The sequence below is a fragment of the Crocodylus siamensis genome, chromosome 1 (assembly GCF_052110815.1).
Source record: "Crocodylus siamensis isolate JL-2025a chromosome 1, ASM5211081v1, whole genome shotgun sequence".
Taxonomy (NCBI): domain Eukaryota; kingdom Metazoa; phylum Chordata; order Crocodylia; family Crocodylidae; genus Crocodylus; species Crocodylus siamensis.
Genome location: NC_143395.1, coordinates 5,509,737 through 5,798,094, shown reverse-complemented (window position 1 = coordinate 5,798,094; position 288,358 = coordinate 5,509,737). Strand labels below are relative to the sequence as shown.

At 44.9% G+C, this 288,358-nt stretch overlaps 3 protein-coding genes and 1 non-coding gene across 16 annotated transcripts; 3 read left to right on the top strand and 1 right to left on the bottom strand.

The window, feature by feature from the left end:
• The first annotated feature begins 87,922 nt into the window (after positions 1-87,922).
• TRNAG-GCC (transfer RNA glycine (anticodon GCC)) lies at positions 87,923-87,993 on the top strand. The gene has a single exon. It is a non-coding gene; the product is annotated as a tRNA-Gly (tRNA).
• A 39,118-nt stretch (positions 87,994-127,111) lies between these two features.
• On the top strand, positions 127,112-180,499 carry TFAP2D (transcription factor AP-2 delta). 2 transcript variants are annotated; one of them, XM_090030699.1, is made up of 8 exons: positions 127,112-127,150; positions 127,989-128,486; positions 132,042-132,102; positions 144,127-144,292; positions 147,579-147,697; positions 155,941-156,082; positions 163,372-163,485; positions 180,280-180,499. In XM_090030699.1, the coding sequence occupies exons 1-8, from the start codon at positions 127,112-127,114 to the stop codon at positions 180,497-180,499; spliced, it is 1,359 nt and encodes a 452-aa protein (XP_089886825.1). The 2 variants fall into 2 exon arrangements, with proteins under 2 accessions (XP_089886825.1, XP_089886816.1); XM_090030690.1 differs by lacking the exon at positions 127,112-127,150 and having other exon boundaries at positions 127,941-128,486.
• On the bottom strand, positions 139,169-212,328 carry LOC149872517 (uncharacterized). 3 transcript variants are annotated; one of them, XM_090030712.1, is made up of 6 exons: positions 205,748-206,198; positions 205,238-205,370; positions 204,332-204,391; positions 159,799-159,856; positions 145,235-145,292; positions 139,169-141,734 (listed from the first exon to the last, which is right to left on the bottom strand). In XM_090030712.1, exons 2-6 carry the CDS (start codon positions 205,298-205,300, stop codon positions 141,569-141,571), a joined length of 405 nt encoding a protein of 134 aa, XP_089886838.1. In that variant the 5' UTR covers positions 205,301-205,370; positions 205,748-206,198; the 3' UTR covers positions 139,169-141,568. The 3 variants fall into 3 exon arrangements, 1 of the variants encoding a protein (XP_089886838.1); XR_016439657.1 differs by lacking the exons at positions 205,238-205,370; positions 205,748-206,198 and adding an exon at positions 212,236-212,328 and having other exon boundaries at positions 139,170-141,734; XR_016439656.1 differs by lacking the exon at positions 205,238-205,370 and having other exon boundaries at positions 139,170-141,734.
• On the top strand, positions 205,769-257,904 carry TFAP2B (transcription factor AP-2 beta). Of its 10 annotated transcripts, none has more exons than XM_090030610.1 (11): positions 210,877-210,975; positions 211,452-211,478; positions 212,661-213,119; positions 218,308-218,368; positions 222,740-222,823; positions 226,541-226,760; positions 230,032-230,150; positions 233,705-233,846; positions 236,803-237,062; positions 238,401-238,463; positions 257,887-257,904. In XM_090030610.1, the coding sequence occupies exons 1-10, from the start codon at positions 210,892-210,894 to the stop codon at positions 238,439-238,441; spliced, it is 1,497 nt and encodes a 498-aa protein (XP_089886736.1). In that variant the 5' UTR covers positions 210,877-210,891; the 3' UTR covers positions 238,442-238,463; positions 257,887-257,904. The 10 variants fall into 10 exon arrangements, with proteins under 10 accessions (XP_089886745.1, XP_089886755.1, XP_089886802.1 ...); XM_090030603.1 differs by lacking the exon at positions 257,887-257,904 and adding an exon at positions 241,949-242,206; XM_090030619.1 differs by lacking the exons at positions 210,877-210,975; positions 257,887-257,904 and adding exons at positions 205,769-205,808; positions 207,129-207,334 and having other exon boundaries at positions 236,803-242,206.
• Positions 257,905-288,358: the final 30,454 nt, after the last annotated feature.

The window sequence follows — 288,358 nt, the reverse complement described above, 5'->3', positions numbered from 1 at the left end:
CCTAAGAATTGTGTCTCACGAATGAATTTAGCAAAAGCATTTCTATAAATGTATCTATACAAACATGAGCTGTGATCTCTTTACATAATTGGTTGGAAAAAGTCCAATGCACAAGATGCACAATTGCCTGTTCACTAGATGGCACTATTTTAGGTCTATCAGGAATCACTGCCCTTACATGACTTTACTGCTGATACGTTAATAATAACCTGATCCAAACTCCACTCAAGGCCAAGGCTAAGTCCAAGGCCTTTTGGAGAAAGTGGACTTAAGTGCCTCCATTCCACCTGGCTTGAGTCCCTGAAGAACTGTCAATGTGAAATCTGGATGGGTCTTCCTCCTCCTCCCTGCGTTTTTACAATTCGGTCTTAAGGCCCAGGTGATGTTGGGTGCATCTACACATTTCCCTATGGTGACATTCTTACTGTGCTGTGCTTTAGTACTTCCTTTTGGAGAAACTAAAGCATAGCACAGTAACCACCTGTATTGCACCATGTGCACAGCTTATAGTTAGTTTTCACTGCTATTTTGCCATAGTAGCACGCTAAAACAGGAAAGTGTTTTAGCGTGCCAATACAGAAAAGGAGAAGTAGCTGCCAGTCTCATGTAGACCCACGTCACCCTACAACACTGTAGCGATGTGCTATGTCGCCATAGCATGTTGCTACTATGACATAGGGGGGTGACGTGTAGATGTGCCCATTATTTTATAATTTTTTTCAGGAAAAAGAATAAGTTCGATTAGAATAACATGTAAGCACCTAAATGTACATAGATGCCCAATGGATGGATGAGAATCTGGCCCAGGGTCCTTCTAACCCTTAGCAGCTACTGAATATCCATATCCCTTTCATTAGAATAGGCTAATGGTATTCATTGACAACTGTATTGTTCTGTACCTGCTCTCTTGAACTATTATGATGAAGCTGTTCAAAGAGAAATATAGCCTGGACATCTAGTAAGAAAGAACTGGAGACCTAGCTGATAATAGAGTTGTTACCTAAAGAAAGTGGTAGAAACCCTCTATTTGAAGTCATTTAAATTTGAAAAAAATACTTGAAATATTCTTTCTTTCTCTTTTGGTGTATTTCCATGCTAATCTCTCTGGTCGTGTAAATAATGAGAACATCTCATGTAGCTGCCTATGTAGAATTCTTGAAGGGAAAAAAAATGTAAAGGCTCTAGCCAAAAACCCTTGTTCTAAGGTCCCTGAGCTTTGCAAAAAAATGACTTAATCTATAGGAAGATATATATATATTGTCTCAAATCTGGCGATTTTCATAGTTGGGTCCAAACTTTGTAGCTTCAGACTGTGGTCACTATGGGTAACCTTCTACTTCTGTTTTGTCATCTATGATACATTAGGCCTAGACAGCCAAATGGAAATAAATTCTTGACCACAAATTGGTAATAGAATCCCATGAAAATACTCTCAGTTCAGGTGAACTGGGTTATATTTCATTGTCATATTTCTACTTAAAAAGCAAGGCTACTGTGTTCATGCTTACTGACTTTATTCAGCATTGGTAGTGACATTCTCTGAATTAACTGTAGTTATAGGAAAAGCTTGTCAAGGATGGGATAAAGGTGTGTGCTACTGGAGGCAGCAGGGTACTGTACACTATAAGTCACACAGAAGGGGAGTAATTGGCTTAAGCTAAACCATGGAAAAATTGAGTGACTACTTTTACGTTGCCTTGAGGCAACTTTAATGTGCATGACCAGCATCTGCTCCTCAGATTGCCCTAGGTTTTGCTGATCTTGGCAATATCATAAGGGTCACATATCTACAAATGAGCTACCCTTATACAGTGGCTGTAATGTATCCAGCACAACCACTGTTTTCTTTAGTATCAGGTATATAGGATGTAACTCTTCCCTGAACACATTTTTTTTCTTTAGCAGGATCAGCATCTCTGCACATTAATATTTCAACCAATTCTCCCTTTTTCTCTCTCCCAGGACATGTTAAGAGGCAAGGGACTATGTGCCATGAAGGAATCCTGAATTTTACTTCTGACTATTAAAATGGACATAAGATGCACCTGGCTTTGCAAAATATTTGGAGATTCTAGGGAAGACAGAACTAGGTTTTCAAAATAGTATTATGATTTGCACATACAACTCAATATAAACTATGAGTAGGGATTCATGGCATCACCATCCATTTCATTTAATCCATTCCATAGCATTCACCATCTCACAAATATTCATGAAGGTGAATTTCTAAAAAATAGGGATAAAAAAAGAGAAGAAGACTGATTTTGTGGTTAAAATACTCCATTAGGACTCAGGGGGTACATCCAGATGAGCACATATATGCACTTTATGTCACCTCAAAGGCTTTTGATGTGTTGCAAAACACACACAGCACATGTGAAAGGTTTTTCCATGCTGCATATTTACAGCATGGAGGCAAAATTAGATACCAGAAGCTCCTGGTATCTAAAAAAATGGTAGTGAAGAAAAAGCAGGGCGGCACACATAGCTACAGTGTGCACCACCTGAAACCAGAGCCTTGCTGGCAAAAGCCATATGCTCTAGCTGCTGGCCAGCCTCTGTGCACCTGAATCACTGATGCTGCAGCCCCAGGAAGCCCCCAGGACCCCAGGTAAGGCCGCTGGGGCAGCCCAGGTGCTGGTCCCAGCCTCCCCTACTCCACTCAGGGTAGTCGGCCATGTGCCAGACTGTATGTGCAGGGGCATTCCTCAGGGTCGAGTAGTTGTGGCACAACTATGTGCCATTGCTATTTGTCCCCAGGGGAACGCATAGGTACACTCATCTGGAATCATCTAGGAGGTCTGATTTAGTCTCCGGAAGTAATTAAAACCTCCCATGTGACCATGAAGAAATTATTTAATCTCTCTTTGCTTTGGGGCACAGAAGTTACTGCAACATAAATAAGAATTTTGACTGGCTGTAAGGTAACTTGTTGCAATGTAATCTTCAATGAAGAGGTAGGAGGGATGAATTAGCATATGGCAACTTTAATCTACTATGGGGCAAATGGGTATACATGGATAGTTATCATGGAACAACAGAATCCTAGTAAAACTTTTTCTCACCTCACCGTAACTTGATCACATACCTATGTCCACAGCTCCCTATCAGTGAAATGAGGCTAGTGATATTGCCCCTTTGTTTGTCTTTTCTTTTTAAACTTTACGTTACTTATTTTTAGATGTCTACCCAATATGTAATATGCTGAGATTCTGATTTGGATGTGAATAATATGAAAGGAGGAAAAGAGGATGGACAACTCAAAACTAAGATGTAGATGTCCTGAGCAAGAGGATATTCTGCGAGTGAACAAGCATTCTAAAACAACGGGAAAAAATTACTGCTCCTACATAGCTCTTACTACCAACCTGTCACAGTGGCGATGAGTAGGGGGTGCACAAGGGTGCACGTGTGTCTCCTAAGAGTGCTGGTGCACCGCTTGACAGCCAGCATTCCCTGCCTAGACGATGGGGGTGGAGGGCAGGCAAGAGCACTGCTGCCCCCACCGAGAGCACCAGCTGGGGAGTGGGGGCACCAGGAGAAGCGATCCCCATGGTCCCCCCCATGGCTGATCACTCCAACTGTGGGGACGGGTTCCCCTACATCCAGTCACACTGACCCAGAAGTTACTGCTGGCAACCTGGTTGGCATAACCAGCTGTGGGGGTTGCCCACCCTCTGGTCACTGACTGGCTGCTGCAGGGGCAAGTGCCCCCCCTGGCTCAGGAGACACCAGTCACCCATGTGCAAACACCTGACCTTTTTCAATCTTGAAGAGACTTCCCAAGTTCAATTCATAGTTTTCCATTTTTCACTTCCTGGAAAGGGAGTCTGGCCTTGTGGAAATCAGTAGGAAAAATAAAACTTGCATCATACTGACTCTACTACTGATCTTCTGTGTAGATGTTGAGCAAGTCATTTCACTTGCTTGTGCTTCTTTCCCCTTCTACTGTTGTTCAAGAACACAGTGGTGGTGCTGCAGCCATGCTGGTCCAGACATAGAAGCTAGGTTTGTGAAGTGAGGTAATAGCTTTTATTGGACCAATTTATGCAGTTGGAAGAGAGAACAGGCAAGCTTTCAGGAAACAAGCACCCACATCAGGTCTGAGTTCTAACAGTAATAAATTTGTCTCTTATCTTTCCCAGTTAAGTTGGCCCAATTTAAAGAACATGGACTGATGTAAAACCTCAGGCTTTCAGGGTTTAAGACACCTATGAGAAGGGATCCTAGTTTTCTCTGATAAAAAATCCTCAATTTTGATATTAAAACAAGTAACCCCAAATTCACTTTTTTTCCATGATTAAAATAAAACACCACTAGATATATCTAGATCTATATCTATAGCTCTAGATATATCTATATCTAGAGCTATAGATATAGATATATAGGTCCCTTCCAGCCCTGATGTCTATGAAATATATATATATATATGTTGGGGGAAATGTGGATTTTGCATTACTTGTTTTTATCTGAAAATTGGGATTTTTTTTATCAAAGAAAACCAGTTTCCCTGCTGATGAGGCTTTTTGGGGGTCAGATTCTCACACCTGTAGCTATCATGGAGCTTCTTATATTTGTTACTCGACACTGATGGAGACAATAATTCACCAGATGAAACCTGGCTCCTGGTCCAGTCTGGCTGTTCCCGTGCCCCTCCCCTGCCAGAAACTTCAGTGAGTTCTTGAGCTGCTCCTGTCCTGCTCCCTTTCAGTGATGACTTAGGGCACCTTTACATGTGATCCAGAGGTGGGGGGGGCACTTTAATTAGAGTGGCTCCAAGAGCAGTTCTAATTAAATTGCCTGCAGCATCTTGTGTATTCAGCATCCCATGCTTCAGAATGGGGGCAGGAGTGTTTTATCAAAAGCTCGTTCAATGAGCTTTAGTCAAAGTACTCCTGCTGCCATTTTGAAGTGTGGGGAAGCTGTATGCCTGAGACACAGAGGTTAATTCAGTGCTCCTCAACACTCCAGTGAAGGGCTCCTCAATGTCCTTACTAGTCTCATATGTACCATTTCCCATCCACAGCATAGACCCCTCATTAGACTACCCTCCACTGTAATGCTACATCCCACTTTCCACTGAAGGGAAAAAAAAGAAATTATACAGTACTCATCCATTGCTGAAGTTACAGAATTCCAGAGGCTCCACTTGATTGGTTTATGACCACCCCTGCCTACATTTGAAATTTAAATGCAATCCACCACCCTTCAAATCCCAGCCAGAGGCTTCCACCTGCACATGGTCAAATACCTCAGATGTTCTGGAGGCAAAATACTATGTGGTGAACATAACCCAGCCAGAAGATCAACTGAAAAAAGTATGCACAAGCTTGAAGTTAAAATAGGTAGGGCAAAGCCCTTAGGCTGTAAAGTCTTTATTGAAAAAGCATTAACAGATAAAAGCCTGAGCTGGAAGTATAGTGATGTTTATGAAGAGTCTTTCAATATAGATACCATTTTCCTTTTACAGTTTTAGAAAAACACACCTACACAATGGAAAATATTACTAGGTACATCTACACATCCAATTAATTTGAAGCAATAAACTCCAGCGCAGTTTGAGCCAGCGTAAACTACCCCCAGGAGCAGCATCTACATGTGTGCCAGGGGCAGCAGCAATTTGAGCTGAGGCAGAGCAGTTTACACCAGGGATAGGGGAACTGGGGTACAGTTCTGGGCTCCAGGTGGTGGCATTAGCCAGTGGAGTGGCTGGCTAGAGCACAAGGGTGTTGGAAGTGCAGAGCTCCGTGTCTAGCCAGCAGGTAGGAATCTGGGTCCCTGCTGGCCAGGCTGACTGAGCGCAGTTTATGCCCACAGTAGTTTTTTACACTTGCGTTTAATCACAATTACCCCAATGTAATATAGCACTGTTTTATGGCAGTGTTAATTAGTTTACTGCAGCCTACTAGTGTCACATGTGTAGATGGTGACACTTTATTCCACAGCTAATTAGTCTGCTCCACAGTTAAGTGCATATGTAGATGTGGCCACTGAGTGGAAAATACTGTGTCTGTTGCTTTAAAAAAGACAGGGTCCTCACTCCTCCCTGTTGTGGGTCACCCCATTCTCATTAAAAAACTGGGGGACTGTGGTGTTGACACCTACACAGTCAAATGGGTTGCTAACTGGCTGGAGGACTGCACCTGTAGAGTGGTGGAGGATGGGTTATTTTCTACCTGGAGGGATGTGGGAAGTGGGGTCCCCCAGGGCTCGGTCCTCAGCCCCGCACTCTTCAACGTCTTCATCAGTGGCTTGGACGAGGGGGTAAAAAGCAGCCTGTTCAAATTGGCTGATGACACTAAGATGTTGGGGGATGTGGGCACACTAGAAGGGAGGAATAGGCTACAATCGGACCTAGACAGGCTACAGGGGTGGGTGGATAAGAATAGGATGGTATTCAACACTGACAAGTGCAAAGTGATGCACCTGGGGAGGAAAAGCCAGCACCATACGTATAGGTTGGGGAACTCTCTTCTCGGCAGTGCAGAGGCAGAAAAGGATCTTGGAGTCATCATTGATGCCAAGATGAACATGGGCCGGCAGTGTGGAGAGGCAGTCAGGAAGGCCAACCATACCTTGTCATGCATCCACAGATGCATCTCAAGCAGGTCCAAGGAGGTGATCCTCCCCCTCTATGCAGCACTGGTCAGGCCGCAGCTGGAGTACTGCATCCAGTTCTGGGCGCCGCACTTCAAGAGGGATGTGGACAACATGGAGAGGGTCCAGAGGAGGGCCACTCACATGATCAGGGGGCAGCAGGGCAGCTCCTACGAGGAGAGGCTAAGGGATCTGAACCTGTTCAGCCTCCACAAGAGAAGGCTGAGGGGGCATCTAGTGGCCTGTTACAAACTAGTCATTGGGGGAGTCCCTGTTCCCCCGAGCACTACCAGGAGAGACCAGGAATAACGGTCACAAGCTGGCAGAGGGTAAATTCAGACTAGACATCAGGAGGCGCTACTTCACAGTCAGGGCAGCTAGGATCTGGAACCAACTTCCAAGCGAAGTGGTGCTGGCTCCTACCTTGGGGATCTTTAAGACAAGGCTAGACAAACACTGTGCTGGGGTCATTTGACCCCAGTACTCTTTCCTGCCATGGCAGGGGGTCAGAATTGATGATCCTCTCAGGTCCCTTGCGATCCTACAAACTATGAAACTATGGGCGGAGGAGGGGGAGACGGGTTGAGGTAGTCAACCAAAGACTGCGGTGTTGGTGTCATCCTGAAGGCTTTGACTTCCACTATCACAGTCCACTCTTTGGTGAGAGAGGCAGTGGTCTGCTGGAGAGAGATGGCCTCCACCTCAGTCCACTGGGGAGAAGGCTGTTCTCAGCCAAACTGGCTGAACTGCTCAACTGGGCTTTAAACTAAGCCCACCAGGAGTTGGGGGAATTACCACCACTGCAAGCTCACTGGACAACCTTTGTAAATTCAGCAGGCTAAGACACACCCCTACCCTAGCCCCGGAACAATCTGTAGGGAAGACAAGGGCCCCAGTAGGGCACTTGCCTGCCTGTACACCAATGCCAGGAGCTTGGGGAATAAACAGGAGGAACTCATCCTCCTTCTAAACAAAAATGACTATGACCTCATAGGGATAACAGAGACCTGGCGGGACTCCACCTATGACTGGGCTTCAGGTATAAAAGGCTATACCCTGTACAGGTGAGATCGTACAGATAAAAGGGGTAGGGGTGTAGCTCTCTATATCAGGGACAGTTACACATCCCTGCAAATTGGCATTGGCACCCAGGAAGGATGACTGGAGTCTCTCTGGATTAAAAATCATGGGGAACATGGCACGGGGGACATCATGATAGGAGTCTACTACATACCTCCTAACCAGAAACAAGAGCTAGACCAGGAATTCCCCAGGGAACTGGCTGAAGCTGCATGCTCTCAGTGCATGGTTGTCATGGGAGACTTTAACTACCCAGACATCTCATGGGTGGAGCACTCGGCCAAATCCAATCAGTTGCAAAGCTTTCTCATGTGCGTGGATGAATTCTACCTGACTGAATAAGTCTATGGGCCAACAGGAGGCAAAGCATTGCTAGACCTGGTACTGGCCAAAGAGGATGACCTAGGCAGTGACCTAAGAATCCATGGAAAGCTGAGTAATAGTTACCGCGAGCCGATCACCTTTACCATCCATTGCAAAGCTGGCAAGTCAGTCAGAAATACTGAAGTGCTTGACTTCAGGAAAGCTGACTTTGACAAGCTCAGGAGGCTCACTATAGAGGCCCTAAGTGTCCACGACTTGACAAGAAGAGGAGTCCAAGAGGAATGGTTGCTCCTCAGGGAGCAATCTTGACAGCACAAGGGATGGCCATCCTATCTTGGAGGAAGGATAGCAAAAGGGTACAGCAACCCCCTTGGCTCAGCAGGGAACTTGAGGACCTCCTATATGTCAAAAGAGATACTTACAGAAGATGGAAAGATGGAATTACCACCAAGGAGGAGTACTCAGCACTGGTCCATACCTGCAGGGAGTGGATCAGGAAAGCTGAGGCTGCAAACGAACTCTATCTGGCTTTACATAACAAAAAGTCCTTTTTCAGATATGTAGGGAGGCAGAAAAAAAGCAAGGGTAACACTGGACCCCTGCTGAACCAAATGGAACAGCTGATAACTGACACCCAGGAAAAGTCCAATCTGCTCAATGGGTACTTCGCATCAGTCTTTTATCAGTCCAATAGGACCACCCTGCCTAGCAAGAAGTGGGACGACCAGAGTGAGGGTGTATTTATACCCAGCATCAGTGTTGATCTAGTAAAGGATCACCTTGAGAGGCTGAACACCTTCAAGTCCGCTGGTCCTGACAGATTACACCCTAGAGTACTCAAGGAGCTGGCAGGTGTCATAGCCCAACCATTGGCACAAATATTCAAACACTCATGGCACTCAGGTGAAGTACCTAAAGACTGGAAGAAGGCCAATGTGGTACCCATCTTCAAGAAGGGCAGAAAGTAGATCCCAGGAATTGTAGGCGAATCAGCCTGACCTCAATCCCCAGTAAGATATTGGAGAAAATCTCATCTCCTTCTATGACCAGGTGACATATCACCTGGACAAGGGAGAAGATTGATGTCATATATGTGGACTTTAAAAAAGCCTTTGATCTGGTGTCCCATGACCTCCTTATGGAAAAATTGGCCAACTGTGGCCTCGGCTTCACCACAGTCCAATGGCTGGGAAATGGGCTCTGAGGTCAGACCCAGAAAGTAGTGGTCAGTGGTAGTGAATCATTATGGCGCTCCATGACCAGTGGTGTCCCCCAAGGCTCTGTCCTTGGACCGGTTCTCTTTAACATCTTTATCAACAATGTGGACATTGGTGTCAGAAGCACACTGGCCAAGTTTGTCGATGACACTAAACTTTGGGGCATAGCGTCCACACCTGAGGACATGCTAGTGATCCAGGCTGACTTGGATAAGCTTAGTAAGTGGATGGACATAAACCTGATGATGTTCAATACCGATATATGTAAGGTACTCCAGCTTGGGAAAAAAACCCCACAGCATACTATAGGCTTGGCAGTCCTATGCAACACTGCTGAAAGAGACTTTGGGGTCATGATTGACCACAAGATGGACATAAGCCACCAAGGTGATGTCACAGCTGGTAAAGCAAAAAAAACCCTAGCTTGCATCCATAGATGCTTCTCAAGTAAATCTCAGGATGTCATCCTCCTGCTGTACTCGGCATTGGTGAGGCCACAGCTGGAGTACTGCATCCAATTCTGGGCTCCACTATTCAAGAAGGATGCTGAGAAGCTTAAGAGAGTCCAAAGGAGAGCCATGTGCATGATCAGAGGGGAAGAGAATAGGCCTTATGAAGACAGGCTAATGAGACTCTTCAGCCTGGAAAAGCTCAGGCTCAGGGAGGACCTGGTGGCTGCTTATATGTACATAAGGGGTGTGCATCAGGATATGGGGAATGTCTGTTCACCAGAGCGCCCCAAGGAAAAACAAGGACCAATGGGCATAAACTCCTCCAAAACTGTTTTAGGATGTACAAAAGAAAAACATTCTTTACCATCTGAGCCCCCAAGACCTGGAATAGACTCCCTCCAGATGCGGTGCAGGAACCTACTCTGGACTTATTCAGGAAATGCTTGGATGCTTATCTTGCTGGGATCCTTTGACCCTAGCTGACTTCCTGCCCTGGGACAGGGGGCTGGACATGATGATCTTCGAGGTCCCTTCTAGCCCTTATGTCTATGAAATCTATGAAATGAGAGGAAAATTTAGACTATTTCTTTTTAAAATCATGTTCAGCATTGCTAATCGTGTTCAGTATTTGGCCTGTGGGGCTTCCATGAGTTGGGAAATTTGGTGGTGGTGAACTGGCAATCGATAAGGACACCTTCCTCTACTGCCAAATTCCCAAACCCCAATACCTGTACAGTTGCATTGGAGTGATGCCACACCCCATCCCTCCCACAAGTCATTTGGGGCTGGGCCACACCCTGTTCCCCATGCAGCTGGATCGGAGATGGGGCGTGCCCTCTCCCTACTCCACAGGATCAGGTTAAGGCCAGGTTCTGTTCCCTTCCCCTGCTTGGGGACAGATTAGGCCAGGCTTCCCCCCACTATGGTTGCCCAGATAGGGCCCTGCTGCAAACACCCTGGTCACTGGATCGGGACCACCAGCCAATCCGTGGATGGACTTGGTCCTGCCTATCTGGCCCACCAGCCAAAAAAGTTGAGCACCACCACTGATCTATATTAAGCCTGACTTGAGGCATCAGGCTAGCTCAAGCTCAGAAGCTCTGATGGATATCTGGTGATAAACCCATCCATCTCCTAGCCTTCCTTTTTGTCCTTACAGTTTGTTTGGAATTTACCCAAGAATGGGAGCCTCAGCCACAAGAAGTCAGCCAGCAGCCATCCCACAATTCCCTGTTCAGTTTTCCAGCCAATCTGTATCCCACTTCATATCCATACTGTCTTTAAGTACAGACAAGCCTAGAAAGAAATAAAAGCAAGTTACCCTGGGAGTGGTAGGGAAGGCTGCAGACTTACCAGGATCCTGGGGGCCCGCCGGGGCTGAAGCAGGAGAAATCCTGCTGGGCGGAGCCTGGTCAGCAGCTGCAACACAACTCCAAGCATCTCAGCTCTGCTTTTCAGGGGTGCATGCTGCCCATGCACACGCTGCTTTGCTTTATTTTTTCTGTAGTTATTTTTTACACCTATATATCTAGGGGTAAAAAAAAAACCCTGGAGAAAAATGGAGCAGTGCACATCTGGGAAGTGTGCCCTTCCAGTGCAGAGAACACTTGACTATGCAGTATGCAGCCAGAGATCCTTCAAATGACTAAGGTGTTATCAGGCTGGATGGTCCTCAGTGGAGACCTTAATGTCACCTTTGAGATGCAGGACCTAACCAGCAGGGTATGGAACAGGCTGCCACAGATATCCTAAAATGGGCCATCTCTGACCACTCTATGATGGATGACTGAAGTGCACACCACCCAAAGATACCACCACTTTCACCTTTGCCATGGTGGAAGAACACTAGACATGCCACTCCCAGCTGGAGAGGATTTACATCTCCCTGCTGACCACCACACAAGTCCATATCTGTGGCATTCAGACAGCCTCCTTCAGTGATCTTGCTACACTCAGGTCATTGTGAGTCCTAAACACCCAGGGCTGGCCTCTTGCTGCTTCAACAACAGCATGCTGGAGAATTTGGGATTCATAGAGTCCTTTTGGGAGTTCTGGATGCCCTGGCATGAGCACCAATGGACCTTGGACCCAAAGGAAATGGAATCAACTTGAAGGCAGGCTACCTGACAAGCTGCAGGCACAGACTTATCTCCTTTAGTTTTATTCCTTCTGCAGAAGGATGCTAGTGATCAACTAGCTTGTTGTATTCATGCTCTGGCACCAGTTCAACACTCTGCCTATGCTCCCAGACCTCCTGGCCAATCTCCAGAGATGGGTGTTGGGGCTCTTCTGGCCAGGACAACACTGGGTGTCTGAAGATATCCTGTCCCTCCACTTACATGAGGTGGGGAAGGTCCTGGCTTCCATCAACTACTACGTACTACTTCTACTACCTTCAGGCCTTGCTGAGGGTCCTTTACAGTGTATATAGCAAAGCTATGTGGTGCCTGATTGGGCACCCCTTCCTCTGCTGCATCCAGCCAGCAGGTCTTCTACCTGAGGGGTCTCCCCATGCAAGATCTCCGCAAGGTCTCCCTTTTGCAAGCTGCTGGATTTCTACCAGGACTTCCTAGTGTCTGGAGGATCCAAGATGTGGTTACCCAAGGAGCAGGCCTCTTAGTTGATCTCCTGCTGAAAAGCCTAAGGAACAAAGGTGCCCTGGGTGCACCAGAGAATGGTCCTGGCCAACATCACTAATATTGGGAACCTGCCGGACTTTGTCAGGCAGGAGTGGGCAGATCCTTCTGCACTGGCATAGTGCATGGTGCTGCCCACATTGCCTGTGACCTACTGTTTACTCCAGCAGGTCGAGGCCTCATGGATTCATAGATGTTAGGGCCTGGAAGGGACCTCATGAGATCACTGGGTCCATCCCCCCTGAACTTGGGAAGGAAAGACTTCTGAGGTCAAATGACCCCAGCAAGGTGCATGTCGAGTCATTTTTTAAATATCTCCAGGATGGGTGATTATACCACTTCCAGGGGGGAGTCTATTCCAGACCCTCAGCACTTGAATTGTGAAGAAGTTTCTCCTTATGTCCAATCTTTAGGAAATTTGTGGCCATTGTTTCTTGTCTTCCCCTGGGGTGCCTTGGTGAACAGATGTTCCCCTAGGCCCTGATATACTTATATCCCTTATATACTTATAGGCTGCCACCAAGTCTCCTCTAAGTCTTCTTTTCTCTGGGCTTAACAGCCCCATGTCTTTCAGCCTCTCCTCATATGACCAGCTCTCCAGATCTCTAATCATATGCATGGCCCTCCTTTGGACTCTTTCAAGCTTCTCCACATCCTCTCTGAAGTGTGGCGCCCAGAACTGGACACAGTACTGGGCGCAGTCTCATCAAGGTTGAGTACAGTGGGAGGATGACATTCTTAGTCTTCCTTGAGATGCATCAGTAGATGCAGGCCAGGGCTTTATTCATTCTGCCAGTTACGGCATTGCATTGGTGGCTCATGTTCATTCTGTGGTCTATCATGACCCCCAGGTCTCTTTCAGTTGTAGTTCTGGCAAGTGTATCACTGCTGAGCCTGCAAGTGTGTCCCTTTCTTGAAGATAGGCACCACATTGGCCCCCTTCCAGTCTTCTGGGACCTCTTCTGAGTGCCATGAGTACTCAAATAGCTTTGCCATTGGTCACGTGATGATGTTGGCAAAATCTTTCAGTATTCTTGGGTGTAGTCCTGCTGACTTGTAGATATCCATCTCTCTAGATGTTCCCCGACAAGATCTTTGCCAACTATGGTCACCCCCACCTTGACCATCTTGTATCCTGTCAAGCAGGCTAACACTTTGGACTGGTGGAATACTGACATGAAGTATTGATTTAGGAGTTCTGTTTTCTCCTGAGTGTCAGTTGCCAGCTGTCCCATTTTTTTCAGCAGGGGCACTATGTTTCCCTTATTTTTTCTCCAACTTCCTATATATCTAAAGAAGGACTTTTTATTGTCTTTGATTCCAGTGGCCAATTTGAATTTGGTTTCTGCCTTTGCTTTTCTAATCTGCTCCCTACAGGTGTGGGCTTTTGCTATGTACTCCTCCCTGGTAGTAATTCCTGACTTCCATCCCTTATATGCTTCTCTTTTCAATTGAAGGAGGTCCATGACTTCCTTACTGATCCAAGGAGGTCTCCCAACCCTTTTTCTGCCTTTCTTATGAAAAGGAATGGACTTTCTTTGTGCTCCAAGGATCACATCCTTGAGGGATGGTCACTCTTCTTGGACTCCCTTCCCCATTGGACCATGGTTCTTCAGGGCCTCACCAACCAATCTCCTAAGTTTATGGAACTTGTATTTCCTAAAGTAAAGCATTTCTACCTTCCTGACTGATTTCTCTGTCTTATGGTAGATAGAGAAAGTGATCATCTAATGGTGATCATCTCAGGTGATCTTCTCCCTGCTGTTCACTTCTCTTGCCCCTATCTAAGAGGTCCTATGCAAAGCAGTCCTTACCCACCCATTTTTCACAGTCCTTGGGAGCTAGTCGTGGGTCCCCTTCCTTGACAGACCCCACTACACATCCCACCTCCCTGCCTCAGTAGGTTGAGGAATATCAAATCTGGCTTTTTCCAGAGATCCAATAACCACCAGCTCTACATGTTTGTTCTCCACAACATCCTTCATCCCATCCTTGAGTCCCACCCAGACACCAAGTGGCAGGACACTTTTGGGGATAGTGAGGGTCACTGGTGAACGATCCTATTTTCCACCCTAATCCCATGAGCAACCAGGGGCCCAAGTTGGTGGCTTCTTCATCTGGCACACTTCACAGATTCCCTAGACACTTGACCCTTCTGTAATCAGAGGAAAATCCTGGATTGTGGCAGACTGCAGCCCATCCACCGCCTCCTCAGGACCTCCTCCTGAGGTTTTGGGTGTACTTCTGCCTTCACTTCCAAAGCCCCACCAAGTCCTGGGATCTTCTAGTCAATCTCCTCCTGGCTCCAGCCAAACTCACCGTCTACCAGCTGAGGAAGGAGACCTTGGCTGAGGGGAACCCAGGCAACTGTGGAGCTCTTTTCCTGTCACTCTTCCATACATGTGTCCAAGAAGAGGTTCACTGATCACCATCCACAGACTCAACAGACACTCAGTAGTGTTCAACCTTTTGGCCCTGTTGGCCATTGCGAATCAGAACCCACACACAAGGATGAGGCCCCAGGGGCTCTGCACCACCTCTGCCTGCCAGGATTGGGCCCTATACTTCCTCTGTCAGCCTGGATCAGACTCCAGGGGTCCCCTAGTGCCTCTGCCCTCTAGGATTGGACTCTGGGCTCCGAGACATCTCCCATCCCTATGTGCCAGGCCCAATCCTGTCACTGCCTTGCATGTCTCATCCAGTATGCAGGTCTGTGGTCCCACTTGGCTCCTCCTGGAACTGAGAAGGCACTGTGGCTGGATCTGCCCCATGGGATAGGTGTTAAGCACCCCATTCTAGCCTGATTTTAAAAAGAAAACTCTTTTGGACAAATTAAATGCAATATACTGAATCAGGTTGGATTACAGCATTTTGTATCTTGCTACAGACCTGAGATATTTAGATTACAGCTCAGGGGGAAAATCCTCACTGTTTAAACATTAAGGCAGTAGAATAGACTGTGCAGGTAAACTGAAGATCTCCTTCATTAGTGGTTTTCAAGAAGATACTGGATAAGGACTGAACTGGGATCTTTTAGGAAAACATTCCCATATTCCTGCAGGGGTTGGACCACATGATGCTTGAGGTTCTTTCCAAACTTGTGATTCTGTACTGGAAGTTATTAGTTAAACTTGCAAAGATGGGGATTGCTGAAATACAAAATTGGGAAAGTGAATAAGAAACTGGATATAGGGGACACAGCAGTAGGTCATGTCAAAAGAGAAAGTACCAGGCTTCAGGGAGGTTTCCAGTGAAGCTTGATAAGGATAAGTCTTGCTCTTCTTAATATTTGCATCATTGACCTTGGCGCACAAATTCAAATGATACAATTTCCTGATGATATATAGTCATGCAGCATCTGAAATGCAGGGGAGGATTGGTGTATCATGCAGGAAGAAGGCTGAGGTAATAGAAATGTGATGAAGTTCAGCAAATCAAAACACAAAGTCATGAACTTTGGAACCAATCACAAGAATTCTGGCCACATCCTGGGGTTCTGCTGCTGGGACTGATGGAAGAGAAGGATGTGGAGGGGCTGGCTAATCACAGGGTGACTATGAGCTGCTAGGGTGATGCAGCTGTGAAAAAAGAACATGTGATCTGAGGATTTACCCATGGTGTTATTTCCTTTAGAACAGGGGAAATAGTACCATTGTGTGAGGCCCTGGCAGGGCCCCATTTGGAGCACTCTGTAAAACTGTGGCCAACCGTATCCAAAACAGATGAACTCAAACTAGAACAGGTGCACAGAAGGGCTACTAGTAGGATCAAGGGAATGAAAAGTCTGCCTAACCACAGGAGATTGAGAGCTTGGCTTGTTTAATCTAGCAAAACAAAGGATGAGAGGGGATAAAATTGCTGTCTATAAATACATCGGGGGTTAACACCAGGGAGGAAAGTGAATTATATAAGCTAAAGGAGAAGGTTGGCAAGAGAACGAATGGATATAAACTGGTTATGAATATTTTTTGTTTGGAAATTAGGAGACAGTGCTTATCTATTAGATCAGTGAAATTCTGGAATATACTTCCCATGTGGGGTGGGGGGAAGGGGAAACATTGAAAAAATAGCTACGCAAGATAGAGCTCGATCATTTTATGAAAGGTTTATGACAGCAGGGGACCAGATCATCCAAGGCTTCCAAATACCTTTTCAAGAAATCTCACTTTGTGCATTCCCCCAACTTTTTTGTTCATTCTTGCTCATTTTTCTAATTGTAGGCAAAGCTCTTTCTATTCTCTCTGTCACCACAAAAAAAACTTAGTATTATCTCTGTCCAGTTTATTTAATTAAATTTCTCCAGTGCCCTCTGCTATTGTGGTTGGGGGTTTTTTTTTTCTTTTCTTTTCTTTCTAGTGGCAATAGACAGAACTGCTCAGAAACTTGAATTTCATTCTGCAGAAAATTTCTGACATCTTTTAAAGTAATTATTCCAAGGAAGAATCAAGAAGTGAAAATTTTAACTTGCCTTAATCCAAATTATTTCAAAGCAAATTCAGTGCAGGGCAAGCAAATCCTTCCACTGCGATAGGCTTGAAATGTCTTTTTTCTTTACTATTTTGGCTACATTTTGACTTTTATATTAATTTAGAACACTGAATGTTTTCTAGATTATGCATTACAGTAAGTACAAAATGTAAATGTCGCAATATAGTTCATGTTTTATAGTGTATCAAAATCTAAGCACTTGAAGCCCAAGGTGATGAAGTCAACATAACTCGTTCAACCCTTTTCTCTTGACTATGCAATTAAAACTTTAAGACATTTAGATGAAATATTTAGTTCTTGACAAAATAATAGTTTATGATAGAAGAGTGCTCTCTTAATAGCACCTATCAGCCCTATTTATGGACTGAGGGTAAATTTTATTTTGGTTTATGAACCTAGATGGCATGCATTCAACTGGAAAATTGCAGGTTTGCGCACTTATGCACAGTTCAGGATCCTGTATTTCCAGAGGTAGATCCACCATGGCATGCACGGTCGCACCCTCATTTTCAATCTTGCTGGGGAAGTAGCAGCTAGGGATATTTTTTAAGTCCCTGAAACAGATAATAATCCACCCTTCTCAGCACCCCTTTCCTTTTCCTCCATGCTCAGCGACCCCTTCCATATCCTCCCCCATTCTCCTCTTCCTGTACCTGCAACTGCATCTGCCCGCAACTGCTCCTACTGCTGCTGCCCCTCTCCACCTGGGCTGCATGGGTAGTGAGGCTCAGCTGTGGATAGTGGCAAGGGATGCAATGGGTTCTCCAAGTCCCCCTGGGTATTTCCCACCAACTTGCAAGCAGGTTCAGGGAGGGGGAACCTACCTGACAGCCACTGTCACTGTCCCTAGCCAAGTTCAGAGAGTCCAGCTCCCTGCACAGCCACTCCCTGCAGCCCCAGCTGGAAGGGGGCAGAAGTGACCAAGAAAGTGGTGGCAGTGAGTGGGTCTCCCTGCACCCAGAAGCATAAGTAGAGAGTGAGTGGGGAGTGAGAGGGAGGAGAGAAGGGGTGTTATTAGGGAGACGGTGCTGGAAGCTGGAAGGCCTATCGGCTCACCTTCAGTACTGTGGGCTATGCCCACAATGGTACAAAAGACCGGCCACTTGGTTAGGCAGCTAGTGGGGAAGCGAACAACTGATTAAGGGGGACACCTAATGAGAACAAGGATGTGCAAGTGGACTAGAGGTTCAAAATGAGTGCAGCACCAGGAGACACTGAGCAGAGCACCCCAGACAGCGCCCACCTGAAAGCTGGTGGGAGCCTTACCTGGTTAGGGACTTTTTAAAAGTCCCTGTCTACTGCTTCTGCAGTGTAATCTGCCCACTCCACTGTAGGGGACAGGGGGTAGAGAGGAATCTGGGAGCCAGGAATGCACAGGCTGGATTGTGTTAAGTACACTTTGAACAGAGACTATGGATTTTCTTATCCTATGATCTGGATTAGCGTTTTTAATCCTTATGTCTCTATGGGTTTGCAGCTTTGTTTTTCTCTTCTACCTACCTCATCTCTCCCCCTCTCCTCTCCTCCTTGCTTCCCTATCCTTTGCATTTACATCACATAGCCTGCTCCCTGCAACTCCTCTCATAGCATCTGATGAGGTAAGATGTTGCTGATGAAAGCTCATGCCTGTATGAATGAGTTAGTCTATATGGTGCAACTCTGCCTTGCCTCCTACCTGACTTCAAACTAACACAGTTAACTACCTCTCCCAGCTCCTGGAGTGTTCTTCTTCCTTATGATAAAAGCAGTGCCCATATCTTTATCTTTGTGCGCTTTGGTGTTGTTGTCAATTCAAGAGTTCTTGGCCATCAGAGACATTACCAGGGATCACTACATGGAAATGACTCTCATCAATCCCCCCTGAAGCGCTGATGCTATGAGGTGCTAAGCAGCTTTGTCAGGAGCTGCTTAGCATCCCAAGGATGCTCAGCACTGAGCTACTCTCCCAACATACATGGTGGCTAACTTTTCCATGATATCAATTCCGCTATTTGAATAAGGTGCCAGTCCTGTAATCAGGCCAATGGGGATCTTGCACCAAAACAGTGGTTCCACTCACATGAATCCTCCTAGATGTGAAGGATGCAAAATCAGAAGTTCGCTTCTTTGGGTTATGTAATTCAGTATCTATATATATAAAGGGCTTAGTCCATCTATCTGTGTGTCTGCCTGTCCATGATGCTTTTGGGGAATGTGGCTCCAGCCAGTGGTGCATCAAGAATACTTGTCAAGAATGACAGGGTGGTGACGGGCAGGTGGGGACAGAGTGCTGCCACCCACCATACTGCACCACCACCGCTGCATCCCAGAAGCAGGGGGGGGAAGCTTGCACACAGTGACCACCATCACTACCCACTGCCCCATGCTGCTGCCATCCCACGTCTGGCCAAGTGCAATCTTCCCCCGCCCCACCGCACTCCTGGGAGGTGCCAGTGGTGGCACAGAGCAGGGGAGAGGTGCTGGGGGGTGGTGTGCAGCTGCATATGGCGCAGTGGCAGTGCAAGGTGGTGCATGGCCACAGCAGCTGCCACATGCAAGCTCTCCCCACCCCCCACCTGCTCCTGGGAAGAGACGGCGGCGTGGAGTGATGGTGGTGGTGCTCTGTCATTCTTGACAGGCAACTTGCTAGTATAAATATACTAGTCAACGAAGAATTTTTGTCAAAACATGAAGAGATAATTTGGGAAATCAAATCATAGGTTCTGGATCTTGGATGAAAAAATGAAACTGGAAAAAATAGATTTTTCTTTTTTTGAACACTGAAAAACTCTTGGGTTTTGTTTTGGGGGGTTTTTTGGGTCTTTTTTCAGAAATTAACAATATATGGGCTTCACTTTATTTGGATTTCAATATTTGATTATTGACAACCCAAGGTGTTCAGTTGTTTTTTTTTTAAAGGAACATTTTCAAGTTTCCATTCTTAATAGTTAATGGAAAATCGGATTTCAATTTTTTCCCCCATATCCTTTCAAACCTCTGAGAGAATGACCATTTTTCTGACGAGTATTCCTACCAAATCAAATCTGGTTTTGAACCATTTTGCTCATGGCTTCATTGTCCAACCATTGTAGTTCACTTGTTTCGTCTTGCTGACTTCTCCATTTAACTTGCTGCTTCACTTCAAAGCTGCTAAAGAAAGGTCACGTATCTCACTGGCAAACTATTAACTGCTGACTACCTGCAGCTGGGGCTTAGCCCTCTGCAGGCTATGCGCCTCCTTACAGGGACTTTTTAATAAGGCCAAGAAGAACATTTTCTTATATTATGTGAAGTCCCTACATCACAATATGGAACACACCATGCCTTCTTTTGTTAAACAGAACATGACATTGAAGCCAACCAAAAAAATCTGTTTTAAAAAATCACTATCTGGTAGGAGCCTGTGCAAATATAACAATCTGGTTGCAAAGTCGTTAAGGTATACTACTGCCACTCTAACTAAATGAGCTTGGGCTTTGCTCAGGATGCATGGGAAAATATGGCCCAAGTGTAAATCACTACTCTCAGTTGGGCTCAAGAATGGAAGGCAGTGTAGGAATTTCCTTTTGAGGTTCCCTTGCATAAATCCAGTTTCAGGTCCCTACTCATATATAATACCACTAACAGTTTATTGCAGTATGTAAGTCCAGTTTTAGTGCTGTAGTCCTCCTCCTGACCAAAGGCAGATGGACATGTTAACCGCATCAGTCCCTTGGGTGCTGCTGGCTACTGAAACTAGTGTGCTCGATTCAGGCTAGCTCGCTAGATAATTAGGCTTCTGTGGGACTTTGACCCTACATAAATAATAACACTACCAAAAATGAAGCAAAAAATCTACCTTTTTTGTTCTTTTATCAAAATAATGGACTAAAAGCATTCCTAGGGTAACTTCACTGGAGGAATGAATCTATGCTATTAATTCAATAGTAGACCCTCAATGCTTATATGTATATTTTAATATTAATATTGCTATGCTGAATTATACGTTCAGATGACATGACCCTCAGACGTTACTCGTTATGAATGGTCAATCCCATATCGGCCAGAAGTGTCTACAAAGAGCAGAAAGGAGCAAAATAAAATCAAAAGCAGAGAGATGAGGCCAGCTAGGAAATTTGGATCCAGCTGTCAGTCTTGAATTGTCCCTCTCTTTGGTGGCATTTGGACCTAATGTGATTTATGGAGAGAGGAGCTTACTGTAAAATTAGCTAAGTAGGTGTTGGAACCAAGTCTTCATGTTACCTTGCAGTGAAACAGAAGTTGACTCCTAACTTTGTTGTTAATTAAATGTGGGTTTTCCATATTCAACTGGTTATGTTTTTGTTCATATTTAATGACAAGGAAGCTTAGACTAGAAGGCTTAGGTTCAGTATAAATAAGTGAGGTCTTTAATATATATATAAATGTGGGAACGTAGAAAGTGGCAAAGTTGATAATTTAACAGGTATATTTATTTATAGCTTTCCCAAATTGAAGCCCAGACTCCTGTTTTGACACTTCCATAGCTATTTCCTCTAAAGTCGGCTGACATGAAGGTCAATTTAAGGTCAAGTCAGAGGGCTTGCCCATTTGATATTAGCAAGTGTGATTTGCCCATGACCAGAGTACATGGTGCTGAGTTACGTGATATTCATGAACCTTCTGATCTTGTAGGGAAGATAAAAGTAGAAGATAAGAAAAGAACAGATCCCACATGTTTGGTAAGTGGTCAGATTATTGAGGTAAGTTTGGGGTTTTTTTGAGAATCTAGAGCTTTGCTTTTATACATGTCCCTGAGAAAATCCGGGATTTGCTTTTAAATGGCAATGTGCTACTGTGGTGTTCATATGAATGGCCATATACAATACTGGAGGGTAACGTGACTGCACCAGTTAAGATTTCGGGCAAAAAGTAACATTCAAGTACTGGTGCTGTTGATGTTACTGTGTTTTCTGCTTCTGCCCATAATGTGGCGAGGGTCAGCATGAGGGTTGCTGGAGCACTTGCGGGTTTGCAAAGGCTGTTGAATCCAATTACTACCAATAGGCCCAATTGTGTAATGGTTCCAGAGTTCATCGGATATTCTCATTTGAGTAAGTGCTCTCTGATACATCAGGCACATCTTCCTAAATCAAAAAAGCTAGCCCATAAAACGGGGGTGGGCCAAATATACCCCTTGGGCCATATCCGGCCTGCCAGTTGATTGTATCTGGCCTGTGCTTAAGTTTTGGGTAGACCTGTGTCACACTGGTTAGCAAGTTAATAAGTGCTGTTATTTTGATTAAGTGTGGAAATGACATGAAGGATGGAGAACCGCTGCTGCACATGGTCCTTTTGGCTGCTTTGCCTGCACTTGTCCCTTGGAGGGCAGCAGGGCCCAATGCTTTGCCCCTACCCTTGCCCACAGGAGAGAAGCGTTGCTCCGGGCATGGTCTGCACCATGCGCAACGGCAGGGAGAGCAGTGATGTGCACCCAGGGGCCTTTTGTGTGCGGACGGAGCTGGCAAAACAGCCTGGAAATGTCCAGCAGGTAAATGAGCTCCAACCCTGCCACACACAGCCCCTGTCTGCTCCCCTCCCTGAGCTTCCCCCAAGTGCTGGGTGTTGCAGCTGAGCAGCAGGCAGACACAGGATGCTCCTTTGGGGAGCCAACAGGATACTGTTCCACACTGCCTACCCCTGGCCTTACTTCTTGCTCTGTGCTTGCATAGACTTGCCACTCTTCGGCAGTGGCAGCAAACACGGCACATCCAACACCACACGGCCTCACCTTGCAGCAGGGAGCGTGACATGGCCTGCACCCCGCCAGTGGTGGCACAGCTGGGGGCAGGGTATGAGGGTACAGGCAGAACCCAGTGCCCAGCACTACTATAACATGGGGATGTGGAAATGGCAGCAATGCTATTGTTTGTGGTGATTTGGGAATTGTTTTGTAGAAATGTTTCTGAAAATTGTGTGGGAATTTGGGAACTTTTTCTGGAAATGTGTGGAAATATGGTGGCACATGGAAAACTGGTTATGACTTTTACAGTATAAACTTTAAACTATAAATGCCATCATAATTTTTAAATAAAATGTTGTTAAACACTATAAACTGTATGTGTGTGGCCCTCGTTACCTTACCACAACTCGTTAAGTGGCCTGCCAGACCAAATAATTGCTCATCCCTGCCTTAAAACATGATTCATCTATCTTTACTCATACCGAGTATTGGTCTCTGTCTATGGCTCCCTGTCTAGTCACACTGATTTCAGTGGGCTGCATGGCATCATTTAGGTGTAGCCTACAGTAACACTTTTTGGGCAAGGGAACCAAAATGCAGGACTACAGTGAATGTACACTTTTATATGGAGGTGCAGTTCACTGTAGCCCAGCCTCCAGACTTGTATGGCCAGCCCGCAGGTGACAGAACTCTGCCTACTTGTCCCCTCCACAGACTGGAACATGATCTCGGTTTCCCTGTATGCAATGATGGCTGGGGTTACACCCTCCCCAAGCACATACATCCTTCCTGCAAGATGAAGGGATTGTTCTATCCGTGCCCCCCAACCACCATAAGGACCAAGCCAAATCTCACCCCATGGGACTCCCCTCAAGGCAAGGGTTTGCCAAGTACAGACCGTAAAGAGAGTGATAGTGCAGTTCTCTAGCACATGTACTAAATGTCTTTGACTCTTAGACTATGACCAAGTGCTCACCAACCTGCCTTTTCCAAGCTCCTCCTGCAAGCTTGAATGGCTTGAACAAGTCATCCATACAATTCTGTACAAAATTTTCACTCTGCGCGGTTCTGCAGAGCTTCTTACACTGCCCCCCATCAGTGCAATATTTAGGAACCACCCAGGAACCAATGAGAATGGCATCTTTCAAAGATGGTTTATTTCCCCTCACCCTGCCACAAAAAGAGTATCAGTTGCTCAACTGAGAGGGAGCAATTGAGGCAGCAGCCTTAGTCACTGTCTTTGGGTAGAAGGTGTAATAGTAATCACAGGTGGCAGGTTGCCACCAGGGCTGGACACAGGTGTGGGCAAACTAGGCAGGAGCCCAGGCCCTGGACAGAAAGGAGGCCTGAAAATGATGAAAATGACAATTATTATTACTATTATTTCTGGTGAAGGGGGGCCCAATACTAAAAGTTTGCCCAGGGCCACCAAGAGTTTAGGTACAGTGCTGGTCACCATGCCACCTCTGGCAGCACCACTTTTGCCCAGGGTACAAAGCTTCCCTTTGTACCCTGGGCAGAGGTGTACTCCTCTGGAAAGTTTAGTGTATGCAATAATGTGTTCTGGTTTAGCAGGATTGTAGCTGCAATTATTTGTGTTCTTTGATATCATCGGCAGTATAGCGGTGCACAGTTTTTTTTTTACATACTAGTAGAATAAGCTACTGTGCATTAAAGTGAACATGCAGATGCACCCATTGATCAGGTGCACATAGTAATGGACAGAATATGTCTCAAAGATCTTGTGATCTAAATAGGAAAGGCAACCACAGAGGCTATGCCTACATGCTATGCTACAACAGCAGCATGTCTCATCTGAGAAGTTCCTGGGCATGTGCAGCCCATGTGCTCCCCTTCAGGTGCTTGAAATTTGGAAATATGCCAGAGAGGTCCATATGGAGTCATCTCCAGTAGCCATTCCTGAGCACCCTGGAGACTGGAGACTCAAAAGTGGCTGCAGAGGAACTCTCTGGCACTAGCCAGTACCTTCCCTATAAAATAATCCACAGTTTCCTTCTACCACCTCCTGACCACACTAAATGTCAGTCTGAGGGGGTTTGCTGGTGAGATGAAGATTGTGCAGATCTGTGAAGTTAAGGAACTTTTCCTTGCTTCAGACATTTAAATTAAAGTCTATTTAAGAAAAAAAAAACCCTACAAGACACAGTGCAATTTTAAAGTCATTTGGCAAACTGATTCTGTCAAGAAAGCTTAGTTTCATTCTGTTTGCTTGCAACAGCTTTTTTTTTTTTCCTTAACTCTGCTGTTCTTGTTCTTTTAATACATCGGGGAGGCCTGTCAAGGCCTATCCACTCTCTAAATAGCTTTGCAGATTAAATTTTTAACTCTACTCTCTTCATGCAGATGTATATTTCTGACAAAGAATTGCACTGACATGTCAGCTTCCATCTTTCTCACAAGAGAGGAAACAGCTACGTGCCAGCGCTGCTCAAAACTCCAAATCGCTCCAGCCAAAAAAGGGGGGAAAAAAGCAAACTTTAAAATAAAATAAAATGAAACAGAAAGAGGAAAACCCCACACTTGTTTATTTCAGCCTTGGCTGAGTTAATTTCACTCCACATGGAGGTTCCCTCTGTTTTTCTTTCACCTTCAGCAATGCTCGAAACCAGCAAAATGAGAGATCGGGGAATGTGGAGTGGGTTTTGTTGCTGTTGTTCCTGCCATAGAGACACCCAAACTTCTAGCCAAGGACACTGTGCTACAACCAGCCTTGCCCTTCAGCTCATGTTTTAGCTGGGAGTTATTTTTCAAATACCGTTTTGTACGTAGAACTGCCAATAGAATTGTAGTCCACTGCAGGCATCCTGCCTGGGGAGGGGTTGGGAAGCTAGAAGAATGAGTGGTTTTGATTGTGATTAGTGCCCTGTTAAGTGTTTCTCAATGTTTTTAGAGGACAAAGAAAGAGTTTTAGGAGGAAGATCCAGGTTTTGAAAACATAATCAATAAAGCATCATACCCGTGAGCATTTCCTTGGATTTAAGTGGGATATCTCATGGTGTGGAGGAATTACAGACTCTGTCCCCAGGTCAGATCTATTCATTTACCTGGACCAAAATTTGACTTGTGTGTCGTCATCCTAGCTTCAATTTCCCCTCCCCCACCGTGGAACTAATCATGTAAATAGGTCATCGCTTATGTATAAGTCATTGCTTATGAATTCTTATTGCAAAATCTTCTTGAGGATTCAGGAGTCTTCTCTGAGCTAAACCTAGGGCGCACATGCTTGAACGTGGACCAACAATACTGGAGAAATTTCATCTCTGGAACATTTCCAAGGATCTGGGCATTTAAACATGTTCATGAATCCTTTATGAGAGTAGGTATATGGAAATGAATGGGATTACTTGTTTGATTAAAGAGTTCTAATAAGAATTTGCTGGATTATGCTTTACAAAGTCATATCCTCAGCTGATGTAAATTAAATGCATTGGGGATGTACAATTAGGAGATGCCACTGAATACAATTAGAAGATGCCAGTCTACACTATCTAGCCCTTGATTTTTCAGACAGATGGTACCTGTGCCCAGTTGTTTTCTGCATGTGTGCATGTTGTAACCAGTGGAAGGATGATACAATGCATATCAACACATTAGAATGGGAGTTTCTCCTTTGTAGGAGATAAGCATTGAGCTTGTGCATGCAATGATTAATCATAGCTAAATGTTGTCATCTGGCACATACATACTACTACTCTATGGCCCCAGTTGGGGTTGTGTGCATGTGTGTGTGTGTGTGTGTGTGTATAGATAGATAGATAGATAGATAGATAGATGTATGTAGTGATATAGATAAAGATTATAGATATATCTGCAGTTTATAGACATCAGGTGATGAAAAAGGCCCACTAGCTCATGTCATTCTACCAGAGCAGGTCAAGTCTGCCACCACTGCAGGCATCTCCACATGCATTAATGAACTTCTCCTAATGTTCACTAAATTTTGTACCTCCAATATGAGGTACTAAATAAATGTGCATTAGGCTGCACTAATGTACAGTATGGCATGCACACACTTTTTAGGTGACACTTAATGCACAGTAGCATATTCTACTGCACATTAGTGTATTAGCACAGTTTTTTACATACTAGTAGAATAAGCTACTGCGCATTAAAGTGAACATGTAGATGCACTCAGTGATGCTAAAATTGCTATGTTCTTCTTCCATGATCCTTTTCTCAGAATCTTCTGTATGGTAGCAGCTGATGATGTTAAAAATTCTTTAAAATGGAAAGGTGTCAAGCATGGCACTGGAACTATTCTGACATTCAAGTACTGGTATGCAGCTATAGATACATGTATAGATCTAGAAAAACCTGAATGATTTGTATCCCAGTGGTTCAGCTAAGTTCCTACCACCATTTGGAAATTCATTAAACAAGAGCTAGGAACTCCGGACTGAAAATGTTGGTTCTGGTCCTAATTTCCACATCCCTTTTAGCACATGGGTCTCTGTTTGAGGATTTAGTTTTCATCTGCATTGGGAATAAATGAGTGCTTTCTAGTGAAATCCATGGGAAAAGGATTGGACTCTTTTTACTTCCATTTGCAAGGACGCAAGGAAGTGTGGCAACAGAAGTTTTTTCCCGTGTCATTTCTGGCTATGTCTGGAACCAGAAGTTGCTAGATGCCATCACAATGGAGGAAGCCATAGACAATACCTTTGAGGATCTGAGTCTTAATATCTCGAGGCTTCACTTCTCCAGTGAACCCAGGACAGGTCATAGGGACATTTGTATTCTGCCTCTTACCTGACCTGGGGCATAGAATTGTGCTTCAGTTGCCTTATTTATTATCCAGGGAGAAGAGCACCTTGCTGCCTAAGATATCTGTATGGCCTAATAGCTGTTGTCCTACAGTACCTCATTTTCTGTAATGCATTTTTTCTCAGAGCACCTCAGAGCAAGGCAGAAGTCCTGTTGTCTTTTTTTTTAATAGCTGGAGAAGTGAAGCCTAGAGATATTAAGACTCAGATCCTCAAAGGTATTGGAAAGTAGATACCTAAATACCTATTGTAGGCTCTGGGCCTAACTGACTACAGCAAAGTGATAAAGAAAGCCTGTGGCAAAGCAGAGGAAAACTGAAGCCAAGGGTACATCATGGTAGGAGACACGCCAACCACTCACTCATCATTTCTTTGTCCCACTTACATGACCTGGAACAACAGCTTCTGAAATATCGAGGTTGAATATTACCAACCATCACTGTAGTGTGACCAGCTCCCAGAAAAAAAACCCTCAAGGCTTCTTTCCAGATACAGCGTTTGCTGAATACATTTTCAGTTCTGCTTCCCACAGTTAGCCCAGGAAATATTGGCATCCATTCAGCCCTTGAAAAGCTGAGATGTGTTGCCTCTTTCCCCCATTTCTGAAATCTGGGGAATTTCAGAGATAACCTCTTTAAACAAGTTTTCATCAGGATGATAACACAACCTGGAGTAAGTCCCTTCTATCTCTCTGTGTTGTTTTCTCTCTGTGCAAAATGACAAAAAAAAATCTTACATACTGATGTACTTCATATGTTGTGAGATCTCCTGATCAACATTTTTGAGTGCCACTTTGTTCAGGCATAAAATGGCCTTTTTTGAAAACAATGAAGTCATATACTAAAAATGCTAAACATTATATACTTAAAAAATATATATCTTCTGATATTTTTGCAAGAGTTTTTGTTTGAGCTTTATTGGTATGTGATAATTGTTTTGTTAATGCAAACGTGTTTTTTTTCCAGTAAGGAGAAAATATTAAAAGCGATCTGGATAGTCGTTTCAATTCAACCTTACATACGAAGATGTCACAACACTGTGAAAGGAGGAAAAATGGATTCACTCCGAATCCTGAGAAACAGTCAAAATGAAAAAAAGATATATTTTTTTTACTAATTCTTTTTGTTTAATTGTTTGCCCAGCTCTAGTTGAGTGGACTAGAGAGCTATTTAGAATTGTGCTTCTAAAATATTATGATACTATTATACTGGAACAAGGAGAGGTAGGACACCCTTAAAATAAATGGGACCTAAGTCATAGGCAGTGGAACCGAAGACAAGTATTGTTGACCACGTGAGTCTGTAGTGGTCGCTGCAAGTTTTTTCCCTACAACCTACTTTGCAATTCTGTGAAAAGTCTGTCTTTAAATATATTTGTATTTAGTGTGCGTGTGTGGTTGAGTAGCGAGGAGGAGAGTGTGTGTGGTAAAAGACAGCTGTGGGGGTAAAGACAGAGAAGTCAAGGACTTAATTAAAAGCTCCTTATTTCTTTTAGTAACTGAAGCCTCGATATGTCATTCCTCAGACGCGGCTGCTGCCGTAAAAGAGATGAAAGCTCGACACCTCAGCCCAAGAGTTGAATTGACAGTTTACCTAACAAGTGCTTACTTTTGAAAAAGCATCCAAACCAATTTCCCCTTCATCCCCTTCTTTCTTAAGGAATAAGAGTGGAAAATATATCCATGTCACAACAGTACTGAAGAGTAAACCAAAGAGCTTTTTTAACAAATGCATGAGCCCAAAATTCCTGTAATCCCCAAAAGGTGATAAAAAATATATATGCAAAGTGAAAAAAACCACAAAAAAATCAGTGCATTCACATTTTGGTAACAAAATATTTGCAAAACCCATTCCTGCCTTAACTGTCCACCAAGACTTGAGTTCAAGTGTTTCCTTTCAGGGGCTGATAAATTTTAAAGCATTGCAAGCTTTAAGTGCTGGACTTATTTAGACTGCACTGTGCAAGGCAAGTGCCAAGAGGTCTCCAAATGAATTCACAACTCCACTGCGTCCAGCACACTGTTCCTATAATTATCTGAATAAAAAGATGAGACAAAGGTGACATAATAGCTATAGGATTAAGGATGCAATCCTGACCCCACTGAATTCAACAGCCCCACAATTTCACCCAAATGCCTTAGATTATATAGAAAGCCTATGAGTTGAACCAATATGTCCCAATTCAAAACCCCTGACTCTATCCATGAGACCATTTCTCCTTTCTAAGTGAGGCCACCAATTCCCACAGAGAAAAAAATAACCCCCTAAAGACATGTTTTGGCAAATAAGTGAAAAAAAAATAAATTAGGAACTGATTTTTACCTACACATATATTCTGCTTTGGTATTTAAAGCACTGCTTTACATCCCCTGTCGGATTCACCTTGGAGAGAGCGGTGACAATTATTGTGCCACCTCGTGTGAAAGGTTTAAGCCTGATAATTGATGGCAGACCAGATCTGCTCAAACAGATGTACGCTTAGCTGTGCCTCAAATAGTTATACACTTTATGGCCCTGGTAAATGAAGGAACAGAATGATTTCTTCAAAGTCAGAACAATAATAAACAAAAATGCTGTTACATTTGACGTGTCCCCCATGTACATTGGTTCCTGCTTTGATCTGCTTCTCGGCAAATCTGTTCTTTGTCAGCCCTCCTTGTTCCACAATATTTCTCCTCTTGCAAATATTGATCTCCCATTGATCATGACCCAGAGTAATTAAATATTTTCTCAGAGAAACAAGTATGTCTGCTTCCACCATGACGTTACCCTGCTCTATGAATGGGTTAGGCATTGGCAGGGAATCTTCTCCTCCCTTTTTGGTGCAAACTTGACCTCTGTTGTCTTAGTTGGAAAATGCACTTGACTCCTAACAAGAGCCTTTTTTTTTTTTTTTTTTTTTTTTGAAATGTAACACTGCTGATTTGTTGGATAATGAAATCCAAATTGTTCCACAAAAAAAGGTGCAATTATACAGCGTGTAATACACAAATAAATTGACTTAATGTTACATTATAATGAAAACTGTGCAAAATCCTCTACACAAGCACAATAAAATAATAAAAAGTAATAGAACAGGTAATAGATGTAAAATAAATGCTAAAAAAGTAGTTCAAATCATTTTCATACCAGTCAAAAGATACTAGGAAGGGCGCATCCAATCACAATAAAACACCAGAATGAAACACTTCTAAATAGTAATATAAATTTTTGTGGACACTTCATGTCCCATGATGTGGAATTGACATATAGTTTGATTTTCTTTTTCCTAATGTAAGCCACAGTTTTACAGTCCTAGTGAAAACATTTTATTGCTGGGGATGTATTAGACATGGTTCATTTCCCTTCTCAGTATGGCTTTAATTTTCCACATCCATGGCTTGACACAGACCCAAACACCAGAAGATGGTTGTCTGCTATAAACTGTTTGGTTTTCTTTGATTGCTTTACAATTTAATCTATAGTTCATTCCATTAACCCTTTCCATTTTAATGCCGCAGAAGTCTTTCCCCGTCTCCTTAGTATAAAGATAAACTTCCCCTGAAACATTTATGTTCTAATGTCCAGAAGATTATGACAATGAGACAGGCAGAGGGATGGGGGCAGGGAAGACGAATAGTTTCTTTCCTAGTTAACTTTTCCATGGCCATATGTAATTGGTGAAATAATTGAATGCATCACAGCGGCGGGGTTTTCCCTTCTGTTTTCATAATACATTCATAATTATTCATTCATTTGGTTTGGTCATATTCATACTGCTTCACAGAGCCAAGAAAGTGCCATTGTCATTCTAACTTGTTCCTCAATCCCTGATCTTTAAGCGGGGGGGGAAATCTTTCCCGTCTGCAGTGTTGTCACATCCGATATCCAGTTCCTTCCGGCACAGAAAGTATATCTGGGAGGGTCACCAGATCAGCCTGTGCCTCAGGGCTCCTCGCCTAAAGTACAAAAGACTCAACTCAACTCACGTTAGTCAGCTAGGTGGCCTATCGGTGGTGACGGACTGCCAGCTCGGTCTGTGGGCTAGCCGTGATAACTGCCTTGAAATGCTAAGTGCTTAATTAAGGACCTTTCATATCCGTTATTGAGGGCTCCATCTCCCATAGCCCAGGGCATTGTACTTTACAGAGGACTCCCCAGAGCCACAGCCAACTTTATTGCAGTGACAAGTCAAAAAAAGAGAGAGAGAAAGAGAGAGAGAGAAGAAAGAAAAAAAAAAGAAAAGAAACAAGTAGTTTTAATCCCTTCGCAGGCTCCCAAAATCTAAATACAAGCAGACAGCTGAATAGACATCATTGGTCTCAGAGTAAAAAATATACTTTTAATGTTGATGAAAATTTTGCTTGCTTGTGTTTCGGGCAAGCCATGGAGATGTCTTCTGACGAGACAAGCAGGATGTTAACTAGCTTTAACCTGCAGAGATGCGGGGAACAGTCAATCCTTTCCTTTTCCTGGCGACAATCGGTCCAGGTTGATGGGGCATATACTTTTGAAAGCATCAAAAGAAGATGCTTTGGTTCAACTTTGCATAACTTACATTTGGTTTGTATATACAGCAGAACCGCTACTGTTAGGGATAGAGGGGGAAGGAATCTATGTGTAATTATATGTGAGAGACTGGCGGGGGGGAAAAATCATTTAACTACTGTGTGCAATGGAAGAGTTGGAATGATAATAAATCGGTATTGTTACAGGGACTAATTCTGTCAGTGTAGGTTATATCAGGGCCAAACTCACATAAGTGATATTAAAAATGGGCCCACATCTTTTTCCCCCCCCAGGATCTTCGTGAGTAGACAGGTGCAGTAGAGAGCCAAATCTCTCACACGTCCGAATGTGGCAATGCAAGTGACTGCAATACAGTTTCTCCTGTTTTCCAATAGTGAAAGCATCAGAATCAGGACAAAGAACAGAATCTGGCTTTCAGTTGTTTGCTTTCAGTAAACTAGAAGCAGCCCCAGTAAAGTCAGTGAAGTTAGTTTGGGTTTAAGATGGTGCAACCCAGAGATGGCTCTGCAGGCCATGTCTTCTACTACGGTTAATCATCACAGACCCTTTAAAGTCAATGGAGCTGCACCAATTGACATTAGCTTAGGAGCTGACCCTCTGAACCAAGAGAAACATCAGAAGGTCAGAAATTAAATTCTGTAATTTGTGGGGAAATAATCCGCACAAACGCCGTGATCTGACAGGCCAGATTATGATCTAAGCCGCCCCGTTAGAACCCAGTGCATTCAGAGGATTTGCACTGGACATCAGATGCAGAATTTGGCTCTAATCATGCTAGTTCAGAAAGAGACTTATGCACATGTTGGCTGTGTTTATAGGACAAGCAAGAGGTGTGACGCAATGAAGCCATGGCAGAACTGGACTCTGGGTACACCATGGAAGACTGAAGTCTGTCCCCATTGTCAAGATAGCTAGATTATGAAAATTTCTACAAATACAAATATTTCTACATCGCATGTTGTAATTGCATCTTCCAGCTCTATTATAGACACCCCCATTGTCACTGGACAAGTAACATATTAGTAAACACCCAAATCTAAAACTTCATCAGACAGAAGCTGGCAAGACTACTTGTTATCTAGACAATGAAATACATTTTTCCTTAGAAATATGTTTTAATCAACCTACTGTGTGCTGTTTGATGTACATAAAGCTTTACACCTGTCTAGCTGCTGATTGATGTGGAAGCAATTGATGTCTACAAGCTATTGATAGCTGTGTGATTTTTTTTTTAAATACAAATAGTGAGTATTAAATGGAAAAGTGTTGCTGTTTAAACAGGATCTTGATTGTCTCTGTGTATCGATATTATCTGCAACACTGTATAACCATTTGACAGCTACAGGATTTTTCCAATCGTTGCAGACATACACAAAGAACAAGCACATACTTGAATTCTCAAAATGATGTGCGAACTCTGCTTTTGTAGTGCACAATATTTTCATAAATACTAGGATTACTGGAAGCAAAACCAGATTACAGGGGTGTTCGCTGTGGGCTAAAATAAGGTTTTAAGCAAGGTTATAGTTGCAAAAATGGGGGTTACGTTATGCAAACCATCGATACTAATTACGGAACCTGATTCTGCACTGTCCACATACGTGGATAAAAACTGCTGGGTAAGGATGAGAGGAGTAAGCCAATAGCTGGTACAGCACAACGGGATCTGACAGAACGGAGGGAGCCATACAAATATAAGACATGATTGCCACTTCATCTGAATTTGTAATTAACAGGACTTTTTAAGGCAGAAATCAGGGCGCTTTCTCCTTGTGTACAGTTTTTTCATGCCTAATTTAACAGACTATTTTTCTCCATCACCCAGTGCCAGTTAAATAAACATGCACCACGAATATTCTCCAAATGGTTTAAGGTTTCAAAAAAACAAAACACAAAACACAAAACCAGACCAAACCAGGGGGTCGTATGCTGAAATGAACAAAATACATGTGGATGCATGGGAATAGTAGAGCGAGCGCTTAATTCAGAGACAAGATCCCTGGAAAGATTATTGATAATGCAGAGCCAAGCATCTGTGCTCACTCACCAGCGTGATGCTGACAATTATTAACTACAAAACTGCTGTAGCCGAGGAAGGGTAAATAAGCTATCACCATGGAGCTGCATGGTAGAATGGCATTCCACTGGAATGTATTTTACTGCAGCAAGCTCTACCTGATGACAGCTACAATCAAGAGTGGCTCCAGGCAGCTGCTTTGCTGCAGGCCACATTCAATTATGTCGGACTGCATTAGTCCCTGGCGAAGCTGTCACCTTCCAGCTTGTGAAGTGATAGCATGAAGAGGCTCCTGAAGTCTCTGCAGTTCTTGCTTCAGTGAGGGGAGCAGGGCAAACAATGTGAAAAAGGACCATTAGCACTGTGACTGCTTGCAGCATTCATTTTGCTCATGGAGGGGAAAAATAGCTTAGGTGAGCTAGACTCAGAAAGTTGTCTGGTGTTGGATAATTGCAGAGGGGTTTTTTTTTCCCTGGCAAGAACCTATTATTTGGGGGGGAGGGGAGTTGGGGTTAAAGGTGGCTGCAGAAGCTGTTCTATTTCCATGCTTTTTGCAGAGTTGCTCACTAGCCAGCTTGAGAAATGATCTTACTGTACATACACTAGCAGGAAATTGTACAGTAAATTACCTTTTATGATGTTTTCCCAAGCAATCCCATAGCATTTCTAGAGGTATAAAGCCCTGGAGGTGTCTGTGTTTCTGGTTGTTCCGAATTTTGTCTAACCCACCCAGAGCTTTAAAAAGAGTCTCCTTTGGGTAGGTGGGGAATGGATGGCTCAGGGGATTGTGAAAGGGAATTGAGAGTCTCTCTTTGCTAAGTGCGTGGCTCACATCCACCCCAGGGCAGTAGCAACTGAACACTGCTGCATTCAGATGGTTTCTGAGTGGCCAGTCTGAACTAAGGTGGACAGATCCAGTTCAGGTCCACGAGATGGGAACTCATGAAACACCAGCAGAATGGGTGGTCTTTTATAGGAAGATCTGATTGGGCCACAACACCCAAATAATCCCTCTTGCCACTAGAGGTGGTCCCTGCACAATAATTCTGTGCTAGCTGGTATAACAACAAGAAACCTTTTCTGATGGCTGCTATGCTCCTCTTTTACGGAAACAGGACCCCAAGACTTGGGGACAGAAACTCTTTTTTTTTTTCACGTACCTGTATATGCCACAATGAAGGTCTATCTGAACCCTAATTTGCAACTTTTCTAGGTGCTTTTGCCATAATAATCTTCATTGGTGCCTATATCACACTATAATCCACTCAAAGATTAAGCAGATTTTTTTTCCCTCTATAGAGGTCAACATAAGCAATAAGGGGTATTTGTAAGTAGTCATCTTAGAGTTGAGTTATACCCACCAGCCTGATACATGTGATCAAAATTATATTTTCCCCTCAAACATCATTTACCCTTTGTACATAGTTCATAAAAGTTGCATAAGTGTTATGAGAAGTAGTTATTATAGATTATTGTCCAACAAATTATCAGGTCCTTAAAAGCATAGCATATAGCCATCAATAAGACAATCTACTGAGGTGTTTATAGTCAGCTATGAGAGACACTTATGTCTGTAATGTGTATATAACATTATTAATCATGTATCATCGCTTTATAAACTATTTATCTATATAACCTTAATGTAAAGTGTGAGCAGCAGAGAACTTCATTTGAACTGTAAGAGAAGGCATACTTACTGGATGCTTTCATGGGCAAAATGCAGTATGGGAGAGAAAAGTTGCCAGTGGATATGGGCTGCAGTTCTGCTGTGTGTTCATAGAATCATAGAAGTTGGGTCGAAGGGACCTTATAGATTTTCAAGCCCGACCCCCAGCCTGGGCAGGAGAAAAAACTGGGCTCAAATGACTCCAGCCAGCTAGGCATCAAGCCTCCTCTTAAAGACCCCCAGAGTAGGAGCCAGCACCACTTCCCTTGGAAGTTGGTTCCAGATCCTAGCCGCCAGGGCAGGGGGACATAGTCCCTGTCTGGGTTCCTGTGGGGGAGCCCACTCTGGCAGCAGGCAGCTCCTGGGGGCAGGGAGCAATCTCCTGCCCCCTGGTAGATGGGTGACAGGGAGGAGATTTTGTTCCCAGTCACATACCTACATGAGTGTTAGTGCACCGTTCCTAATGCTAAGTAAATTTGCTACTTGCATTTGCATATAGCAAATTTACTCAGTATTATGGAGGTTTACTGCGATGTAGCGATCATGTGGGTCTATACATGATTGCCATCTCCGTCTCCATAGCAGCACACTCCCCAGTTATAGCGTACCACTATTGCAATGCAATGGTGAAATCTAACTGTGCACCGCATACACCGTGCAGTAACCACTCGTACTGCACCATATTTAGTACTTCCAAAAGGCATTCCCCTAAAAGGGAAGTACTTCCAAAAGTACTTCCATAAGGCGACATTTCAACTCACTGTTCATTGCTTAAAAAATGAAAATATTAGAGTCAATCTCACTAGAATTCATTTTTTATTTAGGGCCAGAGTCTCTGTGGTGTACATTGAGATAATGGTTACCTGTGGTAGAGCTACAGTTCCTTCATAGTTTCATAGTTAGTTTCATAGTTTCTAGGGTCGGAAGGGATCTGAGTAGATCATTTAGTCCAACCCCCTGCCATGGCAGGAAAGAGTACTGGGGTCAAACGACCCCGGCAAGGTGTACATCCAACCTCCTCTTAAAGACCCCCAGGGTAGAAGCCAACACCACTTCTCTTGGAAGTTGGTTCCAGATCCTAGCCGCCCTGGCTGTGAAGTAGCACCTCCTGATATCTAGCCTAAATCTACCCTCTGCCAGCTTGTGACCGTTATTCCTGGTCACTCCTGGTAGTGCTCGGGGGAACAAGGACTTCCCCAGTGCCTGCTGGTCCCCCCTAACTAGTTTGTAACAGGCCACTAGATCCCCCCTCAATCTCCTCTTGTGGAGGCTGAACAGGTTCAGGTCCCGTAGCCTCTCCTTGTAAGGCCTGCCCTGCTGCCCCCTGATCATGCAAGTGGCCCTCCTTTGGACCCTCTCCATGCTGTCCACATCCCTCCTGAAGTGCGGTGCCCAGAACTGGATGCAGTACTCCAGCTGCAGCCTGACCAGTGTCACATAGAGGGGGGAGGATCACCTCCTTGGACCTGCTCAAAATGCATCTGTGGATGCATGACAAGGTACGGTTGGCCTTCCTGACTGCATCCCCACACTGCTAGCCCATGTTCATCTTGGAGTCAATGATGACTCCAAGATCCTTTTCTGCCTCTGCACTGACAAAAATGGAGTTCCCCAGCCTGTAGGTATGGTACCAGTTGTTCTACCCCAGGTGCATCACTTTGTACTTGCCCGTGTTGAATCCCATCCTGTTCTCATCCACCCACCCCTGTAACCTGTCTAGGTCCTATTGCAGCCTATTCCTCCCTTCTAGAGTGCCCACATCCCCCCACATCTTAGTGTCATCAGCAGATTTGAACAGGGTGCTTTTTACCCCCTCGTCCAAGTCACAGATGAAGATGTTGAACAGTGCGGGTCCGAGGACCGAGCCCTCCAGAACCCCACTGCACACATCCCTCTAGGTTGAACATACAGTTGGAGATCTAGGCCCTAGATTTAGTTGTAACCCATAAACCTTAAATATCATGGCTTAATATTACACAAGGAATTTCAAATGAAGAATTCTAATACAATTAAAATGAAGTAACTCTGCTGAAACTCAAACCAAGCATGAATGTTATCAATCACATTCCCTTTTTATGTAATAGAATTAAATCTCACTGGGCCAGCCTGGGTACTCCTGCTGACCTGAAGTAGAGCAAACCTCAGAAATGTTGCCTTTGCTAAGTTTCTTCCAAGTTCTACTGTCCCAACAGTCAGAAGGAACAATCAGTCCATGTTAGAAGGAACAAGTTGGGCTCCAAGTTCTCTGGGTCCCCTGGAAACTAGGAGACCAGGAAATTGGTGTCCTTCAATTCTCTCCTGATGTCCAGCAGCACAAGTTCATAGGATGTCATTACTAGGGCATGTTCTGCTGTAGGTGGCCATGTGGTACCATCAGTTTACTGAGGGGCTTTGAGACTTCACCACCATGAAGTCTTCTTCTGTAGTGTACATTCTCCCTTCTGTAGTGTACATTCTCTAGTCAAGATGAATGGGGCCTTGATCTCGGTTGGGGACTCTAGACACCACCGTCCTACAGTTAATAGATAATAATGATGAAAAATGTTCTATCAAAATGTTCAACCACTGAAAACTTTTTTGTATGCCTTTCTACAAATGGAGCACCATTTTTTCTGATTACAGAATAAAAAACAATGCCCACTCTTATATCCAGATACTAGATTGCAACATGTATTGTACTCAGTATACCATATATTGGCCCTCCTGGCAAGGCTAGGCGTGGAGGTGCTGTCTACCACAATTGTAGGTCCCATTAGCCAATATTACAACTTTATGCAATTGAAAGTGGTGACACATCTGTACAGATGGTCCTGGGGCTATCATATTGTCTATATAATGGTGACAAAGGGTGGCCATTGGACTCTGTCATGTCTCCAGCATGGAAGTCTCAGCTGTAGCAGGCAGGAGCTACACATGCACATCCAATAGCAAAAAGTTGTTCAAAATAGATGAAAATTACACGTCTGATCAATGTGCTGCCAAAAGTGTGAAGTTATTTAAGAGCAAAGCACACATTATACCAAGTTCTCTGTGAACATGGCTGTAACTCCGTATTTGCTTTTACAAGATTAGTCTTCAGGGTTTGTACCCTGCAAATTCTAGGTTGAGTTCTGATCCCAGCCCTATGTAAGACATGAGTGATACCAATAAAGCCAAACTCTGCTGGCAGTTACTCTGTTGAAAAGCTGGAATTAATTTCACCAAGTTTGACTCTTCCTACATTATGCAAAACCAAAATAAGGCACTATGGAATGACATAGCTCCACAAAAAATGTGAGAAAAAACCAGAGTCAAGCCTGTGAGCATAGTTTAGGAAAACAGTGAATACACAGTGGGCACGCCATTAGCTTCCCACATTGAGCATTATGACATTTCATAAAATATGAATAAGGCAAGAACATTTATCATTAGATGGCCAGAAGTAGCAGTAATGGAGAGATAGGATTTGGAACAGCTTTGCCTTGAAAAGTCAGAGCAACCTTAATCTTTGATTCTTTCCCTTAACTTACTGTTAATGGAATAAAACATTGGAAAGAAACAGTAAATGTTCCTTATGGAAGGAAGATGCCTAAGATGCAGGTTGCAGCAGTATAAATGTGGCTATAGATAATGAAGAACATCTCATACCTTATCAAAACGTCACATTTATTTGTAGTAATAGTCCTGATGAAACCTTTGGTCCGCTGATATTAAAAATCTCACATGACTTCTTGCAGAAACAGAGGTATTGAGCTAATCTGTCTCGTGAAATTCTAGCACAGATGATTATTACACTGCTATTGTTCATTACTCACGTGGCTCTGCTGTGGTTAGCTTCAGTAAAACAGATGTTTCAGTTGCATGTCTCAGTGTGCCTAACCCCAAAACACAAAACAAGTAAAGAGAGAGTCCCTGTCTCAAACCATTTACATACTAGGAAAAGAGCTGCTGGGGTCTGGGTTCAGGGAGGGAGGGAAACTCCCTTTCCCCCAAGTACAGAGCTGCCCTGCCCTGCTTACTTAGTAGTGTTGGCTGTAACTATGGACTACAAATCCAAGAGTCACCTGAAAGCAGAAAGAGGAAGTGATGAGCAACCCTGTAGATTCCTGTTGTTGTGAGTCTGGACTGCAAATCCCAGAGACCACTGGGGCAACAGGAAGAGGAAGCAAACACACATTCCATGCTCACTACATGCTAGAGAGTCATGCTCTAGCACCACCCAGCTTCTGGCTTAAGCCACTGCAGGCATGCGGCTGCATTTCTGGACTCAAAAGTGAGTGTCTGTTCATTTGTTTATTGGTTCAATCCTTGCAGCTTAGACTAACCTAAGCATTGTCAAGCATTGGTGGCTCAGTAGTAGACTTCCTACCTCCCATGCAGGAGACCTGGATTCAATTTGCATTCAGTGCAGAGACCCCAAGTCAATAGCTTCCACCTAGAGTGGGGGCTGGACCCAATGATCTGTAAGGCTGTTTCAGCCCCTAACAATTTATAAATAAGACTGAATCAATTCAGCCTTGGGTTTTTTGACTATCTGTACTTAGCCCAAGCCTCTAGTGGCAAGTCACATCTGTGCAGGTGGGGGACAGTCAGAGAAGATTTATAGACCAGGGATGGGCAAAATACAATCCATAGGTTAGATTCAGCCCACCAGCCCATTCTGTCCAGCCTCAGGGCCCTAAAAAATTAAGCAAATTAATATTTATCGACTCCTGGCTGCCTGTCAAAGATGACAGGATCCAGGGGCAGTAGGACCCAAAGGAAGGCAGCAGCAGGACCCAACAGCAAGGGCCTCCCAGTTCTCCCCAGTCCCCCCACCCCATCCCTCTGCAACTGGAAGACCCTACCTAGCAGAGGCTTCTGGCCTGGGACCGTGGGCCTGTTTTTGCCTCTCTGCACTGGAGAAGGAAATTCAGATAAAAATGCAGAGTGGGGAGGAAAGTAGGCAGAGGAGGACTGTGGGCAATTGCCCCAGTCCTCGGGGCCAGGCTGGCTCCTGCTGAGTCCTGCAGTCATTGCCATGCACCTGGGAACCACATGGTGCCAGAGTACCATGGCAGCAGGCTGGGAAGTGGAGAAAGTGGCAGTGAGGGTGGGGAAAATGGGAGTGAGGAGGAATGCAGAAGCGTGGGGCTGCAGCAGTGTCCCGGGGCCAGAACTGGTGGGTCCCAGAGCGGAGCAGCAAAAGTGCAGCAGATGGGCTGACAGGGGTCTATGAAGCTGGGTTGGGCTGTGCCAGCAGGGAGAGAGGGGATCTGACCCAGATCCATAGAGGCCTTACTGACCAGGACCTGGCGCTCCTGCCAGCCCACTCTTGGCTTGCTGGTGCTTGCCCTGGGACACCAGCAAGGGCCCCCTGCTTCCACCCAGCTGTCACTGCACTCCTGTGAACCTGCTCGTTGCCACTCCCCTACCCCATCTGCTGCTGCTTTCAGCACTTCTCAGCCTGCCCATTGGCCCACTCCTGCACCATGTGGCTCCCCACTGCATGGCCGGATGGTGGTAGCACAGGGCCCGGACCAGCACCCTGGGATGGGGGAGGGGAGGGATGGGCATGTGTCTATGCAATGAGGGAGGGAGAGAGAGCAATGAAGGGAGGAACAGCATGTGCTTGTTCATAGGGTGAGCCCCACCCCCCCCACCATACACATGCATCCACACACCACCTTGCACTGCCATAGATACAGATCTCACACCTACACCCCATCACACACCCCAGCCACCTTCCCCCCAAACAGTTCTTCCACAAACCCCATACCCACCCACACCTCACATATCCACACATACCCCTACCTATCCACCCCCACAAAATGCCCCCATACTTCCCCCACACCCCACATACCCACATACCCACAGCCCCTACAAACCTATACGCACCCCCCATTCCCCATCCCCCCACCATATACAAGAGTAAGACTTCATTTTAACTATTGTGCAATCACTTCTATGTACACTACACAAACACATGTGAACCAGGACAAAAATGTTTTGAAATCAAATTATTGAATGTTGTAGATGTTCAATTTTTAAAATATAATATGGTATTGTTCTGGTTCTGAGATTGCAAAACCCCTTGTTGAAAGGAATACTTCCAGGGTCAGGGGGAGGGACTTCTGGTGGCAAAGGTCGGGGGTTAGGGAATGGGACTTCCAGTCACAAGGTAGTGACCACGGGGCAGGGCACCTGGCAAGGGGCAGGGCTACCCATGTGGTCCTCGACAGCTTGCCAAAACCCTGTAAGCGGCCATCTGCTTGAAATAATTGCCCGCTCCTGTTCTAGACTAAGGGGGTAACTGCTCTAAAATCCAGGCTAGCACTAACTCTGATCAACATGTATGTGGCTCACAGTACACAAGGCATGACAAAGTATAACAAGGCCCTCAGTTATAACACTCAGTAGATTCACCTTGGCCCCCCTTGGTGAATCTATCCTTAGCCCAATAGCACATAAAAGCTGGGATGGAGCAAAAAAATGAGCTTTGGTCTCTCACATTCTATATTAGGAAAATAAAATACAATACTAAAACAAGACTAGCTTAATACGATAGGGCCAGCTTACCTGATTTAAGCAGGGGTTGAACACATTGAAGCGTGTCTGCAATAGAGGTTTGTACTGATGTGACTTGATTGATTTTAACTGATTTAAATCAGTGAAATCTTTTCAATACAGACATGCCTTTAATTCTTTCCCCATCGACATTAGGAAAAATAGAGCTTGGTTCATTTGGCAACACTCACTCCACTGAATTCACTGAGAAGTTAAGAAGTGGCAAATCCGTATAACTGCAGCAGAATCGTGTCCAGAGCAGCTAAATTCATATAAATCTGGACTTGACTCTTAGCACCAGGCATTTCTCTTGGAGAGAAAAATGGTACAGTGGTAAGTGAGTTACTAGATTTAAATTCCTTACTCCACTGCAGACTATCTGTAAGGCCCTTGGCAAATTACCTAAGCTGAGATACATAAAGAGGTGGTGGCGCCTAACTCTCATTGACTTCAGTGACAGCTAGGCAGCTCCATATCTTTGAGTATCTGGACCCTAGTTTCTCTGAGTTTTAGTTCCCCCCAGTATAAAAATCAGAATTAGCTGCACCAGTAGTTTAAATAAGGCAGGGAGATAGGGAATGACCAAGGCAGCAACTAAGATAGCAATTACCTCCTCTACAAGCTAGCCACGGCCATCACTGTCCAGGGTGCAGAACTTCCCTGCCCTTTAAGGCCTCTGAATAGCCTTTTTCTGCCTTCCAGAGGTGTTGGGGTGAGAGCTGCATTAAAGATTTCAGGGTGCTCGCTTGGTATGGCAATGAGACCCATGCAGGAGTCTAAAAGAGAAAGCTGGGTTGAAGAAACCTAACAGATAAAGGAGTCTTGCATGTCCAAAGCAAGTGTCATAAAACCACCAACTCATATTAGTGGCATTTGCACCCACCTGGCACGGATTTTACCCAGAGATACATTACTACACAAGTTGCAAGGCAATGGACTTGATCTGTATACAGTCCCTTAGGTGCCCAGGGTCTGCTCACGTTGATCAGAAATAGACTGAACAACGATCGGCTGAATGTGAAATATATATTTTCTTCCTAGGCATTTTTCTCTTAAAACGAGGGACATTAAAATGCCCTTAAATTCATTTAGTAAAGTCACTCATTGATTTCCAGGCTTTTAGGCACTTTTCATATTACATATTTTACTATAGCTATCTCTCAAATAGGTATCTTAATAATAACAAATATCTTCAATATAATAAGAGGGGGCTCCAACTCTAGAGGAACAAATATTCCTTCTGGGTTTTATGGATAATAAAAAAGCTGAAAAAAATTAAGTTACATTCTTGCCTCTTGTTTAACTAGTACCCCCTCTAGTGGTATTTTGATAGCAATACCGACAAAAAAACCCCCATGACTAGCTTCCTATAACATTGATAAGCAAAACATTTTGCTTCATAAAATGTTTTTTTAGAAGCATTTGAAAGAGACAAGTTTAGTGAATTAAAGAAAAGAGTGTTCAGTACATAAGTCAGAGGTCAGCCACTGATTATAGTCATGAAAGAGAGTGGCAGCACAGGGGATGTGGAAGGGACAATGCAACAGATTTGAAAATGGCGTGCATCTAATCGCAGAAATTATTACCCCTTCTGCCTGAACCTGACTTTTTAGTCTTAAACCTCTCACTGGCATCTTGCTTCGAACTTTTCTGCAGGCTCCATTCTTTCCATAACCTTCCTTTCGTTCCCTTCCATCTTGCATTTCTCCTCCTTGCCTCTCCCGACCAGTTCTCTTTTTCTTATTTTGATCATCTGTAATAGCAGTTCTCCAGTTTCTCTGCTCTCTAACTTTCTGTTGTCATTGTTGTTTCCTCTACAAGTCACACAGATGCTTCAGGTTCAAAGCGTCTTCCCTTTGCCTTGTTTGCCATTCCCAGCTTGTCTTTTCTTAACCACTTTTTAAAGATTCTCTGCTGAAGCAGCATTGATTTTCTTTTCAGATTAATTGTATTTGTGCTAGCAGGGATGAGGGAAAAAATAACCCTGAAATGACCATCCTGAATACTGACTTGTAAGAGTCTTCATGGAGAAGTTTTAAGCCGGTAGATGCATCTTGTTCTACAGGGATCTCTGTCAACTTCTCTTTTTATGCATTTAATGTTCTTCCCTAGTGATAGCCTAAAGGTGCTTTCACTAAACAATTAATGTAAGGCATCTCCTGGGAACCTAATGGGTATTTAGCAATAAGTTCACTTCCAGTGTATTGTATAATGTGATATTTTGACAATGGATATAGTGAGGTTCTTGAAAGGTGAAGTTTTCTCCAAAGAAGCAATACAACATTTGACAGAACTTGTGGTTCAATTGTGTAGGGTGGGATAGGACAAGCAATGGGGCAGGAATAGCAGGTAATTTTGCACATTGTTGTCTGCTGTAGTGTAATTTTAGTGTCACCCTGTAATACTGTTCACTTGCACTAATACAATGTACAAGTCGTAATCTATTAGTGAAAATAAAATTTGCTGTGACATTTGATAGGAAAGCCGCCAGCAATGAAAGATGTACTACTGCAAGTGATATTTGTATTATGTTAATAAAAAATGATATTAACATATGAAACTAAGACTGGCAAAGAAAACTGTTTAATATTAAGTCCTGACTTGCAAAAAAAAAAGTAATGTAAAATCTTAAATATAGCTTGATGAGGCAGTGTGCAGAATCACAGCCCCTAAAAAGGTTGTACGCATTGTCAAAAAACCTGATTTGAGGACAGATGTTCCAATAATTATTATACTACTGTGGTGTTGCTGCTGTTATTTAGTATTTTATTCCAGTGGTTCAACCATATCTGGTATCATTTGAAAGGGACTTAACATTTGTATAGCATAAATTCACAACTGACTCTTGCCCTACCAGAAATGTTTTTATGGCTTATTTAAAGTATACAACATTTCCAAAGAGACCATGTGGAAGTGTGTAGCTTTCCTTTATTTCGATCCATCACAGAGTGCAATAAAATCATGTAGAGCAATTTAGTATTGTAGTGTGTGATAGCTTAGGCATACCACTTCTATTTGTCTGAACATAAAACCATATGTTTATGTATAAAATATGTATAGCATATATAATCCATGGGAACATGCATAATCTCTGCGTTGTAAATTTGTGAGTATGCATTTAATGAGGGAGAACAATTTTTGAGGAAAGACATCCAAAATATCTTTAGGGTTTTTTTTTTTAATTACTGTATCATTAAACACAGGCAGAATGATTTGAGGATATATGTACATTTCCATCACTCACATGCACACACACACATATATGTATACACATGTACACATAGATGGATGCAAATATTAGGTTTAAAAAGAAAACCACCATGTTCCCATTACTGATAAACACTATTACAAAAACAAATTTAGATTTTTGCCTTGACTCTTCAGTGTGCACAAACACAAAAATGTATATGAAAAATAATGAGCTAGTATGGAAAAACAAATGAAAAGCACGTCTTTACGTAGCTCACTTCCACTTTTCTTTTAGTAGTAAACTTATAGGAAGTATGGAGTGCTGATCAAAGTTAACTGTATTTACAGATTCTATGCAGATTTTCAGTTACGATATACTATTGATTTTGCTTTCATCTGAAAACAGTGTTTTTTAGACACATCATATCTAATATTATTTATGTGCTACAGAAAATGCCGATGGCTCTAAGAATCCATTATTTCTTTAGACTGTATACTAAATTATGTTTTTGGTTTATGATTAAATTAAGCTTGTAATCATTTCTAGTAATTCTAGTATTTCAGGTAGGGGAAAAGGCAGATAAAAGTGGTTTGTTTTAGGAATCTGTTTGTGAGGGGTGAGAACTGTCCTTTTATATATTTGAGAGGAACAAACCTGGCCAATGCTAATAATAAAGCACACATTTAATATGTGAGCAATCAATAACAAAAAATTTTTTCTGGGTTTTTTTCTGTTTTTTGTTTTTTGGGGGGTTTTTTTACCTTACTTTTCATTTTGGACACCAGAAATTAAATCATAGACTCTCACATCATTTTTTGTTCACCCCTCTAGGCTGGCTTAAGCTGAAAAAAGAAAATAAACTACCAAGGATATTTTGTGAGATAGATGCAAGTTCCTGGAGATTATATTTTTATGGTAATTATTTCTGCTTAGTAAATAAATAATCTAGGAATATCTGAATGATTTTGTTTAAATTTTTAAGTAAACAGCCGTTACAGTTCACATACATTGTCGGAAACTCAGCTGTTATAAGTTGGTGTCATTCCATTAAATTAAGCAGAGTTTTGCTGAAATAAGGCAGATGGGATGTAACCCTGTATGTGTAAAGGGCATTTTTATCTGCACTCTATAATATAGTATAACATTATATCTTACCAGTTTTGGTACTGATTAGTATTAGCATTGTATGTGTTGATAGTGATAATATTACAATGTATTGCTTTCACTTCTTCTGAGGTATGATTGTACTACCAGCCTATATGATGAATATGTGTTAAGGTTTATATGCTCTTGCAAAACCATATGCATGAATTTAAGCATTAGTGATATCAATGGGTGTACTTGCATGCTTTAAATTAAATATGGGCAAAATTGTCTACAGGTATAAAGCTCAAACCTTGCTTATTTTTCAAGGGTCAGATCTTGAGCTCAGTTAAACCAAAGTCAATGCGGTTGCTCAGGATTTATGCTTGTGCAAATATAAGTTAGCATTTGGCCTTTAAGATCAATAAGTATATTTCAGTACTTAACCAATATAGGTCTTGATTCAATTAGGTATTTAGGCAGAAGTCATCAATGGAGCTATTTCTGGGCTTAAAATTAAATATATCATTAACTGTTTTCATGAGTTACTTGTATCATCTTTGTATAATCTTTCTTTCCTTCCTTCTTTCCTTCTCTCTCATAATGGCTGAAAGAGAAAGACCAAATCAATTGTAAGAGATCCTCAAAAGCCAAGGGAGTGACACTACAGATTAATTTGGCCTGTTTTTATGACAGTACAACCATGCATTTGAATGTTTCTTTAATTACCATAGATATTGCAGAAGGTTTTACAGTCCTCAGAATATCATGCTGTACTCCATTCTCAGCCACACCCATGCAAGCACAAATCTAAAGAAACTTCATTGATGTTACTGGGTAGTTTGTGTGATCAGTCCCTACTTAATGTGAGTAGGTCTGTAGAATCAGCCCCTTTATGAGAAAATTGCATTTAGCGTGTAATTCACTTGGTGCTTATTAATCTGGCTCAGAGTCTCTAGTAAAGAAAAGCCTCATGAATGAATACCCATAATTGCAAACTGGGTCTACTTATGCACCCACTTACATTACTGCAAATTCAGAATAGCTCTGTTGACGGCCATGGGAGTTTTGGACATCGTGTGCTAAAATTCTCTGCATGGGCCAGCCAGGAGTCATTGTGATGGATATGGCCTTCCACAAGCCGGGAGAGAGGTGTTATGAAGTAAACCAAGACAAAAGCAAACAAAACAATCCTGTTCCCCCACAGGCCAGGAGAAAGTTTCTGAAACTTCTTCACCATAAATTCACCCAGGTCCCATTTCACACAATGACCATGAAAAAATAAAGTCATATGAGTTCTAATCCCATTCTGGACAGAAAATGATTTTTCTGACCCTAAAATATTTTTATTTATTTATTATTTAATTTTTTTAATATTTGGAACAATTTACTCGCCCTGAAGCTGGATGAACAGTTGCCATACTGAAAATATCCAAGACCTAAAACGTCAGATATGGCCACATGAAGAGGCACATTTTGATCATTTTGAACTGTTTCGTTCTGTTTTCAACTTCTGAATTTTTTTAACATAATCTAACACATTTCTGGACACAACATTCATTTTAAAGTAAAACCTTTCTTCAAAATGAGAAATTAATCAATATGGAGATTTTTGTGCAAATTCAATTTTCACAAACTTGCATATTCCAAAGGAAAAAGTTTTGTCTAAAACCTTCCAACAGCCTTTATTTCTGTGCGGTCTTTTGCAACATTTGTTTCCCCTCCTAACATTTGACTGTCTTACCATTTAGAATATAAACTTTGAAGGATGGGTTTTCTCTTACTGTGTATTTTGTAAGATGCCTAAGTCATAGGTCCCCTCCTCCTGCTTGGGGCCCTTGTTTGCTGCTCCAATACAAATAATCATTGTTATTATCATTATGAAAAAAGCATCTGATGACATGAACTCAGGTTCATAAAACCTTATGCATGTCTGATTTAGCCGCTCTGTAACATGCATATACCCTGCCTTCTCCCTGACTTCAGTCTAATACAAATGACTACCTCTATTTTTTATCATTACAGAAGCTTAGAATCATAGACAATGTGGGTTGGAAGGGACCTCAAGAGGTCAGATCTAGTCCAATCCCCTGCTCAAAGCAAGACCAGCTCCAACTCTGTTATTTCAGCCAAGGCTTTGTCTATCTAGTTCTTAAAAACGTCCAAGGAAGCAGATTCCACAACCTCATGGGATAGTCTGTTCCAGTGTTTTACTACCCTCCTGGTGAGAGAGATTTTCCTAATATCTAACCTAAACTTCCCTTGCTGCAGCTTGAGATCATTGCTTCTTGTCTTATTATTTGCCACCATTGCAGTGGGCAATAAGCTGAATATAAGCCAACAGTGTGTCCTTGTTGCAAAGGAGTCTAACAGTCTACTGGGCTGCATTCATAGGAGCATTGCCAGCAGGTCAAGGGAGGTGATTATACCCCTCTATTCAGCACTGGTGAGGCCACATCTGGAGTACTAGGCGCATCAACATTAGATGCTTTAAGGTGCATTAGCCTAAATTTTAAGCACGTTAAGGCACATATCTACACATGCGTGCCATTAATGCACTTTAAAAATGGTGAATTTAGGCTATTTGCATTTGCATTTGCAGGTATCAAATTTAGGTGTGACTAGTTAAAGCACATTAACAAACATGTAGACATGCTTAAGTGCATTAACGCTGTGTGTGTGAACTGTCTTGGGACTAACTTTAGTCCCAAGCCAGTCCACGCACAACGTTAATGTTCTTTAACTCCTACACATGTAAATGCCAGCCTAAACCTGCTTAATGCACATTAAGCTAATGCACATTAAATTTAGGCATGCCTAAATGTATGTGTAGACATGGCCACTGTGTCCAGTTTGGGGCACCCTGCTGCAGAAAGGATGTGGACAAATTGGAGAGAGTCCAACAAAAATCAACAAAAATGGTCAGCGGGCTGGGGTCAGGGGGCACATGACTTATAAGGAGAGGCTGAGGAAACTGGGCTTATATAGGCTGGAGGGAAGACTGAGGAGGGGTTTAATAGTAGCCTTCAACATGCACCCCAGCTCTCTGCTGGACTGTCTCTGAAACCCCCAGGTCGTTTTCTGCAGAGCTGCTGTTTAGCCAGTCAGTCCCCAGCCTGTACCAGAGCATGGGATTGTTTTGTCCTTGGTGCAGGACTTTGTACTTGTCCTTATTGAACTGAATGCAATTTTTTTTTGATCCAGTCTTCCAACTTGTCTAGATCTCTTGCTGAGGGTGCACTCCATTCCAGCTTCCAGGTCATTGATGAAAATATTGAACACAACCAGCCCCAGGACTGACCCCTGAAGCACTCCACTTGATATCTGCTGCCACTAGAAATCATGCCATTGATTAATACCCTTTGAGCCTGATGATCCAGACACTTTTCTATCCACTTTACAGTCTATTCATTTAACACATACATCCTTAGCTTGCTTGCAAGAATATTGTGTGAGACTTTATAAAAAGCCTTGCTAATTTCAAGGCATATCACATTCACTGCTCTCCCTACATCCACAGAGCCAGTCATTTCATCATAGAAGGCAATCAGGTCGGTCAGGCCTCTAAGTGCAGCAGTCAGGGAGAAGCAAACAGGATAGTTTTCAGGCAGTTCACTGAGAGCAAGAGGAATAAGGAGAAGAGAAAGCAGGCACCAGTCCTGCTCTAGGAAGGTAACTGGGCCAGGGTTGGCTGTGTTTTGGTCTTGGTGAGGGATGTTTAGTATGTTTGTGTGCTTGGGTATGTGCTCTGAGCAGCTGAGTGGACTGATTACTGATTGATTGATGCCTGGGTGTGACAAAGGGTCCTAACAAAGGGTCCTAGCCAGTCTAGGCCCAGGAAAGGTATATAAGGAAACAGTTCAAGTGACTGTGGAAGGTCTGCTTGGAAAGAGAGGCAAGAAGTGAGTGGCAGCAGATTAGAAGACTCAGAACCATGGCTGGAGGATGTTGCAATCCCAGAGCCACTGCCACTACCAGCTCTTTGTCTGCTTGCACCTGTGAGGTGTCTGTCCAGGCAGGACCACACATAGTTTCATAGTTTCATAGTTTCTAGGGTCGGAAGGGACCTGAGCAGATCATCTAGTCCGACCCCCTGCCATGGCAGGAAAGAGTACTGGGGTCAAATGACCCCAGCAAGGTGTTCATCCAACCTCCTCTTAAACACCCCAGGGTAGGAGCCTGCACCACTTCTTTTGGAAGCTGGTTCCAGACCCTAGCCGCCCTGACTGTAAAGTAGCACTTCCTGATAGCTAACCTAAACCTACCCTCTGCCAGCTTGTGACCGTTATTCCTGGTCACTCCTGGCGGTGCTCAGGGAAACAGTGACTTCCCCAATGCCTGCTGATCCCCCCTGACTAGTTTATAACAGGCCACAAGATCCCCCCTCAGCCTTCTCTTTTGGAGGCTGAACAGGTTCAGGTCCTGCAGCCTGTCCTCATAGGGCCTTCCCTGGTTTGGTGCTGTGCAGACTGTGGCTTGCAGATTCCTTCCAGTGTCAGCCAGGTGGGGGACTGCCTGCAATGTGAGCAGTGCCTTCTGGCAGTTTCCCTCGGGGAGAAGGCAAGAGAGCTACAGGAGGAGGTAGCAAGGCTCTGAAGTATCCTCCACCATGAGAACTTCATCGATTCCATGCTGGAGGAAATTTCTAGGACTGCAGAGGAAGGACTGCCAGAGGTGGTGCTAGAAAAGGAAGAAGGTATGGACTCCCAGGGAGGTGGAAGCTGGAAGCTTGTGACTTCTAGCAGCAAGAAAAAGGTTTCGTCTCTACCCAAGTATGAAAGTACAGCAGTTTGCCTGGAAAATGGATATGGAGCCCTAGCAATAGAGGAGGAGGAGCACGTTTCATTGATGGAAGAGACTGCCAACCATCCCCAAGGTGGGGAGGATCGAGACCACTGCCACCAAGAGGAAGCAATGGGTGGTGGTGGTTGGATACTCCCTTCTAAGGGGAATGGAGGCATCCATCTACCAGCCTGACCTGTTGTCTTGTACTCTGCTGCTTTGCTCCAAGCTTGGATACAAGATGTCATGGAAGGATCTTAGAATCATAGGATTACTGAGACTCATCCATCCCTCTGACTACTAATACATGCTGCTCATCCATATGGCACCAATGAGACTGCCAGGGGTGACCATGACCAGATCAAAAGTGACTACAGGGCTCTGGGTGCAAAAGTGAAGGGGCCAAGGGCTGTGTTCGCTTTAACCTTTCCAGGGCCCTGGCAGTAGTAGATGCACCCTGCAGATCACTGCATGGCTCAGCAGATTTCATAGATTTTCATAGACATTAGGGCTGAAAGGGACCTCGGGAGATCATCGAGTCCAGCCCCCTGCCCAAAGGGCAGGAAGTCAGCTGGGGTCATAGGATCCCAGCAAGATAAGCATCCAATTTACTCTTGAAGGTGTTCAATGTAGGTGCTTGAACCACCTCCACTGGCAGACTGTTCCAGACCTTGGGGGCTCGGAGAGTAAAGAAATTCTTCCTTATGTCCAGCCTGAAACGGTCTTGCAGGAGTTTGTGACTGTTCGACCTCACCATCCCTTGGGGCGCTCTGGTGAACAAAATTTCCCCCAGATCCTGGTGGTCACCCCTGATAAACTTATAGGTGGCCACCAGATCATGCTTGAGACTACGCTTTTCCAGGCTAAAGAGTCCCATGGCTCTCAGCCTATCATCGTAAGATCTGTTTTCCTGACCTCTGATCATGCGCGTGGCTCTCCTCTGGACTCTTTCAAGCTTCTCCACATCCTTTTTGAATTGTGGAGCCCAAAACTGGACGCACTGCTCCAGCTGCGGCCTCACCAAGGCCGAGTTACAAGGGGAGAATGAGGTCCCGGGATTTGCTCGAGAAGCATCTATGGATGCAAGCCAGCGTTTTGGTTGCTTTACTAGCCGCAGCATTGCATTGCAGGCTCATGTTCATCTTGTGGTCAACGATGACCCCCAAGTCTCTTTCTTCTGTAGTGCTATCCAACATAGCACTGCCGAACCTATAAGGATGCTGCAGGTTTTTCCTCCCAAGGTGGAGAACCTTGCATTTTTCGGTGTTAAACACCATGAGGTTCTCGTCTGCCCATTTGCTGAGCTTGTCCAGGTCAGCCTGGATCACCCGCCTATCTTCTGGCGTGGATGTTTTGCCCCAAAGTTTGGTGTCATCGGCGAACTTGCCCAGTCTACTCCTGATGGTGACAAGCAGAGCTTTGGCTTCTTCCACTATGGGATGTTGCTCCAAGAACAATTGCTACCAAGAAATGGGATCCACCTGATAAAGAGAGGGAAGACCATTTTCACAGGTGGGCTCACTAACCTAGTGAGTAGGGCTTTAAACTAGGTTCACCAAGGGATGAAGACCAAAAGCCTAAGGTAAGAGGGGAAGCCGCACAAGCAGGAGGGGATAACAGAGGAGGCCTTCTCATGGTTCCTGAGAAAGTAGGGCAATTGGCTTGTTACCTCAGGTGTCTGTAAACACATGCAAAGAGCTTGGGACACAAGCAAGAAGAACTGGAACTATAACGTGATTGGAATAACAGAGATTTGGTGGGAGCTTACATGCCTGGAGCACTGTCATAGATGGGTACAAACTGTTCAGGAAGGACAGGCAGGGGAGAAAAGGAAAAGGAGTTGAACTATATGTAAGAGAGCCATATGTTTGCTCAGAGCTTCAGTATAAAATGCAGGTAGGCCTGTTGAGAGTCTCTGGATTAGGGTCAGAGGGCAAAGCAACAAGGGTGATATCGTGGTGGGTGTCTGCTTTAGATCACCAGGCCAGGAGGATACCATAGATAAGGTTTTCTTCATGCAACTAACAGAAGTTTCCACATCACAGGCCTTGGTTCTCATGGGGGACCTTGATCACCCTAACATCGGGTGGTAGGGCAATACAGCAGTGTGCAGGCAATCCAGGAAGTTTTTGGACAGTGTTGGAGACAACTTCCTGGTGCAAATGCTGGAGAGACCAACTAGGGGCCATGCTCTTCTTGACCTGCTGCTCACAAACTGGGAAAAATTGGTCAGGGATGTAGTGGTGGATGGCAACTTGGGCAGCAGCGACCATGAGACGATTGAGTCCACGTCCCTGACGAAAGAAAGGAGAACAGCAGATTATGGACCCTGGACTTCAGAAAAGCAGACTGTGACTCCCTTAGGAAACTGATGAGAAGGATCCCTTGGGAGGCCAGTTTGAGGGGGAAAGGAGTTGAGGGGGCTCACTGTATTTTAAAGAAAACTTACTGAGGGCACAGGATGAAACAATCCCAATGTGCAGGAAGAATATCAAATATGGCAAGTGACTAGCTTGGCTTAGAAGAGAACACTTTGGTGATCTTAAACACAAAAAGGAAGCTCACAAGAAGTGGAAGCTTGGACAAACCATTTGGGTGAAGTATAAGAATATTGCTTGGGCATGCAGGGATAAAGTCAGGAAGGCCAAAGTGCAATTGGAGTTGCAGCTAGCAAGGGACATGAAGGGTAAAGAGAAGGATTTCTACAAGCATGTCATCAGCAAGAGGAAGGTCATGGACCCTTACTGAATGGGGGAGGCAACCTAGTTACAGATGATGAGGATCAGGCTGAAGTACTCAATGACTTTTTTACCTTGGTTTTCACAGGTAAGGTCAGCTCCTAGACTACTGAACCAGGCAGCACAGTTTGGGAAGGAAGTAAGCAGTCATTAGTGCTTAAAGAACAGCTTAGAAGCTATTTAGAAAAGCTGGACATGTACAAGTCCATGGGGCCAGATATAATGCATCTGACGGTGCTGAGAGAGTTGGCTGATGTGATTGCAGAGCCGCTTGCCATTATCTTTGAAAACTCATGGCAACTAGGGGAGGTCCCAGACAGTTGGAAAAGGGCAAATATAGTGCCCGTATTTAAGAAGGGGAAGAAGGAAGATCCAGGGAACTACAGACCAGTCATCCTCACCTTAGTCCCTGGAAAGATCATGGAGCAGGTCCTCAAGGAATCCATTTCATAGAATCATAGCAATTGAGGATTGGAAGAGACCTCAGGAGGTCATCTACTCCACCCCCCTGTGCAAAGCATCCATCCCCAACTAGGTCATCCCACCCGGGGCTTTGCTGAGCCAAGCCTTAAAAACCTCCAAGGATAGTGGAGATTCTACTACATCTCTTGGTAACCTGTTCCAGTGCTTCACCACCCTCCTAGTGGGAAAGTTTTTTTCCTAATATCCAACCTAAACCTCCCTTGATGCAATGTTGTCTCACAAAGTCTGCTGCTTGCTCAGAGCTGCTGTTACCCAGAGGAAGCAATGCGTGGTGGTGGTTGAAGACTCCCATCTAAGGAGAATGCTGGCCTGACCTGTTGTCTCGCAAAGTCTGCTGCTTTGCTCCAAGCCTGGATACAAGATGGCATGGAAGGATTACTGGGACTCACCCAGGCTCTGGGTCTCTTAATCTGCCACCTCACTCTTCCTACCCCTCCCTCCAGGCAGACCTTCCCTAGCAAACTCCCCTGTAAATGGCCTATTTGCTACTTGAAGGTACCCTTAAAAGGCACTGTGGTTAAGAATCACTGGTTTAGAGTTTCCTCCTCATGGTTTTTCTCCATGAACAAGCTATGATCCTGAGGTCTTTGCTTTTGTGTGATATCTGGTTTCCTGGTTTTCATAGTATATGAAACCCCAAATGAAATCCCAAATGATCTTCAGTTTATTATTTTCTATTACTGAATCATCACTGAGCCCTCACTATTTTTAACACTTAAGAGATGGCATTGGTCTAATGAAATGAATACATGGTTATGACTTCCCCAGTAGATGCCATAGACCAATACTGAATTAATGCTCACAATATGCACTGTCTCAGCACATGTATCTTGCTGTGTGCATGTGTCTCTGTTTTTACCTAATGGACATCCTAAATAGTGGCCATAATGAAGTCTTCAATAGATGGTTTAAGTAAAGTGCCACTTAGACACCTTCCTGTGCCTAACTGGAACTTAAATAGCCATCTAATGTGGGTTTGTCACTTATGAAGCCTGGGATTCTATTTCTACCTAAGGTCCTCCCATCTTTTAACCTCATGATTAGGGCACCTGCACAAAGAAAATAGGAATCTTGAGTTTTGGGTCCCTGTATCCCCAGGTTGGGGTTTGCACGGCTATCTCCTGTTTCCCAGAAAAGTGCTTTAACCACCAGGCCATGAGCTAGGCCAGGGATTCAACATTAAGCCCTTAGGGGCCACACACCCCAGGGGCTGCATGCCACTCAGGCCACACCAGGTAAATTATAGGCCACTGGGCTGCATAGATGCTTCACCCACACTGCTCCACATAGGGACCCACCACTGATGCACCTGGCTTCCTCACACTGATGCCGTATGCAGGTGTGATCACCTCCTCCACTGCACAGCCCCATTCTCCCCAGCCCTGCTCCCAGCACTGAGCCACACTGCCCTGCCCCCTACAGTGAGGGCAGGAAGCAGCAGCCAGAGGAGGGAAGAGGAGTCCAGAGACTCTGGCTGCTGGTGCACTCCACCTCCCGCCACCAGGCTGAGCTCCATAGGGCTCCACAGCCCCATTGAGCACAGCCTGGTGGTGGGAGGCAAGCAGAGCCATTACTGCTCTGCCTCCCATCACTGGGCTCAGCTCCATGGTGCTGATGCTGCCTGGGGCCAGTGGTAGCATCAGTCTTCCCCGGCACTGGGGGTTGACTGTGCCCAGGGCGGTCCCAGGCAGCAGCAGCAGCCTCTTGTCATCCAGTGCAGACCTGGGGGCCTGCACCCCTAGAAGGAGTCTGTCACCACCCTGCAGCCCTCCCAGGGGTGTGGGCCCCCAGATCTGCATGCCAGATGACAGTGCCATGAGTGGTAAGTGCCACGAGTTTTGCTTTTTGAAGTTTGAGGTGAAGTTTCTGATAAACCTCTCCACCCATCTCCTTGAAACTCAGCAGGCTTCATGCCCTCATAAGGGGCTACCATCCTGACAATTTTCAGCCAAATCAGGCAAGAAAAGATCATTTTTTAGGCATTTTCATGATTCCCCATTATAGCCTATTGGTGAACCATCGAAATGTGTCAAAACAGTGAAACAGTTTTGACGAAACGAAATGGAATAATGAAACAAAATACTGTACCTTCAAAATGGTGAAATGGACATCGAAACGAAATGATGGTGTTTCATACACCCCTATTAAACAGTTCTGGACTCAGCAATTCTAAGATAAATCTGCACCTTGCAGTTAATATTTATCAAGTAAATAAACACCATCATCCTGGAGTGACCAGGAATAACGGTCACAAGCTGGCAGAGGGTAGGTTTAGGTTAGATATCAGGAGGCGCTACTTCACAGTCAGGGCGGCTAGGGCCTGGAACCAAATTCCAAGAGAAGTGGTGCAGGCTCCTACCCTGGGGGTGTTTAAGAGGAGGTTAGATGAACATCTTGCTTGGGTCGTTTGACCCCAGTACTCTTTCCTGCCATGGCAGGGGGTCGGACTCGATGATCTGCTCAGGTCCCTTCCAACCCTAGAAACTATGAAACTATTAATTTCTACTCCATTGGGAGCAAGGTCACCAATGGCTGGAACTTAGTGACTGCTCTCTTCCAGGGCATTATTTCCTCTCATTTAGCAAACTTTCCTCTCACTCGAATACCTCCTCCTGGCACCTCATATGTTTTCCTCCTGGCCACTCAGTGGACCAGGTTCAATAAGAGGGCTGGAAAGAATTCTGACTAGCATCTAGGCTGTGGCCTGACGGTTAGAGCCATTTACTATAATCAGCAGGTGCAAGTTCAAACTTCTTGTGAGAGAGGGGGATAGAACCTGTCTCCTGCTTTCTGCTATCTGCTATTTTTCTGTACTATCAGATAGGAAAGTTTCGCCCGCTTCCTCCATCCAAAACTATGGGGTGTTTGAGCCTAAAGTTTCTGACTTGTAGTAGGATATGTATACATGTGCATTATGGCACTTTTTTCTAATGTGCATTAAATGTAGTACTTCCAATATGAGGTACTAAAGAAATGCACATTAGGTTACCTTAATGCACAGTGATGAATGTGCACAGTTTTTTAAGTGACACAATGCACAGTAGCCTATTTTACTGTGCATTAGTGTAAGCTCATGCTTTTTTACATGATACTTTAATGCAGAGTAAAATAGGCTGCTGTGCATTAAAACGCATCTGTAGTCATGCCTGCATTGTATGCATTGTAGCTCTGCTTTTCCTGGTAGGGAGGCAGCTGCACAGCCAGAGTGCAGTACTGAGCACAAGCAAAAGGGAAGTTCAGGGGAAGCATAGCTTCACTTAATCCTGAACGGTACCTATGTACAACAAAAGCTGATGTTACATGGTTCTGCCAGTGCCACTTAGGTGCATGTAGGTGAAATAGGATTAAGCCACTAGGGGAATCTTCATCATTATTTTCCCCTTTTTGTCATTCAGGGACTTTGCATCTCCTGTATTAGAATGATTACCATGTTCTGCCTGGGTTTCCCTTTGTTGCAGGGCACTGGGATGTGTCTGTCCCTTTAAGAGGCAAGCAGCCTGAGACACTGCTTGCAGGTGTCAGGAGTTGGGTGGCCATTGAGGTACCTCAATAATAGAGGACAATTGTGCAACTATCCCCAGCACCATGAACGGTGCATGCCTCCCAAAGCTAGGGGGGCACAGCAAGGTCCCACAGGTGGCCGTGGCAGTGGCAGTGGGGCGGACCAAGTGGGGAGCTCCTGCAGGCAGCCATGGTGGTGTCGGCAGCAGCGGCGGGGGCAGGCCAAGCGGTGAAAAATAGAAGACATAAAGGCATCTGGTTTTATATCAATAGAGGACAGAAGACCAGAAAACAGGACTGTCCTCTATAAAACCAGATGAATGGCCACACTAGTTAGGGGACAGCTAATGAGAAACTCACCTGTCCAGAAGAGGGCTCAGGCTTGAGCTATCTAAGACCAGAGTCCATATGGGTCAGCTAGTCTCTCCCCCAGCAACTACAAGCTCTTGGCTGCAAGGAAGCAGGGCTCCTAAAGGGACCTGAATTGAGCTAAAGAAATCTGTAGGCCTGGGAAGAGAGGCAAGTTCCCTGGGCAGAGGAAGAGTAGTTTACACGCAAGTGGCCTTTGTTTTGTTAGCCCCTAGAAGGTTTGAGGTGCCTACCAATGGTCCACATGCCTAGGAAAGGGCTGAGCCGGGACCAGAGGATCCAAGAGCCCAAGGAGGGCTGAGTGCATAAGTCAGGTATAGCCCCGGGCTGAAAGGACACTTGCTGGGAGATAATGAGGGTTTGCTCTGTTAAAGGGGCAGAGGACTGCTTCTTGTATGTGTTTCTGTTATAGCCCAGGGGCCTCTGGTTTATGTTAATGTTTAATCTGGTGGTTTGGGTTGGGACTAAGTGGTGGTTATGGAAGTTCCATTAGTGTCCAAAGGTCACATGATCACCTTGAGTCGTGTCAGGGGCATGGTCACGGCTTGAGCCTCTGTTGGGCCCAGAAAAGGGCATAGTGCAGAGCCACACAGGGGCTAAGAGCCAGATGCCTGAGAGGGGCACAGTCATAAGAGAGTGTTGAGCCCAGACTGGGCACAGTGCTACATGATCAATGATCTGCTCAGGTCCTTTCTGACCCTACAAACTATGAAACTATGAAATTAAGGCCACAGGGGCTAGAGGCCCAGTGCCAGAGGGGCACAGCCACACAGGAGCCAGAGGTCCAGTAGACAGGGGCCAGGAGCCCCATTACCTGAGGGGACACACAAGAGCTAGGGGTCTGACACAGTAGGCCTAGGATAAAAGTCTGTCAAGATAAAAGGAGCAGAGGCCAAGAAGGCTGAGACCCTGACAGAGGGAACACTATTACTGTAACACCCATGAGGCATAGGGCATGGTATAGGGGAGGATTTGGAGCCAGACAATTTTGGCCATCAGGCTTGAGGTGCCCCATGCAGCACAGTAATGGGCCTGAGGACCAGTGTGGTCAGCCTCCCTATTTATTATTTTACCATCAAGGCAAGGCAAGAAAGACAGGAAGGCACCCACAGGTAGAGCAGGCACGGTTGGAAATATTTCAAGAGGGTGCAAAATAAGATTCCAGTACCTTTAGCCCCTTTTCTCCTCTATATCTGTGGATGTAACCTGTCAACACCTGCTTTTGGGTATAAAGCTCTATATATGGTGAGTTGCTTTCTCATCATCTCCTCTAACTTCTAGAGCTCTTCTAGTTCAATCTCCATGGATGCCTATACACATGCTGCTTCGTGTCCTAATTAGACACATCAGAGCAGACTCAATTAATCAAGTGTGATCTGCATTCTAATTGGAATGTTCCAGTGTGGCCTCACTATCATGTGTATAAGCCCCTATAGGTTTAAAAATGGCTGCTGGGGAGCTTTATTGAACCTTATTCAATGAGATTTACAGAAAGCATCCTGCAGCCATTTTTAAACCCATGGGGCAATGGTGACGCATTTTAATTAGAGCAGCTCTCCAGGTACTGCTCTAATTAAAATGCCCCAACCCTACTCCTGAGCATATGTATAGGCAGCCCATGTGACCTGGATGTTCTAATATGAGTTGTCTACACTAGAGTGTTACTAGTTCAGACTGTTTTTTCCTACAGCTTATGGCTTTTGTTGTTGCCCAATTGCCATGTCATAGAGAAAAAAGGCTTAAGGGGTCCTCAGGTAGTCATCTAGTCCAACTCCCTGCTCAAGGCAGAATCCCTGAGTAAATCATCCTATCCAAATATTTGTGTAGCCTTTTACTTTCAAGGATGAATATTCTACGGCCTCTCTGGGTAGCCTATTCCAATGCTTAACCACCCTCATATTGACAAAGTTCTTCCTAATATCCAACCTAAATTTCCCTTCCTGCAATTTAAGGCCATTGCTCCTTGCCTTGTATCTGCATCAACAGAGAATACTTTATCATCATCTTCCTTGTAATCATTCTTCAGATATTTGAAGACTTTTATCAAATCCCCCTCAGTCTTTCTCTTCTCCAGACTAAATAATCCTAATTCATTCATCCTTTCAATCATAAATCATGTTTGCCAGTTTCTAATAATTTTTGTTGCTCTAGTCCAAAATGCATGCAGCTATCATTTTTTAAAAAGGTCTTAATGATCTCCATTGGGGCTAGGATTGCTTCATTTAACTCTGGATAGAAAAGTAGATGATAGCAATATTTCTATTCCTCCAAAGGGTGGGTAATTGTGAAAGGCAAAGGATGAAAAGCAGTGTGACAAGGAGTCCCTGTAGTGAGTATTAACAATGGCTAGGTTGTGATCTTGGATGGTAAGATGCGTCTTCCATGCTCATAGCTAAATCTATAAAATTAGTGATGATATTTCAGTGCTGCACATTCCTGGAGTTTTCTATATTCATGAACGTGGGGCTAAATCAAAAGTCTGCATTTATTCTAAATGTGCTACCATGAGGTTTCTATCCTTAGATTTCCCAGTCTTTGCAACTGCATCCCATGTAAAATATCCATAACTAATATCCTGGATCATAGACCCAAACTAATATAAGTGATGTTAACAGTTTTCACATGACTGGGAAATATGACTAGTCAGTAGTTGGAAACTGCTTGATGGATGACCCATGATTTTTATTTTGCCATATCATCCATTTGCCACTGTTTTGCCAAATTAACTGTTCAGTGGTTTCTGCTGATAGGGATGTCCAGAGATGCTGTGCCGGTGTTGGTGATAAATCTGTAAAATATTTAAGCCAGAAAGTGTGGGTGGTGTCTAGGTCAGGCACTTGCACATTCTCTGCTTTCTTAATGGCTCCCTTGACCATTTCTGCTAGAGATAGATGTTCCTGTTGTTGAAAGTCTTTGGCATCCTTAAGCCATGCATCACTATTTTTGTGGTTAATTGGTAGATTCTTTCTCCAGAACTCGATGGTCTTGTACAGGCCTTGAGGTGTGGGTCTTCCAGTGATTTATTGAAAAATTGTCTCTTGGACAAGAAGAGTTTGTTTTGTCCGGCTGGCTCAATCCTGCTCCCATATATTTAAAATATTTCTAAAACCAGAATGTTTCAGGTTTTTTTCTTCCTTTACTTGTAACCTGTCTAGCTCCTGCATTTTTTAAGTATTTTCTCTTGTTTTTGATGTTATTCCCTTTGGAAATGGCAGTAAGTTGACTTAGCCTCTTTTTTTTTTTTTGTGGATTTGTCTCAAACCTTCCCCTTTGTTTAGGTCGCTGACATTTGTTAGGCTGTGGCTGGTTCAAAACTAGATATTAATTGTAGCATCTAAGTTGTGTCATGGGTTTGTATTTGAATTAAAGCTTGGTTGGCTTTTGTTGCTTTCTATCTTAGCTTAATGTGATTTACAGGGTTTTTTAATATTGGAATCCTGATGTCCTTTTTGCTGTACAGCTTTTCTTTGATCCTTTGAAACATCTCCATTATCAGCAATCCCTTTTCTTCTTCCAGTATATCAGTGAAAGCATTGCTTTCTGGTGTGAGACTATTCAGCTCCAATTCTAGTATTGTTGCTTTTCTTATTGGCAGATGCCACAGCAAATACATGGAGCAATGTCTCACCATAGGGCATTATTAAAACTTGCCAAGCACATGTTTCATTCAGGAATTCTGAATGAAAGCACCAGGAAAGTTGTTCACAAACAGATATCCAGCCCATGTCTTCACTGCCCTGAGCTATAGATAAATGATCACACAACAAGGCAACAGGATGTCCGGCATTGAAATTGCAATTCTTCCACTGCTTTTGTCACTTTGGTAAAGTCAGACCCAGGTTTCAAAAGAGACTTTTGTGACCACATTATCATGCAGGTAGAACTCACACACCTAAGTCCAACTTAGTGAATTAGAAAAAAATCCTCACCTAAATACTCAGGCATGGAGGAGAGATTAGGCATCCCAGATCTCTGTGAAAACTGACTTAATCAATGACGGTCAGATTCAACATCTGGGTAGAACAATGACAAGTACCGTATTACCCACAATTTAGGTATATGCCTCTCGGACTAAAATTCAAGAACCTAAGGTTTTCATTATTTGAACAGAGAAACCTAAATGTTGGGGTAGGAAGGCACAACAGCCAGGGCACTAAGTGAGGGGATGCCTAGCCAACCAATGGGAAATGCAGAAGAGAGGCATATATTGGAAATCCTACCTTCCTCATGGATTTAGGCAGGAGCAAGGTGATTCCCTGTAGACTTGAGAAAGCAGAGCCTACTATTTAACCAATAATTTTCTAGGTAGAACACCCTAGCAGCAAGGGAGAGAGCCTCATTCCAGATCCTTCTCAGCTGAAGAAGGCTCTTGTTTCCCAAAAAAGTGTCCTAGACCCCAGGCTATGCGTTGAAGTATGCTGAGCATGCTCTCCACCCAACTTACTAAAACTGGGTCATGGGACTGTGGAGAGTTCAAGGGTCATGGAACCAGAGCAGCATTCGAAAAGGACCCTGGCTCTTTAGCACAGTGGGTAGATTACTTTCCTGGGAGCAGAGAGTCCTTCTGCTACTTTTCCCTGTGACTGCACATTTTGGGCGTTTGTAGACATGCTCCAGGAAGGGGGGGGGGGCACTTTAACTAGCAAGCCATGATAATTAAAAGTGCCCGAGCATCCCATGTATCAAAATTCCCATCCTGAAAAATGGTAGCGGGGCACTTTGAAATAAAGCTCATTGAACCAGCTTTAGTTCAGAGCCCCTGGCACCATTTTTCAGCACGGGGACAAGGATACATGTGATGCTGGAGGCTTCTGGAACACATTAATTTTTGTGCTTTAATTGACTCAATTCCTCCAACCACAGGAATGTCCTCATCAGTGGTCTACCCTGGGCTCACTCCTCATTGCTTTGGTTTATCCTTACACTGATATGTGCTCCAGCAGCATCCTGCCACTTTGCTGCTAGCTATAACTTCCTCGTTTGACTTCTGTCATTTACTCCTTTATTTTTAAATAAAAAATTCTTTCTTTATTCTGCCACCATGGCCCTCTTTTTCCCTATCTTATTCCTGGTAGATGGGTTGGGGTGCTTCCTGCCTCCATGAAAGCAGTGGCGCATTGCATGGTATCGTACGGACGGTTATCCCAGCCTTGGATTTTCTTTGCCAAGATTTCGCTGAGCAGTATCCTGAGGGGGTTTGTGTTTATTGCTGGAAGGCAATGACACTGTTACCAGCTATGTTTCAGAATAGCTTTCTCTACACTTGCCATGGGCATGAACTCAATCCCAATTCTGATACTTATTGTTCTTTTTCTGGCTTTCAGCAACTTGTATAACCAAAATGAACATTTCCCACCAAACTCACTTTTCTTCCTCTATTACTCAGTGTTCTGCATGCCAATTGTTCTATCTAATATATTTCATTAGTGGAAAAAATTATACCCATATGCATTTCTGGTTATACTGTAAATGCTTTATTTATATTAGACAGTGCTTAGTTGCAGGGCCTTGCTGAAGTCAGGGTAGAGTATGACCTTCTATGCATCATTTATTTGTTAGGCAGGTCCAAAAAAAACCAAAACAGTGAAGAAGGTCTTAAGCAACCTCAGGCACAGCTTAAGTTTATGCTGAAAATGATTCAGACAGTTTAGCATCTGAAGGCTGTGTCATGTTTGCTATAGACTGTCATGTATCTATATTCTGTTTGAATAGCAAGTTCAAGAAAACCTGACTACAGTATACTTATTTATCCTTCCTTCCTTCCATTTTGGACTCTTCGGACCAGACTCGCTTGGAGTTGTGTAGGGTGATCCTGAATGTATGACTCCCCAACGTCCTATCTCTTTTCTTTTCTGACTCTCCCCTGTCTAAAGGTCTCTAGCTTCTGTTTATCTTGCTTTCTGATTCTTTTCTTGCATTTTTGCAGTATTTTCCCTTTTTTTTTCTGCTCTCTATCCCCTCCCCCTTTACTGCCGGTCTCTTTGTCTGCAAGCTGTTTCTTGACAGCCTTTTTTTCTTACTGTCTCTTTTCCTTTCTTTCTTTCTTTTCTGCTTGTTTGTTGGGGGAGTTACCTTTTCCAATATCTTGCCTTCCAAGGGGTGATCTTAATTTCCCCTCTTTTTAACTTTTTTCTGTTTCAATAGCACCTCCCCTTCCCCCTGGTTTTTTCCCCCCGCCCCTTTCTTTGCTCCTATCTAGAGTTTTATGGCTGCATTCCCAGACACTTATCTTTTTAGTTAACATAAACATTTTTGTTTTCTTTTTCTCAGTTATAGCTTGAAATTAACCCTGTCCTAGCAGGAAGGGCTGCTCCTACACCCAGCAGCTGCCATGAGGATACCTCTCAGAACCTCCCCATTATCCATGGCTTGCGGGTTCACATCCCTCCCTACATCGGGGTCGAGGTCTGCATAGATGCCCTTGCTAGTCTCCTGGGACAACGTAACATACATTACACAGGTCATGTTAACATGGTCTCAATGATTTACCTGAGCAACTCCACCCTAGTTAACAGGGTGTGCGCAGAGGGCCTGGACGTTGCGGGCTCAGACTATTTTGTCACGCCCCTAGACACCCCAGCAGTGAGGGTGGTGATTTCTAATGTGCCTGCGCATGTGACTGATCGGGAGCTGGCCAAGGAACTCAAGCCCTATGGGGTTCCTACAAGCCCCTTTCACCGACTGACAATAGGAAGCAAGAACCTGAAACTGAGGCATGTCCTGTTTTTTTGAAGGCAGGTTTTCATGCTTCTCAGAGAGGGCCCACGGTCTCTGCCTCAGTCCTTGAGCCTCTTGTTCAACAGGCAGAGGTTTGTGATCTATTTTTCCTCTGGGGAGACTATGTGTTTCCAGTGTGGTAGCTCTTCCCACCTAGCAGCCCAATACCCGCAGGGGAAAGCAGCCAGAATATCAGCGACTACAGTGGTGCCAACAGATGACGCATCCACCTCTGGGACACAGGCCCCACCCAGTGAGGCCGGGAGCTTTTCCTGACCTCCTTCCATCCCTGTTCCATCTGAGGGGGCTGGAGTCTCTGGCATAAGAGCACCATCCAGCGGAGGGGCTGGGACTAGGCCCCAACCCTCTCCCCCACCCATTCCACCTACAGTGCCCAACCCCACCTGTACAGAGACACCACCAGATGGAGAGGGTAATGCCTCCGCTTGCCCCCTGCCTGCCCTGACTGCCCCGATTGAGGCAGCTGGGGTGGTTCACAGTTGTTTTGCCAAGGCCCTGTCAGATGATGGGGCTCAGGCCTCTTCCCAGTTGCACTACACCACAGCCTTGTTTGAGGTGGATGGCCCTGGGGAGGCAGGCCAGAAGCAGTCTGGCCCACCCTCTATGAAGGGTGGGCCATCTGCCACTAAGAAGAACAAAGAGAAGAAAGTGAAGGGGACCACTCAGGACATCCCATCCCCACTGAGACCCCTTCTCAGCTGGTGTTGGGGGGGGCCCTGCTGAAGAGCCTGGCCCCACTCCGACTGTCATGTCAGTGACCCTGTTGACTGGGGATGGGGGCAGCTTGGAGGTGGGGGAGGTGCAGGCAGGGGCGGGTAGCAGTAAAAGCTATGCACAATGCCTCTCTTCTGGAGATCTGACCCGGGGCAGCATAGGAGTCTGCTGACCTCTTCCTCATGTCCCAGGCTACTGAATTAGATGAGGAGGCTAGTGAGATGGATATCCAGCTTTCTGAGTATTGCAAGCGACCTTGAGAGCAGGATGACCTCTCACACCCCAAGAAGGTGGTGATTGCTCTTCAAGAGCCAGTCCTTGGCCTAGCCAATCAGAGGAGGCTGATGGGTCTATATATTGAGGGTGTAGATGCTGCATTTGTGGGTGAGCTCCCACCTAGGGTGCAGCCTTGCCATGCATCTGTCAGAAATGTGCACCCATGTTGGCAGACCCTCCCCCCGGTCGATCCTGACTATGAGAGTCTCCTGACCTTTTTGAAACAGTCTAAAGGACAGAAGAACATAGCGGGGTGCACTACTCAACTGTGCACAGATCCTAAAGTTTTTGTTAAGGCTGCCAGAGCTGTGGCCAAACTTATGCAACAAGATCTAGGCACCCAGCAGATGGCTTACTGTCCCAGGAAGGGATGTGCAAAGGATAAGAACAAGCACTTACCCACAACAGGAGACACAGCTCAGCAGGGGTGGAAGGAAGAGCCTGCAGGGCTCGTCAGCCACTTGCTTATTCAATTAAGACTGGCCAGTTACATCACTGCAAGCACTGGCTGGTGAAGATAAAAATGGCAGCCGACACCATGGAGGGAGAGAGAGAGGCAGGGAAAAGGACCGCAGCCGGCCTGGGGAAGGGAGGAGACCTCTTTCCTGGGTCTTATGGAACTTGGTGAACTGGGAGTGGACGGGAGCAGCGTGGGGCAGGGCAACCCACTAAGAGACAGAGATGAGAGGCCTTCAGGTGGCAGGGACCCCGGACCTGAACAAGGACCCTGGGATGAACCGGAGACTCGGTGGGTCCCCAGGTGGGAGTGTCGGAGCAGCCAGGGTAAGCGGGGAACCACGCCAGAGGGAAGGACCCTGAGAGGAGCCCCAAAGTGGTCACAATCAGGGTGGGTATCACCGCCATTTTCGTCCAGGTCAGTGGTGGAGCGGGAAGAGAACCCAGGGATGACTGATGACAGGAAGAGCATCCATGAGCTAGAATAGGGGGGAGAGAAGTGAAGAAGCAGGGTGTAGTCATGCCAAGGAGCAGCCCTGTGTTTAAGTTTCCTTTGGTGATTTGTTTTTCTGTTTCCCCAGGTGAAGGGGTTGAGGAGGGGATGGTCTTTTGAGTTTCCCTGAATGTCAGGGCCGAGGGAGAGCCTCGGAGATTTTTGTTATGTTCCCCTGAGAGAAGGGGCTAGAGGGAAGGAGGATGGTGGGTAGGGACAGAGCTGAGAGAACAGGTCCTGCATTGGCAAACAGTTGTAGCAGACAGCCGGCAGAAGGGCATGACTCCACAGAAGAAGCCGAAGCCAACAAGGAACAATGCACATGAGGTGGAGTGAGGCCGGGGTGCAGGGGTGGCAGAGCCCTGTGAATGACCACCGGGCGAGCCACGGGCCACTGAGCAAACCAGATGAGCGACCCTGTCCACCGAGGAACCAACAAGTCATGGCAGGCGAGAGTGGGGAAGGCAAGTCTCAGAGACGACATCTGCTCAGCAAAAGACGCGAGCCCAGAGAACACTGAACGCTCACCACCCGGGCAAAGGCCACTCAACAGTGGATTCTTGAAGCCCAGCGGTCACACTTACCATCTGGAGAAACTCGCACAGCAGGTGAGAGACAAATGGGGCCTGACAGAGTCCCTGGAGTAGAGTAGGGGGTGATAAAAACCCCCAAAATTAAAGCTGATCTGAAAACAAGGGGAAAAAAAACCTTTATTGAAAAAATGGCTGCGAAACTTTTTAAAACAACAGCAGGTTCTAATGTCATCGATTTTTTTTTTTTTACACAGAAAAATATTTACCATTTTGAAATTAATCAGACAGACAATAAATAGCAGTCACAAATTCCCTCACTCCATAGCTCCATAGCAATCACAAAATCCCTCACTCCATAAGCTCTTTTCTGGTACCGAGGAGGCACGTTTTAAGAAGTTATTTGAGGGAAGATAGAACAGCATCCTTGCTAGCTTTTAATTAGACTGTGAAGATGGGGAATGTATTGAATTAACTATGCAGATGAATAATAAAGTCCCAGTGTTATTTAATCTGTCACTAATTCCCTTTTTTCCCCCTTCCCTTACAATGTTCAGTTTTACTTGTTGCATAATTTTGTACTGAAAATATGCACTTACTACTTAAATCATCGTGGTGGTTTAATAGCTGAACAGGAAAGGTATGAGTCTTTTAGTACCTGAAAAAGTGTACAAACTAGTTTGTGATTGTTGGGTAAGTCTTTGGGTTACATGTTCCCACTATAGTTAATGCTGATAAAGAGCTATTAATATTGACATTCTGTTGTCATCTTAAGGCTCTCTGTCATGTCACAGTGGTTCACAGCACTCAGAGGTGTTTTTTTCAGGCTGTTGCAGACTCAGACAAACAAGACTGACCCCTAGTGCACATATAGACGAGCTCATTATACAGTCAATGGACTCGTCTACATGTGCATTAATGTGCTTTAGTTAACACACATTAAATCTAGTACCATCAGGCATTTATCACATACATTTTCATCCTGCAACATGCTGGAGATCCACTGCTTTGGAGCACACTCAGTTAATCAAGTCTGCTCCACACGCAAGCTGATGCACACCGCACTGTGCTGCATGCAGTTGTATAAATGGCAAAATGCATGTCAGTACGCAGAAAATGGTGGTGGTGTGCTTTTGAACTAAAGCACCTCTGATGTTTTTTAATTCAAAAGCGTGCCGCCACCGTTCTATCAGCACTGACACACATTTTGCTGATTAAACAACTGCAAGTGTTACAGTGCCATCCACCACTGTGGCACTTCCATGTGTAAAAATGCCCTCCATTGTGAGGTACTAGGAAAATACTCATTAGCCTGTCTTAATGCATATTAACTGAAGAGCACGGGGCACCTATACACGAGTGCAGAGGCTGCTCAGACACACTGGAATTCCAACATGTCAGAGCAGACTCAATTAATTATGCTGAAGCATGGCAATTGCCGTACTCTAGCAGCCTCCTGCATCTTGTGTATCAGCATCCCGCTGCTTAAAAATGGTGGCAGGGACACTTGAAATAAAACTCATCAAATAAGCTTTAGTTGAAGTACCTCCACCGCCATTTTTAATTGCAGGAATGCTGATACAGGAGACACAGTACTGTCTAGAGTGCCACTCTAATTAAAGTACAGTGCTACACTAAGGCACTGCCCCCGCCACCCTGGGGCACATGTAAAAGTCCCCACTGTTTTTTTAGTGACACTTAATGCACATTATCCTATTTTAATGCACAATAACTGAATAACACTCTTTTTAGTGACACATTACTGTGCATTCAAATAGGTTAATGCACATTAAAGTGCACATGTAGATGTGCCCAGTTTATATCTGTCAGGTTGTTATCAGGAATAAATCCTGTTTCTTTCTCACTTATTACAAACTGAGATTCCACAACAGAATTATAAGAAAAAAGGCTGGTTCTACAGGAATTTATGGGCCTCTACAGTACAAGGGTCCTACTTGTAATATCGCCAATACCCATATATTATCAGTCTATCAGAGTGGGTGTTCCTTGTCTCTACATGAAGCAATAAACTAGTTTAAGTACAAGCTGACTTTTTTTTTAGCTCCTTCAAATGACAAGTAGTCTTAGGGTGCCAACCAAAAGAAATCCAAAGGATGACTATGACAACTGCACCACCCCTGCAAACTTAACGCAAGATGTTGTGACATGTCTGTGTCAAGAGTGCTGTTGCCACAGACCCTTTGGTGACAGCTGTTGGTTGCCTGGTAACCCGCTGTGCTCTGCAGAGTTATCCTGAAACAAAGTGAAGTAAGTAATGAAGGTGACAGTGAGTTCACATTTTCCACTGGGAGGGAAGAGAGAAGAAACTACTTTCTAGCTCCAGAAAGGCTGTTAGATGCTGCACATTACTTTTGCCATTTTTCATTGTAGTAAGTGCATCTCTCTAGCCATGTATAGGGAAAATGACAGTCCTCTTCTGTATTTAGGACAGTCCTAGTCAGGGAACAGGCTAGGTTATAATGGCATCTACTTAGGGGTCTGCCATTGGGTCTAAAGACCATAGGCCAGCTTGTGAAGCCATTGGATCTGTACCAGAGAACTGGGGAGCTTCAACAATGGAGGGCTCCAATGGAGCGGGAAATTGGTTGTGATCAAGGGTATGTAGTAGGAGAGGCTTGGTAGCATTCAGTGGCATTCAGCAGTGTGGGAGAAGGGGTGTCCATTCCATGGCTTGTCACATAGGTTGGCTGCTGATAAGGCAAGAGGCAGGTCATCAGCCCAACTTTGTATTGCTTACACCCAACTCACAAAAAGAAACAGTTATCCCAAAGTCTATCTGGCTACCCATGACAGCACATATAGACACTTACCTTTGCCAGCTGGAGAGACTCAAGAGGGGGAAGGAGTGTAGCACAGATTGGCAGCAGGTCTTCTTGACTTTGTGGAGTTCTCCAAATTTTCCTTCAGCCTATACCTTCTATTTATGCTAATATTCTGATAAATGTTCTCTGATTGGTTTTATTTAAATTTCTTTGCTTTACTGAAACTTCTGAAACTGGACAAAACCAGCTGTCCTGTGAATGTGGAAAGTATCAGTTTGTTAGGGTTTATGTTCCTGTGAAAATTACATTTCTGGAAGGAAGGCTTGCTTATCTCCTTCCTTTGCCATCATGGAATACTGCTTTCTACCATCCTGGTTTTTTGCTTCACCTTAATTTACTGTCTTTACTGACAAGGCTGTTTTATTTCTACATCTTATCTATGAATCTTAGCAAAAACATAGCTCTTAGATCAGGGGAAGGTAAAATACAGCCTGTGGGCCACATCTGGCCCACCAGGCCATTCTATCCAACCCATGGGACCCCTCCAAAAGACAATTATTACCAGCCTATGGCTGCCTCTTTGAAAACCAGTGGGGGACGTGAGCTTTCAGAGGTCATGTGCTACCAACACAGGCCAGTTCTTTGCCTCCATCTCTGTGGGGCTTTCTGCACTCCAGCCAGGAGCCCCACATGGTGACACAGAGTTGGCCCAGCCTGATGGTGCATGGCTCCCTGCAGCTCCTCACACTCCACCCAGGATCCATGCATGATTGGGTGGGCAAGGCTGGCTCTGTACCTGTACGAGTGGCTCCCTGCTGGAGTGGTGGGAGCCCCACATGGAGGCACTGAGCTTGTTCAATCTAATGGCATGTGACTCCCCATGACTCCTGGCACTCCACCAGGGAGCTGCATGCCACTGGGCTAGGCTGTCCCTCTGCCACCATTTGCAGCTCCCAGGACTCAGCCACAGTCATGCACTGCTGAGAGGTTTAACTTGCCACAGGCCATAAGCGCCCCAAGGTCCTGCTATCTGATGGTGCTGCCACTGCTGGTGGCAGCAGTGCTGCATAGTAGGAGAAGTGTGTGGTAGGGGCCCACATGCACACCCCACCATGCCCACACTTCCCCAACAAACCCCAGACCTCCTATACACACACACACACACACAAACACACACATACCCACATACTCCCCATACCCCCCACAAACCCCACTCCTCCCACACACACAGTCACCCCCTACAAACCTCCCCTACAGTCCCCATGCACACCCCCAAACCCCCTAACAACCCCCTAACAACCCCCACACCCCTCCAAACCCCATATCAACACACCCTACACCCACCCCGCCAACCACAACCAATGCTCCCCCACATACAATATACAAGACAAAGATTTTATTTTGAGTCATTATGCAATCACCTCTATATACACTATACAACCATGCATAAATTGGGACAAACATACATTTTTTAATAAATTTAAAATATTTAAAGTAGATGTTTTATTTGCTTTTCTTTTCCAGTTCCAAAATGACAAACCCTCCTCCCAAAAGGAGTACTTCTGGGGGAAGGAGAAGGACTTCTGATGGTAAAGGTCAAGGAGTGGGACTTCTGGTCCCAAGATGGTGACCTGGGTGGGCCTACCTTTGTGGCCCTTTACAGCTCACCAAAAGTTGTTAAGCAGCTGCCCAGCTGAAATGATTGTCCTCCCCTGTCTTATAGCAAAACAGCACCTAAACCATCAGTCATTACAACTACTATTTTAACATAAAGTGTTTGTTGTGGGAGACTCCATCCTGAGAGGTAACGAGGGGGTAACCTGCCGCCCCAACCCCTTAGCCCAGGAAGTCTGCTGCTTCCCAGGGGCCCACATCTGAGACATTGTGGAGAAGATCCTTAAGATCCTCCAGCCCACAGACCACTATCCCATGCTCCTTATTCATGTGGGCACCAATGACATGACTCGGAGTGCTCCCAGCTGAGTCATGAGGTGCTTCAGGGATTTGGTAGCAGGGCTAAAGGGTCTGGGAGCACAGGTGGTGTTTTTGATCCTCCCAGTCTCAGGGTATGGGCTGAGGAAGAGGAGGATCCATGTAGTTAACCAAAGACTGGGGTGCTGGTGTCATCAGGAAGGCTTTGACTTCCATGACCACAGCCCGCTCTTTGGCCACTGGAGAGGAGGCTCTTCTCAGCCAAACTGGCTGACCTGCTCCACCAGGCTTTAAACTACCCCCACTGCTGGCCCGCTGAACAACCTTTGCAAAGTGAGCAGGCCAAGGCACTTAAGGGAGCCCACGCCTGCCCCAGCCCTGGTTCAATCTGTGGGTAAGTCAAAAACCCCCAATGGGACACTTCCCTGCCTGTACACAAATGCCAGGAGATTGGGGAATAAGCAGCAGGAACTCATCCTCCCACTTAACACAAATAATTATGATGTCATAGGGATAACAGAGACCTGGTGGGACTCCACCGATGACTGGACCACGGGTATAGATGGCTATACCCTGTACAGGAAGGATCATGTAGATAAAAGGGGTCGGGGTGTAGCTCTCTATGTTAAGGAAAGCTACGCGTCCCTGCAAGTTGATATTGGTGACACGGGTAGATGGCTGGAGACCCTCTGGGTTAAAATCCATGGGGAACACAACACAGGGGACACAACAGTGAGAGTCTACTACAGACCTCCCACCCAAAGTCAAGAGCTTGACCAGGAGTTTTCCCAGGAACTGGCTGAGGCGGCATGCTCCAGGACCATGGTTGTCATGAGTGACTTCAACTACCCGGACATCTCATGGGAGGATCACTCAGCAAAATCCATGCAGTCGCAAAGCTTCCTCTTGTGTGTGGATGACCTCTACCTGACTCAAGAAGTCTGCGGGCCAATGAGAGGTAAAGCGCTGCTTGACCTGGTACTGGCTACTGGGGATAACCTAATCGGTGACCTAGTGATCGATGGGAAGCTGGGTGACAGTGACCACAAGCTGATCAACTTCACCATCCACCGTAAAGCTGGCAAGTCAGTCAGCAACACTGAAGTCCTTGACTTTAGGAAAGCCAACTTTGACAAGCTCAGGAGGCTTGTCAGTGAGGCCCTAAGGGACCATGACCCCAGGGGCAGGGGAGTTCAAGAAGAGTGGTTGCTCCTCAAGGGACCAATCTTCAATGCACAAACTAATTCTATTCCATCTTGGAGGAAAGGCAGCAAGAGGGCACAGCAGTCCCCCGGCCCTCCAGGGATCTAGCAGACCTCCTGAGGCTAAAAAGAAAGGCCTACAAAGGATGAAGGATAGGATTCACCTCCAAGGAGGAATATTCTGCACTGGTCCAGTCCTGCAGGGAGCAAACCAGGAAAGCCAAGCCTGCAACTGAAATCCAACTAGCTTCAAGCATCAAGGACAACAAAAAGTCCTTTTTCAGATATGTGGGGAGCCGGAGGAAAAGCAAGGGCAATGTTGGACCCCTGCTGAACCAGATGGGGCAACTGACAACTGACGCCCAGGAAAAAGCCAACCTATTAAATGGGTACTTTGCATCAGTCTTTCATCAGTCCCATGGGATGCCCATGCCCAGCACAGGACAGGGTGGTCCGGGTGAGGGAGATTCCCCTGCCTCCATCAATGCTGACCTCATGAAGAAACACCTTGAGAGGCTGGATACCTTTAAGTCAGCTAGGCCTAACAATCTACACCCCAGGATACTCAAGGAGCTGGCGAGCGTCATAGCCCAGGCCCTGGCATGGATCTTTGAAAACTCCTGGTGCTCTAGTGAAGTCCCCAAAGACTGGAAGAAGGCCAATGTGGTGCCTATCTTCAAGAAAGGGAGGAGAGTGGATCCAGCCAACTATAGGCCCATCAGCCTCACTTCTATCCCAGGGAAGATCTTAAAAAAGTTAATTAAAGAGGCCATCCTTAATAGACTGGCCAATGCCAACATCCTGAGGGCTAGCTAGCATGGGTCTTTTGTGGGTAGGTCTTGCTTGACCAGTCTCATTTCCTTCTATGACCAGGTGACCTATCACCTGGACAAGGGAGAAAAGACTGATGTCATATATCTTGACTACAAAAAAGCCTTCAGTCTGGTATCCCATGATCACCTCTTGGCAAAACTGGCCAATTGTGGCCTTGCGTCCACCACGATCTTCTGGCTGGAGAACTGGCTCCGTGGTCAAACCCAGAGGCTGGTAATTGATGGAAGTCAATCATCATGGTGCCCTGTGACCAGTGGGGTCCCCCAATGCTCTGTCCTGGGACCCATACTGTTCAACATCTTCATTAATGATGTGGACATTGGAGTCAGGAGTGGACTGGCCAAGTTCGCCAATGACACCAAACTTTGGGGCAAAGCATCCACACTTAAAGACAGGAGGGCAGTCCAGGCTGGCCTGGACAGGTGCAGCAAATGGGTGGATGAGAACCTGATGGTGTTTAACACTGAAAAATGCAAGGTTCTCCACCTTGGGAGGAAAAACCTGCAGCATCCTTATAGGCTCAGCAGTGCTACACTGGCTAGCACCATGGAAGAAAGAGACTTGGGGGTCATCATTGACCACAAGATGAATGTGAGCCTGCAATGCAATGCTGCGGCTAGTAAAGCAACCAAAACACTGGCTTGCATCCATAGATGCTTCTCGAGCAAATCCCAGGACGTCATTCTCCCCTTGTACTCAGCTTTCGTGAGGCCACAGCTGGAGCACTGCGTCCAGTTTTGGGCTCCACAATTCAAAAAGGATGTGGAGAAGCTTGAAAGAGTCCAGAGGAGAGCCACGCGCATGATCAGAGGTCAGAAAAACAGAACTTACAATGACAGGCTGAGAGCCATGGGGCTCTTCAGCCTGGAAAAGCGCAGGCTCAGGGGTGATCTGATGGCCACCTATAAGTTTATCAGGGGTGACCACCAGCATCTGTGGAAACTTTGTTCACCAGAGCGCCCCAAGGGATGACAAGGTCGAATGGTTATAAACTGCAAGACCATTTCAGGCTGGACATAAAGAAGAATTTCTTTACTGTTCGAGCCCCCAAGGTCTGGAACAGTCTGCCAGCGGAGGTGGTTCAAGCACCTACATTGAACACTTTCAAGAGTAAATTGGATGCTTATCTTGCTGGGATCTTATGACCCGAGCGGACTTCCTGCCCTTCAGGCAGGGGGCTGGACTCAATGATCTTCCGATGTCCCTTCCAGCCCAAATGTCTATGATATCTATAAAGTCATGATATACCATATTTATTCAAACTAATATGACTCTGAATTTAAGCAGACCCTCTCAATAGTTAGATTCTATACCTAGAAAATTTAGCAAATGTATACCGTTTCCAGGTGTAGAATCTAATTATTGGAAGTTTGCCTTTAATTCTTCCCCCACCTCACCACTGCCAGAAGACAGACATTGTGGGGGCAGGTATTGTGAGGAGGCCAAACAGCTTGTCTCCCCTCCTCCCTACAGGCTCAGGCCCTACTTTCCCCCTCTGCTTCTGCTCCCCTTCCTGCCCTTCCCTACAGCCTCTGCTCCCCCTTTCCTTTCTCCCCTGCCTTTGTTTCCCCCATCCAAACCTCTGCTCCATGCCCCAAGCTGCAGCGTGGATTCAGCTTACTGGTGTGGAACAAGAGTAAGGAGGGAGGAAGAGGGATGGGCAGGAAAGTAGATGCTGCATGGCAGGGGAGATGAGAGGAAGAGGCTGCAGAGGGGAGATCATGGGGTTCAGACACAATGTGAGGGGCATCAGGGAGCATCTGTGGCTAAGACCTGACCCCATTTAGGGGCTGGAGCCTGAGCCAGAGCAGCCTCAGCTTCAATTTAAGATGAGGGGACCTCACCCCAATGTTAAAAGGGGAAAGGTCATCTTAGAATTGAGTAAATATGGTAATGTATTTGAATTAGTTAATTTAAGGTCTTCTCCCTTCAAGCCTTGTGCTCTGTTTAATTGGAACTCATTACTGGTTTAGCTGGACAAGTTGATTGTTTTACTTTCCTGACCAAGCTTGTTGTCACATCAACAAAGTTCATTCCATAGACACTCAGAAACAGGCTTTGGGACCTTCTGCTTAGTCAGACTCTGTAGTTTGGCGTAGGCCAACTGGGCAACAGCAATCATCGCCTGCTGGAATTTACCATTCAGCGCGAGGTGGCAAAGGCATGCAGTAAGGCAGCAGCTCTAGATTTCAGGAGGGCAAACTTCAACGAGCTAAGGAGGATAGTTGGGGATGCGCTGAGGTCCCGGAGGGGAGGGGAGCCAGATGTCCAAGGAGAGTGGTCGCTCCTTAAGGAGGCAATCCTACAAGCCCAAAGGAAGGTAATCCCAATGAGGATCAAAGGGAGCAGGAGAGCACACAAGCCTCCGTGGCTCACCAAAAGCATCCGGGAATGTCTCCTTGCTAAAAAGGAGGTTTATACCCAATGGAAAGAAGGGGTCATCACCAGGGATGACTATTCTGCAGTCGCTCGGGGATGTAGGCGGGCAATTAGGAAGGCCAAGGCAGAGATGGAATTAGGACTAGCTTCTCAGATTAAGGACAATAAGAAGTCCTTTTTTAAATACACAGAGGGCAAAAAGAAAGTCCCAGGTAACGTGAAGCCCTTGCAGGATGCGTTGGGAAATTTGGTCATCATACCAGATGACAAAGCTAACATGTTTAATGATTTCTTTGCCTCTGTCTTCCTAAGTAGGGATCAGAACAGCCATCTCCCTGCTGGGCCCCCCTCGGGCCCCAGGGGAGGCACACCTGGGCCAAAGATTAATGTGGAACTAGTTAGGGGGCTTCTGGAGGGCCTGGACGTATTCAAGTCAGCCGGCCCGGACGATCTCCACCCTAGAGTTCTAAAGGAATTGGCTGAGGTCATTGCAGGACCCCTGGCATGGCTTTATGAGTACTCGTGGTGCTCTGGTGTGGCGCCAGAGGACTGGAAGAGGGCCAACGTGATTCCCATCTTCAAAAAAGGGAGGAAGGAGGACCCAGGAAACTATAGACCAGTTAGTCTTACCTCAATCCTAGGCAAGCTGTTTGAGAAAATTATGCTGGCACACATCCATGAGGGGCCAGCAGGGGACTGCATGCTTAGGGGCAACCAACACAGGTTCATCAGTGGCAGGTCCTGTCAGACCAACCTGGTGGCCTTCCATGATTACCAGATCACTAGACGCAGGGGTAGCAATGGTCATAGTCTTCCTGGACTTCCGGAAGGCTTTTGACACTGTCTCTCACCCCGTTCTCATTAAGAAACTGGGGGGCTGTGGTGTAGACACCCACACAGTCAGATGGGTTGCCAACTGGCTGGAGGGCCACACCCAGAGGGTGGTAGTGGATGGGTCCTTCTCAACCTGGAAGGATGTGGGCAGTGGGGTTCTTCAGGGCTCGGTCCTCGGGCCCGCACTGTTCAACATCTTCATCAGGGATTTGGACGAGGGGGTAAAAAGCACCCTGTTCAAATTTGCTGATGACACTAAGATGTGGAGGGATGTGGGCACACTAGAAGGAAGCATCAGGCTACAACTGGACCTAGACAGGTTACAAGGGTGGGCAGATGTGAATAGAATGGGATTCAACACAGACAAGTGCAAAGTGATGCACCTGGGGAGGAACAACCGGCACCATACCTACAGGTTGGGGAACTCCCCTCTTGTCAGCACAGAGGTGGAAAAGGATCTTGGAGTCATCATTGATGCCAAGATGAACATGGGCCGGCAGTGTGGGGAAGCAATCAGGAAGGCCAACCGCACCTTGTCATGCATCCACAGATGCATCTCGAGCAAGTCCAAAGAGGTGATCCTCCCCCTCTATGCGGCACTGGTCAGGCCGCAGCTGGAGTACTGCGTATAGTTCTGGGCACCACACTTCAAGAGGGATGTCGGCAGCATGGAGAGGGTCCAGAGGAGGCCACTCGCATGATCAGGGGACAGCAGGGCAGGCCCTATGAGGAGAGGCTACAGGACCTGAACCTGTTCAACCTCCAAAAGAGAAGGCTGAGGGGGGATCTAGTGGCCTGTTATAAACTAGTCAGGGGTGACCAGCAGGCATTGGGGGAGTCACTGTTCCCCCGAGCACTGCCAGGAGTGACCAGGAATAACGGTCACAAGCTGGCAGAGGGCAGGTTTAGGCTAGATATCAGGAAGCGCTACATCACTGTCAGGGCAGCTAGGATCTGGAACAAACTTCCAAGAGAAGTGGTGCTCACTCCTACCCTGGGGGTCTTTAAGAGGAGGTTGGATGAACATCTTGCTGGGGTTGTTTGACCCCAGTATTATTTCCTGCCATGGTAGGGGGTCAGACTAGATGATCTACTCCAGTCCCTTCCTGTGATCCTGGAAACTATGAAACTATGAAAATGGTCAAGGCTGCCAACAGGCTGGGCAGTGGGAGGAAAAGACCATGGCCATGGCAGAAGTAGACAGATCCTAGTGCTAGCCCATCTCACACCAGATCTGGCCCATTCCAACCAGACACTCACAAATATCACTGACTGCTGACTTGATGCATCTAATTTTACTGATGAATAAATAAATAGTTTACTGCTTTTGATAGTGGTATGCTCTATTGTGCCAATATTCCTCTGAGACTGTGAGTTGGCCCACACATCATGAGCAGAATTGCTAAATAAGGTTTATCTGGCTTTCACTGTAACTAGTGGCAAGCTCCCCGCTGTCTCTGTTTAGGACCTAAGTTCCGATTGCAGAATCTTTCTAATATTGCTCGATTCATGGGTTTTCTTTCATATCCCAGGTTTAGTTTGCTGAGCTTCTACTTAGAAAAATAACCTATCATATCTTTATTTTCAGTGGTATCATCTATCTGTTCATCTGAGGTGCTTCACTTCCTTGCAGGTGAGAGGCTTCATCACTTCAAAAGACTGATCTGCTAGTAAATGCAATTTATGGGTTACACATTATTTTTAATTGTTTTGAGGATGTTGTGAGTATTATTATCTATGTCAAATTAATTGATTTCACACCATTTCAAGTCTCTATAGCTATTATGTTCTTTGTGTGTCTCATTGTAGGTTTTTGCTCACATGTTTGCAACACAAGTTATGTTTGATCACTTGTATCCTAAGGCGATGTTATTTGGTGCGCTACAGTGCATGTGTAGGTGTTGATGGGGCTGGCTGGAACATGAGGGTGCATCAGTGTGGGGGCTGCCTGTGGGATAGCCCCATACTGTAGCCCCTTTGTGCCTCAGCCAGCCACTCCGCAGCATGTTAAACCAAGTCAGAGCATCCCCAGACTGGCAGGCTGACCCCTGCCCCAGCCAAGGCTGTTCCAACCCGGATCAATATGCTGCAGTTGTGGGGTGCCTAGGAGCAATAAACTGCAGTGTGATGTGTTCTGGAGTTTATTATTATGCATTAATTACACATGTAGATGCTCCCTGTATGTAGAAATAAGATCCCAAATTGGATCAGATTCCTCTCTACAACGATTATTTATGTCATGAGTGTCATGAGATCAAATCTTCACTTTGCTATGTGTCAGTTCAAGACTGCTAAAAAATGAAATAAGGGCTAAAAATGAAATAAGGTATGCTTTATTTCATGGTTCTTAGGTATCCTGGTAACAGGACAAGAATAAGATGAAGTTATGGGATTTTTTTTTATTAAGGCAGTAGAGATATATTGAAATCTAACCTAGAGGAAACAAGGCATAAGCAAGATTCTAGGAACATTGTCTCATAACACATGTTCCTGTTGTTATCATCTATTATATGTAGTGGAGAAAAATGCAACTAAAAGGTTGTTGAACCTTTATTACAAGGAATAGTGGTGAACCTTGCAGTATTCTTCTCCACTATTTCATTGCAGAAGTCCATCCTCATATTTCAGTAGCTCTAGGAAGAAAGAAGACAAGGGATTAGCCACACTCACACACAATATGCACTTTTGGGTCTGGAAAGAATTGATTGAAAATCCATCCCAGAGTTGCTCCAAACAGTCCATCAGTCCATCTTTTACTTACATATGCAACTTGAAAGCAAGAGGTATATGTGTGGTAAGTGGTAGTAAGACCATCATCAGAATTACATGGACATCCAAACACACTTTTCAGCACACATCAGTGGGAAAATCTACTTTCATGTGGCCACCCAGATCTGTGTCACAGTCCCGCACTCCAGAGTAATGTGCAGAAAACTTTTTAATTCCAGACTGGGATAACTAGCACTACTGAAAGTCTTTGCTTCCTCAAAACAGATTTTGTACACCAGAAGTCTGTGCTGATGGTGATACATAAAGTCATGTAAAAAAAAAACCCAGTGTATACTACTGCCCCAAAATGTGCATGTACAAGTCCAATGACCTGTACTTGTCCACTCAACTAGTTCAAGATACGTACTCCTAAATTCCAGTGAATGTCATATTTCATGTCCTGTGTTGATCTAAGCTCTGGTTATCCACAACTATCTGGGTATGGCCACATTTACCCAGATAGGGCTGACCTTATGGTTGTCCTCAATCAATGTGAGCCACATGAGCCAATCAGCTTTATCTCCATCTTACCTTGCAGCTGCTGCACATTGAACTTCCTGTTATCAAAGGGAGGCCTTCTAAGTGTCAGTCAGCACAATTTGTCTCTTGTGCTGGGATGTGCTCTAAATGTGAGCAGCAGCAACAGGAAATGAGGTGCAGAAGAGCCAGGAGTCAGAAACAGGAAGGTGTGCAATTGCTGGGGATGGACTTCGCATGTTTAGAGCCTTCAAGGCTGAATTCTGAAATACTGTGGGTAGAGGTGGGCTAAGAATAGACTCATACCTGGAAGCTCAGCAGAACTGGACTGCTTTTGGAGTTGAGTTTAGTGGTTTGAAATTGAGATGATTAGCATAAATGTGCTTGAAGGTAGCCATAAAGTCAATCCTAAGTAGTGATGTTGTTATGACTGATCTTTGATTGAACGGTAAAATTGCCATTGGTTTTTGTGACCTGGCAACAGCATCTTTCATGTTGTCATTGACAAAAAATTGGGGGATAGCAATGGTGTACTGCTTATTAAGTATGAAACAAAGTGATAAATGCTACTGTAACAAGCACTGTACGTGAAGAATAAAGACATAAATGTGCATATGAATGTAGATAAAGATTAAGAATGTTGCATATAAGAATATAAAGCAATGTGGTATTGTTTATATGTCTATCCATGTTGAAAGATGAAGTAAAGGATATTTAGAGGAAGTCATTTTTTCCTCCTCCAGTGCCTAACAAGCATCATCAGACTTAAGTTCCCCCTGCCCTTCCCCAAATGTGCTGCACATTCTTGAACACCATTCACTGGAACTTCTCAATAAACTATTGACATGCATACAGATGTGGAGCACCTCTGCAAGAGCAACTTCAATAAAGCTGTTACTATGGACTGCAATCAGCTGTCACCATTATCATTAGGTGACTCGTCAACCAAAAAGCCACCTTTCTTCTAGACAGGCATCCTGAATTTCTGTGTGCTAAGACTGCAAGCAGGAAAGCAGACACATTTGTAAAATATTGTTTTTTTGCCTACGCAGAATGACAAAGTTCAGCATGTTTGCTCACGCAGTAGGGAAATGCAGCTTCCTTCGCTGCACAGATGGGTAGGTGAAATTCAGTGCTCTGCATTGTGAAGGTCATGCCAGAGTGGTCTTGCCTCTTTTACAATCTATGGATTAAATGTAGGGTTGTATGTCTTCTTTAAGGTGATCAAAGTAAGCCAAGTTTAATCATCTTAGAAATAAGAAAAAAGACACAGGAGAAGAAGGCAGTATTGTTAGTATCAGAAGGGGTCAAAGCAAAACATTTCAGTAATGTCAAAAATGAAAGTTGTTTCCAGTTTTCCAAAATTAAATTTGGGAATGTTCCTTCCATTTTGAAAAATAAATGTTACTGATCTGTAGCAGTGTAAAGCAGGCTCTGCTACTGCTGTCCCTGGCCATTTCTTTCTCAGCACAGATCTGCTCGGGGTCCAAAAACCCCACAAAAGCATTGCCTGAAAGCAGGGATGAGTTACCCCAGCCCTGCCTTCAGGTTCCTTTGAAGTAGCTGATGTTGGCCACTGTTACAGGCATAATGTTAGGCTGTTTAAGTCTATCTGCAATTTCTGCGTGCTTGTTAATTAAGGTCCTTAATTCCCCACATATTCTTCCCTCCACCTTTCCCCATTCTATTTTCCTTAACAGGACAGAATAATATCACTTCAAATGGCACATGGGGAACAAGCGATTATAGTACCAATAGGGCCACTGCTCCTAGGGTGGTGTTTAATCTGTGGCAAAATGGGCCTAAAATCTAAGTGAAGGCTCCTGGATTTGCCCATCACTCCAATGGTGAGCTCTGGTATAAACCAGAAATTCTGCTCAACTGGATTAGGAAATAGAGTTGTTATACTGAATTAAATCAGGAAATAAATAAGGCAGTTGCCTATTTATTGGCTAGCCACTCCTATGCTAGCAACTTTTGTGTGGGGTTCATTTTATTTGGCATTGATCCCAAAGGATATATTTTCAAGTCCTGCAGATTTATGTATGAAGAAAATAGAGCTACATCAATGATGTTGCAGCCTCAATAGTCGATATCTGAGCTATGACTTTTGGCACTGAAGGACGCACGCAAGACATTAGGGGCAGAGAAAGCAAGTTACCGTGGTGACATGTTTTAGCCCCAAAAGCAGAAGACCCAGGTTCTAGGACCCTTTCACCCAGAGGGAGTTTGAACCTTCATCACTCTGGCTTCCTCCCACAGTCCTCTAACCATCCAGGAAAAGTGGGTGAAGGGTGTGGCAGGCCAGTAGGGGGTGCTTCTGCATTGAGCCACCCACCTCACTGTGCCTGACCACCTTCCAGGCTCTGAGTGCCTCCCTAGGGACTCCTCGCGTCTGGTTGACCTCCTTTCTGGAGCACACCCACTAGCCTGGGGGTAATGTGTGATGCCACCACCCTGAGAAGGGACTGTCTTGGTCCTCTGTCCTTGGAGAAACACAGGCCTAGTTATCCTACGGGTACTCAACCCAGTAAAGACACTTGGGGCACTTCCCCAAGTTGGGGGCCAAAAAGGAAAGTCTCCCATAGTCCGCAGACCTCAGGGGCTTCTTAGGCATAATTTAGTCCCACCCCTCAATAAGTCTCCTACACTGGTCACAAAGGAGAACTTTATTTATTACAGGGGTAGGGTAAAAATAGGGTACAAGATAGAGCGATATGACAGAAATCCCATAGAGCAAAACAGTCTGGCTGAGGTAGCCTTTTGATCACGCATCTGAGTTACTGCCAGCTAGATATCTAACCAGACCTCAAGTAGCTTACTCACAAGCATCATCCCGAGGCTGTTGGAGACTCCCTCTGGAGGCAGGCCGTTCCTCGTTCATGAGCTATGGGGGAGAGAGCCAGTTTTAGATGGTAAAGCTCCTCTCTAAGTCTGAGTCCCCCTCACGGCTGCCGCCCCCTCCTCCTGGGCAGTCTTAACTTATATAGCCCCTGTGACCTCATTCACCTGGTCCAATGGAGGTCAGCACCTGTTGGCTGTTGGTCAACCAATTTGAAATACATCACTAGTTGCCGGGCAGACTCTAGACTACCAGGTAGAAGCCCCTCACCTAGGTAGCTGATACTAGTCACGTAGGCAGAGGGAACAGGTTCCCCCCTTCCTCAGGAATGTGTCAATCTCAGGTGACCTAAAGAGAGAGGGTAAAGGTGTGTCTCTTCTGCTGGGCCCATCCTAATCACATTGACACAGCACAGAGATTCTGGGGAGAAACAAAGGTCGCTTCCTGCCACAAAGGGCACCTTGAATCGAAGTCCCCTGATTCCTTAGTGAGTGCTCAAGTCACTCAACTACTGCAGGTAAAAGCATAGGAGTGCCTTCCTTCCCTGGTACCTAAGACCTACTACTAATAGGCTTTGCAAACCATGGGTGTCTAAACGAGTGTGCACATACAGTTTGTGACACCTCAGACAGGTCTGCAGTGCCAGCAGGGGCAGTGCAAGGAGGGGCTGGGGGGGGAGCTATAGCCACCCCAAAATTCACCTTAGCTCCCATATAGCTACCCCTCCCGCTGCCCGCCTGCCTGCCCCATGCAACTGAACCCACCTGCCTGCCCTGCACAGCTGAGCCTGCAAAGGTCTGGTGCTCCTGGCAGGGGTGGCACCAGCCTCTTTTTGGTGGGCAGCCTGGGCTGGGGCTGAGCTTGAAGCAGGCAGGATCAGGACAGCCTCAGCTGTGCAGGGCGGGTGGGTGGGTGGCAGTGCTGGTGATGCTGGGAGGCACGGCCATGGGGACACTAACGCCCAAGCCCCCACTTAATGCCACCTCTGGCTCCCCACCTGGCTGAGCCTAACTCCTCCACTGGGAAGAGGCTGGAGCAGCCCCTGGGTGCCACAAAATGCACATGCAGGTATTCACTGCACTGCTAATTTGCAGTGCAGCAGATTTTTTTTTTTTTTTTAACACTGGGAGATCCCGGTGTAAAAAAAAAAGCCATGCCAGAAAAAAAGAGGGGTGGTGCACTTGGCACCAGCATGCACCGCCTGAAACCAGTTTCACTCATAGCAAATAACTATACATGAGGCTTCCATGTTTGATCCTCCTGAGAAGGCTGGAGCAGTTCATACCTCTCTAAGGCTGTTTGTCTGCAGACTCAGAAAATCAAATCTGTGTTGACTTCTGCTTGGGTTATGCTTCGAAGGCTTCTGTCAGAACTACAAAGAATTAGGAATTTAGGGAGTGGTTCTAAGGCTGCCTAAGTGAATCAGATACTCTTGGGTTCCTGTTAACGGGTTGATTAGGTATCCAAGTTCCCATAGGCAGGTTGAAAAATCTCACCTTTTTTAATGAAAACTCCAGCTTTTCTGCTCCATTCTGCAGCTGCAGAAATAGAGAGAACAGAGAGACTTGCTGAGAGCACTAGCAGTGGCAGCAAGTATCAGGAAAAGATTGAAAGTGGCAACAAAAGCTGTCACTAGTCTTCATTTCTGGAGTTGCTGCTGGGACTATGGCCCTTACCCACGAAGGAAGAGACACTGAAGTTCTCGGTCACACGTCTAGAGCAAAGTCTGCTGCTCCTGATGTGATTGCAGAGAGGAGAAGCAAACATTTCTGATGGGTACTGGGCATTCATGTTATGTAAGAATGAAACCACATGCCCTGAAAAAGCTCCAGATGATACCCAGTTGCTTAGCAACAGCAACTGCTCTGCATTTATCACTTGGAGTTGCTCTTTACCCTGGCTCTTCACTGAATAGGGAGTTCAATCTAAGGTCTGGGTCCTGATATTCGTTGCCTTCCATGGCATCAGTCCAAACTATTTGAGAGATGGTCTCCCTTTTCACAGTCATCACAATGTATCCAATTAGAACAGTGATGCTCAACCTTTTTTGTCCAGCAAGCCACATTGACAGTGCCTGGTCTGTCCATGGGCTGGATCCAGGTCGTGTTAATCCAGGTGGGCACAGAGGACGTGTGTGGAGGGGAGCAGGAGGCAGATCAGCCCCAATGCAGCTCCCCAGGGGAAAGGAGCTTAACCCAGCCCCCTGGGAGCAGAAAGCAAAGCAGTGGATGGGGCTGGGAGCAGAAAGCAAAGGGGAGCTGAGTGGCAGTTTGGGAGTGTGTGGAGCTAATTTGTGGCATGCCTTCCAAAAAAGGTTGGCCCCCACTGAAACAGAGGATTCATTCTGGGAAACTGAAATCACTGGCAAACAATGTGAAAGAATCAAGAGGGATGTAGAGAAGCTGGAAAGAGTCCAAAGGAAGGCCACGCGAATTATTAGAGGTCTGGAGAACAGGCCATACAAGGAGAGGCTGAAGGACATGGGACTGTTCTTCCTTGATTAGGATCGTGGTCCAGGACAGACCAATTAGGATAGTTCACAGGAATCACACATTCTTTTGAGGATGTGCCCCATTCTCTGTAGTCAGCCTCAAGTATGTTGGCTCCTTGCTAACCCCCAGATCAGCTCATTTATTATGTGTAGTGTGGTAGCACAAAGACATTCCACCTATGGGCAAGCTTAAGCCTGAGTTTAAGTTTCAGCTTAGACCCAAGGTGGCTGTGGATGGATCCTCATGTGGTATAAACCAGAAGAGGTGTATTGATTTCAAGAGGGTACAGCATTCTACATTTACACTGGTGAGGATCTGGCCTCATAGACATACCTTAAAATACTTTCACATACACACATACGCAGAAAGCAAGACAACCCAATCCCACCCAACACAGCCCATACACAGAAATATCAGGCATCACAGGGTTTGGACCCAATGCATTTATTGATTTTGATATTTTAGAAAAGAGTGCTAAGGAATTCAGTAGGGATGAAAAATAATAGGACTGTGTGGAAAATTAAAGAGTTGCATACAAATTACCTTTAAAATTAGAGAGAAGAAAGGAGAAAATGCTCAGGCTCAAGTAACTTTTTTTGGTGGAGTTTGGAGGGTTATAATGACCCTCTTCATCCATCCCTATTTGTTTTATTAATTTTATAGACCTTATAAAAATCTTCTCTATTTCTGTTCTCTTGGAAAGCTTTCTAATTCAACATTTTTCTCAGATCTTCCACTTTCGACCTGAACTTTTTTCTTTTGCTTCTTCCTTCTCTTCTTTCTTCCTTCCCTTTCTTCCTTTCCTTCTCCCTTCTTTCTTTTCTTCCATCCTCTTCTTCCATCTTTTTTTTTCTCCTTCCTTCTTCCTTCCATCCCTCACTCTTGCCCTCCCAAATACAATTAGCCCATTGCCTTTGGCAGACTTTGGAGTAGGCTCCCCTGTCTACTCCATTTTCCACCAAGATGAATGCCTTGCAAGAAAATAAACCAGAAGAAGTATTCTATGTATTCCTTTTCCAAAGTAAACCCAGTCTCCTGATACATATACCTCTGTCTCCCTTTCTCCAACTGCCACATCCCCTGCACAAGCTCTCTACGTATTATTTACATATATCCTTTACATATCATTCTTCAAATTACCTTGGTAACATGCCTAAATTCATTGCTGATCCCTGATATGAAGTTAATTTTAAACCTTGTTTGAAATATCTGTCCCCAAGCACAGTGACTCAGCATCTATCGTTTCCTCGGCTTATTACCTCTCCTATTTGGGAAGATCCTGATAAAGAAACCCAGATACCAGTCCGAGCCGTGTGCCAGAGCTCAGTTTTCTATACCTTTTGTATACCTTTCCCAACCCTTAGGACCATTTAGTAGTAGAAAAACCACGAAAGGTGCTGAAGAAGGGAAAGGCCTATCCATCTTTTATCTCAATAGTCAAGTGATCAAGTGATCTAGGCCCCTGTTAGTCACTGATATCTTGTATTCTTTAAGAGGTGATATTGCCAGTTACTCCTGTACTGAATCAGTTAACTATCCATTTAGATGAGGCATATCTTTCAGATAGGTACCCAGTCTTTATCTGAAGACATCAGGAGAGAGATCTTCTACCCCTTCACATGATATTTTATGCCAGGGGTTAAATGATAATACCGTTAAAAATGTGCTTTATTTCTGATTGGAATTTTTCTGGTTTCAGCTTCTAGCTGGATTTTTGTATGCCTTTTTCCTCTGGATTAAAGATCCCTGTACTGCCTAGTATTTTCTCCCCATGGAGGTACTTATACACTGTAATCAAGTCACCTGTCAATCTTCTTTTTGATAAGCAAACTGTTAGACATTCTCTGTAGCCCTTGTATGATTTGTGTGGCAATTCTCTGTACAGTTTCCAATTTTTCAACATTTTTTAAAAATGTGAACTATACATAGGTCTTGCTATCTGGCTGAGGGGTCTGCAAGCTGGGCTCCTGACCAGAAGGTTGTCCATTAAAGGCTGGATTTAGGTCCAGACCCCAATTTGGTAGTTGGGTGTGCAAGTGCTTCTTTGTCAGGCATTGGTGGTTCAATGGTAGCATTCCTGCTTGCCATGCAGGAGATCTGGGTTCAATTCCCAGCCAATGCAGTACTGGAGGTGAATACTTTGATTTTTCTTATCAGTGAAAGGTAGCACTTAATAAAGATACTTGTGTATCTTTCCCTTACTTCTTGAATTAAAAAAAATAATAAAGCAAGCCTTGGGACTGGACCCAATGATTTTTCAAAACTCCCTTACAGTCTATGGATAGTCCTGGTCACACCAATTCCAAATACAGAAGAAAAATCCCTCCTATTCTGACTTCCATTTCCTTGTTGAGGGAGCCAATGGTAGCCTTTTGTGCTACCATGTCACACTGGGAACTTGTGTTGTTTTGCTTGTCTACTATTTCAAAAGTTTGATGGCAGCCATGACATGTAGTTTTTTTATGTGCAACCAAAGCTATCCATGGGCCAAGCCCACAAAAAGGCATCCCTCTGAGGTCCAAGGATGGAACTGTTCTACATGATAGAAGAAGCACTTTCAAGAACTCCTGAGCCAAAGGAGTCTAATGTCAAAGATAATACCATCAAAGTCATTCCACAACACCCCACTAAGGACTACCTTGCAGATTCACCAGCTTATCAAGAAGCCTTAAAGGCAGCTAAGCAAGTGAAGAAAAACAAAGTATGTGATCCTGATTGCAGACCACCTGAAATTTATAAGCAAGATGAAAAAAAAATCTCATTAGCTACACATTATTATTGTCAAATCTGGAAATATGAACATATTCTCAGAGACTTGAGCAATGCCAGAATCATTATCATATTCAAGAAAGCAGATAGGTTGAATTGTAGCCGTTATTGTGGTACTGAAGTCTTGTCTATAGATAAAAAGATCCTCACTCCTATTCTCCTCAATAGACTGACTTTCATTGGTAAGGAGATTCCATCCAAATCCCAATGTTCCCTTAAGACCATTCAGAGGTACAATAGATGTGGTATGTGTTGCTAGACATCTGCAGAAGAAGTACCATGGGCAGCATCAAAATCTTTATATGGCCTTCACTGACCTGACTAGGGCCCTTGATTCAGCACATAGAGAGATCCTATGGGAGTTCTTGATGATATCTGGATGCCAAGGAAAATATGTTACCATTATCAGATTTCATGACAATGACATGATAGCAAACATCCTATGCAATGGCTCAGCAATGGACCCCTTCATTTTTAGAACTGGAGTCAAGCAAAGATATATAATTGCACCAACAATTTTTTTTTCATCTATATTGCATCTATTCCCCATTTCATTACTGACAGACTTCTGTCTGGAGTCAGCACCCAGTACTGCATGGATGAGAATCTCTTTAACATACTATAATATCAACCAGTTATGTTCCAAATCTAAGATAACCAACATCTCCACTACTGCTCTTCCATAATCTTATGACTATGTTATGTCTGCCCACTCAAGTGAAGAGCTCCAGGTTACTCTTGATTGCTTCTGTGAAGCACATGAAATACTTGGACCCACTGGGTGAGTCTACACATTCATTAATGCATAGTGGTTACTGCACATTCAATTTAGTACTTGTATAATCAAATAAATACACAATAACTGGAGTTGTTGAGCAGCAGCAGGTAGGCAAATAAAGAGATTCAAGGATACATTGAAGGCCAATCTGAAGAAAAGTGATATTAACATGAATACCTGGGAGGCTCAAGAATCAAATAATTCCCGGTGGCACTGTGATGTATGCCAAGGCATCAATCATTTTGAGCTAACTCACCATACTATGGAAGCAGGAAGATGAGAGAGACAAAGGGAATGAACTGTGACTTAAAGTCAACAGAAACTATATACTACATCTGCAGTTGAACATGTGGATTTCAGTTGGCCTCTTCAGACATCTACAGACTTCCAGAAGACTATCCTATTGACTAGAACCTTCATCCTCATGTAGAAGGAGTGCTGATGATGGTTTGGCTCTTTTAATTTTACTAATTAATATTTATATTGCAGTAGCATGTGATTGTCCCACCCATTGTGATACTGGCTATAGAGTTATAAAGTAAATGACAGCCTGTGCCCCCAAAAGCTCATGGTCTAAAAATTCAAGCTCTATTACTAGCTTTCAACTTGATTTTCAGCACAGCCTTATTATTCCATGTTTTCACATTGGCTCCCAGCTAGCCTGTACATGTGTGTTACTGTGCAGTATTTACTGCACAGTTAGTTTACTACCAGTATTTATAGGTAGTAGCTAACTGCACAGTAGACTAATTTACTGCACAGTAAATGTGAGCATGGGTAGACAGTGATGCTTTGCTGCACAGTAAACTAACCTACTGTGCAGTAAAGCGTCTCATGTAGACACCCCACACATACAACCTATGCACTTTTCCAGGTAGATATGGATCACAAAAGTTCCTTCCTGAAGTTCATTGTCCCCATGGATATACTGAATCACTTTTTAGCATGTACAGTAGTCAAGTTTAGATCCTCAGGGATATTTTCATGCTAAGATAGAAATGGAGAAGGAATTGACTCATCTTAGTCAAATTCTGTCTATTGCAAGGGGTAGGATAGGTCATGTTCAGTAACTTAGATGTCTAAAACCTATGTAAGTGGCACTTAAGACGTGTTCAAGCAGACTAGGATCTGGGCCTTCATCTCATGGTCTTAATTCCCCATCTGTAAAATGGGATTTATAATGCTTTATTTTTGTCTTGGTGATCACCAGCTCTTCAAGAAAGAGACTCTCTGGGTATGTCTACACTAATATTTGGGGTTCACTGTTTTTTGCTTCCAAATGGCCCAAGCTATGGGAGCTACCACTCCATATCTGTATCTTAACTTGTTTCCCCTGATGAGGAATGGAAAAGTACTGAAAGAAGTGTATACATGTTGGGTCAGGATGGAGGGGGAAGATCTGGGTGAAGGCTGAGCAGGAATAACACAGCGGCCTTCAGGATAAACTTATCAGAAAGCAGCTTGAGAAAACTCGCTCAGCTCAGCCAGACACCAAGATGAGTTGCTGTCAGACTGCCAAAAGCCTGTTGCAAGGCGGGTTGACCTGTATGTGATTTATCAGCATATAAAGCAGCCTGTTTTTTACTCTCATTGAGCATCAGCCGTCTCTTGCTGTTCTCCCATGGCCATGCAAAATAAAGCGCTTCTGTTAGCCAAACAGTGATCCTGTCTGACTTTCTGCATCATCTTGGGGGCTCAGCCGGGACATGTCCTTACACAGACCACCCCGAGTAGGACCCTCGTCTCGGCTCTTCAACTCCGTCACTCCAAGAAGGCTCTCCTTGACTCAGTTCTTTGGCTCTGCGGCTTTGACACTCCAGTCTTTGATTTACCATCCATCTGTTTGGCTCTGGAAAAATCCCTGGCCAGGGTGAGTACCTGCCTGTTTTGGTGTCAGTAAGTCCTATGCATGACAATGGGTAGCCCACCCAGTTTATGTTTCTAAAATATGGGCAGTCAACGCAGTACTTAATTAAATGGAACTGGTATACCGATGGTGACCCCAAATTGTGCTGGCCCTTAGATGGGTCATGGGTTCATCATATCCTTAAACACCTCCAAGACAATTTGGAAAGTAAGCACCCTGTTCAAATGGAAGCCTGGTACCTATGGGAAGACATGCCATAAGCGTACTCTCTTGGCTTCCCATAAGAATAATGAAGAAAAATTTAAGAAGCAAATTGATCACCTTCAAAATCAAGTTAAAGATCTCCAGTGTCAGGGGCTGACCCCGTCTGCCCCTTGTTCACCAGGTCTGGCTAGGCTTTACCCGGCCTGGCCTCCGCCACCGGACAATCCACCCCAGATGATTTGTTGGATCACTGGGTCCCATTTCCACTAGCACCCGCCGGTCCCGTGGCCTCAGGCACTGTTGCATCTGCTGCATCGGCTTCCCCAGCAACTCCACCAGCCCTTATCCCTGGTCCTTCATCTCCCTTTACCACCATCACTTTTGATTCTCCTACGGGGGATGGGTTCAAAATTGACGTCCCCCTGGACCTGCATGATGGGTGGACCATATATTCAGCTTCCCTAGAACAGCAGAACACCCCAGTCAAATTGACCCTCCGGAACGAAAATAACTCTACCACCTAGGTAGACTGCCAAAGGACCCCTGTAAGGAAGACTCACTGGGTCAGAAAGCTTGCACTGTATCCCCTCCGAGAATACCCTGTGCCAGGGGGGCAACCCATGGTAGTTCATGTCCCCTTCTCACCATCAGAAATCATCTCTTGGTCGACCACCTTCCCTAAACTCCATGATGACCCTACCAGATTTGCTCAAAAACTCCAAACCCTCTTTGAGGTTTATAAGCCAACCCACAGTGATATTCAGATGCTCCTCAGTGGTCTTCCTGGAGACCAGAAAGACACCCTCCTTAAAGTGGCCAACTGGCCTCTTCAAGATCCCAGCAAGGAACATCTGCCGAACCTCCATAAACAGGTCCTTGAGGCCATCCCCAGGGTCTCCCCACAAAAAACAGACTGGTCCAAAATTTCCACCTGCAAGCAAAAGCCAGAAGAACATCCTGCCAACTACTATTCTCACCTGGTCCAAGCCTTGAAGGCACATTCTAGCAGACAGGACCCAGAAACTAGCCTCCCTGCCATGATTATTCAGATCTTTGTTTTAGGGCTGTTACCTAGGATCTCCAAGCCCCTGCAAAACACCATGATCAGATGGGAAACTAAACCTTTTACCGAAGTTTTGGCTGCTGCCACTCACTTCTATACTAAAGCCCAACAGCAAAAATCAAAGGCTCAGGACAAACTGATGGCTTTGCAAATCAGAGATCTCCAGAGTGGCGCCAGCGGGACCATTTCGCTCGGCCCAACCAGCCGGTCCCTCTGACATTCCCAATGATGTCTGCCACTACTGTAAGCAAAGAGGCCGCTGGAAGAATGAGTGCCCGAACAGACCCCAGGGGCCCCCGCTGTTAGTTAGTGCCCCTCCATTTCAGCCAGGTGCCCACTGAGCTCCACTGCCCAAACCAGCTCCTCTCCAATCCCTTGAAGGTGAAAATCAGTATTAGGACAGCTGAGAAAACCCAGAGACTCTAGGCCCTTTACTTTCTACCTTTCCCGATGCTACGATACCTGCTAATGTGGAACAACAAACTGTTCCTTTCCTCGTCGACACCGGTGCTTCCTTGTCTATGCTTAGCTCTGGTTTTGTTTCTAAGGTTCCGGTTTCTGATAAAGTAATCACTGCTGTAGGTATTGGGAATCAACCCATTAACCACCCTGTTACACAGCCACTCTCGTTTACCTTGGGTCCCCTTACTGAGCAACATGCCTTTTTGCTGAGTCCTTGCGCCTCTGTAAATCTGTTGGGGTGAGACCTCCTTTGCAAATTGCGGGCAACAGTTCACTGTTCTCCAGATAAGGTTTTCTTCACATTGCCCCAGACTCAAATTCCTGCCTTGATGATGGAACAGGAACCTGAGTCCAATTCTTCTTCATTGCAACAGGAACTATTGGCTCACCGTCCTGAGTCCTTTTGGTCCCACTCCATAACTCCTCAAGGGTGCCATCACAATTTCTATCAAGGCTAAGTCAGGAGTGTCTCACCCATCGATCCTGCAATACCCGCTATCAGTTGCTGTCTCCAGAGGCATTGCTCCTGTAATACAAGATCTTCTAGAACAGGGTGTCCTTGTACCTGCCCACTCCTGTTGTAATATCCTGATCCTTCCAGTCCGAAAAAAGGAGAAGTGTATACCTGGGGGGTTGCCTGTTTATCGTTTTGTTCAAGATTTGCATGCTATTAACAATTTTGTGATTCCCTTTACAGCTGTGGTACCCAACCCCACCACTGTACTTTCTCAAATACCTGCTTCTGCTCTTTATTTTTCTGTGGTAGATCTCTGTAATGCTTTCTTTTCTATATCAGTTCACCCTGACTCTCAATATTTATTTGCTTTTACTTACCAGGGCCAGCAATACACCTTCACCCATCTGCCTCAAGGATTCCATGACTCACCCACCATATATAGCCAACTTCTCAAGTCTAACCTTTATACAGTCCAGCTGCCTCATGATTCTGTGCTGGTTCAATATGTAGATGATTTGCTTCTCTGTTCTGATACTCTCCCTCATTGCCAAGCTGACTCTGTCGCTCTTTTAGAACAACTCGCAGCACGGGGCCACAAAGCCTCCTGCTCTAAGCTCCAATTCTGTCAGACTTCTGTTACCTATCTGGGGTACAGTATTTCTCACGGTACCCATCACCTGTCTCCTGATCGTCTTTCCACTGTTCTCTCTCTCCCTCGCCCACAGACTAAACGCCAGCTCTGTGGGTTTCTAGGTGCTGCCAACTACTGCTGACAGTGGATTCCTAATTATTCTAGACTTTCCAAACCTCTCACCCTTCTCACTTGTGATTCTTCCCCTGACCCACTCCCCTTGGAAGATGTCCATGAATCTGCCTTCTGTCAGCTCAAGCAAGCCCTTTCTTCTTCTCCCGCTCTTGGTCTGCCTGACTATTCTAAGCCTTTCACTCTCTTCTGCCATGAACACCAAGGCACTGCTTCTGGTGTCTTGACTCAGCCTTTTGGACCCTTCCCACATCGTCCTATTGCTTCTGGGTTTCCTCCCTGCCTCTGTGCTGTTGCTGCTGCTGCTCTGCTGGTTTCTAAAACTGATAACCTTGCCCTTGGGCACCCCCTTACTGTTGCTGTCCCACACGCTGGCCTTGCCCTTCTCCAAAGCGGCAGAACTCAGCACTTGTCCCCTGGCCATCTTACCCACTATGAGGTGGTTCTCCTAGCTGCGGACCATGTGACCCTTGTCCACTGCGACCCCTCAATCCTGCCTCTCTTCTTCCTTCACCCTCAGACGGTCAACCCCATGACTGCACTCAGCTTGTGGATTTTGTTTCCCTTCCTCGTCCTGTTCTTTCTGATACCCCTCTGACTAACCCTGACCTCATTTTCTATGTCAATGGCTCCTGTTTTTTGGATAATCACGGCATTCTCCAAGCTGGCTATGCTGTTTGTTCCAACACACTGTTGTTGAATCCACTTCTCTTTCTGTTACTAGTGCTCAAGCTGCTGAACTCATTGCTGTCACTTGTGCCTGTCACCTTGCTACTGTGCAATCCGCTAATATCTATACAGACTCTCACTATGCCTTTGGTATCTGCCATTCCTTTGGCCAGATCTGGAAATAGCAAGGGTTTGTTACTTCTGCTGGGACTCCCATCTCTCACTACCACCTTATTACTGTTCTCCTGGATGCTATTCTCCTTCCCTCCACTCTTGCTGTTCTATGGTGCAAAGCACACACTGCTACTGATGATCCTGTGTCTTTGGGAAACTATAGGGTGGATGCCATGGCCAAGACAGCCACCCTGTCAGAACTCTTGGTGCCGGTCCTTCAGGCCACTCTCTACCTTCCTTCTCCTGTCTCTCCTGACCTCCCCTTTCTCCAGAATGCCGCCCCAGATGCCGAAAAGGGCACCTGGATCTCCACGGGCTGCTCTCTCCACTCCGACTCCTTGTGGCAGCACCCATCTGGTCACCTTGTGGCCCCCAGGGCCCTGCTGTCCCTCTTGGCTCAAATGGATGACTCAGTGGCCCATTCGGCCGATGGGGAATGGTAGCCGAAGTTGATCGCCATTGGTATGCCCCTGGCTTTTCCTCCATGGCTTCCCATTTTTGTTGCCAGTGTCCACAGTGTCAGTGACACAATCCTGGTTGGCCACCCTGCCAACCACATGCATTCCACAGGCCTTCAGGTCTTTAACCCTTTTCCCATCTCCAGATGGACTTCATCGAGTTGCCCAGGTCAGGAACCTGGAAGTATGTGTTGGTCATTGTCTGCCTTTTTAGCAGCTGGCCGGAGGCATACCCTTGCCAATGGGATGATGCCCTCACTGTGGCTAAAAATCTTCTTTTTGACCTGCTGCCCCGCTTCAGTCTACCTCTTTCCCTGGACTCGGACCATGGCTCCCATTTTGTTGGCCAGGTGATCCAACACGTTTGCAAGGTCCTTTCCATTCAATGCCAGCTCCACACCCCAAATCATCCTCAGAGTGGGGGTAAAGTGGAATGGAAAAACTTTGATATTAAGCTTTGCTTGGCAAAGACTTGTGAACAAACTGATCTACAGTGGCCCGAGGCCCTCCTATTGGTACTTTTCCAAATCCAAACTTCTGTTCAGAGGTCCTCACGTCTGACTCCTTTTGAGATTGTTATGGGTTGACCCATGAAGGGACTCACCGCACCTCCACCCCAACATTTGACTCGGATACATGATTTTCTATTAACCTACTGCCAAGGGCTCACCAAGGCCCTCAAGGTTATCTCATTGCAGGTTAAAGCCACAGCACAACCTCAGTCTCTAGATGGTGGCTCGGTTGGCAACCCAGTCCAATTGGGAGATTGGGTCCTGATTAAGGTCCACCAGAGGAGGGACTTCCTGCAGCCTCGGTGGACGGGGCCTTTTCAGGTCCTGCTAACCACCCCAACTGCTGTGAAGGTTGCTGAGGTTTCTGCTTGGCTCCATACCTCCCACTGCAAGAAGGTAACTGCCCCGATGGGGTAGAAGGCTTCTCTCACCAGTGATACCTCCATGAAGATCCAGAGGGTTCCTGTGAGTGAAGATCAGACAATGTAGTCTTGAAAAATAGCCTGCATGGCTAGCCAAGTTTTACTTGAGGCTACGAACTTTTGTTCTATGTGTTGAATTACCTCTAGTAACTTAGTATGAATCACACTAACCCTTGGGAAGTCGCAGGTAATTACATAGTTTTAGAAACTCCCCAGCGGGTAACACTGTTCTGTATTCTTATGGTCAGTGTTTTATTGGTAGTAGTGTGCTGGAGGCTGAAATTTTAGTCAAGGGTAGTCCCTTGAAGTTCCAAGGGACAGCAGTGTCTGGGATATCACTCGAGTAGGCCCCAAGATGTTGCTTTCTCTTTTGCTCTGCTTCATGCCAGGAGTTTTGGTCGGGGCATGGGAGGAGAACAATATTATGTTCCTGGGGCAGAGCATTGCTAGTGCAGGCAACCTTACCAACTGCTGGGTGTGCATACATGAGCCTACACACCCAGCCAGAGGAATCCCAATACTTGGGGTACCGATTCCCCTTGAGGATTGGGGAAACAGTACCAATACCAGCTTTGTCAGATTTTTCTCCCACTCTAGTAGAACACAGCAGTCGATCCCTGAATGGTGGAAAAAGACTCGAGATAACTAGAGGCTTGTTTTGGCTATGCGGGAATGATGCCCACAAGATTTTGCCATGGCATTGGGTCAGCACCTGTACTCTGGGGAGAATCATCCCAGAGTTTGATTTACACCCAAGCCTTTCTCAGCATGAGGTGTCTAATCTCCCACTTGGGTTGCCCAGACATAGGCAAGCAGTTGAAAACGCACTAGTCTGCTGACCCACCAGGTTCCATCAACTTACTAAGGCATTTCTCCTTTGGTTGGGGGTAGCTGAATTAGAAGGAGCTATTGTAAACATTTTGGGAATTATGGAGAATTTTTCTAATGCCAGCACTGATGCTCTAGGAGCTCTTAATGATGAAGTCACCCAGATAGGGCAGGCGGCTACCGAAAACCGTATGGCTTTGGATTATCTCTTAGCTGCCCAGGATGGGGTCTGTGCTGCTATTAATCACACTTTCTGTACCTGGATCGATCAGCACCAATGGGTGGAAAAAGACCTCCGCATCATAAGAAGGCAGTTTCATAGATTTCATAGATTTCATAGACATTAGGGCTGGAAGGGACCTCGGGAGATCATCGAGTCCAGCCCCCTGCCCAAGGGGCAGGAAGTCAGCTGGGGTCATAGGATCCCAGCAAGATAAGCATCCAATCTACTCTTGAAGGTGTTCAATGTAGGTGCCTTGGGGGCTCGGACAGTAAAGAAATTCTTCCTTATGTCCAGCCTGAAGCGGTCTTGCAGGTGATCCATGTGGTTGCAGAGAAGAAACCCTTTGATTGGTGGGGGTGGCTACCAGACGTAGGGGGATGGTTGAAATCCCTGCTAAAATGGTGTATTCTGAGTTTATTATGCATTTTTGCCATTTTCATTATTATTCAAATGATTCTGTGTTGTTTACGCTATTGTCTGTCAAAAGCTGCTCAGAGTGTTTCTAAGCTCTCTAGGATCGAGTTACAGATGATGGTGCTCAAGGAGGTGACCTATGAATGTGAATGACAAGAAAATGTCAAAGGCCTTATGAATATAGAGGTGTAAGCACAAGCGCTTACAAGGGGGGAATGATGAGGAATGGAAAAGTACTGAAATAAGTGTATACGTGTCGGGTCAGGATGGAGGGGGAAGATCTGGGTGAAGGCCGAGCAGGAATAACACAGCGGCCTTCAGGATAAGCTTATCAGAAAGCTTGAGAAAACTCACTCAGCTCAGCCAGACATCAAGATGAGTTGCTGTCAGACTGGCAAGAGCCTGTTGTGAGGCAGGTTGACCTGTATGTGATTTATCAGTATATAAAGCAGCCTGTTTTTTACTCTTGTTGAGCCTCAGCCATCTCTTGCTGTTCTCCTCCCATGTCCATGCAAAATAAAGCGCTTCTGTTAGCCAAACAGTGATCCTGTCTGAATTTTTACATCACCCCCACATTACACTGTGCTTCTAATTACTCCAGAGGATTTCTTCTAGGAATCAGCCAGTGAATTCCTTTCCTCTTTTGGTGCATTTAGCTCTGATTATGAGCACTAGAAACAGGAAGTGTGGTGCACAAAGCGTGGAACTCATGGATAGAAAGTTAGGGAATTACTACTGAAGGACTTCCTATGTTTGTAGCCCACAGTTCCTGGGTGGTAGGGAATGTCTTGACTGTAAACTCAGTTTCAAACCCCAAAGTTCACCAGAGAGTTGGAGTCAAGCTAGATCATTTTTAGGCCTTAAGCATAGGGCTTTCCAAGCTCCATCAGTAGTATGCATGGGCTTTAATGTGATCTTATGCTTGACCCTATATGTCAGTGTAGATGCAGTAAAAGAGACTGTGGGTAAAGCACCTAGTATAGTGTAGAGCTGATCTTGTATTATATAACAGCAATGCTAAAGTTCAATATATATCTAGCTATATACATATATGTATGTATATGTATATTAGGGCTATGCGAAACAGCACCATTTCATCTTGACTTCCATTTAACCATTTCAAAGAGACAGTGTTTCATTTCATGGTTTGGTTTGGTTTTGAAGCACTGTTCCATTTCAGTTCATTGAAACGGTTTTGCTGTTTCGATGCATTTTGACATTTTACCCATAGGCTATAGTGGGGAATCATGAAAATGCCTATAACCTTGTCATTTCTTTCCTGATTCAAAATGAAAATTACAGGGATGGTAGCCCCTTCTGAGAGCATGACTTCTGCCAAGTTTCAAGGACATATGTGCAGGGGTTTCTGGGAAACTACACTTCAAGGTGCTGAGAGCAAAGCTCATATCACTTGCTGGCAGCAGCAGCCTGCTGTCATCCCGTGCAGGGGTCTGCACCCCTGGGGGGGGCCATGGGGCTGTGCTGGACTCCTCCTGGGGGTGCAGGCCCCTGGATCTGTGCATGGGATGACAGGAGGCTGTCACTGCCCCTGGCAGCAATGGCAACCTCCTGTCATCCTGGCCCCAGATCTAGGGTCCCACAACCAGGAGGGCTGTGGGACTGAGTTGCATGGGGCTGACAGAGTCACTCAGAGTGCAGCCCAGTAGTGGGAGTTGTTGGAGAGCCAGAGCTGTGCTCCAAGAGGCTCCACCAGCCCAACAAAGCTCAACCTGGCAGCAGGAGGCAGCGGCAGAGCCACTCTGAGCGCGGCCCTGGCTCCAAGTGCAGCCCTGGCCAGTGGCTTTCAGCTGCCTCCCACTGCCAGGCTCAGCTCTATGGAGCTGCATAGCCTCCAGCTGCCAGACTGTGCTCACCAGGTCTGCACTTGGAACCAGGGCTGCACTCCAAGCAGCGCCATCAGCCCCACGGAGTTGAGCCTGGTGGCAGGAGGCAGCAGAGAGCCACTGGCCAGGGCTGTGCTTGGAGTATGCAAATCACATGATTTGTGTGTGTGTGTGTGTGTATAAATAAATATAAATATACACAATGTGACTTGTGGTCACACATTCTGGAATCTTGAACTTCTATAAAACACCATAAATTTTGTATTATACTAAAATTTTCCAGGCCCTGAATTTTCCATTTGTGAACAAAATCAGTGTCAGGAAGACCTGGCTACTTTTTTCTTTTAATCTCCTCTGTCAAAATGTAGTTTGTTCATACTTTAATATTTTGCTGGTTCAAAAGGAAGGGGAAATATAGCCTGCCAGGCTATCATTCATGATGTGGACTGCCATGCAATCATTATTTTTCAGAAAAATCTAAATATATTAAAAGAAATAACCAGAGAAACTCTTGAAACTCTGGAAGTAAAGTATGATCCATCAGATGAGCCATGCCATTTAAGAAACCTCATGCATTAAACATAATGGAAGGGAGTAGTACAGCTCCAGTTCAATATGTGACTTGTGAGCTATCACAGGGTTTCTGACTCAGTATTACTAAGAAATGTTCACTGACTGTCACTGCAAAGGTATGCGAGTGAGATTCTCTAAGGACCAATTAATGGGAATGGAAGAGAATTCTGGTAGATTGGTTGCCAGTGGGGGGAAAGTGAGTGGAGAGTGGTGAAGAATAATATATGTTTGCAATTTACTTATTAGCCCTACAAAAAAGTAACACATGCCAAACAAGATAACAAAAGATCTTAGGAGCATTTGTAAATACCATTTTAATTATTTAAACTGGATGTGAATAGAAAATAATTTCTTCTTTTTTTTTTAGGGACACCATTGCTAATCAACTCAACAGGCCTATTTTGTGTCATAAATCTGTAGCATTCTGCCACAGAGGAAGCTCATTTCTCTCATTTCATAAAGCCTGTAGCCTTTAATCACAGCCGAAATTATGACATTAGTGGCATCTTAACTCTGGCACATTTGTGTTGAGGTTTATTATTTTTCTGTTCCCTGTTTTGTTAATTTGTTTGGTTTTTCACTTATGTATCAGTGTGTTTCATCTGAGGATCTCCAAGCACTCTGCAAAGACCCATTAATTAAGTCTCACTACACTCCACGCAATGCATCGATCCTGCTAGCAAAATTATTCTGGTGTTAGATTGCTTTGGATATGTGTGATGAGAAAGGACCTTGTGGAAAGCAACCATTGTGCAAAACTGGTTGTTTTTGTACATATTTTATTCTTGTTTTCATTTATGTGATTGGTGTTGCACTTCTCAAAGCATCACAGCTGGTTTAGCATATGTCTTTGGCTGATGTTCTCTCAATAGCTGAGAAAGAGACTATTGCACAAAATGATCTATTTTTATAAAAGGAATGGAAATACTCTGACATAATTCTGGTTGAGGAGTTCGAGTGGTTATTTTATAAAGCTCTGCTCTGTCTGTGCTTCAATCAAGCTCCAGCTGTCCAGCTGCTTTCCAAGAGGGAGCTTCACAAAGCAGCTGATGCTTCATTGTTTTTATAGAAAACTTAGGGTTTTTTTACAGGTTTTATGAACAGGTGTTTTTAGCCTGCATTTTTACTGACTGGCCTTAAATTTATGGACATTTGGCAACCCTCCTCTTGGGTGTTCTCTAGGAGTGCTTGCAGATCCCAATGAGTCCACCTCAGCATGTTCTCCTTGTCTGTTTGGACCATGTACGACTGTGGATTCACTAAACACGTGATAGGACCAAACAGTCTTGACAATGTTGTTGTTGTTCGTCCTTTGAATTCGAAGATAACCAAGACATTACTGGTTGGTCTGGTTCTGTGAGCACATGACTGGCTGATCAGGCCAATATTTTACTTTGAACTGTCTGTCACACTGTGCAAGAAATGCCGTTTTCAGTTACTAACTTGCTAAATATCTTGACAGTACTCAGACCCACTCTGGACTCATCTACGCAAGATGTTTACGGTAGAGCTGACTAATAATCAGATCCACAGTAAAATGTCACTGTCTACATGTGTGGTCCTATTAGGATGGAGAAAACTAATTGTCACTGGTAGGTGTTGTAGGGATTGAGTCCCCGCTTAACCAGTGCCTTGGCCTCCAGCGAGGTCAGGGTGGGACCCCGAGTTAGCACCACCTGTGTGTTGTGGTTGCTGTTCTTGCTCGCCTGCTGACTTGAAGTTCTTCTTCCTGGGAGACAGTTCCCAGCAGGGAGCCTGTAGGATCCCATGCCTGGGTTTCTTTGTGGGGCTCCAACCTCCCCTTTACCCCACCCTTACCACATCCACAGCCAAGAAGGAGATCAATATCCTGAGGTCTCACTTATAGGTGATAGCTTGTCATCTGTCAGGTCCTGCTACTGAGAGGCAGAGACCTCCCAGCCATCGGCTCCTTGTAGGCCATCCTTTATCTGCGGGCTGTGATCTCTACAAATAGACTTGCCTCAATCTGGAGGTAAAAGGAAACTCAGAAGTAAACATCAACAGAAATCAAGCAGCGTCCACTGCTGGACCCCTGGGTCCTGCCTCCCAGGCCCAAAGGCCCCTGGATGGGTGACTTTTGCCTCCCCCTTTAAGCTGTGCCTGGCAGGCTCAGCAGCTTCCCATTGTGCCCCTTATAGTTGTCATGTGGGGTCCTCCTATGTGTCCCCGCCCTTCCTGCCTCAGCACCATCTGACCTGAGGCTGGGTCCACCCAGGTCAGTCCTACTGTTGCTCCAGCCATTCTCATTGTTGGCCTTGCTCAGCACCCTGCCTTGTGCAGGCCCCAGGCTGCCATAACTTCATGGCCCCATGCCACTGACTGCTCCACCATCTGGCTTGGTCCCGAGCTTCCACCCCCTCCTCAGGGGCTTTTCACCAGTGTGGCTGTTTTGCAGCACATGACCTGCTCCCCCTGGCCTCAGCACCATGTGCCTTTTCCTGACGGCACTTGGCAGCATTCCCCAGTCCTCCTCTGGGGCATACCATTGCCTCTTCTTTGCTGAGCTTGGTGGTACTTCCTGGTCCTCCTCCCAGGGTTTCTCCAGGACATGCGACTGCCCCTTCTTCGCCACGCTTGGTAGAGTTTCCCAGTCCTCCTCCTGGGTTTTTGCCGGGGCATGACACTGCCCCTTCTTCGCCATGCTCCGCGGTGTTTTCTAGTCCTCCTCCTAGGGCTTCACCAAGGCATGCCACTGCCTTAGCATGTGGCTTCTCCTGCCCAGCAGTGTCCCATGGTGCTCCCCCACCACCTCACACTTTCTCCTCCTTGCCGCCCCCAGCTCCTCCCCCAGCCACCTTTTCAGGGGCCTGCACCTCTCTTAGGTTGCACCCTCTCTCTCCCCATTGATTTTCAGGCTCAGGCTACTCCAAAAAGGGTGCACATGAGCCTGTCATCCCAGCATCCATCCACAGCTGCCTCTCATCAGTTATCCTGCAGTGTGATAGGGAGAGTCAGGGGGAGAGGGGAGCTGTCTCTTCCCCTTTCACACTAATTAACTCCACCATAGGATAGTACTGCCAAACACAAGTACTGTCCTACAGTGGACTTATTTAATCCACCACAATGCATGTGTAGATGCTGACGTAGCTGGCTAGGGCATGAGGGTGCTTCAGTGCGGGGGCTGCCTGACAGCTACTTCCGTACTGAAGCACCTTCATGCACCATCCAGCCCCTCCACGACACATTGAGCTGGGTCAGAGCAGCCCCAGGCTGGGAGGCTGACCTCTGGGACCCCCTGCCAGCTGGGGCTGTGCTGCCCTGGCTCTGCATGCTGCAGTCCCAAGTGCAAGTGTAAACACTGTGCCCAGGAGCAATAAACTCTGGTGTGAACTACACTGGAGTTTATTCAGTGTTACTGTCATGTGTAGATGTTAATCTCTTTGTCCCCATTTTAGCACTGAAAGCTCCCAGGCTCCTATGTCAAAATATCATTTTGTTTCTACTTCTACAATTCTTTTGTCTCCTTGACAGTGTCATTATCCTGGCCTTTTAGTAAGCTGTCACAAATCAACAGGTTAGAACATAGCCATCAACCAATTAATAGCCATGCTGGTGTCCAGCCATTTGCCATAGGCGTACTTCAGTATGCCAGTAGCACTTTCAGAAAACCATCCCTACTGTCTTCAGCAGGTTTCTTTATGGTTCCACAAGGCTGTTCATCTGGGGGTTGTCAAAAGTCCCAATCTTCAGAAAATTTCTTAAACACAGAACTAAAGAACTGAGCCCCATTGTCACTAACCTCTCCTGAAATCCCATGCCTTGCAAATATGGCTATCATTGACTTCCCACTAGTTCTGGACAAAGTTCATACTTCTGGATAAAGAGAATAATAATCTACAGCTATTAAATAAGTCTTTGAATGCCACATAAATAAATCAGGGCCAACCTTTTCATATGCTCTAGATGGAACTGGATGAGGTTGTGGTGGCTCAGCCTGCAGACATGCCTGAAACTTTAAAGAGGTGTAACCCTTTTCTGCCATGTCTGCAGTGTCATTATTGATCTAGGGCTAATGAATCCCTTTGTGTGCTTACTTTTTTCATTAGTTCATTCCTAGAAGGCCCTCATGGAGCTTTTGCAACATTTTCTTTCAGAGGCTCCTCAGCATCACCAACAGTGCCTTTATAAACTACCCCTCCTACCAGTGACCATTCATGTCTGCAATTCCAAAAATCTGTTACAACTACACTGCAGCTGCTGTTGTGCTCTGGCCAACCTTTAACTATCATTTCTTTCAAGAGTCCCAACAAATGGCCTTTCTCTGTTTCTGTTTTTATTTCCTGCAGTTTCCTACCTGCTATAGGGAGTGACTAGTAAATTAAGTCTATATAGGTTTACATTCCTGTCTCAAAGGTCTTTTCTGGTTCCATAGACAGATGTACAGATCTAAATGGTGCACATTCAGTCAACATAAATATACCTAGCATGTTGGTCATGACCAAATCATTATTTTGCAACTTAAACTTAATTCTTTGAATCCTCAAAGTACTGTAAAGTAATGGCTTGTTCAACAATATTATTAGGGCGTGGTTGTCTGTTTCCACATAATTGTCTGGCCATAGATATATTGTTGAAATCTCTCACAGGTAAACAATACACCCAGCAACTCTTTCTTAACCTCTGCATATATGGCTTCCACCTCAGTCATTGATTTGGAAGCATATGCCACTGATTGCCAATCCTCATTATATTTCAGGAAAATCACTGTGCCAACCCCTAACTGTAATGCATCTGGCAACATTTTTATAGGGTGTTCAGGTGGATAAAATTTTAATACAGCTTCTTGCATCAGCTGTTGGTTCAATGCAAGCCGTGATTCCTCCTGTTTTGCATGCTGGCACCATTCATTCTTATTCTTTAGGAGTGTCCTCAGTGGTGTTGCCTTTCCTAACAAATTATGGAGGAATTTGCCCAGGAAATTTACCATGCCATTTCACCTCTTTTTTTTTACTGGGGACTTAGCATCATTTCAATTGCATTAATTTTTACCTTGTCAGGCTCCACTCCCTCGACAGAGATGATATCCCCTAATAAAAGACAATTCAGTAAAAAAAGACACTCAGCATATACTTTGCATCCATGAAGCACTTGCTCTGCCCTCAAGTGTATGCCTTGTCTGAGCTGGGAGAATAAAACTTGCTTCGCAAGTCTGAAGTTGGACATCCAGATGGCATGGCTGGCCCAACAAAGCTGATGTTGGATGATCACTACCTCAATACTTGTGATGTTCACTTGCAGGAGGATGCTAACACTGGCGTGCCTGTCTTCCTACAGGATTTGAAGGATGTTCCATAGGCAGCATTGATGATACTTCTCCAACAGCTTAGGTATTGCCTGTACGTTGTTCATACCTTAGATGCATACAGCAAGGTGGGAATCATGACTGCTTGATAAACCATGAGCTTGATTTCAGATCTGATGTCACAATCTTCCAAAACCCTTTTCTTCAGGCATCCAACATTTGCACCTTTGAGACAATGTTGCGTTTCTTCGTCAGTGTCGACCTTCTCCAAGAGATGGCTTCCGAGGTGTGGGAAATACTCAATGTTCTCCAGAGTCTCACCATGAATCTGGATTTCCAGAGCTAGGGACTGTTCATTAGGAGCTTGTTCATTGAGAACTTTAGTTTTCTGAACGTTAAGTACCACTTTCTTGTATGCCTCAGTAAAGATGTCAGTGATTGCCTGGAGGTCTGCTTCCAAGTGAACACACACTACAGCATCATCAGCGTACTGTAGCTCAATGACTGAGGTCAGGGTGGTCTTATTTTGGCTTAGAGTTGCCTTAAGTGAAACAGCTTACCATCCATTTGGTAATTTAGCTCCACTGTGGCTGGACACTTGTTGGTGGTCAGATGTTGCATCACAACAAGGAATATTGAGAAGAGTGTTGGAGTGATGATGCAGCCTTGCTTAACTCCCATTTTAACTTCAAAGGGATCTGTGATCGATCCATTACTGAGAACCACCACACACATACAGTCATGGAGCAGGCAAAGAATGATGACAAACTGTGGTGGGCATCCATACTTCAGAAGGATCCTCCACAAAGTTCCATGGAAAACACTTGCGTGTGATTTCTTTTATCAACAGCTACACATCAGCTTCCATGTAACTCTTGACAAAAAAGGACCTTGAGCCAAAGCAAGGAGACCAAGACAACTGGGGATCTCATTTTGCTGCAGCCTTCATCTGTCTTCTCAGACACTGAGATTCTAACATCATCTTCTTCCTGCTCTTCTGTCGAGCATTTGTAGACCATGGCTGGGACCTGGGCAGGCTTATCACAGTAGTGACCTGTACTCGCTATGTCACAGCACCGTCAAAGCCTTTATGTGGCTTTTCAGAAGGGATAGCATTGTCATCTGGTATCCTCACCAACATCAGTGAACTACATTATATCCAAGAATTGGAATCATAAAATCATATAAAACTAGGGTTGGAAGGGACCTCAGGAGGTCATGTAGTCCAACCCCCTGCTCAAAGCAGGATCATCCCCAACTAGAACATCCAGCCAAGGCTTTGTCTAACCAGATCTTAAAACCTCCAAGGATGGAGTTTCCACTACCTCTCTGATTCCAGTTTTTTACTACCCTCTTTGTGAGAACATTTTTCCTAATATATAACTTAAACTTCCCCTACTGCAATGTGAGCCCATTGCGCCTTGTTCTGTTATCTGCCACCACTGAGAACAGTCCAGCTCCATCCCCTTTGCAACCCTCTTCAGGTAGCTGAAGGCTGGTATTAAATCCCCCTTGGTCTTCTGTTCTCCAGACTAAATAAATCCAGTTCCCTCTGCCTCTACTCATAAGTCATGTACCCCAGCCCCCTCACCATTTTTGGTGCCCTCCACTGCTAGACTCTCTCTAGTTTGTCTACACTCCTTCTGTAGTGCGGGGGGGGGGGGCGGGCAAAACTGGACACAGTTCTCCAGATGTGGCCTCACCAGTGTCAACTAGGGGGGAATAATCACTTCTTTCAATGTGCTGGCAACACTTCTACTAATGCAGCCCAGTATGCCAGATGTGGCCTTACTAGTGCAGAATAGAGGGGAATAATCATTTCCCTCAGTCTTCTGGCTTACTAATGCAGCCCAGTATGCTATTAGCCTTCTTGGCAACAAGGGCACGCTGTTGGCTCATCTTCAGCTTATTGTCCGCTGTCACCCCCGGGTCCATTTCTGCAGAGCTGCTGCTTAGCCAGTCAGCGCCAGCATGTTCAACCCTCCTACTGAACCACATCCTAACCACTAAACCATCTTTCCTACCTTCAACCTCATTAAACCTGCAAAAATCCAATGTGATGCAGTGATTAGTCAACTCTCAGATACCCATTAGACAGTAAGAGGTATCCAGGAGTACTGCCAGTTACAAGAATACATTTTTAGGCTTTTGGATGGCTTTACAAAAATAAAATCCCATTAAGGGCAACTTGCCCAGGCAGACCAATCAAAGCAAAACAGATTAGGTTCAGATTTGTTTGATGACAAATGAGTTGCCAATCATCTGCTGGACATAAGCTTTGACAGGGACAATGAAGTGCCAGACAGTTTAGAAAAGGTTCCAAATCTACAGAGCTAGAAGCTTGTGGACTTCAAGACAGTTACACCAATTTCAACCCCAAGTAAGTGTCTGGACTTTGGTGGAAGTCAGTTATAAATTCACACTATGAAGCAGAAAATTTCAATGGGATTTGAAACTCTAACTCTATCTTCCACTGAGGTAAAGCCACTGCAGCAGGTTAGCATACCTTGGCCCTGGGATGAACGCGTGAGTGCATGTGAGCCATTATCATAGAGTAGATGACACACACACCAACTTGTTGAAAAATATTTTAGAATGTGGCTTTTGGCACTGGTTTCAACTAAAAGTCTGATCCTTCAAGTAAAAATTGACAGGATAAACAAAGATGTCAGTCTGTGGGAAACTGGGAAAGTTTCTTATCATGGGAGATTTGGCCCAAAAGACATTTGAAGCTTTGCTGACAGTTCTGAAATGAATAGTCCAGTGCAAAAAATATGAATGCATGAGTTTCAATAGCAGCAGCTGAATCCTAAAAACAACCAAAAAATGGACAGCAAAGTAGTTAAATGGTAAAATATAAGAGTTGCCGCCTTACTTTTTGTTGTTATATTAATGCACTTAGTCCTACAACCCTCTGTAGGTCCTGTTGGAACAAAAAAAGATGTTTACAATGTTACATATTCCATAAAACATGTTCGCTACTCAGCAATCTGTTTGCTTCTCTTAAAAATGTATTTTCCTGACAAACAATCATTAAACCTCACAGCCACCGAGCTCAGATAAATGAAACTAGCGCAGATATTACCATTTGGTTGACACATTTGTTTTGACATAGTAAAAGAGCTTTCCAGATTTTTTATATAAAACTCTGCCTTTTTTTCCTCAGAAACAATAATGTGTTCCTGAAAATGCTGCAAAAGATCAAAAGCTGTTCAGATCATATTTACAGTACTAAAAGCACAATGAATGCCCCTGTAAATGACATGTAAATTACCGAATGATGATTCAACTTCAGTCAGCTTTGCAGATGAATTGAAGGACCTTAATTCCACTTTAGCTTAGAAATCTGATTATTCTACAGCTTGTAAGAAATCAGCTTTAATCCTCTTTTAAATGTCATTCAACAGGTTCCTCCTGCACAAAAGATGTAAATGAATTTTCCCTTACAATATCTTTTCAGATTCATTTTCCTTCCACAGGACATTCTTAGAAATAATTTAAGTCTGGGCTATCAAAACTACATTCTTTGTTACATGTGTTAAAGAGGAGTCAGCCTGACTTGGATCTTACTTACACCAGTTGTTAACCAATCTAACCCTTTGGACTTGATCTTTGCTTTTGCCAGTTGAAACTGGATCAGAATTAGGCCCACTTGTAACATCTGCAGGGCACATCTACACATTCATTAAGGCACCATAATTATGGCACATTAAGTTTAGTTGTAGTATTAATGCACTTAGTCCTACACATTATCAGGATTTAGCTTAGTCCTATCGTGCATTATAGCTTAATATGCTATAATTGGCGATACCGCCCAGTAGCACCGGTGCACATTTTTTAGGTGAAACTAATGCACAGTAAACTAATTCTACTGCATATTAGCGCATTGCCATGATGCACTAATATGTAGTAGAATTAATCTGCTGAGCTTCTAGTGCCTTGCGTAGATGCACCTGCAACTGAGCTTATGCTCGGGGAAGCAAAGGAATAATCTATTCAGAAGCAGGCTTCCTTCTCAGTACTTCTCCAGCTTTAGATGTCTCCTGTATGTTGTTCATGTCTCAAGTCCAAATGCCAGATCAGATGACCCTTGAGGTCCCTTCCAAATTCTGTTGGTGGAAGTTAATTTGATCCTCGTGTACAGGTGCAATACAACATATATAACCACCTTTGCTGATTACCTTCTGTTTCCCCATCTGTTAAACTGTATTCACATGTTTACACCCATCTTAGGTTGAGAGATCTTTTTATGGGTGTACAGTGAGTCCCAGGGACTGTCCTAACAGAAATAGATACTAATAAAGACTCTAGACTTTACTCCCAGAGAATCTCAAGTGCTAAAAAAACCTGCAGAAATACTGGACCGGATAATCTGCTCATATAAAATCAACATCGCTCCATGTAGAGCCACATTAATTGACATAAACTGAAGATCTCAGCTAGTGGTGAGACATAGATATGATTTGATTTCATTGGCCAAGTTATCTACTCCTGAAAACAGGGGCAATGCCACAGACTTCAGTAGGATGTTGTGTACTTGCACCCTCAGAGAAAATTGCCTGTTGATACTCTCTGCAAAATTCAAATAATGGATTTCAAACAATGCAGAGTCCCAAAGAGGTCACCTGCTAGGGAGCTATTGCTTCTGGAACAGCAAAACAAGGATGAAAGTCATATGTGAAGCCAAATGTATTCTGGCCTCCTCATTCTCCCTTTTGTTCCAAGCCCCTTTTTTTTTAATTCAGTCTTTATGACAATACCTGCAATATATTTTCCCACATCTTAGCGTGGTTGATGGGTTGTTGTTTTTTGGGGGGAGGTTTAATGCATATCTGGAGTAGAAGACTTATCCTATGGATAGTCCTGCAATTACCTAAATATTGCTTGTACATAAGCTTTCGGGGAAACTGAACCTATGCTTTTCAGCATTAGCTTCCAAGACTTTAGTTAAAGAAGGATCTCCATTAGATGGTAGCAGTAGAAGTTCCTTATCCTTTTTTTCCTTATCCTTTCAACAAACTTAGATCCTGATTTAGCTTAAGCTCATGTTTCAAACATGCATTTAAATACATTCATTGCTGAATCAAAGTCTTAATTCATGTGTTCCAATTGCTTCTTGTGGCAATAGATAGTATACTGTAATTATTAGCATTGCAGTACACCTGGAGATCAGATGCTCAGGGCTTCCATCCTACTGACCACTATACCAGCATAAACAGATAGGAATTTTCCCTGGTCCAAGGAACATGGTGTGTAAGGAAACAATCAGACAAAGAAGTAGAAGAAAACAATTTGAATATACAAGCAGAAAACGGAGAAATCGGTCATAACATCAACATGCAACTATCCAACAAGAAATCAGTGGCGGCAGCAAGACCTGAGCTTAGGGGTCCTGAGAACAGTCCAGATGCTTTCCACCAAGAACATCTTCCCTTGTCTCACCATATGCAATGTGCAGCGTGCATATGTAACGTATTTCATCACATATCATGGGACCTTGACAATTCTCAGTGTGTTCCCCATGGTCTATCCAGCGTAAACTTTAGCAAGTTTGTAACATGATTCTAAACGCCTTTGAAAACCTTAAAGAGCTTCTCTGTTAAGGATGTGTTAAGGTCACAACACTGAGAGCTGATGCTGAAGGATATACACTAGCCTGGGTGACTGAGAATAAGCAGCAGAGGACTGCTTGTGACTGCACAAAACACACGTCTTCTTTAATTCCATTTGCATCTCTTACCATAGCTGATAAAATGCAGCATTATGAATTGTGGTGAAAATAACTACCAGCCTTGTTGGATAAATACAACAAATCAGATATAAAGAGGTTGTGTTGCATTATGTGACCGTGTAATGTTACAGAAAATGCCAACACAACGTTAGGTTTTGCAAATTGCAGGAAAAGTCATAAAATTTAAAAATGATCGTGTACAAAATCCTATAAACCAAACCCATCCTTGGCCTGATGCTTTCAGTTTGATATGATGTGACCCGAATTTCTGCCCTAATGTAACTCTCTTATCTAATGCTCATCCAAGCAGTCCCATGGGCAAGTGGGTATATGCTTTGACTATGAGAAACACTTTTCTGCTTTTTAGAGGGGGGAAAAAAGCACAACAGAGCAAAACAGTTTGATGGGAAAAAAGACCTTTATGTGAGGTGCAAAGTGATAGCCACGCATCCTCATACAAATGACTGGGTTAACGTGCTCGAAGAGAAAGACACCCCCGTCCAAACTATCAGGAGATGTTCTATAAACTAAACAAACCCAAACAGAGTGATCGCCAAAGGTAGAAAAGTGCATCAGAAATAAAAGAAAGATTCCTCGTGAGGGGAAATGTGTGGTACATAAAGGCCTTCATCCACTTGTGATGGTATGTCATGAAGTGTGTCAGGGATGAATCACTAAATAGAAAATTGTGGAGTGCATTTGAGTAGCCTGTTTGTACCATGGAGAATTATAGATTATTATTCTGGGAAAGTGGGAAAAGAAAACAGCAGAAAGAAACAACCCTTCCTACGTTTTGTAGGATGGACCGAAAACCTTATAATATGGGGAGTGCTGCTGTTTTTTAGAAGACTCGCAGCAGAGATCTTATTAGGAGCATGATCCAACTGCCATCCAAGTCAATAGGGACAGCACAGGGCTAAGCTGCAGAGACGACAAGCACTCCTATGTCTAAAATGTAGCGGCTCAACTCTGAAAGCAGAATCCATGCACCTGCGCAAGGCATCTAAGCTTCTTATACTTTAAAAAAGGAAATGTAAGACATGTAAGACTGGTATTTGCAATGTTCACCATGCTGACCTGGAGGCCTACCTCTTTCCAAGGCTTAGGGATCAATTCAGGAACTTCCCTGAAGTCCTGAGTTAGGCTCCTGCATGATGGCAAGACTCACAGCATGCAATTACTGTCAGACTGTGGCATCCAAACACCACTGGTTAGAACAGGCACCCACCCTTGGGTCTGTGTTCTTCAGCCTCAGGGTAGGGCAGTGTCCTAGGATGGGATGAGACAGGGGAGGGGAAGACCTAGGATTTTGTCCATGTTGCAAGGACAAAAATAGGAGTATCACTTGAGGTGAGAACCATAAACTTGAGAGGCCTCAAGCACAAATCTCTTATTTTCTAAGTGCCCTAGAGACCAAGCCATAGGCATAGCTGGGGTGGGAGTGGGGGCACTCTCCACCATCCTCCTGAAGATAAGGCAGTGTGTAGAAGTGAATGTAAGAATCATGGCACTAGATTGACTTGTGTCATTGAATTAAAGTGGCTGTGTATGCCAAACACAACCCTGACACTCAGCATTAGGAGTTTTCTAATTGGGTCCCTGTAGGGATGCCGTTTGTGAAGCCAAAATAGCCTTAGGTGTGCACAATAGCCAAACTTTAGGTACCTAGAGTGGTTAGGCAACTAAGCAGGTGAGACAGGGGATTCGCTGAAATGTTCTCTTAAACTTGGGCCTTTAAATACAGCCTAAGGTCTAGCGGGAAGGATGAATATCACCCTGACGCCCTTTCCACTGAAGTCATTGAGTTTGGATCAGGCTCCAAATAAGAATCGAACCCATGCAAACTCTTTCCCACCTATCACTTGTATGTGTGAGATAGCCCAGGTCTCTTCAGTGAAGCCTCAAAGAGCAAGTGTGATCCCGCCTATGCTGGCACTTCCATGGCTTGGAAGACATCTGAGATCCTGTATAATCAGGAACTATATCCCAGAATGAATGCAATTATGTAAGTCGATGAAGGGTTAGGTATCTCTAAACATAGTTACAGTAGAACTACATTATCTGTCACCGGGACAAATTCCACCTACTGCTTCGTAACCCCTCAGAGCCTCAGATGCAGTAAAACCAGTGTGGTCTCATTGTCCTGAAAGTATGTATGCCTGTTGTGGGTTTTATGGTGTACCTAGGCTTGTTTGATATCCTGGTGGAGCCCCCTGTGTCCACCCAGTCAAGCTTCTCAGGGAACTTTCCCAGCATGTTCATAGAGATGGTCCCTTGAAGGAGGGAGTGATGTCTGAGTGGGAGGGAGGTCTATGGATCAGTCAGTGTGCAGCAGTTTCATTGCAGTTCCATGTCTGCATTTGGAGTCAAGTCCCCTCCCACTTCAAACCTCCAAGTCACAATAAACCCATGCATGTCAATGCAATGGTGTCAGAACACGTGTCACTAGATACCTGCAAATCATAAAGTCCCAAGACAAGACCATTTACATGTCTGCACTACCAGGATGACCGACACTCCAGAGTTTTGCAGGGTACAGTCTTTGTGCGAATGGCCTTAGTGCCATGTAGGGTCCAACAGATCCACCAACCTGGAGGCGAGGTCTAATAACTCCTTCTTTTGGGAGAGGCCCCTCCCAATGAAGCAGCGGAGGAGAAATTAAGGTAGGAGCTGACATGCCCCCTTACTTTGTCCCCTAAGGTTTTATTGTAAGGGGTTTGGCACGGCCAAGCATAAGCATTTGTAGATCAGTGCTGGCACCTTAGTTTGCACCTGAAGATGAACAGGAAGCCAGTGAGGTCTAGAGGAAATGAAGCTCAGCTGAAAAGAGTAATAAATATGTAGTAATGCAGATCTAGCAAGGAAGCAATATAACCATGTGGAAGTGTGTAAGAAATGAATTCACACATGAACAGGGTTTCAGCATTGCCACTCATTCAAACATAGTTTTAAGAATTTGTTATTCATTATTATTGTCAGTTCAAAGGGAATAAGTCCCACCCATCTGTTCCTGCTCTGTGGACACTTACCCCAGAAATGAGATGTGAGGTCACCCAGATGAAGCACCATCCTCCATACCTGGCTTTCCAGAAGCATGTGGGCACCCCCAGAACCTCATTACTCCTTCATTTCTGAGGCTGATGAGGGGCTTACATAATGAGAAGTGGGATGAGCATCTGCAGACCCGATGTACATGTATCCTTGATACCATCATGTGAGAATTAGATCATTCCTCTGGGGTATGAAAGGCCCAGGGTCAAACCCTTCCTGTGCCTAATTTACTGGAGGTATTTTAATCCAGAGCTGCAAACCCTCAAGACTGTACCCTAATTGCAGGGCTACAGTGTATTTTGGGGTGTCAGCAATTAAACCCAATAAAATAAATACTAATTGGCAGGGGCTGAAATCTGACTCTTACCTCAGATGGATGATCTAACCACTAGTCTATGGCATAATCTTGCTTTTTCTTTCTGGCTTCATGACTATTTTTCCATGAATTGACAATGGATAAAATGCATAAAAAATACCGGGAGCAGGGTCCAGAGCCCAGGGAAGCACCCTCCTCACTGAGGAACAGATTCACATCCACTCTTACATGTTTTTATTTTGGCCTTATACCTTTTTGGCACATAGCTTTCCAATGGGCAGCTTCTGGAGGGCCCCTGGTCCTACCCAGCCTAATGCTATGTTGTTAGGACAGTGAGAAGCATGAGAGGTAGGTCTAAACCCCTCTGTCTGGGGAAGACGTTGACCCTGGGCCTCCCATATCCTGATCGATAACCCTAACTATAAAGCTGAAAGGTGGGTGACCTTCCTCCTTTAAATATCTCCCTCAAAATGAACTGGGTCCTTATATGATTTAGCAAAGGAAGGTTCCCTATTGGAATAACAGGAAAGGACAACTTTCTTTCCCATTGGATTGTGATCAATGAAGGGTCCCTATTATTAAAACAGTAGAGCCACCAGTGCTGGGTGACTTAGAACAGGTCCCTAAGGATGAAGCAAGCTGACCACTGACATAACAGGAAAACTATGTGTCCCCGTCAGGGGTACGGATCATATATCCATATGAAGTTAGATGCATCATTTTTGCACTGGTCATGAATAGGATATGTGTCTCAATGCTTGCTTATACCGCTTCTCTGCTGAGCCCTCAACCCTTGCTGCTAATCAAGCCTCTGCTCCAGGCACACCCCAGCCCATCAACTAAACAGAGTAAATATCCTGAAAGCATATTCCAGATTTGCTCCTCAGCCCCCAGGAGAACCCAAAAGGGGTGCTTGGATCTGTATTCAGGATCCTTCTACTATACCAGGGTTGGTCACAGTGGTGAGCCAGTGGGAGTGATCTGACCTGATTCTTATCCATGGTCCTAGGCTCAGCAGGGAGGCAGGCCCTCCTGTGCTTAATAAGCAATATATGAGCTAGTCTGGCCCTAGGTGTTGTTGCAACCAGTGTTGAATGTGTGTTACAATCTCCCTTTTGCACCAAGACACAAAGGGTGTGAGTTGCCCTAGAGCATTACCTTGTGTTGTAGCAGCTTACTGTCTCGGAGTTCCCCAGTCCAGTCCCCAGCATGGTGGCTAAGAAGGCAGCTGTCACTTTGTCACTGGAGGTATTATTATAGCACCAAATCATGCTCCATTAAGGTCAGTGGCAGATCTCCCAGAGATGGTGGTCAAGATGACAGTAATTCCAGATGACATGCTGAAAATGCTCATCTACGGATCATTCTGCTGTTAAGTCCTGGATACCAGCAAGACAATCAGATGTCACCAGATATAGTTCTTGCCTTCTCCACCTCTAGTGCTTTTAAGAATACAGAATCATATACATGGGGAGGAGAGGAATTTAAAAAGTCACCTAAAGGGATTTTTTATAGGATGAAACATATTTTGGTCAATGAACAGGAATGGAACACTTTTCTAAAAAACAGTAAGCCTCTCTATTTGGGAACTGCAGTAGGCTGACATCCATCATGAGATAAGCACAAAGGAATAAAAAATATGTGCGCTCCTCCTACCTCCCTTGTTTCGACCAGTTCAGCAAGATAGTCCAGCATACCGCTTGCATTTAAACATAAATATCCTGACTTTTCTGGAGTTACAAAAGGTGGAGTTTGTAGCTGGTTGTACCAGAGGTCTGTCTGGGCTATGCCAATAGAACTCTAATATACTTTTCATCACTGCTTTATCAGGCAAAAACGCATTTGACAGATGGGGAAACTGAGGCAGCAAAAGGATCCGAGACTCATCCAGCAGAGAGGCACGTGTGAAATTATATGGAGAGGTCATATGAATACACTGAAGCATATATATGTTATATATAATGTATATGTACTTGTGTGGATGTATACTTTGTATATGGGTATGTATCTCCAGGTTCCCAATACAGTGCCCGAAATGAGCTCCCTTCTACTACATCCTCATCATCATCATCATCTATAAGCACCAGACTGCAACAGGGAAAGCAGACTCCCATTCAAGCTCTTTGTTTTACCTTAAAAGGCCCTTTGATATTTGTTATACCATCAGACAGCAACCAGCTCAATTTTTTTAACCTCCTCCCCCTGGACACATGGGATATTAATATTATCCCTGTAACAAGCTGCCGAAGAAATAAAGCAACTAGGTAAATACTGCAAATGAGATTAAAACTCCTTGCTTTCTGATGTAACCCTGTGACACGGAGTTTCCAGCGAATTAAACCAAATGTACAAGTATTTAATGACTAATCCTTTTAAGTATTTTAATGCCCAAATGAAGATTTCTTGGGGGGAGAGGGAACGCATATGTGGTTTCCGTTAGAGCCTGCCTGCAGGCGGAGGATTGAACAGATTGGCTTTTTTTAAATTAATTAATATTTCACTCCTTTTGTTTTTTGGCGGGCAGACACCACGTGGCCGCCTGGTTCTGAATGGACAGCTCCTTTCAGCCAGGCTAGAGTAGACAAGGGCCTCCACCGCAAGTCACCCAGGCCTGCTGCTTCAGAAATCAACCTGCTGATCTTTCAGGAGGGGAAGGGGATGGGGGCTGATTTGGGGGATTAGTCCAAATAGCAGCTTGCTCTTGCTACAAGAAAGAAGAGGGAAGCCAGACAGGCTTTCTTCCTCCCTTGGGTTACTACAAACAACTAGCCTAGCTCAGGGGCTCTTTGAAGACAATAAAGTAGAGTAACTTTTAGTTTTAGAAACCCGTCCTGCATGGCAGCATGTATTAAGATGATGATAGGATACTATGTATATATATATATGGCTTTTTATTTTCTAGATCTTCCTAACTATAGGGAATAATATCTCACTGCTCCATTAATAGCAAGGTCAGTGGCTGGCACAGCATAAAATCAATGTTCATAGCTATAAACGAAAATCAATCTTGTATTTAAACTAATATTTAAGGGTTAGGTTTGGTTTCAGATTTCATGTCAGGGTTAGGGTGATGCATACAAATGGTGCTTCTGTTTCCAAGAGAAAGAAATATATCCTCTTCATGTGCATGGGAAGTGTCCAATAGCATCAGTGCGAACTGCACTCTACCCACATGCATCGATACAAAGACATTATAGACTTGAATGCATACTGAAAGGTTGTATGTCTCAGTACATATGGGATACACTCCCCATTGCTGTTGCTAGGAATTACAAGTGCACAAAAAAAGATGATCTATTTCTCTAGTTCAAAATATAGCAATGGATTCCCCTTCCACACTAAAGGAATTGGATCCGTTAATGACAATGAAGCTATGTAGATTTACGTCAGCTGAAGAAGCACTGGAGAAAAACCTGAGTTTGCGCACATAAACTGGATTTCAAGCTAAATGTATCAATCCATCTGTCGATCTACCTATCCACTGTATATGTGCGGGGTTTATAGAAATGCCATTGTGTATGGTGTTTGGAGTTTTGTTGTATGTGATATTTGGAATATGCAGAAATGCGTCTACTTCTAGCGCATTGGTCTTCTAATGTATTTGTGGCATCCAGTAACACAGATGGTAAGTGTGTGTATATGTAAATATATATAAAAAGTTATGTGTATACACTACCATAATACATCACTGTAACCATAAGTATATACATAGTATGTGTATATGTATGTATTTGTGTTTTTAGGTGTATACTATATGCATGTTATAGATTGTGTATATAGAGATATTATTATAGGTATATACACACAAAATATACATCCACACAAGTACAAATATACCATATATAGTATATATATGTTTGTGTGCATTTATATAATATCTGCATATAATTTCACATGTATAGGAACAAAAATAGGAGCATATGCACAAGTAAATATACAATAAAATAATATAATTGTCATTAGTTAGCTGTTAATAAGATATTACCGACATTGGCAGCATAGAAGGTGCTGTATGGTGTTCAAACCGCTTCCCTGTACTCCTCATCCAGGGAAAGAAATAATGTCAAGCACATGCTTAAGTTGCTTGATGACTAGGATCAGAAACTTAGAAATGCAAGCCCATGAGCACTGAACTGCTAAAATCATTTGGTTTCCATTTCAATCATTTAATCTTGTAATTTAGAACTATTGACAGCATTTCACTCTTCTGGCCTGGAATAATCATCTTGAAATCTCTCGACTCTACAGATGGATAAATATTACCTCTGAAAAACATAATGGGATTAGAAAAAATATTGATAATGTCATCCATATATATATGTAATATCTATATAGTTATATGGTTATATTATTTGCTGGTGTTATATATTGCTATGTGGTTATATCATTTGTTGATAGGCCGAAATTGAAAGAAACCAATAGAGAAAGGCAGAAAGGAATAGGAGCATTGTTTTCAGAGTTCTTAAAAATGTAGTGAGTGCCTTTCAGCTTTTAGATGAATGAAAGAACATGTTTTAAGTGGGTATTTTTTAAATCCTTTCTCTGGTGTGAGATCATTGTCTGCTTCATTCTTGCTTTAGACACACAATACAAACTCAAATAATTGTTTAAGGCCTATTCCCCAGCTCACTGAAGTCAGTGGAAAGAATCCCATTGACTTAAACTGCCCCTTGGATCAGGCCCTTCATGCGAGAGAGCAGCAGCATTCTGGTCTCTGACCCCTCCATCTTTGCTGAAGTGAGCGGTCCCAGGGAGGTCAGCGAGACAACTGGCTTATGTTCGGATTACTGGCATGAGTAGAAGTGGCAGAATGGAGCTCATAGTTAGCTCTATCAGCAAGTTCATTATGAATCCCTGCTAGCCATTGTCAGGAGGTTATGAATAACCCCTCCCCACCCGAGAACATCCTTCCAAAATCAAACCCTGCAGGCAGGGTCTTCTTGATAGAAACAATTTCCCCCCTCCTTTGCCAAATGAATTTTAATGGTCCTTTTTCTGAAATTATAAAAATAAAACCCCCTTGATTTTATGCATGAGCCATTATGATCAATAGGGAAATTAAAATATGTTTTTAAAACATAAATACATATTCCCCCCATGGACTCATTTGTCTCTGAAGTGGCTGCCTTCAGTTTGGGGGGATTCATCACATGCATTTTAATAGCAAATGCCTGAAAACTGAACCAATAACAAAATTTAGAATGGCTCCTTTGCAGCTATCCTGGATTCTTGGGTCAATAAAATCCCTTTCTGAAACATGCAAATAAATATATGGGTATATTATTTAACCTAAAAACTGATTTATGCAAGCAAATCAGAGCAATTCCAGGCTCTTGAGGAAAAAACGTATTTTAAAAATATTAGTAATATGGTGTGCAAATGTAAAGAGTGTTAAGGCTATAAATTAAGCTTAGGTGGGAAAAATCAGAGTCAAAATGGATATCCATACATCTAGCCATTAGGGGGAGGGAAGAAGGGAACAGAAAAGCCATCAAGAGATGGTTCATGAGTTAAGGACAGAGATGTCAACCTTATCTTAGAATTTACTCTTTTAAGTTTATGACACAACCTTAATGTTATTTAAACATACAGTAGGGCTCTGTGTTTAATTAGGTAAGGAAGCGTGCTCACTATTACTGCCAGCACATAAATATATGAGCATAGTAGATTATACTCAATAATCCAAAGAACCTGACACTGTATTATTTATTGGAATGTCTGCATTAATTATGGATGAATCTAATATAAGATACATCTTTAATACATCACAGTCTACAGATGTTTTCATTCTCCACTACCAGAGAGAAGTTTAATGATAGGATTCAGCCTCAAATATTGAAATGCATCCTGAAATGAATGTAGGTAATATTATCTTGCTTTAAATCACCTTGGTTGGTCTGAACATGGACATTTCCAAAGGATAGAAATTACCTGATTATGTAAAATCTAGAATCATAGACTCAAAAAAAAAAAAAAAAGCGTTGAAGGAGGTCATCTAGTCCAATCCCCTGATCAAAGCAGGGCCATCCCCAATATCTTCTCAGCCAAGCCTTTGTCTAGTTGGGTCTTAAATCCCACCCCTCCCCAAGGATGGAGACTCCACCACCTCTCTGGGTAGTCTATCCCAGTAATTTACTATCCTAATAGGAAAGTTTTCCTAATATCTAGCCTAAACTTCCCTTGCTGCAACTTGAGCCCATTGCTCCTTGTCCTGTCATCTTCCCCGCACTGAAAACAGCCTAGCTCCATCATCCTTGGGCCCACCCTTCTAGTACACAAAACAGGGTGCCAAACTGCCCTGTAAAATGAGGCAGATTTGGTGAAAAACAGAGATTGGATTGCCTTCGCTCAGTTCAGTGTTCAGCTTTCAAGTTTTAGCACTTTCTACACAGGTGACGCGGTTTACCCTTCGGAGAATGGCAAACTCAAAGGACATGTTCCAGGGTGCCTTGACATCAGTGAAAATTGTAATGGCCTTGAATGAAGCCCAAGCTGTAGGAAAATGTAAAATACAACATCATCTCGTGCTTAATGTGTGCTACAGAGATGAACTTTATGACACGGTACCAGAGAAGCCGAAAACGTTGAGGACAACTTTCCTCCCTCCCTATATCAGAAATGCAGGCTGTTGAAATCAAAGCGCGGGGATTCCTTGGAAAGGTTTTTGCAGGGAAGGTGGGAGATGAGGAGAAGTAGAATAACCTATCTGAAACACTCACCTACAGCCAGGACCCCAACCTTCCTCTGCTGGAGGAGAGACTCCAAAATACCTGTCTTACCTCTGAAGTGAGGACCTCCAGGTTTCAGGTTTTGCCTCTGGTTTTTCTGCACGAAAAATACCGCAAAAAGTCTTGAAACAAAAAACCAAAACTCAACCCCCGCTTTCCCTGCATAAAATGACATTGTTTTCCAGGCAGCCTTAATCCTTTCTACTGCTTTACTACCATCTAATTCAGAGGCTATACGGAGCATCGTATCAGGAGCAGCTCCAGAGTGTGGGGAGACCAAGGAAATGTGCAGTTCCCTGGTAAGAAGAAACCTGAAGGGAGGGAAAGACAGGCTGGACATCATCCGGAGTGCTGGGGGTTGAAAGGGACGACTTGGGAGCCATCAACTAACTATGTGTTAGCAAAAAGGAGCAGACCTGGTGAGTCGGGAGTAGGCAGAGATCCCGTACACGAGGGGAACTGGAGTCTAACAGCAAAGCCCAAGGGCTGAGGTGGAACTACACTAGTATTATTCAAGAGACAGGAGGATGCTGTGGAGATCAGTCCGGCACTGCTGTGGTCATCAAGCCGGCACAGGTCTCTCGAGGCAGGGAGGCAGACACAGAGCTGTAGGCAAGTTTCCAAGGGCTTCCAGATCCCAGAGCAGTTAAATGCCAGCTTCATGAAGGAGGATGTGAAAGACCTAGGAATCACCAGCCGTGTTACAAGGTGGAAGAAGCAACAAAGTACTGCTGGGACAAAGGAGCTGTGGCTGGTCTTGAAGCAGGGCGAGAGAGGAGGGGGAATAATCCCCTTCTGCACGTCCAAACCCGGTCTGCTTTGGGAGAAGGGTCCTGGGGACTAGCCCAGAGCTCGTCCAGGAGCCCAGGGGGTGGGAGGACGAAGTGGGACCTGTAGAGACCCAGGAAGGCCACTGGGGAAGGAAGCCATTGACTTAGCGGGAAGCCTGAATCTCAAGCCCACCTCCTGACGGCAGCGGCCAGGAGTCCTAATGGAAACCCCCCGCGGAAGCATTTCTCCCGTCCTCGAGGCACTGCCCGGACACGCCACTCATCCCCACTCACTTCAGACGAATCTACTAAAAGCATTTCAATTGCCTGAAAATAAGGTTTCCCTGCCCCCATTGCATTGCCTCGGGGTGCAACAGGATACTCCTACCCCGAGGGGAAAGAGAGGGCGGGCATGGGCAGAGCTGTGATTTCGCTCCTTCAACCTGGCAGGGAACTTCTCTCCAATCTGGAAGACCTTGTCCACTTGCCTACCACCCTTGTCTCTGCTTTACCGACCTGCCTGGCTCACCACGTTTGCAGCTCCTCGGACAGACGGGCCATCACAGAGCAGCCCCGAAGTCCTGCCAGAGCAGGAGACGCAATTTGCTGCCTTTGCCAGCAAAACGCTTCTCGGCAGCCTCTCCTGTGGCAGCTGAGGAAACAGCGAGGGTGCTGTCTGAGTCCGAGCGCCACTAAGGAGGGACATGGAGTTTAAAACAGGTTTTAGCAGTGTGACCCGGAGACGAGGTGCAATCTCCATCCTTTTACGTGTTTAAGACCCCGGTGGACACAGCCTTGGCTGGGATGAGCTAGTTGGGGCCGGTCCTGCTTGGGCCAGGGGAGCTGGACCAGATGTGACCCCCTGAGGCCTCTTCCAACCCTCAGTTTTGTTATAATTCAGTGCAACCCTCCCTTTTATCCATCAGACGCACGAGCTGCTCCTTTGCCTGTCTTTGAGGGTGGACAGACAAACCCCTGGAAGTGCACCAAGTCTGCAGCCTCGTCCCCTACAAACCAGTCGTCGCTGGGGTGGGAGGGGGGTCCTCTTTGTACCAGCTTCCAGGTGCAAAGAGGCTGAACGGGCCGCAGCGAGCAGCGGGTCGCATCCTGGCGTGATCCCCTCGCGTCTGCAGCCCTTGCCCAGGCAAGTTTTCCTAATATCCTAATAGGCAACTCAGTCAAGGGACGTGCTGGGTCTGGGGGAGGGGTGCACACCGCGGGGCACAGTCTGAATCCACCCCTCTGCTCCCCACCTGTAGTAAGGCTGAAGGGGAGGGAAAAAATGGATAGAAAGGAGGCAAACGAGTCGCCTCCGGAAAGCAACACGCTGCAAAACCAAGGGGGAGGAGGGGGTGCAAGAACAAGAGCTAGCAGTGCAAGTGAGAGCCAAGGTTTGCCCCAGGCTCAAGTCCTTCACACTTTACAAACGAGCAATAAGGATGAGGATGAGGACGGGGACCCCGGGAAAGGCGGACACCCAGCGAGCGTGCCGGCCACGCACGGAGAGAGACATCGCTACTGCGGGCCTGTAGCTACCCGTCCCGCAGAAGAGACCCGGCTGGAGAGCCTTTCTTCCCGTCGTTTGCCCAGCTCCCCTCCCCAAGCCCACCGCCCCGCGCCCGGCCCGCGTGTGCGCGGGGCAAGTCGCCGCCGGGAGCCTGGCTCGTGGGGAGCAGGGCGTCCAACGCGGGGTAACCCGCTCCAGCTGGCCCCGGGGCTTCCCTCCCGGGAAGGAGGCACACGGCTCCCAGTGCCTTGAGAGAGGGACCGGGCTAAGCCCCGGACAGATGGGCCTGACCCGTAGATATAAATGGCACGGGCTCCAGACACGATCACCTGGGGCTGGGGTTGGGCTAGTCGCTGGCTCCTCGCTTGATTTGGGAGGACGCCCTGTCCGGGGGGGGGTTAATCCCGGCGGGGGGGAGGGATTAAGACAGCTAGTGGAAACAGCAGGTTCAAAACCCTCCCGCCCCCCTCCACATGGTCGTTTCCCGCATAAATAAATACAAAGCACCGGTGAGTCTTGCCTCGGGAAGAGCAGCGGGCTGCACATGGATGCTTGTGGGCAGGGGAAAGCCCTAGGGGGGCGGTGAGGGAGCGGGGTAGCTCCCCACACTTTTCCCAGGCCCCGGCAAGGGTCTCCGTAGAGCACTCTCCAGGCCCACCCCCTTTCTGCGGCGCATTTAGCTGCGCGGGGAAGCTGAATGAGGAAGCACCCCCAAATCCGATGTAAATCGTCTCCTTAGGCACTAATGCTTTGGGTCATTGATGGCCTTGAAAAGATCTTAGACCCTAAAACTGAAGGGGGGAGGATTATTTTCTCTGTCCAGCAGGGCTGGCGGTTCATATCGCTCCTTGGAGGAGAAGAGGAGTAAGTCACTTAAATCGACCAGGGAGGGCCCTTCGAGATGGGAAGGGGGTGGTAATTTTTTTTTAAGGTATAGTGTTTACGTCTTTACTGTGCACACATATACTGTGCACACACATACTGTGCACTTATTCACTAGGATTGGGCCAGTCGCTGGAAGGAGCTCCCCTTGTTTCTTTACTCTGCATTGCCCCATCCTCTTGCAAAGTCCAAACGGTGCTGGCGTTTGGAGCAGCTCCTGAAATATTCTCCGAGACGAAAAAAGGGGTCCTTGCTATTTCAGTGATGACATTAGGAGAATCGCTGCCGAAATTTCATGTGAAAAGGGAGGGAAAGTCGTGTTTCTCCCTCTCTCTCTTTCTTTCTTCACTCCCCCCCCCCTCCTCCCCTTAGTCTCCTACATTTCTTTCTTCATTAGGGGGGTGGGGGGTGGGGGGAGCACAACTCTGCAAAGACGGACGCGCTTATCAAATGGCGAAGAGGTAGAAAGTGTTTGCTGCTGACCTCTCGGCAGGCCTCGATAATCTCACTTTTCCATTTCAGACAATGCATTTCGATTCTAGTCGTGTGCCTTTGTCCATTTGTATAAAGAAAAGAGGGCTGAATGACAGCTCCTGTTAGCCCGCATGAACAGATACCAGTAAACCCTCCCCAAACCTGGACCTTTAAAAAAAAAAGAAGAAGAAGAAAAGGGGAGAGAGAATGAGAGAGAGAGAGACAGAGCCACATGCCTGTTTGCCTGCGGCTTATTATTAAGACACCTTCGCTGCTGAAACACTTAAAAGCAAAGCAAATTAAATGGCAATTAAAAGCAAGTTACACCCTCGTCTATCTGCAGGCTTGTAATTTGTGGGAGCTCGCCAGCAGCCGCAGACGCGTCGGCGGGCAATGCCATGTGGCCGGACCCTGCCGCAGCCCGGATGCAATTTGCCCCGCCAGGGCTCCGTTCCGAACGTGCGGGGCGTGCGGGGATACTTCGCGTTCTAAATGGCACCCGAGATCCGGGGGGAGGGGAGCCGTTTCAGATGCATCCAGGAAAGGAAACTCCTAGGATTGATGTCAAGAAATAAATAAATATGCAAAATCCTCAACTGGGCAACCCAGCGTCACCCAGTCTCCAGCAATTTCCCACGATCATAAATCTACCGGCACTCGCCTTTTATTTCATTTTTTTCTTAAGTGGGGGAAGCTCTCCAGATTGGCTTTCTCTCTCACATCTTTCTTCCTTGTATTCCATGCCCAGCTTCTGATACTGTATTATGTATCCCGGACAAATAGGTTGTAGAAGTCAATGCGATGATACGGGATCATCTCGTCCTCGTGATTATTTTATAGATAGATAGATATAGATATATAGATGTATAGATATAGTATAAAGCCGTAGCTGTATATAGCCAGATAGATGTATCTATAGCTATATAGATACGTATATAGATATATATCTGTATATATCCACATATATAGATATATATCTATATTATCTATCTATATCATAGATAATATAATCTACGTATATAGATATAGCTATATAAATAGATATATCTATATATGTAGATGACATAATTATATAATATCTCTATATGTATATAGAGAGATAATTATTTATCTCTATATGTATATATATATATAGAGAGAGATACATATATAGATATATATCTTTAATATTTGTTTGTTGCATAGCCTTAAAAAAAAAAAAAAGGTTGGGGCGTGGGGTGGACTTCACTTCGATGGGAATTTAAGGGGAAACCCCCCCCCCCAGCCCAACATCATTGTTTTCATTTAGAAAAATACAGCTAAACAGACACACGCCTCAATGTGCAGTACTTTGCCTCGGTCAATATTTAAAAGCAGTAGAATCAACAGGAAGGAGCACTTACCTATTTAAAAAGACGGTTTAATTAATATAGATTAATAGCTATTAGAACTATGTCTTCCCAGTGAAATGTGTACAAAATGCCCCCTTCCATCAGATTAGCTCCCATATTAGCCTGGGAAAGAAAAAAAAGCAATCTAAAGAGTGGAGGAAAAATGTATAAAAATGTTGAAAGAACCTACAGTTCCTTATTAGGCGAAGATACAATATTTATTCCTTGTCTCCTGGGATGAAGCTCCTCTATCTATTGTCCTCCCAGTTCTCAGTGCTGATGCTTAATTTTCAAAACTTCTATATTACCAAGGGACCTACGACATCAGCCAAAGAAATACCCAGCAAGTACAAAATCTGATCCAGGGAGCTGCTTTTGTGCAGAGGGAAAATTTTGTTCCTACAGGTTTTTAAGGAGGTGCAGAGAAAAGGCAGAGATCTGATCTATGCAGATCCATTGCAAATTCTCTCTGTATGTATAGATTTTGCTAAAAAAAAAAATAAAAAAAATAAAAATAAAATTGGGGAAATACGAGAAGTTTGGAATTTTTATTATTTTTTCCTTTTTTTATTTGGAGAAGGGGAATTTGATCCTGAGCTTGTTTTTTTTTTTTTTTTTCCTTTTTTTTTTTTTTTCCTTTTTTTTTTTCTTCTCCCAGACAACCAAAAATGTCAACTACCTTTCCAGGACTCGTCCACGATGCAGAGGTATTTTGTATGTGTGTGTGTGTGTGTGTGTGTGTGTGTGCATGTGTGTGTGTGTGTGTGTCTGTGTGGTTGTTTCCACTTCTTTTCTTTCTTTCTTTTTTTTTTTAATCCATATTGGACCGTTACATTTAATTATAATCTGGCTTCAGAGAGAACTTAAAGAAGTATAGAGAGAAAATTCGTTATGACATCTGTCGCCAGAAAGGGTAACTCATTACCCACGTTAAATCAGTCGCCATCACGAAAACAGAAGAATACCCCTTCATCAGAGCAGGAGCTGCTCGCCAGGAAAGGGGGAAGCTGGGGCTAGGCTTGGGGGGCTTCCCCCCTTCTCGACAAACATAGGAAGGGGAAAATTTGGATGGGATTCGTTAAAAAAAAAAAAAACAAGACAAGCCAGCAGGCACACACGGATCCCCCAGCTAAGCAGCTCTGCAACTCTAAAACCTAATGGCAAGAGTCTGTGTGTGTGTGTGTCTGTTGTTTGATGACTTTCTGTGTCATTCCCAGCTATCTCAGCTGTGATCAGTGTGTGTGTGTGCATATATATATATATATATGCACACACACACATATGATTTGAGTGCCGTGGATTCATTTCGCTTGACGGTTTTAAGGCAGGTTTGGGGGTTTATTTGTTGTATTTCCGCTCTCCCCCTCTCTCGCCTGGCGCCAGCTCCAGGGGCCGGGGCTCGGAGCGGGGTTTGCCGGTGCCTGGGAAGTCGATGTTGCGGGGGGGGGACGCGATGCGGGACAGGGCGCTCGGAAGGCGTCTCAGCCGGGGTTTTCAATGACAAACCTCCAGTTTTTGGGTCTCCTTTTCCCTTCTCCCTTGCAGATACGTCATGACGGATCAAACAGCTACCGTTTGATGCAGCTGGGATGTCTGGAGTCTGTGGCCAACTCAACTGTCGCCTATTCCTCCTCGTCGCCTCTAACTTACTCCACCACTGGCACTGAGTTCGCCTCCCCGTATTTCTCCACTAATCACCAGTACACACCCCTGCACCACCAGTCCTTCCACTACGAGTTCCAGCACAGCCACCCGGCCGTCAACCCCGACGCCTACTCCTTGAACTCGCTCCACCACTCGCAGCAGTACTACCAGCAGATCCACCATGGGGAACCCACCGATTTTATTAACCTGCACAATGCCCGGGCACTCAAATCCTCTTGCTTGGACGAGCAGAGGAGAGAGCTCGGGTGCCTAGATGCTTACCGCCGCCACGACTTGTCTCTTATGAGCCATGGGTCCCAATATGGGATGCATCCAGATCAAAGGCTCCTGCCAGGACCGAGCCTGGGGCTCTCAGCCTCGGGAGCGGACGATTTGCAGGTAACTCGCATGCCGGCTACTTTCCATGCCTCTGGATAGCTCTCTCAAGGGCAGGGGAAAGGGGAGGGGGGGGTGGGGGGTCCTGTAACCATCATGACCCAGCGAGCAGCTCTCTTCACGGGGCATCTGCCTTCACTTGCCCCGCTGCGGCGGAGCTGGGTGGGAAGATGGAGAGCCTGCCTCCCAGCCGCCAGAACCAAATGAACCAGCCTAAGTCTCCTCCAGCCCTTGCCTGACTTGTTGTTGTTGTTGTTGTTGTAATTGTGGCTCTTTTTAAATACCCTGCGAAACAAAATGGGATGCGCAGAGAGTTGGGGGGGAGGAGGAGAGACACAACAGGGACGGGGTCCCTGCCCTCCTGTAGCCTCCCGTTGTCTGGTCTGCTCTGAGGGTAAAACAGGGAAGCAACACGGGAGGAGAAATATGCAGTCAAAACAACCCTTTCCCCGTATAGAGAGATGGGTGTAAATACCTCGGGACTGATCGATCTAGCCATCCATGCATCCCCCCGGCTGTGCACCTGTCTGTGCACTCGCCCAAACTCTTCACCCGGGTAGATCATAACCTAGTTCACCTGCAGTTCTCAATGCACTCATTTACCTGCTTTTTCTCTCCTCATCCGCTTCCCTTCCCCTTGCAACTGGCTCGATCCCAAATGCAAAGGCGTCCCCTCACCCCTTAGGAATATCGGAATATGGGTGGGGGGGTTACAGTCCGAAGTTAAATAAAAGTAGCGTGTTTCCCTCAGCACAACCCAGTTGCTCCGGACATTTGGGTAGATCTGCCTGTAATTCTTGCCCGTCCTTCCTTCCCCTGATTTTTTTTTTGTCCTATTCCCACATGCGAGGGTGTTTTCCCCTTTACACAGAAGGGTCGGAGACCCGAAAAACCCTGAAGTTAGAAGAACTAAGAGATCCCCCCCCCACTACCTCCCTCCCTCCAAAATATCTTTTTATTGTATTTGCCTAACTTATGAAAGAAAGAGAGAAATAGAAAGCGGGAGAAAGAGAGAAAGGAAGGAAGAAAAGCCGGGGGGGAGGGGGAAAAAGAAAGAAAACAAAATAAAACTTCAGCCTTCACAAAATCATAAAATGTCCTCGATCCCCGAGGAGAAGGTGGGGGGAAAACTATGACTCCTTGACTTTCTCCATTAAAATTCAGCAAATAATTTTATACGCTCTGGGCTTTTTTCTTCTTCTCCTTCTTCCCTTTTCCACAAGGATCTCCTTATGTTACACCCCTCAAAAAAAAAAAAAAAGTGCCATTCACTCCTTAGCCCAACTAAAACCTATTTACTCCTTTTTATAACCACGTCTGCTGCTGATTTTTTTGTATCTGGACAAATTTTTTTTCTTTGCCGGGCACAAAGCCTTGTATTTTTCAAAAGAGGGGATTAGGAACGTTTGCAAGGCAGCAGACAATGCTTAAATCCCGTGCAAAAGAGCACCATAGTTTATCCAATTTTCGACTTAGTGCCATTCAACTGGTCATTTATGCAATGTCATCCGACCAAACAACATGTTTCCCCTAGGAAAAAAAAAATGGTTAAGCCGCTGTATCCAGATTCATTTTTTTTTTTAATCTAAAAAAAAAAAAAAGAATAGAAAAAGCAACGTTTAAAAATAGGGCACAAATGAACAGATTTGATCCATCGAGCAACCCTGTCGTGTTTTGCGATTTGTCTTTTTCTTCCCCCCCACTAACATCTTAGGACTTCGGGTCCCATTTCCACCCTTCCCTTTCCAAAGAAAACCCCGGGGTGTGGAAAAGACACATCGGGGCCGGGCACGTTTTGCTGCGTGGGTTTTAGTCGCTTCTCACCAAACTTCGACGCTTGTCAATTTCCCCGCGGCTTTAATTGTCCGCCGACCCGGTGGCGACGTGAAATTGACAGAAATTGACCCGAGTCCTTTAACAAACAAAAATCTGGGGCTGCCCCGTCTTCCCTTCCCCTTAGCCTTTCTTTTGAAACCCTTCATCAGCATATGCCTCATTTCAAATGCAACAAATGTAAATATACTTTTCCCTGCACAGAATTTTAAGTGAAAGTCCAATAGTTTCGAGGGCGGTTTAAGTCAGGCTAACAGATGCAAACAGTCTTGGGGCTGAAGTGGCATCTTTGAGTCCCCTAAAAAGATTTTCCATGGACAACAAAGAAAACTGTCACACCTTTTCCCATCACCGCTTTAATTTATGCTCAGTCGCCAAGTTTTTTTCATATTGATTTCATAATCACTTTAAGGCAGAACACTTAAAATAAAAAAGGGCCTTGAAAAGGAGGGTTTTACAGGGCCAGCGCCAATATGGCGAAACTGGGGGAGAGAGCCAGGACTGTAAAGGTTGTTTTGTAAAGTGGGGTTTTTATTATGCGCCGACTCTCTCCGCATTTACTTAACTCTTCACGGGCTGTTGAGTAGGTTAACACCCTTAAAGGCCTCTTTCATGTCCAATACCTCGTTTGTTTGTAAAGGAAAATGCGTCTTTAACACATTTCCACTGGACAAAGATTTAGGGGGTTGTTTTTTTCCTTCTCATCAAGATAGATAGATACATATTTTTAAATCTGTCTTAAACTTGTTAGGATTCCTTTAACAATATTTCTAAAAGAGGAGCAAGATGTAAAAATTAAAAAGGGTAAGTAAGAGAAGTCTAGACAGAGAGAGCCCCGTTCATCTGTAGCCCAAGGCATATGGCTAGTCTATTGACAACTTTGCACATGCACGTGTATGTATACCGCGTCCAAGGCACGCACACAGATATGTGTACCCACGGACGCAAGCACACGTATAGATCCACTTTGTATGTGCATGCGTGCATTTAAAGATGTATTTGCAGAATTATCAGCTGTATTGTTACCCAGGATGTGATTTGGGGGGAAAGGAGGGATGAATACACGCATCAATACATAACTGGATAAATACATGCATACATAGATATCTCTCTCTATATATATATAATACACATATTCTTTTGAGAATTGTGTCTGTAGGTTACATGTGTGTATAAAAAACGCATATATATACGTATATTACAATATATGTAGTGTAGATTGGGGTATATATATGTGTGTGTCTATGTGTTTGTATATAGATAGATATAGATATACATAGATAGATATAGGGAGAAAGATGCATGCGTGTGTGTATACGTGTGCACACATACAACACACAGTGTTTGCTTACACAACGTATGTATATACACACAGTTGCTAAATGAATGATCTCTCTGTGTTCAAAAGAATACTTTTTGATCTACCAGTTTAATTTGACTCTTTAGGTAAAAATCAAAAGGAAAGGAGGTCGGAGCTGCCAGGGGTTTTTTTGTTGTTGTTGTTTTCCTGGCAAAAAAAAAAAAGATCCATTTCCAGGATGATAACAGTTTCCACGTCGGTATTGTCATGTACTGATGTGGCAGGCAATTTTGAATCTGATCTTAACACTGGGTTGGGGAAATATGATCCTAACTGCTGTTACTGCTGGGACAACTGCTGCTCGAGCTAGTGAAGTCTGCTCTTTTTGTGTCTGTATCTGATTTTTGTCTTTCCTATTATTTAAGAGCTCAGTGGAGGCCCAGTGTGGGCTAGTCCTGAACGGCCAGGGAGGGGTCATCAGGAGAGGTAAGTGGGCTTGGAAATATATATTTTTTCTATTTCTATATATATATATATATACACACATGTACATATAGAAATAGCTTATCTGTCTGCCTCGCATCTCGGTGTCCGAGTATTAGTAAAGAAAAAGCGACCAATGGTTTCCATATCAGCAGCAGGACATCAGAAATGTGCCACCAGCCCATCGCCCCACAAAACAGCGCGCACTCCCGGTGTCTGCTGACTGCTTGGCTTTCCCCCTTCCCCCGGCAGGTTCCTGATCTTGGTTTAGACATGTGCTCTCCGGCTCCGGTTTGTGAAACCTGCAGCTTCATGCCTTAGGGAGAGAGCGAGAATTAGGGAAAGGTTCATGCCCTGAACAAGGCAGAAACCCGCCTTGACCAGTGCGAGTGAACCCCGTTCCGTCTGTCCGAGGACACAGCCGAGGTGGAAGTGAGCTGGACGACTCCGTCCTCTTCTCCGGACTCCCGGGCCATAGGAAAAATACGTGGATGGATTATTTCTATTGGAAAGAGGAGGGAGAAAGTAGGCTGTATTGCCTGACAGCCCATGGGGTCAACTCGAATATAGAAACAAGCGGGGGAGGCTTTTGATCCATAATGAAACCAACAGCGTTGTGCAAATGCATCTTCTGCTTTGTATTCATTTTCCTGTCCCCTTAATTATTCACTTCCCTGATTCATAACGCTCATTGTGGAAACTATATAATACGGACTAGATCCGGTTTCCCACCTTCCTCTCCCGGGCCAGTTTTAGACTTACATGATGTGTAGAAAAATACCCCCTGATCTTAAACTAATTGCAACTACTGTGGTTTCTTTTTTTTTCTTCTTTTTTTTAATTGAAAAGGAAAGGAGGAATACCCCCTGATCTTAAACTAATTGCAACTACTGTGGTTTCTTTCTTTCTTTCTTTAATTTGAAAAGGAAAGGAGGGTGGGGAGAGTTGCCGGTAGAAAACCCAGCTTCCGATCTTAGAGGCTGATCTATCCGGGCTCTGAAGACGCCTGGGTGATTAGGAGCAGCGACTGCAAACCGGTTTTTGGCCGACAAATGCAAGAGGGTGGGAGAAGGCTTGGCTTGAGGGCCATGGGGTTTCTTGGCGTGGTGCTTATTCCGGAGCCGGGTTTTGCCTGAGCAAGGGCGGCCCTGGATGGCCGGGCCGGAGGCTGTTAGGACACGAGGGCTGGAAGAAGGAGCAGGGAGCAGTGGTGGGAGCGGAGGAGGGAGGGGGCGAGGGTCCGGTGGTGCTGAAGGGACAGCTCCGCCGCGGCCCCCGCGCCCTGCCCGGCTCTGCCCCGGCGGCTCCCCCGTCCCTCCCCTCGGGCGCCCCCGCTCCTCCTGCAAAGAGGCAGGACTGTCGCTCCCGGGAATCAGGGTGACACCCAGGCAGGAGCCGGGGGGATAGCACCGGAGAAAAGAGCGGGGCACCCGCTGGACACGAAAGGAGCGAGCTGGAGAGCGTGGGTGGGTTGCACGGGCTGTGTGGGAGCGACGTGTCGTGTTGGGTGAAGCCGCCTCGCGATTCAGTGGCTCTTACTTATCCCGAAGCAAGTGCTTCCGTTTGGGAGCCAAGTCTGACCCGCAGGAAGACGCATCGTGACTGCAGAGAGGGAGACAGGCTGAGTGCCCGTACAGCCGCGTTTCTGCCTGGCTGTGGCTCGGCTCTCGGCTCCCGGCTGGGCAAGGATTCCCCGCTCGCTTCCCGTGCCGGGCTCCCCGGCTCTTGCTCAGGCAGCGCCAATTACCTGGGCCTGATTGTAGTCAAAACTCCCCCTCTCTGGGTTTTTTTTTGTTTTTGTTTAAAGCGATCACATTATTCAAGGATTTAAAGACTGATAGCAAAGGCAATCCAGCATGAAAAGGTAGGCGCTCCTCTCCCCTGATCTAAGCGCTTAGCGGCTTCTGCACCAGCCCGATCGGGCTCTTGGCGGAGGCAAGGGGAAGCTATCCAAGGCGAGCCTCTGCCTTTCCAACGTGTATTAAAAATACATAATAAATATTTTGTCCGACTTCAAACCACGAGGTAGGCGTTAGCAATAATCAAACCCTCCCGTGCCTCAGCGCCGTACCCTATTTCCCATAAATAAATCAGGCTTCTTTTCCCCTAATACTTCAAGGAGAAGATGCTCAACCCTTCTTTCCCCCTAACACTTCAAGGAGAAGATCCTCAACCCTTCTTTCCCCCTAACACTTCAAGGAGAAGATGCTCAACCCTTCTTTTCCCCTAACACTTCAAGGAGAAAATGCTCAACCCTTCTTTTCCCCTAACACTTCAAGGAGAAGATGCTCAACCCTTCTTTCCCCCTAACACTTCAAGGAGAAGATGCTCAACCCTTCTTTCCCCCTAACACTTCAAGGAGAAGATGCTCAACCCTTCTTTTCCCCTAATACTTCAAGTAGAAGATACTCAACCCGGAGCTGGGCTTCCTAATATTTTAGGTCTCGCGTCAGCTGTCCCCACCCCACCACGCTTCTTTGGCACTAATAGAAACATATGATTTTGTTTTTAAATGAGGTTTGCTAGTGTTTTTTTTCACGGGCTAGGAAAGAGAGGAAGACTGGAGGAGGAAAAAAAGGATATTAAAGTTTCCCTTGGAAGAAAAAAAAAAGACTCCAAGGTGGGGAGGGGGGCGTCTTTTAAAAGGGAAATCATCTTCTTCATCTTCATCATCTCGCCCCGGCCGGCTGCTGTGGTTTTTGGTGCGCTTCTTTCCCGACTGGCTTTAATGAGGCCGGGGAAGGCGCCGCCTCGTGCGGGACTCCGGCGGTGGCGAGCTAATTACCAGCTAGATCCAATATTTGCCCCGGCTCGCCGCCCCGCACCATCACTCCGCGTTAATGGCGTGCAGGGTTTCGCCCGCAGCTCCGCGGCTGCGAGCATCAGGACCAATAATCTTTACTTTACCTACTGCTCGCGTATCGATAGCTTCTCTCGCCTCAGGCAGCGGCTTTGATATGTTAATATTGCCGAGTCCCAAATTCTGCAGAGATCATATTAATGTTGTACATACAGAGTGGAGCTTTGCCTTAAAAGTTGAATATTCAGATCGCCCGTTTCAAAAGAAATCACGCGAAGAAATTGAAGCCCCTATTTACAGGAGTCGTCTGTGTTTTTTAATCATGTTTTTTTTTCTCTTTAAAAAAAAAAAAGAAAAAAATTCGCCTCCCTTATCCTCTCCTCATTAATCGTCTCTGGCTTTTATTAGAGGCTCGTTCCCTTTCAATCCCTCGCATTTTAAAGCGGAGCACCCGGCTTTCTGTTTGATTTCTGGGCGCTCCCCGGCCCCTGCACAGGAAGCGGGGGAGAGCCGGGGGTCTCCCCTCCAAATATCGGGATGAAAAAGGCGACTCGGTGACATTTGGCCCGTGTCGTTTTATGAAGCCGAGATGGCAAACTCCAAAAAAAGCGCGTGTTTCGCTTTGTGATCATCCCTCCTTCCCGCCCCAGGCTAATTTCAGAAGCTTAAATACTGCTATCGCCTCTGGGCCAGGAAGAGAGAAGGGCCGAGCTATCGGCAATCGCTCTCTTTCGATTGCCCTTGGCAACATAAAATACAAACTACTTTGAATCAAAACATTTTGGGGGAATTAATGTGATCTGAACCCGGCGCGTTTGCAGAGATCTGGAGTTTGTCAAATCGCTTCGAGGTGACTGACGTGCGGATGCGGAGCCATTAGTGCCTCGCTAGGAACAGTGTCAGATCTTATTTGATTAAAAAAAAAAAAAAAATCAACCCGAGCTTTACAAACCCCAGCAAAGCTGCCAATAAAATCCGGGGGAAGACTCCTCGCTTCTGCCTTTTATGCGTTTCCTTCCTCCCCTTGATCAGGCTGTCTCAAGTGCGGCTTTAATCGGAGATACTTCGTCAGCTCGGGTCCAAGGATTGGGGCTCGGGTCCGAGGATGGGGGGGGGGATCAGACACCCTTTATGGGGAGGGGGGTTCACTTGGGCCCCGAGGGTAGTTTCTGCTGTCTAAGAGAACCAGCACTGCAGAGGAAGGAGGCTGGGATGCTCGGCAGAGAGAAAGGCCAGGCTGCCTCCCCCGCTGTCCGGGGTCTCAGGGGTGGGAAGCCGGTGCCGCAGAGGTAGGGGCGGCAGCGGGGAATGGATTGTGCTCCCCTGATTGCAAAATCCCCCTCTCCCTTATGTCTCCAAGGCTGCCCACCTTTCCAGCTCTAGATCCCCCCTTTCCCGAGCCCCCCTTTGAAGAAGCCGCAAGAGCAAAAGTCAACCCGCAAGAACAAAGCGGCTGCGGGCACGTTGCCAAAGGTTTCCTTTAGCCCCTCAATGAAGAGTTGGGCAGAGGATTGGGGGGGGGGATGCCACCACCCCCTCCACTGGGACAGCAGAGCAAGGGATCCCACTTCATCGTCCACCGTTGTGTCCTTGCCTTTACTGTCCCGTCCCCTGCTTGCTGCTCCTCCAGCTCTTATCCGGGGAAGCGCCTCTCCATAATCTCGCTAATCCCGTAATACCCCTAATCGCCTCGTGCTCCACCGTAATTAACACCGCGGTCTCCTTTTTTCAGAGGCCCATTTGAAACGCATTACATCCTAAAGTGCTTGTTTCATTACCAAGGGGGGGGGAGGGGGTAAAACACCTTGGCTAGTCCGGAAAGGAGTTGGTTGTGGGTTTGTTGCGCCCAGAAAAGCAGCGGCTCCCTGGAGGGGCTCGTGGCACGGCTCTGAGGAGCGCAGGCCGGTAGGTAGGTAGCCCCCGAAGAGCTGGAGACGGCTTCGTTGGAGGCGTCTGAGAGTCGTGTCGCCAGGCACGAGCATCAGCTTGCACACACACGAGCAACACAAGGGTTGCCACGCAGCCGTGCTAGAAAGGCATGGGGCCACACGCCCCCATGTAGGCTAATAACAGACGATCCAGTCAATTCGCGGCTGATTGCTCCAAGCTTTAACGCGCGTCAAACGAGCCGCGGGCCCGTCCTTTACGCGCTCTTGTTCACTGGACGGGCAATCAGCTCCACTTAGCCCCACTTGTCCCCCGGCTCTTCACAGGTCACAGGTCCTTGGAGTGGGACAATGGGCTTGTAGGTCTGTAGGAACACCGCCCCCCCCCAACAAAAGGCTTTGTCCCGGGAGAAATCCCATCCTTTGCGGACATGGCTTGTCAAATAGCACGGGCAGCAATGCCGTCGAAACAGGCGCCGACTTTATCCCGGGACAAAGAGTTTGACCCCGGGTTCTTACACTGCTCATTGTCCCACTTGAAGGATGCGAGATCAGCTCGTTTTCCAATCAAGGCTAATTCGAGGTCACTGCCATTCAAGCTGCGGGTGCAAAGGATGGCACCTGGGAAGCATAACCGAGTTCACACCTTGCCCCGGGATAATCAAGTGCCAGCAATGCCCCCCCTCCCCATACACCCACACTTTTCCACACGCAGGACCCCATACTCACACCCGCTGTGCCAGGGCTCTCATCACCCCCCTCTACGCTGAGCACGGCACAGACACCACAACGTACAACACGCAGCCTGCCAACCCCGCCACCCCCCTGCGAAGAGCACAACGCGGGGCAGGCAAACACACAACACGCCGCGTGCCAGGGCTGCTCACCGCACGCCCACGCGGGGCACAGCACCCACATGCAGCCTGCCGCCTGCCAAATGTAGCAACACAGGTACGTGTGCCAAAACCTTGGGCGCAGAGAAGGGTTAGACATGTTGAAAGCTTGCAGATGTCCTCAGCCAGCTTTTGGGAAGTTCTGCTCCTCTGAGATTCATTGAGGATCCAGGGAGACGTGGGATATTAGGAAATGCAGCCCTTCGGACTCAGGGGTCACTCACATCAAGGGGAAAGAGACTAACTCCTTTCTCCTCTGCCTCTGAACAGCTTAGGCATCAGGCTGTAGCACCCAGCTTGTGCTAAATTGACAACAGAAACATAAGTCCTAGGCTATTTGCAGGTTGCTGGCCTTGTTACTGCATCAATATATAAACCCTCCTTGGCTATCTGTAGTCTACTAATAATTATTTTCCTGGGGGGCAAAAAGTCCCCTGGTTTATATTGCTTTGTTTCCAATGTAGTTCTGTCTCCGCTTCACCTGAATCAACTCCTTAGGTCTGAGTTAAGAGCTCTTTTTTTCACCTTTTTTCAAGAACAGATGCCCACAATTCGAGTTGTGTATATAGGCATTTAAATAGGCAGCTAGATTTGCAAAACTTCTGATTCAGCAGGGCCTCCTTCAATGAGATGAATTATGATCAAAAAATGATCCAGCATAAGAGTCAGAAGCAGAGTGAACACACGCCCCCAAAATCTGTGATAATCACCGGTATGTTTAAAAATCATTTCGGCTGCGGATGCACCTCCTTTGTGTTCGCCTAGTGTGAGCAGTCTCTTGAATTCAGTTATTCCAGGAATATTCATAGCAACAGTGCATTTTATAGGACCATTAACATAATTTGAACTCATAGCTAAAAATATCTTCCTTAGAAAAGATATGTGTATCCAATATGACCAATATCAATCTGCTATGACCAATATCAATGTGCTTATCCAATATGACTGATATCAAAATAACCAACAGTGTCTGTCCTGGAATTTTAGATACTGGTTGTGAACTCATAATAGAGCCAGAAAGTGGAAGCTAGTCACAGGAATTAAATGCTAGATATTTTAACAGATACCTAAAAAATTAAAACACCTATTGATTACTTAAACAGGAAATGGGATGAAATATGTCAGGTAGACTACTGATGATTAATTGTTTGCTCAGCTATATATATATACTGGTTGTGTATACACACACACACTTTTACACACACATATATACAAACACATACGTATGTCTATGCAAGTTGTTTGTGTTTATACACACACACACACATATAGATATATAGCCACATATATCTATATAAAATATAGATAGATAGATAGATAGATAGACACACTAAAGTTATACAAATGTGTGTGTTTATATATTTACACCCGTACATACACGTAGAGAGAGAAATTTTCATATCTCCAAATTTGCCAGAGTTTCAGAACAGAACAGGGCAAGAAACATTAATAAAGGGCTATACATGATAAGCTAGATATTCCTTTTAATGCACCCGAAGATAAAAATAGAATTATAAAAGGGTGCAACATAATGTTCTTCTTTTCTATAAGATAAATCCCAGGAACTCATTTGTATGCATTATATGGGCATAATATATGAACGTATAACTCTGCTATATTCTTAAAATTTCATTCCTGTAATATTTCTTTTAATACGTTACACTGATTCTTATAGCAACACTCAATTGCTTCTTATTCACCCAGAACTTCTCTTTGTCTATGTGCCAGTTACTTTGAGTAGTGACCTGCTCATCTTATATGCTGGGAAAGTGCTTTGAATATTGCAGGGACTACTATCAACAAATAAGTATGTTATGTACATGTTCACAAACAATTTGCTACAGGCTAGGAAAATCTGAAATAAAACCACAGTGACAACAATAGAACTATAAGCCTTACATTCCTGACATAGCAATAGTGGGTTTTTATTATTATTGAAGGACAAATAACATAGGATATTTTAACTAATATTGGAAGAAAGAAAGACATTTGAGAACACAGATCAACTGATCAATGGTCACTGACGTACTAAGGCCCTGATCCAACGAAGTGCTTGTGAGCAAATGCAACTTTAAACAAGTCTGTGCGACTTAAAGTTGAGCAGATGTTTACATACTGAGCTGAATCATGGCCAAAATTGTTGCCCCTGACTTGACATTATCCTATACTTCATCTCATATTAATATGAAAGTGGACAATTCAAACCAAAATACCCATATCTCTCTTTGCATTGTAATGTGCTGACACTTTCATGGATTTCACCGGACTAGTATGTTTCCAATGTGTTAGTAGAGATTGTGCAGTAATGTTCTTGCTGTTCTCGTTGAACGCATTTATCACTGGTGCTACCTACCATTTGCAATGCTAATTTTGATGAATGGAATGCCTCATTTGAAGAAAGGAAAGGAATAAAGTACACAAAATAACTTCCAGAGCTCACAATATGGCTCTTTTGCATGACTGTAGATTGCTTGGTTTTGAGAGACAGGGGTCAGATCAAGGGATGGAAGGAAACTAAAAGCACAAGGGCAGCACAAAGGCCTGAATTTTGCTCCCATTTCAACTGCAAGGAGGATGTGTATGTTGCTCCCTCCCTGCCCCACTCCCGGCCCCCTCTCCAGTTGATTTCAGTGGTGGAAAGAATTGAGCTATAAAGGACTTACAGCAAAAATTAAAATACCCTCTCCATTTAGAAACATCTCCTTGAAACTTTGTGGCCTTCTCCTCCATCAGTGACGTTTCCTGTACATAAAGGTGCTTGGTATTTTGCATGAATGGGTCTGGAGTTGTCCATTGCTAAATTTGTTCTTTCCATTTTGTCCCTGTTCCCAACAAGTCTATGCTGCTTTTACTCTGAACGTTGTATTTATTGGAAGTCATGGTGATGACAAATAAGAAGATAACATCACATCCTAAAGCAGAAATGTATATGATTGCATTGAAGAATATATTCGACCTGTAGGCAGAGGTGGGGGGCAGTAACTGAGCCATGACTACTAGGTGCTGACTAAGGAAGTGAAAAAATAGCAGTTGCTGCCCCGTGGCCCTGATCATTCCTGCTGCCAAACTGCAGATGTGGAACCAGATCCTACAAACAGTTCTCCATGTGGGTAATCTTTTATCTTGAGAGAGTGGGTCTATTTTCAGAAGTAAGGCCAAATCCATAGAGCATGGATCCAGTCCTACAAGAGCATACATGTTTAAAAGGGCCTTACTAGTAGGGATAGTCCTGCTAATACCCTTCCACTGGCACCACTCACAGAGGACCTTGTTTTGACACACAGCTGACTTTAGAGGCAATACCAGTGCTCAACATTGTGTGTAACAAGCACAGAATCTGCCACTCTTGCTCACTTTGAGTCGAGTACTACGCTGCTTTGATATGTGGGCTTTTCATGGGAGAAAGTATTGGTAACAGTACCTGGTCCATAAGAACGACTGAAATGAGTAAAAACTACCTCCATGAGCAAGGATCTCTAGAGTCAACCATTTTAACACATGAGAAGCATAGGCATTGCTCTCTTCTCTGGTCTTGCTCCCTGTCTGTAGCTAGAGACCTTTGAGAAGTGACCAGTGGTGAGAACAAAGTCTCCATAGATGAACTGGGGTTATCTTTTGTCATGGGGGCTGATGCAGCGCGGGGCAGGTACTAGGCTAGACATATCCCTAGTTATTGTCATTACTATTTTATGTAAAATAGAGTATAGACAGGCCTTTTGTTGCTGACCTTTGCTTCTTCTCAGTTTCATTTCTATATATTAACTAAAAATGAGTCAGAAGGAATAAGCTAAAAATGTGTGCAAGAGGCACATAGGCATAGTGTATCATCTTACACTGTGTTGTACATGTACTTTCTTTTCTCTTTTCTTCAACCCTCCCTTGTTTTATTGTCACTCGTTTTTCCCTTCCGTCTGGTTTAGAGTCTGGTCTTTAGTCCCACTGTCCCCAGTGGGAGTATTCACGTGAGCAAGGGCTGCAACGCTGGGTTGTAGGATTGCAAACCCTTTGAGATGAGGACCCATCTTTGTCTGGAAGGCACCGCACCGCTCTATGTTGCTGTAACAATGAATAATTAATATCATGAAATAATTATATGCAACAGATTTTACCTCCTTCTAATTTGCAACTTGTTTTCAAGGTTCCTAAAAATTGAATTTGGCTTCTGCAGTTTCTTAAAGCAAAAGGCATTTTTTTTAACCCTATACCTGTTCATCTCTGCCCTGCTTTTAATAGGCTCTCTCTGCATATTAATGGTATTTTTAAATATTTAAGACTGCAAATATTTACCCTTATATAGTAATGAGAAGGTTTTCAATGAACTCAGATGAGAGGATGAAAGCCAAGGTGGGACCAACGTGTTTTTGTATTAAAGGAGCAATTATTTATTCAGTGTAAATTACTTGTGCACATATGGGTTTAACTGAACAGAGAAAGATAAATATTAATATTTCATTAATTTCAGTAGTTCTATTGTTTGTAAAATATGCAAATATATTGTCTTCTAGATTGAAATATCTATCTATAGCCATAGTTTTCCTCTACATATGCATATATATGCCTGTGTTTGTGCATATGTCAGTATGGATAAAGGTATCAGATAAAAGAAGGCACCAGATTTTTATCACTTTTTACAAACACATATGGCAAGCCAGACATTTTTAAAATGCTCACACAAAACTGTACATTGACTTCTACGAAAGTGGGCCTGGAAGGTGCACAGACTCTACCTCATGCATGTGGCATCTAACTTCTCTACCTGAACACCCCTGTGCATGCTTAAATCAGGGATGTGGAAACTTCAGAGCTTGCACCCCACAATCGAGGGATACAAAAGTTGATACTCCTATGTTTTACCAGAAAAGCAGAGGCTAAGGTCCCAGTTCAGAAAAAAAAAATGTGTATTCAGGAAAATAAGCCCACACTTAAGAGCTTCTCTAATTAGGTTCTTAGTTAAGTGAGGTTTCTGTTTTAAAACATTGTATTATAAATGTATATAGTCATATGTGCTTCCCCACCTTTGGTTGCAGTGTAAGTGTTGCTAATACCAATGACGTTAGGCTGAATTCTGTCTTTACTGACTTTAATAAACCTAAGTTGGATATCACCTTACTAGACCCTTAGTCCTACCTATTTAAAGAGTTACTCAGCGTGAACATAGGTAGCAGTGTTTGGCTTTACAGTGAGTAGGAATCAGACTATCATATTCACCTTAGAAAAATAAGACGGTAAATTAAGAAAAATAAGGCTAGGTCTATGGATGCAAAGATACCAGAAGGAAGAGAGCATTGACTGGACATATAAGATATGACAAATTCTTTCACTTTTCCATGAATATTGAGCAAAAATAGATTAATTCTATTCCATTATGGGCTTTGTCATTCTTTTAGGTGAGTTTCTTCCAATAATGGATTAAGCGATTTTACTAATATCTATCTGGGTGTGAGGAATTTTTTTCTTTTATCATCTATGGATGAGAGAAACTTTTTGGGTAGTGGTTGTCTTTGTGTAAAGTTTTTGGTTGCTTGTTCCTAAATGCGTGCTCTGTGCTTATGCTGGGCCGAAGGAAGCCAAGCTGCAGCTGGAACAGAAGGCAGCAGTGTTTATGCTGGTTCTTCACTTTTATAGGAATTCACTCAGCAGTCTTGGACTAGTTCCTAAACAAGCTGGATCTGAACAGATGAACGATACGGGACAAGGTTATTGGCCATGAGTCCCATCCCTTGGCTTTTGGCAATCTTGCAGAGATTCTGGGACCTGGCCAAAGAGCTGGTAGTTTCAATAAATAACCAGGGCTGGAACTCATCTGATTTAAGGCAACATAATTCATTGGATCTCTGGCGATTTGCACCAGCTCAAAATTTGGCTTAATGGTAGGAGGACTGTATGAGGGTTCAGAAACCTAAGAAACCACACAGGGGACATGTGCACAATTATTATTACATAGTCAATTCTCCTGGATTAAAATAGGTCACTGTTGCTTCTCAATGATCTCACACAGTTATTGGGAACGTTAAGATGCATATATATAGCAGTCAAGGTAATTAGCCATCAGGAAAGTTTCCCAAGGGATGTCATACATTTTCCATCATTCAGGGTTTCAAAATCATGCTTGGGTATCTTGCTATAACCTAACGATAAGTTGTGCTCATGCTAGATGCAGGAGTCATTGGGTGACAGTCTATGTTCTGCATTATACAGCAATTCAGACTATCTAGTCATAATGTCTCATTTGCCCTTGAAAATCTCTGTCCATAGCTTTGATTCATTTTTCATCCCTATTAAATGTCAAATCTAGTCGTTGCCCTGTAAACCTTTGGAGCAATATTTTCATTTAAACAAAAATAGTCTTGAATTTATTACTAATACCTGTCTTTGCCAAAGCACAGATGAACATTTCAGGAAGTGGGCCACTGATTTCTTCCACTAATATGTGTCTGCTGTTTTATAGGTGGCACCTGTGTTGTTAACCCCACTGATCTGTTCTGCTCTGTGCCCGGTCGCTTATCTCTGCTCAGCTCAACCTCGAAATACAAAGTGACCATTGCAGAGGTGAAGAGACGACTGTCTCCACCTGAATGCCTCAATGCTTCCCTCTTGGGAGGTATTTTGAGAAGGTAAGTTGAGGTCAAATGTGGCAGCATCAAGAAAGTACAGTCACCGCTTTCCCAAAGGATTTTTTTCCAGCATCAACTTTGCTTCAGCTGCTGTGATAGTTGGTCACATCTACAACTGGTAGAAAAACAGAAGTAGGGAGGGCTTCTATGAGTAGTTTCGACAGAAAACTAAAACGTTTTCTTGTAGAAATTTTCCACAGAGAATTTTGACATATCATTGAGAAAATGAAAATTAAGAAGCCTTTTTTGTTTTTCAGGTTTTAGACTGGTATTGTTTAGTAAAAAGTTGAAATGTTCCCCAAAAAGCAGATATACCCTCAGGTTTGGGCTGAGAACCAATTTTGATGGACATTTTCCCACTAGCTCTTGGACTTGCAAAAGGCTTCTTTACTGTAAGGTTTGGTGCTGCTCAATTCTTTACCCCAGCCAGGATAAAGCAAGGAGGGGCAAATGGTGGGGCAGTGAGGGAGGAGACAAGGGAGTCTTGGCTTTCCTGAGCCCACTCAGCAGCCAGAGCAAAAGTCTGGGAGCTCCACAGAAAGGAGGTTGGTATAGGCATAGGCAAGCTTTGGGGTATCACAGTACCCATCCTCAGGCCTCTGCAACCAACCAGAGTGTTGGTCCAAAAAAGATATCACCCACAATTCATATCTCCTGGCAACAACATCCTCTTAATACCAAAGAAAGGAGGGAACTAGCAGGCTTCATCTCACACAGCTAACAGGAGAAGGACTGCGGCTTGGATGGGTGTCTGCTAGCCACAGGAATACCTGGGGCAGCTGCGTAGATGGTGCAGAGCAGGTAATGCCCTTTGCTTCGAGATATACCAGAAGCTGCAGCCTATCTCACTGAGGTCACTTAAGGCCAGTGTCTGACCTCTATACTAATGCTGAAGATCATTTTACTACCCAAGAAGTAGGACTGCGGTTGGAGAGCACTTACCGTGTTTTGTTACATCTCCAGCGGTGGGCGTTCGTGCTCTCTTGCTCAGTCAACCCAGCTGTAAATGTGGAACACATCATTTGGGTTAGGGAATCCAAGGCAGCCAGATGCAATCCTTTGTGTAGTATCGGCAATCCCTTGTGTAGTGTGGGTGTGTCTTAATCAAGGTGGCTCAGCAGATCCTTACGTGTAGGTAAACCTAAGACCTTTCATTTTTGGGCTCCAAGCGCATATGTACATGTGTTAAGGGTATCTATAGATGTGCTCTGGGACAGGGGGGTGGGCACTTTAGTTAGTGAGTCATGCTAATTAAAAGCGCCATGCTGAGAAATGATGGTGAGGCACTTTGAACTAAAACTCCTTGAATGAGCTTCAGTTTAAAGCTCCCTGTCGCCATTTTTCAGCGCGGGGAGACTGATGCACATAACGCTGGAGCCTGCATGAGCCTGTTACTTTCCCTGCAGACTCGAGTAATCGGCAGACTCGGATGTGCTGTAAATCCGGTGTGTTGGAGCAGACTCGCTTAACTGAGTCTTCTCCGACATGCTGCGTTTCCGGCACGTCGGAGAAGTCTCGCTGCACATCGATAGGAGCCCTAATTAGTACTTTACTGGGAGTCATGGGCTAAGGTCTAGATCCACAAAGGATTTAGATTACTGGCTCCCACCAAACCACCTTCATCATGTGACTAAGGCCAAAATGTAGAGCCCCAAAAACTGACTTAATTCCTGCCAAATTTTGAAGGCCTCTAAAATCAGCTGGAACCAAACTCTTTTTCTTTTTGGCCAGGAAAGGTCCCTAAGTATCTAAAGATCTACCTAGAATGGCTTGCGTCCTGACACCAAGTGTCCAGGACGCTAACCTGTCCCCACCTCCTTCCCCCAGCCCCAAGCTCCACAAACTCTACCTCCTCTGTAGACACTGATCCAGTGAGTGCTTTTGGGGCAAGGTCACTGACACAGTGCTGACAAAAGCATGAGTGTGAAATGCCAGTAGCACAGTGGTTTGAGCGCTTGCTCATGAGATATGGATTCCCTGGTCTGAGGGAATAGGAGCTCGCATCTCCTAGTTAGCTGCCAAGATATTCAAGTTTTGGAGAGCAGGGTCCTTCCTTCCCTCCTGTTGACATTGTTCCACTTTACACAACCTAATTCAATGTCCAGCGGGCCTAAGGGAGTGAGAGAGCGTGAGGATGACTGTGTTGCCTAACATTTAGGGTGCTCAGCTGGGAGGAGGGAAAAGTGCGTTCCATGCCGTGATTCAACGAATGCATTAGTATTTTAAATGTAGTATTAGTTGGAGCAGAAACGGGAACCCAGGTCTCCTGTCCCAGGCAAGTGCTCTAACTGGAAAGAGTGAAGCTCACTCACTCTCCTTCTCTGTGGCCCAATGAATATTTAATTATTCCATGCAAAGTGATACATCTTTGACAGGAGGGATTGAGACAGCCCCACCCTGGGATGCCCTATAGCCCCGGGGTAAGAGCATTCTCCTGGAAGATGCAGCTTCAAATCCCTTCAGGCAGAAAAGGAAATTGAACCGGGACCGCCAGTGCTCTGGGTGAATCCTTTAACCACCAAAATGCTGGATAAAAGCAGCGGGGTGGAGGGAGCAGCAGTCAGTTAACAATACTCATTGTGTGAGAAAGGGGTAGGACAGGTGCCCAAATCCAGGAAAGTGTTCTGGGTGAATTACAATCAGAGAAACACTTCCTCACAGTCCAGGATGGGGCTTCAGTCACATAAGTGTCTTCAACATTTCCTTTTGCCCTCCATTAATAGCTTCCTACAGGGTTTTGTGAATTCTATTCTCAGGTGCCTAAATCCCTTCATGCATTATACAGGGAGACTAATTCTGTTTTCACCTAGTGGGTGACCAACGTACAGCTTGTGACTCACTCCAAGCTACCAGACTAAGAGAAGTATTTGTTCTTACACTTCTGTACCAACAATTCAACACTCCCTGTGTGTCTAAGTGCTCTCATTACAGGAACTGAATTGTCCTCTGGAAACACTCAGAGTTCTCAGTTCCGCTCTCGCTGCCTAACTCAGGGCTAAGGGGTCTACAAGGCAGCAGGATGCTGAAAAGTTATCTGCTGCTCTGAATTGTGATGCCTAAGTCCTTCTGGGGATCGGGCCCTAAGTACCTTCCCTGTGTGAGGAAGAGTATGAGGATCGGACACTGAGAGAGTTTCCAGTGAGATCAGCAGGAGCAAATTCTCCATTTGCAAAAGTAGTGACTGTCATTTGTAGACTGGCATTTCACTTTAAAAAAAAAAAGAAAAGGGTAAAGAGAATAAAACTCAGGGTGATTTTTAAAATTTATTTTACTTTTCTCATGGCAGAGCAAAATCGAAGAATGGGGGACGCTGTTTGCGAGAAAAATTAGACAGACTGGGATTGAATTTGCCTGCTGGAAGAAGGAAAGCAGCCAATGTCACCCTCTTGACTTCTTTGGTAGAAGGTAGAGTATAACAGTGTCACGGACTAATGCCATCATGCGATAATTTACACTGATGCAATGCTGTCCAGCCCTCTGATTAAGTATCATTGTCTGCATTTCAAACAAAAAGGTGAAGTGACTTGCCTGAGGCCATAAATGGAAGTCGCTGGCAGAGACAGAAGTCAAAACAAAGCCCAATGGTTTCTGCTCCCTGCCACTTCCCCTCACATTTCTGTGTGATCTGCTCTAGGGATCTTGCAACTTAATCCAAGATGCTCAAGGTCCCATTGCAAGGTAGGTATTCTATGCCCATTTGGCAGATGGGATATTTAATCAGCAAATTTTTTCATTTTGCTTTGTGACTTTTCAGGGACCAGTCCAAAATCTTGAAAATGTTCATGAAAGTGCATAGTTTTTGACCAAAAAATCACAGAAAAACTCCTTTTAATTGGCTCTTGAGTTGACTCAGAGCTGTCTAGGATTTTCTAGCTGTTCTTTGCCATTTCAAAATCATTTATCAGACACTCCCCACCTGTTGTGGTTGGCCTGCAGATTGATCACAAGCAGCTCTGTAGACCTGAGAAATGAGCTCTTGGCTCCCACTGAAGCAGAAGTGCTTCCCTCCTCACAGGATCACGTCCTTTCAGAGCTAGTGAATGTGGCTCCCAGCTCCTAACTGTGAATGTGGGATGTTTGCCGCAAGTAGGAGGCAGGGATCAATCAATGGGAGTGCAGCACACTTTGGAGGGTCTCAATTTCTCTTGTGATTGAGTCCACTGAGCAAACAGGGCTCAGCTGTGACTCTGGCCTTGTCCCCATTATGGATTTTCCCTCACTGTAGCTGGTTGTAATCCAGACAGATCTGTAAAGCAGATGAAGCCTTAGAATATGCACCAGCCTTTGGGGTAAGAGCCATCCTTCCCTTTATGCACCTTTAAGGGGCAACCCATGATCTTGGCATATGAGAGTAAAATAGAGCTACGTGCCCACTTACCGACTCATGGAAACAGGTGGACAGAGAAAAGGTGTGTGGAGAGAGAGCTCATCCCATGAATTTGCTGGCTGGTTTGGGGATGATGGGATGTAGTAATTTATTGTGGGTGTAAACAGGTAGACTATTTACCCCTTGGAGTAAGTGGGGAAATTTAGGAGGAACTTGAGGTTAGCAAGATGAGACCCACACTGGGCTTTATCCTGGGCTACTGCCAACACCACTAACAAGTTCACGGTACTGATTCTTCCCAATCGATGAGCAGGAGGGAGTGAACCTCTAGACTGCAGCAAGTCCCAGTGTACTCATATTGATGATGCAAAGTTCATGTTCTGCCCAATATTCATTTAAAAGCAGTTATTTGCAGGAGCATTGCTGCCATGGGGCTTGTTCACTAGAATATGCATAGAAAGCGAACACCAACGGGGTAGGAGCAAAGCCAAATAGACTTCAACCTCCTAGCTGAACAAGTGCTGCCTGATAGATATCTGGAGGTATCTACCTGGCCTTGTTGGCATATAAATCATATTCACCTTATGCCCCCCTGGAGTATCGGATTAGCACAAGTTACTCTCAATTACTACATGTCCACCTTTTACTACCTCACTGTGAGGATTATTCTCCTGGCGAAGCTTCCATGGGAACAGCACATCAACTTCAGCATCCAGAGGAGATTGAGGGGGTTACAACAACCTCAAAATTAGGATTCCCTGGGCCTCTGAATGCTGGAAGCAGCAGAGGAGAGGAGGGCAGGGGATGAATCAGTCCATATGTCCTGCATTAATACTGTTCCTCCATTCTGTACCACTGTGAGAGACGGGACGCTGGTGCCAGAGACCTTGGCATCTCTTACGTTATGTTCGTACAGAAGGGGCATATTTGCTCCTCCCATGTGAAGTCAGTCCCTGGTTTTATAGCCAAATTCAAATTCTTGTTAAACTCCCACAGGCTTTAAGATGTTCGCGTGGACCTCGCAACAGTCATCCATGCTTGGTCACTTCTGTGTGTAGACATGTATGTGGCTCTCAGAATTTTTTTTTTCTTATTACTGTAACAGCTGAGCACACTGCACTCTTCAGTGCAGCCCGGGAGGTAGGTGCACGCTATTGTCATTATTCTACAGGCTGGGAACAGATGCACAGAGAGACGTAGGCCTAAATTCATGGAGGTATTTAGTTGCCTCACTTATGGATTTGGAGACCCCCACACTTTTGTGAATCTGGCCATACATGACTTGATCATGGTTACAGATGGAATCTGTACCAGAGCAAAGGACTGAATTAAGTCTCCTCTTATTCTGAAATGGCCCTAGGCTGTTGGGCATGCTGCTAAATCACACTGCTATTTGGGGAAGGACTTTGCGTCTTGGGTGGGAAGAGGTCAGGTGAAGATGTGGATTTTGTGGAAGCTGGAGTGGAGAAATGTTGATTGTTTTGTGGATTAGCTTCTCTAGGGAAGAGGAAAGTTGCTGGCTGGCTTCAGGTCTGTTTGTTCGATGAGGATTTTATTCTTTCTCCTCTACCTGGAGCTCAGGTTAGGCTTTTTTTCACATGGTTAGGCTGAGTTCAGAACAAATGAAGTTGGCTGAATGTGATGGATTCAATAGGGTGCAAGCTCAATATTTCTAGGTCCACTGTAGCAAAAGCACAACTTCTCACCGAGGTCAAGAAACAAGGGTTTTTACTGTGATATTTTTTCTTGACTGAGACATGCGTGAGACAAGCTTTCAGGCACAAAGCACCCCTCCTTTGGTTCAGGTACTTTGTACCTAAGTGCTTTTCTAACACTTCTTCCAGGAATGCAGTTAATTCAATAAAAAGATATCACCAAAAAACCCTTACTTCCTGCTTATTTCCTGGACCATCGCAGCTGCAACAGCCCTTCATCCTCATTGATGCAGGACATGCTTGCAGCACCACCACAGCACGTAAGTGTAAGTGTAGCTGTTTGGTGCTCTCTTGCGGCTGGTTACAATAGAGGATTTATGAGCTATTCCTTCAGCAGTCCCTTCTCACATCCCCTGGGACCCTCTGCATTGATGCTTTCTCTCACACAGGACAGAGTCACTTTTTGAGGAAGCTTCCCAGACTCAAAACTTGTTAGTCCAAGAGAGCTAGGAGTCAGAAGGGTGCTGGAGTGCAAATGTCACCTTTGCTGGGATGGGGTACTAAGATACTAGCAGAGAAAAGAATGGTATAAGGTACTAACAACAAGGTACTAAGGTACTAACAAGGAAAAGAAAAAAAAAAACCTGATTTCTGATACAGGAAATCATCTAAGTAATTATCACGCAGTAAGAATTTTTAACACAATTTAAAAAAAAAGGGACAGAAAAAATCCTGGATTTTTCTTCTCTCATCTCAGACCCAATTGGATTTTACACAAAATTGTCTTGGCCATATCCTTCTGTTTGGGATGCATGGCACTGCACTTCCCAACAAACAAAGGCAGCAGGGAAAGCTTTCTTCTAGCTTGCTATAAGCTAGACTTTTCTTCCTATCCCTTCCGTTCGTTTGCACATCCCTTCCCCTCCCAGTTTTCCCATTTTGGAGTGGACAGACGCACATCTGACCTCGCAGCTGTACTGGGGAGGCAAAGCCAGAGGAGGTAAAGGCAAGGAAGAGATGCTAGGAAGTTCAACTTCAGAGCTTTCTCCTCCTGGGACATTGTCTCTGCCTTCACTCCAGATAGAGGCATCCTTCAGTCTTGGCTAGACTCGGGGGAGTTTCATGCTCCTTGAACCTGCTGGCAGAAGCCTGTCAAGGTACACAGTCTGGTCCCTGAAGCAGGGCTTTCCAGAGCTGCCTGGGCCAGGTCCCCTTCAGCGACTGTCCCTTTCAATCATGCAAAGCGTCTTGGTCAGTTGTCAAATGGTACAGGAAAGTGTTTTCATTTGGTGCTGTCTGTAGCAGCAAACAAAGCCATGGCCTAGATTTGACAGGAGGCAACGAATGATCCCCGCCCCTGTCTTTTGTCTTTGGATCAGGGAAGTGCAGTGGACCCTATGGGTGGAGTGATTGTGCGTGTGCATGTGTGTGTGTGTTTGAACCACAAAATCAATTGCAAAATTGGGGGCTTTTAAGGGTTCCCACTTTTTAACACTCCACTAAAATAAGCAGGTGGTAAAAATAAAATAAAATAAAATTAGGTGGTAAAAAAAAGAAGAAACTGAGAGATTAGATGAAACGCACAATAGGAGCAGTGTAGCTTATTGATGTTTTCCAGATTCCTGTTATTTTCTTATTAATGTATTTTTTTTTTATGCAAGTGTCACTGAGGGAGGACAGGGAAAATGTTTTAATGAAGCTTCATTCAGTCTGTTTCTCAGGTATCTACCAGACTCTCAGACAGGGGGTGCAGAACTCGGCAAGCAGCAAGATATATATAAAAAAAAAATCCATGTAAAGACTGAAAAGTAGCATGCACATCAAGAAATAATTAAATCTTCATGTAAGAAACGGTATGCTGAGGTTGGGGGTAATGTGAACATCGTCAAAGTGAGGGTGTGAAGAAACGTTCTCTACAGAGTATAATATTTGGAAGCTAAAATTTCTACTTCAAGAGTCTGTTTCATAGGTCATGTCTCAATTAAAGAACCTATGACATAAATTAGTTTTCTCTTGCCAAGCAACATATAATTCTTAAACCATTTTTTAAACTGCGGATGTGCGGGTGTGTGTATGCATATATACATGCAATGCATGCAGACATATATACACCTCTGCATAATTTGTGTGTATGTATGTGTATTATCATATTTCATCAGTCAGCTAGATAGCAGATACACAAATCGATGGATCTATCTAGAAAATATGCTGCCACACTGAGAGATTTGCACACGCCCTGTTATACCTTTTTTATATTGAAGTAGGACCCGACCACAACTGTAATCCTGACTCAAGACACAAAATCAAAATTATAGTGGTGTGTGTATTCAATGACTAAATAGCAGTTATAAAAGCTACTGTATTTTCATTCATTTTTCTGCTTGTATTCAAATTCTCCTAAGAATTTGAATACAAGCAGAAAAATGAAACAGAGCATACCTAACTTGAATCACACTGCGAGACATGCTTGCATACCTTGCTGAATCAAGGTGTTAAATGTATTGTAATAACCCCTAACCTAAAAGATCCGGTTACGGCCAGGGGATTGCTGTCCAGAAGATAATCATTTCATCTAGCAAGAATGCTCAAGGCTTTCACATGTGTCTTTATTCTACCCTGCAGTGGAAATAAAACATGACAAATGTTTCTATGAAGCAGAACCGTGTCATGGTGTCAACGTAAAGCAGGCTCATGGGGTTTTGCAAAGCAGAGAAAGGGGCTATGTTTGAATTTGGTGGGTGAGCGATAATGTCACTCTCGCTAAAATTATCTTGTTTGGATAGCTACTGTTGCACTTGAATTATGTTTGAATGCTTTTAATAACTTCCCAAATCCAAAGCTAGAACTTTTCTATGTATCCTCTCTCTGGTCAGAAGTGACCAGAGATCCATGAACCTCAAAAACCTTCCCCCTAAACCTTCATCTAAGCTACAACTTCAGGACAAAATGGTTTGACTTAAGTTGTGAACTAATCAGTTTGAGATTAGGGTTCCTTGATCCTGGACACTGTATAAATAGTAGAAAGCAGTGTCTTCCTCCAACTCTAAGACACACGCAGGTGGCTGGGCCTTTGCTTTGCTCATTTTAGCAGCATCCTCGCTGCATCTCACAACCAGAACAAATACTTTTTTTTAACATATAAAGTCAGATTTAATTTTAAGCACCGATCTTTGCATGCAAAAGTGATTGTGCTTGCCAGAGTTGTTGACCCTGCATTTCTTTAACTGATACAAGCACTTAAGAGTTATATGCCTTTACTGATGTCTGGAGAATGGGGGATTACATACTAATACTGAAGATGTTCCTCTAGCAGACAAACTTAAGGGAGAATAAGGATGTGGTGGCAGACTCTGTGTGGGAAAATGTATTAGAGTGATTTATACCTTCAGGTGCAAGGAATTTGCTGGACTTCTGACTGTTCACTTAAGAGAAATTTCATGGCAAATTAAGCTGAGGAAAAGCAGGGGTCAATAAACTTAAAAAAGGACCATTCAAGGACATGCAGATGGAGTGAAAATCATCACACACCTGCACAAAGCCTCAGTAATCAGAGACTAGAACTAGACATCGCCAAATAAAGCAGATCACCTCTGTTGAGATGTGTCCCAGCACCTGGGGGAACCGTGTCTCACCTGTTGTCCCACCAGCTGATCTTGTAGGACAATGGGTGATGTGTTCCCTGCTTCCAGGGACGCACCTCCACCAATCTGTGCAGCAGCACCTGCCCAACTTTCCCCACTTCCAGAGATGTGCCCTGGAAGTCACTGGGGGCTCATCTCTGGAAGTGGGGAAAACTGGGCAGGCATTTCTGGGGAGGCTGGAGAGTATGGGCAGCTCCAGGCTGCCCGTGGTCTCCCCCCATAAAGTAAATACATGTTCACCGCAATCAGGCAGGACAAATGATTGCAGCTTTTTGTTGCAGCTACGAATTTGGGCATGTGCAGTATGACAAAGGGTTTGAACATCTATTTGCTTTCACTTTCTGCTGCCATAAAAATGTTTATGGAGGCACAAAGGCAACAAAAGATGACATCTAATTGCACCCAGGCTTGGGGAAGGAGACCTGCATGGGTTTGGAGAGATGGATTTCACCTTCCTGCACATTGCAGGACTTTGTGGCAGCCCCTCCATGGTGTTATTTGAGTTCTAGGGCTTGAAGGGTCACCACTATGCCCAGCCTATCCATACACTTCAGCTGGTTTACACACTTGATCAGCATATCCCTTACCTTGACCTAGATAGCTTGCTTGCCTCCTCTAAGCTCTATGGCGGAGAGATTCAGCAGCCCACCCAGGTGTCTGTTGTCTCTATACAGCCTCTGTGAGCTAACAGTGTCATGGAAGGACTTGCATCAGCCTTCTACAATGGAGCAAAAATCCTTGGGACCATCTCTGGAAGTTTGGGTGCTTGCTGAGATGCTTAAATATTATTCAGGGAATGGAAATCTTGGCATAAAAAAATGTGAACGTCTTTTGTTTAGTGCAGTCCCAAACTCAGCATCTTTTCCTACCTCGCTGAGCTGCATGGTCATGCTCCTTCCCAGAGACTTCACTACCAGTTCTAAAAAGTCACACCCTTGCCCCCAGATCATTTCATAACACATGAATGGAGGTAATGACACTCTTATCCATACAGCCCGAAGAAGAAGTCACTCTGGCTTGATTAAGCATGGAGGGGGGCAATCTCCAGTGGAGGTGATGGGCTGGGCTGATGGAGCACAATGTTCAGTTCCTGTCTCTGCTGGGACTTCCTTTATGATCACAGGAAAATCACGTGCTCCCATTGCCTCAACTCCTTACTTGTAAAATAGGAAAAGAATATTTCCTTTTTCTCCTCATTTGGTTCGCCTTGTCTGTTTAGATAGCAATCTCTGTGGTAGGGGTTGTCTCTGAGTTGTGTTTGCATGATGGCCATCGTACTTGGGTCCTGGATATATCACCGTCTTCTACCTTAGGTACTTAGGTACTCCTTTCCCTTAGTTAGCTAAGCAGTTCCCTGCATATAATGTTTAGCCTAAGTATGCTCATGTGAGGCAGGGAAGTGCTCCCCATGGAGACCCAGAGAAATGAAGGCTCAGATCTTCAAAATGGCTACTGTATGTCTACACTCACCCCTGTTGCAGGCCACTGCTGGAGCCTGTGCTTACTTTCACTACTGATCCCCACCCCACCTGCAGCAAGGATGAGTGCAGACAATGCATCGTCACGCTCCGCAGTGAAGGGGAGCACTGTGAAGGGATGGGCATCATGGCACAGCTCTGTGCCACCAGTTCCCCATGCTGGATTGGACCTTTGCGGTCTGCATCAGACCGCTCTGTGGGCTGGACCCAGCACACAGGTTATAGGCTGATCTTTGCCCTTGATGATCTAGGGCTAAGTGATTTGACTGTGGTCACACAGCAAGTCTGGCAGGGCAGGGAATTGACCCTGGTTCTTCCTCCTAAAATGCTCACTATTAAAATGTCCTTCTTCCCCTCTAAGTGGCATTGTAATGCAAACCACAAGTGACCTAAGGGGCCAGAAAGTGAACCCACTCACACCAGTGAGATCAGGAATGTACTTACACTGAAAAGACCTGTTGTTCCTCCTGGGGGGCACCAGTGGGGTATGACTAGGAAAAAAAAAATGTTTCCTATGACCTGACTGACCCACTTTATCTACCCACAGGGGAAGCATTACATTTGGCCAGGGATTTTGGCTACACCTGCGAAACAGAGTTCCCAGCCAAGGCAGTAGGAGAGCATCTCGCCAGACAGCACATGGAACAGAAAGAGCAAACAGCAAGGAAAAAGATGATCTTAGCAACAAAGTAAGCAAGAAAAAAAAAGTATTCCACACTGTATATCTGCCTGGATACTTTTCATACTGAGCACTGGTAGTTTACTATGATTCGTATTACAATAGTGTCCAAAGACAGCAAATAAGATAAGGACCCCTTTGTGCTAAGCCAGTGATTTTCAACCAGGGAGCCACATGACCCTGGGGTGCCTGAAGATCCTTTCAAGGGTGCCATGGGGTGCCACACAATGTTGGTACTGTTAGGCGTGCAAGCACAATTCACAAGATGATCCTAGAGGTTTCAAATAGGAATCTATAGTGTTTGAAACCATTCTGCCCTGATGTTCTTTGCAATAGAAGAACTGCTCGATTATTTTCGGTAGTCAAAAAACAAGTGAAAACTAGGAGTGGGCATTTTCTGGGGGGTGCCTTGAGCCTAAGAGGGTTGAGAATGTAGAGGCAGTCGGAGACGGCCCTTAACTGAAAAAAAGCTTACACGTTGTCTGAAATGAAAGAAGAGCATAAGTCTTTGCAGGTGTCGGACTCTGGTAGGCGCCATCGGGGTGAAGTAGCGTGAGTCACGTCAGGCGGTGCGCATGATATCAGGATGCCATCTGTGATATGCTATTGCTACTCCTAACAACCTCGTTCATTGTAATAGAGACCACAGGCTCGGTTTTTATTAACAAGGACTCTTCCAGGTCCACAAACAACCCCAGTATTAACATCAAGCACATTCAGGCGTGCTAGCCAGGTGTTAGTCAGGTTATCTGGCTACATGGCACAAGCACAAAACACAGCCCCTAGCTCAGTACATAGTATTCAGAGTCCCAGGCCCCTCTTTATAGACCTGGCAAAACACTTCATGTCACAGCCTATGCATCCTAGTTTGTATCAAACACTAAACATCTGTAGGTGATATCACTCACATCCAGTTCTCACCAGACCCTGCGACCTCCCTGTCAGATAAGGGAACCTGTTTTCTAAGTCCTTCTATTATTTAATTTGGTGGCTTGTACCCATAGTATCCACTGTTATCCATCTGTTGCCCTTCTGAGATGCCCAAGACCTAATACTCCTAACTTTCTCAGCGTTTCTGCATGTACCATATATAGTCTGCTTTCTAGTCACCAAGGTCTATTGCTCATGCTGTTACTGAGACCATGCTGTTAAAAAAAACCCAAAAAAACACAGTTCTACTGGAAGGGAGACATATGATTTACACTAGTTGGACCTTATGTTTGATGCCCATCCCATGTTATCATTTTTCTTGCACTGTTAGACAGGAGATCTGTCAGCCCTTTAGAGCACCCATCAGATGTCATCGTATCCCTTCTGCAGCCAGTGCTATTAAGCCCTGCTGCCTTGCAGAGCTGAGATATGTTAGAACGATACGTGCTAGTGCTCACAAGGGGCTATGAAGCACAGTGCTCTGCATGGGGTCATATGGGTGGTAAGAATAGGTATGGATCTCACTATGGATCTCATTTGTGCATTCAGGCTAGTAAGCCCATGGTGAAACTGCAGGTTAAGAGACAAAATGAATGCAGAGTATAAGCAGCGTGCTTCCCATGTCGGGCACCGATACAGCCCGATGAATTTCAGAATAACTAAATAGCGAAGATGTTGCTTCAATGCCAAGCTGCTCATGGACAGCTCATGGACAGCTGTGTACACCTTGGAGTATTTAATGGGTAGATTGTGCCTCCAGGCACAGCCCCCGGCAAAGGGCGGTCTCTGTGAGCTGTGTCACCGGAGGACTAGCCTCAGGAAGCCCCACTCCTCAGGCCTGCCCCTTCTCTCTCCTTTCTCTAGGCAAATACATGGTAAATTGTCACTGGCTTATGTCAGCAACAAATTACTATCCTCCCCAGACGGGATTAACTCTGCTGGATGGCCCACAAGGGAATACTTAAGTATCTGTCCAGTCTACTCCCATCCTATCTACCATCCCATCCCCTCTTGTGCCCACTTCACCCTTGGTAGGCTATCTGAAGGCTCTCAGTGGCTATCTTTTCCATTGAATGCCCTTGCACCAATGCATAGGCCCAGTTATAACCTAACTCATGTATCACATTGCGTGTATACATCCGCAAGGGAAAAATAGGTAGAAGGGAAGGGAAATAGAAGTTCTAAATGTAAAGATGGCCTAAAGTTTAACAAATAAATTGCTAATTTGCAGAGACATAATATATCATATTTCTCCTCCATGGGCAAAAAATACTAACTAGTGGCCTCAAGTTAACAATATCTTTAAAAAAGTAAAGCTAACATTTATTGCACAGTTGTACAAAATGACTAATGTTGTGTAATGGGCTGGCGAGAGTGTATGCTATCGCTGCCCTCTGCTGGGTGGAGTTAGAACTAGTAAACTGCAGATCCCAGTTCTCATATTATTGGGTGCCCACATGCTACAGTGTCAGGTATCATATACAGGTCTGTAATATAATGTTGCCTCCCTAGCTATGCTAACAGCAAACAGTCACCTTTTAGCACTGAGGCCTACACTTTTGCAGCAGGAAACTTTGAGTTCTCGCCTTGCGGCTGACCTAGTCACCATGCTAGAGTCCATCGTGAAGAATATGAAACTGGGGCAGCTCTGCATAGTTGTGCTGCTCTCAGAAATTACATTGAAACGCATAGGTGCAGCAGACACACAAAAACATGCTTTATCTAAGGAAGGAATCGAATGAACTTGTGTTTGTGGGGATGCATTGTCACTGCCCTCTGGTGGACCGAATCAGAACTGGCTGTCCTTGACAGACCTGGTAAGATTTTCTTTCTTAAAAAAAAAAAAGTGAATAGGAAAAAATGGCCAAGGAATTCTAAAGGCAGTCTACATATTTTTTTTTAATCATTTGGAATACATTTTTAAAACAATTAAGAATAATCTAAACACTGATTTTTTTTTTTTTGAAATGTCAAAAAAAATCTAAACAGTTGGAAAGTTCTGCTGCATTTCTTATGGCGCCATTGCAATAAGGATCATAGTAAAGCACCAGTATTTCATATGATGAGGCTTATATTGAAGAGTCTCCTTCAACTCAAGGGGGAAAGGATGTTTCTTCTGTGGCAGTAAACTTCGGTGTCTAATCTTGCCAATTCTGATTTATGACTTGTATCAATTGGGAACCCCTGTTCTGGAGTAGATCTCCACTGTGTTTCATCCAGCATAAACACAGAACAAAAGGCCACCCCTGTCCTAATAACCACAGTGAGGTGCTACCCAGCGACAATCAGGAAGGCATAGGTGACTATATTTGCATTACAGGTGAAGGGTCTTAGTGAAAGTTGTAAGCCATCCATTTCCTCGAAGAGGGAACCATGTTGAAGTATAACTGCAGAGCTTGAAAACCAGACTCTACAGAGCTTGAAAATCATACAACTATCTAGAAGTGGGGAGGAAGTAGCCTAACATAGTAATGGTATCTGCTGTAGATATGAAAGCAAGTTTAAAAGATATCAACATATCAGAGTCTTGCTGGGCTTTTTGAACTCTCTAAACACTGATGAAAACCATTACAACATCAGAGCTTCACAACGGCCTTGTGGAAACCTAAATTATTTGCACATGACCAGATTGCACTCCTTAAAGGCTCCCTTTTTTTAAAAATGTCAGACCCTCAGAGCAGCCAACCTCACTGTAGAGTCCCTCAGAGCAGCCAACCACCCTGTATACAGCTGCAAGCTTGGCCATCATTTCTATATCCTCCACTCCATCGCACAGCCATCATTTGAATGCATTACCTGGAGAGTCCGTCCGTCCGTCTGTCTTTCCTGTCTTCCTTGCTGCCTTCCTTCCTACCTGTTTTTGTATCAATGAAGGCAATTAGAATTACTAAGAACACAATGCTTATCACCTGAATTCACATCTTGAACTAAGAGAAAATTTGAGGAAGCAACAGTCTATCCCCAACTTTTCCACATGTGGCAAAAGTGATTGAATTAACTGAATAAAATGGTTTCCTGTGAATGATGAGCAACAGATCAGGTCAATGCACAGGGCGATGCCATCTGGCCAGAGAGCCCCCCATGAATCCAGGTGTTTAGCTGTGGGGAGTTGTGCCGGTATTCATTGCCCTGGTTCCCAGAGCTGTGGCAATTAATGTTGCCACCACTCCCCACTCCCAAATTTCCAGACTTGTGGATATACATTTGTATGGCATATAACGTACACCCCCATTTTTACCAGCTTTAGGGGGAAAAGGTATAGTTATATATGGGAAAATATGGTAATATGATGATGCAGTCTCCCAGAGCAAGTACCTGGGGAACCCCTAGTGTCATTTTTTTTTCAGCTCCTTGGAAAGAGTCATCGAAGTGAGCTGATGCTTTTTCTTAGTTTTCATTTATAACATGAGGGTGTCTTTCTTTTCCTTCATGTACTCTTACCATGCCAGAAAGGAAGAGAGATTAGCTGAGCACTTGGTTCCATTCTGGTACTTTCCACAGTTAAAATGCAACATCTAAGCTGAGCCTTTCCAATAGATGGGATTTGGAAGAAGGGCCTGGAAAATACCACGGACAGGCCTACTGGATGCAGGAGAGCATTTGTAAGCCACTGTGTTTGACTAATTGCTAGTGTGAAAAGGATTTGTTTTCCCTCTATGAGGCAGATTCATTAAAAGTATATGCTGTCTTTACATAAATGCCTGCATAACTTTATCAAGAAAAGGGATAGATAACTGACTTGGCTATGAGTTGGCATCAATGCGATCCTTTGAACAAGTCATCTAACAGTTCCAGGTTCCCTGCCCTAAAACAAATGAACAACTTGAGATTTCCAGGGCTGTCCTGGAATTCAGGACTCTGCCCTTGTGTCCTGAAGAGTCCCCATGATGAGAGTTTTGTCTTGAATTTGGAAAAATGGTCTGACCCCTGTAATATTCCCGTGTTGTCAGGCAGCATCCTTTTGAATCAGAAGACACAGTACAGTTCTGACAGGTTACTGTGAGCTTGTAACTATACTGTTTCCAGGCCAAGGGGTTGCTTCTGGTTCCTTCCCACTTGGTTGGTGTGGCATTGTGCCCGGGCCAGGCAGCTCATTAGCCCACCCACAGCAACGCACTAAAGTGTTATAGTTTCATAGTTTCATAGTAGCTAGAGTCGGAAGGGACCTAGGTAGATCATCTAGTCCGACCCCCTGCCTTAGCAGGAAAGAGCACCGGGGTCAGATGACCCCGGCAAGGTGCTCATCTAACTTCCTTTTAAAAATCCCCAGGCTAGGAGCCTGCACCACTTCCCCTGGAAGCTGGTTCCAGGCCCTAGCCGCCCTGACTGTGAAGTAGCGCCTCCTAATATCTAATCTAAACTTACCCTCCGCCAGCTTGTGACCGTTATTCCTGGTCACTCCTGGCAGCGCACGGGGGAACAGGGACTCCCCCAATACCTGCTGATCCCCCCTGACCAGTTTGTAGCAGGCCACAAGGTCCCCCCTTAACCTTCTCTTGTGGAGGCTAAACAGGTTCAGGTCCCGTAGCCTCTCCTCATAAGGCCTGCCCTGCTGACCCTTGATCATACGAGTGGCCCTCCTCTGAACTCTTTCCATATCGTCCACGTCCCTCTTGAAGTGTGGCGCCCAGAACTGGACGCAGTACTCCAGCTGCGGCCTGACCAGTGCCGCATAGAGGGGGAGGATCACCTCCCTGGACCTGCTTGAGATGCATCTGTGGATGCATGACAGGGTACGGTTGGCCTTCTTGACTGCCTCCCCACACTGCCGGCCCATGTTCATCGTGGAGTCAATGACGACTCCAAGATCCTTTTCCGTCTCCGTGCTGGCAAGAGGGGAGTTCCCCAACCTGTAAGTGTGGTGCCGGTTCTTCCTCCCCATGTGCAACACCTTGCACTTATCAGTGTTAAACCCCATCCTATTCTCATCCGCCCACCGCTGCAACCTGTCAAGGTCAGCTTGTAGCCTATTGCACCCTTCTAGTGCACCCACACCCCCCCACATCTTAGTGTCATCAGCAAACTTGAACAGGGTGCTTTCTACCCCCTCATCCAAGTCACTGATGAAGATGTTGAACAGTGCGGGCCCGAGGACCGAGCCCTGCGGAACCCCACTGCCCACATCCTTCCAGGTTATTCTCTAACCAAAACTGGAAGTGACGCTGAATGCTCCCAGTTCTGGAGTTGCTGTATGTCCAGGGCTGTCTCTCGGAGTTACAACCCTAAAAAAAAAAAAAAGGGTTCACTTTCCAGTACCTATTTGCCCAAGTTAGACTAGGTGAGACCACTAGCTGAGAGGATAGCAGTCTACTGCTATCCAAACTGCTACTGGAGTTGTCCCTTTAGCTTAAGGTAGCTGTGGCATTGAAGGTCCCATCTGCAAACATTGTAGATGACCCATGAAGTCAATCATTGCCTTAGAATGAGATTTTTTTTTTAACACTTGTACATCTCCCTTTAGTGGCTGGTCAGTGATACTACCACCCTGCTTTCATACACCATATTTTCTAACATACAACACACGCCAGAATATAATACAAGCCTTTTTTTTTTAAAGGCAGAATGAAGAAAATAAGATGAGTCCTTGTACTATGTATCTGAATAATGGCAGCTAGGGAGCTGAACCTGCTCATTGTTCTGCTGCCTGTGGATCACTGAAGAGTTTACTTTCAGTTTCAACCACTAAATGGCAGAACCTGTTCTTCCAGAATTTCTTGGGTATAACACATACCCCAATTGCCAACAGCATTTTTTCTGGGTGGAGGGGTGCATATTTTATGTGAGAAAATATGGTGGCACTTTTCAAGGCATGTACACTATTACTGTCTCCATTGGAGAGATGGGGAAATGGAGGCACGGCGCTGTCAAATAAGTAGAGAGCAAGTTAGCCCTTAGATGAACAATTAGTCGGTCTACACAGCGGTTGTCATCTTGCACACAAGTAGAATATCCATCCAAATTCTTCATTGACATAGGCTATGTTAAGTGTTGACTTAACAGGCCTTAAACCAAACCCGGCTTGTAGCATTGGCCCTGTTTACACCTTTACAACTGATTGCTCCATCATCTCAGACACTTTATGAGCCTGCATTTACACTAGATGGAAAATCACATTAATGTCATTGAAGCTAACCAGGTTTCAAACATTACCTATTTTCCTGCTTTAGACAGGGCCTCAGAGAGACTGGGGTGAAGATCCCGTGGCAACATCCTGCACCAGTTTCTGGTCATATTCCTGCGGTAGACTATCTTCTATCATTCCACTTTGTTAAATATGTCTGGTTTAGAGCTTGAGTGAAAGAGGTTTTAAAATGTAATGGTTACGAGAAGGCTGTCAAGCCCTTTTTAAATGATTCCCTTTTCTTTTAGGCAAATATGTAAAGAATTCCAGGACCTGCTGAGTCAAGACAGATCACCTCTTGGATCCTCCAGACCAACTCCAATATTAGACCTTGATATCCAGAGACATTTAACACACTTCAGGTATGATCATTGAAGTGATGTGTGCAACAACTTCCTAAAGGAAGATGCATTTGTGGTTATCTGAATAGCAGAGACTCTGGAGAGCTTGTTGGGAGCCTCTTTGCACTGAATTTCTGGTACAGGAATTGGTATATATGGAAGGCAAAATTCCAATGCTAGGGAAAGGCTCTAGGTAGATTTTATTGTGCATGTGGATTTAGGCATTGGTTATGCAATTATATTCCTTCAAGTCCTGAAAACCATGAATGCATCTGTTTTAAAAGCATGCCAGCATCTAAGCCCGAAGATTAAATAATAAATAGCAGCAAGGAGGAGGACCTAGTCATTTTTGGTTAACTTTTTTTGCAGGGCCTTGCGCAGGATGGAATATCATAACACGTAGGCACTTAAGTCCACTTACACGCCTAATGGGTGGAATAGAATTAGGCTCACTGTGTTCAGACACAATGACGTCTTATTTCTGAGCCTAGGCCCTAGGACGGGGCGGGCAATTTTTTTGGGTGGAGGGCCGCTTGCTGAGTTTTGGCAAGCCATCGAGGGCCACATGACAGGCAGTCAGGGGCAGATAAACATTAATTTCTAAATTTTTAGGGGCCCTGCGGGCCAGATAAAATGGCCTGGCAGGCCGCATCCAGCCCACAGGCCGCATTTTGCCCACCCCTGCCCTAGGATCTACAAAAACACCTACAGAGAACAGCACCGAGGCATTGGGTCAGGGCCTCACTGGGTCCACCCCCAAAACTTGATAGACCAAAGGTTATAGATAGACCAAAGGTGGCAGAAGTGAGCTATTATTTCCATTTTACGTGCGGTACAGAGAAACTAAGGGCTAGCTTTTCAAAGGTAGTCAGCCACATGAAGAGACAAATCAGTAACTAGTGAGATTTCCAGAACTATTTATTAGCCAGTTGCTGACGTATTCAGTGGAAGAGCACCTCTAGCTCATTGCTGTAGCAGAGAGGCATAGTTTGAGCCTTCATCTAGACTTGTGCTGATCCCTGCCTAAATCATCCAGGCTCTAAGATGGGCACCTTGTCATTGGGGTTAGGGAGTGAAGGACCATATGTGATGCTAACCCCATCATTCCCCAGTGTTCCCTTGGCTAATGAACTTCAAACAATGCTGGCTCGATGGGCCTTTTAGGTTTGGGTGGACCTTTGCCTTGTGTGTCTGACTCTATCGTTATAAACATTGGTTCAGGGCTTTTAAAAGTCCCACTAGGTACTTAGTGGCATTGTTAGGCAGCTAAGTGCCTTTGGAAATCCACCACTAAGTCATTTGCCCAAGACCTGTGGTAGAGCTTGTAGAGCGAATCACCATGTTCTGCACATTAAAGAAATTTTTAAGACAAGAAATAGAAGAAACGGATAAAATATCAAAGGTCTCACCTTGGAAGGCCATTTTATCTGGCTTCCCTCCTTTCTGTCTCTGCCTTACTCCAAGGGAACTGCAATTCCAACTCTGGTTGAGAGCTCTGGGCTCTCTGCAGGGAACTAAACAAGGAAGGGCATTCGCTGTAAGGGTTTCATCCAACCAATGTTGTACTCCACAGAAGTGAGGTTGGGCCTATATGAGAGGAGGCCCTGACCTCACAAAGGTGCTTCCTGTCACACAGTATCTTCAGTGAGATGACACATGAGCTTAAAGTGGGGCATCAGGGCCTAAATGCAGGACTACCTTGACTGATGCTCGACTGTCTTTGGCCTTCTTGTTTGGATATTATTTGGACATCCAAGCCAGCCCAGGAAGTAGGAAAGTCCCTCTTAATTACTGGAGTTATGGGTTTTTACCATACACTTCCCAGCTTCTGGAGTTAGTAACCAGAACCTAAGGTGTAATTTTGAATTTTGCCCCCGGTTCTATAAAGGGCCAAACCAACTCCTGGATCCAGACACCCTGAACATTTGGGATGGAATCTGGATACAGATCTACATGAAATATGGGCCAGGTTTTGTTCCCAGGTTATTTCCAAAATGATATTTTGAGTGTGACTGTGCCCTCTAGTGGTCACAGGTAAGTAGCTGTTTATCCTTGCAGAAAGACACTTTATCAGTATGGGAAACAGGTATTGCTGGTACCCAACTCTCAACATTAGGAATTCAGATCAATGCATCAATTATAGCCCAAACTCTCTGTATTAATGAGAGATTCAGTCCCTTAATGTATAATGAATAGACACGTTGGCTAATGAGTTCTAGCCTTATTTGTTCCACTTGTTTTAAAATGAATATATTCATTTTTGTATTAATGCTATTCATCGCTCCTGTGGTGTGCAATGAATTCATCCCAGGCTGTGAGCTTGCTACATGTCACAATGGGACGTGTAGGTGGGAGACCTTCTTTCAGATGGGAGACCTCCAAGGTTAAAATCGGGCGTTGTAAGGCGTGGTGCTGAGCACGCCGAGGTGTTCTTTGTGCTCTCTACAGTCCGCCCATGTTCTTACCTGCTACTGATGGGCTTTGGGCTTCTGGGGAGTCCCATATGGGATTAGATATAAAATCAAAGATCTGATTTCTACTGTCCACTAATGATCTCATAATAATGGCTTTCAAAATAGGGGTCTATTCAAATAGAATAATAGATTCATAGAATGGCAGGGCTGGAAGGGACCTCATGAAGTTGTCTAGTCCAGGCCCCCTGCACTTGTCTAAGTAAACCATCCTAGACAAGTGTTTGCCTGACTTATTCTTAAAAACTTTGGCAACAATCCTCTGCTACAAATGCCAGGCATAATGGCCAAAACACCAAAAACACCCTTTAACTTACCACAGGTAAAGCAGAGGGACAGGGGCCCTGCCAGCATCCTGCCATTACAAGGACAGGAAGTAGTTTATGAAAATGTGCTCAAGAGATCTAAGGTCAGATGCTCTGGCCAAATGCTAATGCCAATAACTCCAGTCCATTTGGCCTTTCTTAGAAGGACCAAATGTCTGTGAAAGGCTTTCTACATGCTTCAGCTGTTTGTGTCAAATAAGGTACCTCTTCTCCAAAATGTATGCTGTTGATGGCACATTGCCTTAGTCCATCTTTTATGGGGGGTTTGGTACATATAGATCTCTATATTTATCTGGGCAAAATCATTGATACAAGCAGTCTACTTGATATAAGCAGTCTCTAGTCTAATGAAGTCAAAGGTTTCACTTATGCCAGGGGGAAAATGACCTATATGTTAAAATAATAATGTCAAGTGATATAATGACGAATAAATAGACTTGGTATATTTTTTTAATTAAAAAAATGAGTTTGCAGTTCTTCTGGTTCTAAAGATAACTGATAGTATTATTTATAATCTGAGCATCCTCAGTGTGCTTGGTACTCTACAAACGTAATATTTTCTAGACAGAAGGCAGGGCAGGGTAGCACTTAACTCATTCAAAAAGGCATAAGCTTTTATAAGCTACAGCCTATGTCATCAGATGCTTTCAAGATGAGACATAAAGTTGCCATCACAATTATTTGCATTCATAAAAAATCTGACTCTTTTGACAAGATTAAGATACTGACTGTGGTGACCCACCTATATTCTACTCTTAGAATATTTCCTGTAATAAATTCTCCCTCCTATATAATAAGGAATATTAGATTTCACAGCTTCCTTCACTGCAATGGGACCATTAGGTCATTATTTGAGGTTAAAATGTTATTGGGAACATTTTGTGAACATCTGGGCAAATATAGATATGTGTTTATCCTTTGACTGATCCATCCATCCATCCATCCATCCACTTTGAGCAATTTCCTATTTGAGGGGAAAATCTTGCAAAACTCATCAAGCTTCACGTATAATTAGAATGCAGAAAGTTGTTTGGAAGCCTCTCTTTATTCTGTCTCATAAGCCAAAGAGAGGATGCTGAAGTAAACTTAAAGATGGAAACTTCAAAACTACTATGAAAAAAAACAACTTTTTCATACAGTGAACAAATAGCGTGTGGGATTCATAGCTACGCAATGGCAGTGAGACCAAGGCTTTAGTGAGATTCAAAAAAGACCCAGTATAGTCAATTCAAATGTCCAAAATTGTAAATATTAGAATATAAACAAGAATTTGTGGATGGATATAAACTGCTATGCACATAATAGAATCCACATTTTCTTTATAGGGAATTAGAGGAAAACATTCCCTGGAAATAATGTTATCCGTTGCCGACAACTACAGCGGTTTTTGTGCCTTTTAATGAAGCATTTGTCATAGATTTCATAGATTTCATAGACATTAGGGCTGGAAGGGACCTCAGGAGATCATCGAGTCCAGCCCCCTGCCCAAAGGGCAGGAAGTCAGCTGGGGTCATAGGATCCCAGCAAGATAAGCATCCAATTTACTCTTGAAGGTGCTCAATGTAGGTGCTTGAACCACCTCCGCTGGCAGACTGGTCCAGACCTTGGGGGCTCGGACAGTAAAGAAATTCTTCCTTATGTCCAGCCTGAAACGGTCTTGCAGGAGTTTGTGACCGTTCGACCTCGTCATCCCTTGGGGCGCTCTGGTGAACAGACGTTCCCCCAGATCCTGGTGGTCACCCTTGATAAACTTATAGGTGGCCATCAGATCACCCCTGAGCCTGCGCTTTTCCAGGCTAAAGAGTCCCATGGCTCTCAGCCTGTCATCGTAAGATCTGTTTTCCTGACCTCTGATCATGTGCGTGGCTCTCCTCTGGACTCTCTCAAGCTTCTCCACATCCTTTTTGAATTGTGGAGCCCAAAACTGGACGCAGTACTCCAGCTGCGGCCTCACCAAGGCTGAGTACAAGGGGAGAATGACGTCCCGGGATTTGCTCGAGAAGCATCTATGGATGCAAGCCAGCGTTTTGGTCACTTTACTAGCCGCAGCATCGCATTGCAGGCTCATGTTCATCTTGTGGTCAATGATGACCCCCAAGTCTCTTTCCTCTGTAGTGCTATCCAACGTAGCGCTGCCGAGCCACTGTCATCGGCTAACATCAGAAAGCTGATTCAGAATTAGACGTACCACATGTTAGGTGGACCATATGTTATTTTCTGTGTTCCTATGCTTTAATGCATAAACTTGAGATGAGCCAGTGGAGTTGCTCTGTGAGGCCGCAGTTCATCAAGGTTTTTAAGCATGTGTCTAATTTTAAGTGAGGGCCCGCCAAAGGACTTGGAGTTGCTAGGCTTGCTCAACCCCAGAACTGCAGGCTTACACGGTCTGAAAGGGAGAAAAAGCTTCAAAGAAACCCGCAGTGAGTCAAGAAACTGCTGAGTTTCAGACCATTGTACTAGATAGACGTCAACTATAGTCTCACTACTGACATGACCAAGCTTGCGTTACCGCCTTGTGACATTCCTCTCTGACCTGAATACAGAAAACACCATGTCAGCAGTTGTAGGTATATGTCTGATGGTGTGTTAACTCTCTGTGCTCATCCATCATTGCTCTGCAGCATACCCATGCCCATCCCATGGCATTCTGGGAAACTATGGGCTGCTGGTTTTGCCTTGGCATGGATCAGTGGTTAGGGCTGTTTTTCAAGACTCCCCTTGTATTTTGGCATTTGTCTTGTGTCCCAGAAAATTAGGAGGCAGGTTCAAAGGCCTGGTGAGGCTTTCCCATACGCATTAAAAAGACCACACTGTGACTAATTTATGAAGACAGTTAGGAGAGCGAGTTGAATTATGAATTATGAAGACATAATAAAATAATAAAGACCCCTATAAGTTATGGGAGAGATTAGACATCCAGCAAATGTTGGTACTTGGCATGGTCATGGCATGGCATGGTACAAACCTGGCATGGCCATGGTTTAAGGGATGCGTTACACTGTGTATAGATTTGAATCCTACTTGGATTTAACCATTCCATAATCTGTTTTTTAAAGTGAGGTGAGGCTTTGGTTTACACAAGTCCCTGGGATTCATGTCCATAGCCGAAAGGAAATGGGATCCAACATTCGCTCAGAAGATAAGCCGATGTGGCCCTCTATGGCTCTCTAGTGGCTGCACCACATGAACCACAGCAGAGGCCCGTGTCTTGGCACGTGGAGACAGGGGAGCAGCCAGTCCAGATTTTTCTTTTTTTACTGACAATCTACAAACTTTTTTTTACAAACAACTGGTATTAGTACCAGAATGTACATAATGTGAAGGGAGTGCAAAGTATAAAAATGCACATTATTGGTATAGGTCTTAGACACAGGAGCACTTTAATCCCCTCCCCTACAAGAAGTCAGGGATTACAAAAAAATCCCAAAAGCATTGAATACATATCTCTTGCAGCAGTAAATAGCCTGATCCTCCCCTCCTTGGTGCTAATGTGAACTTCTCCATGTAGAAGGCTGGAGGGAGGCAGTGGAACATGCATCTTCCTGCAAGGGTGAATTTAAGAACAGGACAGGCATGCTACAAGCCCCAGCCCGTGTACTTGGGACATGCTTTCTGCCAGCCAGGCCCTATCCTGCCCTTCCTCCTTCACCTCTTGAGATGAAGTGAGGAGGAATCCCTCCGCCTACACACACAGTACTCGAAGTGTTTCCTGAAACATCAGAAGGTCCCAATGGGCATCAGCAATGAGAGAAGCACTGCCATGCATCTGTAAATGTATAGATATCTCAAAACTTTTGCAACATTTACAGGCAAGTGCTTTTAGCTTTTTTTTTTTTTTACAGACTGCCTATGAATTTTTGATGGTTGGTAACCCTGCCATCACCAACCCCTGCCACTCCCTCCAGCTGCCAATACGCAACCCCAGCGAGGCTCCATGCTCCAAATGTTGACGGTGGACCTCATCCCAGCTTACCCAACCCTTGAATTTTTAGCCCTTTTAGGGGCCCACAAGCCAAACTACAATCATAGAAAATTAGAGTTAGAAGAGACCTCAGGAGGGCACATCTAGTCCAACCCCCTGCTCAAAGCAGGACCATCCCCAGTGAGATCATCCCAGCCAAGGCTTTGTCTAGCTGGGTCATAAAACCCTCCAAGAATGGCAATTCCACAACCTCTCTCGGTCATCTATTCTAGTGCTTTACTACCCTCCTAGTGAGAAAGTTTTCCCTAATACCTGATCTAAACCTCTCTTGCTGCAACATGAAACCATTAATTCTTGTTCTGTCATCTGACACCTCTGAGAATAGTCTATCTTCATCTTCCTTGTAAAACACCCTTCCAGTAGTTGAAGGTTGCTATTAAATCCCCCCCTGAGTTTTCTCTTCTCCAGACTAAATAAGCCTAGTTCCCTCAGCCTTTCCTCTGAAGCCATGTGTCCCAGTCCCCAAACCATTTTCATTGCCCTCTGCTGGACTCTCACCAGTTGGTCCACATCCTTTCTGTAGCGTGTGTGTGTGTGGGGGGGGGGGGAGGGGGCTGAAAACTGAACACAGTACTCCAGATGTGGGCTCACTACTTCAGAATAGAGGGGAATAGGAATACAAGGTTCTTTGGGTGACTCTGATATCTTTTATTAGGCCAACTTAAATAGTTGGAAAAAAATTTTTAAGCAAGCTTTCGAGTTTAAATAGCAGGGAAGAATCACTTCCCTCAGTTTGCTAGCAACACTCTTACCAATGCAGCCCAGTATGCTGTTATCCTTCTTGGCAACAAGGGCACATCGTTGGCTCATATTCAGCGTATTGTCCATTGTAACCCCCAGGTCCTTTTCTGCAGAGCTGCTGCTTAGCCTGTCAGTCTGCAGCCTGTATCAGCTCATGGGATTATTCCATCCTAATTGAAGGACTTTGCACTTGTCCTTATTGAACCTCATGGGCATGTCCACATGAGTGCTCATGTGCACTTTGCAGTGCCTCAAAGGCTTTTCAAGCACCAAAAATGCACTCTGTGCACGCTATTTGGTTCTCTACACTGCATATTTGCTTCACGGAGCCAAATTTAGATACCGGGAAAGCCCAATATCAAAAAACTGTGTACAGAAAAATAGCTGCATGGCACATATGGCAGCCGCATGCACTGCCTGAAACCAGAACCTGGCTGGCCAGATCCACACTCTGACTACTGACCAGGCTCTCCACACCTGGATCATCACTGCTGCAGACCCAGGAGGCCCCAGTGGCCCCAGGTAGGGCTGCTAGGTCCAGCCTCGCCTACCCCACCCAGGGCAATTTGCCCCGTACCAGAGCACACATTCAGGGGCATTCCCTGAGGGCAACAAGCAGCAGCACAAATATGTGCCATTGCTATTTGTCCCCAGGAAAAGGTATGTGAGTGCACATTTGGGCACGCCCCATGAGATTTCTTTTGGTCCAATCCTCCAATTTGTCTATACCTCTCTGAATCCCAGCCCTCCCCTTCAGACTATCAACCACTCCCCCAGCTTAGTGTCATCTGCAAACTTGCTGAGAGTGCACTCTGTGCCATCTTCCAGGTTGTTGATGAAGACATTGAACAAAACCAGCCCCAGGGCCGACCCCTGGGGCACTCCACTTGATCCTGGCTGCCAACTAGACATGAAGCCATTGATTACTACCCTTTAAGCCTGACAATCCAGCTGTTTTTCTATCCACTTTACAGTCCATTCATCCAATCCAGACTCCCTTAGCTTGCTTGCCAGAATGCTGTGGGAGACCATACCAAAAGCCTTGCCAAAGTCAAGGTATATCTCATCCACTGGTCTCCCCACATCCACAGAGCCAGTCAATTCATTGTAGAAGGCAATCAGGTTGGTCAGACATGTCTTGCCCCTAGTGAATCCATGATGACTGTTCCTAATCACCTTCTCCTCCTCCAAGTGCTTAGAAATGGATTACTTGAGGACCTGATCCATGATTTTTCCAGGGATCGAGGTGAGGGTGACTAGTCTGTAGTTTCCTGGATCCTTCTTCTTCCCTCTCTTAAAAGTGGGCACTTTATTTGCCCTTTTCCAATCATCCATGACCTTTCCCAATCGCCATGAGTTTGCAAAGATACTTTCCTGTGCCTTTACAAACACATTGGTCAACTCCCTCAGTACACTTGGGTGCATCTCATCTGTCCCCATGGACTTGTACACATCCAAATTTTCTGAATAGTCCCTAACCCATTCGTTCACCACTGTTGGCTGCTCACCTCCCAAAACCGTGCTGCTCAGTGCAGTAGTCTGGGAGCTGACTTTGCCTGTAAAGACCAATGTAAAAAAAGGCCATTGAGCACTTCAGCCTTTTGCACATCATCTGTCACTAGGTTGCCTCCCCTATTCAGTAAGGGGCTCACACTTTCTCTGATCTTCCTCTTGTTGCTCACATACTTGCAGAAACCCTTCTTCTTACCTTGCACATCCCTTGCTAGCTGCAACTCCAATTGCACTTTGGCCTTCCTGATTTCATTCCTGCATGACTCAATGGGCCAGTGATTTGTTTGACACTCCTGTTCTTTGCCAGTGTAATAAAGAGCATGTCATTTAGCTGCAGCAGTAGAGACTTAGGACCCAAAGGTCCTATGTTCAAGCTCTGCTGAGAATGTATCCTAATTACACTTGCCCAGGATTTATCCCATTGGACCTGCTGCAGGTGCCCTCTGTTAGTCCAACATAACTATGTGCATTTTCACTAAAAAGGAAATAATTAGAAGAAAGAACAGCATTATATTAGCAGAAAGGAAATGTTCCTAAAAGGTTTCCACAATGTCAGCCAGTAGGTGAGCATTCTACTGCACATTCTGGTTTTGCACATAAGGAAAGAAAGCAAAGTGAAAGCCAATGTTTTATCTCAGATTAAAGAAATATATGGGGTAATAGCAGCCTAGCAAACTTTCAGCATTTCCAATTTGTAATTTAGAGCCCAGATAACATAGTGACAGCAGCTTTCAAAATACTGTTCGCATGAGGAAAGACAGGAAAGCAGGCAGACAGGCAGGCACTGGCAAGATAAAAATCATGCAGTATATTTTTAAAAATAGATTTGTCTTACATTCCTTGATGACTCAAAATACCTATTGAACTCAGTGGGAGCTCTGTGCGTGAGAGACAGACAGACAGACGCAGAAAGAGAGAGAAATGCAAGAGTGGTCCTTTAATATATTTTAACTGAAGGATTTTTTTTTCATCTAAATAAAGGAAAACCCTGCTTCACTGAAGTCAATGAGAACGCTCCCATTGACTTTAGTGGATCTAAGATTAAACCCCTAATTCACTTTTTTGGTACATTGTGAGGCCATAAAAATGTCACCTAGACCGTTCCTTCTGTTGGTTAGTCCATGTCAGTGATTTTCAACCAGGGCATTATAAAATCCTTTTAGGGATACCTTGTAGGGTTACCTTGAGGTGCCATTTAATATTCGCACTGGTAGGTATGCAAAAACCTACACATCTTTGCAGGATAAATCCAGAGATTTCCAACAAGGATCCATTGAGTGGTGCGCTGCCTAATTTCTGGACACTTGAATTCCACCGTAGCATCTGAAACCTTGAAGAAGTCACTTAGGTCCAGACCTAGGTTGGGCACCTAGATGCCTGTACTTAAGTATTGGAATATATCAGAATTAGGCCTCTGTCACCAGGATGACAACTCCAGTAACACAATTAGGCACTTCAGTGCCTCTCCACAATCACTGGAGAACCTTTACAGGGAATGGGGAGAGTTGGACACCTCCAAAGTGTGTTTCAGAGAATGTGCAGGCTTGTAGAAATAGCCCCAGGCTGCATGGTAGGCACCTCCATTCACTTGAGATCCAAGCAAGCAAGTGTTTCTTCTGAGAGTGAGCACTTAGCTGACTACTGGAGGGGGTGCTGCTGCATACCTTTTGCTCGATAGCTATGTAAGTAGAGCATTTAACCCAATGCTTTCTTAACCCAACTCAGCCTAAGAGGATGCAAACCCACATCTCTCACTTCCTCATAGATATCCCTAACCAGCATGTAGAATAGGCAGAAGCCATAGGAGAAGGAGGGGAAAGGAAGAAGCACCCCCTACTCCTCTTGCTGGACCACTTAGCAGGCAAGAGTGCAAGGTTTATGGGCTCAGGAGAACAGCTTAAAGGGAACATGACTTGGTAGCCCAGGGGTTAAAGCATTCAGGAAGTTTACAGAAGATGCTTTTTTTCACCATTTAAAACACTTTATTGCTGTGACTTAACAGAAGTGCACAGCTTTATAGCACTTAAAAAAGGGTACGGTCCTTTAAATTAAACCCTGTTAAGTGAGGTATGAAATTTGAAGCTCTGTGTTTTACAGCACTTTAGCCACCTACAGCGCTTTAAATAACTTCTGTACACTGGCCACATTTCTGAGCAGTGAAGAAGTCCCAGGAGGCTGTGGAGTGCCCCCTGTCTTCTAGCCTGGAAAGTGCGGGGGGCTCAGAGGACCTTTCCACCCCCTCCGCTCCCCCCCCCAAAATCCTGCCCCACCAAACACTGAACTTCTGTCATGTATAAGAGCTCTGTAACTTTATAGTGCTATAAAAAAAAGTGCTCTAAATTGCAGCACTGTAAACAATGTGCATGGAGCACGTCTGTACATACTGTCAGTGGGAGCCTTTGGTTACAGTGCCTGTTCCCTGGGCTACTTAGTCTTTGTTAATTGGGCTAAAATGTCAAAGTAATCATGAAAGCACAGTTCAGAATATAATAATGCTCCCTGGCAGGATGAAGTCTGGATTCATCTTGCCTGTTATTTGGGTTATGTGGGGGTGGGGGGGGCGGTGTTCTAATCTTAATTGCTATTTGTTTTGAATTTTCCTTCATTTGGAGTAAAAATACTTCTTTAGAACCTTTAAAATGTTTGAATGGGGTGAAGAAAGAGAAAATTGTTTCGTTAGAAATAGAAAATTCTTTGATGTTTTGATCCACCAAAATTGTTTAGAAAGTTTCAGGTTGACGCAAATAATTTAATTTTTAAATATTTTTTGGAACTGCAATAAAATAAAATAAAATAAAAGGAAGGCTGCTTTCAGACATTTAAAAAAAACAATGTTCCCTCCCCCCTGCCCTCCTCCCACTTTACAGAAAGAAGCAGCATATTACTTCATCCCAGCTCTAAAGCACCTGTAAAGATCAGGTGCTTCACCAAGGCTTTCTGGTGGTTTTAGCTAAAGCTGATTCAACTGGCTATTAGATAAAAGTGCCAAAAAAGCCTCATTGAAGCACCCAACCTTTACAGATGCTACAGAGCCAGATTGAAGTGACATGCTATCTCTTCTCGGCATGCCTGGGGTTCAGTGCAGAAATGCACTGAGTTTAAAACAAAACACCATTTTTTTTGGCAGGATGGGGTTTACATCTGCAAGCACCCACAATGAGTTACTTAGCCATACTGTAAAACCAGGAGGTACATTTCAGAACATATATGAATACCTGGGAGTAGATTCGCTGAGCCTGTACCCAGGAGATTGGGGCATAGCCACAGACTCCCCGGGGTGCATCCTGTTGAGTGTGTACATGCAGGGGTGCTAATTTCTAGTGGGACAAATTACTTTTTGTCCCCAGGCACACTGCTGCTCGTGTGCTCTGGTGCATGACAAATAGACCTGGGTTGGGGAGGGGAGTCTGGGGCCAGCACCTGTGCTGGCCTCAGCAGCCTTACCTGGGATCCTGAGGGGTCTTCCAGCACAGTAGCGGTACCAAGTCGGTCACACAGAGCCTAGCCAGCTGCTAGAGTGCCATTCTGGCTAGCCAGGCTCTATTTCTGGTGGCACATGCTGCTGCCGTCTGTGCTGCACCACTTTTTTTTAGCTGTGGGGTTTTTTTGACACTGGGATCTCCCCATGTGAAAAAACTCCTGCTCTGCAAATCAGCAGCATGGCAAACAGGGGTGCATGTGTCACGTGCAGTTTGCAGCACCTCAGATTGCATATGCACACTTGTCAGGATATGCACCCTGGGCCCAGCATTTAACCTCTGTGCTTCAGTTTCCCTATTTGTAAATTGGGGTTAACTTCATCAGCCTGCCAGGGAGTAGTATTGTGTTCTGAACTGCACTTTCATAATTATTCTGGCATTTTAGTCAATGTCTGTCCAATGAACAAAGCCTAAGTAGCCCTGGGAACAGGCACTGGTTTTGTACCTGCCTTCATCTGCCATGTTAAACTCTTCATCTGATGAAGAATTTTATACAGTTTTGTAAGGATGAATTTGTTAATATCTATAAGATGCTCAGCTATTTCAGTGCCACGACTCATCATACATAGAAAACCAATGCCCTTAAATTATGGGGATAATGGAAAATGGATTTATTGTATCTGCCTTCATCTGCAATGTTAAATTTCCATTAAATTTACATAAAAACATTTTTAATGAAAATACTTAAATCGGGGCCACCAATCAGAAAGCCACTTCTAAAACAGCTACTTGGCCACAAAATAAGGCAGGGTGGCAAGAAAACATTACTTTCTTGCAAGTGACATTTGCGGCAAAAGTTGGAACAGACAACAGCAGAAAGAAAAAAATTAAATAATATCATAAATGCAGTTATTGTTTCCAAGCTGTATACCCTTTTAATAGAAATAATTGGCAAAATGAGAAGGATATTGTTTCTGCCTAACAATCCACAGGACACAAGGTACTGGCATGTTTTTAGCAGGCCTTTTTCTCACTTGAAAACTTCAGTGATTGAGGTTGTCGGTTTCCCGTTGATGCTTGGCATGATATTGACAAGAGGATGTGAAAGTGACATCCCAGAAACCAGAGGCACAGAGATCTGGAGCAGGGTGAAAGTGACTTCCTTCTCTTGGAGGTTAGAATAAATCAGTGAGGTATGTTTTGAAACTCAACACATTTCTCACTGCCCTATTATACCCATACCTATAGATTTCCTGACTTGTGACTGCAAATTCACCTGCCCAGGTGGGGGATCAACTAACCTATCCACATTGAGCCTGTTTTCATAAAATCATAGGATTGAAAGGGACTTCATGGTTCACCTAGTCCAACTCCCTGCACAAATGCAGGATGTATTTTTCCTAAAACAACCTAAAAAATACCTGTCTAACCTCCTTTTGGACACCCTCAGTGCATGAGATTCCAAAAGTTGCCTGAGAAGCCTGTTTCATTGTCCTACTTTTCCCTAGTATTTCCCTCCCCCCCTCCCTTTCTGGTTTATGAGACCCTTTCCAACCTTTGAAAACTGCTGCCATGTCCACACACTGGTCTAATTTTACTTTGGAGTAAAATCTAAAGTTTGTATGTGTCCTGTGTCTATTCCTTTATAAGCTCTATCCTTCTAGCATGGAAGGGCTGGATTCTAATACCTGTACTTCTACACAGTGACATCATGCCACACAACAGCTTCTTTGTTATACTCAGCATGAGGAAAGGCACCAGAATCTGATATCCATGAACAATCTTCTAGTTGACTGCAAAATAAAAATACGAAGAGGTTACCCCTGCAATAAATGAAACCATCCATTCTACTCATAAATAAGAAGAGCAAGCTCTGTGTTACTTCTCTCTGTCATTGTTGGGACTTGTCTTTGGTTGCTGTCAGGCATCCGCAGCATGTTGTGAAGTCTGGGCAGAGCCTTCTGGGTTTTAGAGATCTTAACGTTCCCAGAAGTCAGGTAATGGGGCACATGCTTTTTTTTTTTTTTTTTTAAATTAGGGTGTTAAAAAATTGCTGCAGATGGTAGCCTCCTCCCCTGTGGAGCCTAAGTATGTTTCTGTGGCAATGTGACAGAGCTCCACCAGCCTGAGGTATGCAAAAGTCCTTGAGGTAGCTGCCAAACCAGAGTCCAAGCCTTCAGGCACACTTGGATCTTTTTGCTTTTAAGTAAGGACATCATTAAAACATGAACAGACACACTTGCATCATAGCACACGGCATGATTGCAGGCAGGAAGGTGCAGTGGGCATGCTAAAGCATAATGATGGTAAAGTGTTGATGGGTATCTCCTTTCCTCTGAATTTCCCAACACACAGCACAAAAATCAATTAATTTAGCTTTGCCATACCCAGGGAGGTAGTATTACCCAGTGAAATGACTTGTATAAAGTTGCTCAAGGAAGTCTCTAGGGTAGTTGAGAATATCCAAGGCCAAAAGATTCAAATTCAGGTAGTATAAATTCAAGTGTTGTATCCATATTTAGGTGGCTAACTAAAAACTGATTTGATTCACAGGTGGAGAGTGTCCTGAGATTATGTTGAACTCAGCAGGACTTAAGCAGCTCTGAAAATCAGCTGCTACGTTTGGTTTTTATGGAATCGCGCATGAAGTGTTCACCCTAAGTCTGTCTCTTAGGCTTTTGCTTCCATTGTAAAATCATCCTTTCTCTTCTCATCAGAACAAGAAAGGGAGATCTAAACTTTCCAGAGCTTTGAAATATAAAGAACTTGCAAAAAATATTCACCAGAATTAAGGGGGGGAAAAGCTACTGATAAGAAGTAAGGGACATAAATACTTATGCTCTCTTTACATCACTGGATAAGCGGGGATAAAAACATAGATCTCACATGAGCATTGCAAAAACTCTTTGTCATAAAAATTGTCTGCCAGGGCTAGGTTAAACTAATGATATCTGCTGGGAAGGTTCTCTATGCAGATCCCGAGACAACCAGAGAGGTCACTGCTGAGCAGGAGGCACTATTCAAGCTGAATAGAAATGGTTTTCTTTGTACTGCCCAACTTGAGATTTCATCCCCCCGCCATCCCCCGTTCCGAATCAAGATGGAAAGTTTAAAGCTTTCAAACATGGCTTCTGAATCTCAGTGTGACTGGGGTCAACTGAAACATTTTCCTTGTGTCATTTCAAAATAATTCATGTCAATGTTGACCTTTTCAATTATTATTTGATCTTTTGTTTGGGTTTAAAAAAAAACAAAAAAAAACCATTGCCAGCTGAAATATAGAACTTTTTGATGTTGAAAATGTCAAAAGGAAAGGTTTTGACAAATCCAACATGAGCACTACCCCCCACACACGCTTTTTCTTTTTTGATTAAGGATTCCTTCCCCCCCTTACCCCTCAGACAGGACATTTGTTGGAACTGATCTTTTCCTGCAAACAGTTATGGCTTTCACAAATCAGAATTTTCCAACAAAAGTATTTTTAGTCAAAAAATTCCTGACCAGCTCTAGTATTCGCTTCCTACAAATGTAATCACTGGCTTGTGCGTGTCTGCCATTGGGCATGATGCAGACAGGGCCAGATTCCACTGCAGGTGTTAACACGTAGTGGATTTAGGTGCAATTCTAGTCTACTCAGCTTGAGTCCTTGAAAATCCATTATTAGTCCATCTACTCTTGGCACGTCATCTTGACCTTGAAGTTGAGACACAAAAAGAGAAGAGAAAAGGAGGATGGTCTGCTAATCTACCTTTTGTATTAACATTTTTTAGAGACTTGTGCTGGACTAGAATCACACTTGGGCCCCTAAGGGCTTAGATCCCTTCCTCATTGAATACGTGGAACAGACTCTGACCCTAGAGGTATACATCCCCCTCAGTCTCCAAACACTTTATATTTATGCAGCACTATCTAAATGCAGCCACAGAGCAGGAACACAAAACCTTCTGTCTTACAACAGTAAGACACACATTTGCATCGGTGAACATTGCCTATAACATCTGTGCTCGGTAACCAGACCCCTGGTTTTTTAAGTTTCATATGAAAGGTTCAATAAACTGTGCGGAATGCATTTAATCTACCTAAGCAGGATAAAATCAATGTAGTTGGGATTCAAATACAGTAACAGGACAGATTCTGAGGTGGTGTAAGTGGCCATGGCTCCATTACAGTCAATGGTGATACGCCCTGGGTGTTTCAAACCTGGTATTCCTACTGCCAAACTAGCCTTTGAAATTGCATCTAAGCTGTTTTTTCTTTTTCCTCCAAGGCAATAAATATTTTAAAAAGTCTTGAATTTCACTGTACCATAATCTGTGTAAACTCTTCAATATTTGTCTCTTTCTGTATCTCTCTCCCATTTCTAGCTTGATCACTCACGGTTTTGGAACGCCTGCAATATGTGCTGCCCTCAGCACTTTCCAAACTGTTCTCAGTGAAATGCTGAACTACTTGGAAAAACACACAGCGCACAAAAACGGCGGAGCTGCTGAATCTGGCCAAGGACATGCCAACGCGGAGAAAGCCCCCCTGCGGAAAACTTCAGAGGCTGCTGTGAAAGAGGGCAAAACAGAAAAGACAGACTAGCTACATCAAACAGAATCTATTTCAAGAGAGTCTTGCTGCTGATATTTTTTTTAAATATATATATCATTGAGGGTGATTTATCTCCAGTGGACCAAATCCAAAAGAGGGGAAAAAAAAGATTAAACACAAGAGTGAAAGAGAGAGAGAGAGAGAGAAATACTCAACTCTTAGAACAGCAGTGTACAGTAATTGTGTGATGAAATTGTCACTTTTTTTATTGATGTTGCTCTAAACTCCTTTTTTTGTTTTTTTTGTGCACGTAGTATTTGATCGCTCCGAATGATACACTAGCACCATTTTCTATAAGCACTTCTGGACCTGGCTGAGGCGGCGTGCGTGGTTTGTCACAGGCTAACTCAAAGCACTTTCTTATCTGGCAACATAGGTAGGGATCTGGAAAGCACACCAGCCATGGGGTACACAGATCTGTCATGATGACTTCGCCCATGTGATGGAGAAAACTGGAAGGAGTGCCTACTTCGACCCCCCAGACTGAGCATCAGGGGACAATGCTGGAACTTGGAAAGAGATGAACCTCTGTGTCCTGGAAATGATGAACCATTCAGTGCTGGGGCAGCCTCTCCCAGTTTGGGCATGTATTGGTAAACTAGTGTTGAAATAATGCTGAAGCCCATCAGGGCCCTGTCCCCACCATTCAAGAAGTGTCTCTCAAGGGAAGGAGATCACAGATGGAAATGAAAAGGTGTTGAGGGTTCCAGGAACATCCTCCACACTAAGAACGAGAGGTTAGATTCAACAATAGGAGGGGCTTGTATCTTTTTAGCCCCTCCTCCTGACAGCTGAATCCAATCTGGGCCTGAAGGCGGGCAGAGAGGCCTTTTGGTTTGCCTTTATTTCACGATGCTTTCTTTCTTTCTATGGCTCACTGCTACAGCTGACTTCCCGCTTGCAATAATGCTGGGATGCAGAGGTTCCAAAAAAGGGTCTTAAGAAAAAAAATTCAAAATTGATATGACACCTAGGATAGACTGGTCCAGTCCAAGGCAGCCGGGGGGTTAATGGCCCTTCTCCCCTATTTCGAAGGTATTAATTGACCCCCAGCTACACACAGCATCAAACATTCGACATGTTCTGCTTGCTTCAAAACAAGGTTTGTCCAGTCCAATTCCACTGCTTGCAGTTAATTCCATCTTTCTGCCCCAGGATTTTTACTTTATTAGCTCACCGTTTCTTTGGCTGTTTCCCTTGTGTCTCTTCATTCGGAAGGGCAGAATACTGTGGCACTAGCATATTGGCTGCAAATAGGCAGCACAAAAGAGATCAGATTGGTTTTCAAAAAGCACGGCTGGGCATTGTCGCCTGATTTGCTCCCCCTCCCCCTGAAGTCATCAGGAGCTATGCCATTGACTTCACTAGAGACAGGTTCCAGCACCGTGTATATATATTGATTGAGAGATTTGACTGAGGTTTACAAAACTTACCTGCTTGTTAAAGGGAAACTACCAAGGCCAGTCTAGCCCTATATTTAGTTCTCATTGGAATAAGGTTTCTTTTAAGAAAATTCAAGATCAGATAAAAATGGCCATAATTTTTTTTTTTCAAGTGGGAACAATTGCAAATGACGACGGTAGCCCTGGCAACTTGAATACTCCACCATTCTGCAGAGATTTGAACTTGAAAGGGACTAGCCACTCACCATAACGAAAAGAGGAACTCATTCACCTATTTTCATTGGCCAGTCCAGGGGAAATAAGAAAAAAAACCCCAAAATCTTGAGAACTGCTGAATACCCTGAGTACAATCCAACTCCCAAAGACTGCTGGGTGTTAGTGGTTCACAGCATTTCTCAGGTTTAGACCCACCAGGGGTCTAAGATGAATTGTTCTCATTAATACTAATTTCCTTTTAAAATGTCTCCAGATCAACCATATTATGAAAGTATAATGAAAGTCCATTTAAATTCCTCCAGTTCAAGAACCTGAGTGGGCCAAAATCAGAACCAAGAGGAGAAAAACTGTAAAAGAAGACCATGTTCTAAAAAGTCTTTTGGATATATATCTCTTCCATTTTATGAAACCAGCTACACAACCGTCAACATTTTTCAAAATACAAAATTTAGATTATAGATATAGAATTTCATATTCTGAAAAATCTGGACTGGTTGTGTAGCTGGTTTGGTAAAATGGAAGCGGGGAACTCCACAGATATTTTTCTCAATGCTTCTCCATGTTTTAAATTGACATTCCCGCTTTTGAAATATATCAGTCACGTAGGCCAATGGCTTGAACTGTGTTAATGGATTCTATCAAGTTTTTAGCATTTGGTTATGATGGAGCAAATACCTTAACCAGGAAATTGCCCTTCTGCAGCATTGCTTGAAATATTATTAAGGTATTCATTATGCATCCCACAGCCTTTGCAATGCTTCATTTTTGTTTACTATTCAATATTTTCTGTTGGAAATCAGCCACTTCAAGGCCCTGCTATTCATGCAGCATGTTTTTTTTTTTATCTTGAGCTACACTTCCACCTATTTAGCATTCATAGAAAATGGGTGTTTCTTAAGTCTCAGCACTTGGAGTTTATGCCTATGTGCTCTACAAATTAATAGGAGGAAATTACAGAAAGCCTGATCCAAAGCTACTGAAGTCAATAGGATTCCTTCCCCTGATTGTTTTTGGACTGGGCCCTTATATCTGAAATCACACTTTTGCTTCTTTTCCCTACTCCCATGATACATTTGAACACGAAACCCTTGCAAATGCTGCCAAGGAGCGCAGCTGAAATTTGTATACTAATTTTGGAGGGGAAGTATTTTGAAGTTATTTTAAGGTAATTGGCATTTTCAAGGAAGTTAAAAGAATTAGGCTCCAAGATTCCTTTGGATTTCACTGGGATTTGATCCCCTAAGGTTATGCCTATACTACTATTTGAATTGACTTTGAGGTTGCTCTAAAGCCCATCCCCACTGACCACCAACAGGGGAGACCTCAATGTTCAACACTCAGTAGGACTCCAACACAACCTTGAAGCTCTGTAGACCTTCATGGTACATGGTGAAACATGCCAGCTGGCCTGGCCGTGCTGGCAGTGCATTTGAAATCCACCCGGACACCGCAGGCTGCAAGTGCACGAAGTCGGCCTGTAGCCATCCCACAGCTTCCTGCTCCTGATTTCCGGATCTTCTCTGCCACTACCCCTATATCTCTCTTGCCTTTCATTACAACCAAGTACAGAAGGAGAGACAAGTCATTCTCAGACTAACTCCTAGAAGGGCTCTGTTTGAGGGACAGGAAGCGCAACGTGGAGGGCTGTGGTGCAGGCAGGAAGGAAAATTAAAGATCGAGAGAGATGGTTCATATGGTTCAAGCTGATTGAAGTGTGCCCTCAGGATCAATAAAAAAATGTCAGCGTAGACATATGATAGGATTAGAGTCATGTTGGAGCCGTGATGGTCCAGGGGCAAGGATTTTTAGGGTGATATCTCTTATTGTACTGGCTGCATGACTGACATAAAGTTAGACAAGCTTTTGAATGGCAAGGCATCAGGTCTTCACCCTGATGACGAATGCCTTACAGGTGATAGCATGTCTGATTTTACCCCAGCCACGCAGTTGGCCTAAGAAAAAGGCTATCACTCGAAAAATGCTTGCCTCTAGGACAGACATATCTAATCTTTCTAGGGCTCCTTTGAAAGTCCAAGCCCAAAATCTCATCAACCCTCCATACACATTCAAAATATTCCCCCCTCTTTTTCTTTTCTATAGGAAAAAATGAGATTGAAAATCAGTCTAATCACAACACAGCAGATGCCTATGATAGAGACATTTTAATCCATTAATGTTGTCCATCAATTCAGCTAAAGTTAAAACACTTTGAGGGGCACCAGTCTAATTTCTTGTTTGCTACCATGAAAAACACCTCAAACTGCAGGAAAGTTTTGAAAAAGAAAGAAAAAAACCTGAAAAGAACTGAACCAATATTATTTAACCTCAAAAACAGACCTGTGTTTCAAGTGTGGAGTGACTGTTTTGATCAATTGAGCTTGTAATTGAACTGACTTCTTTACATTTCAGCAAGACTCTTAGCTTTGGCCCTTCTACAGTACCTTCCATCGAAGGATTTCAAATCAATTTACAATCCTGTATTTCATGAGGCTTGAAAACCCCCTAAAGTGCTAAGTAAATTAATACAATTATCCCATAGACACAGAGCGATAAAGGTCAAATACCGCTACACTTGCTCTGGTCTAGTAACAGCTCGCTCCATGTATAGCCATGCCGTTATGAAGTCCTAACTTTATTCTTCATGGTGAAGGAAGGGAATCAGAATTTGGCCATAAATGACTTCCCCAAAGTCAAATGGTAAATCCTTGGCAGAGCTAGGAATGAGATCCCACGATCCTCATTTCTAGCCTCTGCTCTAGATCTCACTGCTCTCCTGCAGAGCCCATTTGTGCTATTGTGCCCACAGAGGAGAGTGTGTCATGCACCTTTGATATAGAAAGGGGGGAAAGAAATAAGCTGCTCTAGTAGAGCTCCTAGAGGTCCGCATCATGTCAGGTGAGCCCAGTGCATGAAAGGCTGTGACCTCACCAGCTAACATTGTTTGGGTAATTCTGATATTTTTTATTAGACCAACTCAAATAAATTATCTAATAAAATAAATGATATCCAATATCATATGTACCCAAAGAACTTTGTCGCCTATGTCCTTAGACCAACCAACATGGCTACAACCTGTACCCCAGCTAACAATTCAGCACCGTAAGAGACCTGATCTTCATCCTAGCAAGCAGTTAGAAGCAGCGTCAGAATTTAACTTCTTCTTGCTGTCACTCCATTTTTCCCTGAATGATGAATTTGGCCTATCAGGTGTTTTGCACCCCTTCCCCAAGATAAACTCTTGGTTACCACTGGGCGGTGGTGATCAGTCCGCCAAGTTGACAAGGCTTTCATTCTCTGAAGTCTCCCTTCAAACTTTTGCTAACTACAAGCAGACACAATGCACAGCCCTCTCAAACCATAGGCCTGGGTGTATATACTACCCCCTGCTCATGTCTCCCTTTGCAGATTGACTCACTAGCAGAGCTGAGACTCAACTTGTTGTAGAAAAGCTAAGGAGGTGGCTTTCCCATTTCCTGACAGCCCAGCATCCCTGAAAGCTTCTTCTAACCTATTAGACTCTTTTTGGTCTTAGAAATCAGGAATCAAAGGGCTGGTGATGAATTCCAAAAGAATTTGACTTTCTTTTACCCTTCAGAGAAGTAACTCCGCTGCTCCGCTTGTTTACTTTAAAGGGCAAGGAAAAACCAAGTTTCATGGAAGATACAACCTTGCAACCCAAGGGAAAAAAAATCGACAATAATTATACAGGAACTGTAATTATAACCCTATCTTCCCTTCTGCCCCCATTACAGATTCGTGGAGACTCAAAATATAGCTGATTAGGGAATGGGGGGGAAGAGGAAGATGATTCCTTTTTCCTTTACAAGGCGAAGGTCATTTTGAGAGATCTGACCTTTTTTAATGCTATTCTTTTTTATTATTATTTTATTTTATTTATTTTGTATGATGAATTCTGTTCTGTACAGCAGCTGTTGTGATTGTATTTAAATGTGAGTGCGCACTTGGTCACAAACAAACAATGTCCTATTTATTGGTTTGGGGATTTTTCTTTTCCCTTCCACTTAATTTAATTTAATTTATAATTCAGTGGTGAAGAAACATAATCTTTTATATTTCTATTTCCTATATGACCTGTCTGTTTTACATGAGTCTATGAAGATAATGACCACATTTGATTGAACATTTCACGGCAATAAAATCTATGTTGATTTAATGTGATGTCTGGTTTTTGGAAATAATTTTTGTGTCTGGAAAACTCAAGAAGACCTCACCATGGAGTAGTAACTATCATTAACATATATTTTTTAAAGGGATACATAGGACCGTCAACTGAAAACAAGGCCCATTGTTCAAGACATCGTGTGAACACATAGCAAGCAACTGCCCCTCACACAAAGAGCATATGTTTGAGATAAATGAAAAACAGACAATGCACAGATGAGAGAACAAAAGCACTATTATTCCCATATTATAGCTGTAGAAAAGAATGAGAGAGAAAGGGCCAATTCCTATTTTATCTTTATGCATCAAAGTGTTATGTACACATCCACATGTAGCCATGTATTTGGTTCATGGCTTTTTGGCATCTTGCACTTAATAGTCATTGGATAAACCAGACAATTGTATGATAACTTTTGTATGAGTTGGCTCAAGGGCAGCTACCAGAACCCAGGGCCCTTCTCTTCTAAGACAATGTCTATCTCACTTAGTCATATGCCCTCTAGCTTGCTCCCCTCCTGGCCTCTTGACTACCCAGTGAGCAGAGGAAGGCTGGAAGGTCCTTTAGGTGATGGCCTACATTGTTCTGAGATGTGATACATGCAAGTTCAGTCAGGGATTGGGGCATGAGTGGTCAGGGATGGTCGCCTGACACATGAGCAAAGTCTGGGGTTTCATTCTCAGGGAGCAAGGAGTTCGGAGATGCCAGCAACCAGGAATCAGGAGTCTAAGCCAGAGTCAGGATATGCCAGAAGATGGAATGGGAATCAGAAGTCAAGGCTAAAATCAGGATATGCCAGGACCAGGGTCAGGATTGCCAGAAATCAGAGCCAAGAGCCAAAGGCAGAATCTGGATGTGTCAGAATTAGGAGCCAAAGCCAGGGTCAGGATGTGCCAGAAGTCAAGAGTCAAAATTGGAGATCTGATAAATGAAACAAGGAAGCGCATAAGGATCAGGGACAAGTACCTCAAGTCTTTGCCCCAACAGAGTACTGCAGGCTGGGTCTAGCCTCTAAAAGCTGGGGTCGGTGGGACCTCTTGCCTGTGGCCTCAAAGGATTGGCCTACTAGAGCCAGCTTGGCACAGGGCACTGAGCCAGCGTTGGTGTAAATGGTGCTTATTCCCTTTCCCTGATTCCCTGCCGTGAGGCTAAATCAGACCTCTGAGCCCAGAGGATCTGATCCTGTGGAATGGTAAATTCCCTCAACCCTTCTGATAGCACTCCAAGCAAACAAAACTACTATTGACTTAAATAAAACCAGACTTTCACCTACCATGTGTAAACATATCCTCCAGTTTATCATTAAAAACATCCTTATGAAGTAACTAGCAAGGCCCAAGGCCTGTGGCTTTGTCATGTAACCATGATCAGATCCAGAATTTTGAAAAAGTGGGTGCATATGGTGAGGTGAATCATCATATATAAAAAAAACCCAAATATTTTTTCTCCAGTTAAAAATAAACTAGAAGCTTTACTAATATGCTAGAGGCCTAGGGCTGTATTATTAAGATTGAAGTAAAAACAAATATAACTTCACTGGAATGAGTTAAGAAAACAATCTGCAGGGCTGTGAATTAGGAGCTTCCTTACCAGGAGTAGGGAACAGACACTAGGATTGCAGAACAAAGGCTAGCTTGATTGGTGGAGCATCAAGACCATTGTAAAGAAGTGTTTATTCCACTAACGCCTGTGGAATAAAGAGTTTAGAAGGAATCAGATAGACTGTACTGAACCATGAAGTCAATTAAATCTCTCAACATCGCCTGACTAGAAATGCTGCTTTAAACTTTGGTGGAGCAGGAATCAAAGGCTGGTGCAAGAGCACCAGTACACCCCTCCTGGATCCTGCCCTGTAACTACATTTCAGCTGGTGAAGTTGAACAGGGTTCAACATCTTGAACAGGCCTCTGGAACAACCAAAAAAAGTCCACTCGAGATTATACCCTGAGCCCAGTACATGATAGAACAGGATGTTAGCAGATGAGCAAGCTCTGTGTGAATGCACATACTTGGCTGACATGATAAAATGTACAGAAGCACATCATTATAGATTACAAAAAAACCCCACTGGAATATCACTACTGGGTCCCAGTGCTCTCCTTTACGTAGCTTCCTGTAACTGAGAACACCACAATCAATCCATTTGTTTGTACTATTATTTCTTGCCTCTTTACTGCTTCAGTCCACAAGACCCATATGGAGGATAATACTTCTTTTCCAACTGCCCCAAAATATGACAGCTCACTGTCTCTGTATACAAGCAGCAGCTTAAAACATTGTCGGTTAAAAATAAACCATGTGCTGCATTACCCAGGGATAGCTCCTCCTTACACAGCAATCTATCTTTCCCTTACATAGTGTATTCCCAGGCAACTAACATTGGCAGCAATGAATTAAATAGCTCAATCAGCCCATTCTCTTGTCCAGTTCTGACACAACTGAATGTGGAGCAGTATAACAGTATGAAACACAACAGTGCTAGTAACTTTGCCATTTAAAAGGGTACAATTTTGTACCTTTGCTGTCTGATAGGGCTCAATGGATGCATCTACACATAGTCTTTAATCTTCATTAGCTTATTTTAATGCACATTAAAGCATCACTAAAAAAAATGCTATGTAGTTAATGCACATTAAAATAAGCTAATGTGCATGAAGTGTCATGAAGTTATTTTTACACATGCTCTGTGGTTGCTTTAATTAGGGAGTCTTTTAATTAAAATCAACCAAGCATCACATGTAGCAGCAACCCCCATGCTGAAAAAGGCAGTGGGGTGCTTTGAACTAAACCTCATCATACATTCATAGTTGTTAGGGGTTGGAAGGGACCTCATGAGCTCATCAGGTCCAGCCCCCCTGCAGCTGGGCAGGATAGACAGCTGAAGCCAGATGAATGAGCTTTAGTTCAAAGTGCCCCACCACCATTTCTTGGTGCAGGGACGCTAATGCACGTGACACCAGAGTCTGCTGGAGCATGTGTATGCCCAGACTCAATTAATCATGCCTGCTCCAACACGCTGGATTTCTAGCCATCAGAGCCAGCTCCCTGCATGTGTATAGGAGCCCTAAAAAAGCGTGCTCTTTAATTAATGTGCATTAAGACAGGCTATTGCAAATTTTCCTAGTACCTCACAATGGAGGTACTAGCTCTAATGTGCATTAACTAAAGTGCATTAATGCATGTGTAGACATGCCTCAGGTACACTAACTTCAGCATTTTCTATCACAACAAATGCTGGCCAATTTTCAATATGTCTTCTAATATGAATTCAAACATAAAAGGCCTCTTATGCACAACAGAACAGCAGGCTGTTTTTTACATTGCAGGATGAGGCTTTTCCGAAAGGGCGTAGAGCAATTCTCCTTGAAAAATAAAGAACCCAAACTTCATTTTACAAAAAGACAATTGGAGGTACAGGAGGAACAGGAGTAAAAAGAACAGATCATTCTAAAAAACAATTGCAGTTGTTTGAAGCTGTAATGTATCAAGCTGCAGGCTCCAGGGGGAGCGTGCAAAAGGACTGTGCAGCAGTGGTAACCCCTGTTACAGAAATCTAACTCAGCCTGAATTCTTTTATGAAGGAATATGCTGAGGTGAGAGCTCTGAGATCTACAGATTTTCAACCTAGAGGGACCATGATGATCACCTAGTATGACTCTGAGCAGAACACAAGCTATAACATGTCAACAGATGGTTTGGTTCCTTCCTAAAACACGGCCATAACTTTGGGTTGAGCATAATTTATCTTCTGAGAAACATCTAAACTTGACATGCTTGTATCTAGTGATGGAGGATTCACTGCATCCTTCACTAAATTGTTCCAGTGGTTAATTATGCTTGTAAAATACTCTCCCATCTCTTCTACTGTGCATTTGTCTAGCCTGAGCTTCCAGCAATTGGATCTCTGGGAGTTTGTACTTGCTAGTTTAAAGAGCCCTTTACTGTTAAAAATGTCTTTCCCATGTTAGTACTTAGATACTGTAATTAAGTCACCTCCTAACCTCTTTACTAAGCTAAATAGATTGAGCTTCTTTTGTCTATCACTGCAAGGCAGCTAGACCAGACCTTGCTATAATACAAGCTCTTATTCATTCCTGAAGCTCTTTCATTAGCCCGTTCCCATTTATCAATGTCCTTTCAAAGTATGGTCTCTCTAATACTGCAAACAGTGGTTTCTATATTATATTCCCCCTTATACCCCCAAGGATCACATTGATTCTCTTAGCCTCCACATAATACAATGAGCTCGCAACGGTTTCTTACCCAACATCTAAGTTCTTTTCTGAGGCACTGCTTTCCAAAAGATTGTCCCCCATCTCTAAATATGACCTACAGTCATTGTTCCTTAATAGCTATATTAAATGCACGTAGATCAAGTGACATCCCAATTACCTTGCAGAGCAAGTCACTGCATGGACCTGACCTGTTGTCATTTACATTTCATCGATTTCTGCATAAGCTGCCAACTTTAAAAGATTTGTTCCCCCAGATCACGGACACAAATGCTGAATTACACAGTTAAGAATGGAAACAGATTCTCTCACTGAAGACTCCTAATGAGGAGATGGTTCCCCACTGAGAATTATTTTTTAAATAATCAGCTTGTTTTTAATAAAAGAGTCTGCACTGTTATTGTATAGTGCTGATTTTTCCTCAGAATCTCATGGGGTAGTAAATGAAATGCGTTATAGAAATCTACGTTGTGTCAACACAGTTTCCTTTATCAACCAAGCCTGTTTTCTCATCAGAAGAGGATAGGTGTTTTAAAAACACCTACCTGACTGAGGATCCTAAATTCCATTTTCCAAAGTGACTTAGGGACAAACACTTAGTCAACTATTGAGATTCTCAAATGTCCCCGTGTACCTAAAACCCATTGATTTCAAAGCATCTATTGAAAATCCCATTAGGAACTTAATAGCATCCTTAGGCACCTAAATCCCTTTGAAATCTGGCCATTAGGAGCTAAGGGTATGTCTAGCGTAGGTGCACTTTAACTACTAGCTCAGCTACTGATATCGATTTACATGGGACAGCAAGGAGTTCAAGGCAGATTTTAAAACCCACCCAAGGAACAGGGTTAATATTCAGATCACCTGTGCTGTGGCTATCACTGCTTCTAATACCCAAGCTAGCTATTTTAAAGCTAGCTAAATCAACCTGCTAAGTCCAAGGATGTGATTGTTAAAATGCCTGCCTATTTCCACATGGGCTTGAACTTCTGTAGGAACCTAAGCTCCCACTTACAGGGCATGTCTACACATCACTGTACAGTAATATTGCTATGGCCCAGTGCTTTACTACTTCCTTTTGGAAATATTAAAGCACGGTGCAGTATGTACACCATACTGCAGCACATGGTTAGATTTTGCCACTATGCTGCCATAGCGGTACACTATACCATAGCTAGTGATCACATGTAGACCTGCGTGATTGCTACGTTACTATAGTGTGCTGCACGGTGACATAGCGTGCTGCTATGTTACTGTAAGGCAATGGGTAGACGCACTCACAGTGTCAACCACTTTCATCCGTACTGATTCTGGGCCAGAACCCTGGCTGATGTAGAAAACCGTATTTGGGGCTACCACCATCCTGGGGCTTTGCTGATTTACATAAACTTTTGAACAGCAGCAGCATGCACTTGTGCGAAAAGGAGGGAAAGTGAAAGATGAGGCAGCAGCAGCAGAGGAATTCACACAGGAAGGGGTGTTTCAGGTTTTGTAACAAAAGGTATGTGTACAGTCATCCGCACACACACCTTGACTCAACCACCCTCACCTAGCACCATCACCTTTAATGATGAGGGGTTTCTAAAGACAACAATGTTCATAACTCTTGCACGATAGTCTTCTATTTATAGACCCAAAGTTTGCATGAGTCCTTTTGGCCACTGTCACACTGGGAGCACAGGTTTTGCTGACATAGTACCATGACACTGAGCCCATCATGGTTTCTTATGAAGTCCCCTGTCCTGTAAGAATGCTTTATGCATAAATATATGGCCTTACATTTGGCTATATTGAGATACCTGTGACCAGAACCTGTTCTCTTCATATTTATCACTCCTCCCATCTTCCAATCACATGCAGACTTTACTGATATTTATGTTTTTTCTGGGTCCTTGATAAAATTCTTTTATAGTAAAGAACCAAGAATATCTCAATTTGGGACTGCACTAGAAACACACTTGCTCAGTTTGAAAGGGCCTGTGCCAGGAGCCACAACACTGGTTAGGTACCTAAACTCATTACACATCTCCACTTCGGACTGCAGAGCTCCATAGGTGTACGTACCAGGGCTGCTGAGTACTCTCAAAAGCAATGCACATGGAGGAATTATGCACTGAACATGTCCTAACCCTTACTTAAACTCCACTGCAATTCAGAGCATTACTCTGAGGTACCTAAAACCCACCTCGGCACCCAGAAAGAGTAATTTTGAAAAGACTTCCAGGACCAGACTCAAAAGTCAAGCTAAAATAAGCTTAAAACAAAGCACATACTGTGCACATCTTCATGAGATGCTAAAAGTGCAGTAGATTAATTCTACTGTGCATTAGGGTCACATAAAAATTGTACGCCTGTGCTACTGCGCAGTACTGCCGATTACGGCACATTAAGTTAGTACCAGTTATTATAGGCACTAAACTTAATGTGCCCTAATCACAGAGCATTAATGCATGTGTAGACGTGCCCACTGAGACCATTTGAATCCTGACTTGCTTTTTAAAAGCAACATGCTTACCACTCCCCCCTACAGTAATGTGTGTCACAACAACTCTATATATCCTTACCAGGAATAAAAACGTTCAGCATTTAAGTGGGTCATTTTTACACCACTTACAAAATACCATATAGCTACTTCTGTCAAATGCTGAGCCCCTCCTACTTTCTTCATTTTACATATGGGAAATTGAGGAATAGAACAATTAAGTGAATTTTTCAAGATTACACAGTACGTTTCTGGTAGAACTGAACCTATGTCTCCTGAGCCTCCCAGGTTAAATGATTTTACTGGGATTTTTCTTTTCAACTGTACTTCACTAATAGGAACTGGCTTTTGAATGGAACTTGAAAATGTGAATTCACTGGAATTACTCATGTGGAATTACATTTTTGTCATGTATGTGGGTTTGCAAGATGGAGCCTATTCAGTGATCTGGACTTAAATATGAATTCACTGGGCCCATCTACACATGCATTAATGTACTGTGGTTACTGAGCATTAAGTTTAGTACCTGGAATAGCAGGTAATAAATGCATGTGCAGTAACTGGTGCTACTGAGCGGTAGCATTGTCACATGCCTTTTAAGTGATGCTAATCCGCAGTAGACTGATTCTACTGCGCATTAGCACAGTACCATGGCTTTCACTGTGACGCTTTAATACAAAGTAGAATTAGTCTACTGCACATTTACCATCTCGTGTAGACAGACCCACTGTTGACCAGATTTGCAAAGAATGCCACAGTAATAAATAATGATGAGAGCAGGATAAACTTGAATAAAATCAGACTCAAAGAAAAGTAGCACTGGTCCGATCCAAGGCTGATCCAGAGCCGCCTGGATACATTGATATACTTGTCCTATGCAAACAAAGTGTGTTTCAAAGAAAAGGCAAAGTTATGAATCTAAAAGCAAGGCATGACAATCAGACAAATGGAAAGGGAGAATGTACCCCAGTATGAGATGACTATGAAAATGATCTAGGAGGTATAGTGGACAATCACCTCAGCATGAGTTCCTAATAAATGTTGCAAAAAAAAAATTAATACAATCTTTAGATATATAAACATGGTTATAAGAGTAGAAAAGCAACTTTGCTTCTGTATATGGCACTGGTGAGACACGTACCAGATTACTATAAGCAGTTCCGGTGTCCACGTTGTTGTTGTTACCAGTATTGTTATCACCACCATGATCATAGTACTTAGAGGCCATACACGTGGACACAGATCTTATTTTGTTAGCCTCTGTACATTTTTAAATGGAGGGTGAGAGACTGAACCTGGTGCAGAAAAGAGCCATGAGGATGATTTAAGGACTAAAGAAAATAGTATACCTTTTTGTGCAAGACATCAAGAGCAAAGTCTGTTTAGGTTATCAACAAGATGGTTACAGTGTTTGAGTACCTCCTCAGAGAGTAAATCCTGGGTATTAAGGAGGTATTTAATTTAAAAGAGGAATCATGAAAAGGAAAGCCCAGTGACTGGAAGCTAAACCAGATAAGTACAATTGGAGACAGGACACTGGTTTGTGCGGTGGGGGAGGGTTAATAATCGGAAGGATTTAGCACTGTAATGTCCAGCTCTTGATGTCTTTAAATATTGGATGCCCTTCTGCAAGACATGGGCCAGCCAAACTTACGTTATGCACTAGTCAAACGTTAGTAATTGATACAGCGATAACTGGGTGAAAGCTGCATCATTTACTTGTGGCTGCTGTCTACAGAAACTGGGGTGCACTAGCCATGTGACTCCAATGGGTCATTAAGCTTACAGGCCCCTTGACTTTATTAGCGGGCCTGTCCATGTTGCATTTGAAAACACAGAAAGAGTAGGAGTGCCAGCCTGTTTGCTGAGTGAAATTCTCACCAAAAGCTAGGTTTACATTGTGTGCTGAGCACATAGATGCATGGAGAGAAAACACAGTGCAAACAACGAGGCACAGAAGAATTGCCATCAAACCAGATCACCAAAGCCTGCCTCTGATGGTGGCTAATTGTAGATACTTGAAAACAATTATAAAATAATCTGTCTCTAATAGATGTTTTCTTCTAACCTCATCAGTGGTTGGTACCTGAAACTTGAAAGTTTTAAAAGTTGAAAGTTAAGAGTTTTAAAAGAGCTAGCTTAGGAACTCTCTGGTTCAATAATATTGATTTTCAATAAGTCTTGGAGCACTGGGGAAGCTCTAGAAGACTGGGGGAGGGGAAAGCTAATGTAATGGTGGTCATTAAAAAAGGTAAATGGGATGACATATGTAATTATCGGCTTGTCACCCTGAAATAAATCCTAGGCAAGATAACCTAATGATTTATACAGGACCTAATGAAGAATTAAAGGAGAGTAATATAATGAATACCACTCAACACAGATTTATGGAAAATAGATCCTGTGAGACTAATTAGATATCTCCAATGACATTACAAATTCATTTGACCAAGGTTTTACTTGGCACGTCTACACAAGACGCTTAGCTTAATAACACCATGCAGTAGCGTGTCACAGCACAAATCATGCTAATAGCCTACTGCGCAGTATTATTAGGCTAATGTGCAGTAAGCATCACTAAATAACCGTGCACCAGTGCTACTGTGCAGTTACTCTAGGTTCTGCCCATTTAGTTGGCACTTAATTGAAGAAGTACTAAACTAGATGTGCAGTATCTAAGGCGCACTAATGAACAAGTAGCTTTGCCCACTGTTAATACAATGCAGTTAAACATCTATAACGCATGTCAATTGGTACAACATAACTCTTTGATTATAAAATTAAAACAATACAGAATTTAAATGTAAGGCATTAAGTGGAATAAAAATTGGCTTGCTAGCTGGTTTCAAATTGTATGGTAAATGAACCATCACTGAGTAGGTGAGTTTCCAATAGAATTGCACAGGTTTCAGTTTGTAGCATTGTCATTTTCCATTTCAACTAATGAGCCAAGAAGAGCAAAATGCAATCAAAAACCATTATTGAACAAAAAAAATTGCAGAAGTGGTAAATAAATAAGAGGCCAGGTACAGAGTGGCTTACGTTGCTTATTAAGAGAGGGGCAAGTGAATAATAAATGTTTCAGTATGGCTAAAGGTAAAGTCACGTTTACAAGAACAAAGGATGTAAGCCATATAAAATAGGATTATAGACACTGAAAAGCACTCGGTGGTCACGGTGGATCATCAGTTGAGTGTGATCTTCCAATGGGACAGTGCAGTCAAAAGGGCTAACGTGATCTTTAAATGGGTAACTAAGGAAATACCAAGAAGTACAAAGGGGTTGTATTACATCTGTTATTAGTACTGGGGAGGATGCTACTATAATACTGCACCCTCTTCTGGTGCCCACGCTTCAAGGAGGTTATTGATAACTTAAGGAAGGCTCAGAGAAGAATCACAAGAATGATTGAAGAATTAAAAAACTTGCCTTACAATGAAAAGTCCACTGTGCTTGAAAAAAATCACAACCTATAAGTACATTCACGGAGTTGAGAAATGTGATGAGAGAAAGTTCCTCAAACTAGAAGATCATTGAATAGCCAGATTCAAAGGTATGAATTGGAAGTTGCTCAAATTCAAGCTAATAACAGGGTGCAAACATTTTGTTGTAAGAGTATTTAAACACAGGAACAACTTATCTCGGTTTGATCCTCTACCGATGGGATTTCTTAAATCAAGATTGGATATTTCTTTAAAAGAGATACACACAGTGTTTTTGTCTGGCATCATACTCACTGAATTTGTTACTATCCACCTTCTTGATGTACCTGTACATATTCTCCTTAGATAGACTAGGTTGGCTTGCATACATTGTACTGGCTTCATCTGAGAAATGGTGATACCAGGGGTCTAAGTAGAGCTGGTCAAGTAGTCAACACCCTCTAATTGTGCAACATGCATGTGCTGTGCAGGACATGTTTGGGGCAAATGTATGTCCACAATACTGTAACTTACTGGATGCTATTGTTGGTGCTGCAAAATCAAACCTCTTCTATCTTCCCTTTGACTCAGTTCTTTCTAGGCACACAAAATATATTTTAGATATAAGTATATATAGTGTGCATATATATATGTGCGTCTGTAATACTCCATATATACTATCTATAAACACACACAGACATACTAGAATACTGTCCCCTCTTCTGGTACCCATACTTTAAGAATGATATAGAGATACAGAGAAGTTTGATAGCAAGAGTGAGAGAGAAAGAGAAAGAGAGAGGAAAAGAGAGAGAGAGACATGTTTACACACGCATGTACGCTGCTTTAAATTAACTGTGCAGTAAGTTACTGCGCAGTAAGCAGGAATAGGCTGGTGTCTACATGTGCAGGTGTTAATGCACATTAACGCTGTATGTGGACTGACTTGGGACTAAAGTTATTCCCACAGTAAGGTGTCTACACATGCGTTACTGTACAGTAACAAATCAGGCCTAAATTTTATACCCACATAATTTATGCTCACATCAATGTAAGTTGCCATATTTACTGTGCAGTATGAGCATACCTGCACTGCACAGTAATTTCAGTTATTATGCAGTAAATGTGCATGTGTAGATGTGTCCAGAGATAGTTTGATCCTGAAATCTATATCTATCGCTACATCTATCTCTACCTCTATCTATGTACATAGATAGATAGATAGATAGATAGATATTTTTCATATATGTGCTTTGATGCAGATTCTTACTTAGCATGCTGTGAGTCACCCTTGAACAACACTATCGGTGGACTTGACAAATCATGACTGTTTTTAAACAGAAACTCCAGCACCGTTCTGAGATTTCTAAATCCTTTTGCAAAAGAGCACAACAAAGGGACATGAAAGGACTGAACTCTAATTATTGTTATATTTGTCGAAGAACCATGCTTCATGGTTACGTTTCACACTAACAGAAACTTGGATGAAAAGCAGATTATTTTGGAAGGTCACTGGCTCTGGTTTTGATTGTAAAGTATTTTTTAAGGTAAAATGTGTAATAATTCTCCATTTTAATATTTAGAAATGTCATAATCCTTTCTAAAATAATTCGAGTCTGTTAAACCAAATCCAGGGATAAAACAGAAAATTGACCAACTGTAAATTGTCAGTGTCTTAATACTCACCATCATTATTTCACAGAAAATAAGCAAAGAAATTATACCTGTATTACTATTATTGGTTTTACAGTAGAGTTTATACCTCTCAATGTGTTATATGCTGTGCAAAGAGATGGTTCATGAATTTACAAGTTTACCGTCTCAGTAGATAGGATGGGTGAAGCACTGAAAAAAACCTCATCAGCATTTTACAGTAGGAGAACTGAGGCAAGGGGATGAAACTGGTTGCTCAAAGTCACATAAGGAGTCCACAGCAGAGGCAGAAATTCAAACTGTATGTAGAGTCCAAGTCTACTGTCTTAACCACAAGACCTCTCCTCTTATACCATTTCTAGGGGATATCATGGATAGTCAGTCAAGGTATCTATCTTTTAATCTGCCTGGGGCCCTATTGTCCTGTCTCATTCATGTGTATCAGAAGTATGAATCAGGAGTTCCTCTAGATAAATCAGAAGGGTCATTTGGATGCTGAATAGTACAAATGAGAAGAAAACCAGAGCACTGGGTTCTCTCTAACGTAGCGTGACTTTAGTCTTGTCTCTCGTTTTGTCCCTGTAACCAAAATGTCTCCATCCTTTCTAGGTTCAGCTTCCCCGGATTTCACTTTTACCTTAGATTTTCCCATCCTCTTTCCTACCCCCATGAAGGTATGGAGCTATGCTCTCAAACTGCTTAGCCCCACCTCAACACTTCCCATTCAAATGTGCAGCCAGACATTTCCCAACTGTTGAAGGCAATCCAGAAATCACACTGAATATTTCTTTGAACCCGCCAACCAGCCTGAACAGTCATTACTTTTCCTTTCCCCTCAGAGTCTCTTGTGAAGTTTCACTGCTCTGGAGGTTTAACAAGCTCCTACTCTCATTGCCGATTCCACGGTTTTCTGTGCCCCACATCCTAAGGGAGACGTTGCCACCGAGCTTTCCTACCACTGCTAAATCCAGCAAAAGTACTGGGAGTGCCAGAATTTTATGTAGTGCATCATCTAATTGTGCTCAATGTTAAGGCAGAAGAAAAGGCCCAAATCCTATTCCATCTGTAGGAAGTTTTTGCTACCACTAGCGCACAAAGTATGGGACCCAAAAGAGAGACTCTGTTTCCCCCAGTGAGAAGAAAAATCTCCAGGTCTCTTAATGGACAGCCTCATGCATTCCTATAATGTCAGCATACAGCCTGGCAGAGGTGGCACAGCTATCTGAACCCATGCCTTTAAGTGCCAAGCAAAGGGATAGGAGACGGGAAGGCCCATCTTTTGCCCAGTGGTCTATTGGCTGGGCCACTTCTCTGGGAAGTGCAAAACCTGGACACTAGGTCCTCCCCAGCCAGAAGTCATTTGAAAAAACCACAAAATGACTAAACAGAGCTGGGAACAAAAACCAGAGCCCAACAACCCCTCTATCCCAGGGGGACGCCTTCCTCATCCAATTGCCAAGTCAGGAAACATCTTGCGTGCGCTCTTCCTTGCTCTAGCGACTGTGTTATTTCCCAGCAGTGGTTCCAGCTTCACCAGTGGCCCTCAGCTTTATCCAGCCCATACCCCGATGGTTAAGACACTTTCTTATGAAGTGAAAGTATGGGTTTAAACCCCTGAAGAGGGTCAAGAATCCTGGTATTCTACTTCCTAGGTCTCAACCCAAAGCTATTGTTCCCAATATCTTGTTTCATTGAACTGATGGAAATGGGGGTTTTTTTAAATCAAGTAAAAATGTTTAAACTGCACTTTCCTAACTCTAACAGGCCAGCCACCCTAGATGATTGCGTCACCCGCACTGAAATGTAGCCCCAGTTGCGTTTGCTGTGCAATGCAGGAGGAGAATGACTCGAGTCTGGTGCATTATGGGAGCAGTAGTCCACCAAATGAGCCTGATGATTCCCTTCTCCCCTGTCTGCCAGATCTTTGGCTGGATAAGATTTCCTTTAAAGAACCCCAGAGTTGTCTGACTCCCCTAAACCTCATGAAGCTCAAACATCTGGGTCCACCTTAAACTGTGGGAACTTCCAGGTAGTTCAGCCCATAAGAGATGACAAAGCCTGAAATGGAGCTCACCTAAGGCAAGAGGCTTATTACTGATCTGAGTTAACTCAGCAGAACTGGTCTGAGTTCATTCAATCTCAATGTGGGGAACTTTGAATTTTCATTTCAATCCAAGCTGTTGGAACTATACAGGTTGATATTTCCTAATAAATATTTTTTGGGCATTTCCCTTCTAAGAGCCATTTTGAAATGACAATGCCTCATCTCATTTGGGAACAAAAACAGGGTCTGAACTGTCCAAGTTAACCAAAGGAGAGAAGTGTCAATTTTTGTTCAGCTTTAGTTCTCATTCACCACTTACAGGTGAATAAGAGCGAAGAACTGCCTTTGCCTTTCCAATCCGTCTGTGCATATAAACAGGTGCTTGTACTGGTGCCCCCAGAATTGTACCAGGGGAGCCATTAAGTCAAAAACATCAACATTTCACTGACTAACAGAGAAACCAGAAATCAAATAAGTCCTTGAAAGGAGAAAGTTTCCTCAAGCCAGGCTGGTTTTTTACTTCCATTAAAGTTCATTGACCAAGGCTCAGCATTGCAATATGAGCTCTAGGCACCTGCCATCTACTGAAGTTTTCAGCCCCAAACTAGCTGCCCAAACTCCCTAGACCAGAGGTCAGCGGCCTTTTGCTGGCATGGGCTGGAGCTTGTGACCACTTGTCCCCATGCTGGATGGGACCTCTTCACAGGCAGGATCCAGCCCCCAGACCAAAGGTTGCTGACCCCTCCCCTAGACAATGCATGGGGAGAATTAGTTGGCTGGGAACATGACCCTCAGATCTCTAACGGGAGCTACCCAAGTGCCAGGCACAGAAACAGGTCCCACTCCTCTGAGGAAAATGGGCACCTAATCCCACTCCAGATTCATAGCCCTGGACCCTTTTCTTAAGTGTCTCTGAGTAGCAGGTCCTTAGTCCCTCTGTGCCTCAGTTTCCAGCCCAAAGCATACAGATAACCGCATGGCGCTTCTTTACAGGGATGCTAATAGATCCATAGAGAAGTAGGGCTGGGAGAGACCTCAGGTTATATAGTCTACCTCCCTGCCTGAGGCAGGAAATGTCCCCGTGTCCTACGGTGGGATCAAAGCTGTTGTCTTGGTGCTATTAGCACTCTGCTCTACCCAGCTGAACTAATGCCAGGATGAAAATGCTAAGACTGTGGGGCACTCAGACCTTGCAGTGAGGGGGGCATACCAGAACCAAGAACGTAATCATTGTAAGTGGATTAACTTGAGCTATTCAACTCACATCATTTTCGCTCTACAATTTCGGGGGGAGGAAATTAATTTTAAAAAGGGCTTCCTTCAGGTAAAAGAGCATAGAAATAGCCTCACAATTAATAGCCTCTATCAGCCTGGCATGCTCCATCTCTTGTCAGGATATGCAAGTTGGAGGAGGACTAGTTCGGAGCGGGTATTTAATACAGTTCTTTCGGGGCCAGATGGTCACTTATTTTATTGTTTAAATTGTGTGTGTCTTCTACTCTTCATCTCAGATCACTGCAAGCATTAAAACAAGCTTCTTTTTTTTTTTACTGTGGATATTATATTTAGTTGTGAAATGATCTATTTGTCTGTCTGAGTTTTTTCTCTCACTCTCGGACTCCTTCCTCTCTGCAGGTTTCCATTATTACACATCGGCAGCTGTTATAATATTTGTTTCCTAAAATGACCTGTATTGTTCATCCCCCCTCTCCACTGGAAAAGTGCACCCAGGAGACCACCAGTGCCTCCCAGTGGTAAGAACTGGAGCCCAGCTCACATGGAGAGGGCTGTTTCTGAGCTTTCTCCCACACCACCTGTACCTCTTATCGCCCCCCAGCCCTCTCCCCGACTTCAGAGAAGAAAAAAGAATAAAGAAAGCTGTCTCACAAAGACGGCAGATGAAGAGTGCATGGAGAAACATCTGAGCCCCTTAAAACACATAGCAAATTATTTATTTAATAAGGATTCTTGTCCTACTTGTGAACAAGCCTGCAAAGTGTTCACTGATTTTGCTACATGCTTCTAAATCATGACCACCTCCAGGAACACTGCTTTGCTAAGCAGGGAGAGAGGCAGATGAATAACTGGATGGATCGCTAGAAAAATCTAGTCATTATAATTTTCATATGGTTGGGATGCTGCTGCTTTGAGCAGCCCTCCAGAGGTCCCTTCCAACCCTCATTTTCTATGACTCTATGAACAATTTACTGTCCTTTAACTAGCCTCAACAAAACAGTATATCAATTACTAATATGTAGCTGACTGGAGGTTTTATACTGCATAATATTTAAGCACCCTGCAAGCAAGATCAATAATAATAACGAAGTCATTACAGAGTTTCAAGTCACCTCTGCTACTTAGCATAAAAATATAAGCGATAGATGCCACCAAATTGACCACGCCAGGTCTTCCTCCTTCCTTTTGCCTTTGCAAAGGACTGCAGAAATGTGACTGCAATCATATAAGCACCTCAATTAAGAAACTCTTAATTTTTTTAATAAAAAGAAAAAAAAGAAAAGTCTGTGCTTTCAGATTGGAGCCAGTTTTGCATACAGGGCAAGGAAGCTAAAAGTGCCACTCTCTTGGTAATGGATCTACTGCCTTTTTTTAAGGTATTCTGCAAGGGGCTACTAAAACAAGGAGGATTACTAGAAAGGAGAACTGGGCAGTAAATAAGTGGAGATACCGGCAAGTGAAAGTAGGATCCGTCTTACTAGCACAGACCATGGTGAGAAACCGAGCAGGCACCGGTCACTTGAACACGGTCCCAAAATGCAAAGCCGGTTTATTCTGCTGTGGTTTGGGTGTGTCGGTTTGATCCAAAGCCTCCCTGCCCTGCAATGCAACCAGTCGGCCTCGAGGTTGTTTTGAATGGGCAACGTGCATTGATGATTTCTACAGGTTGGAAAAAAGGCGAAGAAGTCAGATTTTCTTTACAGGGAAATAAAATCGGAAGCTGGATTGTTATCTAGGTTCAAGGGGGGGTAGAGGGGCCCTAATTACTTCTTCTTGAACCTCAGAGCTACCATATGGATGAGTCTGAAAAAAAGAGACGTCTCTCCAGTAAGGGGCTGATGCGATTCAATCCGGAATTGCAGCCAGCGTGTGTAATGGTGTTAACCCCTTCCCCACCAAGGAAGGCAAATGCAAAGCGCGCCGGGACTGATATTGCCCGGTGTGGGCGTGAGGAGGAGGGAAGGGGCGGAGGAACCGGGAGAGGATTCAAACCGGAGCCAGTTCAGCTTGAAACGGGTGTCTGCGTCTCCGCGGGCGCGCGGGCTCCGGCGACCAGCAGGGGGCAAGCACCCCCCCACCCCCCGGCGCCGCCGCCAGCACGGCCCTGCGGGGGGCAAGAGGAAGGTGTCTGTGATTATCGAGAGCCCTTGCGGTCCGAAATACAGGGGGGGAGGATGGGAGAAAGCGTGTTTATGAGACAGTCGCTTTAAGATAAACGGATAGAGAGAGAGGGAGAGAATGGGATAAATAGATAGATAGATAGATAGACAGACTGTCTATATGGTATCTCTCTCTGTGTGTGTACACAAACGCACATATAGATTGATATACATCTATTATAGAGAAAGACAGATGGGTAGAAAATGATAGATAAATAGATATAATATCTATCTATATAAATATGTATGTGTATCTATGTTGCTATACATATAGATTGATATATATCTATTATAGTGATAGATAGATAGATAGATAGATAGATAGATAGATAGATAGATAGATAGATAGAAGCAGCGAAGGGAGTAAGCAAGGAAGGAAAAATTCACGGAATTGTTAAAGAAAAGTGGGACTATAAATCAAATAAAACGTGCATTGAAATAAAGTAGAAATTCCAATACCAGAAACATAAACTGTTGACTGTATGTGTGTGTAGATAGAGAGAGAGAGAGAGAGAGAGAGAGAGAGATAAAAGAGCAAGGATGCAAAGAAAGAAAAACTCACCAAATTGTTATAGAAAGGTGGGAATATAAATCAAATAAAATGTGCGTTGAAATAAAATAGAATTCCCAATGCCATAACAATAACCTCTGTGTGTGTGTGTGTGTGTGTGTGTGTGTGTGTGTGCGCGCGTCTAAAAGACAAAAGCTGTTCATGTGAATAAGTAAAGGGGACGATTTATTTTGCATTCTTTTGCACACCCCCGTTTTGGACCCAACAGTAAAGTGAGAATCTTACTTGACTGTAAGAGGCGGATGCAACTCCGGAGATTTTCCAATATATTTTCAGTTGTGCTTCCTGTAGTATTTAAAAAAAAAAAAATGCGTGGGTGAGAGGGAGCGGAATGCGGTAAAATAGCCGTCAATATAATGTCTAGAAATGAAAAGCTCTAGCAGGTTTTAAATCCTCATTATAGGCTGTAGCCCATAAAAATCGCAGGGACTAAAAAAGCTTTTGCACTGGCCGGACGGAGGTTTTGCTTCGGGCCGCATCCCGACAGAGGGCGCTCTTACCCCGCTCAATGATGGATTTCCAAGCCTCCAGTGTAAAGCTTCCTCTGAAAATACGTGGCCGGCTCCGCCGTGGTCAGTTTGGAGCAATTTCCTTGGATATTTTTAATTCTTTCAAAGTTGGGGAAGGAGAGTTTGGGGATTTTTTTTTTTTTTTTTTGAATCCCATGTTGCCATCGCACTTTTAAAACGGGATACCCTCCTTCAAGGATGAGGTTTGAAGTATTACCCTGAAATGACATCCCTTAGGCAGTTGCTCTGGCTCTGAACACGTTGCCCTTTGCAAGTTGGTTTGCATTCATTTACAAAAAGTGTGTGTGTGTGTGTGTGTGTGTGAGATGCGTTTTGCAAACAAAACCAACAACCCACAGCTGGACATCCTTTCTGAAGGATGACGTTTTTGCCGGCTGCTTTTTAGGACGCATCTAATCTCCTTCAGGTAGATCTCGTTATGCATTTAAACGAAGCAGGACCCGGGTTTCTCTTTAAAATGACTCCACAATCATTGGATCGGGGAGAAAATAAGTTCTCGTTAAATTCAATCCCCCCCAATCCCAATGATCAGCAGGGAGGCTGTAAATCTGAGTGCTAATAAACACACGGGGCTCGGGAATCCGAATTTACAGCCACGCACATTTGTTTTAGTTGGGCAGCCGTGCTCGATGGGTGCATCGATTTGATCTTCTCCCCCTCCCATCGGAGACGTGGCACATGTATCTTTTACAGTAGAGCACGAGATGCTAAGCAGTGGTAGAGCACCAGGTATCCTAAAAAATAAATACATTAAAAAAAAAACCCCTCACACTGCAGAACTAGCCTTTTCGAATAGGCTTCAAAGACTTCAGCAACACTGGAGGTAAAAAGGAGAAGGGCGCGGGGGGGGGGATCAGCCTGGCATTTTTCTGTCTGGCTTCTAGCTTGCAAACATGCAGCTCCCCCCCACCTCCGGTTACCCGGCCTTTTTTCAATAGTTATTTTCCGATCACTATTGCCTGGGTGGAAGGGGTCGCCCCGACCCGCTCCGGCTCCGCTGTCTCCTCCCCGCGCCGCGGCAGCGGCAGCCCCGGCAGCGAATCCTGCCTATCTGCTTTAATAACTCCCAACCCCGGGGAGGGGGGACCCTGCCCGGCTCCTCATATAATACCTCTCTGCTGTTTGTTTCTTCCCCGTGGTGGGTTGAGCTTGGTGGAGATGCACACTTCGAGGTGGGGTGGCAGACGAATTCCCACTTTCTGATTCAAAAGAGGGGGGGGGGGCGTTTCTTTCTTTTCTAATGAAGATTTACTTATTTACTCGGGAGCTTCGTGCCTTGCTTTCCTTCAAGCCCGCCCCCCCCGCCATCCCCCGGTTGGCTTGCAAAGGCTCCGTTGCTTCAAGTCTAAAGGACTAGCTTAGCTCCTACGTGGTCACACGCGGCTCGACAAAAGATATGCACAGGCAGAGCTGGCAGTCCCAGGGCTAGGACCCGGGGACGAGGAACACCTTCTTTTCTTACGCAGGAGCCCACTGCCAAGCGCAGTGGTCCGCTTCCAAAACGGGAGAAGGGCTCCACTTGCCTCCCCTTTGCCATAGCGGATGCTGAGACAAATGGAGAAGGCAAGCCAATGCTAGACTGGACAAACAGGGGGGTGGGTAAGAGGTTAGGAAGGTTTCCGATCCCCCCCCCCAAAAAAAAAAATCAAAGGGGTCAGGGTGGAAGCATATAGGGAACTTTGCTGGGACAATGTCTTAAGGAAGTGCCTCGAAGGGAAAGTGTCCCAAGTTGCACCACATGCGGCTCAGGTCCCGAGCAGAAGGGTCGCAAATGAAAGGAGCTCCCTTTAATTCGCCACTGCCCCCTTAATGCCCAGCTGGCGGGTCCTGCTGCGGAGCGGGGGGCAATTTCTGGGCATGTAACGAAAAAGCACAGTGGAAGAAGGGGGGTGGGGGCTGTGTGCATAATATCTCCCTATAAATGTTGAACAATGTCATTGAAAAAGCCGAATATTCTTTCCTTTTCATAAAAAAAAGGGGGTCCCCAAAATATCTGCGCTCTATCTATCCATATACAGCTGGGAGAATAACGGGCATCATCAAACCTCTCTATTTGTGGGTCGCAATATGTGATTGTGTATATATAGATAAACACTCATGTATATGCATATGTGTATTGTAATTTATCACATTAGTATATGTACATGCATATCTATGTCGCTTGGTATATATGTGTTTGCATATACATGAGACTATATAGGTATATGCAGTGCTGGGCGATTATATAGACGCTAAGATATAGGTTTGTCTATATGTGGCTCTAGGTGAGATTTTATAGATCTTCCCATATATTCGTTGGTATATGTCCATGTGCATGCGTGTATATGCCTTTTGCTGTCTATATGGGAGTATAAGTAAGTCTATAAGGATATGCGTATATTTATATAAATATATATATAAAGTCACATCTATGTCGGTAGCTGTATGTAACTATGTAACAGATAATGTTTTACTATCCGATTGAGGTTTACTTCTGCAGCCTATTGTTTCAGACAACAGATATAAGTTGCGATGGAAGAGGAACGTCGGATTTGGTGTCTGTCCCCCATTTCCAATTATAGATGGATCATTACAGACAGAGAAGTACTGAGAATCCAGACATCTGCTCTTCACATGAATGCACTCACCTCCTAGAGAACAGGCTGCCATCATGCTCTGGAAACTGGTTGAAAATGTCAAGTATGAAGATATCTACGAGGTGAGTATATAAGATGCATGCGAGAGAGAGACTATAGGTATATAAAATATACATCTACAGGGAGAGATGTAGGTATATATAATGCATATAGAGATCTGCGCATACATCGAGGCACATGTCGAGACACACACACGGACTGAGCAAAGTCAGAGTAAAGACTTAAATGCTTTTTTATTTGCAGATTTCTCTTCAGCATGCCAAGTTTTGAACTTTTTTTTTTTTTTTTTGGAGGGGGGGGAAAAAGCTGTTTGATGCGATTTAAAACATCAAAGCCCCGATCGAGAGGTGGGAAGAAGGCGACTGAAACGCAGGAGTTCGATTCTTTAGATCTCGAATTAAATATAATTCGATTAAATGCGGACAAATGTCAGGGTTTGGGACTTTTTTTTATTATTATGTAAAAAGGCTTAAAAGAGAAAGGAAAGGGGAGCCGAGATCGGGTATACGTGGCTGCATTTCTGTCTGTCTAGTTTCAATCCCAATCTAAAAGCAAAATGAGGTGGGTTGTTTTTTTCTCTCTCTCTTTCTCCTCTTGTGCCTTATTTCTGGGGTACATATGAATAAGCTTTAAAAAAAAATACATGGGGGTCTGTGTATATATATCTCTATATAGATCTATAGATATCTAGATCTAGAGCTATATAGAGATATATACATACACACACGGATACATATGTGTATCCTACTCTTATATTCTGTGCAGATATATCTATATCTGCACAGTATCTCTATAACAGTAGGCTATATATGTCTCTCTGTATAAGAGTGGGATACACATAGACATATATAGCCTACTGTTATAAGAGTGGGATATATATATGCCCAGTATATCTAACCTCTCACGCACGCATACATCTGTTGAGAGAGAGATGCATAGCGATATAATCAGGGAACAGGGAAAGTTGCTTGCCTTTTTTCAGAGCGCTTTGGGGTTTTGTTTTTCCTTCAGGATCAAGACCAAAAATGAGACCCATTTCCTAATCCGTGGCGGGTCCATGAAGCGGATCTTTACAGAACGCGATCACATCCATTTGCTTCTTCTAAAATAAGCCGATACTAAATTGGCCCCGCCATGAAAAAGAGGGGTAACGAAAAGGCATTTCTATGGTCTTTTTTTTTTTTTTCCGTGGGGGTGCTTTCCACCCGGGAGCCGCAATTTAAAGAGATTTAAAAGGGCACGAGAGCCTTAGTTCAACCCAAGGGAAATTTGTTGTCAAGTAGCTCCAAAGCCGGGGAATCCCATTGATCCTGGCAGCGGGGCACGGCAAGCCCGGGCGTGTAGGGGGCTTGCTCTGCTCTCGGGAAGGGATGTCCGGCTGGATCAAAAGTCAGGGCTTAATTCTGGAAGAGGCTGAATATTTAAAGCGGAGAGCTGAAAGCGAGGGAGAGAGAGAGGGAAAGGCAGGAAGGTTGCACGCGGGACAAGTCTTTCCTAAAATGAAGAGAAAATGTGCAAAGGTTACTCCCGCCCCGAAAGGTGCTTTTTTCTTGCTTTTTTTTCCGCCGGAGAGTCGCGGGCGGGCAGCCCTGGGCTCCGGGCTGGCAGCCGAAGGAAAGTCTCCACTCTCCCGTCAGGCTAATGATCAACTACAGGCTGGCGAAACCCCCCAGCAGAGGCAGACTCAGCCCCGGCCGGTGCCCCGCAACCAGCCCGCCCGTCCCCCCGCTTCCCCGCCCGGGTGATCCCGGGATCCCCTGCCCGACCCAGCCATTGTCTGCCCTGCCCACACACGTCCCCGGCAGCGCCCCGCTGCTGCTCCTGGCCATCCAGAGAGATCTTTTGCGGGGGGTTTTGAGGCTAAGGGTACTTTTGAAGCTCTCGCGGCTGCTTGAGGGTTTGCTTTGCATTTGCGTTGTTCCTTTGCCTCCGACTCGAGGCACCTAGGGAGGAGGTGGGAGAGAGGGGGGATCGCTGTGGTCCGGGTTTTGTCTGGAAACAGCATCCCCCCTCGCTTCGTGGGGCAGAGAAAGTGACTTTGTCGTGCCTGGAGTTCACACGGAGATGTACGAAGTCACTGTCGCAACAATATGTAACTATCGTTTAATATATATATATATATATATAATCCACATAATTATAGTTATATAGTTATACATAAAGTTAGATAATCCTGTGTATACCTAGATCTAAATCTACACAGCTGTTGTTGAGAAAGTGACTTCGGCGTGCCTAGAGCTCACATAGATACATACGAAGTCACTGTCTCAACATTATATATTGTTATATAGCTCTATGTAGATCTAGATAGAGATAGAGACAGAGATATCTGCTGTTGAGAAAGTGACTTTGGCATGCCTAGAGTTATATATATATATATATACGTATGTATGTATGTATGTATGTATATAGTAAATATTGTATGTTATGTAAATTATTAGCTATAAACTCTAGGTATGCCAAAGTCCCTTTCTGAACTAGAGAGAGAAAGAGAGAGAGAGAAATTAAACTTTCTCTATATAAACTGTGGAGATAGATAGATAGATAGATACAGATGTGTGTGTGTATATATATATTATATGTATGCATTTTATATCTTTATATTTATGTATTTATTTATTAAACTCTAGGCACGACAAAGTCACTTTCTCAACACTATCACAATGGACTTTTTTGTCTTCTTTGTTGGAAGTGGTGGGGTCCTTCTAGCTGATGTGATTTTTTTTAAGGTAGTTTTCTTTGTATCTCCTTCTCTCTCTCTCCCCCTCTCCGATGTATATCATTAACAGTAGGATCAGAGGGAGAACAAAAAAAATCCGATCTGCTTCAATTAACCGTGTGCTCAAAAGGGGGGGGGGCATGGCTTTGGGAAGTGTGAGTCCATTTGGGAAGGCACGGAAGTTGAACTTTAACAGAAATGGCAGGCAGTCCAGTTGAGCGGGTTCGTGAAACATCAAAAAGGTTTTCTCTCGCCCCTGGCTTTGCCTACAAACGATAAATTTAGCATCCTTTAAAATGCATTGCATACATTTTACATTTGGGTGAAAATCGGGCGCTTTTTTTTTTTTTTGCATAACTGGAGGGGGGAGGGCGAGGGACATGGGTGCCGCCAGCACCCCCTTCTTTAGTTATGTTGCTTTTCCAAATAAATGCGAGCTGTAGCATTCAGTAAAAGTGCTTAATTGCAGCTGTAAACAGACAAATTACAGTGGCTGCCCGCACACTTCTTTTCTTTCTTTCTTTTTTTAAAGACAGGATTAGGGAGAGAGAAAAAAAGCCTCTTCTCCCCCTCCATTATTTGTTTTAAAAATTAGAGGAACAAAAGCACCAAGAGCAATCCATTGCTGGTCCTTGGGATATATAATTACATATAAAAGAAGGAAATACGATTTTTTTTTCCCTCCCCCGCACCTTCCCTCTTCGCCTCTAGCATTTGCTCCATCTCACTTCCTTGCTCCAGATCAGCAGGGTCTAGTTTACACATCTTCCTCTGCTTGATTTAATTGAAGTTGTGCCTCTTCCTTGCTAAACTTTTTTCCCCCACTCTCTCTCTCCCTCTCCCCCATCTCTGGCTCTGCCAGCCCCCCTCGTCTGATTACATCTAGTAATTCTCCACTGAATGAACGTCATTTACAATAGTAGGGGAGCTCTCGAGCTGGCTGCAGGCTTCACGCTCCATTTGGTCCTGCATTCTCCCTTTAAAGTAGTCGTGTAATATTAATAGTCATGAATATCAATTATGATGAGGCGGTGTAGAGAAGGAAAGGGAGGAAGGGGGCATCCGAGCAGTCTGAGCCTAGCCTTGGGTTGAAGAGGATTGCATTTGGAAGCTCAAAGGGAGAAAAAAAACCACACACACACACACACACACACACACACACACACACAACAACACCACAATTCAGAAAGGGAGGGGGTGGGGATCATATGCGTAGATATATATATATATATATAAGTTTCCAGTCTGTTTTTTGGGGGACGTTGGCTTTTTGCTTTTGGGGGTTTTTTTTCTTTTTTTTTTCTTTTTTGGATGGATAGACTTGGAAATACCTCAAGCTGTTCTCCTGTGTCCAGCACGTCCATGTCCAGATCTTGATTTTTTTTTTCCTCCTAGCATTATTATTATTACTATCACCACTATTTTATTTTTAGCTGTTACAAGACTTTTTTTATTTCCAGATGTTAGTCCACACCTATTCCGCCATGGTGAGTTTTGGATCCATGTTGTACCAGAATTGCATGTTCTCTCTCTCTCTTTCTCTCTCTCTCTTTCTCTCCCTCTCCCCCTCTCTCTCCTGAACGCCTTTGGCTTGGTAATTTAGCACAATAATTGGAGGAGGCTTGCAGCTGCTTCTCCTTTTTGCATTGTGTGTTCTGGGTTTGAGCTAGGGGGGTGGAAGGGTGGGGGGAAGAGGGGAAAACTTTTTTTTTTCCCAATAGCTGGTGGGGATTTGGACTAGACTTTGTGCAGTAGAGATTTTCTTGTTTGCTTCAGCCTCGGAGCCACAACTTGGATGGAGTTGGACAAAACTCTGCCCCCTTTCCTCTGAAGGCTTTCACACCGGACCCCTCACCTCCAAGACTTTCTGTGACCATTTCATCTCCCCTTTCTCTGGACTCGTCTCCTATTCAAAAGGGAGAAAACGTGGCTACAGAAAGGGCAGGAGCTGATTTTTTTCGGTGTGAAGTTTCATATATATAGATATATAATTAATATCCAACTATATATATATATATATATATATATATATATATAACACTATATATATTACTATATATTACTATATAAATACTACTATATATTAATGTGTATATATATTACTATATAAATGTTACTATACATGACTGTGTATATTACCATATATATTACTATCGATTTAATACATGATTATTTGCATATATTTACATATATATTGTAATAAGCAGGGATCCCTTTATAGAAAAAAAAAATAATCAATCCCACCTTTTAAAGTGCTTTCACGACCCACTTTTCAGTGTCAGCCCATGATGGCTACTTCCCTCCTGCAGCTGCACGTGGAGAGGTGTGGGTGATTTCTAACAGGAGTGTGTGTGGGCTTGCGCGTGCTGGATCTTTGGACACTTCACTTGTGTCCGGTTTGGGGGGGGAGGGGAAGGGGTGCTGGATCAAAGCCCCCCTCCCCCATACTGTGCATGCACCTCTCCGACATTTTTAATGATGGCATTTACTATGCCCCCCCCCCCGGCCTGTTTTTGATGGGTCGCTTTTAGGATAAGGATGCGTGCTGGCGTGCCACGGAGTCCCAGGGACTTGGAGGTGGGGGGCCCAGGGCGTGGGAGCTCCGAGTGGCTTCAATTTTCTCCTTTTAATTCCGCTTTTTCTCTCTCCTTTGCCCCCTGTCGTTGTAGGACCGGCACGATGGAGTCCCCAGCCACAGCTCCAGGCTGTCCCAGCTGGGATCTGTCTCCCAGGGACCCTACTCCAGCGCCCCTCCGCTGTCTCACACCCCGTCCTCGGATTTCCAGCCGCCTTACTTCCCACCCCCCTACCAGCCTCTTCCTTACCACCAAAGCCAGGACCCTTACTCCCATGTCAATGACCCTTACTCCCTAAACCCTTTGCATCAACCCCAGCAGCACCCTTGGGGACAAAGGCAGAGGCAAGAGGTGGGATCAGAAGCCGGTTCACTGCTGCCACAGCCTCGGGCAGCCCTGCCTCAGCTCTCGGGACTGGACCCCAGGCGGGACTACCACTCAGTGCGGCGGCCAGACGTGCTCCTCCACTCGGCTCACCATGGCCTGGACTCCGGCATGGGGGACAGCCTCTCCCTGCATGGCATCGGACACCCCGGCATGGAAGAAGTGCAGGTAAGGACGCCAGCGCCTCCTCGCCCGGACTGCCAGGGCACGTGGGGAGAGACAGTCAACAGTGATCAATTATGAATTATAGCAATTAGCAAGCGGAGAGAGCTGGAAGGGGGTCCTCGCACACCCCTGCCCCTGCAGCACGGCTCCCCAGAGTTATAGCTGGAGTCCTTGGCTTTTCAAAAACCAAAAGAAAGGGAAAAAAGAAGGAGCTGGAGAGAGGGAGTTCGCTTTCTCTCTCTGCCTCAAACCAGCCCTGCTCCTTGAGCTCATCCAGACAGAAAGGTGAGAGCTGAGACAAGGATCTACCAAGCAGAGAAGGGAAGGAGAGATTTAAAAAATAATAATAATAATAAAATAAAATAGAATAAACTGGGATGGTTCGGGGAAAGGTCAAGTTAAGGGAGAGGGGTTCTTCCTTGTTTTTGTCTTCTTGGAAATACTAAGCCATATCCACCCCCAGCTTTCAGGGAGACCCCTCAAAAGGGCACATTTAAACAGATCTTACCACGGAAGAAGGAAAAGGGGAGAAATAACCCAAGCCCGTGTGTCTTTTTTTCGAGAATATGTTTTCTATGATAGATAGATAGATAGATAGAATATCTGTCTATATAATATCTTTCTATATGTGTGTGTGTATACACACACACACACATATAGATTGATATACATCTATTATAGTGAAAGACAGATGGATCGAAAATGATAGATAGATAGATAGATATAATATCTATCTATATATAATACGTATGTGTATATATATTGCTCTGCATATAGATTGATATATATCTATTATAGTGAACGACAGCTAGTTCTAATATGATAGATAGATAGATAGATAGATAGATAGATAGATAGATAGATAGATAGATAGAGACCTTTTCGAAGAAGACATTGCACAGCTATTTCGAAGACATTCTTTGCCACCCTTTGGAAACAATGAATGCCCATGGGTTTGTGGCACGCTATGTCCCACCTTTCTCACCCTCCCCTTAAAGTCAGGACAGGGCTGCTCCCTCAAACAAAGGCCCCAGGAGGACGCCTGTCTGTCCGGTGGGACTCGGCCCTGCAGCCCCCACTCCCCGAAGCAGGGCTCCAGTCCGGGGGTACCTGGTTTTCGGCCCCCGACCTGCACGAGGGAGGTTTTCGTTATTGTGTCCCCCCGCCCCCCCCCCATATTTTGGAGATGGAAAACCAGTCTTTATCAGATTTCAAAAATAATAATAACCAAACGCCAAGGAAGAGCTGCGCACAGCCCGAGCCAGCGAGCAGCTGGACGGCGTGACTCACTGACCTGAATCCCACATCAAAATACCGAAGGAGAAGAAAACAGCGTCCAGCCTGGAAAACAAACAGAGCAAAGCTCTTGAAAATAAAACCCGCGGAAGTGAATAGCAGAGCACGGGTTATGGGTACGTGCTTGGCTGTCACTTGAAAGACCCCCGGACAGGCACAGCGGCCCGGGCTCGGAGGCAGGCTTCCCTGATACGTGTTTACTGCTCTCGGTGGCCATCGGGGGCTTGCATTCCTCGGCCTGGAGATTATTGCCCAGCCCCACGCGGGCTCCCTGACCTCTGCCCACGGGGTTTATGGGTTTTGCATTCCTCCTGCAGGCAACCCTCGCACCGAGGTCAATGGGAGTTGTGCCTGAGCAAGAAATGCAGATCAGGACTTTTTATCCCCCCATCCAGCCATCCCCTGTCTCCACCGAGCTATCTATCCGGAGATAACTAGTAGCCAAAGCTATAAGTAACAGCACCCTCTTGACTTTTACAGCCGCTAAAAGGAATTAGGCAATTATTTGGTCTCCTCCTTTCCTCCAGGAGCTTCTGCTTCCCTTCTAGACAGAGGAAGGGTGCAGTTACTCATTGCCCGGATATTTAATGGGAAACACTTCTTGTTACTAAATATCCCTTCTGAGTCAGGGAGGCGCAAGGTACTGCATACATCTAAGGGGCACATTGCCCGATCATTTTCGAGACAAAATAATATATCCGTCGCCCAGGCTAAAGGGAAGGTCGCCTAGTTTATATTGCTCAGCCCAACAGCTAAAGGGACTTGGGGAAAGCGCTAGAAAGGAGGTATTTTTGCTGGACTGGTGTTGTGTGCCGGATATCCAGAGAGGAGAAGGAGACAAATGGTTACTTTTCAAGGATATGTTACAAATTAGGAGGGGAAGGACTGAGTTATGAAGATGAACGTGTTTGCTTGCCAGGGACTACAGATTGAACCAGAAGGGGTGATAAGCGTTTTCTGTCCTGCCAGGCATTTGGTGTTACAGTACTCTTCACCCGGGCTGGCAAGTTTGGTTTATTTTAATTTTTCTGTGTGTGTGTGTGGTTGTTTTTAAAGCAAGGAAGACAATGAAAAGCTAGCAATTTTCAACTGCCATTTTTTATTATTCGAAAACTGGCTCAAGCAAAAAAAAAAAAAAAAAGGATCTTATTAGCCCATTAACACGCCTGCTTCCCTTGCACGAAGATACATTTTCCTTAAAGTATGTCTTTTGACTCGAAAACTTACTTTTCGGATATCCCCCCCGCCCCTTCCTTAGTGCTATTGCTTAAATAGATTAAGGGGCACAGGTCTGGCTGACAAAGAAGAGCTTGTGAAAGAGAGAGAGGAGAAATGGGTGCATGTTATATAAACCCACATTCAGGCCATATGTAATCTATTGTCCAGGGATATCATTAGGTGATCGTGACACGATAATGTCCCGGGATTGTAAACAGAAAGTACTTTTATTCTTGCTGCTGCCCTGTGAGCTAAGTTTTCCGTGGGCAATTTACAGCCGGTAGCAGTGCACAGGGAGAGAAAGAAAGTATCCATCTATCGAAAACACATCTCGATTACCTAATAGGGCAATTTTAAAGAGGCCAATGCAACTTTCTCTTCTTTCCTGACTGACCAGGCGACCAGCATTGTGTAGATCCGAGGGGAAGGCATCGATCCATAGAGCACAGTCCACCAAAAAAAAAACAAAAAACCCCAAACCCCCAAGCCCCCAAAGCCAACCAATTATCTCACATCTACACGATTTACACATTCAATGATACATTCAGCTTTGATTATTTATGCCTTTATTTGGACGTCACTTCTGTTTAGCCGTGGAGCAAGGAGATGCGATATAGAAAGTGTCGGGGTTATCAGGTTTCTTTCCACCCTCCCCCCCTAAAAAAACCCCCAAGCAAACCAGCTAATTCCAGCATTGTATATTAATGTTACCAAGTCTCCTGCTAGATCATCTGCTCCTGCCACTACACACACACACACACACACACACACACACACACACACACACACCCTGCCACCACTGCCTCTGCACGCCAGGCAGGGAGATGGAAAGTTAAGTCCCAGCAAAACACCCAAGTCTCTTATAAAGTAACCCCTGGTATCACTTTTAACTAAAGAAGTCTAGTAATTAAAAGTCTGAGTTGTTTTTCCGCGTTTCCGCATGCAGTCCTAATTAAATCTTTACGATCCTCTCTGTGACTATTAACTGCCAGCATGCTGCGCGAATATCCTGTACAAAAACCCAGCAGGAGGGCGTAATTAGATAGAAAATCAGACAAGAGTCTTCTCATTAACTACAACAACTAACCCACGTTGCTGATGAAGCGAGTGGAGTGCACGCACAGATATGTACACACACATGCACATGCACTCCAGAGATAGGTGAAAAGATGGCGCTTCCCATTTATTTCCATTTGAGCTTCCCAAATTCGTCTCTCCAGGGTCTACAGTCTGTCCACCTCTCTGCAGACAAGGGTGGGCGGCAAAACTTATAATATTCTTTGATCACATCCTCTGATGCCCCTTGGGTATGTAGTCTATTAATTGAAGGAGACGAAAAGACCCAAGAAACCAGGGTGCAGGAGCGCAGAGGAAGAGTGGAAAGAAAGGGCGAAGAGGGAAAGGAGCCCAGGAAAAAAAAAGGTTGCTTATTGCTCCATTATATTTCGGATGGGGTTTGTAATGCCCCCTAAACCATTTCCCATCTTGCATGGTCTCTGCTGAGAATAGGAAGGGGTTGAGATAGGGACTTGCTCAGGATAAACTCAAGGCACGCAGTGATGCGAAGATAAAATAGGAAGGAAAATTCAGCGAGTTTATTCCCTTTATTAAAGGGAATGATTGTATTTTAGTGCAAGGAAAACAAATTCCATCTACCAGGCTCCATCTCTGCAATTCAGGACAGACAACAGGACTGAAGCCTATTAGAGATGGTTTTTAAGACACCTCTGTTCTTTGTGCTGCTTTTTGTCGCACGCTTAGGAGGGGGTCCCTGCACTACCTGTATTAAGAGAGAAAACCTCAAGCCTGCCCCGCACACTGCAACCCTCTTTGTTTGCTTTGAGACTCAAGAAGTTAATGCCATAATGACAGGTGTGCTCCTAGCCAGGGCGAGAGGAGAAAGGTTGGAGAGAGCCACAGAGTGACTTTTCCAGGCAATCAGTTTAATAGCTCCGACTTCTTTTTGTCAGTGTGTAATTCCTTTTTTTCCCCCTCCTTCCTCCGTCCCCACCTGCACACACACACGCACACGCGCGCGCACACACACACACACACACACACACACACACAAGCTCCCTCCGGCCCTCAGAAAACTCCTACCATGGGGCAGCAAACCGTGGGAGTAGTTAATCTCTCCCTACTTTGTTTCCTTTCCAACGTGGGTGTTGCTCTCCCCTCCGAATTGTTCAGCCTTCAATTAAATGTGAGGTCCTATATATAAAAAGGAACTGTCCCTTGAATTAGTAAGAAAGGGCATGGATAAGCAAACAAGCCATAAGTGTTGGGTGGGGGAGGGGAGGGGAAAATTAAGGGGTTCATCTGTATCATTCACTAGGTTTTGCAGATGTTGCCAAATGGCCAGATTTTCACGGAAATATAAAGCTCCCTTGAAAAGTCTATGTAATATCTATGTCTTATAAGATAACAAACCCCCTATTGCACCCCATATGCTTCAGACATTTTTTTTCAATATTATTAGAAGACTATATCATCCAGAATAATTTCATTTCCACGTCGATTTGGGGGAAATAATAATAATAAAAATAAAAATCTTTCCTCCCCTGGTGAATTAATATAAATGGAAATAACAGACACTCCAGTTTGCAATGACATGATTTATGTTCGCGGTTCTTTAATATCCAGTCAATTTGAATAGTGATGTTTTTTATATTCACAGTCAGTTGAAGATGCCAATAACAGCGGTATGAATCTATTGGACCAGTCTGTCATTAAAAAAGGTATGGATTATTCCAACAAGCTAGACAAACTTTTACGGTGTAGCAATACCTTCTTAATATATATATATATATATATATATATATATATATATATATATGCGTGTGTATGTGTGTGTGTATATATATATATATATATATGCGTGTGCATGTGTGTATATATATATATGCGTGTGTATATGTATATATATGTGTGTGCATATATACGTGTGTGTATGTATATATTTCTTACTGTGGGGCAATTAGTTCCTATGGAAAGCAGACACATGGCAGAGAGATGAATGTCTAGCTAGCTGGGCAGATGGAGAGAGTGAAATGAGAAAGAGGAGGGAGAAAAGAATAAGGAGCAAAAAGAAAAGTTTTCTTTCTTTTCTGTTGGACTGAGTGCATGTTGTCTTGAATATTATTGTCAGCGGTGCCACATGCAATTCAAATAAGCGAGCACTCAAGTTGTGCCTTTGCTGGCAGCTCTCAGTTTGTTATTGCTGTAAAAAAAAAAAAAAGAAGGCATCACGTATTATAAACCGGTTTCCACAGACTTCCTTTGCACCTCTAGTGGCTCTTGATCTGTATTGAATGACTTTTACGAATGGTTCGATTCCATTTGTGGCTTTCGATGTGTTTTCCAGTCCTGCCAAATGTGTTGGGGAAAGAAACACATGCCTATGGAAATGCAGCCCCCTCCACACGCCCTTTTTAAAAAAAGTCTTTCTACATACGCATACATGATTTAGTGTAACTGCAGAATCACCCCATACTGTTAAAGAGAATGTGATATTAACAAATGTTTGCAGTCTCTTGTACAGCTGTAAGCAAAATAATTAACTAATTAAACTAATTAAATGTAATTACAATAACTCATTTTGGGCGGATTGCAGCTGCTTAATTTTTTTACGTTTCTCTGCCAGTCACTTGAAGATGCAGGCGATTAGTGTGTGTTATGCTGATAGACATTAAACAGATCACACCAATGCAGGGAGAGCTATCTTGAATTATCTAAGGACTTTCTGTTTCTAGATTCAGTTCTAAGTACTAGGGAGATGACGCTTAGACATGCTGGTCGTTGTGCTTGGTATCGACAGCACTTATCTCCAGGAGTTTGGGACTTGCCACATGCTCGTGAAACCTGCAGATCTGGAGTAGGCAGAGTTGTCTCGACTGTTGAGAGAAGAATAGGCAGGGAATGACTCTTCCAGGGCAGGGGATATATCCCAGCCTATTTCTTGTCGTGACTACTATACAATGATATCCCAGCTTATTTCTTGTAGTGACGTCCATAAAATGGTAACTTTGAGGAAAGGGAAACCCCGAGGCTGATTTGGCAACCTAATTTATGACCTGTGTTTGAAGAATGGTTACTCCTCCACTTTTCAAAACAAAATAGATTCTCCCTCTGCCTGTATATCTATGCAGGTATGTATGTATGCATAGTATACATGTATATATGTGTATGTATGCATATATATGTGTATATATGTATGTATGCATATATATGTGTATACATGTATATATATGTATGTATGCATATATATGTGTATATATGTATGTATGCGTGTGTGTGTGTGTGTGTGTGTCTTAGTTGGCTTGGACAACCAGGCTATGCGTTTAGCGGCTTGGCAGGGTATTTCTGGGTCTCCTGCAATCTCCTGCACGATGGTTTCTCTTGGGTCTCCATGATGACTTGGTGGCTGATGTGTAGTGAAGAGGTTTATTGTTTGCCATGTGGATCCGAGGCCGTGCTTTCCTTGTCGGGTTTGCACATTTGGGCCAGAGCAGCGTGTGGCCAGCGAGTCTCTTCGTGCCAGGGCAAGGGATAGAGAGCCCAGGCCGTGGGCCGGCCCGGCTAGGGCTGCTACAGGCAGGGCGGGGAGAATGAAGCCCGCCAAGTGATATTTAGGACTGTGTGAAGCATGTGGCGATAGACAGACTTTTTCAACCTTTAGACAGACCATGAAGACTCAAAGGCACGGCTAGTCAGCTCTGCAGCGCACAGACGTGCAACTGTGTATCTGCCTAAGGAGTCTCTAGTAGCAGACACCTACAGTTTTATTGTGTGCAATGAGCAGGGCATACAGGCACTTTAAAAACCAGGTGACTAACAAGGGACCAGCAATTCTTGGTCGATCTATTTTAAAAGTTCCAGTTACGATGTTTACTCCGTTCCCCTTTGCTATTAAGGTCGTGGTTTATGGGACTTTTACACCTATGGGAGGCTTGTGAGCTTAGTTTCTCTGTGGACGCTGTCTTTGAGGAGTTGAGTGGAAGAGAAATGTGTCACGCAGCGGGCAGGTCACATCTGTGGCTGGCAATATTGAGGTGCAGAACCGAGAGGGTTCAGGAGGATTTTTGCTTTGCATCCCTACCTGACAGCGGGAAGGATACGCACTGAACCAAAAGCAGATGATTTAAGACCCAGAAGTCCCTATTGCCGACTGATAGATTGATAGGTGGAGAGAGAGATATTCTTCTTGACTATTAGCAGGGGAGGGGGGAATGCCCCGGATGATAAATGGGCCAAGAGAAAAGCGGGATTGGAGAGATTTGTCTGGTTCACAAGAGCCGGGTTTACTGCTTAAAATGCCCTAATAAAAACGCAGTGGCAAAGAGATGATCTAGAGCTAAATTATTAACACAAATATGTCATCCATCCTAAAAAGAGCCTACCTGGGATCATCTTGGAGGCCTGCGGAGGTAATGATGATCTATCTCTAGCTGCGGGGGGCAAAAAAATAGAAATGATTGCCTAAAATTTGAAAAGGGAGAGAGAGAAAGAGAGAGAACCCCCCCCCCCAAATCTTTTAAATGTTTTCAATTCCTCATCGGGGGCTGATCCCCCACAACAGATTACATACACACACTCTCCTGTTATGTTTGCTATCTGGGCTTGCTTGACATTTCGAAAGTAATTTAGTTAAGAGGAAATGAGTTGTTCCCAGTAGAGAGAGCAAACGAGTGGAGTGAAGGTAGCCAGCGTGATAAATGGCTCTTTCATTTGGAGATCTCCAGAGCTCGTTTAAGGCTAATTTTCTGTATTAGCCCCCTTTGAGCTATTAATGCAATAGGCAGGGACCGTGGCCCCTCGTCTCTTAGCTGCCCCATTAGAGAGAGTATTAAGCTGCCAAAGCTGAACTCGACGGTGGTGGTGGTGGTGGTGGTGAAATAATGAAAGGTGCTTTTTAAACCCGCCTAATCTAAACTGGCAGAGGGTGGTTAATACGATTTGAAAGGGGCTGGTCAATGAGCAATCAATAAAGTAATAATGAGAAGGATGCGGTACATTAACAGCCTAAAAATCCAACGAGACATTAAAAAATCATTCTTAACTCTTAGGCCCATTAAGGTTAGGGTGCTGGGGAGGGCGGCTCGGAGACATGAGGAACAGGCGGGCGCAGGGGATTCAGACGAGACTTAGCTCGGGGGAGCTCCCAGCTTCAAACCCGGCGGGTCTTCCCCTGCCTTTCCTTGGGGATGCAGGTGCCTTTGGAAATCCAGGGGAGATTTTCTTTCCTTTTCTCTCTCTCTCTTTTTTTTTTTTTTTTTTCCTTTTTGTTCCCCTGCTAGGGCAGGAAGCCAGGATCGGGGCCCCTTGTCAGCCGCTCATCTGTCATTTGCTTGGCATGATGCGCGGTAAAATAAACCGGCCTCTTTCAAAACCCTTGCGTGGCAAGAATTCAAAGTTCATTTTTTTTGTTTGTTTTTTTGTGGCTCTGGGGCATAGGCAGTGACCTTAAAAGTAACCTGACTTTTATTATTATTATTATTTCCTTTAAACGCTTTCTGCAAATTGTCTGCACACACATTACCACTCAAGGCTTTTTTATCCCTTGTGTTTCAGTGCACCCTCTTAGTGCAAATACTTTTTTAAACATAAGACTCGTCCAAAAGGCACTCTTAACACTTAAAACAAGTCGCTTCCTCAGTCGATCAGGGTAAGCCCCCCCCCCTTCCTGCTTCCTGAGATGGCCAGCAATTAATGATTAACTAAAAGCCAGGGCATCTGGTTACTGCTTTTCAGGTGATCTCTTTGTGCATTTGGGTGAAATGTAACTCGCAGGATGTGCTGGGTGCAAGGTGCTGCTGGTCGTGGCGGCGGTGGTTGCTGTTTTGGCTTGGGTCTTTCCCTGCACCACGACGTGTCTTTTATTATCACGTTTAATGTAATGCGAAGCAATTTCGGGGGAGCACCTTTTTTTTTCTTTTTCTCCTTTTAAATGAATTCCGACACGAGGGCTTGCCGGGTGGGTGGAGGGGAGTGGGGGGAAGGGTCCCTTGCTAGCAGCTCATGAATACAGGATGTATTTGTGTATTGATGTTAAAAATCAGGATGGAGTCTTAGGGGCAGTGGGTAACACTCATATTGTCCTGGCTTTCTAGATTTCCCTACAAAGCCAAACCAAACCACCTGCAACCAAACTTGGACTGTTATGATGGGCATGGACCTTCGCATCAAACGAAGGGGTAATTTCAAGGCCAATAAAGCCATGCAGAGATCTGGAGACAGGAGTCTGATACTTGATAAGTTTCTCCTTTGTTAACGAGCAATACACACACACACACACACATATATATATATATATACACACACACACTCACACTCATACACACACTCACACGATGTTGTTAATGGAGCCAGGCTGCTGGATCCATGTCATGCCTTATGTATGCATGTATGTCTGTATTTTATTTGATGCGTGCTCAACGTGACTTTTTTGCATTTTTCCTGCCCTGGTCTAAAGCAATACAACAGAAAACCGAAGGGGTGGGGGGAGCAACCCCCAGCCTTAATGTATGCACAGAAAATTGTAAACATGTAAAGAACTGAAAGCTTCACGCTGAGTTTTGCCATGCTCCATTTCCTTACCATTTCCTGCTGTCGTTTTAAAGCGATCTCACTCATCTAGCCATTGCGTTTGCAGGAACAGTATGCTCATAATTACTAACAAACCAAGCGGCTACTGTTGCTCTCTCGGTTTATTGATAAGCTGAAGAGAAATGGAAGGGGGAAATGACAAAAAGACTCAAAGGAAGGGGAGAATAATGTTAAAACAAAATACAAACCAACCAGGAGGAGGAGAGAGATATGGAAGGGAGGCTGATTTCTTTTTTTTTCTTCCTTTTTTTCTTTCTTTTTTTCGGAGAGGCACACAAAAGGATTTGGGACTCCAGACAGTTTGTAGAGGAGGAGGCATCAGTTAGAGCTATTCACAGCAGCAGGGTGCATACGTACGTGTGGTCTTTTAGGGGCAAGGGATAGGTATTCACCAACACCTTTGGAAAAGAACTCGATATCGGGGGGAAAATATGCCATGGCAGTGTCTAATTGCTTAAATAAATACATTCCCAGAGGTTTTACACACACACACACTGCTATCTATATTTGTTCAGCCACCAAAACCTCGAAATGATAGGATCTCTGGTAAAGAGCTGTAATGTCTCTCCAACGGTAGAGCTATAGATACAGATATGCTCCTGATATAGGTAATTCATTCCGTGGGGAACACTCTTTTATTTTATTTTATTTTTTTAGGAGTATTAGGTGATTTACCAAAGATAGAGTTTAGATTACCATACATATCTCGGCAGCTATGAAATCGCAATGGATATGGTTGTACACACTGGCAAGGCCTCTCAATGTGTTTAGGATTACTAGACCCAAGTGCTCCCTAGGTTTGCTTAGTCCTTCTTGGAGTCATTTGTCAAGACCCCTGCCTGAAGTTTGCAAAGCAGAGCAGGGGAAAGCAAAGTGACTCGCTTACTCGAAGAAAATTTACATGGGGGAAAAAAAAAAAGAAAGAAATATTGAACCTGTTCAATCCATATTTCAAAGGTTAACCAATGTCAGCAATGCTCTAAAAGGGCAGAGCAAGGGGAGTGAAATCTATTTACACTCCCCATGTGCCCAGCTCCCTTCCGTGAGCCTAGACGAGCCCGAAAATTTCCTTAAAACTGTTGTTTCTTCTTTAATTTTTCAGTTCACTGAGCAGTGACCTGATAAACCGGTCACGAAATATAGGGACCGTAAAAGGTGCAGCCAAGCCTTTATGCTGGTGTGTTTGAAGAAACATGCCAGTCCTGAACTGATCTCAGTGGTTGTGATGCTTTATAATAAGTGGATTTTGTCTTGATGGTGCACTTGAGTGACTCTGCAGAACAGCAAATGTACAATACGTTGCAAGGGTGAGGGGAGGTGGAGAGGGTGGGTTCCCCCCCCCCGCTTTTAATACGTCCCCATAAGGCAGACCAAAAAACTCAATAGCAAAATTCATACGAATAGCCATGAAAGCACAATCCGATTCATTTTTACCTGGTCGGGTGCTGGTTTCCAGCTCGATGAAATGCCCTTTGATGAGCCTTACTAAAAAGGATGGAGCAAAAGGAATCCATTGCAAGTTTTTGATTCCCCTAAGTGAAGCCACTCAACACCAGTTGTTTCTACTGGAGCCTACATGCAATCCATATGAGGACATATGTAATTCCTGCAAATCTACATGCCTTTGGGTTTTTTAGCTGTTACACAGCTTTTATTGTGGGGGTCTGGCCTGGCGGGAGGAAATAATCTCTCATAAAAACAGTGGAATACGGTGGTGTCTCTTTCATACATTGAGGTTATAAAATTGGCAGGTGCCCAGTATTTAGCACTCGGTAATATGTTAGGATACCCGATCTTATTGTTTAGGAGACCCAGCCGCCTTAAATATTCCCCCAACGCCAATGGTTTGATTCTCCAGATACGTTGCAAATAAACAGGGCTTTCTGATTGAACTGACATGTGCTGGAAGGCCCTCAGTAGCTGGCATCCGGGCCTGGGAGGACCCTGTGATTTGCAGAACTCGTTTTGCAGTGCATGGGGGTGGCAGTGGGCTCGTGCAAAGCAGGATCTGCTGCACATGGGGGGGGGCGGTAATCAATTAGCCGTCTTCTCCGTAAAACATGCCCTCTAGACCACCACCCCCTCGAATTTAGGAGCCCACTTTCTACGAGGAAACCCCGGCTGCAGCGATTCCAAAGGAAGCAGCAGTAGCAGCTGTCAGCTCTTATTAACTCCTGCATAAAACATACCTTAAGTATGGTTTGTTATCAATTACTCGCAGAAATGAAACAACTGGGAAAATGCAGCGAGGCTCTCTATAAATTAAAGCGATTGGCTGATTGATTAGAGCACCTGCTGTAAATCATAACAGTTACACGCAATTATGAACGAGCTATTTAAGTTCATTTGTAAACAAAATTCATGTCACCGGGGACTGGCTCTCATTTTTAGCTTTGCTTTTTCTTTTTTTTTTCCTTCTATTTTTTTCAGTTTGGTTTAGTTTTGCTTCTCTTCCCTAAGTGTGCCTGTTTGCTATTAGAGGAATAAGTGCATTCTGACCCCTCTCTTAACAATCACTTTATTTGCCTCTCAGAGAAATGAGCTATTTTGTCTAATCATAGAAGGAAAGTTGAAACAAATGCCTTACATATTCATGTCACTGTAATCAGATCAGATTTATTAAGAAGTTGAAGGTTTCCATCTTTTTTTTTAAAAAAAAAATGATAATATGACAAAGAAGGATAATGCCATGGTGACACCCAATTGTTTTACAGTGCTTCTTTCCTGGGGAAAATCAAACTGTTTGGGTTTGAAATAAAATAATCTTAATAAAACCCATGCCGATAAGAAAAGCCTTTTCTGATTGCTATCCACCCCCCACCCCCAGCTCCCTCCCATACTCACTTGATCCAGTAGCTTCCTTGACTTCAATAGATTTAGTCCTGGCATTTGATTGTCATCAGTAGAAGTATTATTCAGGGAAATTGATAATATTCGGAGAATCCACACTGTGCCAGGCGCTGTCCATTGTACAGGGACGCATAGCTTCTGCATCAGGGGGGTTTAGGGGAAAAAAAAACAGGGGATGAGACATGCTGAAAACACATACCACATTTATATAGGTCCATTAGTGCTTTTTTTAATGAGCAAGTCAATGCCCATCAGCTCTCTTCCACTGAACCTCTACCTACCCATTTGCTGGTTAATGTTACACAGGCCTAGAGAAGCCCTGATGTAGGAGATTCGGGGCCCAAGCATTCATTTTTCTTTTGCTAAGCTATTGATGGCAGAGCCTATCTGGTTAGGATGTCTAGTCTTATGTGTCCTCATGTTATATTCCCCCCACGTTCTCTTTCTCTCTCCAGTTCCGGTTCCTCCAAAATCTGTCACTTCTTTGATGATGAATAAAGATGGCTTCCTGGGTGGCATTTCAGTCAATACTGGAGAGGTGTTTTGCTCAGTACCTGGCCGCTTGTCCTTGCTCAGTTCAACTTCAAAATATAAAGTAACAGTGGGAGAAGTTCAAAGACGCCTCTCTCCTCCAGAATGTCTGAATGCTTCCCTGCTAGGAGGAGTGCTTAGAAGGTAAGGGCTTGACATAAGTGTGCATGCGCACCTGTGTTTTTATATATGTATTGCACAATACTGTCTGCAGTGAATACATTTGCAAATGTGGGAAATGGTATTTTTGAGTGGTGTGTATATAGCACTCAGGTAAAGTAAAAGTTAGACCTGGCACGCAAGCATAGAAATGGAGGAGGTATCATGGTTAGAGAAAGGTTGGTCTGCTAAGGCACCTGAGATGGTTTATGTCCAATGGGATCATAGTCTCTCAAGCCTAGACAGGTTAGCACACACTTTTTCTTCCCAACTTCCCATTTCTCTCTCTCTTTTTTTCTCATTGGAAAGTGGGATAAGAGGCAGCATGTTTTTACTGCAGCTGAATAATTTGTTTTCTTTCTTTGAGGGCTAGTTGTCTAGAGAAGGGAAATGCAGTAGATCCAATCTCTCTGGACTTGAATATATAATTAAATAAGGTCCTGCATGGGAAATGATTTGTGAAGCTGGAGATTGGTCAAAGACCTGAAAGGTGTTTAGGGGGTGGACTTGATGATCTGCTCAGGACCCTTCCAACCCTACCACCTATGAAACCTGATGAAGGAGGCTTGACAAAGGGTTGTGTTGAAAGAGTATTGGGCTGGAGAGAGGTTGCTGGTGGAGTTCTTCATAGATGACTCTTGGGACTGAATTTTGATATTCTCATTAATGACCATGGTACAAAAAGTAGGACGGAGTTGATGAAATTTGCTGGTGACACTAACTCTGGAGGAATTGTCAATACTGGATTGGGGTATCAGAGGAGGACTGCGATATCACTGAAGAAGAATTGGATGATCTTGAAGGCTAGAGCAACATAAATGGGATGCAACACAGTAGGACAAAATGGAAAGTCAGAGACTTAAGGAATAATAACTAGAGTTCCTGCTATAAGCTAACCATTCATCAGTTGGGAACAAGACAGGAAGAGAAAGGCTGGGGTATACCATCAGTTCCAGGACAATGAGTTGGTATGTCTGAGAAACAGGCCGCTGTGATCCCGGGACATACCTGTGGAGGTTTTTCCAGTAGAGATAAGGAAGTAATTCATGCCATTATACAAGGCCCTGCTGAAGCTTTGGGGTGTGCACAGTTTTGGCCACTCCTATTCAAGAAAGATTAATTCAAAATGGAAGAGTGGCAAAGATGTGCTAAAAGATAGAGGATGAAAAGCTTGTTTTACAAGAGGAGAATGCAAAGAGCTTGGCTTACTTATCCCAGCAAAATGAAAGCTGAGGTAAATGCTTATAAACCCACCAGAATAGTACAGACCAGGGAAGCAGAGCTATGTAAACTAGGGGGTAAAGTTGGCAAGAGGACAAATGGGTATAACCTGTCCATTAAAAAAGTGTGACTGAAAATTATAAGAAGGTTTCTAACCAGTGAGCTGCTGGAACAGCTTTCCAGTAGGAGCGGTGGGGGTAAAGACACGAATCCATTTTAAAATGGAGCTGGTTGCATTTATGAAAGAGCTTCAATGAAATGGTTACCTGCAACACCTGGGGACTCACATTGATAATGTGGGAGATCCCTTCCAGGTCTACCTTCTTCTGTGCTCTCTGACACATACACCTCCCTTCCCCCCAATGTACATTCTTCCACCCAGCCCAAAAGCTTCTTTTGGGAGAATTTCCTGTCTTTTTTTGTTCAAATAAAAAATCTTTCCTCTGAGTTCCTCTAGTGAAACTTCAGCTGTGATCTCTGGCAGGAAAAGAAGCAGGGGTTTTTACTCAAACATGCTAACTTGCTTCCAGTTCTGTGTAATCCAAAGTGGAACATAGCAAACAGGTGATTAAGATGTTGACAATAGGAAATATAATTAGGAAGGTGAAGAGCCGTCACTAGTGAGCTTCTGTGGATTTCTGGAGGGGGCTGAAGTGGTCGTAAGCAGTGGCCACTGCTGAATTTGTCTTCTAGCTTGAAACTACATTTTTTATAAGCTTTGGATGTCCAGCATATGAAATAGAGATGGATATTCTCTTACAGCTCCATCATTGATTCTCCCTACCTCGGTATAAAATACTGGAAAATCAGAGTCCTTGTGAGGGTGACTTTCTGTCTGTAACTGTTCATTCTTGACCAGTTCCAAAACGTGTTAGTCATGAGATAAGGGGTAAAATCCTGCCTGTTTTGACATCTGCAGCCAGGCTCCCATTGATTTAATTTGAGGCCTGGATTTCTTCATTGGCGTTTAAACCATAAGCACACAACTATATAGGTCCTATCAATAACTCTATGTTTCCCATGTATATGGGAAATTTTCAGTTATATATATCCACACAGACACACACACACACATAGATAGGTAGATATAGATGGATAGATAGATTTATATAGAGTTATCTATAGACATGCTCTATCTATCTAGATATATATATTCCTCTCTTTACTGCCTCATCCCCACCAAACATCTCAACACCCCCACACACACACACACACTTTTTTTTCCTTTAGATGCCTCAAGCAATGATTTTTACTTTCCTATATGCAGTAGTGTTTCTCTAGATGTCCCTATAGCTAGTTCAACATTTTCTATATATCTATGTGTATGTGTGTACATGTATATGTACATATCTTCATTTAGATGGTCTTAAGCGTCTCATTCTTTCTCTCGCCCCTATTTTTCTCTAGATATATCCTCTATTATTATATCTATACTCCTAGATATTTCTCAATGTCCTTCCCCGTTTCCCCCCCACAACCCTTTTTACCTGTTTGATTCTTCTCCTCCAGGTTATACCCCTTCTGTTTTCCTCTCTCCTTCCATGCATGCACGTGTGTGTGTATACATGCATACATACATACATACACACACATATACATACACATCCATCCATCCATACACATATACATATACATACACACACACACACACACACTCATATATATAATCTTAATGTATCTTAGCCGTATACAGTTAGGAATCAAATTGCCTTCTCCAGTACCAGACACTGAGAAATTATTTCCATCTGGCATAATTTGTTTTCCTTAGATGAAAGGGGAGGGCTATCCCCTTCTGTGTATGTGTGTGTGTGGGGTGAGAAATTAAGCAAACCTCAGCAAACCCTGTTAGAGAGAGAAAAAAAAACCACACACCCCACTTCCTCCCCCCACCTCCCTCCTCCAGACTCATGCAAAATGTGCTAACCTCAAGTTAAAACCCCTTCAAGCTCCAGTGGTCTTTAGATTGCTCAGCCTCCAAGTTTGTTCCAGGGACCACTCCAGGTTAATCAGCATGTTCATTTCTTTGCAATTCCAGAGCCAAATCGAAAAATGGGGGGAGATCGTTGAGAGAAAGGCTAGAAAAAATCGGTTTGAATTTACCAGCCGGCAGGCGCAAGGCGGCGAATGTCACTTTACTCACGTCCCTGGTGGAAGGTAAGCGGAGCACCCCGCTCCTGGCTGCTCAGCTCTCCCTCGTGGGGTCAGGGGCTGGCATTTTGCAAAGGTGCATGGATGAACTCGGTGGAAATCGTTGCAGACGTGGCAGTCAGGGCTGTTCATAGCGTGCACGATGCTGGGCCAGATGCAAGGCCTCGTCTGACGCCCCAGCAGTCCGCTGACCCACCTGGAAGCTGGGACTTCAGCTGTTTCCTGCAGACGCCCGTAGCCCCCTCCTTGAAGTCGGGGCCTGCCCTGGGCCGGGTCTCGAGCTCCGGGTCACCGCTTCCAAGCTCGTTTATGACAGATCCGTTGCCCCCCCTGACAATGCATCCATTGAACAGGCTGGCTATACAACCCCTGGTTGTTTCCTCCAAGGAAAGAAGTCCTTGCAAACCAGCAGTTAACTTTCGGGTGCCCAAGCAAAGGGATAAGCCCTCCTTTCTCAAAGGAAAGCGAGAGAGAGGAGACAACTATCTGAATGTCACCTATTCAAATGAATCAGCGTCATTCGGGTACTTCGATGCGCTGCTGTCTTGCTGGATGGTGGCTTTTTCCGATTCACCTTTGGTTAAGATGCGTGTGCATTTATCCTGGGGTTGTTGTTTTGGGGGGGCTTTTTTCTTTCCAGAAGCCCTCGTGAATACAGTGGGTCTAATTATGAGTCCAGTTTATCTGTGTTGAACCTACACACAGGGAGGAGAGTAAAGAGACTAATAAAATCGTGGACATTTAGGGGTGGAGGGGACCTCAGGAGGTCACATGCAGTCCACCCCCCTGCTCAGAGCAGGGCCAGCCCCAGGTACATCATCCCAGCCAGGGCTTTGTCCGGCTGGGTCTTCAACACCTCCAAGCATGGAAATCCGCCACCTCTCGGGGTACGTGGACTCTTTGAAAAATAAAACCACTCCATGTGTAGCATCCTTTCTACGTGTGCAAGCACACAAACAGGTGTGCGATGGAGTCCCTTGGAAACGCAGCTGATATAGTTGCGGTTGGGGGTACCCACGGGTTCACACGTGCAGCCCAAAGCACAGCTAGGTTTCCTGCCAGAGAAGCGAGCACTAGCGGCTCCGTGCAGCGTCTGGGGGGGGGGGTCCAACACGGTGGGAAATGCCTGTCTCCACCCTGAGCAGTGTTGCAGGCCGCGTTGTGCAGTGGGGGACCCACCTCCACGAGTCACGAGACGCTAGGACCTGGCCCACCGCACACAGAGGCACGTGCAAATGCCTCGCTGCCTTGCAAACCCTCTCTTCTGATTGACTTACACATCGACAATTTACCTTGCCGGCTTCCCCTGCTCATCCCTGCTCCAGACTACAGTCAGGATTTTTTTTTTAAAAAAAGGTGTTGCCTCTAGCATCCATGGTCCCTTCATCTTTGGTGGGGATCGGCACAGGGCAGGGCGGGCGGTGGCCCTGTGCATCGCCCGGCGGTGGGGAAGACGCGGCCAGGGGGCTGGGGCACTGGGCTGGCAGCTTGATGAGGCTGCTGGGTGATCTGGAGAAGGCTTCCCACCCCTCTCCTCCCCACCCCTTTCCTTTTTTCCCGTCTCCCCCCCCCCTTTTGTGACGTTTTCAAGTCAGTCCTGATCGTTAAAAATAATGTGGCACTGGGATGATTAGACAGATCTGTTTTGCGTGCTGGAAATCTTCCCTCTGGCCCCTCAGGCCGTGCTTTATTCTAGAGGGGCTGAGCTGTAACATTACGGAATCCCCCCAGAGTCCGGGCTTTTTCCCCCCACCCCTTCCCCTCCTTTCTTCAGCTACTGTGTCTTCTTCTTCGCGTGGTAGAAAGTACATCAATGGGAGTTTGATGACATGAACCTCTGGAGGGGAGAAACCTGAAACCAGGCAGGCAAAGGAAGTGACAATGAGCATTAAGAGTCGAAATAATTATTATTTTTCATATGAAAGGGTTCCCGTTCATCAGTCCTTTTTTTTTTTTTTTAAGTGGGGAAGGGACAGAGCCGAGAGTTTCTGTTGCGTGATGATCGGATCGGATGGAGAAGCAACAGTTTTCACTGGAGAATATGCACTTGTCTCTTTTATTTGACAAGAGTTGGATTCAGCGATGATTATAATGTTTAGTTCTTATATAAATGTGTGTGTGTATCTGTGTGTGTGTGTAACTTACGATGTATCTGTATCACGTAAGTACCTACATACTTACATCAAAGTATGCACATAGTATACACACATATATAAGTGTATCTCACACACACCTAGCAATGTAAAATAATTATATGGGTGTGTTTGTGTACACACACACACACACACATATGTATATAGATGCATATATATATATACATACCTACCAGGTGTATATATATATACACATATTATAATACGTATCTATATCCACATTTATATATATAGAATAATGATTATAATGAAGTAATTATAGACAGGCACAACGTATAGACATGAGTGTGTGTATGTATAGGCACACGTATATACGTGTATATATGGAGGTGGACTATACCTATGTACGTTTGTCTGCTTTATTTTAGAAGAGGTGGATACAATTTTGATTATAATGTCTCGTTCTTATATATACATGTGTATGTGTATATGTGTGTGTGTGCATACATATACATACACACATATATGTACGTGTATACACACACACATATATACGTAAGGATATATACATATACGTATATGTATGTGTATATACACAATAGATAGGTATCTGTGGGTATATATGTAGAACGTATCTCTATATAATTTATATACCTGCATACTTGCATGGAAGTGTGTATATAATATTCACACTTATATAAGTGTATAACACACCCCTACCTATGTAAAGTGTACATAGATGTGTGTCCACAGGTATATATATACCTATTCTAGATCTATATCTAAATCTGCATCTATATACAGATAGAATTATTATAGCGATGTAATTATATATAAGGCAAATGTATAGACATGAGAACGTGTGTGTGTACGCATATACAATGCGTATATGTAAGCGGTATATACAACGAGACATACATGCATACGTCTACCTGGGCAGAATTATATATATAAGCTAACTGTTGGGCTCATTTCCTGGTATGTTGAAGTATATTTGAGTTCTCTACTTCACTAAAACGGGGTCCTGTAGCTGGCAGTGCTCCTCTCGCTCTTCCCCGCAGCCTCGAAAGCCTGTGTGAGCCTCTGCACAGCCCGCTCGCACCCCTTTGCCCAGAGCCAGATCCTCAGCAAGTGTTAATCGCTGCAGCTTCACCGAAGTCAGGAAAACCAGGGCCATTTACACCAGCGGACGGCCGGGCCCGTACAGGGCCGCTTCCCTTGCAGCGGAGTGGGGAGACAGGAGCAAGAAACGCGGTCTCGGATCCTGCTTGCCTTGAACAGCTCTCCCTCCTCGCCATCAGCCCAGAGGAGCTGGTGTCCAGCAAGCGCGACTGGCTGAGCTGGAGGACATAACCCGGAGCAGGTTTCCCCGGGCTCTGGGGCGAGCTGGCTTCACTTCCCCGCCGCCTGGCTCACTCGGGCACCCGCCGCCCCTGCTGATCGCAGGGCTTTCTGCTCTCTCCCCAGGTGAAGCGGTTCATTTAGCTCGGGACTTCGGGTACATCTGCGAAACGGAGTTCCCGGCCAAAGCGGTGTCCGAGTACCTGAACAGACAGCACACGGACCCCAGCGATCTCCACTCCAGGAAAAACATGCTGCTTGCTACGAAGTGAGTGGAGCGCGAGAGCGCAGGGTGGGGCTGGGAGGCCGCAGGGCAGCGGGCAAAGGCAGGCGGCCAGCGCGGGGCGGGGTGCGGGGCGCGGGGTGCGGGGCGGGGCGCGGGGTGCGGGGCGCGGGGCGCGGGGCGGGCACCAGCGCTCGTCTCCCGGCCCGGCCCGGCCTTTCCGCGGTCCCTCTGGCAGGGCCGCCCCGGCCCCGGCCCTCGGCTCCTTGCGGGGCTTCGCCGTGGGCCTCCGCGGGGTCCCTGGCTAGGGCCGGTGGCCGGGGCCTCTGAACCCCTGCGGGAATTCAGGCCAGCCTGCGGCCAGCGCTGCACCTACCCACACATCCGCCGAGTCACTCACCTGCCTGCCCATCCATCCACCTACCGACCAAACCCGCACATCCACACACCCACCCACCTTCCTGCCTACCTACAAACCCATCCATCTATCCATCCATCCACCTACCGACCAAACCCGCACACCCACCCACCCACCTTCCTGCCTACCTACAAACCCATCCATCTATCCATCCATCCATCCACCTACCTACCTACCCACCTGCCCACCTATCCTTCCATCCATTCACCTACCTGTATACCAATCCACCCACCCACCCATCCACTTACTCATCCACCCACCCCACCCATCCATCTATCTATCTATCTACCGACAGACCGACCTACCTACCCATCTACCTACCCACACATCTATCCATCTACCTATCTACACACCCACCTACTCACCTACTTACCTATGAACCCACCCACCTACCTGCCTACCTCTGCACCCATCCAGCTATCCACCTACCTAGCAACCCACACACCTGTCCATCTACCTATCTACTTACCTACCCACACACCCACCCATCCATCCACCCACCTACCTACCTACCTTCAAACCCATCCATCCACCTACCTACCTACTACCCGCCCACTTGCCTACCTGCCCACCCATCCTTCCATCCATTCACCTACCTGTATACCAACCCACGCACCCACCCACCACCCATCGACTTACCCACCCACACATCCATCCATCCATACATCTACCTACATCTACACACCCACCTAGTCACCTACCTACCTATGCACCCATCCATCTACCTGCCTACCTATGCACCCATCCAGCTATCCACCTACCTACCCACCCACCCGTCCATCTACCTATCTACGTACTTACCCCCCCCACACACCCACCTACCTGGCTACTCATCCACGCACCCATCCATCCATCCACCCACCCACCTACTCACCTTCCCATCTACCTACCCACCCATCCGCCTGCCTGCTACCTACCTACCCACCTATCCTTCCACCTCCCTACCTATGTCCCTCTGCCTCTCTACCCCCGCCCAGCTCAGCCCAGCCCTTCTCGGGACGGGAGGCGGGCACGACACGAGCCCGGGGCCGGGTGCCCCCGCCGCCGGCCCGGCCCCGCGGAGCCCAGAGGCGGAGGGCTGGAAAACCATTTGCTCAAATTTGTCCAGCTGTTTTCTCAGCCGTGCCTGGGATTGGATTGCCCCCTTCCTCGGGGTCAAGGGGGGGTGACGGGCCCAGCTCTGTAATTGCTCCCAGACCCGGCTTGGCTCGCTGAAGCCCGGGTTGCTCCCCCCGCGCGGAGCCGCCGCCCTGGCACGGCCTCGTGGGCGAGACGGGCTCTCGCCTCGCCTCCCCGGCTGCACAGGGCCAGGGGACACCGAGCACCCCCGATGAGCGGCCGGCTTCAGCGAGGCAAACCGGCGACGGGGAGGGTCCAGTTCTTCCCCGGGGTGGCCAAAAGAAAGGCTTAAAAACAGGATCTAAATAGCTGAGCCACTGCTGGCAGTGAGGTGCCTCCTGCTAGAAAGGGGGTGCCTCCTTGGCTCGCCTTCTCCCACACCAAGGGTTCATGGTGGCACCCCCTGCCACAGCCCTGCTGAGAAGCTCTTCCTCTTTGCCTGCGGGGCGTGATGAGATGCCCTGTTGACTGGCACAGGTAGCCATTGGCTTTTGATAAAGCAGCTGGTAGGATGAGGGTAGCAGGCCAGCTGCCACAGCTCCGTGAGGGATGTGGATGGCAGCTGCTCCTTGCTTTCTTGCATCTCTCCTTGGGTGGGGAAAGGGGAAGGACACAGGCAATCTCTGCCCTGCCTGGAGACATGCCTGCCAGGAGTGGAGCCTGGGGAGGAGATGGCAGAGGGGGTGGGCTTCACCCCTTGGGCACCAGAAAGGGGCGAGAGGGTGTGCAGGGCTCCCTGAAAAGCGAGGCAGGTCAAATCATCCAGCACCAGCCCTCCTTGGTTTGCAGCACGATGTGTGGCCCCCCCACCCCTTGCTGCTCACAGCCTTTAGGAGGAGCTCAGCAGCCTTGAACTCCTGTCACAGTCAGCAAAAAGAGTCCCTGGGAGAGGGGGGTAATGCCCGTCCAAGTGCCCTCCCCGGACAGGCAGGGGGGAAAGTAAACCCTGAGGTCAATGGGCCAGGATCCAATGGCTGTCTGCACCTCTAGCCATCCCCAGTGCCATGTAGGTAATAGGTAGCTTCTAAAAGTATGATTTGTTTTTTTTAAACCCTGCTGCTAAGTGCATTTTCAGAAGCATCTTTCTGGTCCAGAGAGAGGTTTATCTCTAGGAGAGACTGGCATTGAGGGAACGAGGTGCACTTCTCCCTGCTGGTCACCCCCCCCATCGCGCACACACACCCGGGCTTGTGTTTCTGATCCAAATGACACCCTGCCCTGGGGCATGGAAAACCTGCCCCGGGTCACCTAGTCCATCAGCCCCAACAGGCTTGCCCTGCACCTCAGTTTATTGCTCTGTAAAATGGCATTCCTGGAGGGCGCCCGGTCTGAGCCAGTCCAATCAAGGGGACTAGGAGCAGAGGCTCAACCAAGCAATGCCCACTCTATAGGGAGTACAAGAGCTTTGAGAAGTGATTGTGACCAGGCTGGGCTTTCTCTCTCCTTCTTCTCTCCCCCCTGCAGGCAACTTTGTAAAGAATTCACAGATCTCTTGGCCCAGGACAGGACGCCCATTGGTAACAGCAGGCCCACCCCTATTTTGGAACCAGGCATTCAGAGCTGCTTGACTCACTTCAGCCTCATCACCCATGGCTTTGGGGCTCCAGCCATCTGCGCTGCCCTCACAGCCCTCCAAAACTACCTGACTGAAGCTCTCAAAGGCATGGACAAGATGTTCTTGAACAACAACACTGCTAACAGGCACACATCTGGGGAAGGACCAGGTAGTAAAACTGGAGACAAGGAAGAGAAACACAGAAAATGAGGAAAAAAAATAAAAGTAAAAATAAAAGTAAAATAAAGAGGAAAAAAAAAAAGAAAGAAAGAAAAAATTAAATGCATAAAAAAGAAAACAAAAGAGAGAGAGAATCTTTTCAAACAAACGAACCCGTTTTAATTTTAAGCTTTAAAAGATTTGATTGGGATTTGGAAGAAAATATATTAGGTAGGACAATAATAATGCTAATAATAGTAGAGACGATCATTTAAGATCAGAGGCGCACAATGGAGCAAGAACAATGGCTCAATGTCTCTTGCAAGGAACATTTGAAGACAACCGCCAGGATTTTTCCACTTCTGTTTTCTCTCGGTTTTTTTTAACCATTTGTGGGGTGGGGGGTGGGGACTATCATGATAATAAAAGCAAGAGATGAATAACTGATTGGAAGATATCCGAGAAACCTTTTAATTTTTTTTTTTTTAATTTTTTGGTGTCAGTGCTTTGATTTTTTTTTTTTTTTACTTTGGATGAGATGCACGGTCTTTTTTTTTTTTTTTTAAAAAATCAATCAAACAACGGCTTGTGTCTGCAATAGGACAACCCCCCCGAACAAAACCTTCCAGTGGTGTTATCTGGGAGTGCCTCCCCCATAGTCCCTTGATTCCCAGCTCTTCCCCCTTTTTATCTGGGAGCTCTGGATCTGTCTAGACCGGGGAAGGAGATGGGGTGAGAAGCAAAGGCCAGCTAATGGGATTGTAAAGGTATTTATCCGTGTCTACATTAACGGCAGCGCCTGCATTAATTACGTTGCCGTGGGTATTTCTAGTCGTGTTAGTTCAATCGAGTTACCGACAACGTTGCAAAACCCCTGGTCTAGACAGACCCTCTTCTGAGATGACCAGTTTTTTGCAGGCTTCTGCATACGTGCGGGTGTGTACATCTAGGCATATGTGCATATATCATATATAAAAATATCAAAATGCTTCCTATGTCTCTATGCATAGGGCCATGCGCGCACCGTTTGGCTCTTAGCTTCGGTGGTACAACTGCATTGGCTGTAAGGGAGCCGCGTTTCCAATGTGGGGTGCCAGATTGGAAAATTAGGTGTTATTGCTGTCTAAGGATCCTAATTTTCTGCTCAAATTTTCCTAATAAGGTCTACACAGGTTTCTATTCCCAGTAAAGCCAATGTCCCTACCTTTAATTTGTTCTAACACTGCGTGTGGGAGAGATCTGCCCTCCCCCCCACTCCAACAACTGTTAGCAAGAAAAATTGAGTTATATGAGTATGTAATTCTTTCTCAGGAGTATGCACTATTTTATTTTCTTCTGTTTCCTAAAGCTTTGCCCGCTTGGCTTATGAGCTTCTTCAAAGAGGACTAGATCTCCCTACACAATATATCAGGTACAGAGAAAAACATCCGCAATTATGATACTTTTCTATATATATTATATATATATATATATATGTGTATATATTTCAAGTCAAAGCTGGTTGTTTCAGGATTCTGGAGGTGCACTTCTTTAAAGAAGCTCAAAGGGAATAATGTGAACCAGATAAAACTGAACTGAAATCGAGGTGTCATGTTATGGGGGGGGGATGCGGTTTGGTCGAAGGGCTGCGGTGCAAACGCTTGCTCAGGCGCTGGCGTTTGCTGCACGAAGGGCGTTGCTCAGTGCAATGAATGGCGTGGGCTGGGTTTGCAAGAGGAAAGATGTTCCTCTCCTGCCAGGTCTGAAGGATGTTTTGTGGCTGTCGGGGTTAGGACAAATTCAGCAAGAGAGGACACCCCTCCCGCCCCGCTTATCACCAGCGTTGTGTGGCAGTAATATGGTTATTGCAGGGTGTGATATGAATAAGCTCTGTTGGGTTTTTTTTTTTATTTGTTTTTGAATGCTTTTCTTTTGGTTTTTGGTGGGGAGAGGGATGGATGGTACAATCACGCAACAGTCCGGGTCTCGGACACTGTGTTTGTTCGTTAGCGCGGGGTGGGGTGGGGGGTTCATGCGTCCCCAAATCTTGTCCCTGCTCCCGTCCTGGCTCCACCGAAGTGAAGCGCCCAAGTCCCTTTGACTGCACCGGGGCAGGGTTTCAATGCGTGCCAGGCACACTTGAGAGAGGAGAAAGGAAATACCCGAGAGGTGGGGTTTCCTTTGGATAGGAAATGGCACTGAGGGCAAAAGGCTCGCCCTCCACTCCCCCTGACTTCAACAACGTTATTAAATCCAGAAAACAAGGCGCCCTCTTAGGTAAAGAAGCCAAATCCTGTTGGCCTGATTGACTCCCAAGAGTCCCTCACCAGCCATTGAGAGTATTAGCCCAGCAGATCCTGGGCTGAATTGATCCTCCTGCCAAAGGATGTTGTTAACCCATTATAAGGACGTGGTAAACTGAGGCACAGGACGTGTGAAAGCGCATTGGGCTCACCAGTGAGAGGCAGCACGAGAGCCCAGCATACCCAATGCCTACCTAGTAGGTTCAGCAGTCTCCCTAAGGTCCCCAGCAGCTGGGACCAAATCTTTCACTTCACCGGGACTGTTCTGGTCAGGAAAACCAGCCGGATTTAGCCCCGGACAACCTCGCCCAGTCCCCCCGGCCCCCTTCCCTCCGACATCTGTCATATGAGATTCAAACCTTGACTAAAAGTGCATCCCAGTGACATGGCTTTAAAGGCACCTCTTCTGCCAAGCTGGAGACAGCTCTGCTCCTTGAAGCCAGCCCCAAGCTGCTGAGTACAAGCCCCTAGAAACCGCACACCCCGGGAGCGGGTCTAGCTAGAAAAACCTCAGCCGCAGTGGGTTGCTGGAAAGGTGTGTGGCTAGTGCTGCCGCTCCTCTCGCTTCCTACTTCATATGGGAGGATCAACACCCCCAGCTGTGCAGGGGACTAGGGCCCAAAGTGCTCAGGAGTTCAGCTTCTGCACACACTCCTGCACGCTCCCAGGCCAAAGTGTTGGCAGCTGAGTAGGAGCAGGAGCCGTTTCACAGGTTCAGCCCCCAGGAAACTCCCCGGGAGTCTTTTCATTGACCTGGGAGCTTTGAATTAGCCCCTCGGTAGGTTTATCTACGGGGTGAAGGAAAAGCCTGGGAGCAGCAGCCTGCCCTCCCTGCTCTGGCAAGGACAAATCCCCCGGATTTCAGTGGGAGAGCTCCCTAGCCCAGCAATGAGGACAGCTCTCGACCTGCCTGGACATTTCTAAATTGCAAAAACATGGCATGGATTTGAAACCTAATTGATTTCCCCATAATCTAATATTTGGCGACTGGTAGCAGGCATCCATTACTGATTATTATTAACTTTGTTGAACAATCTCTCCCCGTAAATACATAATTCAGCCTCCTGCTCTCAAAGTATCGCTAAAGTATAACTTAATTGCAAGGCATTATCCAGTCTTTTTGCACTTCCCCAGACTACTTTTGTTGGCTGGGCACCTTTGACGTTTATCTGATAATTGAGTTATTAAAAGATTGGGTTTCTTCGGGATCATAAATCAATAAACAGGAGGATTAACGTGACAGCTTTGCTTTTAACTCAAGGGAAATGTTTAAGGAGAGACCTCGAAAAGTTTGTTTTCAAACCAAACAGGTGGGTTGCTGTAATTTTTATTTCACCTCCCATGATTTGAAAATATAATCAGATAGAGATGAGCGGCTCAATTGAAGCCTGTGGCGTCTTTGGTTGTCATTTCCCCCCGATTACTGGGGGAATAACAAGCTTTACTGCTTGCTATGACCCCCAAAAGCAAAGGAAACAAGAAGGCGGTATATTTGTCCTAAGTCATGCATGGGGAATCTTTAAGCTTTGTAATGAATACTGTCCCACATCATGCCGGCAAAAGTTTCCGTTGAACTCAGCATAGAGTTTGACTTTAAAATGAGAAGATTTTAAAGACCAGAGATTAGCTAGAAGGTATTGCTTACCTATGTTGCCTATACGTTTTATTTATTTTTTTTTAAAGAAATAAATTCTATAACATAAATTCCTGGATATTGTTTGAAGTCGTAAAACATGCCCAGATATTTTAAAAAAGACAACATCAGCCTGTTAATCTTTTCTAAACGGTATTAGTTTTCACCTTTTAAGCTCACACTGAAAGAAACCAAAAATCCTCACTTTGACACATTCATGCTCACGACAGCCTGACACCAACGTGGCCAGATCTATATTTAAAAAAAAAAAGCAATTTTCTGTTACCTTGTGATCCAGCAAAATACCCTTTCCGATTAAACCTAGGAAAGGGACACTCACAGGGCTGGGGTTTTCTTACATAAAAGGTAAAAAAGGAAACGATTAAAACCCCTCACTTAGATGGGACTGAAGAGCCTGAATATTGTGTGCCAAATAAAAGCTAGCAAAAAAAAAAAAAATAGCTGTAAAAAAAGAGAAAAAAAAAAGAAAGAAAGAAAAGGAAAATAAAAACAGAAGCGGTGCAAATTTACACCATCTTCCTGTCTATGCCAAAACTGATTCCTCTTCACCACCTCCTCTTGAATAGTCTTACCATGCAGTGAGAAATATCAGTTAATCGACTCTTCCTAAGAAGAAATGCGGAGAGGCATTCAATGTTGAGTTTGTATATATTTATTTATGCTTAATTTAATGGGAATGTGTAAATATGGCGAGCAAGTAGTTTTTGGGTTATTTATCTGTGAATCTATACCTCTGTGAATGGGTGGGGGAATTTAAAAAGAAAAAAAAAAGAAAAAAGAAAAAAAAAGCTTGACTCTAGATAGTATCCTATCGGAATTTTTTTTTTCTGTTCTTTATAGACAAGCTGTTATGGTAATGGGTAGAAATTGGTTTCTTGTCCAGTGATGACCTGATTTACATAAATAATAATAAGAATAAAAAAAAAAGATTGTTGTGTTTTGTTGTATTTTCCTCTTCAGTTTTTTTGAATGTTGGTGCTGCTTCAGTTCTGCAGACGGATTTACTTATAAACGCCAAGAAGTCTTTATTTTCCCAATCTAGGCTTTTGGGGAAATTCAGGACATGTCTTTACATTGAAAAGGAAAAAAAAATGACAATAAATATTGCTTCTCAGAAATGTTGGCATTTGATTTCTGTCTGACGCCGAGGTGTCCATAATTTTGCCATCTCGACCTCCTCTTTCTAAACAGATTTCTAATAAACCTCATGTCATGTTACCGTGATCTTTTCTCTTTCATTTTGCCTTTCCTAGCTAGATGAAGGCGGGGTGGGGAGGAGGGGGGGGTCTTTTTTTTCCCCCCTTCCCATCTCCCATGCACGAACAAAGTGTCCTGTAAGACGACAAGCAAGAACAGGAAGCGTTTTGTGCTTGCACGCTTCAAATTATGTATCCCCCCCGCCCCCCCGGCTGCGTGGATACCTTGAGAGGATGCAGGCCGGATTAGCTGCCGCCCCCGCGGCTGCCGCGCCGGGAGCGCACGGGCAGGAACGAGCGCTGGCGCGCAGCAAAGCGCCCCTGAGCCGGCCTGCGAAACGGAGTCACCCCGGAGTGGCGCGGGATCTGCCCCGGAAGGCAGGGGCAGGGCTTCTGGAAGTGCCCAGGCCACATCGGGACCCTGCCCCGCTCTGCCAGCACGGCCGGGCGTGACCCCCCCCCCCCCCTTTGCACGGGAGAGACTCGCGTGGACACCGCTGCGGGGCCCAGGCTTTCATACATAGCGCGTGGGGACCTAACCACATCATCAGGGCCGGCCCCCCAAATCATCAGGATCATCGGGGCCGACCCCCCCGGATCATCAAGATCATCAGCTCCGACCCCCTGCCCAGGCTGCGGTCCCTCCCGTGACCGGGAGGGGTTTCTTTTGCACCGAAAGCAACCTCCCACCCCACGCTGAGACTCCAGGGGCAGAAAGCAGCGGGGCGATCAGGATCCGTCCCCCCCCCCCTCCAAGCGCTGCTTGAACAGGCTCAGCCAAACAAGGGCGGCAGTCAGCTGTGACCTACTTTTAGCGACGAGGGGAGAGGCTGCAAGTGGGCGCCTGGCAAGGAGCTGAAAGGCCCCCAGGCGGCCCGTGGGGGGCAGGAGCAGGGATGCCACGGGCTGTGCGGGGGACACCCCAACTGCGGCAGGGAAAAGCGACCCAGAAGGGGCCAGGGGAGGGTCGCAGCCAGCCTGCTCCTGTTGTAGCTGCTTGTGCCAGGAGCTGGTGGAGCTCCAGAGAGGCCTGAGGGGTGGGAGAAGGAAAGTGGGGGGGGGGGGGTCCTGATCTCCAGCGAGGGGGCAACAGTGGTGTAGGAAGCTCTTTTGTAAGGTGACTCATGATCTCTGCAGAAATGGATGGGGTGGGCTCTGGGAAAAGCCCCATCAACCTTCCCCAGTAGACCCATGGCAAGCAGTTGGGCGGGGGGAACCCAGGATCGGGCCCTGCAGTGTTCCTCCCCAAATGAAAACCTCCCCCCGTGGTGTCTATGGACTCACCAGCTGGTGGAGGGTTTAAATAGCAGGGAAGGGGCATGCATAGCACGAGAACATTGCATTTTACCATTGGCTTTCATCCAGCCTCTGCTGGCCCGGCTGGCTGTCTGCTTAAAAAAAAAAAACACACACCCAAAAAACAACAACAACCCCCCCCCCAACCCAACCCCGGCGACATAAAGTATCCGTCCTAAACTTCCTACCACTGTTCTGGTTTTATAATCTGCTTTCCCACTCATGACCCGGGGGCCCTTTTCCTTTCTCTCCCTTGCCTCAGTCTCTGTTCTCAACTCTTGCTAGCTCTATTTTCTATTACAAAACTTCACATTGATTTATATAGTCATAAACATCATTTTTGTCTTTCATCCCTTTGGGGTGAACTCCTCCTCCCCCCATCTATGTTCCCCACATTTATAGAGACCTCATAAATAACAGCTGCTGTCCCTTTGATGGAGGCACTCAAATGTCTGAAATAATCCGGAGTGCAAATGTATTCATTGGCTTCATTTGTTTTCCGCCTCTCCTACAGAGACCGATGGCCTTTGTATGGCTGGGCAGGTGGATCGACAGATCCGAGACTTTGCAGATCCGGTGGTTTCACAGGAAACGCGGCGTGCTTTGCCGCTGTCTGTCCCCTCCAGTCCGGTATTTAAACCCGTTCAGCGTGCCCAACTCAAACACTGACACGGCTGGGGAAGGAGGCATTTACTCTTTTCTGTCTCATTTATTCGTCTTGATGCTCTTAAAATAAACTTCATCCGGAGACTTCAGATGGAAAATTTCTTCTATCTAGTCTTGCAGTATGCAAAAGAAAAAAAAAAAACCCCCAAAAACCCAACCCTAAACCCTTGCAACTTGCTTTTGGGTGGTCACACGCCCTCTGTTCTCGTCCCATTGCCACCCCTGGCCACCTTCCCCCGGATTTCGATGGGGGCTCACTATTACCCCCCCCCCCCCCCCCCCCCATGGAGAGTATCTCCGGTGCAGTCGCTTGCTATGATCCGGAGTGAAAACACAGTAGACGGTAATTACCGCGCGCACTTCGCAGTTTCCATTAAACAACCAACCCTATACAATTACACGGGCTGTAATTATTTTTTTTGCTCCTCAGCTCTCAGCTTGCACGCTCACGGTGAGGGGTCTGCCCTCCCAGCCGGGGAGATAAAATGTAGACGCTCCCCCGTGGGAAGCAGGAGCAGCAGAGTCAAGCAATAAGTGACTCGGCCCCTGGGTTGGCAGTGCTACTTCTGCTGGGTGTGAAAGGTGGGGATGAGCTACTGGGTAGCATCAGCATCAAAGAGGTCTTGCATGTCGATGAAGAGCAGTGCTCTGAAGAGGAGGGGGCACTTCGTTGCTTGCAGGGTCTTCTGGACATTTCCCTGTGATCCATCAGCCCGTGTTGAGACTGACAAAGAAGCGTGGTTTAACACTGCAGTGGCTTGGGCAGGTCTAACCTGGCAATCCTGCTAAAAAAGGCTAGGCTGGGTGAGAGGTGAGAGGGAGAACCTTATTACCTACACAACGCATTTTGAAACCAGTGGTGAATGCACATTTGCTTAATGGGTTCATCCCTGCCCAGAACTTCACAGGAGCTCTTCCTCCTGGGGGGGCTCCACCGCCAGGTTTGCAGGAGGAAGGACCCTTCTTTCGGGTCCCCGCAAAACAACAAGCTTGAGGGCAACAATACGGATGAAAATCCTCATTGTTTGCCCCTTGACTTCTGTTGCTTGATCCCAGAGCTCCTGCTAGCGAGAGGGCATTTAGGCTCAGTTGGTATAAAAGATGGGTGATATGCTAGTGAATAATGGGAAGAGGGGAAAATGAATGGTATCATAGCACAAAAAAACACTTCCTTTCATTTAGGGGGCTTCGTGGACTTACTCTGTAGGTAAATAGACGGGTTTCTTTTTGTAAAGCATGGTCATATTTATCAATGGGACAGAAAGAAAAGGGGGGAAGTGATTTACTAAGTTTATCTGCTGGTAAAACTGGAAGGATCATGTGTGTAATGAGCACAGTTCAAGTAAACAGATTTTTAAAAATATATATTGCCATTGAGATCTTCCAGTAAAAATGGAAAGATTTGCTGGTAAATGCTTATACATAGACACATTTATTAAATCACTTCCCCCCTTTTCTTTCTGCCCCGTAGACAGACAGATAGACAGATAGATAGATTTTTTTTTATATCAGTGGGATAGAATAGATACATATATTTGGTTATATTTATGGTTTATATTTATGGTTTATATATATATACACACACACACACATACATGTATGTATATATAATGATATAATAAATGTAACTATATCTATATATAGATCTATCTCTATACAGATCTCTCTCTCTTTCTCTATATATAGATATAGTTACATTTATTATACTGTTGTGTGTGTGTGTGTGTAATATAATGTATATCTATATAGATATATAGGTATAGATATATAGATAGATACAGATATAGATATAGTTACATATATTATACCATTATATATATTATATTTATTACCACTGAGTTCTTCTGGTGAAATTGCAAAGATTGTGTGTATGTGTGTGTATGTATAATGAACATAGTTCAAGTAAAGAGATTAATTTATATGCATATTTATATTATATTATGTATAAAATTATCTGTTTACTTGAACTGTGCTCATTATACTCACATGCACACACACACATTGGATCTTTCCAATGTTACCAGTAGATCTCAATGGTTAAATATAAATATTTGAGATCTTCTGGTAAATGCTTATAATGGTGTATTTGTTATACCATTATATCTCAATGGTATATTTATTACCATTGCGATTTGCTGGTAACATTGGAAAGATTTTGTGTGTGTGTGTGTGTGTGTGTGTGTGTGATAAGCATAGTTTAAAGAAACATAATTTCATGAACAGCTGAAAATGAATTTTTGGAGATCTGCATATCATGCATATGCATTGTAGGATTCTAGCTAGCTATTTAGTCCTTGCCATGTGTGTATTCATATACAAATGTGAATGCACATACCCAAACACACAGCTAGGGATTACTGGAAAAGGAGGGAAACTCAGTGAGGTTGATTCAAATTCCTCCCCCACTGCCCTGCGTGCTAGAGCCTCAAATGCTCTCCCTCAAGTCTGCAGGTTTTACCCTGCCTTGAGATCTGCTTGCTTCCGCTTCAAAGGTCTATTTAAACTTTAACTCCCTGTGACACCAGCCCATGGAAATGAAACCAGTGCTCACCGCTGGGCTGTGTGTTGGCTCTGTCACAGGAGCCGGGGCTTTGTGGTTGCAAATGAGACTCGCCCAAAAATGGGGGCTTGGCTTCCTAGATCTTAGAGTTAATAGGGGATCAGAGCTGCTGTTTTAATGGGGCAGTGAAAACATATAAGTCTGGGAGATTCCGCAAGAGTCTGAAGCATTGAGGATGCAGCTAATGCGTGTGCTCCTGGGCTTATATGCAGGCCTGTTTATACCCCACCAGGGACACTTTACTGCTGCTGGCCTTTTCCAAAGCACAGCAGGCAACAGGGCTTCTTTCTTTCCTTGTGGGTCAAGCTCCCTCATACCACATACATGTGTGCAGCTTTATGCTAGAGCCATCCGTAGTCCCTTGTAGATCTATGGGTGGCTGTAACCTGCAGGATGATTTTCAGTCTCTCTGGGAACAAGAAGGTGGGGTGAAATAGTTGGGCAGGGTCCTGCCCTGAGCAGGGGTTGGACTAGATGACCTCCTGAGGTCCTTCCCAAGCTTCATGTTTATGAATTTAAGGAGTTGCCCCATTGCACTGAAAGCTGAATAGGGGAGAGAACGATATAATCAGAAAAATCTGAGCCTGGAGCAAGCTCACCTGCAGGCCATTGGCTCACACTGGTTATATCTCTGCACTATAGCACTTAGGGGCTTGGGGTTTCCCTGAAAAGGAGGACCTCATGCTTTGCTAATGGGCGTGGATGCTATAGGCTATACAGTGGAGTCTGCCTATAGGGCCTGATCCTGCATTATTGGAGTGAACACCAGAGCTCACCCCTTGGCTCCTGGGACGCCCTTGCCATCGCAGTGCAGGGGCAGAGACCTGCCTGGACAGCTCTGGAGCAAGCTGAATGCTCGCAGCAGAGCCCCTGGGCGGCTCACTTCCAGCAGCCTCAGCCCTTGCTGCGCCCATAGCACCAGCTCCTCTCTTCTGCCAGCATTGTCACACTCACCTGTTTGACTTCCCCTGATCCTATGTGTAAACTGTTCCCGATATCCATTATTTAGTAACCCACTAGGTGATAACTAGGCTGTCCTCCTTGCTCCCCCACTCCCTCCCTTCCCCCTCCTCTCCCCTCCCCAACAGTCTGTCAAGCAATAGGCTGTAAAATAGTTATCCAGCCCAGAACACAGGCAAGTGCCGTTTGAGAGTAATTTCTGCCCCCAGCGTTTCGCCGGGGGCCAAGCAAGCGTGCTCTCTAACTGATCAACCTGGATATTTCATTATTCATTAATTTACTGTTTAACCAAATCCCACTCATTATCAGAGGCAACGCTTGGCAGAGCCCAGCCAACAGTAGCAGTTGGTGTCAGGCGTGGAGAATTGGCCCATTTGATCCTGGGCTGTTTTATTATTCAACACCACTGACTGAGAAAAAGGTCCATGAATAATAAAGAGCCAAAGCGTGTTTGAACTGAGAAGCATGACACAGCCTTACAAAACAGCGGTTAGAAAATTAAAGGCGAGGTGGCCAGGGCTTTGCATTTTTTATTTTGGCTGTGGGCACAGGCATTGAGATCCCATGTTGTAGCTGTTACTGTGGTGGGGGTAATGATGATAATGATGATGGTAATGATAACAACAATGATAGCAATAATAATATCCACAATACTAAGAATAATAGACTCATCCTCTTAAGCTCACTGATTCTTTGGTCTAAGTTACACCTACATCAATAACTGTGTTTTCCCAAATACTCTGTTTGGTGGTAGGATAATGATGATGATGGTACTACTACTGATTACCACAACAATAACAGTAGCAGCAGCAACAGAAACATTATTTTGAAGTTATTGCTTTTTGGCTCTAAGCTAGACCTGCATTAATAATTGTGCTTCCCGAAAGACTTAAGGTGTTAGAAAGATTTTGAGAATAGTGGTGGTAGATTGGGTAGTAGTCTAATATAACAAAAAACAATTGCAAGAGCAATCATTAATAAACCCGGTAATTTGCACACAATTATGCATTCCTTGCACACCAAGAAGTTCAGTTTTTGGTCCTTCTTTCCCTACGTGCATGTACCTAGCTGTGTTTACTCACTCTCTGGGGTTAGGACTGGCCCACAGTTTAAAAAGTGGTTTTTGATTTCGGGTGTTTCCTTGCCAATTTGTGGTACTTCACAGGCCTGATATGAAGCAGTCAGGCATTTCAAAGAGTAAAAGGTCCACAATTAAACTAGACTTATTTCCATGCCCATAGAAAGAAAGGATCTATCCTGTTCTGAATTCCTAGCCTCAGTGTCCAAGTATCATTGACAACTGGCTCAACTGAGGACATGAGTTCAGAGTGAGATTCAAGTCATACCTCTGAAGCTATAGCGAGATGCTTTAGCTGCTCTGGCACTACTATTCTGTGAGTAACTTTTAGCACTTTTAAGGGGGAAAAAAATCAAGTCCTATTGAGATTCCTGAACATGGGATCCTGGTACAACAGAACCAAAAAGGCACTGGTTACCCCTGAAAATTTCGCCTGACAGGGCCACTTGCTTAAGTAAGAGCTATAAGATGAGAGAGAGTTTGACCTGAGCATCATACCTAGGACTAAGTCGTTGAATACTGGCAACTGGTATAGTTACAAAAACAAAGCTGGAATAACCACAGCCAAAACAAGTGCCTCCACCAAACCCTTTTCACTACATGGATATCAAAAGTCCTGAAATATTTTTTTTTTCCTTCTGCATTAAAGAGCTCCACAGTGTAATTTTCTTCCTCTTTGGCTCTAACAACTCTGGCATTATGTGCACTTGGATTATTTCATTACATCAGCAATCATCCCTGGTGCAACTCCACTGCAAACAACCAAAGGGCAAGTTTTCCCTTGTCTTTTTCTGCTGCTATCTGTTGTTGGCTTTCAGAGGGAGGTCACGCTGGCCCCATCCCCTTATAGGTCCACTTGTCCTGTTCCTGACTCAGGAGCTTCTTGGGAGTCCTGGCTGGCGAACGTGAAGAGAGGACCTTCTTTCTGTTTCTCTTCTTCCTTTCCGCCAGATCTGTGATGTAAGGTGGCTATGGCGATGAGGGAGAATGGGCACAGAGTTTGCAGAACCAGATGCAGATTATCAATGCATATTGGTTTTGGTGAGAATCAAGAAAGACCTCCCATGTAATTTTAGGTTTGCTTTACTTGAATCAATTATTTATGCAATAAAAGCAGTGGCCAGTTCTGCCCCACACTGCATGCCTTTTTTGTATTTGAAGCCTGGCGCTAAGCAAAGGCATTTTTGAAGAGTCCATGTGTATCCTACTGTGGCAGCAAGCACTTTCTCCATAGGCTGGGTCTGCTCCTTCAGCCTTTTTTCCCCCTAGAAAGAACTACTACAAGGCAATGGGATTTCTTTCTGAACAAATATGGACCTGGAGACTGTGTAATGAACATACCACTAAAAAATTAGTTGCTTTTCCACAGCTTTGCCTATTTTGCTGAATCTAGACTAAGATAGAAATTCCTCAAGAGCAGGTATTTCAGGAGATTTGGGGGCCTTGCATTTCCAGTCTGAAAGAACAGTGGGGCATGAAAATTGGAGTTTGAAAAGAGATTAAAGAATGGGAAAAAAGTTTCAGCTCAAACTTCATTCCAAACATGGCTGAAACTTCTGTAGGGTACATGCATGTGGTTTTGATTTGGGGGATTTTGGGGGACTAATATACGTTGGGCATGTCTACATGAGATGCATTAATGTGCCTTAGCCTAGTTTACTGTGCGGTATACACATACATACAGGTGCACACCTCTACATGTGTGTGCCGTTACTGTGCAGTAAACTAGGCTAATCATGACTACATTCATGCAGGTATCCAATTTACTCACAATTAGTTAACGTGCAGTAATGCACATGTAGCTGTGACCCGACACTAAGTTTAGTCCTGGGTCTGCCCTTCCACTAGCGGGCTGGCTGGAGACCAGCCCCAGGGCTCCTGGCTGGGGGCATCTCCTGCCCTGGGGCTGGGCTGCCTCTGTGGCAGGTGCTAGCTGCAGGCTATAAAAGTGTGCAACTATTTTGTGCCCTGGGGCACACTGCACAGGAGCCTGGATGAGCCTGTTCTGTGGACAGGAGCACTGCAGGCCCTATGTGCCCCCCCAGGATAGGACACAGACAGCCTTTGCTTGTCTTGACTCCTAGCCAGAGCTGCTGCTTGTCCACAGGTGAGTGTTGTAAAGGGCTTCAGCCTGCTGCACCCATTCCTAGCCCTGAGATCTCCCCAGGGCTGGTGGCTAGCCTTCTCTGGCAGCAGGGCGCTCCCTGCTGCTGCTCACCCCCCGCAGGTTGTCCTGTGTTTGCCGGTGCTGAGGGCCATTGCCTCTATTGTGTGGCTCCCAGTCCCTGGCCATGCCCCTATGCTGAGTGCTGCTCACTGCTGTTCAGGGCCAGCCAAACAGGGACAGCTAAGCAGAGGCCCAGAGAGCTGGTGCGGGACGCACGACCAGCTTGTTCTCCTCATCCTCCCTGTTGAGGCCTGGCTCCACCTGCACAAGCCTGAGCCTTCCACCTGGGGCCCCAGCTGGAGCCAGGAGGAGATTGGAGACCTCATGGGGCTCTAGGGTGAGGTGGAGGTGCAGAGGCAGTTTGCATGGGACAGGTGCTCAAACCCACATTTATGAGGCCCTGTCAGGTGGAATTCAGGAGTGAGGGTACTCCCGGTTGGTGCAGGTCTGCTGCTATAAGATCAAGCCTTCCCGGGCACAGTGGGTAGCTGTGACTGACCATAAGCATCAGTCCAGTCATGCCCGCAAGACCATGCCCTTTATGTAGCAGCTGGCCAGGATTTTGGCATCCTGGGACCCAGGCCACAACCCTACGGTGTTCGCCAACTAGGGCAGCCTGCCAGAGATCCTACTCCACCCCACCCTGACCACTCTGGTGACATGTCACCAGAGGAGGGTCCCTTTGGTGTTCAGCATCCTGTCCCCACACCTCCCTGGCTGCTGCATCCAGTAGCAGCTTGGGGAGACCTTGGAAGTGGCTGCCTTGACAGCTCCACAGTCTCAGACCCTGCCACGAGGAGCAGATGGTCATGACACCACTGACCACCAGCAGTACCAACTCCTCCCCAAAGGGGGATCCTACCTGGGCTCTGGCCTGTGGGCTGAGGACACTGGGTGCAGCTGGACATCATCGCTGATGGGGAGGCCTGCACCAAGCCACCAGCCTCTGCAGCCCCAGCCACATGGTAAGTCCTGCACTGGGGGGAGGGCCCTCCCAACACGTAGAGTGGTGGGACAGAATTCAAAACTTTATTGAACAGTCTGGGTCCCTGCAGTTGGGCAGGTATTGGCTTCTTATACCTCAAGGAAAGCGGTAATGTTGGCAGTGATGTCCTCTTCAGAAGCAGGGGGCTGGGATGTGTAGCACTGCCACAGGTATCCCTCTAGGCGACAGCAGAGATTGCAGGACAAACCAGAAGCACAGGTGTGCCCATGGCACCAGGAGGATCATCATCAGCAGGGTGGAGTGGCTTGGGCACCCCTCAGCCTGCACAAACTGCTTCCCAGGACTTGCATAGCAGGGGCACATTTGGGGCACAGCAGCAGCGTGGGGGAGGCAGCCCCAGGGCACCTCCCTAGAGTGGCCCCCAGTGGGGAAGGCAGGGGCATGGTCAGGCCCTTACTCAAGTTGTCCAGGATCTCCATGCACCCTGAGCTGAGGTGCCATGGGCTGGGCAGCAGTGCAGCAGAGCAGTTTTCCTGCAAAGGGGCGGATAGTGGGGTCTGAAGCTGCAGGAACAAGTGGTACCAGAAGTCTAGTGTGGCCTGCCTTGAGGAGTGGGCAGGGGAGACAGGCTGCCTGGAGCCAGCACCCAGTGGCTCAGCCAGCTGCCACCTGGGCCCAGACCTGCTCAGCCAGACATATCATGGTCCCTGGGCACCCATGCATGGCTGACCCCCAATCCGAGGCTGGGCACAGTGCACAGCCCCTGGTGCAGAGCCTCTTGTCTCTGAAATGTTGCAAACTCTCACAAAACACCACTCTTTTGCCTCCGTAGGGCCAACGTCTGGACACAGGGGAGAGGCTGCAGGGTCCAGTGGGGATGTGGGCTCCACATCATACCCACCCAGCACTGCAGCCTGCCACATGGGCTGGCTGCATCAGCAGTGGACTCAAAACCACACCCTCCTGCTCCAGGCCCTGATGGAGGTGGAGGAGGAGCAGGAGGAATGGGCACAGGCCTGGCAGGAGGAGGATCTCACTCAGGAGACCATCCAGGAGGATGCATGGGACCAGGCACAGTGGGAGCACTGGGCTGTGATGGAGGCTCTGGAGCGGGAGTGGAATGAGCTGCTCAGGCAGCAAGTGGCCAAGAAGTCCACAGATGCTGACTGTTGTATCCTGGAGACTGTCCTGGGCCTGGTGGTCATATGCATGCCACCCACTGCCTGGTCCCTGTTCCTGGCCCCACAGGGCTCTTGGCAGCTGAATGACGCCCTGCAGCAGGTCCCCACCTGGGCCTGGGAGGAGGTTTTCAGGCATCTCCAGCCCTCTGGAGCCCTTGGTCCGGCCCCCACCCCAGGTCCCCCACCATCCACCTGGCCCCAGCCCTGCCACTCACCCTGATGCCACATGTCCAAGGACTCAGAGGTGCCAGGCATTTCACTGCAAGGGGAAGCTGGCCCTGGACTCAGGCAGCCAGGGGGAGCTGCCTGCCCCTGAGGAGCACTGTCCAGAGTCACTGCAGGACAAGCCCACTGTCCATCACAGTTTCCATGGCCCCCAGACCTGCAGGGGAATGGCCCAAGGCCGGGTGCTGGTTGTCTGCCCCCAGGCTCTGCCTTCTAGGCACCCCCACCCCATGGCCCCCACTCCAGGGCAATAAAAGCTTGAGACTCTTGTATATAGTTTTTACATTGGGAAGAGAGTTTATAGTTGTGGGTGGGGAGGTGGTGGAGAGGCTCTGTTTTTTTGGGAGGGACGGGGGGAAGGGGATCTGTGTGTTGAGGATGGAGGGGCAAGAGAGCTGTATCTGTTGAGTGGGGGGAGGGAGTGGGGGGTTGTGAGGGGAATAAAACTTTTATTTTCAACCATGTGCATGTTCTGAGAGTGGTGGTGGGTGTGGGCAGGGACTAGAGGGTCTGTGGGTAGAGGGAGGAATGCTATAAGTGGTGGCCCATCAGGGCCTCCCACACCTCGTGTCCTGCCCCCCACTGGCAGGTGTGTACCTCACTTGGCGCCTCACCAGAGGGGACCTGCTGCAGGCACTGGAGCTCCTACCACCAGGTTGCCTCCGTCTACCTAGGCCTCTCTGAACACCTCTTCTCAGACCTCACAAATATTGTGCAGCATGCATACTGCTATGATCACCCGGGGAGCTTTCTCTTGGTCACATCAAGGTGGGCCATAAGGGATTGACAGCAGCCTTTGAGGCAGCCAAAGGTGCACTCAATGAGGGTGGAGGTTTGGCCGAGGGACTGGTTAAAATGGATATGGTGGGATCCAGGTGCCCAGTGTAGGGCCTCATCACCCACAGGAGTAGAAGGTAGATTGGGTCCCTCATGAGGAGGGGTGGGATGATGATGGTGTCCAGCTGCATGTCTTCTACTCCTGGAGTAAAATGCCTGCTTTCCACAATCACACCAAGTCCAGAGTTGTGGAATACCAGTGCATTGTGCATGCTGCCCACCCAGCTGGCTCTGACTTGCATGAAAGTACCCTGGTGGTCGGCGACTGCCTGGAGGACCACTAAGTGGAACTCCCTGTGGCTATAGTGGGGCTGGCTTGAGTGGGGTGGACAGGTGACAGGGATGTGCATCCCATCCAGGACCCCAATACACTGGGAGAACCCCAGTGCATGAAACCCTGTGGCCATCACCTGGGGGGTCATGGATGCATGGACGGACTATATCTGCCAGCACATCTTGATTGCACCACATATGTCCAGGATGGCCTCCCTAGTGATGGCCTTGCCTATCCCAAATAGGTGCCTCACATACCACAGGTTGGTGGGAGTGGCCACTTTGAACAGCACCAGGGCCAGGCAGGTGTCAGTGGGAAAAGCTGGACATATGCCAGTGTCCTGGTGCTCCAGGTGGGGCTAGATATGGTGAAGCAGGTCAGCAAAGATGCCCTGGGTCATCCTGAAGGCATCAACCCACTGCTTGTCATCCTAGTCATGTTGCACTATGTGCTGCCACCAGTCCTGACTGGCATGGCGGGCCCAGACACAATGGTGCTGGAGGCATCCTGGAGCCCCTCATCATTTTGGCTGGTTGCAGCAGCTGTGCAGCAGCAGGGGTCCTGGGAAGGCGTGCGGCAGCTGTCCAGTTGGTCGCTGTGTGTGGGGGAGCTGGGCAGAACGAGATGGCTGTGAGTCAGGCAGTGGTGATGGCAGTGGGCCAGCAGTAAAACCAAGATAGCCAGGAAGATCTGGGGACCCTGTTTCTGAGTGCCAGGGCCAAAGGCTGGTGCAGCCATGGCTGAGACATGCACCTGGGGCAGGAGCAGAGCTGCCACATGCTGCCTATATCTGTGCCATGCTGCTTCTCTTAACAGGGGAAGTGTCTGCCCATACTGCAGAGTGCCGGGCTGTGTTTTAAAGATGGCTGCCAAATGCTGGCAGCTGGGTCTGTCTTCAATGTGATTGCCAAGTGCTGGCAGCTGGGGCCAGCGGCTCAAGCTCCCCCTGGTGGCTACAAGGGGACATGGCAGGGCTGGAGGGAACCGGAACTAACTTTAGCACCAGTTCAATGCATGTGTAGACACCTGCCAAAAATCAGATACTGTACAGTAAGACAATGCACAGTAAATTTAATACCAACTAATTGCTTATGTAGATGTACCCACTATGCAAGTTTCTGGTTTTAAATGCCATTCAGTGCAGATTACTACCTCTGCTCTACATTTTCACTGACAGAGTTACTCAGGTCGAACACACCACTGAGATCAGTCTACTGCTGATGAACTTGTAGGACCCAGTATTCATTTCCACCACCACTAAAATTAACAGGTGCCTTCTCACTGATGTCAGTTGACAAAGGGTTAGCCTTCGAATAGTAAATGTAGGCCAGGGAAAGTTGAAATTCCGGTTAATGCCCTGGACTATGATTCAGGCTTTCCAGATTTATTTCCCAGTTCTGCCAACAATTTCACATGCATCCTAGTGTCACCCTTGATCGTTGTAGGCTCAGGTTCTTCTCTAGAGTAGGTATAATGATATTTCCTCTTTGCAAAGATGTGTGGTTCAGATGAGTTCATTAACAGCTGTCAGGTGCTCATGTACCACAGTGACAAAAGTGCTTAAACTTAAGTCACATTGGGCACATCTACACATGCATTAATGTACCTTTTCTAATGCTCATTAAATTTAATACCTTCAATGTGAGGTACTAAATTAATGTGCATTACATTGTGCTAAAGCACAGTAGTGCATTTGCATGCTTTTTTAGTGATGGTTAATGCACAGTAGACTATTTTACTGCACATTAGCATAACGTCACAGTTTTTTAGTGACACTTTAATGTGCAGTAAAGTAGTCTATTGTGCATTAAAGTGCATGTGTAGATACACCATTTGTCTATTTAGACTGTAAACTGTTCAAGGCAGTGGCTGTTTCTTGCTGTGCATGATGAAATCCTTATAATACCATGGTTCTGGGCACTATCATCCTGATATGGTGGAAGCTTTATGGGGGCTTTCCTTTGTGGGCAAAGCTCTTTATGGATAGCAGCCTTCCTTTTTGACTGGTAACAAATGCACATGCTTTTCCCATCTTGGAAAATGGCTTAAGGGGCCAGATGCTATTCTACCTATTAGGTAAGTAAGGTGGATTTAGGCACCTGAGTCCAATTCTATTCCACTTTGTTCATCTGCAAATCCATGGATGCATCTACATTTGTTATATGCTGTCACCTGAATAAGTTACAAAGAGCAGTGAAGAGGAAGAGGACCCACCCACTTTTTACACACATGGTTTTTCAGGGATTTGAGCAGGGTAGAATAGAATCATTCCTAGGGGACCTAAGTCATTTAGAACATGCCAATAGGTGGGTCAGGATCTGTTCCTTTCCACTTTCCAACATAGTCAAATGGTGGAGGGAAGTTAGCATTTCCCATGGGCTTATAAATGTGAGAAGCAGGCCTGGAAACCCCAGTGGGGGCTACTGACAATAAGTGGATGTGAATGTGAAGGAAGGACAATGTTGCAGGCACAACACCCCCAGTGTCCTTGCATGGGATTGTAACTGAAAGTGGGTGTAGCACTGGGAATGTGAGGGTGTGATTGTGATTAAGTGTGGGCGTACTGTGAGTATAACGGCAGCTGAGTGTTGGGCAGTGTGTATGTAACTGAATGTGAAAGTGTCTGAGTATGTTAATGGAGGTAAGAGGGTATGATCGAAATTGAAAGCAAGTGTGGCTGAGTGTGTCTGTGATTGAATATGTGTGTGATGGAATGACTATAATGCAGGTGTGTACAACAGCACAACTGTGACAGAGTGACTGCAAATTGATGTTTCTGTAGCAGATGGGGTGATAGGTAGTGGGTATTCAACATAATCAAAAGTGCAACTCTGGCTTTCTAAGATAAAGTGTCAGACTATACAGCCCTTACCTAAGGAAACTGAGAGTTGTAAACAGTCTCACCTATTGTAACGGGGCTCTGTGCATCCGTAAGTGCTCAGCACCGTGCATGAAGACTGCAGAATCAGGGCCAAAGAGAACATAGATTAGCAAATCCAGAGTAAGCAGAGCTAGGCTAGCCTCCAAAAAGATCGATTTGCTCAAACAAAATACCAAACTTGCTTTTTCTATGTTCATGCTGGTGTTAGGTCTGTGCTGTGTCAGGGTTGATGGCAGTCTTATATAGACTTTAGATTATTAATGAATCAGATGGTTTGGATAGGGATGATCCTGCCCGAGGCAGATGGTTGGCCTAGATGACCTCCAGAGGTCCCTTCCAGCCCTCCTTTCTCTATGATGCTATGACTCTATGCCCCTCTCGTGTTTTGTTCCATTAATTTTTCTGTAAAGCTTACTGCAGAAATGTTTGTGAAGACAGACATTCGAGTGATTATTAAAGGATATTATTAGAGTCTATTAGAGTAACATTAGAGGATATTTTCAGTTCTTTACATATATATTCACATTGGAAACAAGTTTCTAAGAATTACATTAATCCAATCTCAGAAGAGAAATAATAGTCCTTACCCTATGTGCCTGATCAAAACTAATTAATGTTGCTTAATTTTCAGATAACAGATACATTGAGCTGCTCATGGATTAGCTTGGGACTGAGACTTGCCAGCAGAAAAGGGCTGGCAAATTATTTCAAACAAAGAAGAAGCCATAATCCTGATGATCATGTGCAACCACAAAAAAGGAATTAAAATCATCAATTTGCTCTTCCCCACTACAAATTATTTGCTCAGCTCAGAGTGGTTTGTGTGCCAGTGTGATTGAAAATGATGCTATGAGCAATGTTCCCATTGTCACTGCCAGTACACTGACTTTTAAAATTTGTTCTACCTTCCCTTTTACTGCTTCTCATAGACCTACACACGTTCCTTTTGACATGCCTTAGGCTTGTCTACACTTGTAAATAAACCAAAATAGCAATGCCACAATTCTGGAATAGCTGTTGTGATATAAGTTTGGGCAAACATTGTGGAACAAAAGTGCTTGGAAACTGGAAAAAGTCACTCTCTGAGGTGACTGAGATATCTAGTCTTGAACAATTGTCCTGGAATAGCCATCTTGTTCAATGGGCAACCCCTTCTTAGATAGTGTAGTCCAGTTAAAAGATATCTGGAATAGAAGTCAGGAAACATGGTTTCTGCTACTACCTTGGCCTTTAGCTTTGAGTCAGCTATTTTATCCCTCAGTTGTTCTATTCATTAATGGGTCAACAGTCTTTAGTCTCCTTTATGAAGCACTTTGAAATCCACAATCAAAAAACGCAAATGTGAAAGCTAAGCCAGTGATTCTCAACTGGGGTGGCTCAGCCCTCTGGGATCCCTTGAGATCCTTTCATGATGCTGTGGGATGCCATGCAATGTTAGCACTGTTAGGTGTGCAAATAGAATTCACAAGATAAGCCCAATGGCCATGTCCAGATGAGTGGTAATATGTGTTTCCCTGGGGATGGATAGCAACAGCACATTTTATTCTGCTGCTACTTGTCCCCAGGGAATGCCTGTGCCACATGTGCTCCGGCGCATAGCAGGTTATCCTGGGTAGGGTAGGGGAGACTGGGACCAGCAACTGTGTTGGTCCCAGAAGTCTTACTTGGCGTCCTGTGGGCCTTGGGGAGTTGCAGCCACAGTGCTCCTGCAGCAGGGAGCCTGGCATGTTCTGGCCAGCCAGGCTCCAGTTTTGGGTGGTGCATGCTGCCACCATAGGTGCCACCCTGCTTCTTTTTGTCATCAGTTTTTTTGACCCCAGGATCTCCCAGGGTCAATCCCCCCTCCCATCCCCACCCGCAGCTGCAAAGTAGCAGTGCAGGGAATGCTTGCATGCACAGTGTGTGGCGCTACAGATAGGTCTGCGGTGCCACATGCCGCACGTCCACGCTCATAGTTTCATAGTTTCTAGGGTTGGAAGGGACCTCAGTAGATCATCTAGTCCGATGCCCTGCCATGGCAGGAAATAATACTGGGGTCAAATGACCCCAGCAAGATGTTCATCCAACATCCTCTTAAAAACCCCCAGGGTAGGTGCCAGCACCACTTCTAATCTGGATAATCTGGATGCAGCCAATAGGTGCGTCTACATTTCCATTAACATGCTTTAGTTAATGCACGTTAAATCTACTACCTCCAGGATGCAAGATGTTAGACCGTGCAGAGCCCAATGACTGGGGAGACAATGGTCCAATGACCCATGGATCCTGTTATTCATTAGCCAGAGCAGAGCAGGGAGCACACATTGTTCACAACAGCTTTATTCAAAATGGAGACAGCTTTGGGCGAGCTCTCTTGCCATAAGAGATGAGGAACAGCCCTGAACATTAGTTTTTTCCACATTTTATACACCTTGGTTCATACATATCAACATTTACTCTGCCCTGTTCCACTTCTGTTTCTCCCCATTTCTCCTTCCAGCTTAAGCTCTTTTAATGCTTATTAAAGGTTCACTTAGAAAACTGTACACTTTTGCCAATGCGCATTAAGCTTTTCTTAAAAATCATGCTCTTTAGTTAATGTGCATTAAGGTAGGCTTATGTGCGTTGTCCTAGTACCTCACAATGGAGGTACTAGATTTAATCTGCAATAACTAAAGCACAATAATGTACTTGTATCCACACCCATTGTGAGGGTACTAGGACAATGCACATTAGCCTGTCTTAACGTGCATTAACCAAAAAGCATGATTTTTCAGCGACAGTGTGCATTAAAATAGGCTAATGCACATTAAAGTGCATGTTTCCAAAAAAAGTGAATTATTGGGGTCTTTCTGAGTTCTTTTCAACAGAAGAATTGGCAAAGTATTTTCCACAATCAAAAAATAAGTAAGACCTAAGGACATTCGTACACATGTTTGCACCACAGCTCTGGGCACTTTTAAAAACACATGGTGCTGCATTGCATGCATTTGTATAAATGGTGAAATGTGCATCAGTGCTGGGAAAATGGTAGCGGCATGCTTTTGAACTAAAACACATCAAAGATGTTTTAGTTCAAAAGTGAACTGCCACCATTTTCTCCGTGCTGACGTGCATTTTGCCATTTACACCAATGCATGAGACGCAGCGCTGGGCATGTCAGCTCATGTGCTCTGGATCTCTGGCACACTGGAGCAGACAAATGTATATGTATACATTCCCTGAGACCTGGCATTTTCCACGGGCCACCTTGAGTCTACAGAGGGGTGCCCTGAGCCTAGAAAGATTGAGAAGCATTGACTGCTAGGCATTATTATAATGTACTGGCAGGTTAATGAGCACTCATGACTTTTATACCTACTGGGCATATCAACACAAGAAGTTTACTACTGAGCTGACTAAATAGCTCAGCAGTAAAGTCTCTGCGTCTACACACATGGCCCTGTTAGGCTACAGTAAATTAATAAACACTGCCATAGGTTAGTACTTGTAAACGCATGTGGACACTGAGGGGGCTGGCTGGGGCGCAAACAGGCTTCAGTAAGGGGGTTGCCTGCTAGCTAGCCCCACACTGGAGCATGCTCATGCCCTAGCCAGCCCCTCTGCAGCACGTTGAGCAGGGTTGGAGCAGCCCCAGGCCGGCAGGTTGACCACCTGGGTCGCCTGCCAGTTGGGGCTGCTCCAGCCTGGCTCAGCGTGCTGTGGTCCCTGGTGCATGTTCAAACGTGGCTCCTGGGAGCAATAAATTCTAGCACAAACAATGCCAGGTTTTCTTGCTTCGAATTAATTGCACATGTAGACATAGCATGAACCCACCTGGTATTATCCTGTCTGCTTTGACTTGTATAGCCTTTGAGCATTTCGTTTATGGCACCTTTTATAGATTTCATAGACATTAGGGCTGGAAGGGACCTCGGAAGATCATCGAGTCCAGGCCCCTGCCCCAGAGGCAGAAATTCAGCTGGGGTCACAGGATCCCAGCAAGATAAAAGTCCAAATTCTTATAAAAGAGTCCAGAGTCGGTGCTTGCACCACCTCTGGTGGCAGTCTGTTCCAGACCTGTAAAGAAGTTTTTCCTTATGTCCAGCCTGAAACCGTCTTGGAGAAGTTTGCGACCATTTGACCTTGTCATTCCCTGGGGCGCTCTGGTGAACAGGTGTTCCCCCAGATCCTGATGTACACCCTTTATATACTTATAGGCAACCACCAGGTCCCCCCTGAGCCTGTGCTTTTCCAGGCTGAAGAGCCCCATGGCTCTCAGCCTCTCTTCATAAGGCCTATTCTCCTGCCCTCTGATCATGCGCGTGGCTCTCCTCTGGACTCTCTCAAGCTTCTCCACATCCTTTTTGAATTGTGGAGCCCAGAATTGGATGCAGTACTCCAGCTGCGGCCTCACCAAGGCTGAGTACAGCGGAAGGATGACATCCTGGGTTTTGCTAGAGAAGCATCTATGGATGCAAGCCAGAGTTTTGCTCACTTTGCCGGCTGTAACATCACACTGGTGGCTCATATTCATCTTGTGGTCAGTCATGACCCCCAAGTCCCTTTCGGCTGTGGTGCTAGCAAGCGTAGCACTGCCTAGACTATAATCATGCTGCGGGTTTTTGTTCCTAAGGCTGCATACCTTGCATTTTTTGGAGTTGAAGGCCATCAGGTTTTCATCCTCCCATTTTCCAAGCCTGTCAAGGTCGGCTGGATCACCCTCCTGTCCTCGGATGTGGACACTTTTCCCCAAAGTTTGGTGTCATCAGTGAACTTGACCAGTCTGCTTCTGATACCAATGTCCACATCATTAATGAAGATGTTGAAAAGGATAGACCCAAGGATGGAGCCTTGGGGGACCCCACTGGTCACAGGGCACCGCGATGATTAACTTCCGTTCACCTAGTTCAATACTAAATAAAGAAGTGGCCCCATGATGCAGCAGATCTTTCTGGATGCAAAATTCAGTATCTCCTTTGCACCATCCATTGCTTAAAGCAGAGGGTGTCTGACTGTTATTGGACAAATCTACGTAATCCTGACTTTAGGGAGGTTTCCGTAAAAGAGCATATTTTGGCCCTGATACACACATGAACTCATTTCTAAGACCTCATCTTTTAGGCAGGTTATACTTATTCTTCAAATAGATGATGGGTGTGCATATTCTGTCCTGTTGTATTCAGGATAGTCTGCTCTGGTTTTATACCAGTACTTGCCATTTTGGCTTTGGATCATTTGCAAAGCTGAGCATAGGCAAAGCAAAATGTGCAGTGATCAGAAAAATAGGCAGTGTGAATGAGGTGAATCCATTTTTTGAACTAGTCATGTTTGCTATCAGTTTCAAAGCAATGAAGTGAATTCTGGTTCCTATATCCAAAGCAAGCGCAGGCTTACCGTCTCTCTGAACCTGGCAAAAAACTGGAAAGCCATAGCAAAGCAGGGCTGCAATGGTCCTGGAGAGGTCATCTAGGCCAACCCCCTGCCTGAAACAGGATCATCCCTATCCAAGCCATCCTATACAAATCCATTGTGTAACCTCTTATGTAATTCCTGGTGTTAGTCTGAAGTCAGACAGAAGACAGGGAAGAGATGCACATTATAGACTAAGTAAAAAGGAGATGTAAAGCCTGTGCTGTTGCAAGAAGAGGACTTACTTCATCAGACGCTGTGAAGGGACTGAAAGAAGCAGAGCTGCTGAAGAGAAATTGGTGGGTGCATCTACATGAGACCTTTGCTGTGGAGCCACTTAATTAGCTCTGCAGCAAAGTCTTGGCATTCACACCTGCGCAGGTATAGGCCCCAGTAAACTGATAAATGCCACCATAGGTTAGTACTTGGAAATACAAGTGATATCTTCTGGCAATGTTATTTAGTGTGTAGCAACACACATGTAGACACTGATGGGGATGGCTTGGGCATGGGGATGCTTCAATACAGGCGCTTTCTGCTGGCTAGCCCCAGACTGAAACACCCTTGGGCCCCAGCCAGCCCCTCTGCAGCATGTTGAGCCAGGTCAGAGCAGCCCCAGGCTGGCAGGCTGAACCCTACAGGCCCTTGCCAGCTGGGGCTGCTCTGACCCAGCTCAAAGTACTGCGGTCCCGGGCACGCATATAAGTATGAGGCCCAGGAGCAATTCCTGTAGCACGATATGCACCGGAGTTTTTTGCTTCACATTAATTGTACGTGTAGATGCATTCAGTGATTGGAATATAAAGGGTAGGGCTGGAGGGAGGAAAAAAAGAGGGGAGAGCACTTTATAAGCCCTATGCACACCCAGGCCCAGCTCCTATTCCACATATGAGAGAGCTAAGAATTAGTGGCTAAAAAATATGCATCTTATCTCAGAAGAACAACCTTCTTTCTTCCTTCAGGAGGAGCGTTCAGGGGAAAAAAGCACTGGGCAAGGCATCACCTGCAGGCAGTCGATGAGAAATGGAGGCACTAGTGTACGTGTCTGATTCAGGGCTGCATATTATACACCTCCATCATTGCAGCAGCTGGGGCACTAGGACATCAACCCACCCAACTTTGGCCTTATAGCCAGGTGGTTAAAGCAGTTGCCCTGGTAATGGAAGACCTGGGTTTTAGGACCTACTCCTAAAGAATAGGGTCAAGGGGATGAAGTTCCTTCAGGCTGAGGTGGACCATTTCCTGGGCATGTGCTTCAGCCACTAGACTACTCCACAAAAGGTGATTCTTAGAGTGTTTTTGCATCAACACAAGGTGCTGAATTTTGCACTGAACCAAATGCTACAGCTTGAATCTCTCTGGCATTAGGCATGTTCTGTGGATACATAAAAGATGAGGAATTAGGCAGAGTTCAGGCATCTACCAGCTCTGATTTGGATAGCAACAATGCTTTTGTAGGACCCCAGCACTTACGTGTTTTTATCTGGATCACATCTGAGCCTGTGCAGAAGGCTAAGATTAGATGCCAAAAGGATTTTTCCACCCACTGCTTGGTACCCACTGTACCTGGGTTAATCTGGATCTCTTTTTGTGATTTAGTTACCTAAATTTCACCTAAGTGCTGTTAGGTATCTATGAGAACAATTTGGATCTGTCCCTTAATCACTAGTGTGGGCTTCTAGTAAAGCTGTGAACATGAGTACCTACATGCTTACCTCCGACTTTAACAGGAGCTGTGTATATTATTAAACAACTGAAAACCAGGCCCCTGGTGGCTGAGCTGATCATACAACTATTCAAGTCCTGGCAAAGCTCCCAGTGACATCAGTGGTGCAAGGCTGGGCCCTTTAAATATAAACTGTAAGGAACAAATCACTGCAGACTGCTATAAAAGTTCCTGTTGGAAATTACCCAATTTAAAAAAAAGAAAAGAAACCAACACTTAGCAGAAGTGTTTCAGTTCCAGTCAGATCTCATTAGTAGAATCAGGCTTGATGTTCTTCTTGGCCAGCTTGTAGTTAGGCCTGCTTCAGCCTTGTTTATGAAGTTGCTTAAGGTTTGCTCAACTTTTAAGATACTGAATTGGAAAAGTGTCACCATTCAAGGCTCTAATCCTAGTTGTGGTTAATGTGCTGAGTGCTTTATAGACCTTTCCATAAAGCAAAAGGAAAGAGGCATATTTCTTGGATAGGCCAGCTGGCTTATTAAGATTCCTGGGAGCCACAGTGAAGTTTTAATCAGGCGATTGTTTCGGCCAAGTCAAAACTAAGCTTTCCTAAGATCTCGTTTCGTCTGGAGGGGAGCAAGGGGCTATGCTTCTTCCAGGCCATGCCTCCTCCAACCAACAATAATGTTACAAGAGAAGGCATTTCAGGATTAAAATGGCAAGGAATAGGTTTGGAGAAGGCCTTCTTGGTCATTGAGTTTAATCCTGTGCTGTTGCAGGCAACCACTTCCATTCATTAACTTATCAAGCTCCCCAGTTTTAAATTGGGTTGCTTGCCTTCACGGTTCTAGGTGGTATGAGTTACAGCAGCAGCAGTTGAAACAGCTGCAATGTAAAGAAAAACAGTTCTCCACTCACCCAGGGACCAATATGTGAACATGTTTTCTGCAGGATGTACATGGTCCACAATTCAAACACATTACATTTATAGGTCCTGACTTGGCAAAGCCATTAAGCACATGTACAGCATTATGTACGTACCTTCAGCTTGACTACTCAGGTTCTGAGAGTCATAGAAAAGTAGGTTTTTAAAGGGATACCTGTAGTAAGAGCCATTCCATGCTTTCAATTTATATTACAAGAAGCATGGAACAGCAGTTTCCCCATGATACTAGCTAGCAATTATGCCTATATGTATACATGGCTTGGCCCATTCAAAGTGCTTTACAACTGCTAAGGAATCAATGGTTGCTGTTTAGTAGAACAACTGATATTGGGCATACCACACAAGTGCTGTGAAAAATGAAACATTTCATAGATTTCACAGACATTTGGGCTGGAAGGAACCTTGGAAGACCTTCAAGTCCAGCCCCCCTGCCCCAGGGGCAGGAAGTCAGCAGGGGTCATAGGATCTAAGCAAGATAAATATCCAAATGTCTTTTGAAGGTGTTCAAAGTAGGTGCTTGAACCACCTCTGGCAGCTGCCTATTCCAGACCTTGGGGGCTCGGACAGTAAAGAGGTTCTTCCTTACGTTCAGCCTGAATCGGTCTTGGAGGAGTTTGTGACTGTTCGATCTTGTCATCCCTTCGGGCGCTTTGGTGAACAAATGTTCCCCCACATCCTGGTGAACACCCCTGATAAACTTATAGGTGGCCACCAGGTCCCCCCTGAGCCTGTGCTTTTCCAGGCTGAAGAGTCCCATGGCTCTCAGCCTCTCTTCATAAGGTCTGTTTTCCTGACCTCTGATCATGTATGTAGCTCTTCTATGGACTCTTTCAAGTTTCTCCACATCCTTTTTGAATTGTGGAGCCCAAAACTGGATTCAGTACCACAGCTGTGCCCTCAACAAGGCTGAGTACAAGCAGAGAATCACCTCCCAGGATTTGCTTGAGAAGCATCTACGGATGCAAGCCAGTGTTTTGCTTGCTTTACTAGCTGCAGCATCACATTGGTGGCTCATGTTCATCTTGTGCCCCCAAGTCCTTTTCGTCCATAGTGCTAGCCAGCATAGCACTGCTGAGCCTATAAGCATGCTGTGGGTTTTTCTTCCCAAGGTGGAGAACATTGCATTTTTCAGTGTTAAACACCATGAGGTTCTCGTCCGCCCATTTGCTGAGCCTGTCAAGGTCAGCCTGGATCGTCCTCCTGTCCTCAGGTGTGGATGCTTCACCCCAAAGTTTAGTGTCATCGGCGAACTTGGCCAGTCCACTTCTGACTCCAATGTCCACATCATTAATGAAGATGTTGAATAGTATAGGCCCAAGGACAGAAATGATGCTAATGAGGGCCATAACTGATGGAGTTGCCTCAACCTGTCACAATTTGATCTTTCCCTTTCTTCTACCAAAAATCTGTAAGGTAGTTGAGTAGACTTCCTAGGGAAGTTGTGGAATCTCTATTGCTGGAGGTGTTTGAGAAGAGCTCAGGTAAGCACTGGTCATGGATGGCCTAGGAATAACTCTTCCTGTGTTCTACTATGGGTATTTCCCATGCTTCAGTGCTTTCCTGGTTGCCACATGGTGCTGGGAAAGCAGTTTTTCCCCTCTCGCTGCTACACTTGTTGGGGGAGGGTGGGCATTCACCTTCCTCATGGGTGCTGGCTTCAGCAGAGGATCAGGTTTTGACTGTCCTATGCCAATGCTCTGGCTGGGACTTAAATCTGGATGATCCTGGCTAGAGGGTCTTGCCCCTCCACTCAGGGTCAAACCTCTACCTGACTCAAGAAGTCTATGGGCCAATGAGAGGCAAAGCGCTGCTCGACCTGGTACTGCCTACGGGGGATGACCTAATCGGTGACCTAGTGATCGATGGGAAGCTGGGTGACAACGAACACGAGCTGATCACCTTCACCATCTGCCGTAAAGCTGGCAAGTCAGTCAGCAACACAGAAGTCCTTGACTTCAGAAAAGCTGACTTTGACAAGCTCAAGAGGCTAGTCAGTCAGGCCCTCAGGGACCATGACCCCAGGGAGATGGGAGTTCAAGAAGAGTGGTTGCTTCTCAAGGGAGCGATCCTCAGTGCACAAGCTAAATCTATTCCAAGATGGAGGAAAGGCAGCAAGAAGGCACAGCAGCCCTCCTGGCTCTCTAGGGACCTAGCGGACCTCATGTGGCTAAAAAGGAAAGCCTACAAAGGATGGAGGACGGGATTCAACTCCAAGGAGGATTACTCCGTGCTGGTCCGGTCCTGCAGGGAGCAAACCAGGAAAGCCAAGGCTGCAACTGAACTCCAACTAGCTTCAGGCATCAAGGACAACAAAAAGTGCTTTTTCAGATATGTGGGGAGCCGGAGGAAAAGCAAGGGCAATGTTGGACCCCTGCTAAACCAGATGGGGCAACTGACAACTGACGCCCAGGAAAAAGCCAACCTATTAAATAGGTACTTTGCGTCAGTCTTTCATCAGTCACACGGGATGCCCATGCCTGCTATGGGACAGGGAGATCTGGGTGATGGGGATCCCCTACCCTCCATAAATGCTGACCTCGTGAAGGAACACCTTGAGAAGCTGGATACCTTCAAGTCAGCTGGCCCTGACAATCTGCACCCCAGGGTACTCAAGGAGCTGCCGAGCATCATAGCCCAGCCCCTGGCACAGATCTTTGAAAACTCCTGGCGCTCTGGTGTAGTGCCTGAAGACTGGAAGAAGGCCAATGTGGTGCCGATCTTCAAAAAAGGGAGGAGAGTGGATCTGGCTAACTACAGGCCCATTAGCCTGACTTCTATCCTGGGGAAGATCTTAGAAAAGTTTATTAAGGAGGCCACCCTTGATGGACTGGCCCAGGCTAACATCCTAAGGGATAGCCAGCACGGGTTTGTTGCGGGTAGGTCTTGTTTGACCAATCTCATTTCCTTCTATGACCAGGTGACCTATCACCTGGACAAGGGAGAAGAGATTGATGTCATATATCTTGACTTCAAAAAAGCTTTTGATCTGGTATTCCATGATCACCTCTTGGCCAAACTGGCCAGTTGTGGCCTTGGCTCCACCATGATCCGCTGGCTGGGAAATTGGCTCCGTGGTCGGACCCAGAGGGTTGTGATTGATGGCAGTCACTCACTGTGGTGCCCTGTGATCAGTGGGGTCCCTCAAGGCTCTGTCCTGGGACCCATACTGTTCAACATCTTCATTAACGATGTGGACACTGGAGTTAGGAGTGGACTGGCCAAGTTCGCCGATGACACCAAACTTTGGGGCAAAGCATCCACACCAGAAGACAGGCGGGTGATCCAGGCTGACCTGGACAAGCTCAGCAAATGGGCAGTTGAGAACCTCAAGTTGTTTAACACTGAAAAATGCAATGTTCTCCACCTTGGGAGGAAAAATCTGCAGCTTCCTTATAGGCTCAGCAGTGCTACGTTGGTTAGCACTACAGAAGAAAGAGACTTGGGGGTCATCATTGACCACAAGATGAACATGAGCCTCCAATGCGATGCTGCGGCTAGTAAAGCGACCAAAATGCTGGCTTGCATCCATAGATGCTTCTCGAGCAAATCCCGGGACGTCATTCTCCCCTTGTACTCGGCCTTGGTGAGGCTGCAGCTGGAGTACTACGTCCAGTTTTGGGCTCCACCATTCAAAAAGGATGTGGAGAAGCTTGAGAGAGTCCAGAGGAGAGCCACGCGCATTATCAGAGGTCAGGAAAACAGATCTTATGATGACAGGCTGAGAGCCATGGGACTCTTTAGCTTGGAAAAGTGCAGGCTCAGGGGTGATCTGATGGCCACCTATAAATTTATCAAGGGTGACCACCAGGATCTGGGGGAACGTTTGTTCACCAGAGCGCCCCAAGGGATGACGAGGTCGAACGGTCACAAACTTCTGCAAGACCATTTCAGGCTGGACATAAGGAAGAATTTCTTTACTCTCCGAGCCCCCAAGGTCTGGAACAGCCTGCCAGCGGAGGTGGTTCAAGCACCTACATTGAACACCTTCAAGAGTAAATTGGATGCTTATCTTGCTGGGAACCTATGACCCCAGCTGACTTCCTGCCCTTTGGGCAGGGGGGCTGGACTCGATGATCTCCCGAGGTCCCTTCCAGCCCTAATGTCTATGAAATCTATGAAATCTATGAAATCGATGATCACCATATTTGGGGTCAGGAAAGAATTTTCCCCCATGGCCAGATTGGTACGAACCATTAATGCTGCATGCCCGTGGAGGCTGGGGGAGAGGGGGCATGGCGCACTCTTGCAGGAAGCAGCAGCACTGTTGGCGGTGGTAAGCAGGGAGGCCTTGCATGCAGCCTTGGCGCTATCGCTGGCGGAGGGAGGTTGTTGAGCACTGACTGGTGGGCGGCAACCACCTGCAGATGCTGCCGGCAGTATTGGCAGTGGCTGGCAGCAATTGCAGACCACCTGTAGACTCCGCTGACAGTGTCAGCAGTGAGGAGGGGGGTGGCGAGCAGAGACCACCCATAGGCGCTGCGAGTGGTATCGGTGGCACCTTTTTGCAGCGGATGCACTACCATGCTCAGGGGGTGCATGTGCACCCATGTTCATCCCCTACACATCACCAACAGTATGAACCGAAGGGTTTTACCTTCCTGTATAGCAGGGAGCAAGGCCCTCTACTTGGGGTCTCTTGAGTGTATTTTAACAGCCTTTGAAGCAGCAGGACATTGGCCACTGAGGTCCCCCTGATTTACTGGTGGTCAGTTTTTATGTCTTGTTGTCGTGTCAGGGTTGACTGTAATTTTGCTAAGAGGTTAAAGAAGGGATTTGTATGCGATGGTTTAGATTGGGCTGACCCTGCTTCATGTAGAAGGTTGGACTAAATGACCTCTGGAGGTCCCTTCCAACCCTATTTTTTTATGAGTCTGCCTCTGTAAGCTGTGCATTATGCCCCTCGTGCACTCCTAGCAAAGGTCTGTTTCAGCGACAGCTCCACTGGTGTACTCCTGGCATCACACATTAACTCTGTGGGGGAGGAGGTAACCATACTCAGAAGGTGGCTGAAAAGGCAGTGTGCAAAGGCTGGTACAACCAGCACACCGGGCAGCTGAGGAAAGATCAGGGCACCTGCCTTAGCACCAGACCTAACGGGCATAACTGAGTCTGTCCATGTGGGACTCGCATCTGCAAAATTCGGAGTGCTCCTTCTGCGATTCTCCACTTGAACTGACTGAACATTGAGCTTCAAGCCCAGAGAAGGCAATAGCTGATCTATACTTCTCTGTCTGTTCCCAAAGGCATTCCCTAATGGTGATCGTATTATCCTGAACAGAGGCTGAACTCTTTCACGAGATATCCTCAGTACATCCTAAGGCACTACAGGAGCTAGAAGCCATACAAACATGTTTCAAGCACTGATGTACAATACCTGAAGACAGAAGCTTGTGTGGTCTCTTTTATTATGATGGCAATAAAAATTACTGTACCCAATTTATCCTTAACTAATACAATGCCAGAGATGAATCCTAATTTTCTTTGTACTGTAATATCTGTTAGCAGTAGAGTTTTTCTTTTCCCTGTAAGTGTAAGACCAACAACTTTCTTATTTGCATCATAAATGAAAGGGAGAGGATGTTGTTAAAAGAATAAGCCATTTAAATATCGCCATTACCAAAGCACACTGTTGGATTTTTTTTTTTAAATTATTCAAAGTTGTTACAAGGTTGGAACCCATTCTCATTTCAATCAATAGCAAAACTCTAATTCATTGCAGTGGGAGCAGGATCTGGCCTTAATTCTGCTAGTGCTATCTGCTGTAAAGTATTTGATTCACATGATTGTGTTATATAGTCATATAACATGTACCCATTATGTTTCATGTAGCACACACTACTACAGATTAGGATAGTTCAGACTCTGTGCAGTATGCTATCTCCTTCATGGTTGGTTATAAGAATGTGGCTTTAGTCTCATAACTGGCGGGTCATTTTCCTTGCAATATGTGCACGGACTAATAGGAATTGCATGGAAATAACTGGGCCAAATTCTGGTTCTGCCCCACAAGGCCTGTGTTTAAAAAGGATTTTGTATGCATGATTCATATCAGAGTTGGAAGGGCTGGAATCTCTGCTGGGGTTCAAAAAGGATACAGCTAGGCTAAAATCTCAGCTCCTGATTATGAAAGGATTAGTATGCATAGTCCAGTGCATCTTCTATTATGCAGTGGTTGGAGGAATTGGCTATTTATTGTGCCAGCACCCCCTGTTTCCTTACCCAACAACAAAGGCTCCTTTCATTGTCCCTTGCAGAACATTACCATGGTTGTCCTCTTTGTGGGACCCAAGGGGCTGATGCAGTTTCTCTTCCTTTGATCCCTAATCCAATATCCTTGGAGTCAATGACAGGACTTTGGATTGGGCCTTAGGTGGCTGAACTTCCAGCCAAGGGCACTATGGTATTTCTACTATGGTCTGGGTGTCTCTGAGATTTGTGTTTCTTATTCCTGTAGCCAAAGAAGAGGTGAGTATAGTTGTTACACTAGATAAAACAGTTCTACTTGTGCTTACACAAGAAGTCAAGAAATTTCTATGGGATAAGAGCTTTATCCACACATACCACGACAGAGCTGGACCGTTCAATGAGGAGGGCCTACTAAGATTATTACATGAAAAGAGGTCTGTAGAGGTTCTTCTTGAGCGTTACCATCATGTGGAACAGATTGTCCACAACACCGATGAGGAAACAGGCAAATACAGAGGAATGGTGGATTTATGATTGGATTAGTCCTTATGATTTGGGGTAAATTTGGGCTTTCTTCACAAATCCTGCATTTTCACCCAGTGTTTTCTTCTCAAAAAGCCTCCTTGGCTGTATGGTCGTGATCTTATCAGATCTAGAAATGTTAGTAATGTTGGGCCATGGCCGTAAGTGGAAGGGGAAACTCCATGGAAAATCCAAGCAACCACAATTTTGTGATATGGATGTGCATGTAAAATCTGATATGGTTGAAGCGTGAGGTTTTTTTAGGCAGTGTTGCTGGCAAATCAGCTGAAGATGTTCTTCCTCCTAATTGTACTTTTGTACTGATGTATTCACACAGTGTTAGGAATCACTCTTGCTGGTGGAGTTGCCTTTCAGATGAGATATGGAAGAAAGATACTTATCCTCTGAGATTATTAGACTACCATGACACTATCCCTGCAAACAGGCATACTAATCCCACTGACCTGGTCAACCTCTAATGAGGCTTATTACTTCTTGCCCAACTTTATACAATTTCATTTGGTAAAGGAACCCATTTGCACTTTGTCTATGAAACTGTAGAGCCTTCTTGTGGTGTCTTACTGGACAGATGAGCCATGACAACGGCAGCACTTTCAAGATGGGCATGTGATTGGATCAGTGTGTGCACCTCATTACACTAATAAACCATTGATCCCCTTGCTGAGTTGACCAATAAGCATGCAGTATAGTGTACTTGCATTTTTTTTTTAATAATAATATTCTTTCGCACCATTCCTACTACTTTTTTTGATAACACCAAATTGCTCTATGGGCCTCTCTCAGTTTGCTAATTGGCAACGGCACCATAATTAAGAAGCCAACATTCAAAATGACATATTTGGAACTAGCTTTGAAATATTGTATCTTCCTGCCTGCCTGGGAGATTTATGCAAATGAATAAAAAAATATACCCTAGACCTGAAGTTTCTCTGCTCTTATCCTCCTCTTCCAGGACTTTATGAGCAGGAAGGAAGGTTGTGGCAGTTTTTCATTTCCTATGAGAATGTCAAAGCTTGAAACAATAATGGAGTCTGGAATTGCTCTTCATAAAAAGAATGTGGAAATTATCAGTAGAATAGAAGGGAAAATGCACCAGGTGAGATCAGAGATATAAAAATAATTTTCCTATTACAAAGTAGTTTTCTTTCTTTAAATGGCATGAAAGGCTAATCCGTTTGGTATCCAAGCTACATGTTTATCTGGTAATATATTTCCCTGCAAATAACTCCATCCTATATTATGATGGCAATATTTTTTTTTGTCTTTTTGGAGTTTTTCCATTGGTTTCACATGCTGAACAAAGCTTTTAATTTCAGCCAGGCAGCTTACAGTCACTGACTATAGGGCAGGGCCACCAACTATAGATTAGGACATTTATAAGACACACCAGCCAAAAGGTTAATTTGAATTGTGAACTTTAAAAGCCTCAACTGACTAAGTTTGGAAGAGAAAACGAGACAGGTTAAAAGGATAACGTGACTCAAGTATCCCAAGACAAGCCAGCTACAGCGCCTGGGAGGTTCTGGCTTTAAAATAACCCTAAAGAACATAAAATGAATAATAATGTGGTAGGCTTTAAAACTACAGTATATGACTTGGGTCAGTAGTTCATGTACAGAAAAAAAGATCCTCTGCTTAAAATTCAGCCATAGAAACTTGAAGACTTTTTCAGGCTTCCAAGATTTCTCTGCATGGGAAAAATTAATTAATAAAATATGTGTATTCTGAATTATACATATAGAATTTCTAGGTCTGTGTGTGTGTACTTATGTATAGGGGTGTGTTCGTATAAATGTGTGTGTGTCTGTGTATATAAGTGTGTGTGTGTGTGTGTTTATACATATGCACACACATATACATACATACAGACACACACACGCACACATATATATACACAAGACACCACAAGAAGGCTCTACAGTTTCATAGACGATGTACAAATGAGCTAGGCTGAAGTGATGAATTGCTGATGGAGAAAAACAGACAAAGCAAAAACTAGCTTTTGAGAAATAAAGGCTATCAGAGAACAATATTTCACGTGGTGACTCGGCTTGTGGCATTGTGAGAAGAATGTGGAATATTTCACTCTTCAGTTGCTGAAGTCTGCAAGCATCTGAAGTCTGCAATGCAGATTATGTGCAATGAGTTCAGTGGTTTCCTAATGAATGGTTTTCCCTATCACAAAGCAAAGGCAGTCCTGGCTTAAATAAGATACACCAGCATTGAATACCCTTGCTGGTAGCCTCATCATAGAGGGCTGTAAGGGCACCAAAAGCTGAACAGCTCTTTCAGGCTTAGAAGTGATTCCATTTCACATCTGGAGAGAGGTAACCCCCTGGATTCATAATGGGTTACAATCTCTGCAGCTATTTAACTGCCATATTCCTGTTTTTTCTCATTGATTTGTTCATTTACTGAAACACTAACCCAGCGGTGCACCAATGGAGTTATTCCTTCAAAAATCATCTGTTGAAAAGGGATGATAATAGATTCCCTAGTTGACAAAATCTGTGTTTAGAAAATGGGCCAACTTCCTCTGGAAATGATTATTTTAGTGCTTCTGAGGTTTAATGTAATTGTATTTACCCTATTTTATGCTATAACAATCTATTTTATTATTTTTTAAACTAATTAAAATCTAGGTATACATACTGTAATTTAGATTAAAACAGTAGATGAAAATATGTATATGTATATTTTTTATATATTGATACCTTATACAGCTTTTGTTCTAATTAAATATATAGCTTATTTTTGCCTGCTTTCCCCACAACCATCTCTGTATCCTTTTTTGTGTCATCTCTATCTGTGGAGGACTTGGTACCACTTCACTGAAGTTAACAGGAGTCTTGCATTGCTTTCAGTGTTCTCCGAGTGCTAATGTTCCAGACAACTTCATTATCCTTTGTCAAATCCCTCCTAAGCTTTAGATCTTCTTCAATCACCAAAGGAAGTGGGTAAATGTAATCACTGATCAGGATTTTCAAAAGCATATGTGTGACAGAGGAGCACACCCCATTGACTCGCAATAGGATTTCTTTAATCACTTTGGCAAGTTTGAAAATGACACTATATTCCCTAGGTGAGTAAACATTGGTCATAAAGTCATTTGTATTCATCTCCCTTAGTTCATCCTCTCATCACTGTTTATCATATAGTTTGCATATATGCCTAGATTTAATTTTTGTGGCAACGACTAGGCACCAGACCCTATTCTGTCCATTTTGGGCACCTATATCCAAGGCTGCTCTGTTGCACTGTAATTACAGCATGGAGGAGCACACACAATTAATCAAGTCTGCTGGAGTGTGGTAATTACTGCGCTCCAGCAGACTCTGGCATCTTGTGTATCAGTGTCCCCGTTCTGCAAAATGGCAGCAGGGGCGCTTTAATTAAGCTCATTTGATGAGCTTTTGGTCAAGCGTCTCTGCTGACATTTTTCAGTGTGGGGATGTTGATACATGAGACACTCCTGGTGCTTTAATTAGAGCAGCTCTTGGAGTTGATCTAATTAAAGCACATCCATGACTCCCAGAGCGTGTATATAAATGCCCTATATTTCTGAGACAGGGCACCTAGCACACCTATCACTTTAAGAAGGGAAAAGGCTGCTTGACAAGCAGTGTGGCAGGGGCCACTTAGAGAGTCACTGGACCAGAAGGGGGCTCAGCCTGAAGCATATAAACCTAGGGTCTGAGCTGGTCAGGCAGTCTAGCCTTGAGAGCCATGGAGAGAGGAGCTCCTGGGCAGCAGGGCTGCAGCTGGGCCCTTGAGTAATGTCTGAGCTGGGGTAAGAAAATTTGGAGGTTTGTGGAAGGGACTAAGAAGAGGTAAGGAGGTCCCAGATGGTCCAGAAGGGGGAGAGGGGCCAGAGAGGGGCTGAAGGTTTATAGCCCAAGAGGGATCAAGTGTCAGGAGAGCCAGGGAACCCAGAGGTCTATAGCCCAGGATGAGTGAGTGTCAACAAAGCCTAAAATCCTGAAGGTTTCACTGGCCCAGGAGTAGAGCCAAGGCCCAAATATGGGCTGAAGGCTGAGGAGAGCCACAGCCACAGCCTGATGGGGCCGGTGGAGCCCAGGAGTGTCAGCTGGCCTAAGAGCGGGTCCAGGGCCCAAAGACAGAGGGCAAAGACTGGGGGTCACATCCAGAGACTGTGGCCAAGAGGGGTGAAGACTGGAGCTGGGAGACATTAGCCTAGGAGAAGCATGTATCAGCAGGAATGAGTATCATCTGTGATGTATGGGTGTGGTGTAAAGGGTGGTAGGAGCCACGTAATTACGTGCCCCTCAGGCAATGAGCAGGGACATTTGTGTTCATGAGAGCAGATCTGATTTGATCTCCTTTTCCTAAAAGTATCATTTCATCAATGCATGGCAGATGAGGTGAAGGGGAATTTGCTACGGGAGGCCAAGGAGGCAAGGGCTGAGGGGATCTCCAGGGGCCTAATGGACACCCCTGGAGTTGAACCCTGTTACAATGTCTAAGAGAGTAGGCAAGAACCTACTTTCCAGCTGTACAAGTGGAACTTATTTGGCACGTCTACACAAGGCGCTTAATGCGCAGTAGACTAAGTCTACTGCATATTAGTGTACCATTGCAAAAGCCATGCTAATGTCCTAATGCATAATAGGATTAATGCACTGCCCATTAAGTGTCACAAAAAGACCATGCATCTTTGCTAACTGAGCAGCAGTGCTGGCTACTGCATATCTAGTTAGTACCTCATATTACAGGTGCTAAACTTAATGGCCTGTAGAATGGTGTATTAATACATGTGTAGATATGCCCAGTATCACACAAATTTTAGATCCCTATCCACCCCACACAACTAGACTCAACTTATTGTACATGCTCAGAAGCAAACCAATATGGCTGCCCTTCATCCATCTAGCATTGAACTGGGATGCTAACAGACCTGGAAAAGCACATACATTCTGTGCAAGTCTTGTGTTAGCTCTGAAATATTAATCAGAGAGAAACACAGCTACTGGGCATTTGACACAGCAGGCAGGGGCTGATGTCTCTGTATGCCTAATAGCTTCGTGGTTGGAGTACCTGCCCATGAAGTGATAAACCCAGGTCCTAGGCCTTCCTTACCCTGGAGAAGGGTTTAAACCATATTTTCTACTTTTTCATCAGGCCTTGGGCAAATCAGGACCCAAGGTATTGTCCCTTTCTCCTATTGGATATAGACTACTGGTTAAAAAAAAAAAGGGAAAGATATGTAGGGCCAGAAGGATAGCAAGCAAAGTGAGGTCTGACTCTGCTGTGGCCACCACCTTGGGAGAAAAAAAACGATACTCCCAGTGTTACTTGTGCATTTTGTATTGAATTAGTAGGCAACTATTGATCCTGCAGATCATAGTGTACACATAAGAGGTCTGGTCAGGTGCCTGATGAATCTGCTTGTATGAAGTCTTGCAACTGTCACGCCAAGACCTTTGTTGTGTATGTGTAGACAAGAATATGGAGGAGTGGAGGCTGCCAAAGACCTACCCTTTCCCCCCTTTAGACCATTGAGACAGAATCCAAAGGCCAGACCAAATTGAGATGGTCAGTGCCTTGATGGTTTGTAGCTTCTGCCGGAGAGCAATGGATACATGTTGCTGACTGCCTAATGCCTCAGCAAAGGCATATTTGTCAGGGTGATGTCCCTTAGCCTTTCTCCAACCAAGGAGTACCCACAAGGCAGTGGGGGCTAGCGTTCTGAGGCACCCTACACTTGTCTTACTCTGGAGGTTGCAATATTGTGGTATGCTATAGGAGCTACCCTACCACAAGTGGTCCAACCACTTTGTCACCAGGCCTTCCAGCTGGATGTAGTTTACAGTCATACCCAGGACCATTGCATGAAATAGTTTTTGCATAAAATGCATTACCCAACCTGGGAACTGGGAGCTGTGGCCAGAACCCAGGCCTTTTAAAAAATGTACCTGAATCTCATATTATTTATCCTGATGGAACCGACACTTTTGAAATGCATGATATAACTCTGCTATAAAACTGATACAAATCAGAGCACTGTCAACCACTCAGCCTCAGCTTTTGAGTTTGGCTAAGCTTGTATGACAGTGCTCACACAAATCACCAAGCTTACAGTTGTCATAAATGGCTTTCTCTCAAGATTTTGCATTCTGCAATCTTCACACATATCCATTGTTAATAAAAAGCAAATGGCTTCAGGGGATGCGGAGTCTTAAATTTAATAACTGGCACTAGTTGAAATAAACAGTGGTTTTTCACTGGTGTAAATGGATGGTGAATGGCAGTGGTAAATTAGACTTATAGGCTATGTCCAGATGAGCAGGGGCATGTGCTTGCAGTTGCAGAAATAGTAGCAGCACAAATTTGTGCTGCTACTTTGTGCCACAGCTCACATCCTTGTATGTGCCTTTTGTTGTGGACCATACCCAGCTCCTTCCGACTCCCAGTTGGACATCATGTGTTGTGGGGGTGACTCACTGGGGCACAAGGTGTCTCTGCATGGGGCTAGCAAGCAGGCAACCCCTATGCTGAGGCTCCCTGTGCCCCAGCCAGCCAGGGAGTGGCACGGGGAGACAGGAGCAGGCAGCCCTGGACTGCCAGCTCCCCTGTCTCTGCATTTTCCTGGCACATGCTATTTTCGTGTGCTTTGTACTACATTTTTTTCCCAAGGATTTTTTTGCTACTAGGAACTCCTGGTAACAAATTTTGCCTCTGCTGCTGCAAATTAGCAGCACCATGCATGGTTTAACATACAATGTGTGTGGTTTGTGGCACCACAAAAAGCTTTGTGGAACCACAAATGTCTGCACGTGTGGTTGCTGCCATAGAGTCCTTGTAACTCCACAAGCCCAAAGATTGGGATGGGTACCTGGTCTGTGCTATAGAATTGGAGATGGCCACTCCTTTTGTCTTCTTTCTGCTGATACCTGCATGCAGTGATGGGCACAGGCTGGCCTTCATTGTCTTGCAGCTCATTCTTCATTCGTTTCACATGCACCCTATGCCCTTCTTCCCTTCTCTCAGTCTCTCCATCTCTCCCTTTATTCTCCATACCTGAATGTGCAAAGCATCAGTCCTTTCTAACATGCTCAGGATACCAATGTAAAGGGGATCTAAAAAGGAATCAAGCCCTGGGAACACTGCACTGGGAATAAAGAATGCAAAGACTAGTTATCTGATAGCAAAAGCCACTCAGTAGGAAGCAGTAAAAAGGAAAATCATAAGCATGCCAATAATTCTAATCAATATGCCTCCTTTGCAATGTTAGGCTATGAATGCAGAACAAAGTTGGTTAAAATGCATGTCCTGGGACATTTTAACATCTGGAACATTTTATGTATTCATGAAGATTGTGACTCAGATTCAAAAAGCTGTTTAAACAAGTGTGTTGATACACATAAGGTTTACTGTATATATAGAAAAAAAGCATCATTGTTAACAAGGGTTTTTGTATGGCTGCCAACATCTTGCCAACTGGGGACAGAGTGGAGGTTGTTGGCACGTGTTACTTAAGCTCTCTGGAATGGAAACTTCCCAATGCTGGTTCAAAGGTTAGCTTGGTGTTTGATTTAGCCCAAGCGGCACTGAAAAACAGGGATTTATTTTTCCTTGAAATGAGAGTTCAGACTGGGACGCTTTGCATTAGGTTTTTATTTGTTATTCAGCCTGATCATTTGGGCTTGAGAGAAAAATTGCATGTTAGAACTGGTACTAAGGGGAGTGACCCAATTTATGTGACAGCATTTCTATGACATACGTCATTGCAGGATTGGAGTCCTTCACAGTCTTGAATGTGTTTAGTCTCACAGCACAAGGGGGATCAGGAAACGTTAGTATTCCTTTTTATCGAGAGAAATCAAAGCATGGCTATTCAGAGTTATTTAGGAATTTGTGGATTTGGCCCTGAAGGACATGTCTAAATTGCACAGAAAGTCGGCAGCAAAACAAGGAATAGATCCCAAGTTCTAAGAACGTAAGAAGTGCCATACCGGATCAGACCAATAGTCCATCTAGCCTAATATTCTTTCTCTGGCAGAAAATGACCCAGACTTGAACCACACTAGCATAAGGGTTTGGGATGGAGCAACAGAATCAGCTCCACGAGTGTGAACTCAAGCCCTGCTTCATACAGCTGCTTCTCATTGACCCAGCTGTAAATGGGGAGTCAAAGGTAGCTGGATGTGAAGCTAACTGCATCAATCCCTCATGCACTACTGCTGTAGAAACTGTTGTGCCTTAACCATGTTATCCTATAGGCCAGGCGGTAGGCAAAATATGGCCCATGGGCTGGATGTGGCCTGCTAGGCCATTCTGTCCGGCCTGTAGGGCCCCTAAAAATTTAGAAAATTAATATATATCTGCCCTTGGCTGCCTGTAATGTGGCCCTTGATGGCTTGCCAAAACTCAGTAAGCGGCCCTCCGCCCAAAATAATTGCCTGCCCCTGCTATATAGGGTCAGACAGGCCTTTGGCTATGGGAGCTCTCCCACAGCTCAATGGTATTTGCTCATTTTTCAAAAACACATGCATAGCATTCAGGGTCAACGGCTATGGATACGGTAAGAGTGGGCAGGGTAGTACCTTAGTACTTACCAACGTGCTTGCCCGCAGCTTCAGTGGAAATCAACTTTTGTGGCTTAACCCTCAATAAAAGAGGAATGTGTTACCAAGGTTTAGCTTTTCCTTGCTGGAGGGTAAAAGCATGCAAACAGGCAGATGCAACGGGTGTCCTTTCATCCTTTTCTCTCCACTAAGTTCTTTGCATGTCCACAACCTAAGGAGGCACAGAGAGGGCAGGACCCAGACCCTCCTATACAGTTAGACATCTAACTCCCATTGGAGGACCTGAACCTAAGTGGCTTGTCCAAGATCACAAAGTCAAGCTGTGATGAAGCATGGGTGTTCTTCCAAATGCCAGGCTGGTATTCCAGCCATTGGACCATCCTTCCTCAGAGTTTGGATTGAACTGCAAAACTGCTGAATACTGTTTTAATTCAGGCTGAAGCCAATGGGAACAGTTAGGATACTCAGCATTAAAAAAAAAAAAAATCAGGTCACTTATTAAGATCTGCTCAGCTCTTAGGCCTCTTTGATAAATCATAGCCTAGGGACCTAAATATGGATATAGTCCTACATTGTTAAAAAAAAAAAAACCTAGCTAGAGATTTTGAGTTCCTTAGTTATTAGTGCTCTCCTTGAAACTTGTTCGAGGAACCATGATTTTCAGAAATTTCTGAGCAGCAGTGTCCTCGGAGTCAAACCCATTTCAGGACCTCAAGTTGGGCAGGTAAAATGGAGTCACACAAAATCAGTACCCCTTTCCAACAATGTGGAACCAGATGTGTTTGGCCATTTGGCTCCAGAATGTACAAGGTTTGTCTAAAATGATTGTGAGAGGAGCCTCTCCTCTTGAGATGTCGGGAACATCTGTTTTTCATCCTGTCTCAGGACCTGCCCGCCTTTGGGATCCTTCGGCATTTCCAGTTCCTGCCCCAGCTTACAACCAGAAGTAAAAGAACATTTCAGGGTCTTGATAAAAGTCTGGTTTGAGTTTACATATAAAAATAGTCCAAAGGTAATCTGCTTCCTAGCTGGTATGAAGTGGTGGCCGGAGCTGTTCGCTGGAGATATTCAAAACTAGATTAGATACGATGGGGCTCACGTACAGTACTTAGAGAAGAGTTCAGGCTAAATGATCCAAGAAAGCGCTCAAGCAGAGGGAACATGGGTATGTTTAAACCAACAAAGCACTATGTTAGGGAATGCCTCAGCCAAGGCTGGTGGAGCTACCTTGTGTGTGATACTCTCCAACACAGATGCATGATAGCTACATGATTGCTGCTCTCTTTCTCTCAATGTAGTTATTAGCTCACTCCCAGTACCTCAGCAGGGTTGCTACATTACATCCGTTTCTGCAAGTAGAGCATGGGTGTGCTCATACTTCACTGCAGCACCCTCTAGCACAGCCCTGTGCTGGTCCAGACATGCCTATCATAACAAAGGAAAGGCTCTTTCCCGTTCTGTGATTCCAGTGGGTATGAGGTTTCATGCCACTTTTTGCACAGTAAGGTCTTGACTTTCCAAAATGCTGAGCACCGGAAATTTCAGGTGATGAAATCCATGTACGCGCGTGTGCACACGCACTCACACACACATACATGCACTTTCTGCACTTCTGATAAATTGGTCTCTGTTTAATTAAGCCTTGTAATATCCTTGCGAGGTAAGTGCTATGAATATACAAGTTTTACACATGAAAAAAATAATAATATGGCAGATGTGTTAAGCGAGTTTCCCAGAATGATGCCCAGTATCAGTTTCCAGGCTAAAACTCAATGAAGTTTGATCAGCCGTCCTATGTTAACACAACTAGATGATCCCGTTCTCATGAAACTCCGTGTGAGATACATATACACGGCTGACAATATGCAGTGCATGTCCTGCAGGTGTTCTGACTCAAGGGATACAGAATACTTGGTTCCTTCTTTAATGATGAAACATTTTGTATGTGCTTTTTTTTTTTAGGAGATAGCAATCAGGATGTGGAAGTACAAATATGTGCCCCTGCAAGCTTTTGGAACTAGTAAGAGTGAGTTATGCATACATCTCTCCACCCTCTGGTATTCCTGGTTATTAAACTGACTTCATAACACTGATTTCTTAAGCTGCATCCTTCAAAGAACAATCATTTGCATCCTGTATCAGTGAACAGCAATGGCCTAAGCTTAGACTGGCAAATGAGAACTGGGCTTTGAATTATACCTCTTCTGTCTGGAGCAGCATAGTATCTGCATAAGAGAAACCACCAGTGTTACAGCCTAAGTGGATTCAGCATCCAACAGGCGTGAACATAGATCAGGTGAAGGAAACTGTAAATGAATCCCAGATGAGGGAACTGTAGTTCAGTAGTGTAATCGGAGTCAGCTTCCTAATGGGTCTGTCTTTGCTGGAAAAGAAACACAAAGCAACCTGATATGCATAGCTGATGAACAGTTTGCGGAAACCAATCACACTTCAAAATCTGCTCAGATGCATTTAACCCAAAATTAAAAACAAATACATCCCCTTGATGATTTCATGTGGCATAGAAGGCTTGTTATCACACCTAAAAATTGATGTCTTTTGAATAAAAGATGAAAGGATCTTAATCATGTGTCCCATTGCATAAAAAATAGACTTAATTATACCAACTATAAAAGAGCTACATGTTTCAACATTAGAGAATTACATATATTCACATTGGTTCCCCAAGTGGATTTTCATGTCACTGAAAGCAAGGCAAATTAAGATGGACAGCCTAATGTGGAATTTATATACAATGGTTCCAATTTACCAGTAAATATGGCAATAACACAAACGTTAATTGGGCTTATTGCTGACTAAGTGCAAGGGGGACTCAGAAAATAAAAAGATCAAATACAGTGGATTCAACCGAGAACTAGACACTTAAATCATGCTATATGATACAGCAGCATGGGGAAGCAGAGTAATGGGTGTGCTGGCTCATAATTCAGTATGTGTGGTTTCTGATCCTGCCTCTGACGTGGCTGGGTCGCTTTAGTTAAGTCACTTAATTCACTGAAACTCAGGTGTTTTATGTGTAAAATGGGAACAATAATACCTAACTCTTTTGAAAAGCACTTTAAGATATATGGATGAAGAGCCTTAAGTAAAAACTAGGTATAACAACAAAAACAACAACATAATAACAATGATGATGATGCTAATGATAACAGTGATGATGATAACACCTCCTTTTCAGGTTTCGAGTTGTTCTTATGTTGTTTCCCAGACAACAGCACCCATATTCTTCTTCTTCTTATCATTATTGGTAGTAGTATTATTATTAGTGAAAAACAAACAAAAATGACTCTTACCCTGAAAAGTAATAATATTACCCCTATTATAATCCTAATGATCATTCTTATTGTTATGATAACATTGTTGGTATATCATTATATTAAACAACAACAACAACAACATAAAACACAAGAAACCCTGAATAGTGAAATGTTACCAAAACGCCGCATAACGTGATAGCTAGCTAATTTTGTCAATTAATATATCTTTTACTGGAAGGCTGAATGCCTTGGAGACTTTTAAGGGGATTTATTGTCTTATTTCTAAGCTGTTTGTTCCTATTTGTCTGTGATATCGTGACCAAATGCTGGCTGGATCATACCAAATAAAATGTCTGTTTTAATCCTTTGTTTATAGATGGTATATAGTGCCATTCATATGGGGATTGTCAGTGAATAGGCCAAAAATGGAACAGACACAACTGATGAACATCCTTTCCTTCATTAGGATTTGTCTGTCCAAGGTAGGGTGGAGCTGGCAAAGCGGTACAAGGGAATTTGCAGACTTGCTGTACCTCTTTCTGTGGATAGAGGGGTTCATTTTCCAGAGCTTTCAATCCTGCATCCCTTCTCAAGTGCTGAATCCTTTTTAAGAAAAGCCACATGGAAACAAACTTCTTGCCATGGTTTATAAAGAAAAAAAATCATTGCCTTTCCACAAGACCCAGGAATGTAAATGTCAATAAATAGGTTAATTCTGCGAAGAGAAGCAAATGTAATACAATCAATACATGGTCAGTTTTGGTTCTGAATAGGATGGTTACTGACTCTCAGCTAATCCCCTAGCACTTCCCAATGACTATTTCACCTTCACAAAAAGATCTTTGAAACACTTGATTTTTAGCCCCGTTTTATGGTGTTCTTTTTGCTAGACCAGGCTGCAAGATTCATGGGTTTTGGACGTCGTACCATAATAAAACAACTGGAGAAGAGGGGTAAATTGGTTCAGTGAGTAATATCATATGCATCCATCACAACAAAAACTTCTCCCAACCCCCCCTGGCAAAACACTGAGTTCCTAAACGGTCAGGGATCCGGCTGAAGATTTTGAATGATAGCTTCAGAAGAATGATCTTGCTTTGGACTAGTTATATTTGTTGCCGTCAGTGATGACAATGAACAGCTGCACTCTGTGGTAGCTGCTAGTAATTTCTTTGCTGAATGAAGGCATATAACCATTCACAATACTTAATGGATATATCTGAAAAGAACTAATAAAAAAAGAAAAAAAAAACCGTGCACAAACCTCTACAACTGACCTGCCATTTTGGTAAAAGATGTGCATTTTGGGGATGGACAGGGCGCGTCTACATGTCGCCATATGGCGATGTTGCTACAGCCCTGTGCATTAGTACTTCCTTTTGGATGTACTAAAGCATGATGCAGTATGGGCGTTTACTGTGCCGTGAGAGCAGCGCATGGTTAGATTTTGCTGCTACATTACCGTAGTGTTGTGCTATAACTGGGGAGTGCACCGCTGTCCATCATGTGCAAACCCATGTGATCGCTACTTCGCCATATGGTGATGTAGCGCATCACTGTAGACACACCCATATAGCAGCATCAGTAAACCTGTTGCAAAGTTGCCATGTATTTTGGCATATAGCCTTTCATTAGTGAGGTCTGATACTTTCTGGGATAGAGTAGAGACCATGGATCAGATTGTTGTAATGAAAATTACAGTGCCTGTATCACTTCCAGGTCTAGTGCTAAATATCGATCCTTTTCCCTAAATGCTGCTGTATATGTTTGGAAATGCATCGAAACAAAATCCCGGCACCTTTGAAATCTGACAAAAATCCCACCCACTAAAAGAAGAAGATTTGCCCTTTAGAAATATATTTTGATTCAGTGAGATCCCTTCCAAGCTTTATGTACCCAGAAGCATAATTGGGCAGTGTGTGGCCTGGGGTGGAGGTGGTGCAGAGGGAAGTGGCAGCTGGAGTGGAAGCAGCAGTCTGCTATATCTGCAGCACCCAGGGCGCATGCCCTAGTCCCCTTTTAATATATGCCATTGCCTTATTCATGGCATTTTGGGTGTCGGTGGTTCTGCAGAACCTGAAGAATGAAGGTGTGATGTTTCTTGAAGCTGATTGTAATTGCTGCATGTCTTATGGGAGGAAGCCCAGGTGTGGAGGGTTAAGGAGTAATAGCCTGCCTACTTATGGGCAATGAGGCAGCTGACAGGGATGATTGCCTGGCCCTAAAGGAAGTTAAAAGCTTCCAGGGAAGGGAGCTGGGAGAGAGAGGTAAGGTTCCTGTGCTGAGGAAGCAGCACAGAGCCAGGGTTGCCTTCTCCAGGACCAAGGAAGAACCAGAGGTTTGAGTTAACCTGTTGTTGTTTGTATTTCATTTTTATAATTGAGGTTATTTCCTCTGGGGACAAGACGGAGCAGGGAAAAATAAAAGTTGAGGGACAACCCACTACACTGATGTTCCTTCTTTTCCTTGAAGTTGAACCTGGCTTTAAATTTAGGAGCAAAATTTGGGCCCTATGCATTTACCAGTACATCAACGCCAATATAGTTGTTTGCCAGAAACAGACAGGGGATAGGGAACATCTTAAGTTGTTTCTTAGATGCACAATATTTAGATTCACTGGCTGAAATTTGCCAGCCTACATTATACATAAAGTTAGAGTAGATGATTATAATGGTCCCATCTGGCCTTAAAGTCTATTCATTTTTTATTCAAAAACTGATCTCTTAACCCAGGGAAATGAACTTTCCATTATGAAACAGGGTTGTGTAGTAAATATGAAGGGGGAAAAGCAAAAACAGCATTGAGCATTTGCAATACCTGGGAGGGATTACAGAAAAATATGTTTCGTCCCCAGTCCCAACAAGTACCCGTGGAGCTTAGATTTAATTTCTACTTACTGGTGGCAGATACACAATTTACAAATCCTAGAAGAAAATGGTAGTGGTTGTAGTGATCATTTGGTTCAGCAAACACAGGCATACAAGAAAAAGAAGAACTAAAAAGCAAGTTTTATTTGTGGAATAGGAGGCAAGCCTCTTCAGTGCTTTAATTTCTCTAACTAGCTTAACCAAAGGACCATCTCCAGACTATAACCTCTATCACCATAGTGGTGGTAATGGTTTTTTTAGGACTTGACTTTTCAGCTGCATCAGTTAGTCCCCCCTAAAATAGATACTCTCTTGGCTACTTCTGAACAAGTTGAAGCCTCCTGGTTCCATAAGATACATGGAACCAATCTGGGAGAAAGGACATAAACCACATGATGCATCTCAAATGACCAGTCCCAGTGCCCCAGGCTTATATCTTAAATGTATCCTCAGAAAAACAGTGCAATACACTTTCTTGTTAGCCACATATGAGAAACTTCATAGGTTGGAAAAAAAAATTGAGCAATTGTTAAAGATGTGAACAACATGGGCAAGGTTGATTTCAAGTGCTAGTCTGGTTTCATGCAGCCTTGGTTGTGACTCCCCTGTTTCATGTATGCCTTTATTTGAACACTCATGAATGTAACACAGCCATTAGTCTTTAACCTCACAGCCATTAAGAGTGTGGATATGTATATCAGTGAATATCTCTGGGATCATATGTATGAGGAGGTTAGTTGGCATGTGGAAGAAAGGACACCCATTGATACATTCAGACAGCCTTTATTCCCCATCTCTTTATTCTGCGGTTAAGTCATTAGATTGGGAAATCATGAGATCTAGAATTACTTCCCTGTGCTGACACAGATTTCCTCTCTGACCTAGGACAAGATTGTTCTGTCCCCTCTGTTCTTCATCAGTATATGGGGATCTGAGTCCTTTGCTTGTCATTTAAACTGTAAGCTCTTCAGAGAAGGGACCATCTCTAAAGGTGTTTTTAGAGGGTTCATTGCATTGGGATCAGGACTGGACACAAGCATGGGCAAATTGGGCTGCTGCCCAGGGCCTGGACCGAAGGGGGGCCCCAAAATGGTAATTTTAAAATTATTATTGTTGTTATCTGTGGCAAAGGGGGATCTGATACTAAAAATTTGCCCAGGGCCACCAGGAATCTAGGTACAGAGCTGATTGGGACGCTGAACTCAGTTGAATGCTTGAGCCCTAAATCATCATTATGGTAATGATTCTGATGCCCTGTGTTGTTCGCAGCATGTGCCAGTATGTGTGTTGAACAAGGTGGGCGTACAAACAGTTCCTTGCTCATAGTGAGAGAACTTTTCAGGTAACCTTCACCATTAAAGTGCAACCTTTTTGGGCACTTGAGATGGTTTGCTCTATTTCCAGAGTTCTTAAGTTTTTCCTAGTTGATTTTGGCTGCGTCTAGACCAAATGAGAGGTGTGTGTGCATGACACTTTAAAGCGGGGTAAATGCTTTTGCATCACTTTAATGATGTTGGTGTTTTCACACCTCGTGGCATATTGCACATTAATTCCAGCCGCTGTAGGAAATTCAGTGGTGTAATGCACCTTAAATGACTTGGCGCACAGCAAATAAAACTCCTCCAAGGAAGTTTAGTTTGCTACCCCTACTGTTGCAGAGCAAAGCACCGGGCTCCATGCAGGTCCATGGCAATGCAGGAA

Bases quoted from the DNA above. Each gene is read 5' to 3' on its own strand.
- TFAP2D (XM_090030690.1), top strand. From the start codon at position 127,941: ATGACAAACCTCCAGTTTTTGGGTCTCCTTTTCCCTTCTCCCTTGCAG. The intron at 156,083-163,371 runs GTAAGCAAGAAA...CTTTTCTTTTAG, and splicing joins AAGATGATCTTAGCAACAAA to GCAAATATGTAAAGAATTCC. The intron at 163,486-180,279 runs GTATGATCATTG...TCCCATTTCTAG, and splicing joins AGACATTTAACACACTTCAG to CTTGATCACTCACGGTTTTG.
- LOC149872517 (XM_090030712.1), bottom strand. From the start codon at position 205,300: ATGGGAGGGGGAGAAGATCAAATCGATGCACCCATCGAGCACGGCTGC. The intron at 204,392-205,237 runs GTGCGTGGCTGT...TAAATACTACAG, and splicing joins GCTGCCCAACTAAAACAAAT to GAAGCACAACTGAAAATATA. The intron at 145,293-159,798 runs GTAATGCATTCA...CCACATTTACAG, and splicing joins CGGACGGACGGACTCTCCAG to CTGGGTTGACTGAGCAAGAG.
- TFAP2B (XM_090030610.1), top strand. From the start codon at position 210,892: ATGAACGTCATTTACAATAGTAGGGGAGCTCTCGAGCTGGCTGCAGGC. The intron at 211,479-212,660 runs GTGAGTTTTGGA...CTGTCGTTGTAG, and splicing joins TCCACACCTATTCCGCCATG to GACCGGCACGATGGAGTCCC. The intron at 226,761-230,031 runs GTAAGGGCTTGA...TTGCAATTCCAG, and splicing joins CTAGGAGGAGTGCTTAGAAG to AGCCAAATCGAAAAATGGGG.